We start from the raw sequence: 288358 nt of genomic DNA, 5'->3' as shown, positions 1-288358 counted from the left end.
CCATTTTAAAATGTAGATTTTTATGTAAGAAAATTTAATTATTTTATTTAATATTCTAGTCAAATTTGATTTTAAAAAATCAATTAATTTACATAAAACAATATTAATTAAAACAAAATTTTAATATATTAACATATATTAATAAACCAACATAATAGTAAATTTTAAATTAGCAAAAATTTTAATTAAAAAAAGTCCAATCAAGGCTACTCTATATGTAGATGTTTTCTTTTATCCGAGATCAGGGTTACTTTTGCTAAATATAACGTCTACAGTTCTAGTATACATTGTCTTAATAGAATCACGATATAGAGCCCCAATGAGGAGGTCCCCTTAATTAAAACCCTCGAGGAAAGATCTCCTCTCAACCCCCCCCCCCCACCCACCCTTGCGCCCCAGTGCACGCACGCTCATGGCCTTACCCAGTCTAAGGTATACAAATAACCAACCAATGTAAATAAGTTGGTGAGAGGTTAAAAACCGTGTTTTAAATATCGGTACGTAGACGTATTACCCGGAATACCGGATACCGGATAGTACCCCGGTACAACTATCCCGGTATTTTGTCTAATATTTTCACTATTCAATACAAGGCGGTATTTCCGGTATTACCGGAATGGTAATACCGGTATTTTGATTTTTTTTTGAATTTTTTTAAAAATTATTTTTTGACACTTTAATATTATATTTTGTTATTTGTAAATTTTAAAACTTATATTTTGTTATGAAATACTTATTTGTTATTATTTTTGAGTAGATTGTACTTGTATCTTGACTATTTTCGATAACTGTAACAAGTTTTGTAAGATTTCTATAAAAATAAAAATAAAAAAATTAAATTACTGTGCCGGTACATACCGGCCGGTATACCGGTACGGCCGATATACCGGTATTAAAACACTAGTTAAAAATGATCATTCCAAACTTGACTTTTATATATATATATATTTTATTTTATTTTTATTTTTCTATTTAAAATACAAGTGATACTTTGCTTCACCTATTTTAAAGGTTTTCAATTAAATTTTCCAAGAGTAAAGTTGAAAAACAATTCAATAACCACGTTCATTTTCATTTTATTTATGCTAGTAATAGAAACAACTTTATATAGTCATTAAAAAAGCCAAATCTCTATCTATATTATATTTATATCAAAGCGCACAAATAACATGTCTCTGTTTTCGCCACATCATCTTTTTCTTACATCGCGTTCTCACGTTGTTTGTCTCTCAAAGATTGACACATATGTCAGCTATCCGTATTGTATTAATCTAGCATCTTTATTTTTAAAAATAAATAAAAACCAATGGCGAGGCTCGAACATGTGGAAACCAATTAACATTGGAATTAAATTAACCACTTCATCTAAAAATTGTTCGTTAACTATTTCATGTCCCGTAAATAATAAAACTTTCGCCCACTCACCGCTTTACGTAACAAAACAACAACCACAAAATTAAATATTTTTCTTTCTACGTTTGTCTATAGATTGAATTTGGTATGATAATATTAAATATTTCTATAAATCTTAAAATATATATGTAATATTATAAATAATATTGTAATTATCCACACTTTTTATTAGCATGAACAATTTATAAAAGTTTGAAACGTTAGCTACATTCACAGTACAAAGTGTGAAGTTTTAAAAATATACAATTTTAGATGTGGACTTTTATATCTAATTTGTCACACCACTTCTGTCAACACGTTTTTTAGTTCAATATAGTTTTACACACATAAAAATGTGACAAACTTTAAAAGCTATTCACGCTAATTTAAAGTGTGGATAATTACAATATAATTTGTAGTGTAATTTTTATATATATAACTAAAATAAATATAACATTTTGTTTTACCTATCACCCCACTATAACTAGCCAAATCACATCAAGTCAACAACCACATATAAATTTGTTTTTATTAATTATAAATAGCAAATTAAAAATGCATAAACAGGATTAGAACCACAACTTCCGTTTTTTAACGTCAAACACAAACCACTTGATCCAATGGTTTCTTGTTTTTTGCAACACACAATATAAACGGTCTAAAACTTCACATAACTTATTGTAAAGACATAAATAGGTTAAGAAGACCATAAATATATCTTAATGACATGTTTCGAATTCATAAAAGTTTCCGTCTTTTAAAAGATTTTGCCCAATTCTTTCTAAAAATAAATCATAATTCTTATTTGTATATAATTTTAGATATAAATTTTCTTATTCATATTCATCTTTTACTTTTCAATACGAATATATTGTAAAAATAAAAACTTTAAATAACTTGGAAAATAAACAAATTTAATATATATTATTGGTTATTTTGTTAGTTTTATATGTTTTTTTAATTAAATTATTAATTAGGATTCACCATAATAATATTAATTATAATTTTAGAAGTATAATACGTGTGCAATTTTTAATCTTGAAACATAAATTTTATCTAATTATATATCATATGAGTCCATAATTAAATTTAAAACCAAATTTAACTATCACGTATCAACACATATTGTTTATAAAAATACATTAATACTAGCACAGTCTCTGTGTAATGCAAAAGTCAGTGGCGACAATTGTAGTCTCGTGGTCACTGCGATCGGTGGTGTTGGTGGCGACTATGGCGGTGGTGGTGTCAAGCTGTGTAGGTTAATGTAAATATAATTATTGTAAAGATGGTAAGGAAAATATTTTATAAGATAAAAGTTTAAGATGTAAATCAGTAAGATGAGAGTTTATGGTACAAATTAGTTCATTAAAGGTATTTTTATATATAATTTACACTTAATCAAAAGTATTAAATAAGATATATAAACGTGCAACGCACGGAGTCTAAACTAGTGGCATATAAGGGTGTATATTTTGTTTGAAAGTAGTTAATTGTAAAGATAAATACATCAAGCGCGTAACACATGTTTTGAGGCCCATATTTTTTAATAGACGTGTATAATGCATATATCAGATGAACAATTAAGAAAAATGAGTAAAATGAGCTAAAAATATAATTAAATAAGACAGGTGTCACAAGATTTTAAGCTTAAAAAACGACGACTTTTTTCTTGTTAATTTTTTTAATCCATAACGATTATTTTTATAACTTAGAGTTTTACTAAATATAACGCTTAGAGGATGGAGTGGGGGACGAGTAAGGGTTGGCACCAATTGGGTACTTTTATTAACACCGCCATCTACTTGGGTAAACAAATATGATTTGGGTATACAAATGTGATTTGGGTATTTGGTTACAAACGTCACTAAATAATTTTTATATGAAGAGTACTTATCAGGTAAAAACAATGAGAGAGGATTCCCTCAAGTTACCCTAACATGATTAGGGTAATCTTGGCAATTGGATGAAAATGATCAAAGATTCAAAGATAATCATTAAATTTTGGCCCTTGATTTTCAATCAAGGGTCAAGATTTTTCCCAACTTAACTCAGGTTAGAAAAATAACATACTTTCACCAAATTGATGACATGTGTGCATCCACACTTAGAGTTTCTATTGCTTGACAAATGATAATGTATAAACAAGGTGTTGTTAATATTTGCATCGTATTATACACACCCTTTTCTGATCCAAAACAAATACACGGAAATATTAGACCTATGTTGCCAAATTTAATCAAAATCCCACCTCTCAAACACTCCATCATTTTCTTTTCTTTTAACCAACAAAATGGTCTCAAACACTCCATCTACTAAAGTCTAAACCCATTTGCGTTTGGATAAAGTCATAACAACACACTCCACATATGGTGAGTACATAAATGGTCCCATCACTTAAATTTCATACAATCCACATTCTTTTAGCCAACAACAGATACAGATAGACACACAAATAAAATCACACTCATTCTCATTCGCATGGCCTAAAAGGTGACAACTTTATTCCGATTTCATCATTTTCCTGCAAAAACACAACTACCCATTCTCTTGAAGTAGTATTTTAACAACACCAGATAGAAATGCCAATTAATTTCAAAGAATTTCAAGAAAATATTTCAACAGGTTTAAGACCATGGCAAAGGTCCTTTGAATTCTGGGCCAGAGCTGTTGATATCTACACTGGTTATAAGGTAAAAATTAAATTATACATACATATATATTATATATATATGATGTATTATTTGTATGTATGTGTGTTGATGAATTCAATGTGTGGATGAATTGTGTTACAATTTGTAGTCATTTCTGGTTTCTTGATGTTATCCTTTAGTGGGTATGAATTTTCTTGTCCGAATTCGCCAATTTCTTGGTTTCTTGGTAGTATCAATTTTTATGGATGGATTGGGGTTTTTTATATTTTATATTGTAAATGGCAATTATGCATGTCCAAATTTGAAGTATCTTTTGGTTATTTGATATCACATTTTTTATTGTGTTTGGAAGAATATTAAATTAGGTAAATGTGGCAATTATTGTAGTTATAGAAAGATTAATAGTGCTTTTTAAGATATGTTTGGCACGTAGATTATAGGAACAATGTGAAGCTCAAGCTCATTAGATTTGTTCGGCCCTCAAGCATTTAAGTAGCTTATAGAAAAAAGTAGGAGTGCGTTTAGTTCAAGAAAACACCCCGTTTCCATTTTCATTTTCCAAGAAAACATGTTCAAATCATAGTTTTCCAAAAATGTTTTCCATGAAAACAGAAAACACTGTTTCCACTTTTCTATGGAAAATTAGAAAACACTTTTTTATTTGTTTCCACTTTTCATTTTCCATTATCTAAATTTTGAAAACCTCAAATTGTTTTCCATTTTCTAGTTTTGAAAGCGTTTTCAAGATTTTCATTTGTTTTCTAGAGATGAAAAACTCCTTTCATTTTCTAAAAAATTAGAAATGGAAAACTAGAAAACATTTTCCACAACTAAACGCACCCTAAGCTTCTGAACCATAAGCTGCTTGAGGTAGTTATGAAAAGTAGTTTGAGCTTACTAAAACGTAAATTACATAGATATTCCTAATTAATTATATTCCATATTTTGAAGTTCATGCGTTTGTTCTTTTATGTCATTTTACATTCATAAGCTCTGCCTACTTACCTAGATACTAACTAAAAGCTAAAAGCTCTGACTCTAGCTAATTTCCCAAACATACCCAAAGTGTTTTGAGTATCAAGAGCCGTATATGTTTTTTAGCTTGTTTTTGACCAAAAAAAAAAGCAATTTCACTAAAGCACCAAGATTGGTGCTTATTTGAATGCAACAAATAACCTAGCTTTTATCGGCCAATGTTGTTCCAAATAAAGGTTTTGTTGGTTTGTTGTTATCATAATTCTCGGATGTTTTACTTACCTTACCCTTTTTTAGTTTATCGGCTTATTACAGGATAACATAACGAATAAGCTCATGTCGATAAACTCATAGGCCGAAGAAACTAGCTTATTGGGTTTTCCATGTTTCAATAAATCGGTAAGCCCATAAAATAAGTTAAAGTCAAACACTGCCACTGATTTGGGTGAATTGTGTTTATTTGGCACTTCTTGTCCCAATTCGTAGTCGTTTTGGTTTCTTGACGTTTTTTGGTATCAGATTTGAAGTGTTTTTGGTTTCTTGATGTTATCTTTTAGTGGATGTATTGACTTTTGTGGTTCTTAGCTCGTTTTCCAAATTTGAGGCATTCCTGGTATCTTGAATCTTGACGTTTTCATTTTGTGGTTGTGTAGGTGTTTCAGGTTCGAGTTAGTTTTGAGAAGGATGTGGAAAAAGCAGAAGCAATGTGGGAGAGACAACATGAGCATGCAGCTGATAAAGTTTATTCCATGTGCTCTGATATGGGGGGATTTTTTCTCAAGGTTGGAGTTCCATTGAATTTTTTTTATTATTTATATGGATGGGTGTTGTTGTTTAGTGCCTACTTTTCAACTCATAAGGCATTAATTTCGTTGGGTGTTACAATTTTAGTTTTATGGTTACCGAAGAAGGTAATTGGTAAGTTCTCCATGAGAGACTTGAAGAGGGTATTTGGATGTGCGCTTTTAACAGCTATCTGCTTCTCTGAGTGTAAATAACTGATTTAAATAATCAAAATTATTATGTGTTTTTTTCAAATGCACATCCAAGCCCCATCTAATGGTTGCTAATAACCAAAGAATTTTCGTATTAATGTTGGCTTTTTTTACTTTAAAGGTGCAAATGCATGATTGATTGGGTAGTATGTTGTTTGGAGTTGAGTGGCGAGTTTTTGAGCGACACATTAGTGATTGTTAGAGTAGATTGGAAAATACTCGTAATACTTATTACTAGAAATGGAAATTTCGACCCATGTAAAATTACCCATCTATCTTTGACAGGCGAAATTGGTTAAGTTGATAAAATGTCAATCCCGCCTTACGCACCCATTTCTACCTTTAGTCATGTCATAAGGGAGTCTGTATCTTCATGTAAAATTGTGAATCTTATAGATTGCTCAAGTTCTCGGGAAGCCTGATTTAGCACCAGCTCCATGGGTGAGGAGGTTAGTCACCCTATGCGATCAAGCTCCTGCGACTCCATCTAACATGGTGCAACATGTTCTCGAGAATGAGTTAGGTAAAAGCGTGGATGAGATTTTTGAAAGGTTTGATTCGGACCCAATTGGCTCTGCTTCAATTGCACAGGTATCTTGTTCATTGCATCCAACACTAAAAACACCGACTGTCACATATGATATAATTCTGCTTTTTGAATTATTGGTTTCATAGTCTGATGTGATATCAAACACATGTATTGTGTTTGACCTGAGCTTGAGTTCATTTTTTTTGTACAAGTCTAGGAATGCTAATTTGAATATGCTATATCATGGTAGTTTTTAGTTATATATGTTTTTTTTTTTAATTTAGGTTCATCGAGCAAGGCTAAAAGGTGATAAAAGTGATGTCGTTGTCAAGGCAAGTTTACTTACATAGTTTTCATGCTTTTCCAGCATTGTGTTTGTTATGATTTCATATATTTGAAGTTTTTAGTACCATCTGTTAAGAATAAAAACTCTTGTCTGATTGATGCTTATATTATAGGTACAACATCCCGGTGTTCAAGATTTGATGATGACAGATCTTCGGAATTTGAAAGCTTTCGCATTATGTGTTCAAAAGACTGATGTCAACTTTGATTTCTTCTCAGTGTGTAAAGAAATGGAGAAACAGGTGAACATCAATCCTACTACTAGGCTATTTAATATGTTTAATCAGTGCTTTTTGAAAAATCATAGTGATCATTTAAAAGTCAGGGATAGTCGGGTTATTTACCATGGACCTAATTTTGTTGGATCAATTTGTTATCTATTTTCCAAATCTGATTTGGCACCTGAAAGTAATAAAAAACCTTTTGAAAATTTAGTTTACAGGACACTGCAATATTTTAGCAACTTCAAGTTTTTGTGGCAAAATGGACGGGTCGGGTGGGAGACGGGTTGAATTCAACCTGCTTTTTTTGGTTTCTTTTTTTTTTTATTATTATGAACAATCGATGCTGTTTACATATGTACTATTTAATTGATAAGGTAGTTGGCTGAATAAAATGATTTAGGAAGTTGTTAGGTAATTTGTTAATCTTATTTTTGTTCATGTCTTTCAAGATAGGGTATGAATTCGATTTTACAAGAGAAGCCGATGCCATGGATAGAATTAGAACTTTTCTTTACAAAGTTAACCGAAAGACACCTGTTAAAGTGCCACGGGTTATACGAAATGCAGTCACCAGGTGAGTCATGTTAAATGTTATTCTTCTATCACAATTTTGCACAAACAAACACCTGATGTGTTGATAATAGCAGTATTTAACTGCTAGTTGAATGACTAAAGTACCTTAGTGTTCAACTTTCTCTAAACTGTATAGGAGGGTCTTGCTAATGGAGTATATAGATGGGGTCCCGATACTGAATCTCGGAGATGAAATTATGAAAAGAGGAATAAATCCAGATGGTAAGATGGCAGCAGCAGCAAAGCAGTAAGCCCCCAATAGACTCTGAGAGTATGAAATTTCTCATTTGCCACTTTATACTTAACGTAGTATATCGCAAAACTCACCCTTTGGTATAGATGCTTTTTATAACACAAACGGCAGTTTTGCTTTTTTGTTTATTTGTTTTGTATTGTTTTTGGGGGTGTACAATTGGCTTGCTATATGTATAGGTAAAGTTTATTAGATATATCAAGTTTGTTAAAAAAAATTAAATAAATAAATACAGATTTATCAAGAATTAGAGGTAGAAAATGGGCGGACTCGGTAACTTTTAGCACGGATCGGAATGGGTCAGGCGAGGTTGACCTACAAACACTTTTATTTGTCATATATTTAAAATACGTGATGCATTAAGTATGATTTCAGAAGCAAATATATTACAGAATAGTCCAAAATTTTGAGCTAGCATTGTCTTCAAATGCAGGAACATTTTAAAAAGTCTTACTCTTGCATATGGCCAAATGATACTCAAGAGTGGATTCTTTCATGCAGATCCTCATCCCGGAAATATTCTTATTTGCAAAGGGTCAGAGGTGAGCACATAGCTGATTGTTTCTTTCTTTTTTTTTTTTTTAAATGGATCTAATAAAATTGATTATTCGAGAGGTGAAATTCGAGGGACTGAAACTGAAACATTTCGTGTATGAGCCCATGACGAATTAGGACTGAGCCTGAGATGGGCTACCTTTTTTTTATTCTTTAAATTCATCCTTATACTTTACCGGTAGAAATGATATTGAGGAAATTAATATAAATTGTTAATCTTGTGAGACAAGCTACATTATAGACTTTATCCAAATGAATTTAATAAAATCCCTGTTTGGGGAGGTGGAACAAGGTGTTGCAATTTTGTGGATAAAAAGGAGAACATAAAGGCCTTGGAGGGACTGTTCATGGGCCCGGTTGGAGTAATAGAAACAAATTGGTTGCACCCCAAAAGCCAAGGAGAGTTAATGTATTATGGTAGGCCACCTTGAACATTTTTAATACCTGGTAACCTTGCAGACTTTTTCGAACTAGAAGGTTGTGTTCAAGTTACTTGAAAAAAGTTGGAAATTTGGCAAAGCCAGGGAGCCTTGAATCACTATGGTCAATAGGTCCAGTATATTCTATATTGCAGTAGTAGAGGTGGCAAAATGGGCGAGTTGAGTGACTGGTCAAAACATGTGACCTTTTGGTAAAAGGGTCGAATTGTTTAGGCCTAAAACACTTATTGTACTATTTATAATTAAGAATGTGTGTTGAGTATGATTACAAAGATTACATGATTACAAATAATATAACATTTTGAATGAAATGATTGATATAGTTTATATGTTAGAGATGCACTTTGGGCGACATGTGACTCCATTGACCCGTTTGAACCACTTAACATGTTTCTTTTCTAGCTAGTTCTATTGATACTATATGACCAATTTTACCTGATGCATACAAAACATAACTTAAATTGGCCCATTTATAAGTACCCGTTGCACCAGCGTTTGTTTCATTTTATTTTATTTTTATATCTTTCATTACTTTTAGGTCGCCTTGCTTGATTATGGACAAGTGAAAGATCTTCCAAACACTTTGAGGCTCGGTTATGCAAATCTGGTTCTTGCTATAGCTGATAAGGATCACACTAGGGCGTCAGATGGATTCCGGTAATTATACCACTGCAAATTACATGAGTTTCCTTTTAAATGGGTATAAATAGATCTTTATTCAACTCATGAAAAAAAAAAATCCTTTGTATTTATATCAGGGAACTTGGCATAGAAACCTTAACCATGTGTACTGATGAAAAGGCAGAACTATTTAAGTTGGCTCAGGTAATGTTCGATACCAAGATGCCATCTGGAGTGAAAGTGCTGCAGCCATTCTCAGAAGATGCGTCAATAAAGAAGGTTGCCGTTCAGGTATGAGTCTTTAACTGCAAATAACATTACATGAAGTAAATAATGGTAGACATGATAAAAGAAAAAGAAAAAAAAGAAGGCCTAAGGGTAATGTCGGGTGTAACAATTTTTTCCACAGTATAATTAATTTATTTTATATGATTGCAAAACTATACGATTGTGATTTAATTTAGAATCTTGAATAAAAACGATTTAGGAGGTTGTATCATGTATGTATTAAAAGCTTTTAAAAGTTTTTTTAAAAAAACCTCTTACACACTCTTACATATCTTTTGACAAAAAAGCTTTTCACAAGCTACCATTGAAGATGCTCTAAGAACACACTTTGTTGATGGTTGAAAATTTGGCACATTTCTTTTATGGCTAAGTATAACTCTATAAGTGTATAACTCAAACCACTCATTCATAACATTGGCATTTATCAAAAGGATAGTGGCATATACTAACTAGTAAGGTGCTTGCACAGATGTTCCGTTTAACGCAAACAACTTTTTTTTCTTCTATGCATCCTCGTAAAGAAAAAACTTACATTAAAAAAGGCAAAGCACCATGTTCTATGATTATATGTGTATAAAGAAACACTTTGCATAAAACATGTCGTCTACGAAAGTACATTGCTCTTAGATGTCAGTATCCCTTTATTAAACAACATTAGACATATAAAATTCACATTTCCCTAGATTATCCATAACATGTTAGTAATATGTGTAGGGTTTTCCGGAGGAACTGTTTTCTGTTCTACGTACAGTGCAATTGTTGAGAGGGCTTAGTGTCGGGTTAGGAATCAACTACTCGTGTGCTGAGCAATGGAGACCAATTGCTGAAGAAGCGTTGTATCTTGCCGGCAGGCTAAAAGGTGACATTTAAATGGGAGGTGATTTGTATATCACATAAATTACTTTGCTGTCTTTGCACACCACACTCGTGAGTCGTGAGAGATAATATGTGTGATGTGCAATTGTACAAATCACCTTCCTGCCCATATAAGTTTAGATATCTTGAAATAATGTGTTGTGACTTAATTGTTTCTAATATTTTCAGAAGAGGATATGAAGACGAGAGAACGAAGTAAACGAGGCTTTTTTAGAAGAATATTGTGGTGGTGAAAATGACTCGCGAATTATTTGTTGTAAAATCCATCCATTTATTTTTGAATTTGCATAAGCTCTGGTAGCAATTATTTTTATGTGCATCATTTCAACATCTTAATGAGAAATTTCTCTTAATTGTTTCAAGCACAACACTCTTTATCGAACCAACTATTCACCACAGTATGTCTGCCTCGTGAGCCTGGTCAAATTTTGATAACCAGCCAAACAAGTAAATTTCAGGTCAAATTGACTTGTGTTGACCATCCAGCATTTCCTTTTCTTCTTTTCAGAAATCATAAATAGATAGTGATATGTCTAAACAAAACTGGCTCAACAATATTAACCTGTTGATATGTCATACGAATTTCAAATCACAAATGTAATTGAAAAATTTGGGTTACACAGTTAGGCATCAGAAGGTGTGTAAGAAAACATATATTCATGAAAGATTTTTCTATGTTCAGGTTATCCGGAAAAAAATGGCTATTTTTGTCACCTAACCTAGGTAATTCTGTGATTACTATCGTCAAACAAATTATCCGGGGAACCCAAGATTCTTTACTAGTGGGGTTTGAGTGAGAAATCTTTAACAAAAACATCAAGACGTCTAACCACTAGACTACCCTGATGGTCGATGATAATTCTTTTTTACTTAAAACACATGTTACCACCATACTTTGTAGATTATATTTGTCCTATTATGGGACAACGGTCTATTGAGGGTATGTATGTAGCCCATAACGGTTTTGTTGGCTTGAGTTCATCCCAAAACAATAGCACGTGAGTTCCAAAGTGAGTTAATAAATCTTTCATTGAATGCATTGTATGTAGCCCACAATGTATATATATAGTTACTAGTTTTGTGTTACTACGTTCCATCCCCCAAAACAGTGGCACATGAGTTACTGAATATGCGACGTTCCCCACGTTCTTAAATTGAAGGACAAGTTTCTTGTTTTATAGTTCATTCATTGCATATGATCGTCTCTACCAAGGGCCGTACCAAGGGGGCAAAGGGGAGCAATGCTTATGTAAAATTTAAATTTTGTATAAACTTTTTAATTTTTTAATGGATTTCTATTCTTTAATGCATTTATATATTTTGCCTCATTTTTATTTTTTTTATAACGAATTTTTTAAGTTTACTTTCCGTTAGATTTTTTTTTTCTGGTTCTGCCCCTGATCTCAACATATTTTAAAAAAATAACAATCTCAACATATTTTAAAAAAATAACAATCTGTAAGCAGTTTTTTAGCCGTATAACATCAAACTTATATAGGTGCATATGCCGTTTGGTGGTATACAATTAAAAAAGAAGAGTAGTGCATAAAATGGGTACGCATGTTGTCATTTCAAGTAAAAGCTTCAACGTTTAGAAGCAAAAACTTAGAAATCAGCTCGTGTACTTCAGATAACAATAGTTTAAGTCAAGCAAGTTATTTGAGAATGCATTGAACCTTACATATAATGTACGTATACGTTATATGCTTTTAAGCTTCATTTTGTATGTGTGTTTATATCCTCTAAACCTGCTATTGTTTACCTTTTGACCTTTTCTTCATAATGTCACCTGTTATTTAATTACGTGATAACCATACACACTATTACGTACATGATTAATCTACATGTACATAAAATACATACAAATAAAAATATGTGAAAGTTTGATATAAAACAATTTTTGTTCCATACTTAATACTAGTAAAAATTCCTGCAAATTTCAACACATTCCAAGTGATTTCCTTTTAAAGTACTTCTAAACTAAACTTTAGTTATTGGTGTGATAAGCTGATACATAGAAGATAGAATGAATAACAAAATTTCAAGGTGATACTTTATTTTAAATATTAGGGTGGGGGGAGAGCTTCCCCACTCCTCCCCTCCCCATCCCGGATTTTCTTCTCCTCCCCTCTCCTCCCCTTTTGCTAGGAGTACCTCGCCACCCCTCCCCACCCTTTTCTATTTAATTTCATTTCTATTTATTTTTAAAACTAAAACAATTTTATTTAATAATTTAAAACTACTACAATATTAAAAATAAAACAAACAACAAAATAAAACAACAAATCCAAACATCAAACTACAATATTAAAACGAAACGACAACACAATACATAAATAAACTAGCGATCGATGCCCGGGATGAATGTGCAATGAATATGGTCAATGAGATCCATCTTAAGATCTTCGTGAACGCTTGAGTCATAGATCTCAAAAAGTCGTTCATCCGATGGCTGTGGCGCAACTGGGGGATCCGGAATGTAATCAGGACTTATAGCGTGGTCCTCGTCCTTTTAAAATCATGTTATGAAGAATACAACACGCATACATGATCTTACGGATGGGGGTTTCTTCTATTTGTCGTGCCGGTTCTCTAAGTATTTTCCACTTTTTTTTAATAATACCAAAAGCTCGCTCCACGTCCTTCCTTGCAGCCTCCTGTGCCTTAGCATACCAAATCCTTTTCTCACCGGTTGGATGCTGTATCGTTTTCACAAACATCGCATATCTTGGGTAGATCCCATCCACTAGATAATACGGGTACCGATATTCGGTTCCATTTACAGTGAAAGGAACCAACGGTGTTGTGCCGTCTTCAAAAGGGTTGAACAAAGGAGATTGGTTCAACACATTAATGTCGTTGTTTGAACCGGCAACACCAAAGTATGCGTGCCAAATCCAACAATCCTGTGAAGCGACTGCTTCAAGCGATATCGTCGGCCCATGATGGTCACCTCGCGTGTACTGACCACGCCAAGCTACTGGACAATTATCCCAAGCCCAGTGTGTACAATCAAGACTCCCTATAAACATTTATACATTATTAACTAAAATATATATATATTAAGTTAAGATATACCTAACATGCCGGGGAAACCATGGTAAGACGCATGATGATCAAGAATGCATTGCGTATTAGTACGCGTTGGCCTACGCAAGTATTCATGCCGATATAACTTAATGACTCCATCACAAAAAGCATTAAGGGTTTCACGTGACGATCTTTCCGACATATTTAGGTAATCATCTAAACTGTCGGGATTACTACCATAGCCTAACTGGCGAACTGCAGATGTGCATTTCTGTAAAGCCGAAAACCCCCATCTACCACGCGCGTCGATCTTTCTCTTAAAAAAACTAAAATTGTTTTTCCAAATCTGAAGCTATCTTCACAAACAACCGTCTACTCATACGAAACCGTTTTCTAAAAAAAGTCTCATTAAATTTCGGTTCCTCGGCAAAGTAATCTCGAAAAAGACGGTCGTGAGACTCACCACTCACGACCGTCCCGTCTTGTATACGTTCTTGAAGAGGAGGCAGTATCGCGGACATCTTGTTGAATCGCATAATGCGCCATTGTGAATAGATTAATATAACGATCCGTCTCGTCGGATGAACTCGAATCCGATTGGAAATTTGGGGGTGTTGGGCCGTGATTATCAAGAAATAAAGGATTGTTGAAGAAAGGGTTCATGATTACGAAAATATAGATATATGTATCTGTTATTTGTGTGTGTGTTTTGTGAGTTCAAAGAGAAAAAAAAAAGAAGAAGGCTGCAACGGTCGAAAACAATAGGCACCCAAACCGGCACCATGGTGCCCAAAGTGCTCCCCTCCCTACCGGTATCGGTAGGTCGGGGCGGTGTTCACACCGGTACCGGTCCGGTACCAGTCCCGTGCCTATCCACTCCGTCCGCCCTTATGAAATAAATATGAATTGCATATATAAATTCCATATTAAAAATATATTAGTTATTATAAACTAGAATTTTTGCAAACATCACTTGGATTTAATAAAGTTGTCAAAAAAATTTAAGAGGCAAACGTCACTCTACTAAATTTGGTTGCCAACATAACCTACGTTTCTCGTCTATAACTCACCTGCTTTCCTGAGAAAAAAGTATAGTTTTTTTCTTTTTTAAGTCAAAATATCCTCGATCTACTCTTAAATTACACGAATGTTTGAAATAAAGTTCAAACTCTCAAAAAACCACCCAATAATTTATCCCTACAAAATGTATAAATTAATAGGATTCAACCATGATGAAATACACTAAGCTCAAAATTCTTTTAACCCCAACCCCAACCCGATTTCCACATTCTTGCCAAACGCCTATTGACAATCGAATAACTACAAATTTCATAACTTAAGTTGGGGATGGTTAGCTATTTTTTACACTTATATAGTCGAAAAGTGTTTTTATATATTACGCATTTGTGCGCGACAACTTCAATTCTTAGACCATCCCCATTGGGGATAAATTTTCTTTGTTCGGTTGGGTATAGTGGGCTGGGCCCACTGAAATTCTTTCATTTTCTTGCGATTTGTTTGAGTGGCCGAACTGATCGTTGGTTTTTTTTATTTATTATTCTAATGATTATTTTATAGTAAAGATAATATTTTAATGATTTTTAATGGATTTAATTTTATTTGGTGGATTATAAAGTTGAGTTTATTTATATAAAAATAAAGTTTGGTTGGGTTGTTAATGGGGAGGTGAAAATTAGTTTTAGTTGGGCTGGGTAAATATAAGAGAGAAATTAATATTTAAATGAATAATATTGTTTGGTTGGGTTGTGGATGGTCTTACTAGCTTATTGAAGCATGAAAAATTAATTAAATTCGCTGATGACAAAGATATAATCAGAATACGGCTTGTAAGATATTGTAAAATTAACTATATACTGAATCACATGTTTGAAGTTATCAAAGTCCAATAAGTTATGCTAGTAAGATGAGCAAAAATAGTTGAGTTCAAATTAATGCAACTAAAATTTTGTTTTTATACTAGCTAGATATTGAATTGAATTGTTTACCTCATAAAACATGTTATTGTAAAAAGTAATACCACAAATCTTCTTGTAAAGCTATATATAAGCATTGTATAACTAAACATATACGATATATATAGTACATATAGTTGTCAAATCATTGGCTACATGCGATACAAGCTAGCAAGAGAATCGCAGAAGAAACGCCATCATCTTCAAGATGGGAGATACTTCTCTTGAACTTGGTGGTGTTGCCTTTGTTATATTGCATTATCATCTCTTTTTGGATCACTGCTTGCCGGTTATTGTGGCTCTTTTGTTGTTGGTTTTCTTTTGCTTGCTCTACCTTTGAAACCATTTTCTCAAACAACACTAAGTTTTTCTTGAAAGTTTTTGAGGATATATGTAATTTGTATGCATGGATGATAAGTATGCTAGATATGTAGGTTTATATAGTCAATGAGACTACCTATAGTTTGATGTGAAATTTCGTTAATACCCTTTTGGGACCATCTATATTTTATTACTACCATTTTTGTTTTTTAAGTTAGATTCGAATGATGGATCATGTTTTCTTGGAACAAAATCAGTGCACTATACAATATTTTATTGATTACAAATTAGTTTTATGGATCATGATATTATATCTATGGGTATCAAAAGGGGTTAATTCATGGTTTCATCTTGAAATTTCCATAAAAAGAATTACAAAACCTTTTTAGTTTATATCTTCAATGAAGTGATGTCTGCTTTTTAAGAATGTTGATTTGGGTATAATTACTTCTTTTTTACAATTTTTATTATAGTGATACTTGTTAGAAAGCATTAATTACTATAAATAATCATAGCTCGCGCGATGTGGCAGTACGGTGGTGGCGGCGGCGGTATAGGTAGTGACGTGGTTATTAATATAAAAGTAATTGATATAAAAGGAGTAGGTATTGTTAGTTCATTTAAGGGTTGAAGGATTTATGTTGTTAATAATTTCATTAAGGGTATTATAATTATAAGTGGAGATACTTAAATTAGTAAATAAAAAAGATGGGTAGTTTGGGTAAATCAAGTTTTTTTTTTGAGAAAATAGAAGAGTCAAATGTTTTATAAGATAGTTAAGATTTTAGCGAGAATGATGGTGATCCATAATGTTTTTCAGTTTTGTATCTATTATTACACTCGATCAACTCTACTTATCATAGGAAAATCGAAAAACCCATAATAAAAGGGAAAAAACATCTCGTTCTGACATTGAACCCCAAATAGAAGGGGGCGGACTTTTAATATGGAAGGTACAAATTTTTTTTATGCACGTTAAATAGGGCTAGGGCTGTATTTAGCATTTCCCTAACAAATATATGATCTTTATATTATTGAAGTCATCGAATACTTTATCTCATTACTTGGACTGAAAGTTATTTGATAAATGTTTAGAATTTGACCATAAGTAGAAACAAATTTATTAGAAGATTTGACAAGTTAATTCTATTCTTTTTGTGTGTTTTTTTATTATGTCATGGCACAACTTATGTAGCTTTAAACCCACTTTAAATAGATTTTTTTGGAGTTTCTATCAAATCAGAGACCCAATATGACCCGAGTACCCGACCCAAACTTGCCCCAAATGACATATGAAGGGACCTATATATGGGGCAATATATTTGGTGTGATTGAAAGAGACAAAAGGAGAAGACCTAAGACCATCATTCTTTATGCAAGCCTCCATTGCCTTAGCAAATGGCATGTTGGCCTTTCTTAGGGCAACCCATTTTTTAAAGACTGGTCAATGCTATTACTTGATTTTGACTTCTTTGTCACTATTCTTCCATTATAATTGGGCAAAATGCTAACCATAATCATCTATATTATTAACCTTTTGTAGTTGAGCTTTACTTCTTTCTTTTTCTTTTCTTTTTTTACACATGATAACTAATTCAAGACCAATTAAACCATCGCCAAGGTGTTTATGCAATATTTTGGAAATCGATACGAATCGACTGGTTGAAGTGTTTAACCAGCATAATTGGTTGGTTAAACCGGATAATTTTAAGTTTTTTTCTTTCTTGTTTGTATTGTTAAAATTACATATTGTTATTGTTCATTTAATTGATAGGATAATTTATATATTTTTAATGTTATATTGGTTGTTTGGAAGTTTAATACTTATATTATTTTTTTATTATAACTATATGATAGTAATCTTAAATGGATTCTAATTGTATTTCTGTTGGATTGTAAGTAACACTTTTATAAAATACAATTGACCAATTGAACCGGTTTTAAAAACATTGGTTCCTCTAGTTATGTGCCCCGTCGTATTGACAAGAAGTCTAATGTTAAACAAGAATAGGTAAAACGTCTTCGGATGGCTAGGAAAAATGTTCGGGACACAAAGGTATCCTAATTAAGCCATATACATCTAAGTCAAATAACCCCCTTTCTCCCCCAAGACCAAGTAACCTTTTGGACACCAAAGTAATTTGTTAACACGAAAACTTTATTAGCTTAACTATTAACTTTTTTGGACACCAAAGCAACTTGTTACTTGTCACTAAAGAGTCACCGTCTACTTTGGAATTAACATAAATTACCGTTTTATGTAATTTATCAAGAATCTTAAGAAGTTGAAGTTGGTGGCATAATTTAGCTGGTTTATATACATAATGGTTAGTTACTTAAGGACAATCATATGCACTTAGGCTGTGGACTGGATATTTGTCTTTCTATGTTACTCATAATTGTTCCTATAAACCTAGTTTAGTTTGCTTGGTTGTCTTAATGATTGCCATTATGCATGGGAACTAATCCATGTTACCAAGTTTACTTCTAAATGTGTTTATATGGAACAATTAAAATGATTGGATGGATTAAATCAAAACCTTCAATGATTACTTATTTAATTTAAATCTAGTGTATATGATAAGAATATCATATCAAAAATATGTTTCACATAACATGTGTGTATTTGTTATCATTAGCTTTCCTACTTCGGTCATCATCAATGTATTATATATCGATTTTCTATCATTTTTAACAAAATAAGATACTACTTCAAGCTCTTAATTTAAAAAACTTTTTTTTTCAGTATGTTCTTCTTAAAACATCAATCAACTTAGATTGTATTTTGAAAAAGGAAAGCAGCTAACTATCACACTTCCTCAAATATAAAATACGAGTAGCTGCTAAGACGAGTAGAATCCGCAACTTTAGAGATTTCACTTTGCAACAATAACTTCTAAATAGACAATTGTAAACTCAATTACAAAGGTAGTTGGATCTGAGTAAGCTTTACTTAATTAGTTTTAAGTTAAAAGATTAAAAAAAAATCACGTTTAAATTCACATATACTCTATAGATGACTTGACAAGTTAAAATTGGACTTGACAATTCGGTCAAAGCTGAAAACAGAATACTTGAAAATTCAAAATTGATCATTTAATATGGGATGAAGTGAGTAGTTAAAAAAAAATCACATATATAAATGAAGAACAAAATAAACAAATAGAATAGTAAACTACTTTTAATAATCTAGACTCTAATCCAACTATATTTCTTGATTTTAAACCATAAACAATTGTGAAAATAAATAAGCCCACATAACTCTTATAGCCCAACCCAAAACATCATGAATTTTTAAGCCCATGATATAATGTATCCAAAGTCCAAACTTTGACTTTTACATCAGTCAGAATCTTGGATACTGTCTCACCAACGGCTAGTTTCTGTCATGTTTCTCCTAACAGCTACTTTTTAATACCCAAATTTCCCACATCAATTAACCTGCGAAAAAATAGCCACAGAAACACCAAACACAAAATCCAAACAACAATGGATTTCAATCCTATCCAACAAACCCTGTTACCAAACACCAACACCCACACTTCCTACTACGAAGAAAACGGGCATTCGGTGAAGGTAATCGAATACATGTTATCATCAATGTCCAATGAGCTTCTAACCAAGTTCCCCGATAACTCGGCTTTTGATTTCGATTACACACAAAGCTCCATTTGGTCTCCTTTACTCCCTCACCCATCAAACCCCTCTTCCCCTGCACCCGAATTGAAAAGGAAGCTTTCCTATGATGAGGTCGATGATGGAGAGATGATGGTTTTGAAGAAATTTAAGCAGAATGGTGAAGGGAAGATATCGGGTTCGTGTTTGTTTAGTTGTTTTAAATTTGGAAAGAATTGCGGGTTTAGTACTAAGAAGAAAGTGGTTGTTATGAAGAGAAGGAGAAGTAGTTTTCGAGGGTTTGATCATTTGGGATCGGGTTCTTCGAGTGTTGTTGTGGATCAAGTTTGTTCTTCACCATTTCGTACCAAGGTAAACATTATAATCATAATTTTGTTTTATATTTTCTGTTTTTTTATAATTATTTTTTGACAGGGTGTTGAAAATAACCCGACCTGAATAACCCAAATAAGCATATATTGATGTTATGTTTATATTTTAGCATATATACTTTATATTTTAGCACATATATATGTGTGTATATTATTGATGTTATGTTTTTTGGAAATTTGATGAAGATGAAGCAGGGATGGAAGAAAGTGTTGAAAGCAGCATCAAAGCAGTTCAAGAAGACAATTAAGAAAAAAGATTCTGGTGCTCATCTCAAGCTCTCCTCAAATGATCACTCACAATTTACTTATTATTACTAACTTATTCATCAATTATTTCAAAATAATTACCTTATTATATTTAATTTATATGTTGTTAAATATTTGTTGAAAACAACTTGTATTTCTTGTAGAAAGTTGTTATGTATTTAACTTCTAGCGTTGGAAAAGGTTGGCTTCATGAAATCTTGTTACTGATATAATTGTGACTTATTTCGGAACATCCATAATGTTACACTTGGTATTTGAGTTTGCATAGAAACGATTGAGAGATATTAAATACTAGCCTTTGATCTAAAACACAAAACGGTTCGGACAAGAATATCCTGGTTAGACCGTGTATATACCTTAGTCAAGGATTAATCCTCTTCAGATAACCCAAACTAAAAATATCTCTTCCGTTTACACTAGGTACTATACTAATATACTACTGTAATACGTAGTAACTCTAGAGCTCATATGTCCTACAAATTAAACCACAACTCTATATAATGAAATGGTTTATAATCATCTGACATATCACATCGCCCTTGTGCAAACGATGCTTCATTCAAAGTCACCCTACCATATTTTGATGACACGATAACAAAGTACCATTTTGTGTGCATTTTTCTGTAGCAAAAACTTGAAAAAAAAAATGGGTCCTCTTTGGCCAGTTGGTGATTATTGGTCCTCATGTGTCATGACTTTCAAGATTTCAAATCAGAACATTGAACAAATTTAGTCATTGACAATTTGAGAACATGGTTAGAATAAGATGACAAAGCAAACTAACAAAGGGATTTGAAGTTGGGACAACTATTGAATTCAACATAGACTCTTAAATATAACTATTGGGCTTGGTTCATATCTTGCCATTGGGCTAACTAACTAACTAACAAGATCCAGTGTGTTTTTGAAAAAAACTAGTAAGTGATAACACAAAATGATAATTGTTCGTTGAATTGCATAACACAAAAATTATAATGATTAATTGTAAGAATGGCAACGTAAATTTTCTAGTTCTATAGCACCAATGGAGAGTACAATTTTCTTTAAAGTTTAGACTTCATGGTCCAAATGGACCCGTAGCGTGAACTACTCAATTACTCATTATTTCAAGTTGGTACTAGCATTACCTCTCCTGGGGCTACAACATTCTTTTAGATCCATTTAAATGGTTGTGTATTAAAGCCATAAAAAACCACAACAAACAACGATAACAGTCTTGAGGTTTTTTCCTCCGAATACTTGTAACGGCCCATAGTCAACATCTCGTTGTATAGGGTACGTGCAAGGTCTCACCATTATACAGTGAGGTTTCCATGATGTCTCATACCGACTGAATGTTTGGGGGAAAAAAAAATAGTACAGACATAAACGGTATCAAATCCCACCTTGTGTATTAAAGGACTTTATCCTTATATACAGTGTCGGCTTTACTATATAAGGAGGTTAGTCATGGGTCTAAGGCCCCCAAAATACAAAGGTCTCCATTTTTATATTTTGGGTTTAATGTTTTAGACTTTAAACTTTTGTGTTACATGTTATTACCATCGAAGGGTAACAAGAATGCCTAAGAAAACAACTAGGAAAATAAACTTCATGGCCTACTTTTAGATAAAATACACCACACAAATGAACTTACAACCTTTAAAAATAAAAGAAAAAAAACTAATTATTAAGAAATTGAAAAAGCCTGACCGTTGATTTTCACTCTCAAAAACGATTTCCAACAACGAGTTAGTGATTAAATCGTGATTAAATCGTGATTATATGAAAGATTTTCTCATAAAGATGATGCAGAATTTTGCTTCTTTGCATTCTTTTCACATAGCAGCCTAGTATATAAGATAAACTACTTAATTTTTTTCTGCTTTTTGTATTTACTTTAATTTGTATATTAATCAATTAGACCCCCAAAAATAATCTCGCTTAAGGCATCAAAAAAGCTCCGGCATTGCTTATATAATATTAAGTGGTTCAGAAAAAAGACGAAACAAGTAAGAGTTATTAGTTGGAAACAGAAACTTTAAACTATTGAACGTGAAAAGTAAACAACAATCTGCTAAGGTTTAAAACTTAAGGTAGGCACGTTAGATGAGTTGCACCACCAACCTTCACATTATGACAATAATAAATGGTCTTAAATCTTAATTTATGTCTCATTGTGTTGACGTTCCGTTGGGGTTCATGTGACACATCTCCACCTTTTTCTAATTATATTAAACTTTATTTGAGATTGAGATTGAGATTTTGATCAAACAAATCTATTCTCAAAACATAGTGATTTCTACTATAGAAAAAAGTCCAAGATTCACTTGTTGTTATCAATCATACGTTACAGCATATATAACAAAAATGTGATGAAATAAATTTTTATTTAAATATGACATGTAGGGTTTACACATGTAAACGAAAGTCACATTTGTAAGATAAAACTTTGTTAAAAAAATGGTAAATGAGTATGAACCCTCTGGTCCCATGTACTTAATAGGTACCCTGAGTCACTAACTCATAGACTACAGCCCGGTGACTCCCCACGTAAATAGGTGGGAGGGAATCTGCTTAACAAAGATTCGAACATGCGCCTTTTAGCTACCTAAAAAACTTTGTTTGAATAAAAATGTTTGTCAAAGTGGTCGGAGTTAAAGTAAATAAATATATCGAATTTTTTTATATAAAATAACCAAATGACAAACAAATAAAACATAAAAATATCGAATTTTTTTATACAAAAAATATGATTTCTGAATAAACTAAATAAATATAAACTTAATATATTTTCTAAAATATATATACAAAGGAAGTAGCATTTATAATAAAACTTTTCAAAACTTGAATATTTATTTTGTATATAAATTGAATATTTATTTATTTAAGCGTGTAAATGTTTATACTAAATTATAAAACATATTTTATTAACTTAAAAAAAAAATAGTACAGATCAAAATAAAAAACACACCTCAATTATATATGTGTATCTATATATCATTCACATGGTATCCTCTTCACCATATATCTTCCTCTTTACAATTCTATATATATATATATATATAGGGTGACTTTCCAGTGAGAATAGGTTAAAAATAAGAACAGTGAGAACAAATTGTCATCATTGGATGAGAAAATTTAAAGGTCAAGATGAATCAGGGTATTTTTGAAATATTAAGTAAAATTAATGGTGAATATGTCTTTTTACATAAAATTTTAAGGACATGATAGTAAATTAAAATAGGAAAAGAAAAAGAAAAAATGTATACATTCACGTTCCATGGCAGTTTTCAAAATAACAAAAGTGATCGAGTTTACTTTATCGTGAGAAGCCGTTAATCAAATGAATTTTGGATGCTACGTTTCTGTGCATGTGCATTTAACAATTCAAAAAGTTTGCATCCACTTTATTTCAAAGTTGTATAAGTAAATACAGAAGACATCGTCATCACTTTGATCCTAGTGATAAACTGATAATTCAACTATGATGCTAGAATTACTTCTCGGATGATAATTAAACATTAAATTGATATGGATGCATAAAATTCAACAAGTCCATACATAAAAATAACTTGGATGCATTAAAAATAACTTGGATGCTTAAAAACTAATATGGCTTGGATACATAAATTTGGATGCATAAAAATTAATTACCAAACTTGGTTGTATAAAAATTATTTAACCAGACTTGGATGCATAAAACCTTAACATGACATGGATGCATAAAAAAGTGTATTGGTATCTTGTTATAGTGTAATCATGTGTGTGTTGTAATTCAAATTGGCATATAAAATTATAAAACAGTTGTGTGATGTAAAGGTTGATGAAAAGGAAATTAAAATATATAAGTTTAATGAGTATGAAGGTAATGAATACTCATAAATAAACCGAATTAGTATCTGTTTTATGGGAGAAACGATTTGTCAAATTTACCCTTTTTAATGTTTGATTATTTGGAATTTTCCTATTGGTTCTTATTTAAATTTGGTTCTCATTGGATGGTTCCCCTATATATATATATGTCTATATCTATAACATTTACAGATCAAAATAAAAAAACCACAAAATAAACAAAAACCCATTTCAATAAATCAAAAACCCATATCAAATCTATCAAAAAACACTCAATTTTGATGGGTTCTGATTTGATTCAAGATTCAAAGGCAGTTCAAGGTCAAGTCAAAGTTAAAGGTAAAATCTGTACAAAAATATGAATATGTATAAAATATGAAAGATGTATGATATAGAGATGTATGAAAGATTTGAAAGAGAAAGCATAGAGATTGATAGATGTAGAAGATGATATAGATATAGATATAAAATATGAAGGTGTATATATAATAGGTTTTTTAAGGAATAAAAAAAAATCAAATTCTTCTTTTTCTTCTTGGAAACTGCCGATCAGTCGAAGGGCCCACAAAAACACAACCATCTAACGCGTTCGAAATGCAACGGGGCTCACTTTTTAAGAAGCCGGAACGCCCCTCGGGACCGAGTTTGGGCGTTCCGGAGGCGTTACGGGGCGTTCCGGATGACATTTTCGAGAAATAACAGGCTACTCCTAATAGTCTAACATCAGGAACTCGACATCGACCACAATTAGCATTTAATTGATATTTTTTACTATATCCATTACAAATAGAAACATTAGCATTTATACAAATTTAGTCTATAAGTTCAAGTATACAGTCGGTCCAGCATGAGTAGATTCAGTTTAAGCCGAATAATAGAAATATCCCGAGTCGAGTAATAGCCTTAGGGCGGACGGAGTGGATAGGCACGGGACCGGTACCGGTGTGAACACCGCCCCGACCTACCGGTACCGGTAGGGAGGGGAGCACTTTGGGCACCACGGTGCCGGTTTGGGTGCCTATTGTTTTCGACCGTTGCAGCCTTAAAAAAAAAAAAAGAAGCAAAGGGACCCACCTGCAACGTCTCCTTCTTCTCTCTTTCTTTCTTCTTTCTTTCTTTCTTCTTTCTTTTCTTTCTTTCTGCCGATTTGTTCTTCATTTTTTTTTCTCTTTGAACTCACAAAACACACACACAAATAACACATACATATATCTATATTTTCGTAATCATGAACCCTTTTTTCAACAATCCTTTATTTCTTGATAATCACGGCCCAACACCCCCAAATTTCCAATCGAATTCGAGTTCATCCGACGAGACGAACCGTTATATTAATCTATTCACAATGGCCCATTATGCGATTTAACAAGATGTCCGCGATACTGCCTCCTCTTCAAGAACGTATACAAGACGGGACGATCGTGGTGAGTCTCACGACCGTCTTTTTCGAGATTACTTTGCCGAGGAACCGAAATTTAATGAGACTTTTTTTAGAAAACGGTTTCGTATGAGTAGACGGTTGTTTGTGAAGATAGCTTCAGATTTGGAAAACAATTTTAGTTTTTTTAAGAGGAAGATCGACGCGCGTGGTAGATGGGGGTTTTCGACATTACAGAGATGCACATCTGCAGTTCGCCAGTTAGGCTATGGTAGTAATCCCGATAGTTTAGATGATTACCTAAATATGTCGGAAAGATCATCACGTGAAACCCTTAATGCTTTTTGTGATGGAGTTATTAAGTTATATCGGCATGAATACTTGCGTAGGCCAACGCGTACTGATACGCAACGCATTCTTGATCATCATGCGTCTTACCATGGTTTCCCCGGCATGTTAGGTATATCTCAACTTAATATATATATATATATATATATATATATTTTAGTTAATAATGTATAAATGTATATATATATATTACGTAGTTTAGTTAATAATGTATAAATGTTTATAGGGAGTCTTGATTGTACACACTGGGCTTGGGACAATTGTCCAGTAGCTTGGCGTGGTCAGTACACGCGAGGTGACCATCACGGGCCGACGATATCGCTTGAAGCAGTTGATTCACAGGATTGTTGGATTTGGGACGCATACTTTGGTGTTGCCGGTTCAAACAACGACATTAATGTGTTGAACCAATCTCCTTTGTTCAACCCTTTTGAAGACGGCACAACACCGTTGGTTCCTTTCACTGTAAATGGAACCGAATATCGGTACCCGTATTATCTAGTGGATGGGATCTACCCAAGATATGCGATGTATGTGAAAACGATACAGCATCCAACCGGTGAGAAAAGGATTCGGTATGCTAAGGCACAGGAGGCTGCAAGGAAGGACGTGGAGTGAGCTTTTGGTATTATTAAAAAAAAGTGGAAAATACTTAGAGAACCGACACGACAAATGGAAGAAACCCCCATCCGTAAGATCATGTATGCGTGTTGTATTCTTCATAACATGATTTTAAAGGACGAGTACCACGCTATAAGTCCTAATTACATTCCGGATCCCCCAGTTGCTCCACAGCCATCGGATGAACGACTTTTTGAGATCTATGACTCAAGCGTTCACGAAGATCTTAAGATGGATCTCATTGACCATATTCATTGCACATTCATCCCGAGCATCGATCGCTAGTTTATTTATATATTGTGTTGTCGTTTCGTTTTAATATTGTAGTTTGATGTTTGGATTTGTTGTTTTATTTTGTTGTTTGTTTTATTTTTAATATTGTAGTAGTTTTAAATTATTAAATAAAATTGTTTTAGTTTTAAAAATAAATAGAAATGAAATTAAATAAAAAAGGGTGGGGAGGGGAGGGGAGGAGAAGAAAAATCGGGGAAGGAAAGAGTGGGGAAGCTCTCCCCCACCCTTATGGAGGAAGACAAGGTGGATGAGATAAGATGTTTATTAAGAAGTAGGCTTAACTGACAGAAAAAAAGACCAATGAAAGATGTACATTTAAAACCATCACTGACTTTGAACCTACAAAATAAAATCTAAACTAGCCATACCCGACACGAAACCTGCAAACCTGTACCCGACCCAAAATGTCTTATTTTGGATTTCTTACGTTTTTTTTTCATTCCCTCGCAAGTTGCATCACTTATTTCACGTGAGGTACAAAACATTTTTCAAATTTTAAATTTTAAAATTTTTATTAATATATATATTCAACTACCTCTTTATTTCCACCCTTCTCTTCTCCTAATCCGCCCCTTTTGACATCTTCAGACAAACACTGAAACACACATGAGTTGAGTTGAGCTTCATTTCAATCTTATTTAAAATACAAAAAGTATATAGATATACATATATATCTATATATCTACATCTATAAAAATATATCATAGATATAGATATATGGCTACATCGGCGTTCAAATCAACAACTAAAAGAACATCTTCAATAGATGAATCAGCCACGTCATCATCATCTTCTAGCTCTAATACTACTTCGAAAACTCACCACCGCCGGTCGAGAAGCCTCAGCCGGTTTTCTCGGCCGGTGGTGGCGCCGGAAGAACAACTACTAATTGTACCTACACCTAGACGTAAGTTTGTTAATACAGTTAGAGGTTCCGAAATTTCAGATGAAATTAGTTTAGATGATTTAGCCCTAGAATTTTTCAATTCCAGTATTGATAATGATATTATTAATAATAAAAAAAATAATAGTTTTGATGATGATGAAGTTAGTGATACGAATACGACGTCGTTTTCGAGACGTTCTAGGTCGGTTTCTAGGAATAACTTGAGTAGTGGTGATAGTACGAATAATGTTTCGAGTTCTGTTCAAAGGCGAGGGAGGTCGGTTTCAAGACGGAATGATAGTAGTAGTGTGTCTACGGCAGGTGGTGGTGGTGTAGGTAGGGTTGTTACGAATAGTGAATCGAGAAGGAGGCGGTCTGTATCTGTTGCCAGGCATCATATTAGCGACTCTGAGGTGAATTTTGTTTATTACATGTTTTAGGGGAATTTTTATTGTACTGCACATTTTCTATCTGTTGTTATTATTGTCCATTAGTTCAATACCGGTGAAATTTTGAAAATTATTGTTGCTATGTCGTAGTTTGTTGTCATATAGACGGTTTACATGCTATAAGAGGTGGGGAATATACAGTAGTTATATTTTGATTGCTTGGCCTTAGACTAGTGACTCTTTTTTTGATGTGCTTGTTGAGTAATTTTGATGAGATCTCCCCGAAATGGAAGTAGAGTAGGATGTAGAATGAAATTTATATGCTTTAAATGCTTTTCACCTCTGATTTAGAAAAAAAGCCGAGTTCTTGAAGTGTTAATTGATCGAAGAGAATCTAGTGAAACCGGATAATTTCCAGTTAGAGGATCCTGTGAGCAGTTAGTTATAAAACCAATGACAGTTGTTTATATAGGCGTATTTTTGTTTATTGTGATATAAGCAAGACAAGACTCGAAGAATTGAGTAAAACTGCTTTGGCATCAGTTGAAATACCCATAAGAGAATGATTGGGAACACTATCTTCATCTTGTTGACCTAAATTCTGATGAAGAATCACTAAACCCTGAGGCTCCATATAGCAAAGTTAAATTATGTGTTTCTTGTGTCTTTTAGACCAAAATCCCGTTGAAGTGAAAGTAGCAAAGAGTGATAAATGAAATCTGTTTGTTTTAACTTAAATTTGACCTATCAATGAAGAAAAATTGATATTCAGAGGCTATTAGTTCTTATGGTGGTGAGACCAGGAAGTTGTATTGATTTTATAGAATCCCATGGAACTATACGCTATATTAGGAATTTAGTATAGAAGCCAAGAGCTTTATATTAGAGATTTCTGTGGGGAGTTAAATATAAAACCAATTAAGAGAACCAATTTCTAATATTTGCCCGAACTTATGATGAAGAGTAACTACGCCTCAATGTTTCATTTATAGCATTCTACTATATTTTATCTAGTACACAAGCTTTTTAAGTAGCATTCTTTTATGTGTTTAACCATGCTGTGCGTTCCACCTAAGTTTATGTTCTCGTCTGTATGGGACTATGCAATCCGATTCTTTGATGGTTCTGCTGTATTGTTGGATTCATAGTTTCAAAAGGCAGTTCCATAGTTTTGGATGCAAGTGTATCATTGGGCTTGCATTGTTTGGGAATTTTACAGCTGATCAAATTGTTTATTTGTTTAACAGAGTGATATAGATCTTTCCAGAAATGCTGCTAGTCAATCCACATCAAGGGGCCTCAATAATGGAAATAGCCGGGTTGCTTCTTTTCAAAGACCCACTGTTTCAAGCCATCGAAGACTGACCAGGTCTACGAGCCAAGCACCTCAACCAAGGTCACATGATAACTATCCGGTAACTGATACTTTCTCAAGTCTGGGTTACTATTTTTTTAGGATGTCTTTTTTAACCATTTTGCTTGGTTATTTAACTCAAATAAATCTTACACAGACCCAATTTTTAAAGTGATTAAACTTCAGTGCTAGACTAGGTGGTAAAGATAAATCAATTGTGTACAATTTGATATATAAACTTCTTTGGCATCTGGCATCTATTGAAATAGTCAGGAGAGAATGATTAGGGAAGCTATTCTCTTTACCTAAATTCCAATTTCCAATAAAGAATCACTAAACCTCAAGGTTCCGTTATGGATCAATTACATTTATGTGTTGTGTATTTTTGACTGAAATCCCGTTTAAGTTAAAGACTTGAAGTAGAGTAGAATGTAAAATGAAATCTGTTTGCTTTAACTGCTTTTGAACCTATTGATAAAAAGAAAAAAATGATAGTTAGAGTTTATTAGTTATAATCTGACCGAACTTATGATAGTTGGGTTTTCATATAGCTGTCTCTAATCTATACAAGGATACAAAATTAGCAGTTTTGTGTGTGTTTAACTATGTTCTGACGCGCATTTAACTAGGAATTTAGAATATTTGAAGGTTTTTCTGTGATTTCAGATTCATACCTTGTTCAATAGTTTTGGATGCAAGTAAGGTTTTGGGAATGCATTGTCTGATTCTTTGTCGTAGCTGATCTAACTGCTCATTTGTTTGACAGAGTGATATAGATCTTTCACGGAGTGCTGCTAGTCAATCTAAATCTAGGAGCATCAATAATGTTGATAACCGGGTTGCTTCTTTACAAAGACCCACTGCTTCAAGTCGCCGAAGACTGACCAGGTCTATGAGCCAAGCACCTCAGTTGAGGTCACATGATGACTATTCGGTAAATGGAACTTCCTCAAGTCTGAGTTACTTTTTTTTGGGACCTCCTTTTTAATCATTTTTTTCTTTGTTAGTTGGCTCAAATAAATATTACACAGTGCCCATTTTTTATTGTTATCAAATTTCTGTTTTAACTAGAGTGCTAGACTAGGCGGTAAATATAAATTAATTGTGTAGAATATGGTATCCCAGAGCCAGTCTTCAGCACTAACGGATGATGATTTGAGGGATGCTCGTTATGGGAGAAATGAGATTGAGAAGACTATCCGAGCAGTGTATGCACAAAAAAAGGTTGGACTTTCTTAAACTATAACTACCAGAGATGACAATATGGGCCCATTTATTTACAAATTGCTCAATTTGAGTTGCATTTTCTTACATCTGCCAAACATAATTGCATACCAAATTGTTTAATTTAAGATTACACACTCATTCTTTATTAAAAAAAGTTAGGTCCCTATAGATCTAAAAAGAAGGAAGAGAAGGGGGGGATTTTGCATGTCAACGACCTATAGTGAGTGTATGTACATGTCTAACAACCCAGTTTTATGCTGTAGATTGACCATCCTATTGGTGATGGGGCCAACAATGGGCTTTTTGAAGCAATGAAAAAAGAGCTTAGGTCTGCTGTCAATGACATCATGATAGAACTCGAACAGGTCTAATACTATCTTTAATAATGCAAGCCTTCCATATGTTTGGTCCTATACTTTCTGAACTCATTAAATTTCACTAAACTAATCCAGACCATGGAAAGAAAGCCTTCTGCATTATCTGTCCATGATCTCTTGTATTCAAACAAATCTGATGCTATACGAAAGAACAGTACAACAAAGGTAAAACAGGTAAGAACCTCCTTGGGCTCATATAGGTTCTTTTCTGCCTTTTTTATAGACTCGTTTATGGTTAAAAGATAAACATGTTAATAATGTAAGGGGCAGCATCGATTTACCATATTATGATAACTTGTTCGATTAACAGTTTGACTTAGTTTTTTTTTATAATACGTAGCCGGAGAAACGTAATCAAGATTTATTAACTGAAAGGACATTTGAGGAGCAACGAGGTCAGGACGGCTACAAAATTGTTAGGGAGGTGCTTCCTGAATCAAAAAACAATGCTAATGCACAAAAGTTCCCATACTCCCGAAAGGTGTAGTTCTATAAACTGTTGATTGATTTATTCAAAGTTGGGTTAGTTTGGTATTTTTTCTATTTGATTTCAGACAGGTCACTTTAAATCCTGTAACTAAAAAAGAAACAGATCAGATGGTCACTGAATCGGTGACAGTCATCATAAATTCATAAGTGTATTCTAAAAATATAAAAACCTTCTAAATCAATTTAGTGCAAACCTGCAGTTATATTTGAACTCGAAGTATAAAGAAACATTTGTGGGTCTAGCCGACTAACCCCCTTATGCGTACATCAAAATTATTTGTTTTGAGCCGATAGTCAACTCGCCTATCAATTTTTTTTAACCCTACTATTTGATGTTGCTATTACTGTGACGACTTGTAAAACCTTCAAATCAGACATTTAACATTATAGATGTTCAATTGTTGATCGTTGTGAATTTCCAGAGGAGTAATGACCGGAACAGAGTGTCTAAACGATTAAATGAAGAGGCAGAAAGATATTTTGAAGACTTCTTATCAAATATTGAAGATACAGATTTTTCTTCATTTGACGGAGAAAGAAGTGACACGAGTTCAAGTTTTGCTGGAACTACCAGACAAAGAGATGGTGCATTACCAAGCCATAATGGAAGTTCTCTTCCTGTGGAAATGGAGGGCGTTAAGTTACCTTGGTTGAAGTGGGATGGCAATGACCGTGTTACTCAGACAAATCAGGATACAATGCTACCTCCTACGACTCCAAAAATAAGACTGTGGGATCCAATTCAGGTACATCTTGGTTGCCCTTGCCATAAGTTGTCTATTTCACCTCATTTATAGTTAAACGGATTAATTTGCTTAAGTTTTATATGTAATAGAAAGGGCAATTTGGTTAAGGTAAAGGAGAAAAGGGTAACGTCAAATAAGCGAGAGTCATCCTAAGTGTATTCAAATGGATAACAAACTCCTACATAATATATTCTGACTACAATATACAAGTAGTTTATTAATTATAAAGATATATAGCACAACAGTTACTTTTTTGGGGTAAAAGGGGATTTACCCTTGCAAGACTCACATCAGGTATGTATTTTGTCATTCAAAACTGGATAAAGAGAGATGTCTGTGTTTTGGTCAACCTGGCCAGGTCCTTTTTGACCCCATAAAAATTATACCTGCTGTGACCTTTTACCCAATTTGCCTGACCTGTACTTTTTTACCTAAAGCTTTCCCTGTGAGGAACCCTGGCAATATTCTGTCAAACTCAAACCTATCAATGGATATATGTAAGAGTTATTTATAAAGAAATTGGGTTGAATGGGCTGGATTTCACTCTAAGTGTATTCAAATGTTTATAACCTTCCAAATCGTTCTAATTTAAAACATTAGGCTACCACTGTAATAACATAACATGATACATCAGTTAGTTAAAAAAATACCTTTGAAGAAAAGAGCGCTGGTGGGCCAACACGACCTATTAAATAACCTGCTGTTATGCCACCTCTAGATAGCATCTTATTAAAGAACCGTTATGCAACATCATAACTTTTAAGGGCATACCTTGACTGCATAATTGATGTGAATTGGTCACCCAACTAACTTGGAAACTCTATTGCTTGATATCAGAACGAACTTAATATTTATTTGGTTAGACTGACCTCGAATTTCAAGTGTACCTCCCCCTTATTCTGTTTTCTACCAGTCTAAGCAAGCCAGGCTAGATTGGACTAAACGCTTATCCTAGATTTTGTAGAAGATTGGGCTCGGATAATAAAGTTTGTCAACTATAAGCAACTTTTTCAAATAAATTGATTAAGAAGGTTTATCTAATTAAAAAGTACGTTTGAGTGGCTCTGAACCGTTTGACGCATTCATTAGTGAATGGCTCAAAGAGCCACCTCCACATGTTAAGTGAATCTTGGTCATCTCCTCAATTTGGCCCTCTTGTTCTTGTTTAACTTGGCAATGCTATTATTATTGGATGGTGTAGGATCTGGAATTGATCCAAGAAAATGGCAATGGATCCAGCAGCAGCCATGGAAGTTGGAACCCTGAACAAACAACTGCGAATTCAACAAATGCAAGAGCAAGCAAATTGAGAGAAACCATAAGCCCGCAATTTGACATGGGCAAGTATTTGGAGTTGGAGAGGAATGAAGAGCTTTTATTCGATTGTTGGCGGGAAAGAAACATAATTAGGTCTGGTGGTCTTTTGCTTTGTGGTGGTGTAGTTGCCCCACTGAAATCTTATTTGCATTTGTAGCGCTAGGTTGTATCTTCCATCAGTGTAGTTTATTTATTAACCTGGCTTTGTTTCTTTATTGCTTTTGTTTTTAACTTGTTTCCATTCATGTTGAATGATACTGACGATTGACTTATTATTGAAGAAAAGAAAGCTAACTTCTAGTTTAATGTTTATCTAGCAATCGTGTTGTTAAGATCGAGAATACTTTTGATCGTTTTTATCTTTGCAATATCGAAAGATTATTTTTATGTTAGATTGGATTGAGATCCATAGATTCTATCCACTTGTTCTAATCCAATTATGTGTTATGCGATTCGTATTATATACTAAACAAGTAACAAGTTTATTATTTTTATTTTTATAATCGTAACAATACATTACAAGTATGGATTAAGAGATCTAGAAATTGATGTGTAATGGCTTTACTTTTAAGGTAGTTCAATCCTTGAAGTAGAAAAAACGATAAACTTCTAGTCTTACACTTCAATTATCATTAGCATTTTCTACTTATGAAGTTCTTGCAACAATAGAATTCATTTTGGAATCCGATCAGCAAGGTACAGTCCAAGTGAATTATGATATGGAGTTTAGAACCAAGGCACACCATAAACCACACTGCACAAACATGAACTACTGAACCGTGTACGGCAGCTTAGTCATTTGACGCCAAAAAGCACGAAGATGAACGAAAGTGCACAAACATAACCACTTAGTCATTCGACACCAATCGCTCGTAATAAACCAAAGTGCAGAAACAAACTAATATTTGGTGCCTTGGGGGGTCAAAAACTCATAATCAAACATATCAAAGTTCGAAGCATATATATCGTTTGTAATATTCAAAGAAAAACATTCATTAACAACAATTTAACAAAACATTCATTTTATTTATAATATTCAAAGGGATATCCCAAGGTTACATACACAATACATCTCTGTAACAACAATGAGAAGATCGTTGTTTGGAATCACTAAAACTAAGCTATACCCAACATCAGGATTCAGGGTAGAGCTATTTATATCACGACATACGACTCTCTATTACGAAAACAAAGGATTATGAAAGTAAGCCAAACCACTGACATCACTAATGCCAATCTTGAGACATTGGATTCTCACGTGAGACGGGTATAACACAAATCCTTGGACACACGAGTCTCATGTGAACTAATGCCTCAAGACTCGCATCGGTAATGTCAGTGGTTTGTACTACTTTCATAATCCTCTGTGACCGAAACAAGAGTCATATACGAGTATCTTTTTTTTTTGAACATTCATATACGAGTATCATACATCATCCTTACAAAACAATGATGTTAGCATTACCCCACACACACACACACACACAAAACATTATTCTCTAATCGACAAAATCCACCCATAGATAAAACTTCCAACTGTCTTCTATTATGAAGACAGATTCCAACATTAAATCAGCTGAAGGCTACTAGGGTTTGGTGAGCAGCCAAAGGAACCCAGCGATTGTGAAATTGACTAGGGTTTGTTACTATATATTGATTCTTAAAACTTTTAAAAAGTCCTTGTTCTATTGCATATTTCATGATTTTGGTCCTTGTATTTAACTGAAATTGAATTTGTGGATGAAATCATTTTAGATATTTGGAAATTGGTCCTTAATATGAGAAGTGTTTTTATGCATAGCACTTTTGGTTTATAACATTTGAAGTTTTATTCAAAAGGTAATGATAATTTGTACTATAATTTAGGGATAATTGCAGAAAATAAAAAACACCTTTCAATCAATTCACGAAAATAACAGTGACCTTTAAAAGTTTTGTTTTTAAAAATGAACTTTCATTTATTACCGGAAATAGCAACATTTGACACGTGGACAAGGTGACGTGGACATTTTTTTGATTACGTGGTACTTTTAATGACGTGTCATTCTTTATAACATAGAAAATAGAAAGGACCTTTCGAACAATTTACGAAAATAGCAATGACCTTTAAAAGTTTACTTTTTAGCAATGAACTTTAATTTATAGTCGGATTACTCCACCTCGTCGGTGTTGGATGTGGAGATGGTTTTTTCTTCGATTTCTTTAACTAACTTAGAAACCGTCGACAGTTTGTTCGAGTTCGAGAAAACCTCTGGACCTTCGCCATCTGGATCTATCTCATGTGCGAACAAACTCTTCTTAGACGAACCAAATCTGGCCTATGAAACTCTCGTCTCACCTGAACATCCGCAGGATCGCTCTCCGACGAAAACAAAGACGTTTTGACATCTAGTTTTAGAGATTTTAAAACGAGATAGACGAAGAAGATATAGATTTATGTCTTCTTTATGATCTTCATACACAGCTTCTCAATGCTTGAAAATGGAAGAGACTCAACAAAAATCAATGAAAAGAAGGTGAAATTAGCTTCAGAATATAATGACGAGAAAAAATACCTTGTCGGAACCGAAACTGAAACGAAGCCATTTTGGGGGGAAATGACATGACTGATAAAAATTAAATAATAAATAAATAAAATATAATGTCACGTCATTAAAAAATGTCATGTAATAAAAATTGTCCACGTGTCAAATGTTGCTATTTCCGGTAATCAATGAAAGTTCATTTCTAAATAACAAAACTTTTAAAGGTCACTGCTATTTTCGTGAATTGGTCGAAAGGTGTTTTCTATTTTCTGCAGTTATCCCTATAATTTATGATAATCCTATTGCCATTGTGCATTGAACAGTTATACGGTATGTATAAGTTATAGTATATTGCGGTAAATTCATAAAAAACTGTGGTACGAATATCAGTATCCTTATTTAAACTTTGTCATTGAATACGGGGGAATAAAATAGTTGGTAATCTTTCCAGGGAACTTTTGGGAAGGTTTATACATAGACCTAGATTACCACTGGTAGGCTTCGAGTTTATGATTATACTTTGTAACAAGGATGATTAACATTGGCAGAACAGTTTCTATTTGGTAAAGACATGTAACAACTTTATATGTTTAATACTTGTGCTTTCTATGCCTACCATATCTTATGCAATATGCATATGTGATACTTATAAGTTTATTTGACGCGCTCGTGATTTATGGTCATATGTCTTACATGTTTTGTGGTCAATTATGCTAGTTGCATATGTACTCTATGAATGATATAAATGCATGTAATTTTATGTTTTTATGTTGCACTCATCCTTGAATCATCTTTCACTCATCCTTCTGCCATGGACAAGTGCATACCACTAGGTGTACATACCACTAGGTGTGACTCATCCTTTACTCATTTGTCCCCCTAGGGACGAGTTTCGTCCATGATTTTTTTTTCTTTTCTTTTTCTTTAGTTAGATAGAAGTGTAAAGTGAAATAAATGATGGTTCCTAGACTAGTCCTGACATTGTGAATGTACTGAAGGATGTGTCCTTGGTCCTTGAGACAGTGACTAGTCTTTAGAGAATGAGTATTGGACACTATGAATGCTCTAAATGAATGTATTGTATGCCTACCATATCTTTATCTTATGCATGATGTTTTTATGCTAATTAAATTTATACAAAAACTTAACTAATACTTATATATATGCACCTAATGTCATACAAGTATTTAATTGATCTATTTTATCTTAGGACTGCTTGCCAAATGCTAGGTCGAATTTATTAGTATTAAAATAACCTCACTCAGCTGGATGATCAAGTAAACAATTCCTTTAAGTTTCTTTACACAATAATAATAAATGTAGCTATAAAAAAATATCAAAAAAAAAAGAAAGTAAAACAGCTCTCATTTTCCATGCCAAAATTTTCCTTCCAAAATTGTAGAAGATGCACATTCATTCGCATCTCAAGACTAAAAGATTCTCAGCCTAACATCTATCTTTTTTCATTTTCAGCTGTGTTCTTATCAAGCATAGAAAAAAAAATTGAAAAAAAAAAAAATCAATTTCCCAACTTATTCTTCTTCATCTTCTTCAACATCATTTTTCATGTATAACCCGAGTTGCTCCAATGGATTACCTATTCCTTTCAAGGTAAAGCTCCCTAGAGGATCTTCACAACAATCTGCCCTATCTTCGTCTACAGAGTTTTGTGAAGGCTCCACCGCCGCAATACTTAACATTTCAAGATCCTCAAGAAATTGAGAATTGTCATTTATATCAACATTCTTTTCCACCTGAGATCAATAAACAATGACACATGCTAAGATCAGAAATCATGATCCTTTCTACAGATAATGTATAGTTTAATTTACTTCTTTTATCCTTTTAAGTGAAATAAGACAAACTCAAGGGGAATAAAAAAACGTTCAGCGACATCTTATTACCTCTTTCACATATAAAAAAAGTAAACGTTTTTTGTAGAAGTTTTGAGGGCTTTACAAATTTTTGGATTCTAGATGTTTTTGAAGTCTTGTTTTTTACAATGTGCCAATGGGGTTGGTGGCACATTGGTAAGGTCTTTGAACTTTGAAGGGATCCCCTGATTAATAGGGGGCTTTTTGGAAGTCTTGGGTTCCATCCGAGACGTTCGTGTAATTTAGGAATATGACCAAAATGTTGGTTACTTTTGTATGCATTTGGGGTCTATATATTTGTATAACACACATGCAGAATACCTTTTGTATAGCTTGACGTGCTGCTTCCCTCTCCAATTCCCTTTTTCTTTTAACTTCGGCAGCTGCTTCTAGATCTGCTTTTCGTTTTGCCTCTTCTGCAGCTTTTGCTTCTGCTTGCAGCCGGGCTTTTTCTATATGAGGACATGATGTCAACTTTAGTAATAAAACATCAAGAGAAAATAAAGAACAAGACAAGGGTGACCCAGGAGAAATCTATATATAAAAAACATTTCTAAAAAACCTTCTTTTCTTCTCTTTTCTAGCTCCTCCTTCTCAAGCCTCAACCTCTCCCTGTCCTCCTCCTGAACCTGAAACTCGTTACAATGATTTTTACATTCAACTACGATGAAATATATAAAGGAGCAAGGTGGCAAGATGGACGGTATCATGCAGGTCCGGGGTATGGGCAGAAAGTAACTCAAAACAGGTTTGACCATTCCAGCTTTACAAGCCACTGGTTTACAGGTCAAAACAAGTTACAATAATAGTAATAAAAACAAAAAACTTTGAATAAAACAGTTGATTGAGTACTTGGAGTGACTCAACCCCATTTAAGAAGCTCTCCTAGCTAAACTTTAAACTTAATGCATTAGACCAGTTAGAGACTTGGAGATACCCCACCTCCAACATGACATGCACTTACAAAAGGGCACAGGGCCGACTTACCTTTCCATTAGTCTTTTCTTGAGCTTTAAGTATTGTATCAGCAAAACGACTTCTCATCATGGCTGCACGATAGAGTTTATCAGGAGAGACTTGCCTCTCGGATGGAGCACTCTCCCCTATAATGTGTTACAGCATTATGCATGTGAACATGCCCAAAACTAACAGAACAAAAGTTTCTTCATTATTTCATTGCTTACCCTCCGGGCGCACATCCACATCAGCGGAAACAGGTATCGACTGAGATTTCTGCTCAACTTGACCAGTTGCCCCATTTACAGAATCTGTAAAAGAACACAAGAATAACCCTGAGAAATTATGGAAAGGCAATTCATCCTATAATATTGCTGGTAAAGGCAAGACGCATATGTTGGGCTTGGGCGGTTTGGTGTCAGCATGGGTCCATATTGAAACTTCCATTTTTTAGTATATGCCAAACCAGCAGGGTTGGATCAGGAGTTAGATTTATTTTATTTTTTTTTGTTCATTTTTTATGTTTATATATAATCAATAATGGACGAGTTAGTTATTACTATTATTATATACATACTTAATCCACATATGACTAAATTATACGGTTTGAGAGGCCGTATGCATCATAAATGAACTGTAGATGATTTTGATCCAATTTGACACGTTTATCTAAAGTTTCTTGACTTGGCCCATCTGAGATTAAAAAAACACAACCCAGACCGACCCATTTATAGAATTATAGGTAAAAGATTAAAAAAAATGTGCAACATATACTTGCTAGTATATAGTTGTTTTACTTGAAACACACAAGGTTCACCTTCTGCATCACGGGGAGCAGATGTTACTTTCTCTGTGTTAGCTTCAGAGCCCAATGTGTCCTAACATGCATTAGAACAGTAACACATACACATGTCAGTATTCGAAGACATAGCAGTTGTTTGGATGGGCATCATGAAAAATGATGATTAAAAACTATCAATAATCAAAACCAGATAACTAGCAACAGTATAAAATAGTGTTTGGATTTGCAAGCCATTTTTGGAGGTTGTTATGATATGTTTAGTTTGATAGTTCTGGTTATTTGTAGAATTAATAGACAAAATGAGCAAACATGACATTATTGTTAAAACTGAGCTCTTCATTGAATGGGGATGGTTTCTCAAATTAGGTTACAACCTTACAACTTAGAAATGCTTAAATATTTACTTTATTTCACTTAGAACGACTTTCGCCCCAATTTTTATAATCGGATACACTTCAAATGACTTTTGAGTTTTGACATAGTTGACCCATTTTCCTTTTAATTAACTCCATTAGCTTGACTCATTTGAACAGTTAGAGATGAAGTACAACCCAAAATCTAAAATCGACTCATTTATGGTTAACAGGTCTAAGCTTTTGCATATCCTAAATGTTACTCTACTCGGTAGCATGTAATAAGCATACCATGATGTTGTTCACAACGGCCGAAACCTTTGCACCATTTAATTCACTGCCAGAAGAACTGTCTGAATCTGAATCTGCAAAAACACACAACGGGGAAGACAAACTTCTTTCAAATCTCCTGATAAATGCTAATCTGTACAATGCTGATTTCATAAAATTAAGAAAATCCTTGGATGTTCATAAACACATAAATCAAGTAGTGTTATCAAAAAAACAATCAACAATCAAAATGAAAAGGTAGCCATTGAAAGTGTTGTAAAAAAATAATCGGTTTACCAATTGGCTGCTCGAAACATGTACGGAGTAAACACATGTATGGTACAGTACAAAAAACATATATCATTATATGCAATCATATACCCAATAATTAACATAGCATATTCTCTGAAGCCTCGCTCACCAAAAGTAATTCAAAGAACTTAAGGTCATAAAGCTACAGAACTAAATCACTAGTGGCCTCAGGTAACATAGAGCATATTTTATTCTAAGTTTAGACTACAAAGACGAGATGATTTCTACCAAGGTATTACTCTTTAGCATAGAAACCAGGTTTTTTTATTACTTTCATGAAGAGAGAACCAAGGCATGCATCAAAACATCAAATATAAAACGCAAGCAATAACTTAAAAGGTCATAAAGATTCAAAACATGAAACATAAGGCTCAAAATCAAACTAACCACTAGACGATCCAGAATCACTACTGGAGCTACTTGAACTACTGCATTTACTGGTTCTGACAGGCGCATCTTTCTCTATTTCAACTGGAGGGAAGCTTGAGATGGGTAGGTCGTTACCACCAATATCTATATCCTCCTCATTCACATCATTAACTGGAAACTAAAAACAAATGAGAAACCAACGGACAAATTGAACAAAAAAAACAAGATTATGTTTTTCAGCTTTGACTGAATATACAACCTTTGCACGCTTGCATGGATGAATTGCTGAGTCCCGATTCATTGAGACGCTGAAGTGACACAAACACATAACCATAAGTCCAGAACAATTACTTGCCACTCATTATGTACAAGGAAAACATGACTTCATAGGGAACAAGGTTGTACCTCAATTTCACAAGTCTTTGCTTTCTCTATCTTTTTCTGTTTGTCCGCAAAAAAGTCATCTAATAGCTTTCTCAACTTGAATAATGTATCATCACTGAGAGAGTCGATATCAATCTCAATCTCATCCTCCATTGATGTGTTCCCATTTGAACTATTATCCTTCAGAAAATCAATAATGCTTTCAGGTAAATCCGCTAGCGAGTCCTCCAATTCAGAACTCAGTTTCTGTTTTTCAGAAAGAGACATACTCGGCTTCACTGGTTCTTGCTTAATTTCATTCCCAAATGATGCAGTTTTCTTCTTTTTAAAAGGAGGCATGTCAGTAATGGTTTCAGTTTCTGTAACAGTCTGTCTCACAGGAACGACCATCTCTGTGGCAACAGATATTTGCTTCTCGATTGCTTTCCATTTGGGTTCAAAAAACTTGTTCATCTTGTCAGCCATTGTATGAAATCTATTTCCAGGCGGGTTATATTTCATTGCATTCTTAAAAGTCAATCTAACATCACTTGCAAAAGCCAATGGATCCGCATAATTCCCAGAATTTAGCTTTGTTTTTACTGTCCCCAAATCCATGGGATGTTGAATGACTGTGTAATAATCAGGAACGTTCCACGCCACTGCATCAACAGGCGTATTGAACGCCCAACCAAAATCATGTGCCATCAACTTCTTCAGCAACATCTCACACTGTTTCATCAACATTGGAATCCCGGTAACAGGTGGCGGCAATGCAGCCTTCTTTGACCGCGGCCCGCCATTCCCAGTCCTGTTCTTAAATGGGGGACCTCGTTTCTTACCTTGGTAAGGAGGTGCCGGCACTATCCTATCAACCTCAGGCACGGGTTTCCTTTGACTAACACTATGACTATTAACATCACTCAAAGACGACAAAGCCTGTTCAATGTTGCTCTGAAGTGATTTCACCAACTCAAGCTCATGTCTCAATCTCTTCCCCAATTCTTTCCTCTCAATACGCGACAACTTCGACAAAGACAGAACCTCAAACGGAACCCCAAACCATTTACTAGACTCACCAACACTCACATTATTACCAGAATTCCGTCTACTCACACAAGAATCCCGCGAAACAGTCATCTCAGTATCTACCCTACTCGAACTAGACTCCCCTGTAGTCTCAACAACATGTCGATAATCCCGAACAAACCCATTCGAAACACATTTCGAAACCTTCCTAGTTTTACTCATCATTCCAGTTAAACTCTTATTATTAAAAACTTGTTGTCCAACAAAATCTACTTGAACACCAGGTGCCATAAAACTCAATCCCCAATCCTAAAACTCAATAAAGTTTCAATCTTTTTTTACTCAAATAAGTTTCTTGACCGAAACCCTTGAAAGATTATAGATATATAGATAATAGATACAGAGCCTATATATATATATAATGTGTATCTATATGTCAGCGATCTTGAAAAGTTGCAATGGTTTTCGCTCAAACAAGTTTCTTGATTCAAACACTTGAAAGATAATAGATATGGATAATAGATACAGAATTTATATCTATATAGGAGCCACTGATGTAGACTTCGAGATTCTGAAATGTTTGATGTAAGGAAACAGAAACTGAAAGGGAAAAAAAAATGAGCCCTAAATTGACAAACAAAGAAAGGAAGAATAAAGCCCTAATTGAATGTGAAAAATTGGAAAGAAAATAGGATTAGATATATATATATATATAGGGTAAGAAAATGTTTGTGTGCGTGAGAGAGATTTGGAAACCCTTAAAAAACCCCTATGTAAAACGTGCGAGAATTTTTAAGAGAGAGAGAGATATATTATTGAATTGATTATATATGTATATATATATAGAGAGAGAGAGAGGGAGGAGGAGAGAGAGAGACTTACAGAAAGAAAAAAAAAAAGAGTGATGTTGGATTTGGGGGGGATGGGGAGGGTTTATATATAGTAGAAGAAGAAGAAGAATGAGAGGGGGGGAAGGTCGGTGGGGGGTAAAACTTGCCTAATTACGCGCCTTTGTTTTAGAAAATCATGGCCGTGTATTTTTCTTTTTTCATTTTTTTTTTATTGTAATTTGGATCTTGGAAAATTAACTCTAATTGTTATGCTAATTTTTTTTTAAAACAAATTTTATACTTTAACTTTTTAAATAAGGGTTTTATGTTAAAGTAAGGGTATTTTGTGAAGAAAAATATGCTTATTTTGTAATCTTAACTCTCTTTATAAGGGATTATAGATAAATATATATGGTGAAAAGTTTTTTTTTTTTTAGTCATAAATTATACATTACTAATCTTTATTGAAAAATCTTCACAAAACCTAATCAGAATTTGAACCCGAGGTAAAAACCCTGGTGCGTTTGGTGGCAGAAAACACCTCCTGTTTTCTATTTTTGTTTTCTATGAAAACATTAAAAAACAGAAAACGCGTTTGAATCATATTTTTTTAAGAATATTTTTTTTAAGAAATAGAAAACAATGGTTTTTACTTTTCTATAGAAAACTTTCAAACATTTTTTTCTTGTTTTTCATTTTCATTATCTTTAACATGTTTTCTAACTTTCTAATAAGAATGAATTTTTAAAATTTTTATTTGTTTTCTAAAAAATAAAACCCCCTTTTAATTTCTAAAAAACTAGAAATGAAAACTTTGAAAACATTTTCTTCAACCAAACGCACCATCAAAGTTTCGATATTAATTCTTAGACAATTGTTAGATTCTCTACGCCTCATTGGCTTAATTAGTTGTTTTAAGAAGGGCTAATTGTTTGGAAAGTACTCCAATTTTGACACTTTTATTTTTGTGAGGCTCTAACAAAAAACAGTTCTATTGTGAGGAACGAAACCGGCTAAATCAGCTTTTGTGGGGCTCCATACAGATAGACAGTCAATTTTCAATTTCGATTTGATTTTAAATTGAACAAAAACTAAAAATGTATTGTCATGTCTGAATATATATGCCACGTCAGATTCATTTCATTTTATCAATTTATGCCATCTCATCTCATCTCATCATCTACATATAATCACTTTTATATAAGTCATAAATTTCTAATGTGCGTATATATATTCTCACATACAGCCAAGTTCCAAGCCCGTTACCAAATTATGAGCGAGAGTCAATTTAGAGAAAAAAATTAGGATGCATTTTGACAGTATGAATGTATCCATTCTTCTTATTCATACTTCAAACTTTCAAAAGAAACCCAAATTTTAGCCACCATCACTATGGGCCATAACCACCATTCAACCACTTACCAGAATCCTTTTGACTAGGAGTGTTTGAGAAGTTACCCATCAATTTTCTTGTTCATTGGAATCCGATCGGTTGGAAATTGAAATCTTTACATAGTACAAATCCATTGCTTCTGTTTATTACTTGTATCCATTGTAATCAGATCTCGAATCAAGGGGTAGTGAAACAATTGGTGGCGGCACTGGTGGTGGGCTGGTGGCTATCAGAGAGGTGGAACGCGGAAAAAATTGGGATGGCGGAGAAACTAGAGGTGATGGTGGCAGCTCTGGCGATGATTTTTGAAAGATAGATTAGGGTTTCTCAATCTTTTGTTGTGTATTTGAAGTCATGTAATAGATAGATGTATAGATATGTGAAAGATTTATTAAACTTTTGTTAATAAAAAAAATTGGGGGTGGTATACGAAAAAACCAGAGGAAAAGGTCCTACATGGCAAAAGAAAGTAGCAGCTAATAGAAATTTTTTAAAAAAAGTTACAACCGGCGAAATAAAGGACACGTCAGTAAAAGCAAGTCACAGTCCCACAAAAGACGATTTAGTCGATTTCGTTTTCCACAATAGAACTTTTTTTTGTTAGAGTCTCACAAAAAGAAAAGTGTTAAAGTTGGAATACTTTCCAGACAATTAGCCCTTTTAAGAATTAAACAAAAGGTGGATTTTGTACAATTAAATTCAAAAACTCTTTGAAAGTTTATACAATTAAATAATACTAATAATATATCTTGTCATGTATACACTTATGAAGAAAAATCAACTACAAAGTTGTCGCAAACCAAAAAGTAGGCATAATACAACAAATGTGTATGTTGTTGCTTTTTATAGTAAAGCTAGTATGTATAAAAGTTCTTATTAAATCACAAACAATTTTTTATTACAATGTTAAGAAAAATCCTCTTCCCACCAATTAATAGATAAAAATAGGAATAACCACATCACGTTCGTAAAATGCCACTACCATGCAGCATCCAATCACTTTTCATACGGTAATCGCACACCTTTAACCAATTTTAAATAACGGTATATACCGGTCGTTATTACAGTTTTGGTACAATATCCAGTGATTTTGTCTGATATTTTCACTATTCAATATCGGTCGGTATTTTCCGGTATTTCCAGTATTTTCATTTTTTTATTTTTTTGAATTATTTTTTTAAAAAAATTTATGATACTTTAATGTTATTTTTGTAACTTTAAAACTTATATATATTTTTTTATAAAATATCTATTTGGTATTATTTTTTAGTAAAATATAATTGTATTTTGACTATTTTCGTTAAAATGTAACAAGTCTTGTAAGATTTTTATAAACAAAAAATTAATTAGTACCTGTACCATCCAAGATTTCCGATAATACTACCAGTCATACCATAAAATCACCACACCAGTCATACCATAAAATCACCACACCGGTACAACAATAAAACCGGATTTTAAAACATTGCCTTTAACACACCACTTGTTTACCAATAGTCATAGTCGAAAACCCACCATTTTAAAATTTTAATATATGTTAGGGGTAAAAGAAAAAGAAAAATACAAAATATCACTGGTTGCGACAAAACACGAACCATCCACCACAACTCCCAGACAACGGTGTGAGCTCGTGGTCAGATAAAAAAAATAGCCAAAGACGAGTCTACACCTAACCACTATGTGTAATCTAACTAGACAATTTGATGCCGGATTGTGGTTCCGAAAACATTTGCTTAAACCTTATATTAATTACTCACAAATTGAAATTTCTAGGCCAACATCTTGGAAGTTGGTTTTCTGTCATATGAACCTTTTTTCCTAGAAGATAAACGCTTTGACTATACTAGGCAATACAACTTCGAGGTTGGATTTTCAAATCGCTTATTTAAAAGATTAGAGTAGATAGGCAATTAGAATCGCCATCAAGTTTAATTATTAAATTAGCATTTTTGAACTTACACTAACTGGAGTGATAATGTAATTAAATTAGTATGAGTTACATTGTAAAAGCTCGTAATTGTTTTCAAATTTCCTTTTGCAACTCCGTTTTAGTTGAAAGATATATTATGTCTTGTGTAAGCATCACAAGCAAATGAAATTAAAGCAACCACGAATGTAACATTTTAATCATTCAGATATTCATTTAATTTACACTATCTATTTTTGGGTAGACAACATTTCCTTCATGCATGGCGTGTTAAAACAATTACAAAAATATTATTGATCTAAGTTGTTGTATTGTAGTAGTATAATATTAAAAAGAATGGCTCAAAAGTGATGGTATATGGTTCATCGCCTTCATCAAATTCTCGGTTCAATGGTTTCAATCTACACATTACTCATCATTTAAGATCGCGTTTGATTCACAGAATTTAATGGAATTTGATGAAATTGGAATTAAATTCCATTCCTTAGTGTGTTTGGTTGCACAAAGAAAAGGGAATCTCCATTCCTTGGGGATGGAGTTTCCTTTCCATCACTTGAATTTTCAAAAAATCAAAAACATTCCGTCAAATTCCATTCCTTCAAATTCCAATTCCTTTGAAAGATTTCATTCCTTCCCAAAACATTCTGTGAACCAAACACGCCCTGACATATATTAATGCATCCTAGACTAAGTTGAGAGAGTTATAGGAATGTCCTCCTCCACTCATATTAAGCCATTTGGCATTCATTAATTATGAGGGGCATCCCCATTACTTTGGAGTAGGGCATTCCCTATATAAGGGTATTCCTCCATTATATATTAAATATATAAATATATATGTATATAGAGAGATATTTTAGGGTAAAAAAAATGGTGAAAGGTTTTTTTTTAGAGTAAAAAAAAAAAGGGGGATTTATGTAAAATTCTGGGAGAGTTATGTATATTTATCAAATTCAAAGGTTCAATATGTAACTTTTTTTTAATGTGACAGTACCTAAGCTTAGGTAAAGTCTGCAGTACGGATCATTTTCCCAAAAAAAATATATGGAAAAAAGGTTGGAAGATAAAAAAACAAAGAAGACAAAGGGGCTAACATGTTAGAAAAGAGACGGGGCACGCGAATTAAGGGAGTGGAACGCCAACGACCCCGGGGACGATGTGGGGCGTTCCAAGTGAAAAAAAAAATGATAAGTAACTGGCTACTCCTATTTTTTTTTTAGAACAGCAAGGGCCGGGCCACATGTATCCAGACTGGTTACCGTGGACTTAAGACCCGTTTTCCTCCCCCTGCCCGCCCCACCCAATAAATGCTTCACGAAGACCCAGGAAACCTAAAAAAGCCTTATATACGGTCAAACAAATAGAAACGTTGCATCCCCAAATTAAAGAAATATTTATGCTTCAGTAAGTTAAAAACAAAATTAAATTTTGTACACAATGAAATAATGAAAATATAGAATGAACCACCCACCAACCAAATCCTTTGAAATATAAATCCTTTGATATATATAGATCAAAACATCGAAGAGAAACTTTATATATTTTTAAGTCTAATTCAAATTGCTTTCGTAAATAAAGAATACCAGCAGCAACAAAACATCTATCAAGAAACATAGCCAATCCACCATTAATGAATAAAGGCAAGGTGAAGTAATTGGTTTAACTCGGGCTCGTAAGTGTTCAAATTTGTGTTCATATTCCACATAATAAATCTCAAATGAGATTTACAGCGATGGCAACTTTCATATACAACAATATTCTACCACCAAGTGATACTAACCATAACACATACATAGAGATAAGAAGCATCATACAATAGCATTACCTTTTACATTTCATTACTTGGTTTATTCCCGCTCTAGGTCATCACAAGATTCTTACAAAGTGACTTCTGCACGAAGGGAATAACAGCTTCTTGAGCATAATCATATTAATACCGTAACAATAGTTAGTCACAAAAATTACTAGAATGCTTACTGATTTTATTGGGTCGATTAGCAGAAAGATATGCAAAAATGATGGCCATTATGATGAAAAGCAGAGCAATCTGCATAAACATCATGATAATTATATTGTTACTAAACAGATAGATTTTGGAAACCAAAAAGAAAACTTAGAGTAATATAAGAAGAAATCAAATACTTACTAGAGCTGGACTGTAGCTTGGCTCGTTCTTAACTATGTAAGATTTCCTAATGAAAAGAATATAGATTCAGATTTCAGACAGTTGGGTAAACATAATATGGATGAAAGTTGAATGTTAGCATAATCGATTAATCGTCCAACTTGTAAACCAAATTCAACGGCATCAATACTTTGTAACAATAGGCATATATGTAAAATATTAAATTAGTAACTTAAACCTTTAGCAAAACAATTAGATGCTGGAATTGATATGAAACACTTCTCAAAATGGAAATTGTTGCAGTATTGAAACTGAGGGAGCATGAAATCAACCTACCTGTTACTAAAGGTGCCCGAGTCCATGCAGATCTTCTGAGCTGCTTCTATCCTGGTGATTGTTGTTTTGGCATTAGGATCATGCATGTCGACCTGTAACACTCAATGATTAGTATTCTTGATTCGGCTATTGAAAAAAACATGAGTAATTGATAAGTATTAGTGCATGATAATACCTTGGACTTGAGAATAGAAGAAAAATCATAAAAAGCCTGGTACACATCTCCCATTGTTTTAGTCCGATCAATTACTTTTGCTGTAAGACCTAAAGAATAGCAGACCTCACGAAACTCAGGAAAATATAGCATTCAGTAATTGGAGAATACGAGAATATTGTAAACCAATGACCAATATGGCAATATCAATATTAACATCATCAAAATACAAGTAATATTAGCTTTAAAGACAGAGGGACGGGTAACCAAATGGACAATATTACATAAAAGACTCCCCAAGAGGCCAAGATAGCCTATCCCAGACTAATATAGCTAATTGTGGAAGTTAACACATATTGATCTTGCATTTTGGCCACATGGGGCAAAATTAATGGTAAAAGTAGTGGCAACAGAATCTACAAAACCGATACTGAAATTTGTGGATAAAGTAAGGTAGAGACAGAAAGTTTACCACGTCTCATTTTCACAACACCTCTGAACACTTCAACATTGTTGTAGCATAAAGCTAGTGTTCCGATTGCCATAATCTGCAAAGTACATGTTTCAAATTAGTATATATGAAATGCTCGTATATTTAGAACTAAATATTTAACTATCTAACCCAAATTGAAATGTTGTTTCCTTCACTTATTAACTCAAATGTTTCCCAAATATTCTGATAACTGCAAAATTCAGGGTTTTGCATATTTCGGAAACATAACACCACATGTTTGACTTATGTAATATACCTGAGGTATAGCACAAAATTTGAAGATGGCTGGATCACGCAACTGACACATATACTCCAAACAGTCTTCAATGTGGATTAATGCATTTGTCACCATATCATTCAGACACTGAACGGCCTTCTCGGAGTTCTCTTCATACTTCAGGTCCTGAAGTGCATATCAGTGATATCATTAAACACCCAATTAGAAAGATTTTCACAACCGCTTGATAGGTTAATAAAAAGAATTACAAAAAAATGGTACACAAAGACATTAAATTCAAAATAAACCGTGTGAAGACCAAGTACCTCTAGTTTATTCACATATTTACTCCAGATCTCACGAGGCCAAAACATGCGTGACTTGGGTATCTCATTTATATCCTCCAGATAATCTCTGATAATGTTTGTTTTCTGTGATTTATGACCAATAAAACCATGCTTAAGTCAAAATTCCATATAGGAAGAGAAAAACAGCAAGGCTTATAAAGTTTTTCCCAAATTTACCTGGAGAAATAAACCCATTGAATTGGAGATGGAATCTGGAAACAACTTCTCTGTGCCCGAAGCATGGAAGAGCTTTGACAACCCTAATCCAACAAGCCCCGCAACATAGTGACAATATTCATCATAATCATCAGTTGTCTCAACCTGCTCAATGAAAAAAACAACTCATTCATTTTCCTTTAAACCTAAGCACAAACAATAATTATTAAATTGTCACTTTATCAAATCTAAGAGGGTAGATGGGGAAACCATAAAGCATGCGAGCTTACTGACCAATGAGGAAGACGCAAAAATTTCAAACAAAATAGCATTGAGAAAGATCAACAAGCGTAATCAAAGATAGAGTGCATTTTACCTCATGTGTGGTAAGTAAAAGACAGAATAATGAACAAGTGTTGATTTTTTAGCTGCTAAATGATAATACGTACATATATCTACATAAGAAAGAACCAGAAAAAGTTCATGGTAGTTTGATCAACAACACAAGTACCTCTTTACATATAAACTTCGCCATCCCTGCACCCATCCTCATGGTTATATCCTCTATTGCCTCCTGATAACTGCAGAATAATTGTACATCGATTTTGTCATACAAACTGAAAACCAAGATAACAAGAAACATATAAAGTGTTCAAATGTAAGGATTACTCTTTCTTAAGCTCTAGAAAGGCAGTAGAGACATGGTGGAACTGGTCCATGAGAACCTTGTATTCCTTTGTACCGCCTTTCTTGTGGAGAAAAAGCAAACAGCATTAGCATACATATAAAACAAGCTTAGAAACATGAAGAGAAGAGACAAGCAGCAACCCACATGCAAAGTGCCAGTCTCGATCATAGATATGTTGATGAAAGGCCTTCAGAATAGGTACTTTAATATCAGCAGGTATGCTTGTATCATCCTCTGGCCAAAATGGAAAACATAAAGTTAATATAATTGCCGTTCGAAAAAAAATAAAAATAAAGTTAATATAATCATCAAAATCAACTGATTGTTTTCTAAACTTAATTGTATAATATGAATGATGGATTGTTAAGAAACAACCCAAGAAGTGAAAACAGTGAAGTAACAGTTATAAGTGGAAAGTAGCTTAGAGGAATTACGACATACCAACGGTGTCAAGAGCACGAAGAACCAGGTAAAAAATGCACACCTGACAATTGGAGCAACAATTTAAATTTAGGAGCAAGACATATATAGGAGGCTTTTCGATATTTAACTGAAATATATAAGATGATGATCTTCCTATTTTTAGTGATTGATGTGATGATAGTCATCATACAATAAGAAGGATGAATTTTTTTGGCATCTCGTCTATTTCAGTTATTCTACTATATAAATGATGGTGCAATTGTAGAACAAGTTTTATTGACCTTCATCATGTTATATTACTTCATATTTTGAATGTATTGGCCTAGTTATATATCCATTCATGTTATGTAGTACAATAAAGGGCAGCAAGCCCAGAAGTAGCCAGAAGAAGTCATTTAAATAACTTCTGATGTGTTTATCAGTTACTTTTGCTAATCTTGGTGAGAAGACGACAATTATATCTCCAGAAGTATTAGTAAAGGCTGGGGTTTTTTGCTGCAAGGTGAGATTCTAATAGTGTCATTAAGATACATCTGTTTGGTTATACTCAAATCTGCACAGTTATACACTACTCCAATTATTCTTCGAAATGTTAAAACCCTTGTATAAGTAGTAGATTGTTACTGTATATCTTGAAAACTGATAAGCTTTTTTTTTCATTAGATTATTACCAAATGCTGGAAAATTTGTTGTTACTTTGCCAAGAGCTTATCACTCGGGCTTCAGTCATGGCACAATATTATTGTTGTCTAGACAATGACTTATTGTCTTTTGAGTTAGTTTCATGCAGATAGAAAAAGTTGTATTGCTTCTCCTTTTTTCCTTTTTCCCATTTTGGGTTCCACATTGGGGAAGCAGCTGATATTGAAACGTCTGGGTGGTTGGAAGTTGCATAAGATGCTGCAATTCTCAGTGCTTCAGATTGTGTGCTTCCATTCTCCCATGGGGTCTCATTGTTAATTGCTATATGATCTAGCAGTATCATTCTCTTCAATGTCTGTTCTGTCCCATCTGACTTTGTGAATTACTAAAGTTCCGCCTATAGGATTGGCCCTTTTCTAACACAAGATGCATTTTCGAAGCATCTACTTATGATTGGGTCGATTTTGGTCCTGTTCTATCCTTGACACAAATAGTAATCCTTAGCTAAATCGGAAACGGGTAAAGCAAGTAAATTGCATTTTGGCTGCTTGCAGCCTCCTAAATGTATTAAAAATGAACCAAAAAATGTTTACACTCATTTTAATCTGACCTGTACCAAAAATAACAATTTTCAAGCCGAACATAGTTTAATTCTGAGCTGAAAAATGGTTTAGTTCATCTCGAATTTAACTCCTTCAGACATTTCTAAAGTAAAAAAGAGGAAAATAGACAGCACTGATGAGGGTGTTGACCAATTTGAGAATGATAAATGCCCGAAAAGGTTTTTGAACAGGTTGATGCGTTGATAGGTGTGGGTGATCTGTTTATTTAACAAAGTAAAACTATCATAACTACATCTTGTGCAAGACTCCTAAGTAATCAAAATATCAAATGCATATAACTTTCAGTGTTAAGCCACTGGATTATCATGAATCTCTTCAGCTCTTCTCTGTACATGCACTTTTTGCAAAAACATCCAACAAAATGCTACTTGGAACTTTCCAATAGAGCTGTGGCACGCTATGAAGGGCGTCCTTTATCCCTTAAAGTCATGGGTTCTTTTCTACATGGCGAACACTTAGACTTCTGGGAAAATTCCCTAGAGAATCTAGAAGCAAATCCAGATGAACGGCTTCACAAAACATTACAGTCAAGTTACAAACTGTTGGACAGGTGGTTACGAAAATCGTGCCTGGTGCGCCTAGGTGCAGTCTTGCGATTTTTGTACAGTATAGCACATGAGTTCTTGACTGCTAGTTAGTGGGCTCCTAGTTTAACCTTACAACATTTAACCAACCTTCTTTTTGATTATCTTATGTAGTTATATTAATTTTTAACTAACTTGAATACTAGGTTGTTTTGCTACTCAAAGGTTTTAGATAAAATAAAACAAGTATTAAAGTAAAACAAATACTGAAAATCACCGTGCATCATGAAAATCATTGTGCATCAATATATATACTTGTACCTCGTAAATCTCCGTGCATCAATTTTACCATGATCTAATGGTCAAGATATGGTCTTATTTGTTTTACTTTAATACTTGTTTAAAATAACCAACCCATATATACATATATATATATATAAGGGTTGGGTCCCACTTAGGACAGTACCACTTCCTGATACCGGGATTCTTGCTCATCTCCACCAATTTTTCATTTTTATATCATAATTAATAAATAAAAAATAATTTATTTCACATACACACATACATACATAATTGATACAGAGTGAGTGACTAATAATATAATCCAGGAGGCGATAATTACTAATAAGATTTCCAAAATTTACATCCGCCACACATAAATAAATAAATCAAAACGACGACGTTTAAGGAAAGGGAGGACTTACAGCGTCACGAAGTTGGGGATTGAGTTGTTGAATAACGAGAGCGAAGCTTCTAGAAACCTTAATCAGCATAGAGTAACAAAAACCCCAGTGCGGTTCCGTTGGGATCTGTTTCTCGGCTTTCTTTGATGCGATTTTCAACTTCAATAATGGAAAGAAATCATCTGGATTCTTTATTACTGCCTTCATTATACTCCCCATTTTCCTTTCTTTTCGTTTCTTTTTCTTTTCTTTTTTGATCTAAAATTGAATCTCTGTAAAATGGCTGCCTTCGCTGGCTTTTATATATTTTGCCAACTGGTTTTTTTTCTTTTTTTATTCTTTTTTGGTTGTATGTGGAAATGGATGTCAAGTGTTGTATGGATCGTATGTTTAGTCAATTACTCAATTATGTATGTTTGAACCTCTTCCTATGATGATATTTTTTTTAATGGCCTACTACGATAATTTCAAACAGAGATGTTAATTAAACCGTTAAACTGGTTAAACTTGATCAAAATGGAGTATTTGAGTTGGTTTCAGTGGATTAAGCTGTTAAAGTTTAATTACATTGTTTAGGTTTTTAGAAAATCGGATTATTTGATTTGGTTACGATTTGAGTAAAGAAAAAACCATAAAAACCGGACTAGACCGTGTGTTACTAATGACTAGATATTCTCGTATGACTTAAAAGAAGAGTCATAGAATACCAAACAACGATGAATCAGTAACATGTGTGTGTGTGTGTGTTGGATTAGGTGTCTAAGCCATAACTATAATTGATAAAAGCACAGTCCTTTTGGGTTGCCCTCGAGACTCAAAAATTAGTAGAATCGGTGGGATAGAAAAACCATGGAGGCTATCCAAGGCTATATATAGGGTCTTAGGGATTCATTCTTTTTGCACATTCTTGACTTGAGTATTCGCCTCATTATTTCTCCTCTTGGAAGAACTATTCTATAGTATCGGTGGGATAAGAGAACTATGGAGGCTATCTAAGGCTATATATAAGGCCTTAGGGATTCATTTTTTTTGCACATTCTTGGCTTGAGTATTCGCCTCCTTCTTTCTCCTCTTGGAAGAACTCTTCTATGGTTCATTCACACTTAGTTATTTGTTTTGAGTCGCCGGGTGTGATTCCATTAGAGACACGACATTTGTGGTGCTTGCTTCCAAGAGATTCGGAGGGATAATTTTGGTTGTTTACTATAACAACTAAAAGGTATGTAATCTTATTTATTTATTTATTTATTTTCTTTAGTAAGTTTAGATTATTTACTAGAGTATTAGGGTTCTTATTTTATACTCATAGTTATAGGTTCAATTGTGAAAACATAGATCATGTGTTAGGTTGCATGCTCCTTTAAAAGTTTAAGTTAGTTTGTAATACCTAAACCCATCAATCAATATATATATATATATATATATATATATATATATATATATATATATATATATATATATATATATATATATACTTCCATGATTAATTGCTTTAGGAATAGATTGTAGCTTAATTTGGAGACTTGTAAGTTGTGAGGCTTCAATGAATTCATGTCTTTTAGTAAATATAAGAGGAATATCATAGATAGTCTAATACCTAAGAGAACTTGTATGTTGAGACTTGCACCTCATAATTGGTTGCTAGAAGTTTGTTTTCAATATGTAATTAGGAATATTTGTGTTTATTACAATGACTAGATATTCTTATATAACCTACATCAATCCGTCAAACTGGACCGACTTAAATGGTTTGGTTTGGTCTGACATCCTACTTGATCTGGTTTGGTTTGATATATGTTGAAACTGGGGATGCCGATTCGGTTTCAAATTTCGGCAAAATCGGAAAAACCGGTCCGTGAACACCCTAATTTCAAATACATTGTATGCGGGTTTTCAATAACGGCTCATGGTAAATATCTCATTATTTCGATACATGTAAGGCCTTATCATTATACAGTGAGGTTCGTATCCTGACTGAATGTTCGAAAAAAAAGAAAAATAAATGATCCACTTAAAATCCCTTAAAGTTATTCCTAAAACTTTTAAAATTTAACTTGTGTATTCTACTAATTCTTATAGTAAATTTCATTTTTTGATTTTGACATATGTCATGATTTTTGTAATTATAAGGATTAGTTAGGATATTAATCAACCTAAAGACCCTTTTAAAAATCCAGCTAAACATTCAAAAACTCAACCTGTGGTAACTATTAATTCTCTAACTAAATTTCATCTCTTATTTTTGTCATATGTTATGATCTACCATTTAGAATGATTAATTAATATATCATATCTTTAGTTAGAATTTCATCTCTTATTTTTGTCACATATCGGAGATCTCAATCCCCATTCCCGGCTTCCAATTGTAATCTCCATCCTCGTCCCCATCCCCATCGGGGATATAAATTGCATCTCCGTACTGGTCCCCATCGGGTATTGGGGATTCCCGGTGGATATTGGAGATACCTTTTTTGAATAAACATAAATTTATTGTAATATGAGATAAGTAGTAGAACATCTATTTCGACCTTTTCTTTCTATATATAAGCTAATATCAATGTTAAATAAATAATATATAAAATATAACACATAAAAATTATTAAACAAAAAACTGTAAACTTAAAATACATAGAAAAACTTAAAGTAATTCTAATAAATATATATAGTGCTTTTGGGTTTGGGTACGAGGATTAGGAATTTACAGTTTTTCATCCCCGTCAGGGAATAAAATTACATCCCCATACCATCCTCGTCCCCAGTCAACTCGAGGATTCCCCGGTCATATTAGGTTCGGGTATCAGATTCCCCATCAGGTACCGTATTTTTGCCATCTCTAGAAGCCTTAGCCCATTCAATTTCACGTTTTGAAAAAAAACATGTCCGCTTGAAGGCTTATTGATGATAAAACCCTATCGTCCTTGAGATCGAACCGGTGTCTAAAACTCCGCCAGTCATCTTTCATCGAACATGACACCACAAAACAGATAATATAAGACTATAAGTAGCAAAGTTTGAAATTAAATCACTTAACCACAAACGAATGCCAAAACCACTCTATCATTGGCCCTGTTACTATTATTTTGATTTTGTTTGACTAAAACTAAGCATACACTCCACCAATATTTCATGGCTACCTATTTTTTAAATATAAATAAATTATAATATACGAAAACAATTTTCAACCAAGAAAATGAAGTTTTACATAATAAGAAAAATAATTAAAAGCGATAGATAGCGACATGGTTGAAACATTCTATTCTTTATTTTCTCTTAAACATTGAGCATTGTGTTATACAAAAATAAATAGAAGTATCTCCCAATCTCCCAATAGTAATAAAAGAGCCTCTTAAATTCCTTTTTGATAAAAAGCACAACCCTTGAATAAATAGCAAGAATGAGTTATAACATTTGGATTGTTTTCTTACATCATCTTCTTTTTTTTAGATTTTTTACTAAATTATGTTATATTAATAAGCTAAAATAAATTATCTTTCAATCAACCAACTAATCTATTTATTCCAAATTAAAACATAATGATAAAGTGGACGTAAAAAAAAAAGAAAGATATGTGCTCCTTTTTTTCTTAAGTTTATTATTATTAATTAGTTTATAATAAACTATTTTTATTATTTCTGATTGATTTTTGGATTTTTCGTTTTGTTTTGTTTTCAGTTTAAATTTATTTATGTTAATTTTTATATTTTATTTACTTTTAGTTGATTAATATTTAATTTATTTCTTATGTTGAAAATCCTATATTATTTTATATTGATGCTTTGTTATATATTCAATTTTGTTTCAATTTACTTTTGGTATTTTCTTTTCGATACAAATACAGGTTTCGTTCATTATTATATAACTTCAAATATATATTGGCTCTAAAATTGATAAGTGTATGAACTTAAAAATCAAAATAATTCGTAAAAATTTACCCATGCAATATATTGGGACGTATATATTATTACATAAAAAATCGATAATATTTGTTTGGAAATACATAAAGAGACAGGATTTTGGGAAAGTTCGCTTTTAACATTTTACTTTTATTTTTTAGGATTATTAATTTATTTTTTAATTTTCATAATTATAGTGTACTTTTTTAATGGTCAATCAATGCTATAAAAATAATTAAACATGAAGTAAATAAGACAAAACATGTCAGACCCTGAATTTACACCTTTTAAACAAAATTAAATATATAAGGCTTATGTAATTATTTACACACTTTGTTAGTTTTATATACTTATAATGCATTAAAATGAAATTTTTAAATATTTACACATTTTTTTATTTTAAGGGTGTTCTCACTGAAAAAATTACTCTTAGTTGTATGTATATATATATATATTATATATATATAGTTATTAATTTTGTAATTAAAAATATATATATATATTTATCTCGCGTATTACGCGGGAAAATAATCTAATAATATATGAAAAGCATTTTCTTAAAAATACTCTCTATTTATATTAAAACAATAAGTGATGATTTGTAACTAGTTGATAAGACAATGAAGAAAAATATCATTTGTCAATAAAAAATATGTTGTATTAATAAAAGGAAGTGATAATTGTACCACCACAAGTGATAAATTTACCGTAAATAAGCAATAATGACTTATATTGTATGTTGAAAAACTTATATCTTGTGATAAATTAATAAAAAACATTGGTACATTTTTCATTTCTCATTAATCAAACATATTGTGTCACAACTCACAAAACACCAAAATAATATTTATAAATATTAATTTTACAAACTATAAAAAATAAAAGGACAAAATACAGTAATTTCAATGGTACAATAATTTTAAGATCAGTATAACAGTTTTAATGGAAAAATTGAGAGTGTATCATTGTCCAAAAAAACAATTAACTCCATGCACTTAACAAAAATCTAAATTATTCGAACCTGAGTTGCAAATTGTTGTAAATCGAAAGATTTAGAGTAGGAAGATTTGCCATATTAATTCATTTAAAAGCAAACTATTATCAAATCAATTATCATATGTTGGGGAATTTCGTAAATAAATAATTGGATATAAACAATCTCTGAAGCCGCGTGGTCGCTTTCAGATTGAATCAATCTGGCGAATATCCAAACTATTCAATTGGATACAATAAAAGAATAAGAATATTCTGTGTGATTGTGCCCGAGAGAAAAGAACTAGAAGAAGAAGAAGAAGAGAGAATGATCAGACCTCTGCTACGGGATGTATTTTATGTTTATATTGGCCCATAAATGGCTAAACGACAGTTAATCATAAGGGTTTTTGAATTGCCACTTTTGGTCCCTCAAGCTCGACCCCAGCCAGGGGTTCTGTCCCTTGGACCCCACCAGGGGCTGCCGCCCTTTGGACCCCGCTCTCAGGAGCGCTGCCCCCGGACCCTCGTATCTTAGGGGCAATAAATTCAAATAGGCGTGCACTCCACACCTCCAATCTTATATGATGTATCATATTATGACATTGCCGATCAAACAAGTTAATCCAATTACACTAAAATATCCAACATCATGTAATTTATACAAAAACATATCAACCGTATATATGAGTATTATATAATACAACTTACACTGATAAAACGAACAAATTTTAATAATTATTTTGAAAGAGTCATACGATAAGGTAAAAATGTGAGTAAAAGGAGACATAAAGAAAAGATGACGTGCATATCTTTGCATAAAAGATGATAAGATCCTAACTAGGATTTAACTATACATTGCATTATACTTTTTCTCCATACAACTAACAAGATACTAGATGTTAAAAAAAAAAATACAATTACAACATTTTTATTGTACAAACGTGATAAACAGTGACGGGTCTAAGAAATGAGTTTGTTTGAGACATGTCAAATAATTTTGAGTAAGATACATTGGTGTCTAACACTAGTTAGGTGACAATTACTAGATATTGCTCCCCTTATATATACATCATATATCACATACTAATATGTATACAGTACTGTATACACACAAACACATCAACAAATATTCACGAACAACTTACTGGATATTAACGAATATCCCAGAGCCGTTCAGTTCATTAAATAGATGCATGTCTCAAAAAAGTGTTTTTTCTCTTTGTGCTAGTTCCATTCCAGTTCATTTTGGTATGATGGGGAGAGATCAAGTTTTAAGAAATAGTGAATGGTGTTATCCTCGTGACATAATTGTGAATGTTTTGTTCATTTACGTCTATACATTTTCTCCAGAAGATTTCAACATTTATTTATCCATTCCAAGTTATCAGTCAAGGACTCAAGGTTATTAAGTTTGTCAATGACTCAAAAAAGTGAAAAACGCAAGACAATAGATCGATCGGTGCTTACACCCATGTTACATGGTCCTTGAAGTTACTTTGACAAGGTACCCAGGGTCAAAAGGGTCTCTATCAGAGATTTACTATAATCCTGTTCACGATGTATCTTTCCCTTAAAACATGACAAAATTCACAATGAAAGAATTCAGCAAAAATGAAGCTTCAATAATATGATTAAACCACAGCCCTGGTAGAGTGGTTTCGATACCGACAAATCCAGATAACATTGGTTTTTATTTAATCAGATACCAAAGACAAAATAAAGGGGCAAAAGACAAGGCAGCAACAACAATGATCAATTTATCGCCCATATGGTGAATGCAAGTGCCAGACTGGCTCAGTCTCGTTTTAACAATTACATTAAGCTTACAGAAGCAAGCAATAATAAAATCAAAATTACCACACAATGAGTCCTGGGAATAACAAAAATAACAACTTTAGTTCAGGTTGACGGAGCCTTGTCTTCCTTCGGCTGCAAGTACCTTTCAGTACCAAAAAGAGAAGAAAAAAGAAAATGTTAGGGAACATTGCATAAACAGGATCAACTAGAGCTTGTATATTTTTGTACGATCGGACTGAAACTGTACCGAAAGTCTAGGAAAATAATAGAAGTCAAGCTGCCTTACAAATTATTGCACAGAGAATAAATGGAGCCATCTTACACAGGTTAAATCATGCTTTAGAACATGACGAACGGGTTGCAGAACACGTTGGGTCAAATGAGTAGATTTGACCCGACAACAATATTCTTGTTTATCTTTTAAGCTTCATAAATAATTAATAGATTTTATATATAACAAAAACCATGACCTATTAAAACTATTAAAGTATACTTTGGATAGCTTTTAATCATTTGACCTGTTCCATTTTCAGCTAAAGTTTTAATGTTACTAGATGGATCCATTACCAAAAGATTATAAACCAAAACGTCCAATTTTAATATAAATGGGTCGAAACTGTCAAGACACTGATACAAGTGCAGTGGTATTGAATGAAAAGTAGCTTACCCTTGACTCTTTGCCCAACGTGAAAACTGATACATCTGAACTGTTTCATTTGAGGCATGGCATGCTAGAAGTAGATAGTTACGAGGCTTCACCATCCACGCAAACCTCATGAATAATGCAGAATACACACACATCGCTACACCAAAAAGTTTGGAGTAAAATGACAATCTTAACGATCGTAGCCACATTCATTTAAAATAAAGGTTGACCAACCTGCAGTCATGTTTCCAGATATCATCTCTGGGGGTTTCTGCATGTCCACCAGCCCCTGCCATGTTTCACCAATTACAAACGTTCATAGGAGTATTTTTGCAATGAAACAAATTATATTAACTTCCAAAGAAGTCTGTTGTACTGTTGTCACTAGACATATCAATTTTGACACATTTATGAATGGGTGGTCATGGGTTAAGTTTAATCCTAAACGGGTATAACTGTAAAATCTAAGGCAATAGCTGAAAGATGGCTAGTCAAATGAGCTGAAACTCCAAAATCGACAAAGATGTATTATAGTGTATACAGGATACTTAATCGCTTAATTTGATACCTTCGTATATATACATTGTAATGACATAGTTTATGTAAATTTACTCAAGCTGATTTGTTTCGAGCGTCATTATAAAGAAACCAGTTTCTACCCCTTACCTAACCCTCGCAACCCAACCAATTTAAAACCTCTAGTGCATTTGGAAATTTCTAGTAAGAAAAACATACCGCAGCAACAAATCCCCAGTTTGCTACAGGACCCCAAAAATGAGTTGTTTTAGGCCCAACAGGACTGTTCAGAAATGCTCGAAAGGAAGCCATATAATATGCTGCTGTTCAGAATTATCTCTGCAAATGTGAAACATTCGTTGTAAAACACGAAACTATACATGGAAGCATCAATAAGAGACTACAAAATGAGCCATTTTATTATTAAGGCAAAACAACAATAGTTACTAAAACCATTGGATGACGCACTTCCCTTAAATAAGATAAAAAAACATATTTCACGTATAAACATAAATGAAAGGTATAAAAAGCCCCATACATGATACGATATAATGCCATAATGGTTAAAAATATAAAACCTATGTTGTATGTTTGATATTCTTCTTTACTCTTAATGTAGCCAGGTGATACTCGGCCGACAGGTATGGTTACTAAACCCTTTACACTCTCGAACTATTGCTGCATTTGGCCGGAGGTCCTTAAGAAAACAGTCTCTCTGCATCTGGGTAGAGACAAGACTTTCTACATCTCACCTCCCCCATACCCCGCAAGGATTGGGTTTTGTTGTTGTTGGTTAAAAATATAAATTAAAAATAAAAAACATTGCAAAGACAACAGTAACTTGTATTGTTAACACACACGTCTCCATCCAAGTATTAGTGAAAACGAAATCACTCGTTTAAAAATTCCTGCAATTACCATAGTAGCCTTATTACCCTAACGTAAGTCTAGGAACGGATCGTGTTGCCTAGAATGACTAACTTCAGCACTCAAAGTAAAATTACTCATTAGGAATGACACATAAGTAGGCAGTCATTCAAAAGCCAACAAGACCAAATTTACCGACAAACCGATGAATATGTTCACTAAAACTAGTGCATTTGCAAGTAAATTACCATGATAACAGTAGCCATTTTTTTTACTGTGCTAAAGAATTTTTCATAAAGCCAAAAATATATATATATATATAACTAAATAAAAAATCTAATTAAAGTGGACTAAAAAATATTATCACCTTACCCGATCTAAAAAAAAATAATAATAACTAAAACCCCAGCTAAAAATTGATTATAGATTGCCCTAATTTCTATATCAAAGTAAAAAAGATTGAAAATTTTTGGATATGAAAATAACAGACTAAAATCAAATAAATATGATAAAAAGATGGCCGGAGAATCGAAAAAGCTTACCGGCGACGGAGAATAAGCTTTTTTTTGGTCGGACAGCTACTTTGAATATGATTGAGTGAGTAGTCGCAAGATTTCTTTTTGTTTTGCTTATATATGTTTACGTATAGCCCCTAAAGAAGTTTATTTTCTCCAATAATAGAAGTCATGCATTTTATAAAAGTCAACTATAATTATATGTTTAGAAAAATCAGTTGAAACTTAAAAGTCAACATGAACTTGGGTGGTTAAGGGCAGTTCGATAATGGTCTCATGAGATATCTCGTATTTAAGTTAAAGTGACTCGTCATATCGAGTAATCTGAATTGGAAAACTTCATTTGTTTGTTCATTTTATTTGTGTTAAAATTAAATCAATTAGCCTAATAACAAAGCCTAACTATAAAAATATGATATTCGTCCCAATTATAAAAGCCCTTAATTTCTTTTAGAAGCCCGTAATAAACCTAACTATAAAAATATGACATTCGTCCCAATTTTAAATGAAAATATAAAATAGACTGACACATACAATTAGTTATGGAACACTTATAGGTTAAAAAGATTTGGTATGGTGACGAGTGGGGACGACTGGTGGTGATGGTGTCAGAAGCGGCAAGTAATGTCGTTGATTGATGTAAAGAGATAGTGTATGTATTTTAAAAGGTAAGTGGTAAAATGATGTAAATGGATGAGATGGGTATATTAATCATTTTGCATATACCATAATCGTAATTTTTTAACGATGAGTCTGAAAATTTTATAATGATAGTATAGATAGCTGCATAAAATCTGATTCACATGGGCTTGTATTGCAAAGAAGTTTGTTGTTGCGAGCTGATCCTTTTTGTAAACATGAGCATCCTTTGTACTTTTGTAGTAATACCAGTAAAGCACTATATTTCAATCATGTGCTCATAATATATGCAATAGGTTGCAATTTGCAAAGTTAACATCTAGTGTCTACATCTATGCAAAGGGAGATTTACTTGTACCTTAAGTGTGTTCATGGACACATGTTAATTCTTCAATCATCATTGAGACTTTATAATTAAATCTTTACCCATATTATTTGGAAAAATGAAAACAATATATAGAACTGTAAATTGTAGCACATGTATTCTATAGTCTTGTAGACAACCATTCTTGCCAAGCATGTAGTTTGCTCGTTGTTTACACCAAAAAATATATCTGAGAACAGGCTTATCCATAATTGCCTGTAATCAAGAACAGATATAGCAGAAATCATTCAATGGACATTAGCCTGGGGAAGTCACCGGGATGCCAATATGCGGTAGTGCGGCATGGTACCCAAAGGGTACAACCGTACAAGGCGCTAAGTGGTTCCCTCCCAGTTACCTTTTTTTTTTTCAATGGACATTAGACTACTTTGTAAAAAAGTTGAGTTACTATACCTCTAGTTCATTATTGTCCATATGACCATATACACAAATTCCCTAACTTTTGCTTCCTAACCAGCTTCAAAGTAATATATTTGTACAGTGGGTGCATGTTCTACCCTGAGAATCTATGGGGATTCATAATCAAGTCTGGAATGCCACGTTCCGGAAAAGGAAAAGCTTCATGTTGAACAATGATCCCACAAACTTCTTTTTGTTTGTCTACTACTAAACTTTAACTTTGTTATGGCTCTGACATGGTATATTAGAACAGTTTCACTACCAATAACACTCTAAACCAAAACTTACGGAAGTTGGTATTGCTTTTTGGGGTATTCAAAGTCCCAGAAATCACAGCAAGTAACCATAAATATCCGTCCATGTTTCCATCACACAACTACCTACAGTAATTCCTAACTTCAAGCCAGTACCATGCAACCATATTTTTCCCAATAGATTAGATACTGGCTATAAACAAAATAGCCAATACCAAAACATCACAATAAACCACCAGTCCACATTTACCACAAAATCAATACCATTACTCATGAAACCTCGAAGTAACCTCAACAGCAACCAAATTTGTTCCTCCTTCAGACTATAACATTATTCCAAGATGCCAAAATTGAGCATGACCATCACTATGATGCATTAAATCATATTATGAGTATAGGCTACAACATTAAACAGAAGCCCAGTAAAAGGAAAAGCATGCCTAGGGGACTTCTTAAGCTAGAAAGAGAATTTCAACTTTTGACATGATTCACCTTACAATGGTTGTGTGCTCAGACTGAGATACCATAATTAGATATCTTTTTAACCTCTTTATTAAGGACTTTTCTTTCCCGTTTAGCTTGTGATGCCAGTTCGGACACCTACAATACAGTATATCTTTCGTGAGAAGCTTTTCCATCTAGTAAGTATTCAATGAATAGAGGTGGAAATATGAGTGAGGTGAAGTTCTCAGACGGGTCAAATGGAATGGCTTGACTCATAAGTAAATGTTTACCCTTTTTTCTTGAGTTTTATCAAAATCTTGATGTATCTTTATTGTTGATTAAACAGATTCCCAATATTAACCTTCTTTTTTAAAAAATTACATGTGACAAGCAATCAAGATATCAAATTTTAGGTTTCTTCTTCTTATTATTATTATCTTCTCAATTTTCATCATTTAAATCGAAGGTTGTCATCTACGAAGTCCGTCTAATTTTAGGGTTCTCATTTTTCATTATTAAGGAGTCCTTGTTTGATTTTTTTTAGTGTAGCTTATCAGTAACGTATTTGAGCATTGAAGGTATATCAGGACTTAGTGAGGAGGTGTGGGGAGGTGTTGTACAGTATCTTGGGGTAGTTGAAGATTTAGAGATCATAGAAGGTGTTGTACAGTACGATATGACTATGTTGTGTAACCAATCTTTTAAAGGTATCCATGGCCTGAGAAGGAATATCAGTCGCTTTCCGCCTTTCCCTAAATAAACAATGACAGGTTACCGAAATACTGGATGTGGTAGGATTTTTAACTCTTTCTACAACTAAAAGTTTATTGAATTTGTGTTATTGCTCGCAAGTTTCTGTTATTCAACAACAGATTTTGAGAAATTCAATTTATAATCTAGAATTTTTTTTTGGCAAACATAGATCTGCAAGGATAAGGATGAAGCTGAGCCGCTGAGGTATGGTTTACTGGCTTAAAGGCACTAATCTCACATGGTTATCAGAGAAATTGGATAACAGAATCAAGACGTGATGAAATCCCATCTGAAGCTAACAGTCCGAGAACATACGCTCAAAGAAGCCCGCCTTTACATTCTCCATTTAGTAGGAGCAATAGCTCACAGACAGGTATTTTTTCATTGCTACACTCAGAGAACTTAGTTGTAACACCTCTGCAACAGAATTATCTTATTTCGCTCTTATTTCATCTTTCATGATATTCTGAACATAAATACTTACATTTGTTATAGAAAGTGCACCAATATATTATCGCAAAGTATTGATACTCTTATTATCCTCACTCTATCTTTTAGTCAAAAATTTAAAATTCTGACCAGGAACTTGGAGTTCATGAGATTTAAAATTTGCTTATCGAATTACCCAATTGGCCAATTCCCTTTTTATGTAGCAGCAAGATGAACAAACTTGATCCTCATAAATCATATCTTGAAAAGGGCCAAAAGGAAACAGATGTATAGTTCTTTTTCTTCGTTTCAAGTTACTTTTAGAACCAAATTTGAACTTGCTATCATAAACAGGTGGTCATTTTATCATTCATCTTGCATAACACTATTTTTTTAACGTACTATGAGTTTAATTTCATGATTGAGGATATTAGTTTTATTTCGTGAAAGCAAGGATGTTAGTCATTGTAAGTTTGTAAATCATATGAGATAAAGTGTTGTCCTTCATTATGCTTGCACTATTCCCATCCCTCATCCATTAAAAGTATTTTCATGTCAACTACCATTTATTGAATTTTTGCCAATGTCACACCCTTTAGAGGTTAGAGTTAGAGTTATTGACTCATGATGTATACACAATACCCTTTCATCTTATTAATTGTAACACGGAGTGATGTCAGTCATGTCACCCATTTTGATTATTGCAATATTAATTAAGTTTATACGTTCACATACATGCCTTAAGTTTATCCCTTTATCTACCCTCTATTTGAATATGATATTTTTCCGGATCTGAATATGAGTTATGTCTTGGACTGTAGGAGTGAATAATGTGAAGGTGAAACCATCCATACAATGAACTTATAATTCCAATGGGGTGATAGTGTCAATTAAACAAAACAGGCTGATGGGTCAATTAAATGGGTTGAGTTTTGTTGATGCGTGATATTAATGTATTGGCCTCTGTAGTCACGTAGTATCATTAGAAAACTAAACTTTTTTTGAAGGAAATGGTACGGTTTTCTCAATATCTTTGACAGATATTTAACTATAGAAGTATTCCAGTTCATGTCATACCAAATTTCATTTTCACCCCGTACACAAGCCCCCTTCGCCCATTTTCTACCTTGGCCACTTATTCTCTGATTACTAGCTAAGGATGTCGACTCTATGGTTACAACATAACATGTTTTGTTTTAAATTCTGTAAGCAAATTAGATCTTCGGAAGCATTTAGACTCTCTTAGAGGAACTGTATTTTGTAATATATATGGTTATAATTCTGTTGATAAATATAATTATTTCAAACAGTAATTTTCTAAACTCCAGAGTCCAGATATATAGTCATATATACCAGATACTGTATTACAGTGTTTATTTGGGTTGTAGTATTTCTTTACTGATAAGGTTATTAATGTTATGTGATCTTAAAACATATACTTATAAGTTTTAATATACTAATTTAATCAACTGGGATCAATCAAAACCTTCAATACACCTCTCACGCTTGGTTATATGCAAAAAGACCAGTGCACCGTTTCAACCATTTAGACAGTGTGATAAGGATCGGCGACAGTGATGATCTACAAGACTACAAGCCTGTTTCCAACAGTTAAAATGGGGTATTATGTTGATTTATATGTTCAACCTACGTCGCATATTTTCATACTTTGGTGTTAAGAACCTTTTAATTTCGTGTTTGATCAAGTATATTAATAAAGTGGGTTTGGTGTGCCTTTTATTTTATGTTAGTGTAGTACTTACTCTTATTTTCCAAATAACTGTATTACTTGATCAAAGATATGCATATCAAGTTACAATGTAATAACACAAATTACATACATCTTTATACATATTTTTATTTTTAAACTATAATTAAACCGCCCGGGTTAAACCAAAGTTGATTAGCTAGTTACATATGATTTCAAAATCTACACTATTAAATTGATAATCTATTTTCTGTGAAGTGATATAAAAGATTGTAAGCTTTTACATACACTTCAGTCATTTCGACTAAATTGATTTTTTTTTAACCAAGTTAATTATATCCTGAATCAGCCCGTTGAGGTAAAATGGGCTCAATGAATTGTCCATGGCCTTCCACGTAACATCATGGATGGAATATCAGTTATAAATTTTGCATATATTAAAAAATTATTAAAAAATGAATATAGTAAAAATGTAAAACACGTACTTGAGACCGGAATCCTGAAGCATCTCTTTTAGGAAGTTCCTTTAGTATGTCTTTCAAGCCTGATTCAAAGAGAGAGTTGTAAGGGAATTGCACTATAACACGACAACTTTTCTCAATCTACACAAAAATCAAATAAAAGTGATAACTGCATACCTCCTGCCTGTCTTTCAATCTTATAAGCTGTGCTGATGACACCTTGGATTTGCTTTCCTGCTTGGCTGTACATTAATAAATTGGATTTGTCTTTCAACATATGGAAGATGAAAATTGGGTTGGAAACATACCATAAAACCAACTTAACGTACGAATCACAAACCTGAGTTTTGTCCGCCCCCGCTTTAGCTCAACTTCTGCGTCTAGCGAGAACTTCTGAAAATGAATGACTATGAGTTTCATATTTCCACCAGTATTCGTGGCAAAAAGGACAAATTGAACATAGCAAGTAGCTGGTTGAGCACGTAAATCATTTGGGATGACCTGCTAATACTGTTTGTCTTTTTTATAACTTTATTAAATAATTAGTACATTAAGGGTATGTTTGGCAAAACTAGCTGGTGGCTGTAAGCTGGTAGCTGATAGCTGGAAGCTTTTTAATATATATTTAAGTGTTTGGCAAGGTAGTTTAAGCTTTTAATAAAATGTGTAAAATGACTAAAATGGACATGAATATTAAAATGTGTATAAGTTCTATTTTATTTAAATGTATACAAAATAATATTTAAATTGTTTCTTATCTATGTATAAAATATACTAAACGAAAACTTAACTTCATTTCTAATACATCTAAGTAGAAATGCATGCAATCTTTAGTAATTTTATGGAGTATCAAAAGAAAATAGATATAAATAAATATGTTAGTGTAGTACTCTCAACAAAGCATTACCACAAACATTATTTAAAAAATTAATTCCGAAGCATTGCTACAGATGTCAGTATATAAGATCACTTGTATGGTTATTTATGTAATTAACTTGTGAAAAGCTTGTAGCCACTTCAAAACGCTAGTCCATGTAGCGTTTAAACTTAGAGCTTTTTGATGGATTTAAAAGCTTGAAGCTATTTTCATCAAACAAGGTTTTTTGTTATAAATGAGCTTTTTGTTAAAAGCTAAAAGCTTGAAGCTCCTAAAAGCTCCAAAAAGCTTCATGCCAAACATACCCTAAGTTTGATTACATAATATATATATCTACTGTAGTAGGTTTAATCAACACATATATGAGATGTTCTCTTCATTACTGGCACAAAACAACGCATTCACTTTATTTGCTACTAAAAATAGTCGGTACTTTTAAAGACTAAGACGCAGTAAAAAGCGATTTTTAGCTTTAAAGAAAATCAAAGGGCACTGAAATAAGTACCTCCAACTTCTTGCTTTCTTCTGTTAAAGCTCGCACCGAGTCTCGTAACGCTTGTACCTTAGTGTTAGCTTTAGCAAGCATGGCCTATCACAGGAACAAAAAAAGATACATTGTCACAACGGAGGCACCACTTGATTGACTTCATAAGGGTTTGCCAAGGAGGGTCATGACATCAGCCTTCAAATGTATTATGTATATACTATCAAAAATGATATTTAAACTACATCTTTTATGCCTACAAATCCTCCTACACCTATGATTATAACACATGTCAAAATGAAAAGATGAGATTAAGCGAGAGACATGAGTGTGGACACATGTCAACATCTTTATGTGTAGAAGGATGAAGTAGGCACGAATTGTAGGATGATATAGCAATGCTCATACACTATATCTAGCTTCTCTGTTAAATGTTTAATGCAGCTGATTCACCTCTTCGAGTGAATCACAAAAAGAGAAACTTCACACTTAAATTCTAAAACGTGTGTTTGTTTACCTCATCATTGCTAAAAAGGCGCAATGCGCTGTAGTATATAGAACGCCTTGTCCCTGCAACAATACACAAATTATCGAGAGTCAGGAGGTGTTAACAAGAAATTTCATCTATATATTAAAATGTAACAAAATTAATTAAATCTTCTTATTCGTGATATGAATAAAACAAAATAATAAATAAACACTGTACTACAGTTTCCATATAATAATTTTTAAGCTTATTTTTAACTTTAGTACTTTATTGTAGCTTTGAATGGAAAGAGTCATAATGACAGCTTGAAATTAATTAAATCTTCTTATTCGTGATAAGAATAAAACAAAATAATAAATAAACACTGTACTACAGTTTCCATATAATAATTTTTAAGCTTGTTTTTAACTTTAGTACTTTCTTGTAGCTTTGAATGAAAAGAGTCATAATGACAGCTTGGTTTTACTTCTAAAGCTTTCTATTGCCAGTTAGTACCAGATTAACAGTGTTCAAAAATTCAATGAAGTAATGGACATTACCATTAAGCAGTAGTGCAGTGTACTGTTGAGCTTAAACTGTAAACAATTAGTAGGTAATTAAGAGTCTCACCTTTTAGAGCCAGAATTCCTGAACCAATAACCAGTCCAGTTGTAGCAAAAGGATGTGAAGCACTAAAATAGACACCCTCTGTGACCAGCATTCACGACAGTGTATTGTTAGCCAAACACGTCAGGATAGAAAGAAAATAGATGTCCAAAGTGAAAATGGTAAGCACTTGACAACAAACCTTTGATCTTTTCAAACACCAAATCCTCGTACATTTTATATTCAGACTTGAGATCTTGCACGGAGTCCTATAAAACGACAAATAAATTTCTAAATTGTTATTGCATTTCTATTAATCTATGAGTAACAAATACAAGTCAAATTGCCCTTAGCAACTGTGTGAACTCAATCAAAACAGAAACGAATATATATAATTCTTCTCCAAATCAGAAACAAAGATTGGGGAAAAGACAGATAACTAAAATTCTGGGTTTGACAGAGAATAAGAACCAAACAGATCAGCCAGAAACTGACTTCACATTTCCTGCACACTAATATATACAACACAACAATATTTTTAGTATAAGCCTTTAGCCCTTTACTATTAAGCAGATGCAGTAATGATACATTTAAATACTTCAAATAGGCAAAACAAAGACCAAGTAATACTTAGTTACTATAAGATACAAAGAGTGATAACTTTTCTCTGCAAAAAATGACCAACTCTGATTTTATTTATCTTAATCGGAGATTAGAGAATATGATGCTATCCTTTCATTGATAAGTCATATGGAGTTTATAATATTTATATAATTCAATCAACTAAAAGAGATCAACACATGTAGAAAATTAAAATGATGAATAAGATCAAAGGAGGAACACAGAAGACATGAATCGAGAGATAAAAGAAACATAGAGAAGGCATAGTATGAAAGGTTAAAAATTTACACCATGTACACAACAGATATGGTAACCACTATCTTCCACTAACACCATTTGATATTGCAATTCCACACCATATAATGGCTTTATTAATAAAGACTGCAACTATTAACAACGCATTGTATCCAATTTGCCGCTTCTCACCCCTTTAAACACCAATAATACATAGTACATACTTCTAACAACAAGCACTCTCACGGTGAATACTCTTATCGTCCTATAGCTTATAAAGTCAAGCCCGTAACAAAATACTTTTTCCTTCTTCACATCGTTTTCAGTCTACTTTCTACAGCTATTGAATAACATCATTTTCTTACTAAAATAGTCTTGCTTTACAGTGTCCATTTTAGCATTCACTTGTGAACTGTTTGGCTTGAAAAATTTTTTTTTTTCATTTATTTAGTAAGCTAGCAGATATGAACAAGATTTTATATTCATTTTATTATCAAAAAAAAGTGAACATTCGGTAACTTTTTGGTTAAGGTTTCTAGCGTGAGTTTGTCTGGCTGATCCTAATGTATGTCAAATCTATACTATGCAGCGGTGTAATAACCGTAGAGGTGGCGGTGGTGGCGGCGGCGATTGGTGGTGGTAGCGGCTGTAACGACGAATAGTGTAGATTATTGATATTAGGTGGTTTTGATGAATGTTGAAAGTTGAAAAGTGAATTTGCTTTATAATATAGTATATATATATATATATATATAGATATAGATTATAAATAAAATGATAGTGCCATATAAAAGAACCACAAAGACCAGTTTAAGCAATCAATAAAATAAACAAAATTGATCAAGAGGAATGAAACTTACAAGTGTCATTTGAAAATGAGCTGAAGAAGTTGATTTAATTTGATTTATGCGGGATTTAGTAGTGTAAATGGAGGATTCTAGGGTTTCCACTGCAACTTTTTGAGCGATCGCAGCTTGTTGAACGGCGTAATTTATCCATTCTGCCGCTGAATCGCCGGCTAGTGGTTTCACTTTCTCCGTTAGTCCGATCTCAAATACCTCCGGCGACGGTGGTGATTTGTTTTCCGGTGATGATGATTCGTCCATGAAGATAGAAGAAGATGATTCTTCCATATCGGTTTTCAGATGTGTCCTTTTATACTGTCTATTTGTAATACTAGAGCCCCTGATTTTTTAATTTTCTAATTGGATATTTAGAATTTAATATTAATTTTTTTTTTATCTATATCTATAAACCCTTATAAAGGGTATTGGACTTTTCTTAATTCACCAACATTTTCCATTCCCAAAATACCCCCCTTCTTTCTTTTGTATTTTACCTCTCCTTAACTATCTAGCGAAAATACCCTTATCACAAATTTTACCCCTCCGTATCTTCTCCCCAAAACACAAAACACAAACCCACACCAAAAAACACACACACAAACTCGATCCATCTATTGCGCCTACACAAAACACACACACAACTCGACCAGAAGATCCAAAAGAAAGATCCATCTCGACCATCACCGGATTCATCATCACCCATAACTCGATCTTCCGGATTGATCATCATCATCACCCATGCCGGATTCTTTCTGCCGCAACAAACGGTTTATTCGGTACCGGAGTCACGCCGGATTCATCGTCATCATCACCATCACCGACGCCGGATTCATCGTCATCATCACCGTCACCGATCTAAATCATACCGTCGCCGGAATCTTTCCGCCACAACAAAAGGTTGATTTTTTTCTTACTGTAGGTCATCGGATTCACAAGGGGTTTTTTCATTTAATTGTTTGATTATTATTATATTTTTTTGGCAGATTTTTTTGTGATAGAAGCAGAAGCAGATTGATTTATACTCGACCATCACCAGATTCACAAGTGCAGATTTTTAATAGAGTCCGCCGCCGGTTTCATCGCCATCAACAAAGGTCTTTCTTTCTATTTTCACCATCATTTAGTTTTCAATAAATCAATAATAATTCAAATTATGATTAGTCACATCTTTTATTTTTGTTAATGATTTTGTATATGTTTATCTTTTCATATCTATATTTGGTAATTATTTTTTCCTAATTAAATACTTTTAATAATTAATATATTTGTTTTGACAATCATGGAGAGATATAATATAACTTCCATAAACAAAAGTCACAGTGCCAATCCTCTATATAAACCCCTTTCAACCAGCACAATTCTTTCATTCTATATATTCACACACAAAAACCTTTCTATCTCTACTAATTGTTTCCTCAAATGGCTAACACAGATCCGTATAATAATGCTTATTCGTCTCGCAATAGGAGACGCTTCCGACGCTCACACAACCGGTCTCAACATAGGTAGACGTACGGAGCCCCTCCACCACCATTTGCAGCCCCCAATGTCGCTCCAGTTCCGCCTGTTCCAGCCCCCAATGTCGCTCCAGTTCCGCCTGTTCCAGCCCCCAATGCTGTTCGAGTCCCGCCTTTTCCAGCCCCCAATGCCGCTCCAGTCCCGCCTGTTCCAGCCCCCAATGCCGCGCCAGTCCCGCCTGTTCCATCCCCCAATGTCGCGCCAGTCCCGGTTGTTGCACCTACTCCACCGCCTGAGGAGACTTTGTTGGTAAATTTTCTCCTTATATGCATCCCGTTCACTATTAAAGTTCCCAACATAAGTTTGAATAACAGGACAACCTAAGTTTTGCTTTAATGCTTTTCAATCAATATTGCTATTCTAGCCAATATAATCTATAATAATGGATAACAATCTGCCAAACCATGTATGCAACTCTTATAGTTATATGAATCGTAGATAAATATATTTGAATAACACTTCCCTTTGTTATGCAATTGTTAAAATATCATTTGTACATTATTAGGAAATTAAAAAAGATGTGACTAACTCATCTTCGTTATTCATGCCTTCACGTGTATGTTAGATTTATCTCAGTAACTGCCTTTCTAGCATTTAATGTAGCAACAGATTATAGTGTGTAAATAACTACATTATCATGGTTTTAATCAATAAGTTATGTACAACTTTTTTAGATATCTTATTTCCTAATTTTAATGTTGTAAGACTAAATTGATTAATAATGTGTGATCTTACTTTTTTGGATATGTATCTACCAATGTAGGGGACTGATCATCGTCCTGGTCGGGCAAGGGTTTTTGACGAGCTATACTTTCAAATCAATGGTGATATCTAGCTAATGGAAGAATGTATCAATGAGCTTAACTCAATTTTCATAAGGATTCGTTGTCAGAAGGAGCACCTTGACCATGTCTATCTCAAGTCATAAGTCATATGCCAACTTATATGATTGATGTTAGCTCTTTTGAGTGTATCTGTTTGCTGATTGTCGTTTATACCCGGCCTGTTGGGATTTAAATAAACTATGTTTGGTTATTTTTAAATAAACTATGTTTGCTTATTGATTACCATGTTTCGTTAATTTTAGTGTTTACGTTTGCTTATTGTTTGCTATACTTGGATATTAGACTTCTACACAGCAGGATATATATTGAATTCCAAAATTCCAATACCATGTCGATTTCTCTCCCGTTTATACATACCGAATTCTGTCCAGGTTATATTGTTTGCTTTATTGCTACAAATTTGCACGCCTGAAACATAATGTATAACTTTTACAATTGGTTGATTTGGTTATGATTTGTTAGAAAACAGTCTATTAACCAAAGTTCAAACGACATATAACACATCTTTACAATACATTGACATCACCGGTTATCATTTTATAAATCATGCAATTATGTAATTGTGATTCTCAGAATGTTTTTTAAAATCAAACTTTAGACACAATTGCTCAAATGGATGAATACTATAAATCATGCAATTATGTAATTGTGATTCTCAGAATGTTTTTTAAAATCAAACTTTAGACACAATTGCTCAAATGGATGAATTCTTTCCTGTTTGTGTCGATTTCACTTATTAATTGATTATAAAAAAACTATAAATAACCTTTATTAATTTTAACAACTTGACATCATTGACTATAAAAAAAACTATAACTTTTATGAGGTTGTAATGTATACGCAAGAATACATCCATGAGATATGGAAAGGATATACATAATCAATACAATGATTATCACTAACTAACTAAATGTAATCTATTCCTAATTACATAATATAATTGGCTGGCAATGGTTTGCCTAATTGATGATTGATGATGGAGGTCATAGTATAATAAAACAATCAATACAATGGTTTTCCTAATTTACACCATTTGACTATTTAACCATTTGACTAACCTAATTACATAATAATTGGCTGGCAATTGTTTGCCTAATCGATGATGGAGGTCATAATATAAGAAAAGAATCAATAGATAGGTTTTCCTAATTTACACCATTTGACTATTCGATGATGGAGGTCAATGGTTTTCCTAATAAATTGTAAAGTTACTATATGACAGTATAGCTATAATTCATTCCACCAAAATCTTGAAAAAGAAATATAAGATTTGCATTGACAACATTCATGACACCCCTTTGACCACCTACCCCACAAATCTCTATAAAAGGTTGTCTAAACAAAAAACTCTCAAATCATATTTCACACCACCTTAAATAATCACATACTAACCCCTTTCCACTGCAAATGTTGAATTCAGATTCTCACTAACCCCTTTCCACTGCAAATGTTGAATTCAGATTCTCACTAACCCCTTTCCACTGCAAAGGATAAAAATGTATTTTCGCGATTCTTAATTACTTATAAGGTACCTAACTTTTGCATGATATTAATGGTTCCATGCCCAATGTTTAGTTACTAGTATTATTTTATATTTATATTTTTAATTTTGAAAGGTGAACTTCGCTTTAAACTTTGTGTTGTGATTCGATAGCAGAAGGTCTAGCATACGTTAAAACTAGCTAATACAAAGGAGTACACAACCTGATTCAAAATTAAACCTCTAGCGCATACCCGGTTAAAACAACGTATGCTATGTTGGTTTATCAACAAACGAGGATTTAAATGCTGAAAATATATGGTACTATAGAGTCCCGACTGGGAAAAGTCATGTGTCGTTATCACTCACTTAGTTGCATAAGTAGAGCGAATATCTCCCCATCGGTTTAATTTGGATCGGACTGTGTAATCTTTTGTATAAGCTAGTTTTTTCACTAACATTTTATTTGTTTAATTAATATTTAATGTCGTTAGAAAAAAAAAAAAAAGACAAGTGACAAAAAGTTTCAAGCGAAATTCACCTTTCAAAAAAATAAAATAATAACTAAACATTATGTATGAAACCAACAATCTCGTGCAAACGTTAGGTACCATTTAAGTAATTAAGAAAAACGAAAATATATTTTTACCCCTCACGTGCAAGTCACGTGATGGTGTGTGTGGGGTGGGTTAACGGCTATCAAACGGCGTTTAGTTCTAGTATGATCCGAGTGGAAGTTTGGACACGTTGGATATGATCCGCGTAATATCGAAAAGAAAAGTATCAAACCAACAATATCTGGCAAACATTAGGACCATTTAAGTAATTAATTTATAGTTATTTTAGGGTCTGTTTGTTTTTTTAACCATTAAGTGACTGAATTGATTAAGTGACTGAATGGATAAATAACGTCTGTATGGATTAAGTCAATACGGTTATTTTTTGTTTGTTAAGTCAATAAAACAAACACTTTTGATGACTTAATGGATTAAGAAATTTTTTTTTTTTTTGAGTTATTGACACGGATCGTCCTTGTGGTTTACCCAAATAATCAAGTTTCATCCCTGAAGATCCGTAACCTCAAGGTCAGTCCTTTATAGGAGGATAAGGTTCACATTTCGTTCTTTGACTTGTTGGCCGTCATCTTTCATTCGTTAACACCCTCACGTGCCTCTCACATGAAGGATATTCCAGTCATTTATGGCATAAAGGACCAAACTTGATTCTTTTAACAATTCATTTTCCACATATATATATATATATACGTATACCCATATCTATACAAACATAACATTCATTTTCCAGAATTATGTCTAGGTCTTTAAAAAAAAACAAAACAAACCATTTCGATCTATATCTATATGAATGTCTAATCTTTAGCTACCACTTATGTTTATGTTATAAACCTATACTTGGTTTTCCCAGATTTATATGCATAAGAAAGACAAGGACAAACGCTTTAGATCTAATCTCCATGTTCACTTGAGCCAAAACATCCCCCTAAAAAATCTGGCCACCACCACCGCGTGTAATCCCCCATCGGTTATTCAGCAAAATCCTCAAAACTCCGGCCACCACCATCGTAGGTATTCCCCATCGGGTTTTTAACAAAATCCTTCAAGCATCCAGCCACCACTACCGCGTGTATACACGATCGGGTTTTCGGAAAATTAATTCAAGACTTCAGCCACCAACGCCGCCTGTATTCCCTTCAACAAATTCCTTCAAAACTCCAGCCACCACCATCACGTCTATTCCCCATCGGGTTTTTAACTTATACATATTGATTGATCTTCAATGTATAGAGATATAAATTTTAATTGTAGATATTGATGGATGTAAATGTTCGATTAAGACTTAGATCTAGAATTGATTTTTGTTTTATTTTAAGTTGGTTGTTATATATATTACTCGTATATAGATTGGTGGATGCATATAGTATCTGGTTTGATTTTTTTGGGGGTATTTTCAAATGTTTTGTTGTTGTTGTTGTGTTGAATGAATTTGGATTGTTAGATGTTCTATTTGGATTGTTAGATGCAGATATTTGGGTTGATTTTTTTAAGTTGCTCCTCCCTTTTGTAAGGATTTTTTATGGGTTTAGTTTAGAGGTTGAAGAAAGGAATGAAAAGACCTCCTCACGTGAGAGGCATGTGAGGGTGTTAACGAATGAGAGATGACGGTCAACAAGTCAAAGGACGAAATGTGAACCTTATCCTTCTATAAAGGACTGACCTTGAGGTCATGGATCTTCAGGGATGAAACTTGATTATTTGGGTAAACCACATGGACGATGCGTGTCGATAACTCTTTTTTTTTAAAAGAAAAATTTTATTCAACAAATCGCCAACTTACAAACACCACCTGAGACTCTTATTTTTCATATGCCCAATATGGTTGCTTTCATATTTGTATTTGTATTGTCAAACATGTTTCTAAGATATCGGTAGGACGCATGATTGTTAAACGTTTGACCCGCATAGTAGCCGAACACAGCAGACAGGTATTTCTTCTTTTCAGATTTTCGACAAACAGGTATGATTTTCTAAATATTGCTCATTTTCCGTCTTGTACTCATTTGTGGCCAGAGGTTCTTATGGAAACAGTCTCTCTACTTTTATGTAGAGATAAAACTGTTTACAACTTACCTCGAATTATGTTGTTGTTGTATTTCTTTTGGAATCTTATATGGCAATCCCACTTTAAACTTTAACCCATTCAGTATATCAAAAGTCTCGCACAATTAACCAACACATTGAAAAATCCTCCAATGGCAAAGGATTCAGAAATCTCAGTCGCCGGCGATCTTATCGACTTTCTTAACGCTTCTCCCACCGCCTTCCACGCCGTCGGTAAGTTCAACAAAAAACTCTTACTTGATTCTTATCAATATATATATATAAACATTTTTTGTATCTATCTATAATAATTCTTTAATAACTAGTGTATATTTATATATAATCTGTAGATGAAGCAAAGAAAAGATTAAAAGTTGCAGGATATGAACAAATATATGAAAAGGGAGATTGGAATTTACAACCTGGAAACAAGTATTTTTTCACCAGGAATTATTCCACTATTGTTGCCTTTGCTATTGGTAAAAAGTATGTTTTTTCTATTCCTATATATATATATATATATAGTTATGTAATTGTGTATATCATATTTTAATTTTAATGATAGAATTATGAATATGAAAGATAATCTTTTAAATTATTGTTTGACTTTTTCTATTACTTAATTTGTAACAAAATGTTTGACAAATTAAGATTTAAATTGAAAGAGTGTAATAATCTTCATCAATCTCGAAAAGTTGAGTGATTAAACCAAAGGGCTATGATGTATTATTATAGACGAGAGAAAGGTACTCGCGCATTGCGGCGGTGATGGAGGTGGCGGCGGTGGTGGTGATGTAATGGCGACGGCAGTGATAGTGACGGGTGGTGGTGAACGGTGGTGGCGGTGGAGATTGGCGGTGGTGGCGTCGACGTCGGTGAGTAATGGAAGTTATTGATGTAATGTGGCTATGATGTATGGTACATCATGCATTAGAATGTGTACATTGTTGAAACTTAAAATCAATATTGAAATTTTTAGTTCAATGTTGAATATCAAAAGTAGATTTGCTTTATAATATAGTATAGATATAGATGATGGACTTTCTAAAGTTTTCGGGTGACATGGTCGAGAGGAAAATATGATTATTTATGGTAAAGACATCAAAATTTGAGGGAGCTCACCTAGAATGGTAATTGTGTAGAATGAAAGCTCAGAATGTTTAATTGATGTTATGAAACGGGAAAATGTTACCGTGTAATGTAAGTGACCTTCTATAGCTGGTAAAGGGATGATGTGGCATGCTCCCACGTCATAAAAGAAACTGGTGTCATGGCACTGGTTTACCGGCTATAGGAGGTCATCTAACATAAAATGATAACATTTTCCTGGTTTATTATATTAAATGAGCATTTTAAAAGTCTGTTGTATGGGTATAATATTCAGTTTCATAGAATTAGGTTAGGAGAAGAGGTAAGTAGGTAATTATTTTGATCCTTTGTTAACCAAATCTGTTATTGGTACTGGGAACTGATGAACTGACTGTCAAAGAAAGAAGATAATCAGAAGTATAGGCCTTGTTTATGTACTTTCTACTCGAAAATAAGTCCAATAAAGGGGTATATAGGTAACTTTATTTATGCCTGGATTAGCAGTTATGTTGGAAGAACATTTATGAAATTGAGTATCTATTACTTAAATGATGTAGTTTACGGTTTACCCTGCAACAAAGAGGCCAGACTTATATTTAGGTTAGCATAGCTCAATCAAAGGCTTATTGAGACATTATAGGAATATTAACTTTTCTGATATTCTTCTTAATGTTTAGATATGTTGCTGGAAATGGATTCCACATAGTTGGTGCTCATACTGATAGTCCCTGTCTTAAGCTGAAGCCTGTTTCAAAGGTAACATGTCTTTGATTTTTTTTTTTTTTATTAGCTATGGATCGCGTATGTTGTTTTCGTGAACTTGCTGTATATTCTTAGGTATCAAAAGCTGGTTACTTGGAAGTTGGTGTTCAAACATATGGAGGAGGTTTGTGGCATACATGGTTTGACCGTGACTTAACAATTGCTGGAAGAATGATAATCAAAGAAGGAAAAGGCACCTCTGCATCTTACTCGCACCGACTTGTTAGAATTACGGAGCCTATAATGCGAATTCCAACCCTGGCAATCCACCTGGACAGGTAGTCTCTATACAAAGGAATAATTAGAGCATTAGAGGGGCCAACAAGAGCTGGTTGGGTAATGGGTCAGAGGTGTACTTTTTGCTAGTTGGAATGGGTCAAGTCGGGGTGGTTGACCTGAAAACTTTTCATCTGGGATTTTTGATACCTCTGTAAGTTATCTGTGTGACCGATATGAGAACTCATTATTTCAATGAAAGTATACTGTTTGGAATAAGATATAGCAGATCTATGCTTTAAAAATACACTTCAGGCTACTTCCTACTGGTTTAACGTATGCGGCCCATTTGACCCACTTCATTATTGGCTACTTTCTATCTGGCACAGTTGGGGATGAAGCATAACCAAATTTAACTCATCTTAAATAAATGGATCAAAGTTGTGGTCTCTTGTTTTCTTGATTAATGGGTATTGGTTGCATTTGGATACTTGGATAGGGGTGTCAATGATGGATTTAAGGTGAACACACAAACTCATCTGGCGCCTGTCTTGGCAACATCTGTTAAGGTAATCATTTAGCTACTCGAATATAATACTGAAATGTTCTGTCAAGTAAACAGTTATGCTGAGTAGGGGTACATTTGATAAACTTTTTAAGCATAACCCCTTTACAAAAAAGGGGTATCCTTTCTTTGTGTTTGAACTGATATATTTGCAAATTATTTTTTGAGGTCATATTTAAGTGATTGATTACTTTTTTCAGGCCGAGCTCAATAAAGTGGTTACCGAAAATGGCCCAGATGGGAAGCCCATTGAAAGTCCAAACACTTCCAGTAACCAGAAGCATCATTCTCTTCTTCTGCAGGTAATGCACTTTATTATTTGGCATTTAATCAACCCTTTGTTGAAGTTTTATGACTTGCAAGTATGACAAAACTGCCATATAGCTAATATTCGTCCAAGAGGACATTTAGACATAAGATATGGAGCTGATTACCTGATTATTGTGATTTTAAGTGACAATAATCAGTTTCTATTTTTCATTGATCTATTATGGTACAATGATAATTGGTCGAATTATATATCATATTTTTACCTAAAAATCTATTAGTTACTTTTTTTTTATATTATATTTGGAAAAAAAATAGATTGTTATATTTTGTTTGTTAAATATATTTGAACTATGTGACATTTCTTGCTGTCATTTTATCATTATTTACTTAAACGAGAAGTTTGCAAATACTTTTGTAAACTGGTTATCAGAATTTCAAACAGAAGCACATCTAAAACTCTTTCATGCTACATGTGTTACTATATAAAGATTATAATGTACATCTGAACACCTAACCTCAGTTTTTTACAAGTTGATTCATCTTGGGTGCACTATTTTTTTTGTCTGTCTTTTTCTTAGCTTCTTGCGGCTCGTGCTGGGTGTAAAGCAGATGACATTTGTGATTTTGAGTTACAAGCATGTGACACTCAACCAAGCATAATTGCTGGCGCAATGAAGGAGTTTGTATTCTCTGGAAGGCTTGACAATCTTTGTATGTCTTTCTGCTCCTTGAAGGTTAGTGGTATGATTAATTTGTCTATGGTGTGTATCTAAAAGATATTTTTCAGGTAGAAAGGTTTCCCATGTTTTCTGATGGTTTGGGTTTCTAATAATTTGTGATTGATTCCAGGCGTTAATAGATGCTACTGGGTCAGACAAAAGTCTTGAAGATGAGAGTGGTGTAAGAATGGTGGCATTATTTGATCATGAGGAGGTTGGTTCTAGCTCAGCACAAGGAGCTGGATCTCCAGTCATGTTTGATGCTCTATCCCGCATTACAAACTTCTTTTCATCAGATGCACAGGTAAATACATCTCATACCCTAATATTATATTGATTGGATGGGTTGGTAACCTGGTCAAAAAGGCTTGCGTTGACCTAAAGCTTTTGCACTTCCATTTGATATAAATTTGTAATATATTAAGTATTATGAGAAAATCATGTTTGTTAGTTTAACATTTTAATTAAATTGATTTAGGTGGTAGTATGCCTTCAAAATACACCATGGGCAGCTTTCAATCCATTTGACTTGCTTCCTTTTTATCTATCTTTTTATTTAAGCATCGACACATTAGAGATGAAGCTTGAGCTAAATTATCTCACTGGAAAGTGCATGAGTCTTAGTCATCTCATGTATTCATATCAGGCCCCTTGTTTGTACTTGGTCTAAAATGTAGTAGGTATGGGCAGTATAGCCATTTATGGGAATAATAATTTAAAAAACGGGTGAACTCTAGCGCACAAAATAAGTATGCAGGTTAAAATACCTAGCTGCTGAGTGTAGAAGAAATTACAAAATAGAGATACTTCAACTGCAATGATTTCAATACTTAGTATGGATTCTTTTTGTGCAGTTACTAGAAAAAGCAATGCAAAGAAGCTTTCTGGTGTCTGCTGACATGGCTCATGCCTTGCATCCAAATTATATGGTTTGTGTGTCTTTTGCTAACGGTTTTAGACTTTTAGCAATTAATGGTTTTCTCATGAGAGTTCTTATTTCATTCAGTATTGTCTTTTTTTTTTTCTTTCTCTTAGGATAAACACGAAGAAAATCATCAACCAAAATTGCATGGTGGGCTTGTGATTAAACATAATGCAAACCAACGATATGCCACTAATGCTGTCACTGCCTTCATATTCCGGGAAATAGCCACCAACCATAATCTTCCAGTTCAGGTTGGTCTATATATTATTTTTTGATTTTGGTTCGTTTAAGGTACACAGTACACATAATCTATGGAATTTGGTGGAAAGAATTTGAGTTTCCTTCCTTGTCATGTTAGGTTAACAGAGGAAATTTAAAATTACTTTTCACCAAATTCCTATAAAATCTTTGAACCAAACGGTCCCTAAGTGTTTTGATGCTGTTTTGTTCTTTATCTTTGCCCTGTTTGAGAAACTGGATTTAGAGGTGGTCAAATGAGTGGATTGGATACTGGGTAAAAACTGGTAATTTTTTATGCTGTCAGAACCGGTTAGGCAGACTTCCGAACACTTTCTATTAGTATTTATGTGTGTTGGTTATAAAATACTAAAATAGGTCAAATATGATCACATCAACTTGATTGTTATTATGCTGATGTAACTTCTTTTTTCCGTAGTAAAACTTTTTTACAAATGCATTTGTTTACACTTTGAATCTGTTAATACATAACTAAGGACTTGTTTTTGTACTCGAGTTCTACTCAAGTGAGCCACAAGTTGAAGAATTTAGGGGTTAAATAGGCTGGTTGGGTAAATGAGTAAACTGGTTATGCCGGTTTCTGCTAACCAGTTAAGTTTTTGGACTTTAATGTGTCAATTAGATTCCAAAAATATCAATTAAACAATACTCTGTATGACCATCCTGCATTAATATATGCTGTAACAGATCAACTGGTTGATTCAGGTTGATAAAATAACAAAATGTAACCTAAAGTTGGCAATTTGAGGCGTTTACTTTAATAGGTTGGCTCAGGTTACATTTTCTCTCTACTAGTCTACTGGGTTAAATGGGTAAAATAGAAAAAGTTAATAGAAAACAGGTCAAATGGGTCAATAGTTGACCTAAATTTTCAATGCATAAATTTTTCTTAAATTACGTTGGATACAAAACGTTTTGGGTCAGTACAGCCCAACGCTTTTTGCTCCGCACAAAATCTTGCCGGTTTCAACCTGATACCCAGAATTTCATTTTATCATCTCTAAGATATCCCAAGTTGCTTTTTGAGGACTTCTGTCAAATGGTCACCTCAATGAAAGATTGAAACACAAACACCAATTATTCTGCAATAAATTTGTTCTCTACTGATACACAAGCCTAATCAAGTAAAATAATGTGTAAAACAGGACTTTGTTGTTCGAAATGACATGCCATGCGGTTCAACCATTGGGCCCATATTGGCAAGTGGGACTGGAATCCGGACAGTTGATATTGGAGCCCCACAATTATCGATGCACAGCATACGGGAGATGTGCGCAGTGGATGACGTGAATCATTCGTACAAGCATTTGAAGGCATTTTATGAAGACTTCACTTGTCTTGATGCCAAGATTGCAGTTGATGTTTAGGCCTGTTGACTGTTTTAGCATCAAACACCTCTATTTCATGCTTTCACAGTTTAGTTTGCTTTCTCACTCGTGTAACATTGTGCTTTAAAGAATTTATAATGAATCAATGAAGTTGGTCTATAGGCCTGTTGACTGTTTTAGCATCAAACACCTCTATTTCATGCTTTCACAGTTTAGTTTGCTTTCTCACTCGTGTAACATTCTGCTTTTAAGAATTTTAGATTTATAATGAATCAATGAAGTTGGTCTATAGGAAAATTGTTGACATGGGGCTTGTAGAATTGATGTGTTTTTATACATATTTGGCCTATGAGATATGTTAGACCGACTATGTATTTCAAAGTAGGCTCTTTTACCGCTATTAAATGTACACCTTAAACTAGGGACGGGGAAAGAGCTGCTTTGGCTAACAAAACTGAGTGGTGAAGTACTGAAGTTGGACCATACTAGACCCAGGTCTATCGGTGGTTATCTTAGGTTCTGTTTTCTGAATTGATCTTTTATGATCAGTATTGTTCCGAGTAAGGAACCGCATCAGGGTACTTCATTTATGTCTCATTATTAGGAATTAGAAAACTTTGAACGAGGTTGATATCAGGTTCATACATTTTATCTTGAACAAAACAAGTTTGTCTTTCCTTTATATTTTATGAAATGGTAAGCGATTTAGGTCTTTTGATAAGCAGTTGTTCCCAGAGACACCTTGTAAATGATTTAACTCACGAATATAGGACACTAGATCGTCCATCATCGACTATCAGTATCTGCTAATCACTACTTATGGAAACAATGTTGTCCACATGAGATCCAATAAGACCAGGGATGTACACAGCCTTCATCTATGGACTATATGGCTCTTTCTCCTATCACTCGGCCTTTATTTACCACCGTTTATTGATTTTATCCTTCCATCTTATGACCCAGGTTTGATTGTCTCTTCACTCCTATAAGTTCCATTGCTCAACCCTCAACAATAACTGTTGGGGTTGTTTTCCTTAGCATACGAGGAAAGCCCATCAAATAGGCCCATATCCAAGAGTCCATTGACTCTTGTTGACTTGTATCTTTCGGCATCAGTTGATAAAGGGTTTGTGCAACCATTTATCAAATTAACACAAATAATAGAAAGAGAGAGATCAAAAGAGAGAAAATGTTCAGCTCCCGTTTTTCCTTGCAGCAGACCAGAAAACTAAAGATCCCAAGAGATTGAACCGTTGGATGGTCCCCGTTTTTGGACAGTAGCTTCACAGCATCTGCGTTTTAGGACAGTAGCTTCACAGCATCTGAGCCAACATTTTGGACCGTTGAATTCGTCTCAAGTGGTCTCAAACTCGTTTTATAGCTGCTGGAACAGAGGGCAGTAAATTGGTGATGTTATTCCTCTTTTGTCTTAGTTTTGTTTCCATACATCTTGATGCTTTATTCCAAGTGTATGATGATTGTTGTATGTCTATAGTATATCTAGGAAATGTCTGATTGTATTGCTTTATTATTGGTGGTAGTGGAATTTAAGCGGCCTAAAGGTCCCATGGTTTTTAATATTACTTTGAAAGGTTTTCCACGCTAAAAGTTCTTGTGTTTGTGTGTGCTATTGTTTGATGATCTTGTTACCATTAGGGGCTGTTTTTTTTTAAATTGCATTTAGTGTACCCTATTTGTTAGTTTCCTCATAGGTTCACACGGGTTGGGAAAGATTGTCAAACGAAGGGGATATTTCCGCATTTGTGTTTACCGTTGTGGTGTTTATTTCCCATCAATATCAATGTTTTAGGGTTATAAAACTTTAATCATGATTACAAAGTTTGAAACAAATGAAGTAAACTGAAAATGTGAAAGCAAAAATTAAGTGAAAGATAAAGAACTAGATAGAGTAGATTTTGGAAATCGAAAACCTTCAACTACCGTAGGTTAACTTAGGTTCATCATTCATAGTTTTAATGTTAAACAATGTTTGTATGTCCTTGTACTCTGTGTTTTTAAGACTAAATTGGTTAGCGATTCATTTAAAACGTAAGTATTCTCTGATCTCCTTTACAACTTGTATCTCAAAAACCGGTCAGAAGCTAGATCAAAATATGGCCAGTTGCAGAGATTTAAATCGTTAAAGACAGTGTCGTCCTTAAGCATTTATGAACCTCGGACGAGAATAAAAAAAAAAGTGTCCGGAGGATAGATGCAACAATTATAATTATATAAACTTTAAAATAAACTAATGATAATTGTTATATCAAATTGTTACTTGAGCTTTTTTTTTTGTTAAATACTATTGTTTAACTTTTAGATAATTGTTAAAATTTGTAACGGTCTTGGTTAACAACATATATTTTTTATATATATACATAAAAAAAAAGAGTCGGGCCCCCTAAAATATCGGACCTCGGCCGGTCGTCCACTTCGTCCTATGCCTAAGCCCCCCATAGTTAAAGGTTCACTCAGGTGTGGGTGGTCAAGTTAGAGTAGCACTATACTTGAGTAAAGAATGCTTCGTGTATATTTGTGTAAAAGAAAGGATTGCCAAGCCTTTATCTTAAACTTTGAGGTAATCAATTGTGTAAACATATATCGTAGAGTTTCTGATAAGTCATGGCTTGGCATGGATCGTATATAAGGCCATACATCATTAATGCTATGTTCTTTTAGTTTTCTTTTTTTAAGAGAGGAAAGTATTAGTAAGGGAAAAAATAAAAATGCATTGTTAAGTTTTTTTTGAATGGTAGAAAGAAAATGAGAGGAGAGGAGAAAATAAGAGTGGGAAGTTGTATGTTTTTTCCCCTTTTTTTGTCCATCCAAAAACGAGGTGATTAAACTCCTAGCAACCAAATTTCATCTACAATTACATCTTTATCCCTATATCTCCACGTCCTATTGGCATAACAACACTAACAATAGTATTTTTTATCAGGTATTTTTATCGGAAAATATAAATCCTCCTAATCATTCTTTTAATTATGTAATCATGAAACTTAGAATTAAAAAAATGAGACTAGGCTAGAGAATGTATAGATTACACTTGTCATGATTTAAGGTTTTTAGGAGAATTAATATTATTTCATCTTCTCCACTAATATGTCTAATTTACATAATAATTAACTAGCACAGTACCCGCACAATGCGGTAGTGGTCGTTGTGCCGACGGTGTGATGGTGGGGGTGACTGTTGGTAGAGGAGGCGGTGTCGAGTGCTGAAAATTATTAATGTAAAATTAATTGATGTAAATGGTTAATAAATATATTTTGAAAGATCAATGATTAATGGTATAATTTAATTATTAATGTTAGAGTGTAGTGTAGATAAAAATATTTTAAGAAGTGTTATGTGTAAATATTACACAACTTACAACATTTACAAAAATAAGAAGATATTCTTTTTATAGATATAATAATTTATTATGTTTTTTTAAACAACATTTATTTATGAGTGAATTTAATATTTACCTTTACTAAAATATATAAATATCAAATATGCCCAATCAAATTAGAAATATCAAATATACACAGTTTAAATGTAAAAATATAAAATATACTCATTTTAAATGAAAATGATCAAATATATCCATTTCCAATATAAAAATATCAAATATGTCCATTTTAAATTTAAACATGTCAAGTATGCTTACAATCAGCATCCGATGCCACAACCATCCCATGCTGCCACCACCACCACCACTATTGTTGTCATCACTACCACCACTATCTATAGTTGCCACCACAACCAATAACGTCGTCGTCATCTTTACTGGTGATGCTACGGTCAAGTTACGCCCTCAAGGGAATTCATAAAAGCGTAGATAGAATCGGTGATTAGTGATGCGAGTGACCGGTGATAGCTATGCGGTACGACGCCCATAGCCATGCCCAGACTTCGACCTCGAAGATGGTGGTGATCGAAGATGGAGGTGATATTGTGGGTCGGTGGCAACAATGATGGTGATTGTGGCAGCGGATGGTGGGAAGAAGGAGAATGAAAAGAGGAAAAACTATGCGACTAAAGTTTCACATTTCATTTTCAACTTAACTAGCGTTATACCCGGCCGTGGCCGGGGATAACCAAATGTTAGAAAAAAACAAAAAAATATACTAAAACCAAAAAATAAAAAAGAGAACAAAAGAAAACAAAGAGGAATCTGAAAACAAAATGAAAAATTGAATAAAAAAATCAAATGTTACATGTGAATAAGGTATAAAAACCAAACATTTAAAAATAAGAACGAATATTAAATAAAAAAGATAAAATAAATAAGATAAAAACAAAATATATACCATTTGAATAAAATATATAACATTTTAAAAAACTATAAAAGAATAAAATGTGAAGTGTAAAAAAAAGTTATAAAACACAAATGTTAAAAAAGATTCGAAAAAAAAAACACAAATTATATAAAGTTAAGGGGTAAACATAATAAAAAGAAAACAGGAAGGGCAAAAAGAAAAAAAGGAAAAAAGAAGGGGGCAAAAAAGAAAAAAGAAACAAAGGAGGAGGCAAAGTGTAAAAAAAAAAAAAAGCAATATAAAGGAAGGCAAGGGGGAGGCTTTCGAACCTGTGACCTCCCTTCCTTCAAGTGAAACCACAAACCACTACACCAAGCCTCGTATATGATAGTGTTTGTCACTATATTTAATTTAATCGGAAGATAATGACAAAAATGTTACTGTTCACACAAAAACTCTTTAAATAGGTTATAATTATAGTTTCCAAATGAATATTTACCTATTCATATTTAGTATGGGCATGATTGATATTATTATATTAAAAATGGATATATTTGATATTATTACATTTAAAATGGATATATACTGTATTTTTACTTTGAGTTGGGTATATTTAATATTTAGATGATCTAATAGGGATGAATATGATATTTACTCTTTATTGGTTATTTATGTTTTCGAGCCCTCCCCTGTATTTTGTGGGGTTCTCTATATTATTTGTTGCTCCGTATATAACTAGGTATTTTACATCTCAGTTTTTAGTTCGAGTGTTATATATTACTCGTAGTTGTTTCGGGTACGAACTATCATGATCAATTTACTGCATTGTAAAATAAAAATATAGAAGCATCCACTTACAATCCACGTAGGTTGAACATTAACTTATAATCCATTTTGTGACTTCGGGCTATATAGCAGAATTTATATTCTTAAGATTATTATTACCATATCCCAATTGCAGTTTTGTCAAACGTTTATTACTTAATTGTTGAAAAGTCAGAACACGCATTTCATCATGCTAAATACGGAGTAATTTTGATAGTACGAAGTTCATGTCAGAAATTGATCACATTAACATAGTACTGGCAGAATCTGTGAAAGTTGGGGCTTTGTGTATCAAATTGCTAGCAGACTTGGAATTTGTAAAATGTGCCGTGTAGAAAGTTACACATGATGCATATGATCGATATACTGATCACATATGTTATCTTGTGAATTTGCGTACCTTAGTTTCTATCTCTAAGTTTTCTATAGCAACAACTATTTGTTGTACATATAGAGAGTTCAAATATGATGGCTAATTTTCTTTCGATAATGATTATAAGGTTAATTGTGTTATGTGATTTGATGTACCAGTGATCAATGCCATATCTCTAATGAAAAGAATTCAACATTTAGCCGCAATTCACTTGATTTGTGTAACATTTTCCATTTTATTGATCTATTGTGTGTGGTTTTGTTGGTTTCTTGAAATGAAAGATTAGTGGAAACAAGATTAGAACTTGGAAACTGTGGAGGAGACAGCCTCAGGTTTTCGTCCAAAGGGATAAAAGTAGGAAGGTTATCGACTTCAGATGATGGGGGTTCTTGAAGATGTTTCTTTTCCTACTGTGTTTAATCAATTAAATGATTAAAGTTACAATGTAAGTCACTTTGTCCTTTTTGTTTACAATTTACATTTGATTTTCTTTTCTGTTTCAGCAGATTCATCATGTTGTTGTAATTTTAGAGTTTTGTACCAACAACTATATTTTTCCGTGAAGAATCTAAGGTGCTCCATGATTTCAGCATTTGACCTATGTTTCTGCATTTATTGATTCAAGAAAATAAATTGGTATAATAGAACTTCTTGGTAAGTTTCGACCAAAAGGATACCTATTTAATAGATGATACATAATATGTAAGGGCTAACGGCCAAACTTGGACTTTGTTAGGTCGCAAAGTGTAAAATGAAAAGAAGGACCAACTTTAGAGGTTTTTTTTGTAATTAATTTACTTAAGGGCAAAAATTATGAATCTTGCCAAGTTAAGGGACTAAAAATGTAATTTTCTCTTATATTTAATTACCTTATATAGAAATTCATATAATATTTACCCAAACAAAAAAATCTGGGTATATTTAGGTAACTTTTCTAGTCATGTGGGTTTGAATGGACATCCCTAAAATCAGCATGCGGGTCTAATTGGGTATTCTAACTAAGTCTTGAAACTCTTGAGCGGGTCAAACGGGTTTACACATCACACCTAATTCATGATGAAACCAAAAATGAAAAATAAAGTTAAATCACAGTTATTAACTTATTATCATCAACATGAACCTTATAAAATTTAGAAAAGCATTTTCTAGATTTAATCTTATATATACCCAGCTTTATATATATATATATATATTCTGAAAATAAAATAAAATAAATAATAATAGTAAATGAGATAAAGAGCAAAAACTTACACAAAAAAGCAATCAATTGTTGAAAGGCGTATGTACATCTAATTCGAGCATTTTCTACTACTAGTATGGGTAAGCATAAGGGGCCATAAATACGTCTTCTATTACGACGAACACATAACCTTTGTATAATGAGCTACTCACGAGATGGGAACCACATGTCCCAGGCTTGCCCCCTACCAATAAAGTACAGCCAACCACTATGTATCCATGTATGAGGAATAGACAACGGCAGTTCGTTGTTCATACTCATTATTTAGATGGTTACAGGGTTGACCGAGCTATTTATTCCATTTCCCGAAATGGTGACCCATAACTTGTTTTCCCAGGAAAGGATTTAGATCTATATCGCAATACATAGCCCGTAGTGGGGTGGGGAAGGCTGTTTGGTAAAGGTGGATCCTCGTGTAGGTATGTAGACGGATCGAAATGCAGGCTCTGTCGAGACCTGTTGATCCCTTCTTTTGATACCCAGTCTAGTCTCTCTTTCTTAGGTCGATTCCATCCGCAGCAGAGGGTGAAGTTGACCCGGCTTATTCAGCTTGTCAATTATTGGTGTAGTGCTAGACTCTTCCTCTCCTCTATTTTTTATGAATGGAAAAAAGAGTCGATTGTTACCAGCCCCTTTTTGCCTACCCACTGAGCTGAGCCCTATGACTAGAGACTAGAAAGGCAGAAGGAAATTCCTATTAGCTGAGAGTGGGTCTACAAGATGAGGACTCTCTATCGTCAGATCGTTGGCAGTCTGGTTCTGCTTTCTCCTATCTTAGTCAGTCAGTAAACTCGGGGATGAAAGCTCTAGCTAATCTTGGACAAGTGTCTTTTTCCGTTCTTTTGCGTAGTAAATTCTTCTCAGCCGGATCGACCAACATATGATATGCCAGAGGGATGGGCTCATTCGACTAATCAGTGATCCCTGGGCCTACCTAACACAGATGTCCCTGAAATAGGGGATTGGTTGATCGGAAAGCTCACGCAGGAGTTAAACATTCCATACAATTCCGATTCGCTAGCCTCTCAAATCCCATTTTTTCATCGGGGTGAATTCTAAGGTTCCTTATTCCGGTTGTAAAGCGGAAGAAGACGGAGAAGGGGCACAGCCCCACCAGCAGCCCACGTTTCCGACCCGAAAGGAATTGCAAATGAAAGAAGAATCTGTGTGCACTATCATGGAATGGAGTGACTAATCTAAAATCTCCTCAATCAAGTTCAAATTAAGCCCGAATAGCTTAGTTTTCCACTTCTCTTTCTCTTCCGACACAAGCTTCTTTGCCAAGCCTTCCCCATCAACATGAAATCTAGTAAGAAAGGCAAGGGTTTTCAACCCAGAGGCGAAAGGCCATGGGGAGATACCGTCTGTGATCCATGGATCTCTGATCGGGAAACCATATCCAAGCTTCGTGGCTAGTCTGCGCTCTTTGGACTTTTCAAACTTAGCGATGATAAAGTCATAAAGATCAATAATTAATAAGTCTACAGAACTAAATATTAATATCTAATATTTAATAAACATAAAAATGAAGCAATCCGTCGAAAGAAAAAAAAGAGAGAAAAAGGAAATGAGAAGGGATGGGGGAGGGCAACAGCAAGTTGCAAAGGGAAATAAGCGGAGTCACATACATACAGACATAAAGTGTTTATACTTTATTATATCTTTACTGGTAATTTTTTATAAATAAAATAATAAAGTGTTTAAAATGATAGATTAAAAAATGCGGGTTGACCCGCACCGCACCCAACCCGTTTTGACCCGCATTTCAAAAATGACTCGCTTGGACCCACACCCGCATTGACCCGTTACCCAAACCCGCCCTACCCATCCATTTTGTCAGATCTAAATATGAGGTTGTTAGGTACCTAAGCTAGGTGAAAAACCTTCCACATACCTTTTTTTAAACCATAAAAATCATGGGGGGTGGGAGGTTGGGGCAAACATTTATTCAAAATATTAAAATATTGGTATGTAAGGGTTTTTCACCTAAGTTGGATGCATAACAACCCTGTACTCACTTTTCTCTTATTCATAATAGATAACATATAAGATAGCTAAATTACAATAAGTCTTTATTTATTTATTTACATTTAACTCTAAGTTTTATATAAAGTGTACTTTTTGATAATGGATGTTACAAAAAGACTTCCTTTGTTTGATTGCATCGGAGAATGAAATTGAGATTGGATAAGCGATCATAAATTTCATTTTTTCAATTCGCTACAAATTATAGAGAATGAATGAGAACAAATTTTTCCTATTATGTTATATGTACTAAATTTATTATTATTTAAACTTTATTTTTTTTATATTCATTCTCTATGGGTACCAAACAATAGAATTTATTCTCGTTCTAAATACGCATTTTCCTTATCACTATTTTTATTCTATATTATATTTTCATTCTATATAATTCACTCTTATCAAACACCTCCTAATACAAACAGAAATAATCAAAAACAAAATAAAAATTAATAAAAGAAATTTAAATTAAATAACGATTGTATGAGGACAAAAAGACCAATCTTGTAATACCCCAATATTTTATGGTAATATAATATTAACCCTTTTCATAGTTTTGACATTTAATTAATTTTCTAATATTTTATTTTTGGTTATGGGGTTAATTTAGTTGGAACTTTAGCGGATAGTGGGTAAAAATACCCACAAAAGTGTTATGGGGCGTGGCAAGCCCATGGATTGCCAGTCACCCACCTCCTATGACTCATGATTTCATTTTTCTTTTTCTCTTGTTCACTACACCAAGAACTTCTCTAAATCTTCTTCTTACTTCCATCAAATTTTGAAGATTAATTCATCCAAGTAAAAGAGAGAAATTACAATAATAATCATCACCATCTTTAATCTTCAATCAAGGAATTTAAAGTTAGGGTTTTGAGTGGGAAAGAGGGGTGGTGGCCGAAATTTTAAAGGAAAAAAGAAGAAGGAGAATTTCCAATTCAAGTCTTGAAATTTCTTATATTTGATTTCCATTAATCTAGTCTTCATATTTCTTTTGAAATTAGGGTTCATGGAGTGAATCAATTTGGGGGTTTTTGATAGAAATTGAATCACTACAACAAAAAGGGCTTTATAGGACCCTTTGTGTGGGACGCTATGAAAATAGTGTCCTAAAAAACTATTTAATAGGACGGATGAGCGTTTAGGGTCCTTATATAACATATGCTACTTAAAAGGTGTCCTAAGAAGTTATTCAATAGGATGGATGACTTTTTGGTGTCCTATTATCATATAACTTAATAGGACACTTAAAATATGGATCCTAATAAATTACTTTATAAGACGTTTAGTTGGTAGTGTCCTCTTATGTGATAATGTAATAGGACACTTGAACACTGAGGTCCTATTATAACACAACCTAATAGGACCCTTGGTACTAAAGTCATAACAACTCTATGTTATATGACCTTTTGTTGTCGAAGTCATATTAGAATATAACTTAATAGGACATGTGACACTTGGGTCTTAAAACTTTGACCTTTATAGGACGTTTAATCATTGTGGTATTATTATGATACATCGTAATGGGACATTTGATATTTGAGTCATAAAACATCAGTTTTATAGGACATTTATTTGCTAGAATTTTATCACACAATAACTTAATAGGACACTTGAAACTTGCGTCTTAAAACTTTAACCATTATAGGACGCTTAACCAGTGTGGCTTTATTATAATATACTATAATAGGGCACTTGATATTTGAGTCATAAAACATCAGTTTTATAAAACGCTAATTCGTCAAACGTTTTATTAACTATAACTTTTATAGGACTCTTATTAGTTATGTTTTATTATAATACACCATAATAGGACACTTTATATTTAAGTAATTTAACATCAACTTTATAGAATTAATGCTTATTCCTTAGAGATTTATTTTATAACATAATTTAATAGGATATTTGACACTTAAACTTTGTAACCTTAAAAATGTTAGGTAAATTTGTTTTCATCATTCATCAATTTGTTATGTATACATTTTTTTCATGATGCATACTCAGTTTTTTCGGGTCCAAAAGAAGATATTGCAATGACTACTTCTTTAAAGAACTTTTCACAAACATAAAGCTTGTTGATTTGATCAAGTTATAAGGCAATGCATCTATTCAGATCTATCAATTATGAACATGTCAATGGATGTACAAGTCCAAGAACGGTTATGAGGATTCAATTCGGGATGAGTCGGGAAAAGATACTAATATTTTCATGAAAATTCAATCCTTATGATATAATTAAGAAGATTTTCAGTGCAGAAAGAACCAAAAGATAGCTTGTGTACCAATTTTAGTACTAACAATTTGCATCCAAATCTTTTAACTGAATAAGTTTTTTCTTTACATAATTATTACAAATTCTAAGTCCACATCATACTCATTAATATTATTAATCAACTCGATATTTTAGGGGTATTACAAAATAAACTTCTAAATTTAATATTAATTTAGACCAAAGTGGTGCCCAACGGCCCACTCCTTATAATCCAATCATGACAAAATAGAAATTAGAAAACCGAAATTTCGACCATACGAAAAACCGAAGTTATAACATAAATATAACATATCCAATTCTGAGATCTTTTAACTCTATTCCTCTGCTGCAACTTCAGTGGTCGCAACAACCTCAGTTGGCATTTCACCATTCTCAACGACTTCTTTAGCTTCCTCGGTCACTGGCGCATCCTCTGGGACAACTACCTCTTTCGTCCCTGGAGTTTCTTCAGGGACGACTTCCTCTTTGGTCACAGTAGGAGTTTCTTCCTTGACCAAGGCTTCCTCATCATCCGTCTTCACCTTTTCTTGAGTCGCCGTCTCTTCTTTTGTTTCCCCTACTTCGACGTTAATAGGCTCTTCCACCACATCAGCGTTGGCTTTAGTCACGACTTGGGGGGTGGCTGCTGCAGGCTCTTCCACTAGCGGAGGAGTAGTATAGACGACGGTTTCTGCTTCTTTTAGCTCTTGATCGACCACATATGGCTCTGGTATAGGTGCAACTGGCTCGACTTCTTTTGGTGCTTCTGGAGTGGGTTGTACCACCTTCTCAGTTGCTGGCATAGTGTTTGCAACTGATTCAACCTGAAACAATTAATTAAAAGTAAGAACAATATATGTACAACTAAAATGTTCAAAAAAACAAAAAGAAAACCTAAAATGTGCACACGAATTATGTTGCACAAGATCTCATCTCAAATAACTAAAAGGTGAACCTCTATATGTAGCTTGAGCTCTATAAATAGGTCTCATATCCTTCTATTTCACTCACCTTAATCGCAAATATACTCTTTATTCTCTCATTATTATTTATATCCTTTCAAGCATTGCCAATGGCAAGTGTTGAGGTAATTTGGTGTACAGCTAATCACTCGGTACATATTTTAAAATCTATATCATTTGTACCACTAATTCAATTCATGAACCATAATACCACTTCATATTTCAATGTTTATAAACAGAAATAATTAATTATCAATTCAAATACTTCTTAGAAAACATTTGTTAAAGAACCGAGAGCTGGTCTAGTTAACAACATCCAGAACGAGCTTACGTGACTTTAGAACTGACTAACTCAATCGCCTGTAGTAACCAGCTTGAAGTAATGCTAATGACAGTACAAATATCGACTTAAATCTCATCTGCCTCACCAAACAAAGTGATTATAGACAGACAATTTTGATTCAGAGTCAGAAATGAATAAAACCAAGTAATGTTTGATACTTTGATCTCAATCAGGTGGAATGGTTCCTATCAAATAACTTAGCTAAATTGAGAACGGGTTAAAAAAGAGGTTAAAACTTGGGTCGAATGGTCCTGTTTTATCAAATAAATTGGCCTGTTTTCATCCTGTATCATAAAATGAAAGATTTTTACCCAGATGTGTGTGACCTATTACCCAACCCACACATCTCGACACTAGTAGAAGTGATAATAGAGCAAGTGGCTTTGTCAAGTAAACGGTTGTTCAAACATAGCTAAACTGTAGCCTATACAAACTGATTTGAGATAATATGCTGCTATATTATATGCACATTAGAAATCAGCCCAGATGACCTCAAAATAAAAAGCATGCCTCTCCAATCTCTCTAAATTAAAACAAAAATTGTGAAAGTTATGCGTCTCTTTATTTTTCTCATAAAATTGTAGGTTAAAAAGAATCTGTACCAGTTTCCTTTCTTCCATTTCTGGCTCCACAGCCCAGCTAAAAAAGGAGACGACATCTTTCCCCATCTACAACTAAGACCAAAAATGGATGCATTTATTTCTCAATCTATAGATTTTACCTGGACATTGAAACCTCATTTTATTCCATCAACGTTTAGCTACTGTACATGCTTTCACACAAAAGGGCAAGATGGTCGCTTTCCCAATCCTGTACCAGATAGTCCATTATTAACTTCAACATCCAGCATAGCTTTTGAACCTGCTTTGTTTCTGCGATACTTTCTAATCTTTTTGAGTTTTGCTGATTCTGTAACATCCACATCAGATAGTCCATTTTCATCTTGAAACTTTGAATGGTTCAGCTGATCCTTTCCTTTCAATTTATGGGCATGTACATCACTCATTTGGGTATGTTGTGCTTCTCGTTTAACATTAGATCCTGGTCATCAAAACAATTTTAGCAACTAACAAGTATCACCGGCTGAGCAAAATATTCTGATCAGAAAATAGGCGGGGTTGTTTGACAAAAATAACAACCTATTAATACTAAGCAAAATTGGCCCAGTTTTCACTTTGAACTCAAATTCACCGAGAAGATTATGCTCGCTCTTCGGCTAGTTTAAAAAAACCAAGAAAATTAGTTGATTGAGCAACAAACTTATACCGAGAAGCAAATACTTAGCAACACAAGCAGTACCTAACAGATGGTAATGAACCAAGCAAATAACTGAGCAAATAACCAAGCAAGTACACAATCAATACCGAGCCAAACTAATACTGATCAGAATTGGTTCGGTAGGGAAGCAACCAAGTAATAGTTTCATCCAAACACTAGCGACATGTATTTCCATTCAGCCATTTAATCAAACAATTTTCATGAAGGCTTTGCGCAGTGCATCTATAGTCTGACAAGGTTACGTTGTTTTGTGCACCAGTCCAACTAAACACAAAACGAATCATTTCGACAGCCCAAATCACAAAACTAAATGAATTGTCAGCAATTGAATATAAACAAGTAGAAACAACTTAGGTCATAGTAGGATTTTGATACACCTGATCTAAGTAATACAATCTCACAAAGATGATGAAATAATTAGTCATTTGCCTAATTGTAATCTAGTCCTGAAATCCTTCCCACTCCATCGAAACTCCAACCATAGAAAACTGAAATACATTAAATATATACAATATAACCAAACCAGCTAAGCTAACACGAACAAAAAACGGGTGAAAGCTCGAGACTGAGGCCTTAGAGTATACCCAACTGATTATGAGATAAACCATATGATAGTTGATATATGCAAGACTCTATAAATGACCTTTAATTAATATTGATACATAAAATGGCATATACTATAGAGCGATAAATTCCAACTGTAACATTTCAATCAGATTAAGCATTCAAATTCCAACAGTTGACTCTCTTACGAGTCAAACGTCTAAAAGTGCAGATATCATATGGACTAATAGTATATGCCAAATCATATCTAAAAGTGCAGATATCATATGGGACTTAAAAAATCACTCAAATACTCCTACAAAGGTCAAATAGGCTACCTGCGTCTTTGTGACTATCTAAATGACCTTCAAATCATATAAATACATCTAATGATGTATTATATAGATATTTATTGCGCAACTAAATTAAGTTTCACTACAACAGTTATTGTTTTAAAATCCAGATATATAAGGGCAATGGTATTCACCTGTTTAGAAGGTTTTCCATTTTTGGAGTTCATGGATTCAAGAACACACATGTATTGCTTGCTGATTGCACTTGTGGCCATCCTGCATTTAGTTAAAAAGCAACCTAAAGCAAATAATCTGAGCAAAAATATAATTTGGCCAAGACTTGGAATGCCAAAAATCCAAAATAATTTTTTTTTGATGTATGCGCATAATGGTAACAGAATCACTACTAACCAAAATATAAATCAATTTTGGGATTCATACATCTTCAATATAATTAAAACAAGTAAACCATAACCAATTTCCTCTTAACATAAGGACATCCTAAAATCAATACCATTTGGCATGTACTATGTATAAACAAATAAACATACTAATAAACATATTGTGCAAAACAAAGTGCAGACCTCAAGGAACGGTCTTCACTTTTAGCAACAGTTCTGTGTGTTACAAAAACCATCGAGCTATTTAGCTAGTATAGTAAGTATTATTGTCAACAACAGTTCCCTTTAAACCTTTTCTAACCAACTCAATATTCAAATATTCATCACGTTGAGGACCCATAGATGTCTCACTTTGCAAATGCGATTCCACATCATCAAGACATGTTTGTTCATTCATGTCATAATAATCTCTCGGCGTTGTCTTGATCACAACTTTCCATCCCTTGTCAACGGGATCTGCAACATAAAATACTTGTTGTGCTTGAGAAGCTAGTATAAAAGGCTCATTATGAGGCTTCAAACCTTTAAAATTAAGTAGAGTAAACCCATTCTCATCTTCTTTTTTCCTTGAACCATTTGAGATCCAATCACAATGGAACAAAACTACTTTCTTGTCAACAACATACTGCAACTCAATGATATCATTCAAAACCCCGTAGTAAGTTACATCACCTACGATAGGATTGTTATCTCTGGCACTCGAGAAGCTATTTGTCATGGCGTCAAGCATAACTCCACTGTTTTGTGTTTTCCTATTCTCCTCTAGGTCTTTTGTGTGAAATCTGAAACCATTTATGATAAATCCCTTATATTTATTCACATACTCAATGTGAAGAACTTACTAGTAAAGTGGTCCAGTTACGAGCCCAAGCAAAGATGAATGAGTCGATGGATGGTTCCAGTGTTCCGCCTTCCGCATCACATTGCCCTGTTGCAACCAATGGACCTCCACGTTTACGGGTATGTTTCTTTTCATTAATGTTCTGCCTTTTACATGAATTGATAAATTACAATTGAAACGATAGACATAAACCCCTATCATAATAGTACTACTGGATGAATGTTCACTGAATTAACTTTACAGGATTGTTCTTAACTAGATAGTAGTTTATGCTTAATATATAAAATGGTTGTGGAAATATTTTGCTCATCATTTGCTTGTCCAGCTAGTTTTACTTGTTAACATATGTCCACTATATATTGTGTTATATTTGTCTACTTTTTTGGCTGTGTTTGCCTGCTTGTTTTACTTTTAGACATACATTTGTTATGGCAGTTTAGGATATATTTGGAGTTAGTTACTATCTTTGACTTTTACTTATAGGTTTGACTTTGACCTTGACTTGACCTTGCATTTTATGCATTAGTGTGGAGTATTATGTGTACATTACAGGGAGAAAACATGTAGGTTTGGCAGTATCTTAACAAGGACTATATGTACATAACAAGGTGAAAACATATATTATTAAAGTTAATAAGTAGTCAAGAGTATCGAGTACAGATTACATGATATACTTCTTCAACGATAAAGATCATTAGCTAGTGAGATCCCTTAAAGGGTAGTAAACTATTAGCTTAGAAAAAATTGTTTTAAGTGTCATAGCATCATACTAGTCAAATTCCCCAAGCTAAAGGGAGAATTTGTTTATTATTAGCTAGTTAGATTTATAGAGGAACCCAAGTGGGATTTTGGGACTAATGAAGCAGGCCTTCACATTAGAGTTGAGCAATTTCAGTGCAACATCCGATTTAATGCATCGCGGAGTTTTATACTGGTTAATGGACACTCCTTGTTTGATAAACAAGTCCATTAGGGACTCAAACGTGCCAGACTTCACCACTCTTATCTCAAGTGGTCCAATAGCTATATCATTGGTGCGTAGTCGCCTATATATGTAATCCAGATCTTCTTCTATAGAATACAACATTCTTGAAGCACCTTAGGGCCAAGTGGGGAGGTGACCTTTTCTAGGACTGAGGGTGTGTTGTGTTTGATCTCCCAGTATATGACGTAGTGTCCTGGCAGCATAACTAGTGTATTCCACAAGTAGAACATTGTACGGTTCTAAAAGTTTTTTTGCTGCCATGATGCTCTTATGAAGATCTTCTTCATTAGTTTTGTCGCTTTCTATGCTTAGAATGAACCGCACTTGTGGGGTTCGGTTATGCAATCCAGTCACTTGGAGCACGTCTCCAATACGATATCGGTTTAGCCCTGAATCAACCAAAAAAACAGACTTTTTAATAAGTTGAACACTTCATCGATGTTGGCATCTTACAAGTAGGCTAGGCTGAAATGCAAACGTAAGAGGATTAAAACAGATGTATCAATATGAAATATATACTTATATTCATGGTTAATTATACTAGCTTGTTTCATTCGGGATACTGGAAATAGAGTAGTAGATGATTATGCATGATCTCTTGATAAACATTTAATATTGCAAAAGAATTTTCAACCACATCTACTATTATAAAGAAAATGAGGCAAAAACAGGTGATTAGGCAGAGCTCCTTGCTATGTCTGAAAATTTTATTTAAAAATAGGTCCATTTTTCAATTCCATTTTCCAACTTGAGCATAAGTCAATATACTTTGCCTTAGGCCATAAGTCACACCCTATTTCTTTCCATGATTGACGGCTGCATATGTTTTCAATCTCATCTGCCTGATGTGAGTCTGCTAACTTGAGCATAGCAGACATGGCTAATCGGCACCTAGAATATGTTATCATCGGGTTCAATTGGCCACAACGAATAACGCTGCATAGACTGCTCCAGTTGCGTTCAAGGAACACATAGCTGATGCAAATACGGCTCCAAGCCGTGTGACTTGCTGGCGGTGGATTAGCCCTGCCAGTAGCTAGCAATACATGCTTTTTGGATTATGGAGGCAGAATGGAGGTAGTTCAGAATGGAGGTTATATATGTTTTTAGATTATGGAGACATAATGGAGGTAGTTCAGAATGTTTTTTTTGCTGGTTAGGGTTTTAGTGTTGGTTTTATTGAATCAGATTACAAAATTATTAGATACATGTATGTATATATATATATATAGAGAGAGGTTATATATGTTTTTAGATTATGGATTTAGGCCTTGGAATTTTAGATAGTTTTGAAAGTATAATGATCAAGGTTATGTTCTTATTGTATGTTAAGATAAACTAGATCTTTTTATTATCATTAGTATACGACATGACACGTGGAACACAGTGGCGGATAGTTTCTGTTTTAATCTTCAGGGGGACAGGGTAGTTTTTCAGGTAGTTTTTCTGCATTTATATTCTTTCGACATGACAAGATTGTTGCATCCCATGTATTCTGTTCATGACCTGTTAACTACCAGTGACGACTACAAGTTATAGGAAATCTGTTTGTAAATTCAGTATTTTTTCAAATAGATGCACCAATTAATCTTTATTACAGTATGTTCGCAAAATGATTACCCTTTATCTGAAATCCTAGTTCTGGTTTGGAGTGCTACTCAAGTGCATAAATAAAAATGATGGCAAGATTATATCCCATTGACTATCTTCCTTCACCCCTATTAGGGTCTTGAAGATATTTTAAGTTCTACTTTCTGCCTTATTGCTCTTAATCCCAATGGTATCTAATCTTTAATCTGGTTTTCATTTTACGGAAAATGAATTTAACTGTTTTGTTTTCTGCCTTTTCTTTTGATATTTTCAACATTGAGTTCTATAACATTTCACTCATGTCATGTCTGGTAGTAAGATAGTTAGAATTAATGCTTTATTTCATATTATTTTTTTAAATAAAAATGTTAGCATGCTAGTGTAACAGTTTATTATTGTTACTCATTTTTTGTGTGAAATGATTGAACTATTTTAACTAGAGTTTGATTGTTGAAAATTAAAATATAGGTTGGAAATGAGGTTTTCCTTGAGAGCATTCTAAACCCAACAGAGATTGTTGCAAAAGGATGGGTGAAGAGCTTGGACCCGAATGAGCTAGTGGGTGGTAAAGAGATTGGAAAGGGATGGTGTGAGGTAAATGTTCAAGTACCGATAAAAAGAGATGAAATGTTGGTGAGACCATATGTATTATTTTCTACAATTGAAGATTGTATTGGTGCAACTATCGCATGGCCCTGTCCTTTCATCTCGGTATGTATTTGTTAAGTTGTTTTATTAATAATTTTAGTAACATGTACCTTAATGCTTATACAAGAATGGTTTATTTGTAGGTGGTCCGTGAAGATTGAGGATTCATAATAACATGGGATTCTATGCTAGCTTCTCATCTTTTCCATTGCTTTTAATTTCTTTTGTTAGATTTTACAAGACTTTATGTTGAATAATGTTATAACTTTTTTATGTTTAATGTGTTTGTAATGAACATGCTTATTTGAAATATAATAAAATTTTATTTCTATTATTACTTGAGGTTATATACATAATAACTATATATTCGTATTTTATATATGTTGGTGGTGTGTTTATTGTTTGATAGAAACCATTATTTGGATGTCCTATTAAACATGTTAGAACATTGTAAAAGTGTCCTAATATGTTTTATTAGGACGCTAATTTTGTTGTTCATAAACACATTATGCGACCATAAAGTTGGTTTCATAATCTTATTTGAGATATTAGGTCTCTTTTCTTGGTACTAAAGTAGATATATAATGTTACATACCAAGGGTCCTATTATCTAGTTTTTAAGGACGCTTATATGTGTACTAAAAGATTAAAACTAGGTAGAACATTGTAAAAGTGTCCTAATATGTTTTTAATAGGACGCTATTTGGGTTGTTTGTAGACATATTATGCGACCATAAAATTGGTTTCATCATCTTAATTGAGATATTAGGACTCTTTTCTTGGTACTAAAGTATATATAATATTACATGGTAAGGGTCCTATAAAATAACTTTTAAGGATGCTTGTATGTGTATCAAAAGATTAAAAATGAGTAACCACATCTTAGAACATTGTAAAAGTGTCCCAATATGTATTTATTAGAACCTTAATTGAGTTGTTCATAGACTTATTATGTAACCATTATATTGGTTTTATAATCTTATTTGAGATGTTAGGACCTTCATGACTTTTTACGACCCCCTTACATGAAACGCTTTTACCGTTGGTCTTATTAAATGAAAGGTCCTATAAAGTAACATTATAGGACGTTTTTGGGTGTCCTAAAAACCATGTTTTGTTGTAGTGAATTATGGTGATTTTTCCCCAATTCCTTAGATAACCTAGTTTGTCATTGAGTTATGAGTCGAGTTTGAATATGTAATTGATAAGTTCATATGATAATTATAGTTTATGAGAAAAGATAAACTTTGACTAGTTATTGAATTGTTGATGAAAATGGTAGGTTGAACTACCTAGTGTTATTGTTAAAGAAAATAAGACTCAATGACAAATGGGTTGGGTTTTGGGTGTAGGAAGGCTAGTGATTGGATATGACTAGGTTGAACTAGTCAAGGGGTAAATATAAGCTTATACTTTGTATGTTGATTTATGTCTAGGTGGTGAAGAATAATTTGTTGAACCTATTTGCCTTGTAGTGCCAAGTAACCAAGTTTGAGGTGAGTGTATATGCATATAATCATATTCTTGTTATTAGAGGTCATAGATGGGTAAATTCCTATGACCCGTAGTTTGATTGTTTGAAAAAACTAGTAGGTAGGTAAATTCATATTAGTCATGTTGTATGAAAGAACTAGTAGTTGGGTAAATTCCTACTAGTCATGTTGTATGAAAGAACTAGTAGGTGGGTAAATTCCTACTAGTCATATTGTATGAAAGAACTAGTAGGTGGGTAAATTCCTACTAGTCATGTTGTATGAAAGAACTAGTAGGTGGGTAAATTCCTACTAGCCAAATTGTCCATGGCCATGTTGAAAATGTATGTGTGATGTTTGTTATGAATGATAAGGCTAGCTTGCTAGGCTTTATGTGGTGCTTGATGCACAATGCTTACATAGCTTGGTTATGATTATATGTGTATGCATTCACTAAGCGTTGCTTACGTTTTAGTTGATTATTCTTTTTATAGGAATTGATAGTAGCAAGGGAAATGATTTGATCAAGTGATAAATTGTAGTGAAAGTTGTTATTGAAGGTATTTTGGCCACCTTGGAAGATTGACAACTTGGGTAATGGCGTAGACAATCCCTTGGAATATTATGGCTCTTGATATAAACCTTTCTCTTGGGTGAACAAGTCTATTTTGGTATAAAATATGTGGTTATGTCAAGATTTTGGTCATTTGACTTGTTTATAGTCATACTAATGTTAACTAGATTTTTCATTTGGTTTATTGACCCATTTACTTGTATAAACTTGATTTGTATAAATTGATGGTATGAAGACTTTTGGAAAGATTATGTTAGGTGTTTTATGTCAAAATTAAGTTGCTAATCAGTCGTTGGAAGCTCGGTTTTGAAACAAGTGTTTAAATGTGTTTGTGATCAGTTTTACTAGTTGTTAATATGTGGAAATGAACTATTGGGTCAAAATGGGTTTGTGCAGAAGTATGTAGGGTATTAGTCTGCTGTAGACTAATATATAGAGTATTAGTCTGTTGTAGACTAATATGTGGGGTATTAGTCTGCTGTGGACTAATATATGGAGTATTAGTCTGTTAAAAAAAAAATCGATTTTGATTTAAAAGGTTTGGATCATTACAAATCTCTTATATTAATAAAAGAGAATTGTTTCTAGAACTTTTTTCCTTATGTGGCATGCTAACATTTTTTGTTAAGCTATTTTCTAAAAATTTATGATGTCATAATTGTTTTTCTTTATTTTTAAAAACTCTTTAAGCTCTTTATTTTCTATAAATTATTTTTCTTAAGTTCTTTAATTTTAATTTTATATCTACCATTGATTTATGTTAATTACTTTTTACTTTTTCATCACCCATCATCCTAATCAGTTTATATATTAATTTTCATTTTTATAAGTATATTGCTAGCTCCATATCAAAAAATATACTCGTAATATATTGACAACAAATTACATACAACAACAATAACGATACCTAATCCGGCAAAAACCAAGTTTGGGGGAGGTAGAATTTAGACAACCTTACCCCTACATGAAGGTACAGAGGTTGCTTCCAAAAGGATTTCTTGCCAAAAAGAGGCAAAAGATAGAGAGTGTAAATATTTTAGTAACCATACATGTCGGTCGAATATCGTCTGACTACGTTACAATTAGAAAAGAATAGCAGACACCAGATTACACACTTTAGACAATACATAATAAAAAGGTCATTTAAACCTATTAAACATGTCCATGTGCATACAACCAAGCAGGAATCCAACAATTACGAGCAGTATGTGTAAGAACTCTCCTAAACCCCCTCCCAGCAAACCAAAAAAACAAATAGAGTTGAACCAGACATACATGAAACTCTCCTAAATTACATACATAAGTCTACATATTTGTTCGTTTTAACTTTTTAATTAAGCGGCATGGGTTGAATCCGGGTTTATTAGTTAGTGCAAAAAGAAAACAAAATGGGGATGAATATATTTAAAGGAACAATACTAGAGTTACAAACTAATTACAAACAAATTTTACAAATTTATGTGTAACCAATCAAATCAAGGAAAAGAATTGAGAAAGATAAAATAACTTTTAACAAACTTTTACAAACTAAATCTTATTGTAAAAAAAAAAAAAAAAAAAAAAAGAAAAAAAAAAAAAAACCCAACATGTGGCCACAGTTATTCGGTGATGAAAAAAAAATTGACTCTCTTCTTCTTTATTCATTTGCCATCATTCCCTTTTGTTCTCGCTACAACTGCCATGAACATCGATGGATGGAGGCAGCTAGCTTTTGCAGGTTATAAAAGTTAGTGATGTGGCATAGAGGTATTTGGCCCTTGACTAGACGACACCCCTAGCTAGCTTCACCTCGCATATATGCCGTGACGCATTATTGGGATTCCATTTGAATCATAGTCATCAAGATTAACTCGACATCTTTGAGGATAGATTGTATGACCATATGTTGAAGAGATGAGCTCAACAAGCAACGGAAATTGTAACATCACATATGTAGCAATTGGGAGACATGCTAATGTAGCTATGGGAATTATGATCCATGCCCTTCCTTGTCCAAACATAATATATAGGGTTGCGCTAAATGCGAGCATCATGGATGTCACAGAGATGAAAAGCATCACTAGACCAAATATCAATCGCTTAGGTAACTTGTAGAGGAAGTCATCCTCATGATAACGAGATGTGAGAATGGATAGAAACAACAACAATGACGTAGTGGATGTGAACAGTGAGATTGCATCCGAGACCGCAAATATGATGAAAGGGGCTTTTGTTTCATAAATTGGTATCCCGGTATTTTGATCATTTCCGCCTGGTACGGTAATGGCTGCTGCAAAAACTATAGTAATGATGAGGGCAGCCGTGATTGTGTACGAATCTGATGTCTTTTTCATCCACTCTTCACCTTCTTTTCTTAGATCCTTGTGTTCTCCTCTGAACACCATAATCGGCGTATCTCGTTGACGGTTCCTGCTTTCTTTGGCACTAGGAAGCACAAACTTCTCTATTTTCTGTAAGTAATAATATATATTCAATGCATATGTTAATTAGCTACGTACTTATCATATAGAAACTTTATTAATTGGAGGCAGGTAGAAAACATAACGTATATAATCAATGAAACACACATTTAAAACACAATCAATTCATATAACTTTAATCGAATATTATATAACACAGATAAAAATATATATAGTCAAAGTTCGTAGAGTTTGACTTAATTTTAAAATTTAAAAGTGGACAAATTTAGTGAAACAGGGAGAATATTATATTCACGTACCTTAAACCATTGTACCTCCTTTTGCATTTGGAGAGCAGCACCAGAAATGAGATTGAGTTTTGACATAGGTGCCGATTTTCCAGCCAAGTGCAAAATATTTTCATTATTTTGCATGTCATAGACTCCCCGAAATAGATCATTTCTTCCATTCACCTCCAAATACCTAAAAACCATTTCAGAACGGCATCTTGCTACAACTTGTGGAAGGTAATGATCATTGTTCCTAGTCCAAATTGCATGTGGCAAAAATCCAACGATTGTTTCGATTACCTCCGGAATATCGTTTAATACAGCCGTATTAAATGCCCCATCAACAAGTTCGCAAATCTGATTCGCATCCTCCATTTTACAAATCTCTTCACATATACGCTCTAGTATCATCATACCTTTATTGTGTTTTAGTTTTTCTTCTCGGATGCGTCTGATGTGTGGCACTGCATGCATGCAGGTTTTTAATTAAATGGAAAAATATAGGCTGTAAAACGTTTATAGCCATCCCTATATACCATCCAGCAAATCCATTCTAGAAGAAAATCGGTAGTATTACCAGCTTTAAAAAAGAAAATATTTAAAAGGTTCCTTACCATGTAATGCAGCTTTCCAAATAGTGGCATAAATCCTCCGGATTACTATACAAAGAGATCAAAAAATGAAATATCATAAAATAATACCACATGATCGACGTTCAAACAAAACCACCATAAATATGACATCGATCTATGGAAGTTTTAATATGAACAAAGTGGGTTCTTAATTAACAAGTTGGCAAACAAAAGTAAATTAAAGGTACGTGGTTGCTTCGTAAAGAAAGTTGTCCGGATCGAATGAAAATGTAGCTAGGTAGCTTGATAAAAACAAAGGAAATGGGTTATTAAATAGAAATAAATTAAGGGCAGTTGCATGGGTTTGGAACTACAACGTCACTATTAACATGCTAAAACTAATGATAAAGATCAAGGCCGGGAATATATGATACCTGTATAACAGTAGCTACTCTTGCACTTGGTGTTATATATCCCAGGGTTCTCAATATCCGGGATCATGCTATCTTTATTTTTATTGTCTACAATGTTGTTCCCGGTAGTCATATCTTGATAATAAAAATAGTTATTTGTCAGATCACGATCAATTGACATAATTGAAGGTGGAAAAAAACGAGTTAATTACAATATTTTTAACGAGTTACAATATTTTTAACAATCATTAATGGGGATGCTTATAAACGTACAGTATTTGTTAATAAGCACCATTAACACAATATTTTCTAATTTTTAGACAAAGATTGATTTTGGATATATAGTTAGGTTGGTTTTTCTTTGTTGTTAGAGCACTCCCACTGCCTATATGGGTGCACATAATAGCGGGTTAATTAAGAAGCTTACAAGAATAGATAAATCGTTGATAGGAGTTGTAGGGTGTTGAACTTAAATACACGTCTTGATTATTCACAATTGACCACAATGGTGTTTGATTGTTGTCCACGTTTGATGTAGCCAAGTTAGGATACTGGCAGATCAACTCATATGCAAAATCTGCATTATTATGTATATATAATTTTGAATTAAAATAAAGACCAAATATAAAAAATTATTAAGATCGTACTTGAGAATGTTTAAAAGCTAGCAAATTAATTATTTAAAACAACTTACCCAAATATCCTCGTCCGATTGCTCCACATAGAAGCAAAGAACCCTGTTTGCCCTCAAAAGGATTTTGACAACCATCATTTTGAGAGAGCCCAATATGTAATTTTGTTTCTTGAAGCAAATATAGAAAAGTTTTTTCTTGATAATTGCGAAGCGCGGTAAGTAGAGGCAAATCATGATCATTATTGGCAACGAATAACAAAATTGGGTTTTTGTCCACCAACATCTTTGCAACCCGGGTGTTACCAACTGTTGCAGCATAGTGCAGTGTAGTGTACCCATAAATATTCACAAGAGTTGGAAGTGATGTCGTCTCGATTTTGTTGATGAGATTTTCAACAAACTCGGGATTATTGTGCGATTGGTAAATCGCAAGGTGGAGGGGGGTTTCTCCTTCCCAGCTTATTTTAGCACTTAACATAGCTACGTTGTCGTTAAAAAATTGTTGGGCTCTATCCCAATCTCCCCTCTCTATAGCTCTATGTAATGGTATGTACTTCACCTTAGTCACTACATACAAGAACAAGTATATTTTCAGTTTTTAATTAGTTAATGAGAGATTAATCGTCACGTACCTTAATTAATTAATTACCTTTTTTATTCGATATGTCGTATGGAAGGTCTTCATCATCAATCTGATCAAACTTATGATCATCCTTTAACTGATCATCTTGATTATCCGCGGCCTTTTCCACCTTCTGATATTCATATTCCTCAACCACGTCCCTTCTTTGAGTTTCATCGTAGTTTGACTTAAGCTTCTCCCATATTTCATAGGCAGTGTCAAGGTCTAAAACAGCGGCAGCCAAAGATTCGGTTAACGTCCCAACGATCCATCCTTTGACAAGTGTATGATCCTTGGACTTATTCATGGGAATGGGTGTGCCGTCAATGAAACGAGTCATATCATGGTACTCCAAGAGCCACATCATTTGTTTCTTCCAGAGATGATAGTTACCATAGTACCTACCAAGTATGAGCTTAGTAGTCACAAAGTTGGATATAGGTACCTGACTAGGGTGTGGCTTATATTGCTGCACTAGTGATGAACCTCCTGCTACAATCACTCCTTATCATAAGCTAACTCATAGATTAATTTCTAGGTGCGTCGTTCCATATAGAATTTGAAACACTCACACATATATATATAATGAATAGGATAAAGTGCACTGGCCATACCTTCATTCACGGCATTGCTGCTCCTAGGACCCGGAGAATCCATTAACTAATCGAGTCTCTGACTGTATGCTGAAGATAATATGATAAATTAGACTTCTTAAAGTTTTTTGTATGTTTTAAATGTTCAAATTATATTATATATATATAAATATATATAAGAAAAGCTATATATTATGCCAAAGGATCAACCTGTGTATTTTGATAGAGCCGCTAGAATATTCTTTTGGTTTCGACGAAATAACTTCTTCTACACCCAAAATTTACCATAGAAAAAATATACTTCACTTGTAACAAAAGAGTATAAGATTCGGAAGTGACTTTTTTTTCTTTTTTTTTTTTTTTTATCGGAAGAAAAGATTCGGAAGTGACTTGATAGTATAACTAATATACTTCACTTGTAATATAAGAGTATAAGATTCGGAAGTGACTTTTTTTTTATCGGCATAAAAGATTCGGAAGTGACTTGGTAGCATAACTATTCCATGTGTGACATTTCATCAAATATCTTATATTTTGATAGAGCCGCTAGAATGTTACTAGCTTTTGGTTTTGACAAAATAACTTCTTCTATACCCAAAATTTACCATCTATCAATTATATAACTAAAATAAGAGGTCGGGGTACACTTGGCATCTATAATTTTCCTTCTTAAGCCTATATAATTCTCCTTTTTAATTAATTAATCTAACTCTAATCTTTTTTCTATATATTTTTTTTCTTTTTAACTTATTAAATAGATAATTATATTTAAATTCTATCATAAATCTTTTCCTATCAAAAGCAAATTTTTTAACTTTTAAAGATATATATTATCTGTAAAACTCTCACAAGAAGTTATTATATATACAACTTAAATAAATTTTTATTAATCAATTTTCATCATTGTTCTCCTTTTTATCTTTAATAAAAACATGGTTATATAGATTCTCAACAAAAGAAACATACGTTTTTTTTTAATATTACTTTAATTTATTTTTTGGTATTATGTTCATATTTGTTTATTATTTGATATTAAATTGTTCTGTTATTGTTATTTTTTAACTCTTTTAATTTATTTTGTTGTCAATTGTAGAGTGATCATGACTTTTTTTCTACAAAAGGTTTTATTTTTTTAATTTGTTTTGCTCATTAATTTGTTTTGCTCGCTATTTACATTTTTTAAATATAAGTTTAATCGACTTGAAACTATTATTAATCGACTTGAAACTATTATCAATGTTGTGAAGATAGAAGATCTAATTAATTGTTTTTGTCATAGGATCGAGGACAGAGAAAGTTAAAAGAAGGGGGAAATATATATATATATACGTAATATATTGGTATATATGTAATTTTTATTTATTTATTTTCGTTTTAATTCCGTTTTTATGTATTTTATGTTTTAGTCAATTTCATGTAAGCAAAGATGATGACGTGCATGGGTGACGTGACACTTAACGGAGGACTGACGTCAAAAACTAATAATGTTTTTATTATTAGGAAATTTATGAAAACTGGATCTTTTAAATAGACGAAAACTAAATAGGTTCCCCTTTATAGAAATTTTGGGTAAAAAAGTTACATTTTTATGTATTTTTCCCTTATATATATGTTCTAAAAAAGATTTATATGAAGATAGAAAAGCAAAAAGGGAATGAAAATTTGAGATAGCTAAAACTAAACGAATTAAATATTGAACTTAGGCACACACAAAAAAAAGGAATATGAAAATTATATATAAAAAAAAAATTATGATTTTTAAAATTGTGCTAGCAAAAAGGGAGGGTCTGTCATCTAATCCTTTTTTCTAAAATTAACTTGTATAAACAATTTTGTTTTATTAATATAAAAGATAGAATCTAAGATTTATGAAGACGTCAATCGGTCTTTTATCGACTTGGGTCTTGGGACTACTTGTCTTTGACTAGTCGAGTAGTTGGGCAAAGAAGCAACATATACATATTGTAATCGTATCTTTTCTTTCATTTTTAGCATTTTTTTTCCTGTTTAGATATTTTGATTTGATTTTGTAGATAACCGGCCAATTCTAGCTTGACTGAGTTCCAGCACTTAGCTAACCATCTATATTTGTGTGTGTGTAGGGGTGGGGTATCTTCATCGAGCCGTGAGGCGAGTCAAGCCTCGAAATAGTCTGTCGGGAAAGGGAGCTATATATTATGCCAAAGGATCAACCTGTGTATTTTGATAGAGCCGCTAGAATGTTACTAGCTTTTGGTTTTGAAGAAATAGATTCTTCTACACCCAAAATTTACCATAGAAAAAATATACTTTACTTGTAACAAAAGATTATAAGATTCGCAAGTGATTTTTTCTTAATTTTAATGGCAGAAAAGATTCGAAAGTGACTTGGTAGCGTAACTAATCCATGTGTGACATTTAATCAAATGTCTTATATATGAATTGTGATGCACCAAAATTGAATCTCTCTATGGATAAAAAAAAATATATATATACATAATATAAATATGAAAATTAATTTGATTAGAAATTATTGAAAGGAGTAGTATAAGAAAAATAGAAGTGCAATCAATAATGATTAATGTAAATATATTAGATATTTAAAAGTAATTGTACTATTATTCTTTTTTTGAAGTTTATTTTTATTAATTGTCATGACACATATACGAAAAATAAAGCATGTAAAAATGTAATCTTTATAAGAAACACATATAATATTGTCATATTCTAATCAAAATATTTAGAATATGTTTTATCTAAAAAAAGATATAGTTTTTATAAGTGTAAAATAGGAATGTAATATTATCTTGTGTAACAATAAATTAAATAAAATATTAGAGTTACAAACCAATTACAAACAAACTTTTACAAATTGGCCACAGTTACTCAATGATATAAAAAAAATTAACTCTCTTCTCCCTTATTCATTTGCCATCATTCCCTTTTCATCTCGCTACAACCGCCATGAATATCCATGGATGGAGGCAGCTTTTGCGGGTCATAAAAGTTAGTGATGTGGCATAGAGGTATTTGGCCCTTGGCTAGATGACACCCCTAGCTAGCTTCACCTCGCATATATGCCGTGACTCATTATTGGGATTCCATTTGAATCATAGTCATCAAGATTAACTCGACATCTTTGAGGATAGATTGTATGACCATATGTTGAAGAGATGAGCTCAACAAGCAACGGAAATTGTAGTATCACATATGTAGCAATTGGCAGACAGGATAATGCAACTATGGGAATTATGATCCATGCCCTTCCTTGTCCAAACATAATATATAGGGTTGCGCTAAATGCGAGCATCATGGATGTCACAGAGATGAAAAGCATCACTAGACCAAATATCAACCGCTTAGGTAACTTGTAGAGGAAGTCATCCTCATGATAACGAGATGTGAGAATGGATAGAAACAACAACAAGGACGTAGTGGATGTGAACAGTGAGATTGCATCCGAGACCGCAAATATGATGAAACTGTTGTTTGTTTCATAAATTGGTTTCCCGGTATTTCCATCGTTTCCACCTGGTATAGTAATGGCTGATGCAAAAACTATAGTAATGATGAGGGCAGCCGTGATTGTGTACGAATCTGATGTCTTTTTCATCCACTCTTCCCCTTCTTTTCTTAGATCCTTGTGTTCTTCTCTGAACACCATAATTGGGGTATCTCCATGACTGTTCCTGCTTTCTTTGGCACTAGGAAGCACAAACTTCTCTATTTCCTGTAATATTAATTAATACAAGTCGCTGAGTCCAATCACTACTACTATTCAAAAAAATAATACAAGCTATCTAGCTACTTATATAGAAACAACTTTATTAATTGGAGGCAGGGAGAAAACGTACATAACGTAACGTATATAGTATATATAGAGATTCACCGACCTTAAACCATTGTACCTCCTTTTGCATTTGGAGAGCAGCACCAGAAATCAAATTGAGTTTTGATATAGGTGCCAATTTCCCAGCCAAGTGCAAAATATTATCATTATTTTCCATGTCGTAGACTCCCCGAAATAGATCATTTCTTGCATTCACCTCCAGATACCTACAAACCATTTCAGAACGGCATCTTGCTACAACTTGTGGAAGGTAATGATTGTTGTTCCTAGTCCAAATTGCATGTGGCAAAAATCCAACGATTGTTTCGATTACCTCCGGAATATCGTTTAATACAGCCGTATTAAAGGCCCCATCAACAATTTCACAAATCTGATTCGCATCCTCCATTTTACAAATTTCTTCACATATACGCTCTAGTATCATCATACCTTTACTGTGTTTTAGTTTTTCTTCTCTGATGCGTCTGATATGTGGCACTACTGCAGGTTTTTAAAATAGAAAAATATAGGTTGTTAATTATGATAACACGTTATAGCCATGCATCCCTATTAGCCAGCGGTGGATCCAGACATTTATAAGGTTAGAGTGCACAATATATTTTTTTCCTTCCTTTTATCACTAATTTTCTTCAAAATTTATGTAATTTGCAAATGATATAATATATAATTTTGGGATGTATGAACTAATTAATAAATTTTTGCTTGATATATTGGTCAAAGATTTTATTAACTTATGATCAAAACGTAAAAACATAAGCTTTGTTATGAAAGAAAAAAAACTAAATATTTAAATTTTAAAATAAGATACATGAACTTTAAAACCATCTTTATTGTGAATAGAGGTGAATGTGCAGTAGTAGTGACATTGGACGGATAACGTGTCATTGGACGTGACAGCTTATATAGTTGTCATATACGTCCGGATACATAAAATACCGAGATTTGAAAGTTTATGATATACAATACCATTGTCTCATTGAAGTTCGATACACATTATGAAAAATTCGTGTAAAGTTGTATAGAGGTAGTTTTTTGAAATTATTATAATTCATAAATTCCAAATTTGTAACAGTTTTGGAGTAGAGTATCCATTTTACGGATTTCCGTATGTCACGTTACACCATCCAGCAAATTCACGTACTCTAGAAGAAATCAGTATTACCTTTAAAAAAAGAAAATATTTAAAAGGTTCCTTAATTACCATGTAATGCAGCTTTCCAAATATTGGCATAAATCCTCCGGATTACTATAAAAGAGATCAAAGGATGAATTAAATGTCATAAAATAATACCACAAGACGTATTCAAACAAAACCACCACAAATATGACATCTATGGAAATTCTAATATGAACAAATTAAGTGGGTTCTTAATTAACAAGTTGGTAGGCAAACAAAAGTAGGCTCGGTTTGGTTGTATTGTGCTTTTCAAAGAAGGGATTACTATCCTGAAATGTAATAAATTTTATACGAATATCTATAGATTATAGTATGAAATTACTAAATTTGTGTTCATTATATGTAATCATCTTTAACTTGTATGTATTATATGTAAGAAAATGTATCCGACCAATCAAAAACTAATAAGTAACAGCTATATATGGTTGTCACGTATGCATTCTTACATACAATACACATAATTTAAAGATGATTACATACAATGAACATGATTTTAGTTATTTCGTACTGACATTCGTTCAAAGTTTGTTACATTTCAGGATATTTATCCCTATAAAGAACTACTCGATAGAAACAAAGGAAATGGGTTGTTAAATAGAAATAAAAGGGCAGTTGCATATGTTAAACGTTTATATATATATATATATATATATATATATATATATATATTAACATGCTAAAATAATGATATAAAGATCAAGGGAATATATATATATATATAGGGGTGAGATAAATTGAGTCTAGCTAATTTGAGTCCAAAAAAAGTCCATGTAACTTACACATGTGTAAGTTAACTCCCACCACCACCACCACCACTATCATCATCTCCGGCCACCACTATGATCCTCCGGTGATGGCGACCATCTCCGGCGAGACTTACACATGTGTAAGTACAATTTACACATGTGTAAGTTAACTTTTTGGCGATAATGATGGCTGGTGGTGGTTGTCAAAAATTATGATTCGGAACAGGTTTCGCCCTTAAGGATATTCATAAACCAAAGTTGGTCGGGGTGATAGGTCATTGAGGGTGATAGGTCATAGTGTGATAGGTCATAGAGGGTGATAGATCATAGAGGGTAACCGGTGATAGGTGATCTACCTAACGGGCCCCGCCCTTAGCCACTATGGCTCCGCCATGGACTGACGGGCTCCGCCCTTGGCCACTTCCATAGTGCCATGGATTGACGGGCCCCGCCTTTAACTTTCATTGTTGTGTACATAAGTTGTACTTACACATGTGTAAGTCTCGCCGAAGATGGTCGCTGTCGCCGGATGATCATTGGTGGTGGTGGTAGGAGGTGGTTGGAATTTGAGGAAATGGAAGAAAATCAATGGACTTTTTTTGAACTCAAAATAAGCTGGACTCATTTTATATTTCCCATATATATATATATATATATATGATACCTGTATAACAGTAGCTACTTTTGCACTTGGTGACAAACTTGGTGGTGCTATATGTCCCAGGGTTCTCAATATCTGGGATCATGTTATCTTTATTTTTATTGTCTACAATGTTGTTCCCGGTAGTCATATCTTGATAATAAAAATAGTTATTTGTCAGATCATGATCAATTGGCATCCGTATAGCGGGTTTAAGAAGAGCTTACAAGAATAGATAAATCTTTGATAGGAGTTGTAGGGTGTTGAACTTAAATACACGTCTTGATTATTCACAATTGACCACAATGGTGTTTGATTGTTGTCCACGTTTGATATAGCCAATTTAGGATACTGGCAGATCAACTCATATGCAATATCTGCATTATTATGTATATATATACATTAATTTTAAAAATAAAGAACAAAGAGAATGTTTAAAAGCATTTAATTATATATGCACTATATTGAAAAAAGTAGTAATTATTTAAACAATTTAGGTACCCAGATATCCTCGACCGATTGCTCCACATAGAAGCAAAGAACCTTGTTTGCCCTCAAAAGGATTTTGACAACTATCATTTTGGGAGATGACTCCAATATGTAGCTTGGTTTCTTGAAGCAAATATAGAAAAGTTTCTTCTTGATAATTGCGAAGAGCTGTAAGTAGAGGTAACTCATCATCCTTATTGGCAACGAATAACAAAAGTGGGTTTTTGTCCACCAACATCTTTGCAGCGTCGGTGTTACCAACAGTTGCAGCATAGTGCAGTGTAGTGTACCCATAAATATTCACAAGAGTTGGAAGTGATGTCTTCTCTATTTTGTTGATGAGATTTTCAACAAAATCGAGGTTGTGCGATTTGTAAATTGAAAGGTGGAGGGGGGTTTCTCCTTCCCAGCTTATTTTAGCACACAATGTAGCTATGTTCTTGTTGAAAAATTGTTGGGCTCTATCCCAATCTCCCCTCTCTATAGCTCTATGTAATGGTATGTACTTCGCCTTAGTCACTACAAAAAAATAATAATAATAATAATAATAATAATAATAATAATAATAAAATTCTAAATGATCGATGATGTTGCTAGCTAGTTATTGACAACAATTTAATTAATGACAGATTGAATCAGAGATATACAAATTAAGATATTGTCATCTTACCTTTTTTATTCAATATGGCGTCTGGAAGCACTTTTCTTTTTTCTGTGCCTGATTGACGATCATCATAATCTTCTTCATCATCGTCATCAAAATTATCTTCCTTTTCCACTTTCTCCTGATCAGTCACCCTTTGAGATTCATCGTAGCTTGTCTTAAGCTTCTCCCATATTTCATAGGCATTGTCAAGGTCTAAAACAGTCTCAGTCGCAGATTCACTTAACGTCCCAAGGATCCATCCTTTGACAAGTGTATGATCCTTGGACTTATTCATGGGAATGGGTGTGCCGTCAATGAAACAAGTCATATCATGGTACTCCAAGAGGCACATCATTTGTTTCTTCCAGACATTATAGTTACCATAGCACCCAAGTTCGAGCGTAGTGGACACAAAGTTGGATATAGGTACCTGACTAGGGTGTGGCTTATATTGCTGTGAACCTCCTGCGACAATCACTCCTTATCATAAAGTAACTCATAAATTATTTCTAGGTACGTAGTTCCATATAATGAATAGGATAATGTGCACCGGCCATACCTTCATTCACGGCATTGCTGCTCCGAGGACCCGGAGAATCCATTAACTAATTGAGTAGAGACTGTTGAAGATAATATATATGATAAATTAGACTTCATGAAGTTTTTTTTTTTGTATATATACGATCAAAGTTGAAAGAAAAAGACTCAAAATGTCAAACTAGAACACTTAATATGGGGCGGAGGGAGTATATATATATATATATATATTATGCCAAAGGATCAACCAGCACGTGTATTTTAATAGAGCCGCTAGAATATATGTTTTATTCATGCATTCTAGAATATGAGATTTATGAAGATGTCGATCGGTCTTTTATCGACTTGGGACTACTTGTCTTTGACTAGTCGTTCGAGTAGTTGGACAAAGAACTGAAGCAACATATTATAATCGTATCGTTTATTTCATTTTTAACATTTTTTTTTCCTGTTTAGATATTTTAATTTAACTGTGTAGATAATAGGTCAATTCTAGCTTGAATGATAAGTTCCAGCACTTAGCTAACGATCTATGTTTGTGTGTGTGTGTTGGGGGAGTTATCGGTACCGAGCCGTGAGGGGAGTCAAACATCGAAACAGCCTGTCAGAAAAAGAGCGCTACTCCTGAAGCCTCTGTCAGCACAACCGATTAACAAAAAAACCATAAAAATCGAAAAAACCCCAAAAATACAAAATATTAAAAAAGTAAAAGTCCAAAAAAAAGGACACTATTAACTTATTAAAGTATCACAATGCAATAAATCAACACAAAATCATAGTCCAACGACCTTAAATATAACACATGAAATCATGACAAAAATCTCTAGAATTATGAGCAGTGGCAGGGCCTTATATACAATACACACAACTTTAATTATTTCCTATTATAGACATTCGTCCAAAGTTTGTTACATTCCAGGATACTTATCCTTAAAAAAAACTACGTACGAAATCATGAATTTCTATAAGTAGGAAATGCAAACCTTATAATTATGAAGAGGATGATGATGATGATGATGGTACAGATAGCTAGCAGCTTTTGATTAGTTTTTATTATTGGAATTGGATTTGGATCGATCAGTACGTAAACAACGTAACTGTTAATTTGTTTTTAATTAGATGTCTATGGGGTGTACGTACGTGAATTAAAAATTAAATACATGAAAAATAAGAAGTGGGTCGCATACTCGTATTGTGCTTGCCATATTCACCAATATATAGATATATAGATATAGACATGAAAGAGGAGTGCATGTGTGTGTGTGTGAAGAAGGGGGGTCATCATCTGCGAACGTCTGTAACTAACAACCAGTGGAGGTCGTAACCGTTGACTTGCATGCATGTGCGTCCACCGGGAAGACCGTACCTGGTTAATTATCGTTAGACATTTTTTTATTGTACTTTTGATCCCTTTCACACATCAATCACGCTCTTTAATTAATATTTTTTTTGAAAGGTCTTTAATTAATATTACACGTTCTGTCTCGTTTTTCACTATCATATTTACGAAAGTGTACGTACGGGTATCTCGTATATATATATATATATATTTTTGAAAGTCAGTTTCGATTCGACGTGTTGGAGACAATTTTAACTAGCGAATTGTTGGACCTCTAACTCCATCTTCATGGAAAATACCTTGAAATAAGAAATCCAAGACTCGAACCTGAGACCTTAGGAAAAAACTCACATCCGGATCCTACATAGTAGATTTAGAAAATATTCCTGACAACCCACCTAAATAAAGTTGGTTTCGTATATGTATATGTATATATATATAAACACTAGGTTTTTGTCAACGCGTTTCACGAGGTAACATAAATTTATAACAAATAATTTAGCAATTAGAAAACAATTTCCATTGAAGTACGAATATAGTTTTGTGTGAAATTATTGTAACCTATAATATAGCACGTGATGATTCCGGGGAATAGTTGTTAGTTGTTACATCTATTAGTGAAAGACGTTGTTTAAGAAGACACTTACACCTACACCACATGGTTATAACGATATTCACATTCGTAAGAAAATAATTTATTATCTTCTAAAATATATTTACTATCACCTTTACTTCAATTACATGTATATTAACATACAACACACGCCACCACCACCACTAATAGTCGCCACCAGTCGTCGTCACCACCAAATTGAAATTGTCGTCACTATCGTTGTGACGCGCGAATACCGTTGTTAGTATTAATGAAGTTCTTATAGACAACTCGTGTTGATACATAGCCTTACCTTTGCCATAACGATTTTATTGATAAGTATCTAATGTCGCCTTCTACAGGTTTTAGTCGGATGTTAAGATATACATTCTTAACTTTACCATAACGATGTAGAGAGACTTCTTTAGGTTTTATTTAAGGTATTCTTGACAATATGTTTGCAACCTATAGGTCTTGTGTACTTTTAAAAAGAAAGTTGCATAAGCATTGTAACTCATTAAAATTTGAGCGCATTTATTAGCCTGGATATTGGACCCAATAGATAGAAATGAATCAAATATCAACTTAGGCGTGGATCATTGTTTGGCATCTGGCTTTAAAAAACTGTCCTCTATTTCAGTTCGCATATAAGACAATGCTTAGAAAAAGAAACATCATTGTCGAAAAATAAGCTATACGAGTACTAAAAACGGGCAGATAATAAGAATAATGGAAAATAATCTGTACCGCAGATAATAGGTATTGTCATTTTAAAAAAAGTTACAAATTAAATCTTTAAATTTGATAGACATATATAGCCCCCTGAATTTTACATAACATCCCATGAATTTTATATAGTACCCTGTTTTATATAAGATAGGTAGTATTGGGTCCGGTGTTATTTCAGTTTTCTAAATCCAAAGTTCTTAAAAGGGAAGGAAAGATAAGGGCTAAAAACAGAGGTGGCTATTCTTTGACCATATGTTATACTGTATGTTTTAACGGGTCAAAAAAGTAAAAACAACTAAAAAACAGGTAAAAAGTGTCTAATACAGAAAATAGTTCAAATGCGTGAGAAGTAGTATATAACAAGTTAACAACTACTCCAAAGACGATTAAAAAGTCATTCTAACGCATAAAACATCATATAATCTATATAGAAAAAAAAATCTATAATTTATGAATTAATATCTTTGACACTATAATCCTTTTATAAATATAGTTATACAATTTGTATAAGTCAATATAATTTTCTTAAGTTCATTTTAGACTTTCAGGGACATCGCATACCACGAATTGGCCTGTTCACCGTGGACATAATTTCTACATGAAAACATTTTTGTCAAATGTATCACATTTGTTCAAGATTATTATTAGAGATGAAATCTCCAAAAACTAGGTACAACCCATTAAACTTTCTTTTGATGCAACAAATTGGACCATGTTCAAACGAATAAAATAAGTGAAAGCTCCCACATGGCCCGCCCGATGGGTTGGGCAGTAAAAGCAAATAGGGAAACGGGGTCTATAAACTGATCAGCTGGGTTTGAAGCTGAAAGGCACTCAGCCGTACAACTATCAAACAAACGCCTTTTTTTTTAACTAGAAAATGCTTCAATTTTGTAGAGTTTTTTTTTTTATTTTAAAAATTAAAAAACTATAATTGTTATGGGCATGGTGCCCGCGCAATCCGGCGGCAGTAATGGGGAAGGCGGTCTACTTTATTTGGTATTTTGGGTAGTTACGTAAAGAAAAAGAACAAAAAAGTCCAAAGGCAAATAAGGTATTTCAAAGAAAGAAATATTTAATAAGGGTGGAGGATTTGCTTTATTAGGGAGTAGAGATGTACAAATATATATAAAAATAATAAATAATAAATTATATATATTTGTATGTAACAATGCAATAATTTTTTTAGTATTAACTTTTTCTAATAATAATAATCATCATTAAACACTAAAGAATGTCAAATAGTTATGTATTTTTAGTAGTTGGTATATCGGGTTTTTTCATTAAAGAAGGTCCAAGATTGTTATATTAGGAAATGGAAAGCTTTGAACGGGGTTGATGTAAGGTTCATAACGTTTTTTTAATCTTAAAACAACTTTGTATTTCCTTTAGACTTGCTGCTTAAACGACAAAAAGGAAAGCTATTCAGCTCTATTGATAAGCAATTATTCGACTCGACACCTTGTACCAAAAACATGGTGGAAAAAATCATGAGGTCACAAATATGTAGGACACTAGACCAAAATATGACCAGTACGTCGCAAACTATACCTTGTTATTGGCGGTCGTACTTTAAAAGGCACTCACGGACATGGCATGGATCTGTCCATCAATGACCGCCGGTGTCTGCTAGTCACAACTTATGTAAACCGTGTTGTCCACATAATATTCCATAAGACCATGGATGTACAAAGCCTTTATTTATGGACTATATATATGGCTCTATTTCTTGTCATTCGACCTCTATTTACCCCAGTTCAAAGATTTAATCCTTCAGTCTTATGACCCGAATTTGTTTGGTCTCTGCAATCTTATGATTTGCATTGCTCAACACTCTAATAATATCAATGTTCTATGGTTATAAAACTCTAAACATGATTACTATGTTGAGCAAATGAAGTAAACTGAAAAGGTGAAAACAATAAACAAGTGAAAGGCTAAAGAACTAGATATAGAGTATAATTTGGATATTGAAAACTTTAAACTAAGGTTAATTTAGGTTCATAATCCTCTTAATGTTAAACAATGTTCTATGTTCTTCTACTGTCTGTTTCTAAGATTAATTTGGGTAGCGATTCATTAATTAATTACGTAACTATTCTCCACACATTGTATATTCAAGAAGTTAACACCCAAGAATATGAATTTTAGCTAATGGTTCTTTAATTACATATCTAAAAAGTGATTATTATTACTACTATATGCTGAAACAATGTGAAGTAAACTAAATAAGGACCAAGTTAAAACGAATGAAATAAGTGAAAGGTTGTTAGTTTTGATCCCACGTCGGTTGGGCAGTATAAGCATATAGAGAAGAGGGTCTATAAAAGATAAGCTGGGTAGCAAGTCTAAAATCACGCAGCCATGCATTGACCACAAAGCGAACTATTCTTTCGCCTTTTACTAAAGAATACCGTGTGCTCGTTGTATAAAGTGGCATACGCCTATTTTTGGAGAGTTTCTTTCTTTTCGAAAGGACTCTTACCAATTTTTAGTATTAAATTTTCTACTGATAGATTGATCTTATTTCAGTTCTGTTTACACAAAATACGATATGTTATGCGAACTGGTTTCTATATCTATGCCTTTAATTCAAAATTATCACTGTACAAAAGGGTTTGGTTGGTTGGTTCGGGCTAACCCATGAAAACATTTTTGACCTACATATGTCAAATGCACAATGGTATGAAGCTAAACTTTCAGACCTCTTACACCCATCAATCCATCATGTTCTTACCCATTAAATCATTAATTGTCTTGTAAACAAAAGGATTTTCTAGCGATGTACATTATTTTGCGAATTCCTGTTTTGAAACAAGATACAGTATTAAGTAAAAACAGAATGAACCGGGCTTGTTTGTAGATGATTCTAAGTGTTGATATGAATAAGCGACTCATATACCATGTTCATGTAGAAGGCAGGTTACGATAAACCGACTGACAAGCTGAATATATATACAAATATCAAGTAAAATATAACGAAACAGTTTTGGGTATTGATGTTTGAGGCATGATTCTTATGTATAAGCTATCTTGAAATAAAACATATATAACATATATCATGTTCACATATGTAGAAGGTTGGTTTACAGTAAATCATCGACAAATTGAAAGCACAAGACACTAGTAGTCCCACATTGAGTAGCAAACAAAAGCAGGTAAGAGCCAAGTACCAAATTGCCTATAAAAAGAGGCAGGTCAGAAACTGTAGAGGTACGCAGCCATGCAATGAGCACAAAGTGAACTATTTTTTCGCCTTTTACTAAAGAATACCGTGTGTTCGTTGTCTAAAGTGGCATACGCCTATTTTTGGAGAGTCTTTTTTTTAAAAGGTTCCGACCAATTATTTAGAAGTAAATATTTTCTGTCAAGTTTGATCTTTTTGAACAATCGAATGGATTAAATGATTAAATTTTGTTGAACCAACAGGTTTTGACCCACTAGAAACATGGCATATTACGATCCAGCCTGTTCACCGTGATCATAAATTCCTACATGAAAGTATTTTGGTCAAATGAATCACATTTGTTCAAAACTTGTAGATGAAATCACCAAAGACTATGTACAACCCATTTAGCTTTCTTTTGATGCAAGAAGTTTTTGTGTTAAACATGACTTAGTTGTTCGAAATTACAACGAAAAGGCATTGTTTCGACCACGGGAGAGATTCTGTAGTTTTCAATGCACAACATAAGAGGTATGTGCAGTCGTTGATGTGAATATTAATGGTTCTGTAATTACATTTCTTATAAAGATGATTACCACCATATGTTTATACAAGTGACGTAACTTAATTTGGAAAAGTTAAAATGAATAAATTAAGTGAAAGGTTGTTGTATTGATCCCACATCGGTTGAGCAGCAGAAGCATATAGGAAAGGGGTATCTATAAATTATAATCTGGGTTGGTGGTTGAAAGGCACGCAGCCATGCAATGAGCACAAAGCGAACTATTCTTTCGCCTTTTACTAAAGAATACCGTGTGCTCGTTGTATAAAGTGGCATACGCCTATTTTTGGAGAGTTACTTTCTTTTTGAAAGGACTCCTACAATATTTTAGTTCTAATTTTTATCTGTCTTCTTGGATGTAAATAACTCATGTTGACTGTTGGGTGTATGTCCTATTTACAGTTGTGTCATCGTAAATGTCACAACTATGCAAGAAAAAAATACATCCTATTCATCGGATCTTTAGTACTGCTATTCTGGATTAGTCATGGTTCAGTGGTCTTTAGGAATTGAATGTAGCAAGTTCCGGTTCAAATCTTGGATACAACACTGGTTAAGGTTTAGCCTTTACAAGTCTGTACCTTAGGTGTACATCAACATTATAACAAATTGTGCTTTAAACAGTATTAGTGTACTTATTACAAATTCACGTGTTTCAAAAGTTTAAAGAAATGCACAAATCATATTGGATGCGTCTTTAAGGGCCAATACCTGACTAGAACCGTGAATCATGTTTATTGCTTTGTGCTATACCACAAAGTCACAAAGTCACAAACCTTTTCAAGAATGGATGTCCAAGTTAGTTGATTTCATTTTGACTGATTTTACCAGTCAAGTTTGAACAGTCCGCTTACCAAACAGCACCAATCACCTATTATCTCATGCTAGAATGGAGAGTTCTGCGGTCAAAATTTAAATAAAACAGACAACTTTCAGAAATCACTTAAACGTAGCACTGAATGAACAATACTTTAAATGTTCATAATAAGCGATTAGTCAAGAGGGTTAACATAATGCATCTAAACTTCTCGATGGACCTAAAGTTCTATGCTTTATTACTTTATGCAAGGCAAACATCAGGTCATAACCCCTTGAAAGTTTCAGCAAAAGACCAAATGCCAAACAGTAACTAGGACGGTCTACTCGCTATTCAAATTACTTTTTAGCCTGCTCTTTTTCAAGCATCGCTCTGACCCTCATAGGTAGCCCATACAACCTTATAAATCCAGCAGCATCCGCCTGATTGTATATCTGTCCACTTTCAAAAGAAGAAATGTCCTCCCTGTATAGACTATTTGGGCTCTTCCGGCTCGCAACTATGACCGACCCCTTGTACAGTTTGAGCCTCACTGAACCGGTGGTCGTTTTGGTGATATTCTCCATGAATGCATCCATTGATTCCCGGAGCGGGTCAAACCACCTTCCTGCATAGACTAACTCAGCGTATTTAAGGGCCATGGTGTCTTTAAACTGAATCGCTTCTCGGTCAAGAGTAAGTGACTCAAGTTCACGGCACGCGACGGCTAGAATAGTTCCACCAGGAGTCTCATAGACCCCACGGCTTTTCATACCAACTAGCCGGTTTTCCACCATATCAATTCGACCAATACCATGTCGGCCTCCGATGTCGTTGAGCTTGGAGAGAAGAGATGCAGGGGAGAGTTCCACACCATCAATTGATACGGGAATCCCAGAAGATATACCTATTTCAAGGTACCTAATTTGATATTACAGAAAAGTGAGAAAGAAACACAAGGACGAGTTGAGTGTAAAGGTGGCAAAACGGGTGGGTTGGGTTTGACCCAAATACTTTATTTGCAACTTTGATCTCTTAAATAATTAGAATGTTCAAATATGGTTACAATAATAATAACTAAAAGTAATAATACAATTGGATTTACTAATTTAATGTTTTGACTAAAATAAAATTAGGACTTTTTATGCATTAAAAAAATACACTATGGAGTATGGACTACTTTCATTCCACACTACCAGTTTCCTTTAGTGCAAAATTTCTATATTATACCCTTCAGCCCACTAGAGAGGGTCATAATAAAGTTGAAAGTTGTGAGAAAAGAATAATAAAGCATATAGAGAACTCACTCGGGTTTATCAGGTGCATCCTCTGGGTCAACAGACATCATGTACATGTCTTTCTTGGCTTCATTTGCCGGATCTTCCAAGATGTCTCCCTACAGTACCACCAATAAAGACAGTGAAAACCTAGAAACCAACATTCAAGTGACTTTGTAAGAATGGAATATGCGTGTCAGGTCAAGCAGGTTGGATAACGGGTCAAAAGAACAGGCAGCTTTTGTATGGGTCAGGTTGGGTAGACGCAGAACACTTTTTGGCCAAAATTTAATTTACCATCTGACCCTTTCAACTAGTGTGTCAAAGATACTTATAAAATTCACTTCAAGCAACTTTCGACCCATTTGACCCTTTCAACCCATTGACTTGTTTCCTTCTAACTTTCTAAGCTATTTCTTCATACACCCAGTTGACCTGTTAGAGATAAAATATGACCCTAATTGACTCAATATGCATAGGATTTCTATATAGCAAATATAAACATACCTCGTGACTGAGGTGCCATAGGTTCCGGTCTCTGCTATATATCGATTTCTTTGTGACTGGAACAGGCACATTGTGTTTCTTGGCATATTCAATTGCATCTTCTCTTCCAGTTATATCCCATTCTCTCCAAGGAACCACAACTTGGAGATCAGGATTAAGAGCAAAGAATGTGAGCTCAAAACGCACCTATTTTGGCAAAATTTAACTCAACTTTATATGGAGTACAACTTCGGTATGCATGATATGGATGTGAATCATTTGATATAGAAAAATAGCCTTTGAAACATACCTGATCATTTCCCTTTCCTGTGCATCCATGGGCAACAGCATCTGCTCCAACTTCTCTAGCCACATCCACCATGGCCTTTATTGATGAAAAGGGTGGGTGAGGAGAATTTGTACTTATTAGATAAAACTCAAGATGATGAAACTAGGAAAAGAACAGAAATAAAAGACACTTTGGGTCAAGGTGACCAAATGGACAGGTTTGGCCAATTGAACAATGAATGAATATAGGGTCAGTTAAACCCAATTGGACCAATTCCTTTTTAGTTAGATTTATTAGTTTAACCCATTTGGTCTGTTACAGATGAAAAGTGACCCAAATCGATCCTTGTATCAGTAGATAAGTGGCAACTGCCAACTCTACAGTTTAACTACTTTCCCATCATAAATTGAGATTCACCTTTGCAATTACAGGTCGGGCCATAGAGGTTCCTAACAAGTACTTTCTCTCATAGACTGCACCGGCTCGCAAACAAGGGTATACATAGTCTTTCACAAATTCCTCCGTCAAATCTTTAACCACTAACTGACAGGCTCCACTCGCCTTGGCCTTTGCTTCAAGACCTTCCAGTTCTGATGACCCCTACAAAAAGGCAAATAATGTGACAAACCAAGTAATATTTCTAATTATTCTGTAATATCAGGCATAAAAAGAGATATCTAAATTCAACCCCTTTTCCCCCCATAGAAACCAAATGAACCCAAACCACTGACAAATTCAAATTGGCAGTTTGTTGGTTTTCGTTTAAAATGTGTTCAGCCCTACACCCCATAAGCATATTCTATGGAACATCTTATACAAGTTAAGAGCTTACTTGACCAACGTTAGCAGTAAAGCAGACAACTTCACAACCATAATTCTCCCTGCAAGTTCATAAAATTAAAACAATCAGGTAAAATTCACCTGTTTGATAACACTTTATAAAATTAAGGCATATGGCCAACGGCTATTTAAATGATGAAGATAATTACAAAATGAAAATTCATGTATTATGTGAAGCGAAAACCAAGAGTAGAACTTTCAGCACAAACAAACTTGTATTAGTGTATATAACCACTATGGGCATGTCATATGCATTCGTGTTAGAGGTAGCAAAATGGGCAGGGGCAGATTGGGAAACAGTACAAATCAAGTTTGGGTCAAAATAGCAATTCATTGGTACAACCTTGCTCCTTGCGGGTAGTATCAGGGTGGGTTAACCTGAAAGACTCCTCGTGCAACATGTAAATCCAATATAGAAAATAGTGTCAAATCACATTATTTCAGTAATAATACAACTTTTTGAATAACTCGTTTTAGGATGTTTTATGCATTAAAAGTACATTAAGTGCAACTTTGGACCCGTTTCACCCATTTTACCTATTTCCTTTCTTGCTTATTTGGTCTCTAACTTTTGAACCATTAGATAATGAACATAAACCAAATCAACACATTGATAGGTAAACAGTTCATCAATGGCCATTTCCAATATCTATCATTCTATGATATACACGAACGAACACCGCAAACCATACAAAGTTTGACATCACTAGTGCAGATAAAATATGCATTAATGTACCTTAGCCAAGGAACAATGACTGAGGTATCTAAGCCACCACTATAAGCTAAAACAACTTTGTTTAACTTCCCACGTAGACCTTTTCCGTTAGTAGAATCTGATGCTTGTGTTCCCTTGTCATTGGCCATAACTTCCTGAGTAAACTACCAATCAAACAAAGCCCTTTCATTAGGCAAGTATACAAATAAAGATTCATACACAAAAAACGTAAATAGAGCTTCATACACAAATCGTCAAGAAAACGCCTCAAATTAGTTACACACTGCCCTTTTTATAAAAAAAACTGCGGCAATTCTTAATTACCAGCAATATGATTCTGTGTTGAAGGTACCAATAAGATTATAATTAAAAACAACATTTCTCACCAGAGTTTGAGTCTCGCTTCTCACAGTTGTGGGTCGATTAAAAGGGGTTTTTTTCTTTCCAGAAGTCTGAGATTCTATCCTAGGCATTCGTGTCGTTTAGAGTAGAATTAAGTTAATTTGATGTTCTTGAGAAAAAAACAACATTTCTCACATCATCCGGTTTATACAAGTGATAAAAAGCCACACACACACACACACACACACATATATATAAGGAATAACTAATATGCTTCTAGTAGCATGTATCATACATGATAGCAAATAACAATTAAAAGTAACCAAGCTCTAAAGTAGCATGCTTTCAATAGATATCAGCTTAAAGTTAGATACATTTAGCTAGAGAATATATAATCTAAGGGAAAAACAAATATGCTGCTAGAAGCATCTATCCTCCTCCATTCCCCCCTCACAATCTCCCCATCCCCCTCACAAAATCATGGAAGTCTAGCAGCATACTTGTTATCCCCATAATTTAATTAACATTATACATGCGAAACATGGAATAACAAAGTATTTTTATCATAATATTTTACATTAATAATTAATTAATTAATATTAAAAATACCTGTATTTAGCAAGTAAATTGATTAATGAAATGAAGGATGAGATTAGTGGAGTGGAGAGTGGAGAGTGGAGAGCAGGGAGCTGTTTGATTATGATGTTGACTAGGGTTTTTAACTTCCGTGCTACTAATAAATTTTACCATATGTTTTTACCTTATTTACTCCCTTAAAATCAACCGTTTATTCTTACTAATGTATGACTCGACGTGAGATTAAATTTACAGTTTACTGCTCAACTCTCTATCTCTTCTCTATATTAAATAAAAAAGAGACATTATATATAGAGTAAATCTTTATAATCTAAGGAGAACGGTATCCACATGTTATGGCAGTGATGGAGGTGATGGCGGGGTGGTGATGGACTCATGGGCTATTTACTTGACGGACTCCGTCCTCGGATTTAAAAAGTCGTCGAAAGTATATCGAATGAACTCTCTAATAAAAGGGCATGAAATTCTATGAACACCCATATAATTTTTATAATTTATTGATATATGATTTTTGAGATAAAAGATTTTGAATGAATTAGATGAATAAAATGATTTATGAAGGAAAGTGAAAAAATTGAATGGTTGAAATTTAAGGAAAGAGAAAAGGTATTATAAATAGATATGAGGAACACTTTAGGGAAGTAAATATTGAAACTTAAAATTTTAGACAGAGACTATTTGCTTTATGTTAATCTTAATATATACTATAAGACAGTTGAACTAATGACTTATTAACCAATCAAATCGCTTAATTTCATCAAATTGACTTTCGCTTATGTCATCATTTAGATTAACTATAAAATAAAAATCCTAATAATCATTATCTAAATATATTATTATATTAGTACTTATATTATTTTGTAGAAAAAATCTCATTAATTTACACTTTTTTGTTTTTCATCAATAGTTTACACTTTTTAGCCCTGAATACTTAATTTATATTTATTTTTAACCATCAACTTGAGAAAATTTTATAAATTTTACAATCATTTAATTAGTTAAAAAAAATTTCAATATATTAAATATTGTTTACAAAAAATTATTTCAAAACCTAATGACTTATTAACAATATTAGATTAGATTTTTATAAATTATAAATATTAATACATAGTTTAATATTTAATATAAACACAATTTGAACTCTAGATACATATCCAAAACATAATAACAGATGACGATATATAACATCCTTATCTTAAACACAATAGGAATCACAAAACATGAAACGGTCACAGAACAGAACACGATTTACAACACAGGGTTACTTGAATATTAAATCGAAGTCAATAAGAACTCTATTCAAGATGTATCATATCTCTCAAGTCAAAAAGGTACATATATATATTTGTATATTAGGTTTGCGTATTAATGTTTAAAGTTACCATTGTCACTCAAATCAAGAAACCTAATTGTTATCAAAGAGTATGAAAACAATCTTAAGTGTTATGTAATTATCATACGACAAGTGATTGAAAATAAACATATGCGTGTTATGGGTCCACATCATGATCACATACATATACTTGAATGCCAAATACATGATCAAAAGTATGTTTATATATTAATTCTTAATTACCTTTTATAATAATATCACATTATGAGTACAACTGGTTTCAAAAAGTTATATAATAGAGAAATTATTATAACATGTACCTTGTGGAATGAATACGACAAACAATTTCATCAATATATCTCAGCTAATAATGACAGTGACGAACATATGATTATTAGACTACAACTTGCAAAATGTAACACTTAAAACCCTATATCTTCAAAATTATAAACTTTTATGACTTAAATATATGTAGATCTAATATTGATAATATCGTAAACCCCGTGTCCAGTGTTGGACACGGGTCTAAAATCTAGTAATATAGTATAAATATAGATAATCTTAATAGACTCAATATTTGTCGTGACAAACAATAATAATTAATGATTACCGGCAAACATATTAGTACCGGCAAACTATAAATTAATGATTACTAAATTATTCCGAAATTGCAAGATTGTTTGATAAAAAAATAAATATATAGTCAATAGTTTTTTTTTACTTAAATCTATATTGAGTTCATCTTTAAATTTCGTCATTGCAGTTAAAAGATGAGGTATTGTTTTTTCGTATTGCAACAAAAATTTTTGAAGTGTTGTTGACATGCAATGGTTCTTTCTGGTGACTGGTTCAAAGCTACCGAATCATCATCAAGTTTGTCATACATTAACCTCTTTAAAATAATAATTTATTAATTTATCAATATTATTATTCGCTAAGTTAATAAAAATATATGGGTCTCAACATTATTAATTTATAAGAGTTTTACTGTAAATAATTTATTTGTCACCTCTAATTCTTCTTTTCTTAATTTACTTATGATGTCATAAACATTTTTTTTAAGTTCATTGGATTTTTATTATTGTTATTTATGATGTTAGTTTTTTTTAATATATATATATATATATATTTCTTTTTCTTTTTGAAAACTCTTATAATTTATAGTTTTATACATGGTCTTTTAAGCTTATCAAAACAAAGTTGTCATAACATATTTTAATCTATTCGTATATTATACGATTTAATAAGCTAATAAATATATATATATATCACCACAGACATATATAATAAGGAAATTCGGCATGAAAATTTACATGATCCGAATGCACACAACATATTCTATAAGTAATTTTATTTGGTTAACAAATTATTTAACAATTGAAAAAGAGAAATCATATACCTCTCCAGAGATGTAAAATATGGGTTAGAAGATTATGTTAAATGATGTGTATATTAGTATAATTATCATGTGTTATAGTAATATTTGAATGTGATAACATCATGTAAGAAATTTTAAAAAACAAAATAAGATATTTTCAAATGATGGGGGAATGAGAGAAGATGTAATTAAAAACCTATGAAAAAATTAAATAGACCTCCCCTTTTCCCCAAACAAAAATAAATAAAAATAAAAGAAACAAAAGAAAAAAAATAGTTCAATTAGGGTTCTTTATGTACATGAAAAAAAATTCAAATTTGGTATACAATAATTATATTAGATGAATGTTATCACATATTTCAAAAAAGTTTTATTAAATAGTTAGATAAAAAAGACATGAGCTATGATGGATTATAATACAAGTAGTATATTCATTTCCAATCAACGTTTAGTATTTCTTCAAAATATTTTATTTAACATGTGCCACAAGACACATGTTCAGTAACATTAAATGCAGTCGTTATTTCCTAAAATATGAAATTCTTGATTATAAAATGGTAAATTTCACACTTCATAGAACTAACGTATTTCTTGTTATTTATAGAACTTTTTACTTCATTTAATGTTTCAAAACATGTGTCTTGTGAACACATGTTAGAAAATCCATAGCTAATATCATAAATGAAGCTATACAAGATTTAATTCGATCAAAAATTATATGAAAAATCATAAGTGACAATTGTATGATGTATATAATTGTTTTTGTATTATTAGGAAACGTTCATTTACACAATAACTTCATTTTCTAGATCTGCCTTTATTCTTGACGGTATAGATAAACAACAATCAAAATCATTCGAGTTCAACATCATATATCACTACCGGTAGCCGACATCATCATATCTCGCTCACTAGACAGCATGCCATATCACTTCACATCGTCGTAGCAAATAACCTTGAAGACCCCCTTCACAGCCAAAAACCACTAAGATTGGACCCCACCTAAGGGGTGTTTCTTTTTTCTTACCATATCTGATCACCATCACTGTCAAAAACTGTTAACCACTCACTACAAATGCGTGTTTACTAGTATGATTCTTCTATTAAATGCAGTTTTCTTTTATATAGTTTATGTCAAAAATTTAGAAAGAAAGAGAATATGGGGCAAAAAATAAAGGAAAATCATTGGTCGCAAAAACCTAAAATCCCAAAAGTTTCATGCATGTTGGTGTCAAATTTGGTAGAAGTTTGATGTAGTTTGGTGGAAAAAATCAAGAAAAATTCAAAAAATTGGTGTCAAAAATTGAAAAACGAAAGTTTAAAATTTCAAGAGATTGGTGTCAAAAATTGGAAAAACTAAAAGTGTGGTGGTTAAAATTGAAAACCTCCAAAAGCTATTGTCCCTAACTCTTTCTTAATTATTATAATATATTAGTAACCTGAAGACTATTGCTTCCTATATTATTATAATTAAGGAAGACTTAGAACAATATATTTTAAGAGTTTTTACTTTAACCACCAAATTTTGTTTTTTCCAAGTTTTGCCACCAATATTTTTAATTTTCAAATTTTCGTTTTTTCAAGTTTTGCCATCAATCATATAAATTTTCCGATGTTCATCACCAACTTTGCCACCAAAGCACATCATACTCTGGCTAAATTTGACACCAACCTACATCAAACTTTTAGGTCTTAGTGTTTTTGCCACCAATTATTTGTCTTTGCTCTTTGCCATGTGATTCTCTAGTTCTAGTTTTTGTAGACATAAAAGATGTGAATAGCTTTAACCCTACCACGACGGTGTAAAGACGATGCTTTCAGTTTTTATTTAAGATTTTTTATAAAAAAACCTCCAACCTTGCTAGTTAGATTTTTGTACATATAAACTAATTTAAAATAATTTTGGTTCATATAAACTAATTTAAAATCTAACCGCATTTAGTAGATGAAACAAAAACCAGTATACATGCATCCGTAGGGAGTGATTAACACTTTTCGACGGTGGTGGTCACATGTGGCCCGAAAAGAGAAAAAGCCCCTGCGCGCTCAATTTCGGCGGTTCAATCTTATTAGCCCATGGCTATGAAGGGAAGCGGTGGTCTCCATGTAAATGTCGTGATGGTGAAGTGATGTGGCATGTTGTTTCATCGATAGGAAATATAAGGATGTTGGCTGTTGGCCGGTGGTGGTATATAATGTTGAGCTTGGATGATTTTGATGGCTCTTTATCTATATCGTTAAAATTTTTTTGAAAAAACTATCTGTAGCTGAATTTTTGTTTACATAAAAAAATTTTGATCAAAATTATATAAAGAGATGAGATTATACAAAGATAGAGACACTGAAAGTGAGAAGGGGAGATATAAAAAAAAAAGAAAAGAAATGATTAATCCTCCTAACCAAATAGCCTAATAATCTTCCTAATTTTGAGATGATGACATGTGAAAAATCAGGGGGCAAGATTAGGAAAGGGAATTAGTGGATACCACATGTCACCTTCTTAATGTGTTAGGTGAATTATTAGACTATTCGGTTAGGAAAATTTATCATTTTCCATAAAAACAAAGTCGTAACATTTACACAATAAAAACAAAGAAAACTATAGTTTTCAACACTTTCTCTCTCTTATCTCTCTCTCTCTCTCCACTCTCTGCTATCTCACCTCTAACGGCTCTTTCTCCTGGATCTTGGATCGGAGATTGAGCCTATGATTTCGAGGTCCAGATCGAGTTTGTGAGATTGAGAGTTTAAGATCGAGATTATTTCCATTCGGTTAAAGCTTACACTTCGGTGGATCTAACCCTTTTTTTACACTCTTTGGGCCGGAGGTCCCTTCCACTTCGGTGGATCTGGAAGCAACCTCTCTACCGTTGTGTAGGGGTAAGGTCTGTCTACATCATACCTCCCTTGTACCCTGGCGTATGCCGGGACTGGGTATCGTTGTCATTATCGTATGTGAACAGGTTGAGTTAGGTAATTTTTTCTCCATTAAGATTATGTGGAATTGTGGGCTTAAGGTTTTGGAATACAACTTTATTGTTTCATGTTTGTAGTTATGGTACTTGCTTATTATTATTATATTATTATATTTTACAATTAAGGTCGTCCTTAGATACAACAGATTTTTTTCGCATCACACAACTTTCAATATTTTTGTTTTTACAAAAACTTTTCACATCTTTGTTTTTTTCCCCTTCTCACAATTTCACCATCTTACATTTCTATAATCCCTTTAAGAGTGGACGGAGTGGAGCGGGCACCAATTAGGTACCAGTCCGGTACTGGAGGGAACACCGCCCCGTGCTACCGGTACCGGTTGGGTGGTGAGTGGACTGGAGAGCGTCGTCCCCGGGTCTATCTCCACCTTTTTAACCGTTACCAATGATTGATTAAAAAAAAAACCTTTTTTTTTTGCCTTTGTTTTTTCCTTCTATCTTTTTCTTCCCCCTGTGTGTTTCTGTTTCTTTTCTTTATTTTCTATCTGTTGCTGCCGCCATTGTTTATGGTGATGGTTGTTGAAAGGAAAGAGATACAGTGTACATATATGTTATATAGAAGTAGATAGATGAATGAAATCATGAATGAAGCTGAATACGTGATATGTTAGTTGTGAGAAGGGGTTAGAAATGTAAGATTAAAGGCAAGGAGTAAAAACAAGGAAGTGAGAAAGAAGATAAGGTAAGGAGTGGATGACAACAATCTTTTTTTAGTTAAAAACTTTATACGCAATCATGGTAGCACACTTTTAAGTTATATACTATTATTATCATCATATTTAGTTTTATTTTTGTTAAATGAAAAAATAGTTTTTATTTAAGAAAATAGAAAAAAATAAATTAAATAGAAAGGGTGAGGAGGAGAGGGATGGTGAGACATTCCTAGCATTAGGGGAGGGGAGAGGAGGAGAAGCAAAATCGGAAAAGGGAGGGGAGGAGTGGGGAAGCTCTCCCCCTACCCTAAAGCAAATCACCCCTCCCCATTTTTAAACTTTTAACTTTTGAAATATCTAAATTATCCTTCTCTAGTATTCACTAATTTAAACATCTTCACATAATAAACCTATAATAGCTTTAATAAAATTAATTATTTTTATATCACCTCTATTAAATCAATTAATTTTACATTAATAACCACATTGCTACCTACTGTTGTCACCGCCACCAACATCACCCGTCTTCACTGCCGGCACCGGCGCTACTTAGTCCTCACGCCGCATTACGCGGGTAACCATCTAGTTTCTTCTTATTCATCTACTAATTACAAGCTATTGAACAAGATTAAAAAAAAAAAAAAGAAAAAACAGGTGTTACATCCAACCTAGGTTAATTATGTCAAGTACGTACTCGTTGATCACCACCGCCGGCCACTTGCCTCGACCACCATAGAGCCTGCTGGTCAAGAACCTTGACCAGCATCGCCTAGAACCTCCCTCAATTGAATCTACAACACTAATGACCAATAACCACCACCAAAACTCTTAAAATCCACATCTATACAGTATACACTACTGATCAAGGAAGATGGCCGGAGAAAGAGAATGTGTACGAGTTCCGGTCAAACACCACCCACCACCAACAACAAACCGCAAACACCTATACACGAATTTGAGAAGAGATATCGTCGACCTGAAAGTTATTAGAAACACAAAATGTACGTATGAAGTAATAATAAGAGTGAAACCTAGCTAGAGAAAAAAATGTTTAGTTCACCACCCAATTAATACACGTAAATGATTCATGTTGCTTTATAGGAATCTAAATGGTTGGTATACTAAAAGAGCATATGGTAAAAGAAAATATTTTTAAATCTAAAACTCAACAAGAAATAAAGCTTTGCAGGAATATATATCTACTATCCATCTTAGTTTATTTTTCACATTAGCTAGAGAGATGCATGATAGCTAAAGAGGGGTAAAGACAGAAACAGATAGAAAAGATGGTGGTACTATTTAGATAAGAGAGGAAGGAGGGGTAGCAGTGATAGTAGCAGCAACAGCAGATGAAGATAAACTTTTTACTCGTAATATTTCTTCAGGTGTATAAAATTATGACGAATTTGTGCATATAATTGTACATAATTAAACTTGAAATGACAAATTCAATAATGATCGGGTTGTAGCTCAATCAGATAGTACCAAAATTAAAACTGTGGACCAAACAAAACTATGCTTGACCCGTATTTAAAACTATGTTGTTTCTAATGTTATTTTCTTTGAAGTTTAGCTTTATATCTGATTCTAGACCTAAACAAAATAAGACTGAATTTAGAAACCTGAACCAAGAAGTGGTTTTTGAAACAAACCGAGTTTTGTGGCTCGAGATTCTGCAGAAAGTCTCCGTGGGCCGTGGCTCTACCAGGAACATCACCTTGGCTCTCAGTCCCTTCTTTGCTTTTTTTTTCAAATCAGTCAAAAATGAGAAGATCGAGATATAGGAATTGTACAAACAACCTGAAACATTTTCTGCACAAAAGATTAGGTTTGGTTTTTTTTTGTTGATACAAATAATTAGTTTGTCCAGTATGATTACAAATACTTCCTTATTACAGTAACACTCTGATCTTTTTAACAAAATGATTTCAGAGGTTTTGTGCTCTACAAATTTCTGCCGATAGCCTTCTTCTTTCCACATGTTCTATCAACTAACTTGAGCGCTTCTTTATCACTTAGTCTACTTGAGCAACTTATAAAAGAGGAACAGTAAAAGTCTTTATATTGCACACAATGTTTTGAATTGGTTATGTTATATTTTTAGCTTAGCACATGTAGTAGGTATCAATATGGACAAAAAGTGTTCAACAATCTGACCTTGGTATGACCTGTTTGAATTTTTACCCTTTTTGCCCCCTCTAATCGTTGATCGCATCCTTGATTGTCGTTTTCCAGGATCTTGAAACACTGAAATCCGTATGAATCCTATAGAATGTTTTAAATTATTATTGTTGCTTCATGGCTGTCATGATGATGCATGGAGTTATGCATTTCAGGATGCTAGCACTTCAAGCTGAAAGAAGTACTGCATACAAAGGGATGACAGACGTCTTCATGAGAACTTATAGAAATGAAGCAGAACCGGGTTTTTACATAGGACTTTTTCCAAATCTTTTAAAAAGCAGCAAGCATCACATATATGGTTTATGAAGCAACGAAAAAGACACTAGATCTTGAGTGATGCTTTATAACTTCTTGAGATTATGTCCACAAATCGAGTACATTTGGACTTGCCAATTCTTTGTTACATCAATACATGTTGAATTGTGAAATGCTTTATAACTTTAAAGGATTGTCTTTCACCTTGTCGTTTTGGGGCATTATTTTACCCCCGACGGGGTCCCCGATAAGGTACCCGATGGGTATCGGGTCGTATATTCCTTATCGGGTTCGGGTTTGACACTACCCGCCCCGAACCCGACCCTTTGCCATTCCTAGTCTCGGGTTTGAGCCTAATGCGCGTCGGTAAAATTCACTCGTAAAAAAAACATACATATTTGTTTTTTTGTTGCAAATGAAGGGACATATATCAGCCCTTGGTAGAGATTAGTTTCCAAAATTACATTGAAAGATTAATCATCAATCATAATCATTAATATTTACTTTTTTATTTCATATATGAATGAATGTAAAGATGTTTATATACATTTTATTATGTTTTTAGTTCAATGATAATTATCTTTTTTTCAAATGAGATTGTTTATAGATAACTAAAAAAATATGCTTTTTCTTATGTGTAAGATTTTTTTTTCTTTTCTAAGACAGCAACTGACAAATGGCTAACACCCCCCATGCGGATGCGTCCACGTCGATTCGTCTCCTGGCAATGCCTTAAAGGGTTTGCTCCCCATGTGTTAGATGAGTATAGCATTGCTAAGGCCCCCTCACCACATTTGCATGTGCCATGATTCGAACCTCAGACCCCTCTAGAGGAAACCACTTTGTAGAAAACTCCCTGACCACTGGGCTAACACCCCAATGGTGTTGTATGATACTCGTATTATTTATGTTGCTATATTTAGTTGTGTTCTTTTTCTCTTCTTGTATTCACTAGCATCTTGCTAGTTTTCTTTCCATCAATAAAAGTTTTGATTGAATGTTTAGGGAAAAAAAAAACTCATAGGTCACATATTAGCATATGTTACAGAATGTATTAGCATGTTTTGGTCACATATTAGACCAGCTGAACCAGATTATTGAAATGAAACAAACATTATTCCAGGCTTTATAAATAGAAAAACTCAACTGAAATAGCAAGAAAATGCAAAATAGGTGCACAATATATAGTGATCCAGCAAATTGTAACTTAACACTAATAAGGGCCAATGGTGCAGCTAGTATGCAATTCATCTAGATGTTAATCGGAAAGGAGATCAAGACACATGTAAAGGTGAAAAGTAGTTAGTCTAATCTATAAACCAAACGAATTAACATCAATTCTCTAAGAACTTAGCTTAATTGTCCAAAATGAAATACAGCTTACCTTCTCTTTTGGGTCCAGTACATGAATTGACACCTGCAAGGCTGCAATATCATTGTTAGGCTTACATTCTCCACACTCACTGAGCATTAAACCTATGTTTCTTAGACACTGATCCTCAAAGTCACAGACATCGACACCCAAATCATGGGGCATGACTGACGTGCTCTGCATAACTAGGTTCTGGTTAAGCGTTAGTTGATTCTGATTAGGAAATTTCCACCAGCAAGTGCATAAGTTTCCCAACTTCTGATTCCAGCCCCACTTGACTTTGACTTATCTTCATTAGTAGTTAGTTCATTGCTCTAAATTTAACCACTTCATCTTCTAGTGAAGCAGTACGCGTTTTCTTCTTTTCACGGTACTTTTCACAGCTTCCCTATTCCCTGAAGATTGTTTCTTGCCTATTTCCGGGTTTCTCTCTCTACTCTCCCTCTCTACCCTCTGCTCTCTCCTTCCCCAACGGCTCTTTTTCCTGGATCCTTAGATCGGAGACTGAGCGTTTTTGAGATTGAGATCAGGGTTTTTGAGATTGAGAGTTTGAGATTGAGATTATTCCCTTCGGGTTAAAGGTCCCACTCCGGTGGATCTAACCATATTTTTTTATCATTCTTGGGCCGGAGGTCCTTCCACCTTGGTGGATCTGGAAGCAGCCTCTCTACCTTTGAGTAGAGGTAAGGTCTGTCTACATCATACCACCCCGTACCCCGGCTTTGCCGGAATTGGGTACCGTTGCCGTTGCCGTTGCCACCAGTTGGAGTCTTGTCATCATCACTAGTTAGAGATAAAATCTTGGTATGGACATAGTAACATGTATGAGTTTGTGAGGAATCCGGTCCGGGTGGGTTGCACGTGTGAGTATGCAACAACCTTGTGTGTCATTGAAGATTTCATTAGAGAAACTATTCATGGAACCACTACTTAGACCATCACCAACATTTGAACCAAAAAACATATCTAGGTTAGAGAACTCAGAGTTCTCCATCATCTATCCCCATTACAAAGTCAACTAATTTAGCTTAAACTAAATTAGGCCTAATTCAACATACCCTTGCGGAAACTTTTCAAACTGTTTCAACGACAAACTAAATGAAAGCGTCAGTTAGGATCAAAATCATGCATATATATAGAAATATCAAGGTATATAAACCAATCTGGAGCAACTGATTTAAACCATGGAAAAGATAAATAATGGGGTAAACTTATGACTCAGATTTGAGCTCAGGCAGAAAGCTTAAATAAACACATACAAAGTTGGGGAAATTCAAGTATTACAAGCATAGGATGGGCACAACTACACGACGTTGAGAGGTTTCAGTTGAACTCGCTGAAAATTCCATGTGCCTTTATTTTGCAGTATTTTTAATAAATGTTATAGTTCTACTCGTTAATTCTATACCAAAATCTTACAGAACTTAGCCATGAACCTGCTTACAAGATTCCTGTTTTCGGGCAGAGGTACAATTATAGAAAAGAAGTCTAAAAGAAGAGACAGGTTTATTTCCGGAACCCCTTGATCAGACTACGTCAAAATGTCCAAGACCCATTACATAAAACAGGTCTATAAAGATCAAATCTAAATAAACATGAACTTAGGATAGAAATGACATGACTAATAAATATTATTTACAGTTTAAGAAATATAAACAACTATTAAAACGCAAAATGTAGCAATTCAATAATGATCGGGATCTAGCTCAATCAGGCTCACAACCAATTAAAACTGAATTGAATAAAACTATGCTTGAACCCTTGATCCGAGTCTAAACCACCTTGTTTCTATTGTTATTTTCCTTTTAAGTAAGAAAACAATTTAGAAAAACCTTGAACCAAGAAGTGGTTTTTGAAACAAACCGAGTTGTGGCTTGAGGTTTCTCAAAAGGTCTCTGTGGCTTTATCGGAAACGCCACTCTGCTCACCTTGGCTCTCAGTCCCTTCAGCCCAAATCCTCTTTCCGTTTCTTTCTTTTTTGTCACAAAAGAGGAGATTGAAGAAAGATTATTTTCTTGGTGTCAACTGTTGTGGGACTTCAATACAGAACCAGGTAACATATAAAGCAAACAGAAGCATTTGACTCATTCTCGGGCACTTGTTTAGGCGTGGATTGTGTAAAATCCGGTGAGACCATGCTTAGTATCAAAGTTCAACCAAAAACAGTAAAACATTTGAACTAGGAGTCGAGGCCACAACGAAAAATCATATTGCTACAAGTACAAGCCAGTTTTGACAGCAAACTAGCTCTGTTTAGACTACCACTGATGTTTCTAATAAAAAGGTGATAGGCAACACAAGATATACAATCGCAAAAAGATCATATAGCTTTTGGTGAAATAAGAAAATAAGTCTGAAGGGTTGCCATTAAAACCATTGAAAAATAAGTTCAACAATAGCTCCGATTCCAAACATCAAGACACATAACACCCAAAATAGCATGAGAATATAAAATAGTACTTGATTTCCTAAATTAAAAACGAGAAGTCGTGCTTTACACTATCCTAATTATTGAGACCTTAAGTTTATTCAAAAGCCCAGGCATTCTCACGGCGAACCTCCTCTTCCTCTTCGGGGGTGAAATCGTTCTTGATGTTGAACTGCTTGCGGATATCCTCGGGGCTCTTGCCTTTTATCATGTCGGCTACTGTTTGACAGGTCAAGTCCAGCAAGCTCTTAATGTTCAGATAATTAGCAGCCTGAAACAATAGCATTGATCAGTAACTACGACTTTCTTAAACTTTCAAGCAAAAACAAAAATAAAATAGCAGTAATTATGTAACCAAAGGCAACTAAAAATCATTAGAAAGTGGACCAATCTTAGGTAATTTCCAACTCAGTGTCTCTTTAAGAAAATAACTTTAAATATATTCCTTATCAAGACAGATGGCAGTAATACGAGTATGAATTACAAAAAGATAACCGCCAAACAATAAACGTTGATTACATGTCCAGTTCTGTGAACCGACTTATAGGTCAAATTCCGTGTACTGAACAAAAAACCTGCAGTCTCTTACTAACTTAAATCAGCTATACTAAAATCTACCGTGAACCGATCAAAAACTTGTAATTCTCAGTTTTGAGAAAAAAAAATCAAATTACATAGTAAATATATCATAATCCAAATACAGATCAAACTCGAAACAATTGTTGAATATATACAAACTAAATTACACATAAATCTATCAAAAGATATATTCTACAATAATTTTACAAAATACTATAAATATTATCAAACATATAATCAATAGATATAGATACATACAGTATATATAACACATATACAGACACACAAATATATATCTGAAAAAAAAACCTAGAATTATCCCCAAAATAAACAAAAATAAGTTTTTGAATCATATAAATTAAAATAAAAAAAAATAATTAAAAGGATACAGATATACAGTATGTATATATATATACAGACAGACAAAAAACTATCTAGAAAAACAGAAACCCTAGAATTATCCCCAAAATAAAGAAAAATAAGTATTCGAATCAGATAAAGTAAAATAAAAAAATAATTAAAAGGAGATATAGAATTATACCAAGATGAGGTCAAAGAGAGTGCCCTGTTCGACTTTAACGAACTCAGCATCAAAAGATTTCAAATCGTCTTCAGCAGGCTTGTCATCGTCAGCTTTGTGTTCAACGTGCTTTTTACAATACTCGATAACTTTCGACAAGATCTTACTTGTGACGTTCGGCAAAGGGATGGCGGTATCGGCGCATTGATCCTCGATCATATGCTTTATGGTTTGCGACTCGAGAGCGACGGCCTCGTCGACCTCGAAGGTCTCGCCGTCGGAACTTTTGAGAATAATCGTCGACGATTTGTTTTCAGATGCCATAATAATAGGTTATGATTTTTGTTAACGAAAAGAAAGAAGAAAATTTATTCGATGATTTGGTTGATCGTGGGGTTCGGTATTTTAAATGGATATATGACGGTGTTTGTATTTGTATTAAAAGTATATAGTTACCTTATTTAAGTTGAGTTAAATATATGTTTATTAAATATAAACATTGTATATTTACAAAAAGGTAAATTTTTATTTTTATTAAAATTAAAATATGTAATGTAAAGATTGTTTGAGATTTATCAGATTTTGAAGTCAATAATTTAAAGACGAGGATCAATTTTTTGAAATAAATAATTTGAAATACTATCATCAAACCAAAAGAAACATCGATATTCTGCTTGATGAAATCTCGGTAATGCTCAAAACTAATAAGTTTTTCTAATTCTTTCTTCCTCTTAACGACAAAGAAACGTCTATAATCAGAATCTCTTATATGATCAAGAACAACCCAACAATCAAATTTGCATATAAAAGTGATTATAAACCAACCTATAAGGTAAACGAACATTTATAAAATGTTAAACGAAACATGTGAATCATTGTTTCCCATTCCATGTGATCCTAACACAAGAAATATTGATTTTTAACAACAATGGATGATGATAACCCAACATCTTTATAAAATATTTGAAAGTACATATGAAAATATTGAACAAAATAATATATAAAGAAAAATAAAAATAGAACAAAAAAAACCTCGGAAATTATAAGATCCTTAGTTGAAAAAAAAAATAAATCAAAAACAAGAATTTATCCAAAAAGCTTCAAAATAAGTGTTGTTTCTTTATGACATTCTCTGGAATTAAGAAATACTATTAGAAAAAGAAGAAAAAAACAAAAATGTATTTTATGGATTGCTCAAATACAAAAGAATTATATCCGCTTCAAAATTCAACGGATTCAAAAATGGTGGATTGGGTTCAAGTGAAAGTGGTGATGGACGGTGGGTTGGAACCAACCGAAGGTGGTGATTGAGGGTGGCCGCGATTGGTGTTGGTGATGGTGGCGTAGCTAGCAAGAGAGAGAGGGAGAGTAGAGGCTGAAGGAAGATGTATGTTTTAGGTTTAGGATTTAAAATATGTTTTAGAGATAGATAGACGCACGATTAAGATTAGAAAAAGAGAAATGTGAAAAGTGGTGAAAAGAGTAATTAAAGGTATATTAGGGACAATGAAAAAATGCTTATACTTTTAAAATCTTGATCCATTTTCTTTTTTAAAGGATTATACATAGCGAGAATTATTCAAAACCTTAAAGAGGAGTTTTCAAAGGAACCCTTCAATCGTCATTCACTTTTTCCTTTTAATAAAACATGATGAAAAGAGCAACAAAGTAGTAATTACAAATTAGAGGTATTATTTTCAGTAGCAATGTTCTATCAAAAAATTAGTATGGTTTCATCTTTCATTCTTTCTCTATATATATATATATTTATATTTATATCTAAATATTGCGGAAACATTTTCCTTAAACTCAGAAAAATGCTGGTGAGTCTACTACATTAAACATAAGAAAACATATTATCAAAATTGTTGGTAATTCTTTTGGGTCGTTTCATTTCTAAAGAAACCTCACAAAAAACAAGTAAAAGAAGTTGGGAAATTCCCTTTTCTTCCGTTGAACAAAATGACAATTTTACCCCTCACAATTTTCGTATAAAAAGTAACACATACACACTTGTGTATAACCTGTATGTGTAGCAGGGTTTTCAATCATCACTTCACTTTCGATTAACAAACCCCAGTTACTAGGTATTATTTTTTTCATCCTCTATTGAATTATACATATATTATTTATTACAGTATATGTTACTTTCAATTAATACAATTCAATAGGTTTATATTAGTGATGATGATATGAATTTTACTGATTTACTGTATGTGAATTTATCTTACATGCATGTTTGTGAAAAGTTTTTAATTTGTGAAAAACCTGACAATCCCTTAGAAAAAAAAAGATTATTATTTGTGCATCATTAAACAATTTTTGATGCAATTTTACGGATTTTGATTAAAGAAAAACGTTTTCTTTGCATACAAATAGACTGATTATTATTTATAATAAAAAAGTTTTTACCTTTATAAGAACCTGTTTTTTTTTTGGCAGATATAAAGAATAATAATGAAGTTGTGAAGATTGAATACTCGCCGAAATTTGATAAAAAGAACAGTTTTTGATTTAGGGGTGTTTGGATTAGGTTATAATTTTTTAGCTAATTAGTTTTTTATGTCATGATCTTAAGCTTTAAAAAATGAGAACAATCCAAACAAGTACCCTATTAGTTTTCACTTTGTGGATTTTGGATGAAAACGTTCATCATATAAAAAAGCCGATGTTTTTGCTATACTTTTTTCAAATAAAAACATCTTTCTTTGCAATTATAAAGAATAAAGAGTTGGTACAACTTGAAACATCACCCAAATTTAATAGATAGAGCACTTCAGTTTTGAAATTATGGATTTTGTATAAAAATGTTCATTGGATATATTTAAAATACAAAACCTTCAACATTGATCAGCTGAAAATGGAAAGCCAATGTAAGCAGGAAATTAAACTTCTTAGTTCTTTTTCCAAGTTTGGTCCTTTTTATTTGATCATGCCGAAGTATAATGAAAGTTCTAGTTGATTTTATTCATGTATTGTTAGTATTTCGCCATTTCGGAAATTTAATTACACGTTTCTTGCAGAAGAGAGAAGTTAATTGTGTAGCAATGGCACCTACATTTTATGTTGGTTCTGAAGCTGGCCTCAAGAAGCTGGATGAGTACCTGTTGTCTCGTAGTTACATCACCGGGTGAGCTTCTTAACGTTTCTCTTTGAAGTGGATAGTGTTTTATTGTTTTGGTCAATACAGATGATGAGAAGGGGTTTATGTTTTCAGATACCAAGCCTCGAAGGATGATCTCATTGTTCATGCAGCTTTCACAAAGCCTCCGTCATCCAACTATGTCAATGTATCTCGTTGGTACAATCACATCACGGCTCTTCTCAGGATTTCGTAAGTTTTTTAAACTTGATCCTGTCATCAACTTCATGATTGAGTTACTTTAGTAACTGATTTGGTTTTTTCTGGATCTTTTTGGTACAAAATACAGTAATTTTTTTGTATTGATGATCAAGATTATAAGTGATTAAGTGGCGAAAATGAGAAATACTTTGGTAGGGTTTCTGGTAATGTAGGACATTTTGGATTTTGTTTACTCAGGAATTTTTCTGCCTGAAGTTTTGTTGTGTTCGATCATAAATAATTACCATGTAAAAAATGGTTACCGAGATTCTAAAACTAGGATAATGATCTTATTTTCTGATTGAAATGATTTAGGTTTTATCAATTAAAATACTTTCGTTGACTTTTAACACGTTTGAATCATTTGGCCCAACCGGTTAGAGATAATTATAACCCGAATCTTCCTGTTTACCTGTAAACGGGTCAAAGTTGCCATCTCAGATCAAGATAATTGATGTGTGCTTCACTTTTCAGTGGTGTAACTGCTGAAGGCAGTGGTGTTGTTGTCGAGGGATCTGCTTCTTTCCCAGAGACTAATGGACATGCTTCCAAGACTAATGGACATGCTTCTGCTGCTGACTCAAAGGCATGTGATATGAACTTTTTCGTCTACTTTCTTATTCAAACTGTCTCCCTGGTCGTAATATGAACAACTTACATTCTTTCTTTATCTTTTAAAAGTATGTTGCATACTTTGTTCTTGTCTTAATTCTATATGTGACCCACAAATATGTACATTGCAGGCTGCAGCAGATGAGGATGACGATAGTGATGTAGATCTTTTCGGTGAGGAGACAGAGGAGGAAAAGAAGGCCGCCGAAGAGCGTGCAGCTGCAGTGAAAGAATCTGGTAAAAAGAAAGAATGTAAGTTGTTTCCTTCTTATTGTTATTACTAGAAGGGTTAGTATGTAATTTCAGTCTTCAACGCTATAAGTTGCATAGTGAGACTTGAAATCTTAATTGTTAGATAATCAACTTCAATTTGGCATGTCTAAAGTGGCACGTCCAAATACCTTATAAAGTTCTAAAGCTATTCTATCACCCTGTACATATACTTTGTTTATACTTAGATATATCACCATTTCACTTAATGCATTTTTGGTTGTCTGTGTGTGATTATATTATCAGCTGGGAAGTCTTCGGTCCTGTTAGATGTGAAGCCTTGGGATGATGAGACAGACATGCAAAAGCTTGAGGAAGCCATCAGAAGTGTTCAAATGGAAGGCTTACATTGGGGTGCATGTATGTCAATCGTTTTTCTATTGAAAAAATAGCCCTGTTGGCATAGATATGACAGTCATTATTTTCACCAAATTAAATTGTGATAATATATAGTGGTAGTGAAATGAGTGGGTTGGGTGATAGCCAAAACGGGCAATGTTTACCTAACTTGGTTTGGTTGACCCACAAAATGTGTTGTCCATCAATCTTGCCGTTTTTGCTGCTATCATGATCTTGTAAATAAAGTGATCTGGGAGGTTGTATACATAAAACATGACCATTTACGTATAAAACATGACCTGAAGCGACCCATCAAAATTAAGTGCCAACATTGCCACCTCTATTATGCAGCAGTTTTGGTTTAACTGGTGATAATCAGTATCTGGAACGCCGGCATCTATCTAACGGCCAATAACCTATAATTTTGCAGCAAAGTTGGTACCAGTTGGATATGGTATTAAGAAGCTCCAGATCATGATGACCATTGTGGACGACCTGGTGTCTGTCGACTCACTGATTGAAGAGAAGTTTACTGTGGAGCCCATTAATGAATATGTTCAAAGCTGTGATATCGTAGCCTTCAACAAGATCTGTAAGTACCTACTAAACTCAACGCAAGAATTTCTGATTGCAATTTAGTGCATATTTCTGACGATGATACTCTGATTGCAGAATTTCTCAACTTTGCTCATTTGCTGGGATGGAGGCAGGAAAGCCAATGGGCACGTAGTTATATTTTGTTGGTTAGTTTGGTTATGTGATCCCTATTAGTGGTTCTATGAGTGTCAATTTACATTTTTGATCTTATATGCGTTTTGTGATGGTCGCATGTGTGACTGAGACTAGTATTAAAGTTTATTATGGTGGAATTCTCTGTCTAAGAGTGGTTTTTTTCTTCTTGTATTACTTTGGTTAAGAATTTGGTATTGGTCTGGTTTGGTTTGGCATAGTTACCGAGTCAAGTGGCAAACGGCAAGATTGGGCATATCTAACAAGTCAGGTAGCAAACGGAAAGTTAATAAGGAACATTTGCAAATGCAAACCCGTTTGCAAGTGTAATCCATTTCATTCTTGTCGTCTTGTTGCTCACACTTGGTCTTTGAATCGCTTAGATCTGTGATTAAGCACCACTAACGGGTTAAGCACAACATTTAGTAAATATATAGACGTTAAACATACAATTTACTGCTAATACATGTTCTATTTGCTAAACACCTTAACTATCACATAACAAGGTTAACGCATAATCACATATAAACAACAATGAATAACTTTCACAAATACAGCATGATCATATGGAGTCTCTTAAACGTATTTTATATTGGGGTTAAAGTGTAAATTGGTGATAGAAAACCAAAAAGTGTAAATTAATTTAGATTAATATTAAAAAATTAGAGGATTAATAAGAAAGGATGATTAGGCTCTAGGAAGAAAATTAGGGGTACCAAGTGTACCCCTACTCATCTTTTAGTTATATTATAGATAGATTATAGATAGATGTATATAAAAAAAAATAATATTGTTACCATAATCTAGTGTTTTTAAATAAAATCATTTAGGTGGATCTATGCATTAAAACAAATACACTTTCAATTCCAACCTATTTCTTTTTTCATCTAGTTTATTTGATTTTACTCCGTTGACTCTTTACATATGGTAAAAAGTTACAAAATCTATTTAAGCTCATGACTCATCCCGAACTTAATTCCAATCCTCACTAAACCTTATCATACAACCAACCTCACTTAATAAAATCTATAAATATATTTAGGGGTTTGCTAAATGTGTTTAACGTGTATAAATTGTTTGTACATTTACCATTAAAATCAGGGGGCGGGCTTTTAATATGAAAGGTACAAGTTTTTATGCACGTTAAATACAGCCCTTTAGGGTTTGATAGCCTTGAGTTTCATTCCAAACATGCGTGGTTCAAGCTATCTAACACACATCAAAGGCCGTTGCCAGACTTTAAAAGAACAAAGTTTAACTTTTTAAAACTGTAATTGACCAACAAAACCAGTATGCTTGGGGGGAGTCATTTTGATTTGGATTGAAAGGAGAGTTTCTTATCTAACGAATTTCTATCAATTTGACTTGCATTTGATACTGCTCCAATTTAGACTCGTACTTGTCAACATCCAAAATTTCATTTGGTTCACTTTAGACGGTAGACATGTCTCCCCAATATCAGCCATATGCCCATATACAAGTCATTGCACTTGCATGGCCGATACTTGACATGGCTCACTGGTCGCTAGAACCAACCTGACATGGCTCACAAAGGCTGACAGAGCCAATCCAACCTAGAATCCAATCTTGACATGGCTCACTGGTCGCTAGAACCAACCTGACATGGCTCACCAATCACTAGTTCCTTGTCGAATTCATTGAATGTGATCCAAAACCAACCATTTATAGACCAAAAACGCAACTTTTCATATAAAATAGCCAATGAGAGCCATGTACGAGTCTTTATTGTCTAATACTCGCACCAAACACATAACTAATCAGCAAAAACATGATTTGTATTTCAATACAAGGTTTTCTTGGTTTTTAGACAATGTCCTTCATGTTAACTTTGCAAATGCATTTCATAGGGACCTTGTAAATGCAATAAAAAGGAACACTCGGAAAATAACTTCATAAAAGGCCCAACACATAAAAGCTTAGTTGCAACACATTTGTCTCTAATATCATGCATGTAGGATCTCATAAGTAGAACATTAATAGAAATCTTCAAAGATGTTTCACAGACGACAAACGAGGACAAAAATAAAGGCTCTTTCTAGTACAAAACAACTTGCCAAATTCAGCAGATTTGCCACTTGTGTTACGCTATAATCTACTTCTTTTTTGCAGCCAACTGACTCTCAGGCTGCACAAGCACAATCCAGAATGGTTGGGAGTAGTTAGCAAAAATTCTTGATGTCAAGTACTTGTAATAAATAAAATGAAAGTAAAGATCTGGTAAAAGCATAATATACCTCTTTCTTGACGGGTTCTTCCTTCTCAGATAAAGTCAGCTCGATATGACAAGGAGAAGACATGTAAGCTGCAAAATAAAACAGATAAATATTAGACAGCCATATTGGCCCATGTCCCATAGTAATCAAAAGCAAACTGATCATGTAGACTTAGGACCAGACACAGCCTCTACTGCATAGTGTTGCTTTAAAATACATCTATAGTATTACTTATAGCTATGTAATGCATATTTGCAAGGTGAAAACAGTTTTACTTGAAATATTAAAAAAATTTGGAGTAAATAATCGTCGTCTAATGAATTATTTACTCTTAAGCACTACTATTGAAAACACCATCAAAGGCAGATTTCAAGTTCTTAAGTATAAGGAGAGCCTCATGTATATAAGTGGCAGGATGTGCGGTTTGGTTGGGTAATGAGTCAAAAAGTTCGAGTCGTTGTTTGTCCTATGTCAACAGTTCAACACAATTTTGAAAAAACGCGGCAATGTTCAGTAGACCAGCACACCCCTTTATATAGTGCAACAGCATTAGTGGATAATGTATAATAATAATTAAAAAAGATACAGCAGTTATGAATCTTCAATTAAAAACAGAATTAGCAAATATAGATGCAGGGTGACTTTCAACCCGTTTGACATGTTCTCCATTTTTGCCCATTTTTCGTTTAACCCATTTGAAAGAAAACACTAACCGAATAACCCATTACCCACAACTATGTAAATGGGCTGAAATGACACTTGTATATGTGCATAATCCCAGAAGATAAAATAAATATGACACGATGACTCACGGTTGATTCTTCCATGAGCACGATAAGTACGGCGTCTCTGCTTTTGTGCTTGGTTGACCTGGATGTGAGAGATGTGAAGGGCATCTACATCCAACCCCTTAACCTAATAAAGTATTAAACCAATATAGCATATATTTATTAGTGATGGGATAAACTTATAGATGACATAAAAGGGATTGAATGTATGTATGAAGCCTAAATCATTACTTCTGCATTACTCTCAGCATTCTTAAGCAAGTCCAGAATAAACTTTGCAGATTTAGCAGGCCAACGTCCCTGTCCATTCGAATGGCGATTCTTTGCCTGTGCAGTACGTCCAACTCCACGACAGAAACGTGTGAATGGAATAGCTTGTTTATGGGCAAGAACATCTTCCAAGTAGCTCTTAGCCTTGATCAAAGACATCTTACGTAATGCATGTGCAGTCTCTCGAGTGTTCTATAACAAAACATTAAAAGGAACATTAGTAACAATATATACAACACCTTGAACAATAAAATAGAGAGTTGGACACCATAATAAATTTAATCTTTACTGTTTCTAAATCATTTATGTGATTTCAGCCCTTAGATCATATCTCTTGATGTAAGTTCAACATTTTAGTCTATTTTCTTTAAGCCAAACACACCTCACAAAACACATACTAGACAGCGGACACCAAATTAAACAAACACTCCATACTTTTCTAGCATCACATTAAACAGTTACATGGCTAGTTCTAAGCAAGCAATGAGAACAACAAACATTACAAACCTGAAGAAAAGAACCGTATAAACCCTTTAAAAAAGATTTTGATTTATAAAACTCAACATACGCCCGACAACCAAATCATCTTAGCTATTATTCAACTATTTAGTAACAAAGCCCGCGAAGTCAATAACCAAATTCATTAATATATAATCAAACAAACATACATTAACTTCAATAAAACCTAATAAAATAGATAATTAGATACAAAACTTCTATTTATCTTTGTAACATTCACATTTGTAACAAAAAAAATGCTTAACTAACTTGAACTTAAAACAAATAAAGCATCCAAAACACACATAAATACATACATACCCAATTTGCACACACACACACACACACATATATATATATATATAGAAATTTCCTTTCAACATACCTTAAAATGACACCTGAGATCTGAACCCCTAGCTTTGCAAGCTGAATAACATCAAACAATAAACAAAAAATATTTAATATTTTATATAAATCCCAACAATCAACAAGATAATACATGTAAGACACGCATATAAAATTTTTTTAAAAAATGGTTACATTTTGTGGGGTTTTCAGGTTCCTTCGAATACTTCACCTGAAATTCATAAACACAAAGAAAAATGTTAACTTTATACATTAATATCAATATATACACAAATATATAGATATATATACACATAGATATATAGATAGATATATTTTCTATGAGTGTATGAAGTTTATTAGTGTTAAAGATTGAAGGTGGACACTGACCATGGCAGCAGATGATTAGCAGGTGCAGATGGCGCTGAATGGAAACTGTGTGTGTGTTTTACAAAGGATGCAAGTTGAGGTTGGACTAGGGTTTCTGACTATAACAATCTTGGGGTTGGGGTTTGGGTTGGGCTTTGTGTTTAAATTTTTGCTTTCTAAATTGGACTTTGTTAATGTTTATTTGGGCTTCAAATAATTAATCCAATATTTTAATTTGTGCCACTAGCCCACTATATGTGAGTATATCGGTAATATGCGTAGTCGAGTATCCTTCCCAATTCCCAAGTGTCATCGGGTAGTGCAAGAATACACGTAACTTTGTATTCAATGCTTAGAAAGACTTTTCTTTAAGGTACGGTCCATACAAACTTCATTCCTTCATCTGCTTGGTAATAAGAGAGAAAACTTGATTAAATCTCTTACACTCTTAATCACCGTAGGAGATTTAGGTGTTTTCCATTTCATGACCGATTCAATCTTTAGAGGATCCACTTTAACACCTTCATGAGATCTAACATGTCTAAAGAATTGAACTTGCTTAAGCCAAAATTTACACTTAGAGAACTTCGTATATAACTTATTCTCTGTAAGAAGTCCCAAACACCTTTTTAAAATACTCACGATGTTCATCTTTAGATTTGGAATATATCAAAATACCATTGGTGAAGACAATAACCAAATGATCAAGGAATGGACGACAAACTCGGTTCATCAAGTCCATGAAAGTAGCTAATGCATGGCCAAACAAAATTACATGAATATAAATTCATAGTGTTGATACCGAGTATGGAAAGCCGTTTTAGCAACGCTATATTCTTCGACTTTCAATTAGTGATAAGGCAATCTTAGAGAAAATAGGATGTACCTTGCAATTGGTTGAATATATCATCAATACGGGGTTAAGGGTACTTATTTTTTATCGTTCGTTTATTTAACTCACGGTAATCGATACACATTCTCAGAACTATCCTTCTTCTTTACAAATAGGATAAAAGTTTCCTAAGGTGACGAATTCGGACGAATGAAACCCTAATTTAAAACACAGTTAACTTTTTTAAAGTGTTAAATCCCAAAATAAAACTCATTAGTAATTAATACGGAGTAATTTTTTTTATACTTATGGAGCCTCTCTCTATTGGACGATATAATCTAATTTTATATAATATTATTAATTTATTTGTTTATTGTTTTAACAGTAAATTACATAAACCGTCCCTTTGTAGATTTTTGCACTATCTATTCCTTATTGGAAATGTTTGCATAAACCATGCCTACAAGGGTAAACTAATGACAAAAATCGTTCCTCATCCAATTTAAATGATTAGATTACCCTTATTTTGATAATTATAGTTATATAAAACAAATTTTGTTTCTTTTTATCTATTCCATCAATTTTTTCTGACATATTTCTTACTTTTTATTGTCACAAATTCTTTTTACCATTATTCTAAAAGTAAATTTAGACTTATAAACTTTTAAAACAAGCTTTTTTTTTTGTGCAACAAGAAAGCTACACTTAAAATGATACATTATTTATTAAAGGTCTCGCTAAGTAAGTTTTTTGTTTTTTTGGATGTCTTTCTTTCATCCGGATATGTCTGCATTGTCATTGTACTTGTTCTTTAACATTTTGCTCGAATAATTTAGTTATACACTAAAATTATTAAGCAACTTAATTATAAATCTATATATCGCATGTTATGTTAATCTAAGTTAACATTTTGCATAACATCATTTCAATTTTCATACAATTATTTTTTTGATAAATAATCGTTCCATATTTGTTTTTTAGTTATTTATTAAGAAGGTCGGTTTGACATCCAGTCCAATTTTTAAAACATTGATTTAATAAAAACGTTATATGATAAAATATCCTATACAAGAATCCTTATAACAAAATTTTATTCGTTATATGATGAAAATCTTATACAAAAATATAAATAAATCAAAACGTATTAAATTTAAAAATAAAATTTTATGGTAAAAAACATAAAAAATAATTTTAAAAATAAAAAATAATAAAAAATATAAAAATATCAGTTTCTATAATTATATCATTAAAAACATTAATTAATAATGTCTAAAAACTTAAATAAGAAAATAATAATAATTAAAAGTTATTAAAATAAAATTAAATCTAAAAAAGTTAAATAAGGTATATGACATAATCATTTGATCTAATGAATCTAATTAAAAGTTGAATTTCATCTAAGGTTCATACTTCTCCAATTATGAATAAAGGTTTCTCTTTTATATATATTTAAAGATAATAAAAAGGTATAATTAACTAGTAAAAGTATTAAAAAAAAGGTAATTTAATCATTTAAATTAGATGAAGGATTGTTTACGCAAGGATGATTCATGCAAATATTTATAACCAAGAGATGGTCAGTGAAACAATCAATAAAGCATAAGGATGATTTATGTAACTAACTCTTGTTTTAATATACTCGTATTATTAATATTAATTTTCTATTCTATAAGATTGGGTTTGACCAAGGGCACTTCGGTAAATTGAACCCTCATTGAAACCTACAAAAACTTCAAAAAACGAAGAACAAACCCACCCCATAAAACAAAATTCCGGATAATAATAAGGAAAGGAAAAAAAAAAAAAAAAAAAAAATCACAATTTTAAAAAAAAGGGCAGAGAAATCATCAAAAATTAGATCAAACGACCTCCTTATTTTCATTCAACATGTGATGTAAGTTTTAAATTTCCCTCTTATTTTCAGTCTGTAGTACTAAATCTAGGGTTTCAAATCTATACTCACCAAATTTCTTGAAACCCACAGTTCAAATTTCACCAAAATATTTTTGGACACCCTTTTGAGTAATTAGCACTTTGGACTAAAAAAGTTTGGATCTTGGCTATAATTTAGTGTTTCTTGATTAGGGCCTAATTCTTGTTAATTCCAGTATTTGAGGATACCCAATTGAATAATTAACAGTTTGGGCTAATAAAGTTTGGATCTTGGCCTTAGTTTAGTGTTTTTGATTAGGTTTTCTTTAGGTAGGTTTCAAGATAATAGTTATGGCAGGTGGAAGTAATAATTTGAATAACTCTATGAAAAACATTGGGGGTGTTAGTGTGCCAACTGGGTTTGGTAATTCTGGGGTTAAAGGAACTGGAAACCCGAATCAATCTATGGGACCACCCAACCATCCACAGTTGTCTGAGCCTCAGGCTCAGGCGCTAGCTCAAGCACAATATGTGCAGGCTCAGGCTCAAGCTCAAGCTCGAGCTGCTCATGCCCGGTTTCAGGCACAGCTACAAGCACAAGCGCAGGCGCAAGCACTAGGGCAGCCGGTGCCACAGAAGCCGAGTATGATGGGAGGGCTTAGTAGTAATAGTAATATAGGTGGTTCGTCGCCCTCACTTGTTACACATAATAGTGGTAAAAGGTCGGGGCATAAACCGTCTTCGCGCCCTCCTGGTTCTTCTAGTGGTGTAGCTGGTTCGCCTTCGAAAACAATGGAGCTTACACCCGCGGCACGTAGACGAAAGAGAGGCCCACCCGAGAAGCAGATTCCTGAAAAGGTGGCTGCCCTTTTGCCGGAATCTGCTCTTTACACTCAGTTGTTGGAGTTTGAGGGTCGTGTGGATGCTGCTCTTGCTAGAAAAAAGGTTGACATTCAAGAATCTATCAAGAACCCACCTCGTGTGCAGAAAACTCTTAGGATTTACGTTTTCAACACCTTTACGAACCAAACTCAAACTGGAAATCCTAAGGAAAACACCGAAGCTCCTTCATGGTCTCTTAAGATTCTCGGGAGGTTATTGGATAATGGATCAGAATCCGACGAGACTTCCATGTTACCTAAACCTACTTTAACGAGTCCAAAGTTTTCATCCTTTTTCAAGAAGATCACTATATACTTGGATCAAAATCTTTACCCCGATAACCATGTGATCTTGTGGGAAAGTTCTAGATCGTTGGCACTTAACGAGGGTTTTGAAGTGCAGAGAAAAGGGGATAAAGAGTTCACTGCTATCATTAGAATGGAAATGAATTACACACCCGAAAAGTTTAAACTTTCGTCCGCTTTAAGTGAAGTTCTTGGACTCGAGATCGAGACCCGTCCTCGAATTATCGCTGCAATTTGGCAATATGTGAAAGTTAAAAAGTTACAGATCTCGACAGATACTTCATTTTTCTCGTGTGATCCGCCTCTAAAGAAAGTATTTGGAGATGAAAGGGTGAAATTTTCAATGGTGTCTCAAAAGATTTCACAGCATTTGACTCAGCCGCAGCCTATACATTTGGAGCATAAAATCAAGCTTTCGGGTAATAATCTGGTGGGAAACACTTGTTATGATGTTCTTGTGGATGTTCCTTTTTCATTAGATAAAGATATGTCTACTTTTTTGGAAAATTTGGAGAAGCATAAGGAGATTGATGCATGTGATGAGGCAATTTGCTCTGCAATTAAAAAGATCCATGAACATAGGCGTAGACGGGCTTTCTTTCTGGGGTTTAGTCAGTCACCTAGTGAATTTGTTGATGCCTTTATTGCGTCACAGAGCAAGGATTTGAAGACGGCAGCTGGTGATGCTACTCGTAATGCTGAGAAAGAGCAGCGGGCCGAGTTCTATAACCAACCATGGTTAGTTCTGTATTTCTTTTTTCATCAACTTCTATCTGAATATTGTTTTTTATGTTTAGTTGAAGTTCGGGTCAATACAATCCACAAATTCTGGTAGTGCTTACCAGGTAGAGGTGGCAAAACGGGTAAGTCAAGCAGTTTAGGTAATGGGTAAAAACACAGTCAGGCTAAAATATGTATTCTGTTTTTTTTTTTAACTCCTTTTTGTCCAATTTTTTAATGCATATCTAGTCTGTCAAATTCGACTTATTGGTTTCATAGCAATATGAAAATTTCTAACTAAATGGATTTAGGAGGTGTTTTATGCACACGGGGTGGTTCAAAATTGCTACCTTTAGTAGTGGGCAACTTTATAGGCTAAAGTTGGTTAAGTTGTTTTCTTACTTTGAGATATCATATATATTGGAAATTTAGCATTTAAGCTTAAGGTATCCCACATGACGACATGTGCACACCGTGGTTTTGGATGCGCGTTCTAAAAGCAACAATTTATGGTAGTTTTCAGAATAAGAATTTGATAAGCGGCTGATTAATTCTAATAACACAGAAATTTTTACATGTTTCTCCAAATCTGGTTGTGTTGCCCGAGTTATAGTGGCTTGATTGAGAATCAGATAGTTTAACATCTATCCCCAAAATAAGTTTTCTTTTCTTACCTCGGCTCCACGTTTCTTCAAAAGTTATTGTATTCATGAATATTAAAAAAAGTAAAATTCGCATAATCTTTAGCCGAACACCTAAAGCACTATTTATCATGTGATATGACATGAACAACCAGCCCATTGTGTGAAGATATGCTTGTGAGATGTGACTTTTGACTTTATATTGTGACGGATATAAGTATTACATCGTCAAAATAACTTACTTTCATGAGCGTACATGATACAATGTTTGACTTGCTTTTGTCCACTGGATAGGGTCGAAGATGCAGTTATTCGTTACTTGAACAGGAAACCTGCCACAGTAAGCGAGACACCTGCAAGCACGTAGTTGAGCTGTTCCCATGGGTATGCGTATCTTTTCTCCCCTTCCAACGTGTATTGAGATAGATTCAGATAGATGAGAAATAGTTCCAAATGTGGTCAAAGGAATTATTTCTGATCTAACTAATGTAATCCAATGTGTTGCGTGCTATTAGATCTGATTTCATGTTTGTTTGATCTTTTCTTGCTTTAGCTGATCAACTTTCTAGGAGTTTCTTTTTATGGTAGTATCTTTTTATAGTGACTGCTTGAATCCTACTGTAGTATCTTTCCATTTATAGCAAGGATTATTATGACTTATGAGTTCTTATTATTTCCTTTCTTTTCACCTGTGGCCTTTGAAGATAGAATGCTAGAAAATGGCTTATTTAAACTTCAAATGCTGAACCTAATATTCACTTCATATATAGTCTTGCCCTGCAAGATTGAAGAACCCACTTGTGTTGCACAATGCACAGGGTGGACTTTTTCTATTACACATCCGCTAATATAATTATAACAGGATTGGAGGTTTCTTTGATCAACCCATGATACCATGATATATCTTTTGAAAAAATATACGTGTGCTATCAAATTATCACATAATATTATTATCATCATAATATTTTTTACTATTATTACTATTGTTTAATCCAATTTGGCTATCATATAACTTGTCCTAAGCCAATGGCCCCACTTGGTCTCTTTCCTCTTGAGGTAAAAACCAATGTTCAATCCTTTACACTTGACATTAAGTTTAGTACAAGTCCATGTCATCAAAGCTACCTGTTATTGTAGGTTAGTCGGTACAAGAAAACACCCTTTCGGAGACGCAGTTTGTTGTCGTTATAGGAAACAAATCTCGTCGCCGAAAACCATTTTTATCAACTATTCACTAGACTGGAAACAAAATTTTAATGCGTTTAATATAATGTTTAAAAAAATAGACCTGCATAATTTTATAGAGTATTAGTTAGAGTTGGTGTATCTTATATTCTACATTTACATACATTACTCATACACAATTTACACACATGTTCCATTATATCACAAAATAGATGATTAAATACGTGATACGCATGGATTTAATGTTGTTTCCCTTTCCCACCTACTTCTACATATTAATTTATTTCCATGTTTGCATGACAACCAAATGGCCATATTTAGCAAAAATATATATTTTTAAAGTATTATAAGTCAATGTAACCGATCGAAAATATATCTCCACATGTGTTTTTACACCTTATAATAAACCATCACCCCCACAACTATCTTTCACAACCATATTTGCAATGGCCATCCTTTCTTTCATTCAATTTATCTCTATACTCTTTGTTCTTTTCCATTTGATTTCTTCACTTGGTATTTTCATAAGCAACTTCATTTATGGACATAACTATAAGTCATACTCCTTTATATATTTCCATTGGAATAGTCACCGGTTAATCCACTTGTTCACAGACCTCCTGTCGGTCTCACCATCACAAACCATCGTCTTTAACCAACTTGGCTGGAAAAAACAAATGATTGTAACCGCAAACCCTAATAATGTCGAATACATGCTTAAAACAAAATTTGAAAATTACCCGAAAGGAAAACCATTCACGGACGTCCTTGGGGACTTCCTTGGAATTGGAATATTTAATGTGGATGGCCAACTATGGAGCTTGCAACGTAACGTGGCTAGCCACGAGTTTAGCAACAACTCGTTGCGAGAGTTCGTGGTTAGTGTGCTTGAAGAAGAAATAGCAACGAGACTTATTCCGTTGCTAGAAAACTCTGTTGAAAATGACAACACTTTGGACATGCAAGATGTTTTAAGAAGGTTTGCTTTTGATACCATATGTAAGATCTCACTAGGGTGGGACCCGTGTTTCTTGGATTTTACACAACCAGATCCACCACTAGCATCAGCATTTGATGTAGCGGCAGGTGCCAGTGCATTGCGTGGCAATGCATTGACTAACTGGATATGGAAAGGTAAACGATTTTTAAACTTTGGAAGCGAGGGCAAGTTAAAAGAGGCAAATTGTGTTATACGATCTTCAATAAATGGTATAATCCTTAAAAGGAGGCAACAATTGGAAGAAAATATAAGTGAGAGAGATTTGCTATCAAGATTTATTTCAATGGGTCATGGCGACGAGCTCATTAGAGACATGGTTATAAGCTTTTTAATGGCCGGAAGAGATACCACGTCAGCGGCAATGACGTGGCTCTTTTGGTTGCTGACTTGGCACCCTAAGGTAGAGAAAAATATTCTAAAAGAAGTCAACTATATAGTTAATGAACAAAATAATAAATTGTCATTAACTTTTGATGACTTGAAAAAAATGGACTATTTGAAAGCATGCTTATGTGAATCCATGAGGCTTTACCCACCGGTGGTATGGGATTCGAAACACGCAGAAAATGATGATGTGTTACCGGATGGGACACATGTTTACAAAGGAAACCGGGTGATGTATTTCCCATATGGTATGGGAAGGATGGACACATTGTGGGGAAAAGATTGCTTGGAGTTTAGACCGGACCGGTGGTTTAGTGAACAAGGTGGTTTTAAAATGGAAAATCCCTATAAATTTCCGGTTTTTCAAGCCGGACCAAGGGTTTGTTTAGGGAAAGAGATGGCGTTTATTCAAATGAAGTATGTGATGGCTTCCGTTTTGAGACGATTTGAGTTTGTGCTGGTTTGTTTGGACCAACCAGTTTTTGTGCCATTGCTTACGGCTCATATGGATGGTGGTTTGAAGGTCAGGGTTCGTAGAAGGAATGCGACAAACCTTTGTGATTTAAAATAAAAAGAGAAAGGAAAAAGTGATAAATAAAAATAATTAAATATGCATAGAATTGTAGATATGGGAAGTATATGCTAGAAATCAATTCATGTGTTTTGGTAGGAAAATAAGAAATAAAAGATCATATCTACTAAACATGATAATGAATGATGAAGAAATATAGATTAATAAATTAAATATAACTGATGATATTTATTTGTACGTATATAAATCTTTTCCTTGAAATATGAGTTTTTTTTAATTGATGTTGTTATCTTAATATTAACAAAAATAGTTAGAGGGAAAAGGCAATTGATCAATCAAATAATCAATAGTTCTATCTTTATTAAAATTTGATTTTGCCTAAAAATAAAATAAAATAAGCAAATATTTTTTTTTGAGTAAAGGTTATACTTTATTCCAACAACAACACAAACGTTACAATGCAAATAATGTGTCTGAATATCAAATTAGGTCCTTATATGACATGCCATATAAGGTGAACAAGATATATCTAGCAATACAAAGAAAGCAAAAAGACAACCACATCAAAAAACAAATTTGCTTTGTTACTTAAGAACATATAAGGATGACAGAATTCAAACTTAAGGAAATTTTTGATCCAAAACAAAGGCGCCATCAAACTACGTTACATCGCTTTCAAACACGTAAGCTTAACACTAAAAAAGTTGAGTGAGTAAATTTTCCGTCAGACTGAATAAACTGTATATGAAACGGGTCAATGTTTTAGTTTGCTAACTACACAAAATGCAACATTTAGACGTATCACGTATGATGTTGAATTGTTGACATCAAGTAGTATAGAAATGCTTACTTTTAGATGGCGTTTAATTAATTGCTTAACTTCCGCTTATAGTTGTGTTGATAGCTGACGCAAACTCAAAATTGATATCATGACAAGTTCTTCAACTTTTTAAGGTATAATTAATTGAATTTATTATTATATGAGGAGTTTTTTTTTTTGAATGTATACATTTTGCTAAACTTTTTTATTCTAATGTTTTTCATCCTATATGATCTTACTAATAATAATTTTATGGGTTGTCATTAATGTGCACAACATAATTGTATATTTATTATAATATAAAATTAAAGGATGAACTTTTGATATGAAAATTTTTTTATGCACGCTAATTACGGTTCTAGTTGACATTTTCCATCTAATATAATTAGTCTATGGACCTACTTTTACATGACATTATGTTTCACAAGCATATATCACTAAAATAAAACTTGAAAAACCTTCTTTACTCTTATAGTTATAAATAACGATAATTTTTGGGGATTCTCGCTTTTCATGTGATGAACATATGATATCAAAAGTCGAAGATATCAAAAGTCGAAGCATGAAATGTCTTTTTGCTTCCCACTGCATACTCTTCTTTAGCTGTTTCTATTTTTAGAACTAAAATATTCTATTATTTCATTAAAACTAGCTTGAGCTTGGGCTATTGGCTGGTGAAATGACTGAAAACACGAAAACATTTTTATTATCTCAATATTTTGGGCCTTCCGGGTTTTGCACCAGATATAAACACAAAAAAACACTAAAATGAAGCCCCAAGAACCGAACCTGAAGTTTGCGGGGCAGGGTCCGCACAGTTCTGGTCGGGTCACAGTGAAAGTCAGGTTAACTCGGATCTGCACGGGCCTAAGTACCATGAGTTTATATTTTTCACTTCCATGAGTGTAATTTTCATCCGGATTATATATACCTTTGACATTCTCTAGCTCATGTCTTCACCTATTTTCAGAAGAGAAACCCCGCTATTTGATTCCATGGGTCTCTTTTGTTGATATACTTCTCTTTTCTTTTTCTTTGTTGTATTATTTTTTCATTTTGTATATCAGTAACTTTTTTTTTTAAATAGATTATCTAGGTGTTTTAGAATTCAACCGAGAGTTGAAAGGCGATATGTTGGCATATTGGAGAATTGTGATAGCATTTGTAGAACCGACGATTGTTTGACCTGGTGGTAAGTGGCTTATCAACCAAAAGGCGTGGGTACAAATCTCACGCAAGATGTAGGCTAATGGTGGGTGTCCGAGTCTTCACCGTTTAAAACAAGTTAGACCATCATGTAACTCGAATCCTGAGATGGAAATCAAACACCCACTTGGTACTCATATTATGGCACAACTAGACTTTAGAAAACTTTGTTTTCTCAAATTATACTCTATTGTGTTGAGGATTAACAAGAACTAATGCACAAGACAGTTGACAATCAGTTGTACCGTCGCTAGAAAAAGCGCCTCCACAGACAAACTTCAAGAGGAGAATGCACCAATGTCAGCTTAGACCTAAAGATACCTTTTTTTCTTGATCCTCGAAACAATCAAGAATATGCATAGCACATTTTGGTGTTAACCAAGGAATCAAGGATGTTATAATGGCTTATGTCAAAATAGTTGGAGCGAATGCAGGATAACGTGCAGCTCGAAAAATATATAAAGGTTTCAAATTATTGATGACCGTTTATCTGCAAAAGACCGAGAGCATTGCATGACATAACTCAAACCAAAAAAACTAAACCCTCTATTTGCAAAAGAAAGTAGCACAAAAAGAAACTAAGCAAGTTTTGTCATTGCATTTCTTTGATGAGTATCATTCCCTTTACAAACCAGAGACATATATGGCTCTACGTAAACCTACAAAAATAGGCAAGTCGAATAATGCCAATGTCAAAACTTGTCAGCACAAAGATTCCAGCAAGCAAGATAGCAGCAATTCATCACGCTAATACCAGCTTGCAAACTGTAGTACCCAAATATTTTGGTTAGCTTTCCAGATTTTGTGAGTGAAGTCGGCTAAGAACTTTATGCCATTGTTACAACAGAACAGCAAGAGTAAAGATGCAAGTGTGAAACTTCCAACAAGACGAAAGAAAACGCGTTGATAAAAGCTTTGGGAAACTCCAAACCTGCCAAAGTATAAACAAGAAAGGTTATCAACTAAGTTAGATATGACAAGGCAGCTGAATGAAAGTTCGATTAACCATTATTATAAACAATATACAAGAATCTATGCAATATCAACCAGCATATATGTACCGAAGATAATATCAATCCTAGTATAATAGTCAAACAGCGTAGCCAATTAGCTGCTGATTTTATAATGGACACTACTATAGGTGCAAGACATATTAAAAGAAGACCCGTCAGTTGCAATTCCAGTATAGCAAAGATAGCACTACGCTGCTTGTCTTTCATGGGCTTGTAAACAATGCACACATTTCGGCCATTTACAGTCTTACAGAGGTACATCATAGTAACATGTCTTTAAGTATAATTACAGAAAGTGCCCCGAAATCATTAGCAAAACTGGCAAGATTTTTGAATAAATAAAAGAACAGAAACATTTTGTTACGAAATCTGGATTAATCCATGAACCTGCAGGATAAACATATGGGAATCTAGGAATCCTAAACGGTAGATAAAGAAGCATGAAAACTAGTCAAATAGATAGCCACAGGTAACAAAATTATGGGTAATCATGGTTGGTGTAAAATTACCCACATTCTACTGAGGAACAGCTAACAGCATGTGATTACTCCTGTACTCATGATTTTCTCTTTTGCCAATAAATTGGACAGAAATCAATCAGACAGCACAAATGCCAAAATCATTATCTATACCACTTGCTTGGTTTGGTTTATAAAATATGCATACACAGATAGAAGTAACATTCACCATCACCAAATGGTCTAGTGACAAAGAGGCTTGTTTTCTCACAAGAGGTCTCAAGTACGAGTCCTACCTAGGCATATTTTGGGGGTGGCTATTTAAATACATTAGCAAAGGTACAAACTACAAAGCAGCAGACATGGCAAGGAAGAATGTCCAGCAAGAACATCAGTTAGTCCTTAGTCCTTAATGTTAGGAATGTGGATTTAACTTAATTCTTTTCGAACCATGCAAAGCACCCCCTCTGCACAAAACCTTTTTCAAAAATTGTTATGGCCAAAAAGGCAAAAACAGGGCTCTGTCAATTGTAAAACCTTTGGCCATCTTAGTGTGTATGACACATAACATTAAACTTTCATACTAGAAGATGCTTCGTTACGAGTGTGTATAAACATATACTTATGCATCTTATAAAGATATTATTGGTATGCAATAGTCTTAACTTTTACTGGTTGGTGGCAGACTACCTCTGCCCCCGAATCAAGCTTCTCAATTCATGAACTTGTAAACTTATGTGAAAAGAGGGGAAACATTGAAGGGGGCAAGAACTACCTTAAGCTATGTGACGAAGACATTAAAAACAGCAATATATCAGAAAAGGCAGAAAGCCACAGCTGTATTCAGGCAAAAATCACCCATCTACTGCCCAATCCAACAAACGCTAATTTGGGTAGAGATTTTATCATAATGGTTACTAACTGTGATTCTACTACAGAACAATACATATTAGTGAATGAAACATTAAAAAAAATCAACCACTCCTGTTAGTTCATTAGTGAATGATACTAACTACCTTTCCCTAAATTTATGATAACTTCTTTCAAAACAACATGATCTATGAGATATTTAAGTAAAGTACTGATTGTATGTGCTTTACATCCGTCTTAAGAATTGTAAACAAAGTTAAACTCATAAATAGGGCTCAGTTCCTAAGCGGACATGATGAAGCGGGAAAGACAGAAAATATGGAGCATACTTACATTCGTAGAAGTATAATACGTTCATTTGATGTCAACCATAAACTAGTCCTACTCGGGGTCTTTTCACATTACTAGCACCATCGCCTTGCTATCTACCAGTGAGTGTCTTTAATTGATCATATGCACATTGTATTTTGTGCTTCTCTTGGATGTTCAAATTGTATCCTTCATAAGACTGTAAAAGGTAACATTTAAAAATCAGAATCAAACAGTGATGTCAGGCTCGCAGTAGAAGACTAGAAGGAGGGGAAGAGAGGGGGGTGGGGGACAAAAGGCCCAACCTTTATGATTTGCAGTATGTCATCAATCTCTTTCTTGCAACACAATAGTATTTTTCGAACTGCATCATCCTCATGAATTAGCAGGAGGACACGAACGACTGGAATTACCCTGCTTGAAAGGTCATCACTCGTAACACGACCAATTTGACCATCGGAAGTAGGTGCATCGTTTCCAGAGATAAAACGTGCCATCGCATTCAAGACATCAATTAAAATCTTTTCACTCTTATGAAACAAGAGAAGACAAGGCAAAATAAAGTAACGGCTTTTGCTAGGACAACTGGTGTTATTTGCCCCAGAATCTTCTTGTAAACTCTACATTCAATACAAAATGGTAAGAAGTCCACTAAAATTCAAACTGATAACCCTAGGTAAACAAAGCCACAAAGGTATATCATAGCATGACATGAAATTGAATTCCATGTGATAAAAGTAGAAATATAAATGATATGAAACTAAACTCAATAGCCAATCATAGTGTAACACTGTATGTATGATAAACACTTACAGAAACATCGATCAAGTATCCTGGAAGGACATTGACTAATCTGGAAATGCTCTGCTCAGAAAGTTTTGTGGGCTTTGAATCAAGTGTGAGAATCATTCTAAGCAATGCACATGTGTTCTCCAAGGGTCGTTTATTTGACTGCAGGTGGAATAAATAAAACACTTAGAATCATGCAGGCAATAACAAATAAATGACAACTAGAACATAAACAACTAAATATACATTTGTGAGGACTTAACTAACTTACAATCTGATCAATAACTGCTCCCTCTAGCATCTTAAAAACAAGATGATCATCCCCAATCTGATTTAGACAAGAGCAAACAATTTTGGCGACAGACCTAAACAATTCAGAATTTGACTTCCCAAATTTCTCCACGTTGAGCGAACTGCTTTCTGATTTCCAAAAAAAAAAAAAAATCATAAAGGGCTTGCAATGTGTAAGCAGCGCTAGTAACATAATATGCTAATCCCCAAGAGGCCAAGAAGAGATCAAATTTCAGTGATAAATATTGACTAAACATAAAAAATAAGAAATGGTTAATAGTGTACCAGGACAAACTTGAAAAACTTCATATCGTGACAATAACGTGATGAGAAAACTAATATAATCGGCAATCTGGATATGTCCAGCTCTGTAAGCAGAACTCAGAACCTCCAAGAAACGAAATACGAGTAATGGATCCAGATCCTGGCCTGCAATGATAAGCAAGGAACACATTCAGTACTTCAGTTCTAGCTTTATTGCCCTTTGCCTTTGTCGTTTGATATTCTTTAACAAAAATGGTGAATGATAATATTTTTATTTCAATTACTAGCATTCTACCAAACTTGCGAGAATTGACAAAAACGCTATTGTAATTCACCATCACTTCTTTATGATATTGAATTCAACTGCAATACTCACACAAGCAACAAGTAGCTATCGACTGAAGCATGCATGGGTCCAGGAAAGAGAAGAAATACAGGCAACAGATAGAAAGTTCCTGGATCTCTCTTGGAAGCTTCATAAAAGGACCATAGGAAGTATCACCTGACAAGAAGAAAATAATCAAAAGGAGCTCGTAAAACTACATGACCGGCAATCAGATGAAGTATCAATCATGATTTTTTCTACTACCATCACCCACTGCACAGTAAAATTCTCTAAATGCATACTGCATGTTGTCAAGCTCCCGTGAGAGAGGAGAGTTCAGAGTAGTACATTGTCCCAGATGAAGATGAAGACGCAATACAGCCTGTAGAAACCACCCTAATCAAAATCTGAATACTTGGAGACCAGAGTTAAATAGATCCAAACAATGTAATATTAAATTTGTTTTACAACTACATAGTATGACTGAGCATTGATTGTCAGTGACTATATACCTTTGAGAACACTGGGTTTTTATCACCCAAGAGGATTAGCAATAGAGATATCTCTCTGATCCACGTGATTTGAAAGTCCACTATTTCTGAATCACTTGTCTCTGGGGATGCAAAACTGCTTTTCTGTAAATCAGACAAGATGGCAAATGTGACTCTGTAAGGTACCAAAAAAAAGGTATGATAGCAATGATGTGATGTACTATTGGCTAACGGGCTCTGCTTCTGTAAATACCCACCCCCTGCCCAACACACATACACGCACACACAAAAAGGTATGGTTGATAGTGAACATATAGAGCCATGGGTGAAAGAGCTTACAGGAAATAGCATCTCTTCAATTGCTGAAAGACAAAGTAATTTCATTGAAGACTCTGGATCACACTTCTTGAAAACCTCTGTAAAAGCCTGTAATATATATACCATCGATACGTTTTTTCTCAGAACTTCGACCATATGCAAGTATAAAGACGTAAAATGTACAAATTTAAGATTCAAATATTCAACGTATAAATAATTAAAAAATAAAGAAATAAAAAAAGCTGATTAGTGAAAACCATAATTTTATATATACAAGAATAGGAACAATGTCAAAAACCTGAAGTATGTGTAATTTCCAAGTACTATCCATGTGCGTGATCAGTTCCGGGATGAAGGGGATAAGTGGAAGTGAATGCTTCAAGAAAAATGCTTTGCCAGAATGTGAAATGTTGCACACCTGCAAATTTGTACATATGTGTCAGTTCTCGTGTCTTCTTCAACCAATATACATTTGGAAAAATTTAACAATTATATCAAAACGTTCACACTTTCTTAAATGCCCATAGTAATTAGTAAATAGAAACTTTGAGAAGGCAAGAGCAACCATGATATGTACCATCACCAAACTAAAATCACTAATGTATAATAGCAGTGACGTGCGAAAAGGGGCCAACCAAATCAAGAGTGCATGAGGCTTGTTAACACGGTTCGAACTATACATACCTTCTCAGACAATGCATCTACAATGAACACCAGGAACTTTTCCAGAAAGGTAGATGGGGGAGCTGACCAATCAATTAAGCAAAAGAAGATCTCCGAAACAATAACATTTAAGATAAAATACCTATTATCATCCTGCAAACACACAAAAGGTGCAAGAAACTGAATTATATGGTGAATAGAAATATATACCAACATGTAGAATTAAATTATTAAACACACATATAACGCATGGGGTAAAGTTAGAAATTAGTAAACAAAATTCAGTGAATACAAAGGTCCTTGCCAACAAGGATAATTGTATACCTTTCCTGATGACTGGTGTGCCGGGTTCAAGGGAAAGACAACAAATAACTTCTTTAAAACAATCTGCAACATATCTTGATCTCTTCTGTTGGAAGTTAGTGAAACTTCAGCTTGTTGATTTCTGCCGTTCCCATAAACAAAGAACTTGACAACAAAATCTATACTTTTCAATATAGAAAGCACACAATCAAATGATTGTGCTTCCAAAGTAGGCATTGTCAAAACTGAAGGCATAAAATCTTGGAAACCGCCAACTAATATAGGCAAAAGTCCCTTAAGCTCCTTCGCAATCACTAAAAACCCTGCAGAGAGGCAATTATGTATAAGCATTCATTTACACCAAATAATTATTGAGCATATATGAACAGAGTGTGTCTCATTATCATAGAGCAACACAGCAGATGATTTATCTGCATGCCACATACTCCATTGACAATGCTATTATCTTTCGTATAACAATAAATACTAAAACACTGTCAGATGCTGAAATATCTTACAAAGATATGTGCAAAAAAATATATATAATTCCAGATTCTTTTACTAACCAGAAGGATCTACATGTACTTCAGACTCAAAAGCATGCAAAATTCGTCTATTAGCAACAAACTGTTGGCAAGAGAAAAGATAGAACGGAAAGGAAGAGAGGATTAGAGCGTTATAACTTATAATGTGGATATAAAGAAAAAAAGATATTATAGCCCACCATTTAAAAAAGAAAAAGATATCACTGAAGAAACAATGCAGGGAGCCAGGAAAATTATAAAACATTGGTGTTTAGACATTGATTGCCAAGGATATGTGGCAGGAGCAGAAATAAAGGTTGAAACGTACTTTCTGGGTTGACGAGTTACTATCCTTCTTATTATACGGCAAAAGGGAGAGACAGTATGCCAAACCAGCAAGGACACTCTTAAGCTTTCCTTTATCATTTAGATTAAATTGGTTCTTCTGCAATATCTCTTTGTAATGTTGGATGATCTGCAAGCGCAAACAGTGATCTTTCAGTACAAAACTTAGTTATCATGTATAACATATAATGTATCAAAGAACAAGCAATCCATAATAAGTAAATATTGCACATCTGAAACCTATTCAACAAAGGCATATCAAGGGCAGCATAACAAAATCAATAACAAGCACATCAAAGAATGCCTTTGTCAAATCTTCCACTGTCGAAGAAATCAACAGAACTAACTATATGTACATATGAAAAAGAAAAGCATAAATATCCACAATCAAATTCATAAAAAACCAACAAGGTTGGATCAAGTAGTTAACGCCCATGCCTCTGGAGACAGAGGTCAAGGGTTCGATCCTCACTCCTTGCAAGGCCAGGGGTCCTTTTCTACCTTATATAGAACCTGGAAGTAGTCTCTCTACCTTAGGTAGGGGTCAGGTTGTCTACATCTCAACCTCCCCCATTCACCGTCATAGACGGTATTAGGACCCAAAACCTGAGGAACCATATGACATGCAGAAGCGTCTCTCTACTTTTTTTTATCCACAATCAAACTCAAAAACAAAGTAAAATCAAGTACTACGAAATGCTATATGGATATATGCTATACGTCTACCTCAAACATTACTTTTCTGTGTAAGCATAAAGAAATCAAACAAGTACCTTGATATAGATCAAAAGTTACAATAGAAAGAAAGTCAGGGGGGTTAAGTGTCGTTTTTAATAATTAGTTAGTTAACTATAGTAATGTCTTGGTGGACAAGTTAGGTCTTCTTTAGTGGTTCTTTAAATAAGGCTGACAGCCATTTGTTTAGGGTATGGAGATTAATATTATTGTTCTTAGGAACTAGGGCTGCTGGGGCATTAATCCAGATAGGGCCACTGGGGCATTAATCCAGATTATCTATCGATTGTCTTCTCTTTTTCTTATTTTCTGTTTTATTCTTATTGTGTTGCTACTTTCGGGTCTGATACACATCAATTGGTATCAGAGCTCTCTTTCTTGCAACCTGTGGTGCGATTTTCTTTAACTTATTTACAAAAAAGCACTGGTCCTTGGACACTGTACCGTGCTACTGTTCATTCAAAAAGTACTGTTCATCGTGTCATTGTTCATCCAGAAAAAAAAAAAAGGATCAGCGGGCAACATGGAATCTGCTTTGGAGAAGATTATGGCAATTACCCAAGAAGGTACTGTTCAAGAATATTGCCTTTCGTTTCAAATCTTATTCGATCAAGTTAAAAATCTGGAAGAAATTTCTGAGATCTACGCTATATACCTATTCATCTATGGTTTAGATACTGATATTAGGGAAATATTTGTTGAATGGCATCAATATAGCTGCTCTAAGTTGAAAGATGTGATGTCATTGGCTTTAAAAATTGATTCTCATGGTTTGCAAGATTCCTTCTCTCTTTTTGATCCTACTTCTTTTCTCTATAAAAAAGATTTGGAGTTTGAATCAAAAAAAGAGGAGAACAAAGCTGTTATTAGTGTTGGAGTTGAAGACGCGGACATCATTGAAGGTGCAAAATCAAGTCAAGAAATCAGTAGGGAGCTTGAGAAACAAACCATTAAACTGGTTGTGGTGGAAGATATAAGTGAAGACCATGGTAATCTAGGAAATGTTCATGATAGTTTTGCTATAAAGCAACACAAATATCATTCTGTAGTGAAGTCTTCTAATAAACTGCTTTGGGGCTGGTTACTTGGGACAAAGACAACAGCAGCAGTTGAGACCCTTGATCAGAAATCTATTGCAACAGATGTAATTTTTGAGAATAAAAAACAGGAGTTACTACAAAAGAAATTTGGTTGCAAAGGCGTTGGAAGAGAAGCTCATCGTGATGCTGACTTCCCATGGGATCCCGGAATTACTCAAAGCTAATTTTTTAAAGCAACACCTTGAGGACAAGGTGTTTTTGGGGATGGGAGTAATGATATAGATCAGAAGTTACAATAGAAAGAAAGTCAGGGGGGTTAAGTGTCGTTTTTAATAATTAGTTAGTTAATTATAGTAATGTCTTGGTGGACAAGTTAGGTCTTCTTTAGTGGTTCTTTAAATAAGGCTGACAGCCATTTGTTTAGGGTATGGAGATTATTATTATTGTTCTTAGGAACTAGGGCTGCTGGGGCATTAATCCAGATAGGGCCACTGGGGCATTAATCCAGATTATCTATCGATTGTCTTCTCTTTTTCTTATTTTCTGTTTTATTCTTATTGTATTGCTACTTTCGGGTCTGATACACATCATACCTTTTCAGCATACATGGAGAATGACAGTGGGTAGTGCTGGACAACAAGGTCAAAAAACTTGAAAGCCATCAAACGAACATCGATTGCCAAATGCGTCATTGCATTGAATACATATGCCATCATCAATGATATGAAAGTTCGCTGGTTATCCTGGATATATTAAAAATAAAACTGAATTAGCATAGGACAAACTAACGAGTTCATTTGGGAACCCATGACAGTATCTAAAGCAACAATATGCCAAGCAGAAGCGTTCATCTATAAAACCAAAGGTATCTATATTTATACTACTAAATTTTAGTGGCACCCCTAGGCTGTATAAGAAAAAGAAGTGGATGATGGATGCTGAACACACAACTAAACCTGCACTAAATTAATTGATAGGCTCTAATGTATCATACAAAATACCAAAACAAATGTACAATATATTCGTCAAGTATTATTCATACACCATGATATTCGTCATGTATTGTTCATACACGCATAGTTGTTAAAAGCGAAGGCGCATTCAAAGCGTAATGACCTCAAATGTGGCCTAGGCGAGAGGCGCAAAAACAGCGAAGGCTCGGAGAAAAAAAGCGCACTTAAGTAAAAAACAAACCAAATGCCATTCAAATAACTAAATACCATTTAAATAACTCATAATGCATTCAATCAAAAATTTCAACATACATTGTTCACAAATCCGAAACAAAAAACTTGAAACCAAATTAGTAATTATGTTGAAATCATTTATAGTATAATTTAGAAAAATATAAAACAACTACTAAAGAATGATAACATACACTAGTAATGTGAGGAAACTGGCTTCTGCAGCCCTAAAGAAAAGAATAGAAACCCTATGAAAAACAATGGAAACCCCTTATGGAAATCGGTTTTCACACAAAATATGAAAACAGGTTTCCAAAAAGAATGGAAACCAGTTTTCACAATCCATTATCAAAACAGCTTTCTATATCCTTAAAACTGGTTTCTATATCCCTTAAAACAGATTTCCTTCCCCATAATTCCGCCTTACCCATTATGGGCCCTGGGCTTAGGGCTCAGACGCGAATTGGTGGGAATCTAATGTGCCTAGCACCCAGGCGCCAAAAGCGAGCGCTTTTAACTATGCATACACGTTAATATTAATATATATATAAAGAAGTACAACGATTTGTCAGTAGCTGTTTGAAACACCTTTTATATGTTTATTACTATCATCTTCAACAAAAAAAATGGTGTAAAACATTTCCCGGAGCTAGCAATATGATCATTTGAGTACATGCATATCAAGTCATACATACAGAAGTTTGAATTGCTGAGAGCGAGAGAACAACACACCTCTTTACAGGCAGGAAATATGACTGCCTTTAGAAGTTGATATAGGGTCTCACGAACAGTTTTATCTTCATCACTCATGCGCTCGCGCAGTTTTTCTATAACAGAAAGTCTGTGCATCTTGAGTTCTTCCGGATGTTTGAGAAAGATATCCCTAATACCCATCAATGCATCTTGAAAGAAAAACATCTGTAGTTAATACCGTATCACCACCAATCAAGTATCAACAATTAGACTAAATTAACAAAAATAATACCTCTGCGAACTTTAACGTTGTGATGTGATGTTTGCTGAAGCAGCTCTTTAAGAGTCAAACCTTTTTTACTAACAGCAAGACCCGCCTTGTCTGATACTAAACTTTGTTCCGGTAATATAATAGCTGTTGATGAGGAGTACGAACACGATTAGCATTAAATAAAATTCTTGGGGCCTATAAACTAAGTAACGAGTAAATAACATAGTAAGAAGAGAAATAAAGGTGCTACCTTTAAATTTGACATCAGTATTGGTGGTATTCTTAGGTGGGGGTAACTTCCTTCCAATCTTTCGCTTTATTTTCTGCACAAAAACACGATAAAAAATGAAGAAAGAATTGATTGATTAAAGAATTGAGAGAGAATGAGGAAAAAGGTTGTGGCTGTTACTTTGAAGTCAAAACCGTGCTTCTGCGGCTTTTGGTGTTGTTTCTTCAACTGAGCCTTATGCTGCACCATCTCTCCTTCCTGAATTCAATCAAATAACAGCATTTTTAGGGGTACTATTCCCTAATAATGAAATCATAATCTAGTCTAGTTGTAAAAGAATGAAAACAGCTTTGTCATTTTGCGTGCAATTTTACCAAAAAAAAAAAAACACTCCTGCTGCTGCAGCTAGGTCTTTTTCGAATGTTGGTTGAAGAAAAACACATAAACCGTTTAACAAGACAATGGTGAAGGGAATTCAGCCACCGTGTAACTAGGGTTTAGCAAACTAACTATGCCGTCCGACCGAATTATATTAAAACTTTCCTTTTATTAAACCCTAAACCCCCCTTCCCCTGCTTCAGTAACTTTTTTTTTTTCAATTCTTTATGAGTTCACAATATTTAACCTCATCCTAAATTATAAAACAGTTGATTATTTATTTATATGCAAGCTTAAATCAAAAAAGTCGAAAACTTGTATCATATATTATCTATCTGGCACAACTGCGGTTGTTCCATAACTATCAAAATACTCAGCGATGGAAGGTTCGGCACAAATAGGAACAACCGTGTTCGTGCCACGTATAAGCTATAGCCATCATCATATCAACGTTAAAATCGAAAAGTTCAAAACTTTATGTCATACTAAGATAGTTACAATCGAATGGAAAACTACACTTTGGTGCTAAAAAATTACAAAAATAACACGTAATTAATATACATTAAATACAATGATGTCATCATGTGAAGCAAATGAAGAATAATAACATTTAACTTTAACAATAAAAAGGAAGAAAGCTTAAAAACAAATAAAATTACCTAAATAAAACGCTGGTGGTTTATGGCAGCTGTGGTGGTGATGGTGGTGGTGGGCGGGGACTGGTGATTGCCGGGACTGGTGGGGCTGGGGTTTGTATAAGTAGGTTTTTGCAAAAACCCAGGGTTTTGTGTATTTTGGCGATTGAATTTTTTATTTGAATTTACAAGATTGGTCGAAAATTATGCAAAGTGACGATTTGGGTATAATAAGTGATATTTTGTGATAGTCTTGGTCTAAAGATACCATTCCGTTTATCTATAATCTATATCTATAACTCCTTATAAAATATATTGAACTCTTCTATTTTTAAAAATTAAGTATTTTTTTATACCTAAAATACTTTTATTTCTTAATACTAATTTCTCTTTATACCTAATCTATACTTTTATACTATTTAATAAATAAAACAACCATCTCTTTAAAAGTTATGGAAGAATTATCTAAAATACCATTAATAATTAAATTAAAATATCAGTCATTTATCCAAAATGTCCATTAATATTTTACATCAATTATCTACACCACTTGACGCCGCTTCCACCACCAACAATCGCCACCACCACCACACTGAAGTCACCACAACCACCGCCACATTGCGTGGATACCGTGCTAGTTTTTCCATATTAGTGTGGCTAAAAGGCAAAAAATTGTCATTTTATAAACATCTCAATACATACTTAAAAACTTGTATATTATATATTAAAATTATTCCTGAATTTTCAAACAACAAGGTACAAATTAATTTTAATGCTTCAAATTAAAATCTATTAACAGCACTAAAGACTGTCATTAACAAAACCCTTATTATTATTATTATTATTATTATTATTATTATTATTATTATATTATTATTATTATTATTATTATTATTATTATTATTATTATTATTTTGTATATTCTTCTTCAAATCCTTACTACAATCCATTCCATTCCAAGATAGAAAATAACTTACAATTATATTACACTTAGTATATGATATATGGGAAATGATAGATTTTACTAATAATAACATGATACATGAAAAGATCAAGAGATGAAAAGATTTTTAAAAAAATGTGTCTTAAATTTTGAAACATTTAGTAGAATTGTTAGGCTAAAATTTAAGAGGATAAATCATTTTTTATAATATATCTATACTACATAATAAAATAAATAGCCCTCTTATATGGGGGGAAATGTCTAAACTACCATTCCCATGAAAAACAACCCTAATTTTGAAACATGGCAGCATCAAAACTCCATTTTTCAGACACACCGGCTCACTTATATGATTTCACACACACCGTTCACATCCCGTACCATGATATCCGCTGCAACGCGCGGGTACCATGCTAGTGTGTGTATATATATATATATAGGAGAAAGATAATTTGAGACCAACTAAAAAAGTCCAAAAAGGACTATTGATTTTCGTAAGTTACACACCACCATCATGATCTATTACGATATATAAGACTTTTTTGTAAAAACACAAAGACTTTCCAGCGACGGACCCACAGAAAAATCATGTGTAACTTAACTTATACATGATTTTTCTGTGGACCCGTCGCCAGAAAGTCTTAGTGTTTTTACAAAAAAATCTTGTATATCGTAGTAGATCATGATGGTGTACAAAAATTAATGGTCCTAGTTGGTTCTAAAATTATGGGTGGTCTCAAAATATCTCACTATATATATATATATGTATATATATATATATATTAAAATCATTAAAGATATAACAAATGAACAGTGTCATCACCAATGCGGTATTGTTTTATTAGTTCATCTTACAACCCGTATCATTATTTATATTTTGTCATATCGAATCTTGTTTGTGTTCTTTTTCTTTTGGTTTTTCCTGGTCTTTTGCCCATTTTTTTGGTTTTGTATCATATTGAGCGCCGGTGAGACTGTATTGGTTTATCTTACATCTCGCAACACTATTCGGATATTTTTATATCGGATCCCGTGTGAGGGTTTTTTTTCTTGGTTTACTTCCACATTTTATTTTATTTTTGCTTTTATGTTCTGCAAGTAATATATTGAAATATTCAACATTTAGTTTTTCTTTTTTCTTTCTTCTGAATTTTATTTTTCTTACACAAAAACTTAATGTATATATGCGCTAGTGCAAAATCGTTTGTGGTTTTTTTTTTATATATATATGTATTCGATGTTGTAAACTGGTTAGCGTGTTTGTGGTATTGCTCTTAAATAATTATCTATTTTTTTATATCCATGACATAATGGTTTTAATTAGGTTGTTGTAAATTCAATGTAAGTACACTAACATAATGAAACCTTATCACCGTCTTGTTAGACTATTGTAGATGCGATTTTTTTTACATTTTGCTTCCGTTTCACCGTCTTGTGTCTTGTAAAGTTCTTTGGCATAGTTGAGTTGGTTGATAGCGTTTACCCTCATTCACACTTTCCATGAATCTGTAACAAAATTCATTCCATTAAGTAGCAAAAGTTTACTCATTTCAACTCATATTTATATTAAAAACGGCCAAAAGATATATAAGAGAAAAACCTTAAATAATTCACTCTGTCACTCATCTTAAGTTTACAAATTTGAACACACAAACTTTAACAATAGAGGTTTATATCCACACTTTTTTGACATAAATGTATTTAATATATACGAAACTGTAAACACTTAACATTTTTTAAACACAGTAACCTTAATTCTCATGAAAAATTTTACAAGATCAACCTACATTTTGAACTCCGTTTGGTGAGTAAAACTCCCCATGCCTTCACACCAATCTTAAACAGTTATCACTTGATTTGGCCTTATCGGTAATAAACACTCTGTTCGTTCATTATGTTTTGATTTTGTTTGATAGATTCAAAAGAAGAACTGAGTTCTCCTTTTTAATATATACGTGAATCCTATATATTTCATGAGTTACGTATTTATTACTTTGTTTTCTTGATTGATATCTTGTCAAGAAGCTAAATTCAAACTCAGATTTCTTTAAAAGTATAGCGAATAACTCAAATATAACTAGATAAATATGTGCCAACGACGAGTAATGTAAGTCATTGATGTATATGGGGTGGTGTAGTTTTTTTAAGAGTTAAGAAATAAATGTTGTTAATTAATTGATTAAGTGTATTTTTGATGGAACATATTTGTTAGGTGTTAGATATGTCGATTTAATATGTGACCATATGGTATATTAAAAAGATTGCTATATGATTTTAAGATTTTTGAAAGGGAGACGGTTAAATGTTTGATAGAAAACCAACTTTATTTAGGTGAGTTGGTCAGTGGTATCTTCTAAATCCACTGTGGGTCCCGGCCGGATGTGAGTTTTTCTTAAAGTTTTGGGTTCAAGTTTTGAGTTTTTCATCTTAAGGTAATTTCTAATGAGAAAGGAGTTTGAGATCCAGCAAATCGCTAATTAAAATTGTCTTCAATACGTCCGAATCAAAACTAAACTTAAAAAAAAATGTTTAATAGAAAAATAGAGATAGAGATAGATAGCAACTTAGCATGACTTAAAAGTCAAAATTAAAGAAGTTGACTTGTCCAGTCATCAACATTGAAATTTTTGGTTATGTATTGCTAACTTTTTTCATAAATTGACAGCGACATGGAACGAAACTCTTCTAGTTAAAAACAATTAATCTACTTGTTTTTATAAAATTTAACAAAGTAGAAAGTAAAGTAAGTTCCAATTCCGTCTTCCACGGACTTTGGGTCCCAAATACCGTCTTTGTAGTATGCAAATCCATTTTTTAAAATATGATATGTCGATTCCAACTTATACATATCTACACACTTATTAGTTATTACAACATATTGCAATCATGTCATATATATTTTAACTCGTGTTTTGTATTAAGAGAATCGATAAATACAAAGTAAAACAAAAGTTAAAAGGTAAAAATGTTACTGCTAAATCAAAGAATAGAATATATATTTCTTTTTGTAAGATTCAAATTATAAATGAAAATAATTGTTAATAAATAAAATGAAAAATTGAGTGCATACATGAATCTCCTCCCATTCATGCCAAATCTGGCTAAGCATGGAACCAAACCTGGCTAGGCATGTTGATAAACATTGCAACATTGTTTTATTTATGGAAATTGATCAATGCACAACCCAGGACTCACCATTCACACTTGGCAAGATAGATCTCTTTTGATAAATGGAATTGAGTAAAGATATCATCATGGAAAATGATAAATCAATCTAACAAATCAACCTAATAATCAATCTAAGACATTAGTATATGACAAGTAAAAGTCACCTATTCTTATGTTCTCTCTCAATCTCTTACTTTGATTCAAATGTCATCATGTTGTTAATTAATTTCTAACATTTTCCATCATATATTTTGATTGTAAAAGTAAAAACAAGGTATGTTTGCTTATTGAAACAAACATCATTCTTTCAAATTGGTAATAATATGTTTATAATATATATTTATTTATATATTATTGTGATAAAAATTGTTAAAAATTTATCTAAACCGCTTAATAAAGCATTTACTCTTTCCAAATTTCTCAAAAAAGTACCTGATAAAACTAAACTACCGTTCTCTTTTATTCATTTTCAAAAAATATACCTATAATACCCTTAATGAAATTATTTATAACATGCATCATATCCTTCAACTATATAGAAATAACTACACTACCATCAATTACTTTTAGATTAATAACCACATGGTTATGCCACCGCCGCCGGTGCCACCACCCGTCGTCTTCACTACTGTCACCGTCATTATCGCCACCACCAATCATCGCCGCCAGCCTACCACCATTGCATCGTGCTGGCATTTGGCTAGTTATCATAAATTATATGGAATATGGAGATTTACAAATTTACATAGCTAGATCAATGTGCTGTCTCGATATTTTATGTTTTTCTTTCTCATTAATGCATACCATTTATGCTTTTCTTTTGTTCCGCGATTTGTGTTCTTTTATTAACTCTTAGTTTTATAATAATAAACTTTTTCTTTTCGAAATGATAACTCTTACGGGTTTTTTTTAATAAAGTTACCATCTTTTTCTTTTCATTTAAACTTTGAGTGCAATTTTTCTTCTCCGATTCATTTGTCAAATAACTAGATTTTTGTCCATACAATGCGGCGGAGGCGGGGATGGTGATGGCGGAGATGGTGGTGGTGATGGTGGTAGGGGCGGCAGTGGGGGACGGTGTTGGGGGCGACGATAATGGTAAATGTAAAAATAGTTGATATTAAAGGTGATATTGTAGATATTGTAGTTAATTTAAATGTTATGGGATCTGTACTGTAAATTTAGTTATATTAAACGGAGATGTTTAAATTAGTGAATAAAAAAGAAGGGTATTTTTGATTTTTCAAATGTAGAAAGTTTAAGAAAACAAAAGGATGGTTTATTTTTGTAAATAGTATAGATTAGGCTTTTGTTTTTCAGCTTTCATAATAATTTTCAAGCTTACTAAATTCCATTGTAACAAATTACACCTTACGACATTGTTTAAAACAAAAGGTAAGAATCGATCACCAAACCGTTTCTAAGATCACCTTGTAAGTAGACATATATAAGAGTCACACACACACATAAATTATAAACATTGAATCCATGCATATTCTAGCTTGTTTCAGTTCATATATATAAAAACATATATATATATATATATATATATATATATATCAATAAACTAAAACATGATTGACATGTTTTTGAAACGACATGTGTCTTTTTAATTTATTTATTTTGATAAATTAGCTTTTGTAATTGTATATAAATTCAATTTCCTTTTTAGATTTAGAATTAAAGTCTGGTTTATTAATACAAAAAACATTATAACCTTATTTGATTGATCGTTTTCTCATTAATAAATTGTCTCTTTTTCTTTTCTAATTCTTCAACTCCAATTCTCTTTTTCTTGTATATATTAATAGTTATAATAAGTTATTAACATGAAGACTTCAAAATTTTGAGTTTATGATCTGAAATCACAAGGCTATTTGTCATTATCCACTATGCTCACAAGTTCTGCTTTTGACGTGGTTTTAAAAATTTAAAGTAAATCTAAAATTCTAACTAAGCATATATTATATTTATCGTTACTGTCTATCATAATTTAGCTTCGATCAACGATTTAGTTTAATCACAATTTATTTTATACTCACAAATCATGTATAAGGCATATTCAAAAATTTTTATGATACAGTCTATATATATAGCTATTGTACATCATACGAGTATTATGACTAGTATATATATTTATATACAAATAAACAATATAGTATTGAATAAAAGCACTACTACGTACAACGTACTTACAAAAAACTTATATATATATTTTTTCATATGTATACTAACCATTGTATATATTGATTAAAAGTAATCATTCAATGGCAAAAACAAACTATATATGTATAGATAGATATATAGATATAGATAACTTCTATCTTGTATATTTCACAAATTAATTAATGCCAATCCTTCTACGTACCCTAACTTTTAACCCACCATCCATGTGAGCTGTTAACATCGGTACAAAAACCGGTTCGCCCAAACAAACCGGTACAAACTCGAAGCGTTTAAGAACCGAAGCCATCACATATTTCATCTGCATGAACGCCATTTCTTTTCCTAAACAAACCCTTGGACCGGCTTGAAAAACCGGAAACTTGTAAGGACTTTCCATTTTGAACACTCCCGGTTCACTAAACCACCGGTCCGGTCTAAACTCCATACAATCTTTTCCCCACAATGTGTCCATCCTTCCCATACCATATGGGAAATACATCACCCGGTTCCCTTTGTAAACCGGCGTCCCGTCCGGTAAGACGTCGTCATTTTCGGCATGTTTCGAGTCCCATACAACCGGTGGGTATAGCCTCATGGATTCACACAAACATGCCTTCAAATAGTCCATTTTTTTCAAGTCATCAAAGGTTAATGAAAAACTTTTCTCATCTTTTAATATGGATGTAACATCTTTTATAAGATTTTTTTCAATAGTAGGGTGCCATGTCAGCAACCAAAGGAGCCACGTCATCGCGGCGGAAGTTGTATCTCTTCCCGCCATTAGAAAACTTATCACCATGTCTCTCACGAGCTCGTCGCCATGCCCCGCGGATATAAATCTTGATAACAAATCTCTTTGGTTGTCATTTCCAACCATTTGTTCTCTTCTTTCACGGATTATATCATTTACTGAATGATGCACAACTCCCAGAGCTTCTTTCAACTTTCTTTCACTTCCAACATTTAAAAACCTTTTAAGTTTCCACACCCAGCTAGCCAGCGCAATGCCACGCACTGCGCTGGCTCCCGCCGCTGCATCAAATGCTGATGCTAGCGGCGAGACGGACCTGGAGTAATCCAAACAACATGGATCCCATCCAAGGGAGATTTTACATATGGTATCAAAAGCCAACCTTCTAAACACATCTTGCATGTCCAAAACCTCATCGTTTTGGCACGCCTTCTCGAGCAACGGTATAAGCCTTATAGCTATTTCTTCTTCAAGAACACTAACCACAAACTCTCGCAACGATTTTGCGCTAAACTCGTGGCTAGCCAATTTACGTTGCGTGGTCCATAACTCACCATCAACATTAAATATTCCCATTCCTAAAAAGTCCCCAAGGAGGTCCGTGAATGGTCTTCCTTTCGGGTAATTTTCAAAGTTTGTTTTGAGCATGTGTTCGATGTTTTTAGGGTTTGCGGTCACAATCATTTGGTTTTTACGACCAAATCGATTCAAAACAATCGTTTGTGACGACGACAAACGAAGAAGGTCCGTAAACCAATGGATTAGCCGATGGCTATTCTTATGAAACGAAATAAGGCATCCAATTAATGGATACGACTTATTGTCATTATTATTATTATTTGATCCATAAGAAATGGATTTAATTAAGATTCGTAGCAAAAAGAACAAGTATATTAGTACTAATAGTATAGTGAAGTGCTGAAGAAAAGATAGAGCAAACATGGTTTAATATATTATTGTTTAGTGGTGTGGCTGATGGTGGTTGATAATGGAATAAGGTTGTGGTCTATATATATAAAATAAAATGCAAGTGAAATGGTATATTTATTTATATTTATTTCATAATAGGGTTAAACATGTGAAGGACTTCTAATTTACTAGTACTATAATAAGTAATTTGTATAAAAGACACGTTTTCAATGCATGCCGCAATCTTATAGTTCTATGTTTTTGTCATTAGAAACACGTGCTTAAATAAATAGAACATGCGTGGAACTTTTTTAATCTTTAATTTTAGTGACAAGTCATGCATGAGTATGTAATGAATTATCTGTTGTACTATTTTTATCAACACACTAAGCAGTGTGCTGGATAGTGGTTTATGAGTTGCATAAACTATTTCGGCATATTAAAGTTTATACTGTCATGGTGTGAAAATTCAAGGGGTAATTTTTAATATATAAGTTATATTTTTTGTTGAACAATAGGAGTAGGGTGTTCATTGGTTCGGTTTTTGGTTATTTGGTTTATTTGGTTCGGGATTTTTGGTTTTTTTATTTTTATTTTTCAAAACCAAAACCTAATTCAAATTTAGAAAACCGAACCGAAACGGTTCGGTTTCGGTTTAAAACCGAAAAAACCAAATATGAAAAACTCAATTTCACCATTTGTTTTAGTCTAAGTTGTGTTTAATCAAAATAGGTTCATAATTTTAATTTTCACCAAAGTAGTAATTTAGACTTCAAACACAATATGGATAAATAAGTAAACATAACTGAAACCGCTAAACTGTTGTTTGAAATCATTATTTAAAAAAATTCCATCGAGTTCTTCATTGTTTGTCTATTGAATTTTTATAATTTCAATAAAAAGTTAACATAATAGACAAATAGACATAAAAAGTAAAAATGCATTAATAATTATCCATACAAAAAAATATATGCGTTAAATATTTTTAATAATACATAATAGTAATATAAGTTATTCGGTTTTTTCGATTTAACCAAATTCATTATCATATAACCATAACCAAACCAAAAACCACATATTTTATTCGGTTTTGGTTACAAATCAAACCCAAAACCAAATTTAAGAACAGTTTGGTTTTTTAAATGGTTCGGTTTACAGTTTAACCGGGTAAAAACCAAACTGCGAACACCCCTAAATAGGAGATGATCTTTTGCTGGAAATTGAAATAAAATATTATTTTTCATGCATGAAAAAGATGTGATTTTTGATACTCCTTCTCTCCCATATTAAGTGTATTCATATTAATTTTGACTTTTCGAGTTTTCTTTTTTTTTTTGACCGTAAATATTATTTTTCATGCATGAAAAAGATGTGATTTTTGATACTCCTTCTCTCCCATATTAAGTGTATTCATATTAATTTTGACTTTTCGAGTTTTCTTTTTTTTTTACCGTAAATATTTTTGTTTGTGTTATATAACACTTGATATAACATCAGGCCCGGCTTTTTGACGGTGTGCAAGAGGTGCCACCGAGCCGGGTCCACTATTAATTCTGAGGGGTCACTGCCTCCAAATCTCCAACGATCCGTCGGCTACACTTCAAATCGCCGGCGAACCCCACAAACTTCAAAGAATTTGACGGAGAGTTTTAAGAACGTGATGGAATTCGACTGATTTATGTGGCATGACTTTCCATTGTAATAATTATAAACTTGGTTGTTGACCGTAATTGTGGCGTTGATTTAATGGAATCAGTTATGCGGCTGAAAGGGTGTAGAAGACGCATATAACACAGTGTTTGTCGTATCAAAGTTGGTCCCTTTAGTAATTGTTTTTTTTTTTTGTCCCTAAGTTTTACATATCGATATTGAATTTTCTATTTTATTTTCCATAAGTGATTGTTAAAAGATACAAATATTCGTTTCACATTTGGACTTCAAAGTCTCACGAGGTGTGATTGCTTATTACTCTATCTGTTTATATAATTTTTAATTAAAGAAGTGATGGGCCCAATTTTTTATCTTTGAGCCGGGTCCCGAAATTGTTTTACATTTTCGGAAACGACACTGTATAACATATATGAATTGATTGAGTATTAAATTTCATTGATATATTTTTTTTGAAAGACAGAGCGGATAAATGGCTAACACCCCCAACTTTGATGCGCCCACGTCGGGTCGGAATCTTGGCAATGCCCTAAAGGGTTTGCTCTCATTGATATAGTTAACTTTCATCAACTAATATATAACACAAACAAAGATATTTAATTATGATCAAAATCGGAAGAAAAAGACTTAACCAGTCAAAATAATACAATTAAAATGACACGGTTATTAATAATAACTTTTAATGCTGTCATTAATATTTCCTTAAAATAAATTCTATTTGACATGAAAACATCCAACTAAAATATGTATGCTACACATAGCTCAAAAACTTCCATGTCAAAACTTGTCAAAGTATAAAGAGTGATGTTACGCATTTACTGCCCACAAATAATTGGAAAAATTTGTAAGGATGGGACAAAAACTCCCTTTGTTGGTGTAACTAGGAACAAGACTCATATATTTGTAAAACTAGGAAGTCCGGTGTCTAAGACACCGAACTTGGCCACGTACATTAAAGTCTGGTGTTATAGATACCGAACTTGCCCATGTGGAGTAAATATGTTGGTGGTCCTTGAACTTCCATTTCAGATTTACAAATATATTGGGCAAGTTCGGTGTCTACAACAGCGGGCTTCAATTGTAACATCCCAATATTTTAAGGTAATAGAAAATTAACCATTTTTGTAGTTTTGACATTAAAATAAATTCCTTGTATTTTGTTTTGAGATGAGGGGTTAAATTAGATGAAACTTTAGTGGCTAGCGGGTATTTTACCCACTAAATATGATTTGGGACGTAGCTATCAGGGAGATAAGTCAGCCACAATTCCACTTCTTTCTTATTCACAAACTCTCTTCTCTTCTAACTACTCCTTCTTCTCTAAATCCTTCAAATCCATGCAATTGAAGCTTCAAACTAAAAGTAAAGAATTGTTTTCCTGAAACAATAACAATAATCATCTCCAATTGAATTAGAAATTGAAATTGGGGTTTTCTTGGAGGTGGTGGTGACCGAAATATTAAGGAAGAAAAAAGAGAAGAATTTCAATTTGAAAACCCTAATTCTTTGTCTCTCATTCTTAAGGTATTGATTTCATAACCCTAGTTTTATTTGTTATTAAAATTTAGGGTTCTTAACTTTAGAATTTGGGGGTTTTGTTAATTGGGATTTTCAAGAAGAACCCTAATAATTTGAATTGGGAATTTGTTAGTTTGATTTAAAGACTTGATGACAATGGAAAATCCCCCATAATAAGAAATTCATAGTTGGTGGTGTTTGGGTAGAAATCATGAAATAAAGTTTCTATCATGAAAATTTAGAGTTGTTGGAAAAGTGTTTAGAAGCCAAACGCCATAATCTTAAAGTTGTTGAATGCAACTAGATGTTTGTAAGTAGTTGAGTCATGGAACTCATAGATGATATGTGATTATTCTTGTATAGGTGTTGAAGAATAAATTGTTGAACTTGTAGCCTTATTGTGTTAAGTAGCCAAGTTTGAGGTGAGTGTATATGCATATAATCATGTCTTGTTACTAGAGGTCATAGGTGGGTAAATTCCTATGACCCATTTGATAGTTGTTTGTTAGAACTAGTAGGTGGGTAAATTCCTACTAGTCAATTTGTTTGTAAGAGCTAGTAGGTGGGTCATGTTGAAAATGAATGTATGTTGTTTGAAATGTATGAAAAGGCTAGGAGTTGTTCCCGGGCATACTCAAGTTGTTTCCGGGCATGCTCAAGTTGTTTCTAGCTTGCTAGGCTTATAAGGTGCTTGATGCACAAAGTTGAAATGACATGATTATGATTATATGTGTATGCATTCACTAAGCATTGCTGATGTTTTAGTTGTTTGACCCTTTTATAGGAGTTGGTAGTAGCAAGGGTAAAGAAGCGATCGAGTGAAGTTAGAATTGAAAGCTCTTGCCATTGGAAGGTTGACATTTTGGATGATTTGGGTAGATGATCCCTTTGGTACTTATTGGCTCTTGATACAAATCCCTTTTGGTTAACTTGTTTTGGAAATTCTGGAAAATTGTATTAAAATGGGAAATGCAAGTCTTGAAAGACTTGATGAATTATCCAAGTTGGGCATCCGACCCACTTGTTGAACAATGTGTTTGTAAAGCTTGTATAGATGTCAAGCCTTTTGAAATGGTGTATTATATGTCATAAGCAGGTTTGGTTTACTCCATGAAAGGTTTTGAAGGAAATTGGCATTTTTAGTTGAAACCACTTTGTGTTATGGTACTGGAAACTTGATTTTAAAAGAAGAGGTTTTTCTGCAGGTCGTCCCACTGCGCCGCAGTGGGAGTCATTCCTAGCTCACTGCGCCGCAGTGGGTGAATGATGCCTCACTGCGCCGCAGTGAGTTTTGCTCTTTGTTTTCCGAAGTTTTCCATGTTTCGCCTCACTGCGCCGCAGTGGGTTTTAAAAAAAAAATATTTGTTCGATTTTGTTTAAATAAGTTTGGGTTCTTACATCAATGTAAGTGGCCAAGTCAAGACACCGGGCTTCTTAGTTTTACAAATATATTAGGTCTTGTTTCTAGTTACACCAACAGAAGGAGTTTTTGTCCCATACGTACAAATTGTTCCAAATAATTGGCATTTAACCATTGATGTTCTAATAATAACGGTACAACACAAGTTCGCCAAGCATGCAAGATGCACCATGCTAATTCTCTCTGCATCGGCATTTTTATGCTCATTTTTAATGCCATATCTTATATCAAAGTTATCCAAAAGCAAGGGGATGGAATTGTTGATTTTCAATATCGATCAGAGACGATATAAAAAACAATAAATTCATAAAATGAGACAAAACTAAAAAATTCATGAAAAACAAATCCAAACGTGAGCAAAATTTTAAACACTTGTAAGAAAAATTTAAAAATCTATGAAAAAATTAAAAGTATATGACAAAAATTAAATTTTGAATGAGACATTCGCCCCTCATACCCCCATGGTACCGCCCTTATCAATGTTTAATGGCTTTTCATACCGTTCATCCTTAGATTTTAATTAACTGATGAAGTCGTCAAGATTTAGTAATGTAACAAGATATTAATCATGCTATGTATACATGACCATAAACTAACGACATCTAATCTAAATATATAATACGAGTATAATATATTATACGTAGTAATGGGTTTGATTTCCACATGTGACACAGATATTACAGTTTCATATTGATTATATAGGGTTTTATCTATACCCGTAGGAAATGAAGATAGATCATGTGGGTTAATATTAGCCCGTCAATAATACCCAATTAGTGTTCAAAACCCAAAATATAAAATATTGAGACTCCAATAGTTTCACATTGTTATGAAGGTGTTAGTGTGTTTCACTATATATATACGAGTATATGGTTTTCACATTGACCATTAGAGATGGTTTAATCTTGTATTTAGTACTGCATAGTTAATTAATCAGATGAGTTACTTTAATTAAAATTAAAAAGAAAATAAATAATCAATTAATCACAATAATTAATTGCTTAGAAAGTCACCGGCCGTAATATATCATTACACACGATTACTACATATTATACATACACACTTCTAGTAGATATTTAAATTAGGATTAAATATTAAGATTACGATCAAGTGGTTAGTTAAGATGAAGCAGCATCAAATAATTTTAAAGCTTAATTAAACATATGCAAAATTATTGATGAATAGCCGTTGCCGACGATATTTCGGCGCTGGAAGAAGTGAACTTGTTTCATTCAACCGTCCACAAAATCACAAAGTATAATGTCTTCGTCTAAACCAATCCCTTTTGTTAGGCCACATTTTTAGACTTATTTTGTTTTATATTCTTCTAGTTTGATTACGAATGTATGATGTGATCCAATTAATTAAATAAGATATTGCTTTTGATATCTTGAAAATGAAAGGAGCGGATTCAGATATTGGGATGAGATGTGTTGTTTAGTATTTTATTAGAAATGTATGTGTAATGGACGGTAGTCGAATATATTTTAAATGTTTTAGCAAAGGTTCACGGCTAAAATGTTAAAAATGACGACGTTTAATGTCTGTAATACTTGTCTAACAGTTCAAATTAAAAAAAAAGTATTATACTACTAAGCTGTTTTTTTCTCTGTAACTTTTTACATTATTATGTTAACTTTTTAATTTATAATGACGTAATGAAATTTTGATTTTATCATATTATTGAATTAGTGTCAATCTTTAATTAATATATATATTAAAACAAAATCCTTAATTCTAAATTGAAAAGAGAATGACCATTGATTGAATTTATTCTCGTATTCTCTACCATTAAATTATTTTGATTACATCATCATTTACTAAAAAATTAGTCAATAACACTTTTGATCCTAGTTTTATAAAAATAAATGTGTCTTATAAAGTCTTTTATGTTTATTTATTTTAGTACAATAATGGTACTTCGTAGTCTTTAATGTATATAACTTATAAATAAATAAAATCATTTAAATAGTATATTATATTTTCATGTATACAAAGTTTTATATATTTATATTTTTAATGTGGTGTAAATGATACGAATATTCGACAAAATTTTGACTTAGAATGGATTGATACAAATATTACATGATTTTATTTTTGATGTAATTGCTAAAATAACACATTTGGTGCTCTTAATATATAAGTAAAAATTATGTAGTTAAAACTTAATGTTAATAATGATATGTATTAAATATCTCATAACTAACATAATTGTGAATTTGGGATTTCACCGTCAGACAGCGTTGCAGGGTTGCTACCTTGAGAGGAAAGTTACTCTACGGGACTAAGCAGTGGGCATTTACCCCTTTTTACACACTTATTGGAATATACGTGTTCAATGCATACGTTTTAGTTTTATGGCGACAACATTATTTGTTAACATTTTTCAATGACAAAAAACATAATAGTATTATTGTGGTTCAAAAGGTTATAAATCTTTATTTATATGTTCATCGTTTTCATATATTACAAGTTTTTTTAATGTAAAATAATGTATGAATCCTACATATTATGCGGGTAACAAGAAAGTTAGAGTATAAATTGCAAAAGTTAATAAAGAATGTATTTAAAATAGTCAATGGGTTGATGGGCTATTAGAAAGGTCTTTGACTTTGGAAAAATTCAGAAGGGGACGAATCTCACTTCTTACATTTATAGGAGTGGATTATTGGGTTGGGGGGGAGGGGGGGTGGTGGTGGTGTTTCGAGAGTCCTAAGTTTCATCTTAGACATGCGTGATTCGAGCTCCGCATACTGCCCAATTGAATGTCACTGTGGTGTCTCGACTGCTAACTGCTAACTAATAACTCATTAAAAAAATATATATATATACTAAACTATCTAAATTACCCATATTAGTTAGTTGTTAATTTACATATTTTACTTACCCTTAATGAAATTATTTACAACTTGCATCCCTTAACTTTTAAAATAACCACACTATTTTTTTACATCAATTATTTTACATTATAATCACATCGTTACGGCCACTATCGCCGCCACCACTACCCGTCGCCGCAACTGCCATCCCTGGTACTCATCGTCGTCGTTGCCACTAGTACCCGCCTCCATTTCTACCATACCGTCGCATTGCGCTGGCATGCATCTAGTAATATAGTACAAATAACTATCTATATCACTATATATAAATTGAGAATATGATACCTGCTGAAACAAATAAGCATTGCATGCTTTTCAAACAAGAATTTTAATTTTTAAATATAATTTTTTGTTATTCAATCATACGGGAAATATTAACAATTACTTGTGAGGGGAAAACATGTGTTGTTTGTTTCTTGGAGCAGACATCATTTTCTCATAAAAATTATGATCATTTCCCCGTATGTTAACTTAGCAAATGTTACAATCTTGTTTTAATATTAAAATACATGCTATAAATTTGTTTAGTTATATTTAGTAAATAAAATCATAAAAGCACATTATTATAAAACGTGGTGAATTTGATTAGTGTTGGTTTATCTTTTTATCATTAAGGGTCGAGTAAATTAAATCTTATTTTAATTTATTTTAATATCTATGTCTATACTATCTAGGGTTGTAAACGGTTCGGTTAGCTAGAAATTTTGAACTGTTTTTCGGGTTTCGATTCGGTTCGATTAGTTAGAAATTTTGAACCTTTAATTTAGGTTACTCGAAAAAGTCAGTTAATTTCGGTTTTATTTTTGGTTAATATTTATTAAAGTTATAATAATATAAAGTTTAAGTTTTCAATTATAATAGTCAATTTACATTGTTTTAATTAATTTTTCTATGTATAATAGTTATTCAAATACATCAATATTTTGTTTTATATATAAATATACATCTAATTTTGAATTACTTTTTTCTACCGTTATATTAATGCAATGCAAGTTTTTATTTAAGAGTATCATGATTTACTACTTAAAATGTCTTTTATATGATATTAGTAATATTTTTGATAAATATCTTAAACAAAGTTAACAACTTTTCTTAAAAAGAGTATATATATATATAAGAAAATTACTTAGAATATCCAAAGTTAACCATAGATTGTGAAAGAAAGTTAGTAAAATTATTAATATTTTAGACAACAAATACAAAAAATTAGTTAAATAAATATGTAAATGATGTATATTTATGTAATACATTATACATATATGTGTAAATATACATATATACGACTGTTGGTATATATCAAAATTCAGTTCGGTTCGGTTAATCGCTGGTAATGAATATTGAAAATCGTAACCAACCCGTTACACATCCTTTTTTTTGTTTTCGTTTTTTTTGGGTTTTGGTTTTTTCGGTTTCGGATCACGCAGTTCATAACGGTTTTTTGATTTTCCGGTTCATTTCTTACACCCCTAATTACTATCTAATAAAACAAACCACCCATTTTTTTCCTTAAACTTTCTACCTTTAAAAAATCAAAAATACCATTTTTCTTTATTCACTAATTTAAACATCTCCATTTAATATACCTACAATACCCTTAATGAAATAATTTAAGGTGTAGATCCCCTAACACATAAAATAACTACAATACCACATTTAACATCACTTAACTTTATATTCACCACCATCGTTGCCCACATCACTGTCCCTACTGCCGCCCCCACCGCCGTCACATCACCACCAAACACTATCCCCATCGCCGCTACATTGTGCGGACATAAGTATAAGTATAGTATATACTCAAAGATAACTTATATAACCTTAACTTGACCAATTACAACTTTTGATTTCATTAAATTAAGTTATTAAACATATGACTAACTCATATTAATTATTTATAAAAACTTAAAATATTCAATTTACCCTTTACCACAAAACCATTAATGGCTAATTTATATTTTTTCTAAATTAAACTAAATAATACTAGTTAAAAGAAAACTCTAATATGTACTTTTCAGAATGTTATTATTTCATGAGTATAAAAATCAAAATAAAAAATATGATGTAAAAGTTTCAAAAAAAAAAAATAAATCGTAAAATAATACCCTCACTGAGGCTGGATGACACCACCTTTAAGTCCTTTAGACGTGTGTCCCTGTCAAAATGTCCAAAACATATTCATCAATCGTGAATTGCATCGATACACTTTTAGTACGAGTATAACATAATTATAAAAGTAGTAATTTTAAAGTTACTTATATAATTAAATAATATTTTTTCAGTATAACAAACCATGAAAAAGAAAAACCTTAATCCTATTGCTTTACACGAGGACCATGCTAATTAAGTAATTATAGAATAAACTACTGTTTAATCCCAGTGTTTATGGGTATCTTCTAAATACACTCTGTGGGTCTCGGGGTGAGTTTATCCAAGGTCTCATGTTCGAGTCTTAAGGTTCTATTCTCAAAAGAATTTTCCATGAACAGAGGGTTCTTGTCTCCAACACGTCTGAATCGAAACTCAATTTAAAAAAAAAAAGAAAGTAATTATTGAATATGTCCCCTAATATGTGGTTTTATAATGTCACGTGCCTAAATAATTTGACTACGACTTTAATAAGATAATATAATATACTTCTAATTTGATTCTGATTTTAATGATAACCTAGACATTGACGTTGTTATTTCAACATCATTGAAAGTACACCTTGGTCTCAAGCGGACCACCTGCCGTCCAAAAGAAGCGGTTAAGGTCCAGTCTTCGAGGCCGCTCGTAACAACAAGACCAAGCTCCTCCACAAGTTGAAAAATGATGACTTTTGGGTTTTGAAATTAAAAAGAAAAGTATTGTATTGTAGAAACGACAATATTATGGACAAGAAATGTAGATGTTGACAATAATGGAAAGTGAGCTAAGGAAACCTAAGTCAAGTTGTTTGCACAATTATAATGAGAAGAAAGATATTCATACGTGAGGCAAAAACAATGGACTTTATGACTTTAATTTGCCGTTGTGGTTTTTGTATTTAACGAGTAGATTATGCTTGTAGAGTTGTAGATTGTCGCATGTAACTTTTTTTTTTTTTAACCTAGACTAGAAGGTAGTATGATGTTTTTATTGAAAGGACACTAAATTTAAAGGAAATGATAACGATGGAATAATACCTTTAATAATGCAGATTGACGAAACTTCGATAACGATAGTACATTGACCTACTAACAATTTGAATAACCAAAACAAAAATACTTTGAAAATATCTATAATATCTTACTTTGACACTTCAATAACATATATTTAGGACATTTCAATACTGTTAAAAATCATGTTTGCAGCTACTATAGTCGTATCCCTTGAGTAGCTCAGAGACATCGTGAACCTTTTAGGTTCCAAGGTTTTTTATTTTTTTTCTCAAAAGATTTAAACTTAAAACCTTTAGATATTTTGACCCTTGAAGATCAAGATTTTACCACTAGAGTACCAACCTTTGAGGTTCTCATCATCATTGTCTTCAAAACAAACTCTAGCCCCGCTTCACATATTCCGACATTTGGAACAACCTACAACCTATATTTCAATCACGACAACAAAATTCGTTTCCGGGTTGTTACCGACCCGGAGTTACAAACCAAGAATATCATTTTCCAACAATATTAACAAATAATAAAAACACCAATAATATCCCCAGCAACAAAGCAACCCATCTCCAAGGCTGCATCTATGTCATTGATCATTTAAACGAGCAAATCTCCAATTTCACACTAACTAGATTGGATGAAGCCGCCAAAAAGCATTACTAAATCAATAAGATTAGAAACAAGTAAAATTTCATGAGAATAACTGTATTGAATTGCAAATAGTAGGGTAATAAGTTACTTAGATGTAAACGGAAAGGTCGAAGATGTAAAGTGATCTAGATTTATATTGGAAATGATATTCGTGCCATCATTTTTGATGAATGTATCATGATGTACAAATTATATAGCTGACTGTACAAGCCAATGATGCACAGTTGTAATACATCCATCAAAATAAATGGTATGAAAACACTTCCCAATATTCAATAGTGAGTACGAACATGCTGTCGTCAATTACCTTACACCATTATTTAAAATTCTAACCTCTACTTAAAAGTTAGATTATTGGGATATACAAAAGTATCGTTCCACACTTAATGAATTAGTTGCTTTTACATCAATTACCTTTACGTTAATTACCTTACAGTTCTTGGCACAAGCGTCACCACCAACAATTGCCGCCGCCACCACCTCACTGTTGCTGTCGTCGCTGCATTGCACGAGTATTTTTTTTTAGTAATTATAAGTGAGATAAAACCAAATTTGGGTTGAAAATGTGCTTAAAAGTAAAGTTTTGTCTCGCTTTATGTCATACGAGCATAATACCCGCGCGTTGCAGCGGAATTTTGTTTTAAGAGTGACAATTTGTTATAAGGGTAAATTTGATAATTTAGTATTATAGTGTGTGAAACCATAAATATGTTGAAAATGGCTTTTTGGGGAAAAAATATGTTTAATTTCTTAAGACATACCATATATAAAAAACCTAAAATGTTTTATAAAGGAGTAAAGAGAAGTTACAAAATTAACAAAATATCAACTTATAAAAGCAACACACCGAGTTAAAAGCCACTAAAAGTGTAGACAATATTGTTGTTGTATCAAACAGAACCGATCCGCCCAGGTATCAGATTGATATAATTTGTAACTCATTCATTAAAAAAAATATATTTAATTTCTTAAGACATTCCAAAATTCAACCAAAGAGATTTTGGCACCTCAAAGAGTGAATGAGTTACAAGTCATATCAATCTTGCTAACAAAAAGAGTTGTCGGATACACAAAACAAATAAAGCTTCGCGTAATCCATGATTCAAGTGTAACCAACACAAAGAAGAGATAAAAGGCTTACAAACAAGTAACATTTCATGAGAATAACTTCATTACTGAATTGTACCCCAAATAAACATAAGACATACAGGATTACTTAAGTTATATAGTACAACCTCTTGTGCACCTAGTAAGCTAGTAGTAGTTGGTCACATAATACAAAATCCGGATGCCCGAAAAAGTAAATAAATTAACGATATGTAGCACCCCCATATCATTGATGCAGCCAAAAGCACAAGTAAATGTGGCAATTTTCCCAGAATAAGAGTGCATTCCACATATTGATACTAGGGCCTTATTATTATTTGGCTGCAGAAGAGCTTGCGGAACCAGTAGTAGCTCTCAGCCGTGCAATCAGTTCATCCTGTAAACCACAAATTCAATAAAAGTATTAGTTCACAGCTCAGACCATACTAAATATAGTAGAAAATCATCAAGTGTCTATACACAATATGCATGGTCCAAGTCTTGCTTAACCAAGTATGATCACAAGGAGTTCACACAACTCACAAGGCATTAAATCAAACCAACATTTTTTACAGCACAGATATTAGCAACATATTTTACCTTATGGTCAAGGGCCACATTGTACTACTCAATAACTCAAAGCTAGATATCAAATTAAACGACATCGACACTTTTTGTCTAAAACTTTCTACACATGTCGTTTCAAGTAAAATCTAGCAAGGTATACCTGCTTGACCATTCAAATATTCCTTTCGTATACAAACAAAGTTGACCTGACCGAACCAGAGAGCCACACCATTAAACCTAAAACAAACGATCTAAAGGTTGTTCGATTTTGCAGATCGATTTGTTTGTTTCGTATATTTATTTGGGAGTTATTGATTTTGTAGGTACAGAGTTATCTTCGTATTTTTTGTAAGCCATGCACAAATGCACATTTAGTAAGACTTTACATAAGATAAAAAACTGATTAAATTACAACCTACTTTTGTCTTTTATTAATAGACATTTACTACCGATTTCGTAACATATGCACAATTAGTAAGAGTTTTGTAGCTACGGAGTTATCTTAGAGTTATCTTCATATTTTTGTAAGCAATGCACAAATGCACATTTAGTAAGACTTTACATAAGATAAAAAACTGATTAAATTACAACCTACTTTTGTCTTTTATTAATAGAAATTTACTACCGATTTCGTAACATATGCACAATTAGTAAGATTTTTGTAGCTACGGAGTTATCTTAAATGTACCTTCTTCCCTCTCACCGAAAGACCTCTCTCCTTTAGAAGTGCACGAAGTCTCTCCACGGTCAAACTTTGGAGGTTTTCAGGTAATTGTGATTTAGATCCATCTGCATGGTGAAACAATGTCACTAGATACTCAAAAAACAGAATACATCAGTAACCATGTCATGCAACACATAATTGATATCATGTTTGCCACCATATAGACCAATATATTGATCAATACAGTGGATCTTAAGTCACATTATATAATTAATTATTGTTCAGACCTTGCCGTGAGCCATTTTGGGTGGTTGATGCTGCCCTCTTAGCAGAAGCCCGACCTTCCACAACTCTTTCTGGGGCCCTAAAGATAGGAAGACAACAGGATAAATAAGCATAACACAAAAACTAGAGGTTGCAATTTCAATCCACTTCTAATGGGTCAAGCCGGTTGGATTTTAACTAGAAGAACGAGTCAAATGGGGCGAACAGGTTAAGAGTCATCCCAAGTGTATTTAAGATGCACTATAAACCCCAAAAGTGCTTTACTAAGAGCCTGGTAAGCTTATTTTGCTATTAAAAGAATATGATGATCATATTTACCATATCATATATTGTGAAAAATTAATAAAATTTTTGTATACAAATGTGTTTGCAGGTTGGCCAAGCCCGTTTTGACCCCTAACTAAATGCTGTGCAACCGGCCCAATTAGGCACAGGAATAACTAAATACCAAATGCCTTAGAGATGACATCAAGCATAGTCAAAATATAGGCACACGATGTATAAAATACCTTTTTCTTGAGCTCTCACTTGCGGATACACCCTTAGCACCCTTTGCAGTTGTTCCACTCTTCTGTTGTTGCTTAAGCAGAAGAGATCGAATCAGTATGTTCACCTGATCGGTCTTTATAAGCTGATTTTCTGATTACAAAAGAAGTATCCAGTCAAGTCTTTATCATTATTATATCAAATACCTTTAAGATTTATTGTTATTATCATATTTACAAGACAGTTGCAAAATAAAACTAAAAATTCCCAAAGATGACCATCTAGTCATCAACCATTACGTACTTCTACTGCAAGTGTAACATATACTACGTACTAAAAATGAATAGTTGAAGATTACCCGGGGGTGAAGTATCGTGATCAGTAACATAGACCCGCATTCCACCCTGTGTGATTGCATAAGACACAAAACAACTGATGAAAACCGGAAGACGAAATATGCTTTGAAATGGATAACATGATTGATTGGTTTTTTTCTTACTGAATTTATGACATGACAATGTTATCACCAAAAACTTGAAAAAGGAACTTGGGATAGAGAGCTGATTGTAAAAGATTTCATAGCCTAAAAGTAGAATCAATTGATACAAACTACAGTAGATTTGACAAATTAATGTTTGAGTAACTCTTCATTATTCCAACATTTTTTTATTCAAGTTAACCCTCAGGAGTGACATATGACATCCTTTGGGCGCACTTTGTTGTGTAATTCAAGTAAACTTCAAATATCTGTTTGTTACTTAAACTTTCAAAGTACATACAAAGAGACATATCGAATGTGAAAAAAGCTCACTATTTGAGGCAAAACATTCCATCTTCCATGAGTATATGAACACAATATACTTATCGTGTATCAGATATGGAAGTTACTTATAACTTTGGGCTAAGTGAACCAAAATATATCCAACTAGTCATGTCTTGCTACAGTGTGTATCACATTTCTGAACCTAGCTTTGGGTGTATCCTTTAAAAATTATTCCTTTGAAACCAACCGACCCTTCCCCAAGGTTCACCCCAGACATTTAGCACTTGCCTTCGGTACCAACCTATGAAGTTGAAAACAAATTCGAACACATGACCTATTTCTAGAAAATTCCTTCATAGTGGCCCCACAAAGCAGTATTATGCACAATAGTAATACATGATAAGTTGGATACATGCACACAGTTGACATTATCATGTATCAATTTGAAAACTATTTATAATTTAGGGCTAAGTATATCCAACTTATCACACATTGCCATTACCTGTATTACACTTCCAAGCTTTCTTTTGTGTGTATCCAACTTCAAAATTCTCGCCATTATATGTACTTAAAAATCTAGTAAACTCTTCATCAAGTAACGCGTAATCTATAAAATAATTTGCCAATACTTTTTGGCATACATGGCAACCAGATAAGCTTCCAAACCTTCTTCTGGTTTAAACTTTATAAGAGGTCATAGAATATACACAACTAGATTCTAAAGTTGGGTACACACAAAGAAATTCTGAAAGTACCATACGCATAATAGCAATACATGATAAGTTAGATACATTTCTAATGTACATTGTGCACAATGCACGTTAACATTTATCAATTTCGAAACTATTTAAATCTTAGTGCCAAGTGCACTGTAAAATGTATCCAACTTATCACATTTCAATGCCATCTCTATGCTCTATAGCTTAGGACAAGATTCTGGTTCACCTCTTCATCAAGTAACCGATAATCATTCGTTTTTTTTCATCACTACATTTTTTGTTGACATGACAACCAACTAAACATCCAAACTTTCTTTATATTTACATATCATACAAGGTCACCAGAAACATATACTCGCTTACCATTTAAAGTTTCCGGGACATACGAAAGAAGCTATCAAGGTATGATACACATAATAGCAAAAAACATGACAAGTTGAATGCACATTTATATGCAATTATCCCTATAAATTACCATAAAGTTTACAACTTTCTAGATTTTCTAGCTACACAACCCAAGAAATTTCAATTATTTACAAGGCCCATAAAAGATAAAGTAAATTTTCAAACATATAACTCATAATTTATACAAAAAATTGAAACTTTAATTGTAAGAAAATATTAGAAGTTACCAAACTGGAGGAAATGACAGGAGAAGAAAAAAGGCCTTTAGATGGAAGATCAACAAGGAACTTTGAAGCAGTTCCGCTGATGGGGTGTTGGTGGTGGTGCTTTTTTGACGGTGGTGTTGCACGGCCGTCCATGGCGGCGGTTGTGGCCGGTTTTTGTCGGAAGATATATGATTTTGATTGATTTTTTTTTGATGCCCCAAAAGACCCAAGTTTTTATTTTTGAAATAATTGATAGTATACTTGTTTTAGAGGGTTAAATTCAATCAAACAAATTTTTAAGATGTTATTTCGATGCAAAGAATATCACATCGAAACTACAAGTGAAACTTTTAAATGTTCATTTTATTATACCATAAAAATTTTACTAAAGTTTATTACATTGCCATGTCATATGCTTTGAATAATAATGTTTTCGATTTTACTAATTAGTTTTATATTGTTTAGAAGATTATGTAGTAAAATTAAAGGTATGTGAATAAAAATTTTAATTAAGTACAAGTTTGAATTGTAAGATGTTAATCTAAAAGTTTGGTGACAGTTTTGTTAGATGTTTGATCATCGACAAATGTAAATCGCATACGGTTATCTCTCAATTAACTTCAACTTGTTTTATGCAGAGTTAGCTTGCATCTTTTTGCCACTAAACATGGAATAGGAGTCGAAGGTGCACATCAAGCTTGGAGCCATGTAAGCTCAACCATTGTTTTAGCAATAGTAAACTCAACCATTGTTTTAGCAATCGCTTTGTTTTCAAATTCAGCAGAAGACTGAGAAATTGTGTGTTGCTTGCGGATGGTCCATATGAGGCTAGTCCTACATAAATACCAAATCTCGCCATGTCAAGCATCAAAACAGTCAGTCCCTGATGTGTGAAATCTAGCTTTAAATTTATAAACACAATTTACCAAAAGACTGACTACTACACACTCATAAGCAATGTACCTGATCGCATGCAGTATAGTAAAAACTGGTAAGCCGAGATCGTTCACAAGGACTTTTATAAGCAATTGTAACTGTTAAGTGATTCAAGTAAAATGGGGGGGGGGGGGGGGGGGGGTTTGTGGCCGAATTGCCACTTTGCAAGTAATTAGTAAATTTTGTTAGTAATCCCTTAGGATTAATCGAAAGAAGAGTTTGTTGTTTAAAACAAGGATTTAAAGGTCATCCATCTTGATTTCGCTCGACAACATGTTGAGATTGCACATTTGATGAAGTTCAAATTCAATTTAGTGATTAAATGATCGAGACTCAAATTAATATTCAACCCCGTACCCGTCAGGTTTACAACTTATTTGATTCTCTTGTATAAATTAGTTTCATTATTAAGACCGGTACCCCGAGACGCCTTTTTATAATTTCTCTAATTCAACAATGGTTTTGATCATTTCAGATAACAATTATGTCTATTGATTGTACCCAACCATCAACCCATTAATTCTTATTAATTATTAATTACTTTCTACTGTACTCGTCATAGAACCAACTGCTCCTGACCAAGCAATCAAAATAACTTCTACCCAAACCCTAGTCGTCACTAAGTTTTGTATAAAAATCATCCGCAATCAATAATTAAATAACAAAGAGTTAATAGATCAAGATCACGACACAACGTTAAATCAAATCACTTGAATTATAAAATATTGTGCAATCTTTACATATTGTCTCACTCCATCAAGATGGATGAAAAGGCGATTAGCCACTCATATTAAAATACGAATAACAAATCAAATATAGAGAATTCATCGTTACCGAATACAAGGAATTGAAAACGAATAACGGAATTGATCCAATCGAGCGTGAGATCCTTAAGAATGGTTGAATACCAGAAAAACCTTCAAAAAGTGCTTAGAAATCGACTGGAAGTAAAAGTTAGGGTTTTAGAATAATGAAAAATGGTTTATATATGTTTCCAAAAATTTGCAGATTCGACACTCATTGTGGCGCAACAGCTAGTTGCGGCGCAATGAGGTTTGACTTTCATGTTGACTTTGACTTTCGTTGACTTTGTACTTGCTGAAGACTTGAGGCATTGCGGCTCAATAGACTTCATTGCGTGGCAACTAGATTTTCTGAGATTTCTATTGCGGCGCAACATGTGATTGCGGCGCAACGACCGTTGACTTTTGTTGACTTTCTTATTTCTTCATCCAAACGTTCCAGAATTCATCCGTTAGCAATCGTTTAAGCTCCAGAAAGTCATTTTCTCCAGATTTACGCTTACAAACCTGTCAGTCACCTGTAACACTAACAAATACTATAAACGCAACAATTGTATACAAAAACGACTCAACAAACATGCTAACTTAACAATATAAATCGTGAGAAATGGGTATAAAATACGACATATCAGTCCCATCTTGGACTTTCGAAGTATATATGAAATGTATAGGACCGTTTTGTCAATAGACATCATTAAAGACCAAAGGTTTGGATTTAAGGTTTGTTAAAGTAATCATGTCATACTCATTAGTCAAAAGTGCCACAAAGATAATTTCACAACGTTTTAATGATTTTCTGACGGTCCTACATAATAAGAAACGTTTTTTTGCAGATGTGATATTTAGTCGAAATAACACAACAAATTAAAGAGCATCAACAACATGAATTTTGTACAATAGCACGATACCTAACCGTTTTTTATCTGAAATTACCATACAAATATTTACTTCACTAAAAAATGAATTACAAAACACACAGACTAAATTCACATCGTGATGGCCACCATGCCGAGAAGAAAACTGATGCCTGAGGCACGGTTTGCTAGAACCGGCATGGTGAGGGGTGATCATGCAGAATGTGGTAACAATACTGACCACTATAGTGATAACTGATAACAATACATAACTCTAAAACAACCTACAAGGCTATAAATATGTTAATCCAGTGGATATGTACAGACTACCAACGTATCAGAATAATGTGGCCTTCTGTGGAAATTGTACAAACTTAATTTAACATGTTTAACTGCAATAGTTCTACAGGGAAATAAAACCACAAATTGTACAAATTTAATTTTACATGGTACAAAAACGTTATTAATGACTATGATCTATCAATATTCATTCATGAAACAATAGGCTTTGAGTTTCTGGGTACAATGTATATAAGCTTTACTAACCTGCAAGCTGACCATATAAACTTAATGTGTTCAGGTAAGGGGCAACGCCAAATAAAGTACAAATAACTTGCATATCTATTTAACTTGCTAAAGTGGTAGGTTCACACCCGTCATGCACACATGCCAAGACATCCCTATAGTCTCTTGTAATTGTGAAGTTATCATAAACAAGTCCATCCCGACTCTTCTTGTACTCGAAAAGAAGTGAAGAGTGGTTAAATGCTGTGAGTTTTACAAACCCCCAGTCATGATCTTTATACAAACTCCAAACTGTATCAATCGTAGTAAAATCCGACAAATGACTTCCTCCTCCACCAACAACAACATGGATCGTACCATTGACGGTGCCAGAATAAGAATACCGTTCCGGGTTGACACATTGGTTCTATGCCACCACATAATAATGTATCAGCAAGTAGATATAACTCAAAAAAGTTAGGTAGGGGGATTAAATACAAGTTACACAACTCTATCACAAGTAACATAATGGACGTGTTGGGTAACAGGAGAGAATGGGCACGGCTAAAATTTAGTGATCTTTAAGTACTGGTTGAGACCATATGGGTCAGGTTGACCCGGAAACTAGGTTATTAGTTATTTCAACAATAATATAGTTACATAAGACAGTTTAGGAGGTTGTATGAATTTAAAAAATACAATGGACAACTTTCAACCCATTTAATTTGTTTCCTTTTTTTTATCTGATCCTTCAAAGTTCAAAAAAAAAAAACTTTTTTTTTTGAGTTATCTTGTTTGAGAAACCATCTAAATCACTGTTCTCTATGTCTGTCAGATTTATTGACAAAAAGTGTTCTGGATCAACCAAAACGTACAACTATTAACCTGTTTACACAACCCACCCATTATGCTATCCTAGTATGTGTGACTGTTTTTTGTCACTAGTATCCGGCTATCTGCAAGATATTATATTTAGAAACAGAAAGGACAAATCATGAATACCTGGTATATAGGACAGGTCCTTTCATAATTATGGACATGTCCATAAAATGCAATATCCACCTTGTATTTCTGCCAAAGCTTCTGCAAATGTTCTCTTCCCATGGGCTCTTCAAATGAACCTTCCTGGGCATACCAGTCATTTGAAGAATAGCCAAGCACACGATGAGCAGAGAAGATCAGCCATGGCTGTTTTTTTCTGTCAACTGATGCCAGACACTTTTCTATCCATGCATACTGTTCCGAACCCTCCCTCCAATCATGCTCTGAATCTGCTATGCAAAAGTGAAACATCCCATAATCTGTTGAGTACCTGTTACCAGTCAACAATATTACCTTAAGTAAAAGTTGCATGATGTAATTTGTAATGATTAAGATACACAGGTTGAGACTAGTATGCGCTACAGGCGGCAAATTAAACCCAATTATGGGTAAATATCTCGACTTTGTAGGTGAAACTAGTGCCATTTGCCATCTAGTATGATTGTGATTTACTTGAGACAAAGGGGTTCTGAATTATGATTAAGTATGAGTTAGGAGAGTGCGGAGTGCACACTCGTTTAAGCTAACTAGACTCACTAAATTGAATGGTTGTGTTTATTAGTTGGTGTCTTTTTACCAGAGAACACACATGACACATGTTCGTGAAGCAGTTGAAATTATTTAGTGAAAAGACAGCTGTTTGCAAAACGGTGAAACCATTCATGTGCAGCAATTCTCCAACAGGTACAGCCTTTCATGTTCAAAAGATGTAGCCTTTCAAGTAGTAAATAATGATTCTTGTCTCAAAATAGCCACGAATTTCCATACATATACTCTTTGTTCTTGATTCTAATCTTAATTGCCTATACTGGAGTTTCAACATTTGTCTTATCACATTTAAAGATTCATGTAACCCTGAGGCAATACATAGGGTTGATATAGGTTATTGCATAAACGTGTACACAACTCGAAGGTTTATCCGGTCCTACCCAAACCCTATTTACCAACAGATTTTGGTTATACCTTGCCTCTAACAAGTCAAAAGTGTTATTAGTGATCTGTTCTAAATAATTACAGATTTTTGACCCAGCCAAACCTGTCCAACTTGCCCATTTTGCCACCTCTATTGAAGAAAAATCACAAATGTCAAAATGAAATCTAAAATCTTTTAAAATTTTTGGGCAATCACTCATGGGGAAAGAGTTAACTTAAGATAAAAAAATTCAAAAAGGGAGTTGCAGTTACTTTGCGACACTTTGAAATCGTTTCATTCAACTTATGCATATAGGACTACATTTGGTGTTTCGTCGCTGTCTATGTATAACACGACAGCGATTTAGAAGACTGTCTTTCTTACCAAAATTTAGCTCTATTCTCTGCAGGAACATAGTACATGGTCTCAGCAGGCACACCACACTCCCCACCTGAATCTTTAGTATTGTAAAAGCCTCCAGAATTGGGCCAAGACCGTTCATGGTTGCCACTGCAGAGAAAGCATGTTCATGTTAGTTTACAGAGAAACTTGGACCCTTCTAATTAGAAATAACCCTTCTAATAAAGGTCAAATACAAAATATTATTGAAGGAAATGGTCAAAAACATTAAACTTGCCCAAAGTGTCTCTTTAAAGCATAAAACCTGCTGAATCATATTAATCCGATATCAAAAAGTAAATACTGAAATGAAACTATTTTGAAACAATTACTATTTTATAGATTATTTGAAAGTGAACAAAAGTTGATTCAGATCAAAGTCAAGCATCAAAACAACCGACACATTTTGACCCATTACTCGAACTGCCTGACCTGCCCATTTTGCAACCTTTATAAATTATAAGTACGAAATTCAAACCTTGCAACCATGTAAGGCTTTATTGATGCAATGGGTTCAACTTGTGCTGTGAACTGGTCCCACTGTGAGAGATATCCATTTGCATATGGCATATCCCCTATATGGAAAACTATGTCATAGTTATCAAGATCACTGATTAATTGGTCAGTAGTAATAAGTGCTCCAGGCTGATAACAAGCATACTCGTTTGAGCCATCACGTTCTGCCTGAAAGATAAATGGCATTTTTATTCATTTTAGTTCGGTTATAAATGCTAATAATTATTTAAAAATAAATGTAGATGTGATACTGGAGTAATAGAAAAGTTACAACAGATACTACCTTCCCCATGTCACCAAAAATTATAACACGCTGCAATGAATCTTGTCCTGGATACGGGGACGATTTGAATGAGTACATTTTACTCCAAACCACTGATCCATTCACCAGCATATGCCCGATTCTATAATTATATCTGGAAAGTTGACACAACAAAAGTCCGGTCAGAATATAAAATGTTAAATAAGAAAATTAGCATTAACTTTCATATATCTGTGGATCATTATAATTATGAAGAGCACGTACATAGTGTTTGGCCACAATTCCTTTAGGAAACTAGTGTGTATAAAACCAGGATCACGCCATCCAACCGTACGTGCAGGTGGACCTGCAATGTAAGATGGTAATGACTACAAATACCAAAGAAGAAAGTAAAAATTATGCATAGATGTAAGAGTTTACCACACATGCTGCCACGAGTAAATGTCAATGTTCCTGCTGGAGAACGCTTAGGAGTATGGTCCTTCCAACCCCACTCGACAAATGGAACGGCTTCATCAATGTTGTACCCACTTGTCCAGGTAACTGTCATCTGCTCACACACCAAAAGTAAGACAATGCATCCAAAAGCCAGTTGTCATTAACAATCATGGAAAATAGAGGTAGCAGTTTCAACCCTTTTACTTGCATCGATTTAGATTTATTTTCTGTCCCAAATGAATGCAAACCCAAAATTAAGCTAAAAAAGAAAAAATGGATCGAAAAGGTTGGGAACTCCAACTTTAAGGCGTTGAAATCTGGAAGTCCCTCAAAGTCTCCTAAATCATTTTCAGTTTTAGTTTCGAATCTGGTTTTCATTCACAAGAAACTTACAATAAAGACAACAACAAACTAAAATGTTAGTGAGTCAACCTATCCTAACTCACCCGGGCTCTTTACTAAATATAATCCATTTTGACCCATTATTTCACCCGTCTATCTTTCCACCACTACAAGAAACATACCTCATCCCAAGCCTTTCCATGAGCAAGGCGTGGATAAACAGGAGCCTTAGGATTTGCAAATGATATGGGATCTGAAACAGCCAGCAATTTTGGCTGTATTCCAAATAACATAATTAGTCAAAGAGAAGGTATCATCACCAACTCAATTATGTCAATAACATAAATGTAAAACACATTAGAAACAAAGTAATTCCTTACATTTTCCAGCCCGCCGGAAAATAATGCAAAGGAGAAATCCGCTCGCTGATTGATAATCTGGAAACTCAATGTAGCTTTTCCTGTTGTTACATAATTGGAATTGGACTGGTTTGCAAACATGTACTGCATTGGAAATGTTTCATGTGAATGTCTAGGTGGAGCAAACCACATACAGAAACTTAAATCTCAAAACCCAAGTTACGTTTATCGTGCATACTTTTATCGGGGCTGTGCATATGCAAGGAGCCTCATGTGATTTTCCAGATACAGAGTAGCAATCTGATGCACTGCCATTATCGCACAATTGATCAGACATTTGAATAAACCTTTAAACAGATAGGCGAATATGTTTCAAGGGAATGCAGGAATCTAATATATAAATATTACTTGAAGTTTGCTGGTGAAAAAACACCAACCCAGTCATTCTCGGATGGCTCTGGGTACTTGAGCTCCACATTGACCCATGCAGTATCCTCACCCTATTATCAAATGATATTATATGCCAATTAATCATAAACATGAAAACTAACGGAACCTAATTCAGAATTTGAAGACATGGAGCTACTAAACAACAGTATATGAGATCCCGTATATCATCTCTACAAAAAAAAAGAAGTACTCATCACAAAACACGTTCTGCAGATAAGGGGAACACTTTCTGCCAAGTACAGACCTAGTGTTTGGGTTTGCTTATTTATAAGTACTTTTCTGCTGGAAAAAGTAAGCAGGTACCAACCTGCTTATTTTTAAGCTTATTGCTTAAAACAACAGAAAATAAGCAGATAAAAGCAATCCCAAATACCACTTTTAAAATGACAAGTTTATTATCTTTTTGCCTTTTTGGCTACACTAACAAGCACAGTTTCAGTTAGAGCATACATCACACTGTACTGTTCTCTATTGCATTTGGAAATCTATTGAGATGGCAAGCCTGTATTGATAAGAGAAAAAAAAAACCCAAAAACTAGTCTATACATAGGAAGCAGATGTGGAAGATACCTCAGCTTAAAACACACATAAATTTTCACCAGGGTGAAGTAAAAGATCCCGGCCATCCCACTGAAACGTCATGACAGTCCTACAATTGTAACTCAAAGACTGGGCCAAATTCCACTCTTAGGGATCCAAATTTCAAACTTCCTATAATTTCAAGACTTTTCTGTTTTTGTTCTTTTCCTTTTTACTGTCATCACGCCGAAAACAGTCTATCTCGTTAACTATAACTTTAGCAGCATCAGGGCTAAGTATCGAAAAGATGTTCAGAACTATAAAGCAAGCTATAGACACAACATTCCACAATTCAACAACAAAACTCAATCCTTTCAGGGGCAGAGTCCACAATTCATATAGTGCTAAACACCCAACAATCCAAGATTCAACAGAAGGTAAAAAAAGATTCAAACTTTACACATACCCAGTAAAATAAAATATAAAAAAGTAACAATCTTTACCTTCACACCAAGCAGAACAGGGTCAACCTTAACAGAAGCTGATTCATGAAAACCAAAAACAGCCTTATGAATAGCAATCTTGGAAAGTGGTTGTTCATCAGTAACAAACCCATGTCTACCAGAATTACTGCTTATAAAAGTAGAGTAATATGAACCATAACATACCCTCCAGTAAAAAACCTTGGAAAACAGTAAAAATAACAAGACTTTGATGAAAGTGTTCATGTTTGGCACCGAGGTGTTTTGTCAAACAGTTGGTGTGCACATGTTTAAAATGAACAAAGTTTCCATTTTATTTTATTAATGTGCGTGTGAATAATATGGATCGCAGATTCATTAAAGTCCACGTAACAAATTCAGCAAAGATGCATTTTGATACCTACTCACGGTTAAAATTAATTCAGAAAAGATGCAGTTTGATACCTACTCACGGTTAAAATTAATTCAAAAAAGATGCAGTTTGATACCTACTCACGGTTAAAGTTAAAATATAATTAACCCCCATAAGTGATAAAGTAAATGAGATTATAATTGAGGTAGAAGATTCAGTTGAATTGTATTTTAACTTTTTTTTAAAAAATTGTGCGAAGACAATGACTTTATTAATGGTGTGATGGTCGCGATGACGGATGATGGAGATAGTGATTGTAATTAATGGAAAAGTAATTAATCTAAATGAGAGTAGTAAAAATATTTTAGCTGATAAAAAATAGAGATGCTAAGTTAACTCATTAAAGATAAAATAATGGTTACTTTTAAAAAAAATAAAAATAAAATAGAACAATCATTTTACACCTTTCAAATATCTAAAAAAATGATTAGAAATTTTATATAGTTGTATAAAGTATAGATGATGCAATGAAAACCCAATTGATTCAATAACACTTGGGAACATTAAATCTTTTTCAAGTACATAATGTGACACAAAATCTTTACTAGTTACATACATGATCATTTCTGATAACAAATTTATATTTTGAACCCATTTATAATGACGAACGTGACTATTGCATTCACAAGTATTTTTTATATTTGTCAATTAGACTATGGAAAACACCTTGAGTTTGATTGATATCAATCGCGAGGTGTGTCCTTTTTTCATGATCAAAATAAGTAAAGTAAAGTAACTCCCAATGCCGTCTTCTACGGGTTTTAGGTCTCAATACCGTCTTCGACGGTGTATGGGGGAGGTTGATATGTAGACAGTCTTACCCCTACCAAAGGTTAAGAGGCTGCTTCCAGGTTCTACCATAAGTAGAAAAGGACCTCCAGCCTTGCTGGGCATGAGGATCGAACTCATGACCTCTGTTTCTAGAGGTATGAGCTTCAACCACTGATTCAACCCAGTTGATTTTTTTTTCTTTTTTTTCATGATCAAAATCAATCCTAATAATTTTTGTACACACTTAGATAGTAATTTATTGGTAGTATCATATTGTAACCTAATACTTGTAAGAGGCAAGTTTGACTCCTCAAGGGCTCAAGGTCAAGACAACACTCTAATCCGTGTTCATTATCTCAGCGATGATCAATCACTTAAACATAGGGGTGTTATCGAGCCAATCCGAGCTTGATCTCGACAAGGCTCGAGCTCGGCTCGAAAATCGTTTGGTAGACTCGAGCTCGGTTCGATAGTTCGATGAGATTTTAGTATGTAGGCTCAAGTTTGATGAGATTATAGTTACAATATGGCTCAAGTTCGGCTCTGAAAAGGCTCAAATTTAGCTTGTTATTTCTATAAATATGGCTCGAGCTCGGCTCGAATGTAAACTTGATTATCCAAGTATGTGGACTTGATTATTTAAATACTATATATTATATATATATTATATTGAAAGCTCGATAATAGCTCGACTCGTGAGCTCAAGTTGCTTAATAAAAACTGGACTCGATCATCATACTCGTGAGCTTGGGCCGTTAACGACCCAAGTTTTGGCATGCAAAAACTCAACTCCTATACTCATTAGCAAAAACACAATGTTTTAAATACCGGTAATACCGTTACCGGTACCGGAGACAACGCCGGTATTTTAAGTCCGACATTTTTTTGGTATTTTCACTATTCAATACCGGTCGGTATTTCCGGTATTCCCGGAATTTTCCGGTATTACCATACCGGTATTTCCGGTATTTTTAAAAAATAAATTTTGATTTTTTTTTAAATTATTTTTTTGATACTTTATTGTTATTTTTTGTTATTTGTGAATTTTAAAACTTATATTTTATTATAAAATACATATTTGGTATTATTTTTGAGTCAATTATAATTATATTTTGACTATTATTGTTAAATTGTAATAAGTTTTATAGGATTTTTACACAAAAAAAATGATAAATTAAAAATAGTCGTACAGGCCGGTATTTCCAGTAATACCGGAAAATTTTTTCACGCCGGTATGCCTAAAATACCGGTTTTTAAATCATTGCAAAAACATGTTCACGGGCAACCCCAAGCCCCTGATTGCAAGTAATGAGTCTCTTAACTAATCAACAGCCCAAGCTCTCAAAGGAATTACTTCGATCAGCAACAAATCCATCATTTATTTCATACCAAGACGTTAAATCTTGTTTCATATTAACTTTGGTCTATAAACAACGATCCAACTTTCTACGGATGCGGAAAATAGAGATTTAGAAGTTTCATGTTGACCACTTTTGATAAATTAGTCACCATGATCACATTCAAGAAGATTGAATGATAAGGATAAAACATGAAAGCAACAGTTATCACTTGAACCCCATCTAACTAATATATGCACCATGAATTGGAATGTTTCGTTTTCAAAAGCGCATATTTGAATACTGTTTGGCATAGTAAGCTTCTGATCATGGTTGTAGAGCATCACCCTTAAGTCGGGGAATTCATGGCAACTGTTGAAGAAATTGACTATATGCCTATATATATATAGAGACAATGCTCCACGTTTAAAAGTGTGGAACACCTTCATCATTACAATCAACAGTTTGCATTACTTCTACCAGTTCTACGTATCTGATTATGCCAAAAGGGTACTTTGATATCATCTTCTTGTTAGCATAACTAAATGATGGTTATAGGAAACACATATTTGTAAGTAATGTTATATTCAATTAACACTTTATATCTAGGTAAAGGTTGGCCTTTTGAGCGGTGCATGATCACCTTTTGCATCACATCATCAGATATGTGAGTCTCTAAATTCAGTATAGGCAATACATTCAAGCGGTGCATGATCACCTTTTGCACATTTTTATAGGTTAGGAATAACAAACGACCAAAAAAACCGCTTTTATGTTCTGTAAGAGATTAAATAATGAAGTCTTATATCCATATATCATGATAGCATCGTGGCTTTCACCTTCAAAATGACGCTGTTTAGATGGCAATACAAACACACCATGCGAATGACTGCTAGCATTGACATATGTTTACATCTTTGTGCTACTACGGTAAGCTGCTCTTCTAAATTCTAAATTTCCTACAGGGAGGGCACAAGAGGGTCAAGTCTGGCTTAGTAACTAAACAAGCATAATTACATTTGTACCACTCATAGGCTGTGGACGGTCCCTTGTACATTGTGCTGATAGACATATGTCACTCATGGCCCTGCTATAGCATTTGTAGCTTCTTGATTTTGGAAGAGTGTAGCAAGCTGTTTCTCCATTTCAACCAAGCTGTAAAACACAAATGATTCAAACAGTAAACCACCATATCATAGTCAATACTCTCATCATCAAAATTGGGAATTTAGAAACATGTACTTAAGAATGAATAGAATATGGTAACATTGGATACGACTACATGGCTTTATTATACCACACCTTATTCTCCAACAAACAATTTACTAAAAAAAGAAAACATCCTAGATGTCTATAAGAGATACCAGGTAAATAATATACATGATCAGGTCAAACTGGCATCATTTAAAAACTACTAAAACAGATACCTATCAAACGGGTCAAAAGAGTCAAAACTCAAAAGTTGCAGAATGTTCATAAAACATTCGTACCTGAAAAACTAGATTTTTCTACTGATACAATAGAACTTGTTTTTCAAAATTTAACACACTTGGTACTTTGAATGGTGTTACAGGTCAGGCCATCCAAACCATTTCCACCCATACCTAGAAATATGACTTATTTTGACACTCACCAAGAAAAATGACTAAGTCAGTCTACCCGCCCCGCTCATTTTTGCAATCTCTATCATGATCGTAAAAATATGTGCAACTTTTGGATAAACACATTGATGGAGGTGTCCAGGTATCAGCAAACATCCAAAGTTTCTCGAAATATAATAATATAATAGTATATTGTAAACCAAAATCAAAGCTCTATGTATTTTGTAACAAATACTCGTAGAGTCGTAGAGAAAGATGCAAAAGGAAGATGATGCACTATTTTAAGAACAGTCTAAAAGAAACTTGTCACATTTAAAACTATATTTGTAAGGCATGTCAAATTATAAAGATTAAAAAATAATCTCACATCTCAAATTTTCGAACAGCTTCATTTCGTTTCACTAAGTATATTGGACTATCCTTTGGGAGCTTGGCCACTCTAGTACCTGCAAAATGAACAATACATAGTGCCAAATGCATACGAGCAGAATGAGAAACATTTTGACTTTTAACCTAATAAAGTGCAGAAAAGATAAATCAGTAATTTCAATCTATAAACCTATTGCCATTAGATTCAACATCAAGCATCAATAAACTCATAAAGGTGGTTTTGCAACCCAATAACTTGATTAAAATAAAATTTTGATTACGAAAAAAATAATATATAACTTTAGTAATCATACATGACACACTACTTAGTTTGTAGATATTCATTAATTTGAGCATAAATGTTACACACGATCCGACATATGTCAGGAAAAAACTCATTTTGACCAGCTACCTGTTCCATAATTCCACCTGTATTGCCACCTCAGATTTTGTATAGCACACAAGTTACACAGCTACACATCATGATCTAATGTAACCAATCCATAGAAAAGCAAGTTAGTAAGTTACATACGTGGAATCACGACTAGTGATCTCTTTTCCTCAGTCTTCTGAGCTATCGGAGAACTTATTTTAAGGGTAGTATGTAATCCCTGCTAAATAAAAGAGATGTTTTAAAATGTGCACTAGAAACTGAAAGTAAAGTTGGGTCACGAGATATGAGAATAAAACTTCACCTTCTTTTTCTCTTTCCTCTTCAGTATCTTCATGTGACATTTTTTGATGTAGTGCATTAGGTGATAACGGGAATGTCTTGAAGACAAATCATCCCTGACCTCTGGATTCTCAGTAAGCCAATCTATGATTTCTTTTGATTTAATTACCTCATCAGTTTTTAAAGTCTCTAACCATGTATAGATTGGCTTCCATTGATCAGAGCGCTGGAACTGAAAATAATATGGAGGCTTTTCCTAACAAAGAAAAAGGAAACCGTTTCACTATAATAAGAATATTATACAAGAAAAATGCTACTTAACATCACATTAACTGCAACACATATATAACAAGGGAAATGACTAATCCTCCTAACAAAATAGCCTAATAATCCTCCTAAAACTCTAAGAAGGTGACATGTAGTATCCACTAATTCTCTTTCCTAATCTTGCCACCTGATTTTTCCACATGTCATCATCCAATAATTAAGAGGATTTTTAGGCTATTTTGTTAGGAGGAATAATCATTTCCCATATAACAAATGCCATAAAATCTGCCATCAATACATAAGCTGATATCATATCCTAAATCAAAGTCATTGTCCTAACTGCTTCAACGTGAGATCTGTTATGGCTTTCATAGTACATAACAATTATTTAGAATGCCAACTGATGTCTATTATTTTCAAAGTTGTTAATAATATATTAATATAATAGTCAGTTCGATAATGCATCCCCAGACCAAAAAAAAAATAAACCAATTTGAAAAACTTCGATAAAAAGATGGATTTTTCTAACCATAGACTTAACACGCTAACACGCAGAACAGTGTTGTACATAACTATTTTTACGACGAGGTTATTTTTATAAATAAACACGTTTCTGCGTTCAGGCTATGGCTAGCATAATCCTAAAAGAATGGCTCTTTTTTTCCAAAATCAAGATACAAATGCACTTTTATAATACAAAAGTAACATATTTTAGAACCGAAAACAAAAGAGTACTCCTTTTCTTCAAAATCTGAATTCTAGTCCAACAGTTTGCTAAATTTCATTATTATGACTTCGGAAAAAGTTAAACCCAGTTTACATACACAAACCCAAGAAGAAAAAAAGTAACCCATATGAAAAGATTACACCTTTTCTTCTAAATTTGTCATTAAAACTAGAATTTATTACAATTTTGACTCCATAAAAAGTCAAAATCCCTAATTACATTACAAAAAATCAGTGTAAAATTATGCACATTTTTATATGATCATATATATCAGTCTGCCCACATAACTCCTAATGTCAAAAAGAAAAGCCGTCAGAGCAGCATTAGTGCATGACAACCGGAATCACATAACACGAATCACAAATTTCGGCTTACGGCAGTTTGGCTTCAAATATTAACATAAGCACACTAGGTATTTTATAACAATGATTTATGGGTTTATTTTAAAAGAAAAAAAAAAACAACCCAATTTTAAAAACACAAATTAAAAACATCCCTTTTCTTCAAAAAGTGAAATCAATCCAATTTCAACTTCATAAAGAAACAGTAATAAACTCCCTAATTTCAGTAAAAAAAAAAAAGTAAAGAAAAATAAAGATAAAAAAAAGAATATAATATAACATGTATACACACAACAACAATAATGAAACACAATCATGTCATGAGTGGGGGAGGTGGGATGCAGACAGAAAGACTGCTAACAATAATGTATGTATATATATAGATATATAGATATAGATATACCTCATTGGAAAGATTGCCATCATTCAAGAAAGAATTTAGCATTAGATAAACATCTGAAGAAGGCATTGATTTGATGTGAGCAGGCAGAGATGAAGTGTTGGATTGAAGCCATGAATCGACGTCGTTTTGGGTAAGTGGTCGTTGGAGAGTTGAAAGCCATGATCTGGCAAATGTTTCAAATTCATGTTGTTGTGTTTCTTGATCATCATCCAACATCATGTTGTTGTTGTTGTTGTTTTGGTCGTTGTCTTCTAGGGTTTCTGGATGTGTGTCCATTTTTTTTGTTTTTGCTTATATTTTTGGGTTTAGTAAATTAGTGATTTTGGCAAGTTCTACACTCCTTATGAAAACTACAGTCAATAAAATTAAAATATTTGGTAGCCAAATGAAGTTTTAGTCATAGTGTTATTCATTATGTGATTATTATTTTAATGATTAAGTTTTCTTAATGAGTAAATTCAACTAAATATGTTAAAAAGTACTAGCACGGTACTCGCGCAATACGACTGTATTTGTGGTCGTAACAGTGTAATGGTGGGGCGACTATTAGTGATAGAGACGGCATTGAGTAGTGTAGATAATTGATTTAAATGATTAATGAAAATATTTTAAAAGATAAAAATTAATAAGTGTAATCTAATCATTAATGTTAAGATGCCAGTAAATGTAAAAATATTTTTAGAGATGCTAGTGAAAATATTACATATTTCAACACTTTCAAAAATAATATGTTTTCTTTTTATATCTCTATCTTCTCTATTATAAATAAAGCAAAATTGTTGTATATAAGTATTTTTGGAAAATTTTTGATGTGGCAAACCCATAATTTATTTTAGAATACTTTCTTTTTAATTATGATGTCATATATACTTTGTATTATTTTTATTAAAAATAGTCCTTTAAATGTTTAATAAAGAATTAGAGACCTATATAATATTATAAATAAAATGCTTTTTTTTAATTACCTAATGTAATAATTACTCTTATTTTATAAATTATTATTGTGTTAGTTAATTCATTAGGTTAATAACAAACATTACATATATTTTTTAATATATATCTTTTATTTTTAAAATTTTATTAATCTACCCGAATTGAACCCGGGTTGATTAACTAGTATAAAATAGTATAGATTAACTAATCGTAATAATTCTTTATTTAACATTTTTTTCTGAACTACAAGTTATAAGTTAATTAGTAAAAACTTTTCATTGTTAAACACTACTTAAACATGAATTTTTGGTTTCTATAGAAGCAAGATATATTACTCGGACAATCCTCAAACAAACATTATGTTTTTGAACGCTTGTTTTTAATTATATAATTTATTAAGTTAAATGTATTGGTAGGAATAACGGAATATGTCTAACAATCAATATGTTAATACCGATAATGACACTATTAAAGAATGCTAAAATGTGATACGAACAAATATGAAATAATAATAATAGGATAAATATGACAATATATATATATATATTTAATATTGTAACATCCCAGATATAAAAAGGTAAATAAATTTAACCATTTTTATAGTTTTGACATTAAAGTAATTTTTTAGTATTTTATTTTTAGAAAATAGATTAATTTAGTTGAAACCCTTTATTTTTGTGAAAAACGTGGCTAAGGGAGGAAACACCTCTTTTACTTGATGATTCACCATTTCACTACACCAACCTTATTCCAACTACATCTTGATTCTTCTACTTAGTGTGTGTGATTTAATCTCAATTCCCATCTTGTAATCCAATTCTTCAAGAATGTAATTAAAAGATCGTTTGGTTCACAAAATATTTTTGAAAAGATTGAAATCCGTCAAATAAATTGGAATTTGATATAATTTGAATCTAAATATTTTAAAATATATTTTTGTGTTGTTTGAGATATTTCAATAGAATTCGATTAAAATAATTTTAATATAAATTATGTAGAATGAAAAAATCACAAAACTAGCCTTAATAATAATATATAATAATAGTATAACAATAACAACTATTCTGTAATATACACATTATATCGACGTATACACTTTCACAGCAAACCTCGATAGTAATACGAATAATATATTTACCATCATCTTTCTCTCCTTGACTACTGTATTATTCAAATGTATAAACAACAGCCGAAATAATAATAATAATAATAAAATACGCATATATATATAGTATACTTATAGAATTATATTATTATTTTATTAATAATATACACATAGATCTATGTCCATAAAATATACTTATGTCTGGTGAGTGATGGATGTCGGAAAATAGTGTTTTCCAGTGAACGAAGTTGGTGTTTAATCAAGGGTTGAAAAGGGAGGTACCGAGATGATAGCGGCATAGTAGTAAGCGACGACAAAGAAATTAGGGGTGTTTAATTGGTGTGGATGTGTGGAAGAAAATTGCAGGAACAATGAAAAGGAAAAAAGATAAAATATTGCTTAGAGGGTTTTATGGTCAAATAGATTCCATTGAAAATCTAAACTTTCGATCATTAAACCAAAGAAATGTTGAATTCTTCATTTCAAGGAATTCAAATAATTCCAATTCCATCATTTTACCAACCAAACATGTTTAAGAATGAAATTTAACATTCTAATTCCTAAAGATTCCAACAAACTCCATGAACCAAACACCCCCTAAGGGTTTGAAGGGAGTGGATTGTGTGGGTCAATATTTCGCAAGAGAGAAAGAGGGGAAATTCATTTAGAATCATCTTAAATTTTGTATTAAACCATGTTTGTCCTTAAAGTTAATTAATCAATCAAGTAAACAAAAACTTGAAGAAAAAAAAAATCAACTACGAATCAAGTAGATCCAAGTAAGGAGCACCATGCGGCGTATAGACTGTATTAATCAACACAATCAGGTAATTTTCGTTACTATAATTCCAAGATCACATGTACCTTTCATAATTCTTTTTTTACTCTTATATATACTTTTCACATATTCCCTTTCAATTCGTATAGTCACTTATAGTTCCCAATTCAACGTTATAACGATTTATCATTTTTCTTAACTTCATTTAAAAAAATTTGCATCTCAATTAATTCTTCAAGTATCACATGTTCTTGGTGTTACATAAAGTAGTGTCGACTAGCAAAAAGAGCAACCAGTCAATGGATAGCCAAAAATCCCGATCCTAATTGTGAAAAATTATATTATTATGACTTTATTACTTGTATTTTTTTTCTTAACATTTATTACTTGTATTTAAAAAATTGTGAAGAATGTAAAGTGATGAGTGTTGATGATGAGCGGGAGAATTTTTAAAAAAAGATATTATTGTACGTGATTTAAAAGGTGGGTTTTAGTAGTTTGTTTTTTGTTGCTACCTACTACTAGTAGCTTGTTGGGAACATCGTTGTTGTACTCTACTTCCATCTACTTACTCCACCGTGGCAGCAGCGTTGATGAATTTGATCGACTTCGATAAAAGGGGGATGAGAACTCCACCGCGGTCTAGTATTTGAGTTAGTTGATACATATGATGTTCCTAACAAGCTACTAGTAGTAGGTGGCAACAAAAATCAAACTACTAAAACCCATCTTTTAAATCACGTACATTAATATCTTTTAAAAGTTCTCCCCCTCTTCATCAACATTCATCACTTTACATGCTTCACAAATTTTTAAATACAAGTAATAAATGTTAAAAAAAATACAAGTAATAAAGTCATAATAATATAATTTTGTGTCTATTTCATAATTAGGACCGGGATTTTTGGCTATCGGTTGACTGGTTGCTTTTTTTGCTAGTCGCCACTACTTTTTGTAATACCAAGAAAATATGATACATGAAGAATTAATTGAGACACAAATTTTTTTAAGTGAAGTTAAAAAAAAATGATAAATCGTTATAACGTTGAATTGGGGACTAGAAGTGACTATACGGATTGAAAGGAAATATGTGAAAAGTATATATAAGAGTAAAAAAGAATTATGAAAGGTACATGTGATCTTGGAATTATAGTAACAAAAATTACTTGATTGTGTTGATTAATACGGTCTATACGCCTCATAGTGCTCCTTAGTTGGATCTACTCGATTTGTAGTTGATCAAGGACAAATATGGTTTAATACAAAAAGTAAGATGATTCTAAATGAATTGATTATCTGAAGTAAAAATGAAGGTCAAATATGTTTTATATTTTGTATTCAATCCTAAACATATCGGGTTCATAAATTCACACACAAATTTGAGCTTGGCAACTTATACCTAAGTTTAGTAGTTTACGTTGGTTAAAGCTAACGTATAAGATATGGGTCATTGGAAGGTGGACATCGATGACGACAGTGATGCCATGGTGGTAATGACATCAAAGTCACGACGGTGACGACAACAACATCATGGCAATGACGGAAGTAGTTCACGACAGGCATGGTTCACGACAGGCATGGTGTAGTTCAGTCACCTGGAGATTTATAATGATGGCAAAACAAATCAATTGATGCCCATTATGATCCATTATGAATCTGTGGAGAGTACTTATGTGGCCATTGTGACTCGTTCCTAAATACGAAAGTAACCATAGCAACCCAAAAATGTTTCAAAAACACACAAAATCACCAAATTCTATGTCTTCGGGTCATCATTGGCGACTCTAAATTTGACTAATATTTCAACTTTTATCATTTTAAAAAAAAAAATAAAAATCCACAATGGTATATTTCACAATTAATTTCAAACTTTGATATGAGTAACTCAAGAAAGAAAATTAACAAACTTTAAGAAAGAATTTGAAACTTGAAAGTGACAAAAAAAAAATACTTTTATAAAATACTGATTTCATAACAATCTTAATCTTAATATATACTATAAGACAGTTGAACTAATAACTTATTAACCAATCACATCGTTCAATTTCATTAAATTGATTCTCGCTTATGTCATCATTTAGATTAACTATAAATTAAAAATCATAATAATCATTATCCAAATATATTATTATATTAGTTTATAGAAAAAGTCTCATTAATTTACACTTTTTGGTTTTTCATTAATAATTTACACTTTTTAACCCTGAATACTTAATTTATATTTATTTTTAGCCATCAACTTGAGAGAATTTTTTAAAATTTACAATCATTTAATTAATTAAAAAAAATTCAACATATGAAGTATTGTCTTTAAAAAATTATTTCAAAACCTAATGATTTATAAAAAAATATTAGATTAGATTTTTATAAATTATAAATATTAATATTTAGCTTAATATTTAATATAAACACAATTTGAATTCTGGATACATATCCCAAACATAATAACAGATGACGATAAACAACATCATTATCCTAAACACAATAAGAATCACAGAACATGGGACGATCACTGAATAAAACACGATTTACAACAGAGGGTTACTTGAATACTTAATCTAAATCAATAATGAACTCCTTTCAGTATTCATAATATCTCTCAATAAAAAATGGATAATTTCCTCCTTTTTTATATATTAGTTTTGCGTGTTAATGTTTAAAGTTACACTTGTCACTCAAATCAAGAGTCCTAATTGTTATCAAATAATATAAAAACAATCATAATTGTTATCTAATTATCATAAGACATGTAATTGAAAATAAGCTTATGCGTGTTATGAGCCCGCATCATGATCAAATACATATACTTAAATATCAAGTGTAAGATCGCAAATATGTTTATATTTTAATTCTTAATTATCTTTCATGATAATATCATTATGAGTACAAGTGTACAACTGGTTTCAAAATATTCTATAATATTATAACATGTGCAATGTGGAATGACTACGACAAACAATTTCATCAATATGTCTCGGCTAATAATGATAATGACGAACCTATGATTATTATACTACAACTTGCAAAATATGACACTTAGAACCGTATATCTTCAAAATTATGAGATTTTATAACTTAAAAGCATGAAGATCTAATATTGATAATATCGTAAACCCTGTGTCCAGTGTTGAACACGGGTCTAAAATCTAGTTTTTTTCTATTTAATATAAAAGTTTTTTATTTTTATTTATTCATGAAAAACTTTCATACAAAACATTAGCCCAACAATTATTTAGGCCTGTATACAGATAACAAACATTTCAAAAGAAACGCAACAATTTCTAAAACCCTAAACCATAAAAAACACACACAAACATCCTCATCATGGAACAAGAAACCAACCTCAAAATCGAAACTCAAAACCACCCATCTAATTTCAAACACGAAATAGTCAACGACCAACATCTTGAAATTAAAGAATTTGAAGAAGAATTTGATGAAGAAGAAGAAGAAGAGGAGGAACTTTCATGGTCATCAGATTCTAAATATGAAAGTAACCATAACAACCCAAAAATGTTTCAAAAACACACAAAATCACCAAATTCTATGTCTTCGGGTTATCATTGGCGACTCTAAATTTGAGTAATATTTCAACTTCTATCATTTTCAAAAAAAAAAAACACAATGGTATATTTCACGAATTCATATATTTTGTTTACTAGCTAATTAACACGGATTTAACCCGGATATATTAATGAAAGTTTTGTAATATGAAGTTACGTTGGCGTTTAAGGATTATGGGACAGTCCATCAATACTCATTACCATGGAATAATATACCTTATGTTTCAAATGAATATAATCAGTTTATTAATTCACATAAATATGTAGATATATTAAAAATCTGTTATGACAAAATTATTTAGATGATGGAAATTTATTGTATAAATTATTAGAGTTTTCAAAAGAAAGATAAAAACACTTTTTTTTTCTTTTTAAAATGACATCATAAATAATCAAAATAAAAATGAAATAAATTTAAAAAATAAAAGTGCTTATCTATACTATATTATAAAAAAAATAGTCATTTTTATTTTTGGTAATGTTGAAAATATGTAATATTTTCACTTGGTACCCCTTAAAATACTTTCACATACACTACATCCTTAACATTTATAATTAAATTACACTATCAAACCTTTATGTTTTAAAATACGTCCATTAACCCTTTACATCAATTATATACACAACTCAACGTTGCTCCATCACCAACCGTCACCCAACCATCACACCGTCGCGACCACGACTACCGCCGCATCGCGCGGGTACCGTGCTAGTGATATAATAAGTATATTAAACAAAATTAACAAACTTTAAGAAAGAATTTGAAACTTAAAAGTGACAAAAAAATTACTTTTATAAAATGCTATTTCATAACAATTTTTTTCTATTTAATATAAAAGTTTTTTATTTTTATTTTTTCATGAAAAACTTTCATACAAAACATTAGCCCAACAATTATTTAGGCCTGTATACAGATAACAAACATTTCAAAAGAAACGCAACAATTTCTAAAACCCTAAACCATAAAAAACACACACAAACATCCTCATCATGGAACAAGAAACCAACCTCAAAATCGAAACTCAAAACCACCCATCTAATTTCGAACACGAAATAGTCAACGACCAACATCTTGAAATTAAAGAATTTGAAGAAGAATTTGATGAAGATGAAGAAGAGGAACTTTCATGGTCATCAGATTCAGAAATCGGAGAAGCATTAGATTACTTAGACACCCAAAACGACACCGTTTCACTTGACGGGTCTTTGATTCTTAATGCCAGACGTCCAAATGCTCATGGAGGAGTTCATTCCCGTCCTAATGCTTCGCCCCTTCAACCGCTTTCGAACCGAAACCAAAAGTTTACTAATCATATTAGAGCTTCCCCTTTAGAGGTACCCCTTTTACCATTTTTTCATATATATATATATATATATATTTGTATCTATTTTTTCGTATCGAACCTCCTTATGCAAATATCTTGGATACCCTGATTAGGCCGCGTACATTTGAGTCAAAATTACTAATTAGCGATTTCCGAGTAACCCGAATAGGAAACCTCATAGGACTATAATGATAACAAAGTTTGCTTGATATTTAGTTATAGTTGGTTTTATAAAGTTGTGAAAAAAAATGAACTTTGACTTATTAATTTCACAAAAGTTTAAAACTTTAGCTCTTAAATATTTGAAAAAGTTGAACTTTCAAGAAAGATATTGGTGATGCACATTTTCAAATTTGGGATATTTTTTTGTACAATGCAGGAAGCCCCTTTTTTGAACTTTGATGGTATTTTTTGACTTGGAACACGTGAAGGGTATACTGATAAGTATAATCTTGTTAAAATAGGAATATTAAGTTAAATTATAATTGTTCATAGGTAGTTTACGATTAATGCAGTTTTTCAGTTAGCTGAATGTCAGTGATGCCAGCTTCATGCGTTTCTTTCTGTTGTACCGAGAGAAGTAGAGTATGGAACTTGTTACATAATTTTAAAGCGGGCATCTATTTAGGGACAAAGTGTAATAGTAAGGCGGATAATTATTTTTGCGATGGAGAGAGTAATCTGTAAATATTGTTTCCTTTTTATGCAAGTGAAAAGTTACTTTGTAAAAAGTTAACATAAAATTGCAAACACATTCTTTGGGTGCAAGTATAAGAAATTATATATATATATATATATATTGATTGATGATTGTGTTGGTTTCATACAGGAGTGGGAAGGAAGGTGGAATAGTGGCATGTCAAATTCTGTTACTACTGCCATTCGTGAGAGCGTGCGAGGCATGGCCATTGGTAAGACTAAAACTACTGAAAAGGCTGATCGAGCAACTGTTGAACAGGTGTGCGATCTGACAATGTTTAGTCATCAATTTTTCCTTTTCATAAAACAAGTCATGCATGGTATGTTTTTCGATAGCATGATTCGAATGAGTAATGTGAAGATTGTTAATTTAATTAATCACTCGAGGCAGCTTATATATCAGAGCTACCAAGGACACTAATTTAGTCTAACTGTAGATTGAGTGTGGTGAACCAAATGAGATCACCAATATATACTTCTGGAAGTACAAACAGCCAAGAGTCTTGTATGTGATAGTATCTAGAAATCATGAAGTAAATACCTTTTAACATATTTAGACGGAATCTTCTACACACTTTAACAGTTGAGTTAATTGGGTAGTTCATTAGTTTGAAGTTTTAAACATGAGTCCTGGGCATGCAAAGCTATCTGGAATCGTAAGGCAACATTGGTATCACAAGTTTTAAGCTTGATGGTTTCCACCTTTACCATGTAGACCACTCACCACTGCAGTCTTTGTTGAGAGAGGCCTTAACTACAGTAGAAACTCTATATATCAATACTCATGGCTCATGAGACCACCAAAGTATTGTTAATTAATCGAGTACTAATTAGCACCCAATCCCTGAACAGGAACTTGCAAAAAATATTATTTTGAAGGTTTTATTAATTAGTCTGAGTATTAAGTATCGTGTTTCTACTGTGCTAGAGCAATATTATTTTTGTTCTTTACATGACTGGTCTGATTTTATTGCTCTGAAGAAAAAGAATAGAGAATATCGTGAGTATTAAGTATCGTGTTTCTACTGCTATATCTTATGTATAGCAGTCTAAATCTTCTCTTAACCTGATGTAAGCACATCATTGCAACAAGTTGAATTTTAATTATAAGCTAATATCGTGATATCGTTTTATGATAATTGTAATACTTTGCTATGCTCCTGATACATGCAAGCGCGTTCATTCAAGAAACATTTTTTTCAACTCTAAGCTATAAGAATTGTATCTGCTAGTTCTCTTTCTTAAACATGTCATGATGCTTTTAGTCAACCCGGTCTTCATTCGGCTCTGATACCAATTGATAAGAACCATCCCATAATAGGCTTGAATCAAGCCATAAGTTAGGTGTAGAACTCATTCCCAAAAGCTCGCTCAAAGGAGGAGGGGACACCTAGGCTTATAAACCACCAACCAATCCCATACTTGGCCGATGTGGGATTGTAACATAATATTACTAACACATGGTGTTTAGTTTTGTACATTTAGGTGAAATATAACGCCATTGAACTTTTTTTTAGCTCTTTTATGTTCGAATTTGTTTTGTCTCTTTCAGGCAATTGACCCCAGAACTCGCATGGTTTTGTTTAAAATGTTGAATCGAGGTGTTTTCCATGATATCAATGGCTGCATTTCAACTGGGAAGGAGGTATCTCTTTGTGCTACTATATTCTTTAGCAATTTTAAGGCGAGTTTATCTAAATTTGGAAGATCATTCTTCTTGATCTTTTAAACACAATGATTGATCTTTGTGGTGTCAGGCAAATGTATATCATGCTACAAAATCTGATGGCCAGGAACTTGCAATAAAGGTCTACAAGACATCTGTTCTTGTGTTCAAGTATGTTTTGATACGACCCTAACACTTCATGGTGGCAAGTTTTTTTAGATAGCGTCTTTTTTAATTAGTATAATTAGCTTTCTTTTATTGTCATATAAAGCACACTGATTATGAAGAAGAATACCAAGAATAAGAAACTATTATTAAAAAGACACTAAGCACCCTTATAATTTTGTTGCATATTATCCCAGCAGATTCATATCATATTGTTAATTACTTATTGGCTAAGTTAGGGTCGTTGAGTCGTGATAGGAAGTTCTTAAGTATATGCAAGGTATTAGGGATATGGGTTTTAAGGTGCGAAAAGTTGAGTCTTAGACGAAGAGATCCATGTTTCTTGAATTACATGCACCTCTTGTTATATTTTTTCCCCTTCTGGAAGCAGTCTTTCTAGTTCTACTTATGCGTATGGTATGACCGTATGACTGTCTCAAACATTCCTTGCATCTCATCACTTTATCAGCTCCTTGTGCCACACCTCGTACACCCATTAATTTAAATTTCACATATCATACTAGATTTGAATTAGGCATATGCTACTGACTTCAATCGTGTGTTTTTGTTAATGTTCTTGTCTATCGAGAATGTTAGTCTTTCTAAATCTTGCATGTATGAACTTGATTTTCTGTACGGCTTTGCAATAAATCATTATATGTGCAAACATTTATGCTTTTTTTCATTTTGTTTTTGGCAACTTCAGGGATAGAGATCGCTATGTCCAAGGTGATTATCGGTTCCGATACGGATATTGCAAGCACAACCCCAGGAAAATGGTGAAGACTTGGGCTGAGAAGGAAATGAGGAATCTTATGCGGTAATACAGCTGTTTATATTGCTGATTGGAGGGAACATATTGTATGATCATTTTATCAATTTTTTTTAAATACTTAGTATAAATATATTGATTATGATTACAAAAAACAAAACAATGGTAGTATAATTTAGTCGACTTCTGAACCGTTTGATCTATCTTACTTGTTTTCATTTGGCTAAGGTTTTTTGATATAGCCCTGTTGACCTTTCAGGGTAAACCATTATCCAAATGCCCTCTCTGTAGATAAACTTTTGCCAATCTCTATTGTGAATCAGTCCAATTTCAGCGTGTTTGATAAATTTAGGTCTATTTTTTTTGGGTTCCATGTATCTGGGTTCAAACTTTTAGTGCAATAGTTATATTTGGATGCTATGGGATCTAATGACTGCTCAACTGCAGACTTAAAGCAGCTGGAATTCGTTGCCCCACTCCCCTTCTTTTAAGGCTTCATGTTCTGGTTATGGAGTTCATAGGTACCTGTTGCTAGTCACTCTTACTGACTCTTACCTACTGCTGTGCGATTTGGGTTATCCTTATGAATCCTTATAATTTAGCACATTGCTTGTTTGAAGCATCTATCAAGACATCAGCTTTAGATCGTTAATTTAATGAAGTTTCTTGGTATCTTATTTTTTCAGGCACAACAGGTTGGGCTGCACCTCGACTTAAAGATGCTGCATTGTCTCTAGACAAGCTACGGGAAGGTTATTTTGAGGTAGATCGAAATTCTATTCCTGATACTAGAGGTGACATATTTGACCCATTTACCTTACCGATGGGTCGATTTGGGTTATCATTAATTATTTTTTATGTTAATGATAATCTGAATTTTGATAAGTTAAGTTGGGAGGTTTTAAAATATAAAACCCACACCTTAAGATTGCTCCAAGTGCGTGTCTAACTTTCAAAACCTCCTATTTTAATGTATACAAAAAGTTGGATTATTGTTGACATATAATCATTCTTGTAATCACCCATAATAAGGTAGAGTATCGTGTCCTTCAACCCGCACGTTGCTTTCTACCGCATCGTTTTAAACGAAGTTTTACCATAACATTCCTTTAGTTTGGAACCAGTACGGAATTGATTCAATTATGGAATCATGAATAGTCATTGGTTCAGTCGGTACAGAGACAAAGTAATTTATATTTTTTCTTATCTACATAGATAATAGATAAGAAAATAGATAATAAAGATTTTTCTGAAGAAATATTAGCAAGACCCCAGCTTTTTTGTATGAATGGAACGTTTTTTTTTAATAAATATATCTATTTCACTAACAGAAATATCTTAACATATTTTTCATTATGGTTTAGTGATAAATAAGGGGTCCTGCTTTTTTTAGCTTAATTTATTATTCGTAATTTTCTCTCACATTTCGCATATATAACATTGTGGTCCGTGTGTCTAAATTATTGAGCAACTGTTATTCTTATTCCTCATCTCGTGCTCGATTATTTTTTAAGATTCCTCTTTATTTTTGGTCTCTTTGGTTATCCAGAATGCCAGTCAATAAACTCCTAAATGGACAATTAACCACTATAACACCTGCTAAAATAACCTTAATAGTAAATATCAAAATCAAGAAAACACACTTTAAAACTAAGACTATTTTAAGTGTGTTTTTTGATGTTTGAAAGTGACGAAGGAGAACCGTATGGTACAAAAATAAGGTGAAATGATAACAAAAAGTCATCACATGCCAATTACGTCGTTGGGAACAACTATTCTCTAAGTTAGATGGAATATAAGCCAAATTGTTATAGAAGTGAATTGTAAATTAAGTTATAGGACATCATCTAGCAAGTAACCTTCTTTGTGTTTAAATCAATTATTTCTACTCAAAGAATCATCTGATCAAAAGTTGGGTTGTTTTACATGCTTACAGTTATCTTTACATATCTCCATGTAGATGGTAACAACGATGCGGGTGCTGTATCAAAAGTGCAAGCTAGTACATGGAGACCTTAGCGAGTATAACATACTTTTCCACGAGGCAAGTCTTGGTATCTTTTAATTATTGAGATGCTTAACAACAAAACCATCTCATGATTATTGTGATTTTATGCTGGCAGGGTCACATGTACATTATTGATGTATCTCAATCTGTCGATCTTGATCATCCGCATGCATTGGATTTCTTGAGAGAGGATTGTGTTCATGTATCTGTAAGTTTGAAAAAAAATACTGTTTTTATATACCACTGTGCGGGTGGCAATTTTGAACTGTTTACTTATGAATGGGTCGATATGGAGTATGTTTTAATTTTAACAGTTCAAAAGTCGCCTATATTGTAATTTTTAATTTCTACAACTTTTTAAATCACTATTGCAAAGCATATTTTATGTTTGCTAACAACAAAGCGGTTTGGGAACTGGGACCGAGGTGGCCCATGTAAAATTTACCCGTTTGACCCATTATCAATTATCAAACCACCATGAATTGCTTATCCTGCCATCTCTAGTAATTTAGCTATTCTATTTTTGTTCACGTTGCGGGATTTAGGATTTCTTCAAGAAACATGGAGTAGCTGTTATGACTATTCGTGAGTTGTTCGATTTTATTGTTGACCCATCAATAGACGAGGATTCTGTCGACAGCTACTTGGAGGAGGTATGTAAAGGTTTTATCATTTATCAAGTGCTGCTTTTCAATTTCGCAAGGATTTATATTACGCCATTAATCTACATCAAATATTCAGGCTCAACAAAAAGTTTTGGCCAGAGGAGACAAGATATCTGCAGAGGATGAAATTGCAGATGCTGTTTTTGTTCAGGTTTGTATGACAGAACCCTTTATATTCTCATCCTTCCTGATCTTTATGTATTTATGTCGTAAACTATCTAAATAATCTTGAAAGAGTCTTTCATAGACAAGTGTTTTTAAAAGAAAAAGGGCTTGATGAGTATCTCAGATTATCTTTAAAATTTATATTGTTTGCCTTTAAAAAGTCAGATTACTGTTAAACATATTAATTATGTATAAGATGTTATGGTAGAGTTTTGACGAGTGTTTCTGCTTGACCCGTCCTTACGATCTCTTATCTCCCACCACTAGCATATAGCATAACTCACGAGAAACTACAAAAAATGCTTGTGGGTGAAATTAACCCTATTTGACTGGCCCAATATTTGAGATGTCACAGATTGTCCCATTACCTTACCCATAGACTCATGGATTATGCATCCATTTTAAGCACAGATGTTGATATATAAATTTTGTAGGTTTATATATATAAAATATCTCGGGACTGTGTTTATTTTTATTTGATTAAAGTTTTTTGTTTTGATTTGCTTAGTCATACATTCCAAAGACATTAGATAATGTAAAAAATGCTGAGGCGGATGTAATACGTCTAACGAGTGGGCAAGACACAGGAGACATGTACTATCAAACCATTACAGGGCTTAAACATGCCATCTCAATTGAACAACAACATCAGGAAGCAAGTCTTCAACAAGAACCCCCTAAGGATCCAACTCAACATTCTAATTCACAAGATCATGAATCACAAACCGAATCAGATGAAGATAACTCTGATGATTCTGAAGATGATGACGGATCTTCTTTTGATAATGATAAACTGACACCTTCGGAGAAAAAAGCAGCTAGAAAAGAGAATAAGAAGAAAGTAAAAGAAGAGAAAAGAGAAGCGCGGAAGACTAAAGTGCCGAAAGCTGTGAAGAAGAAAAAGAAGAAGTTGGCGAAAGCAAAGAAGACCCGTTAGATAACGTGTTCTGATAAGAAAGATAGTAAACTTGGGTATATGGACAATTTTGCGGTTAGATTCTTGTATATTGTAGAGAATCTCAGATAATTTGAGTCTGTGACTAGATATTCTTTGCATTTATCTATATCTATGTTGCTATAGTCATTTAGGGGGGAAGGAGCGGGGGTCGGGTAGGGCTCGGGTTCCCCTAACCCGATCGGTAACACCATTTCCAGGCATCGGGTAAGGTGAGTTCGGGTATCATTTTGAGCTAATTAACCGAGTAGCGGGTATATGTTTTGAACGTTGGAAAGATGTGGACCCCCCCCCCCCCCCCTAAAACGGCTAGAAAGTGTTTAATTTAAAAAAAAAACCTTTCTCCCTATATATACATATACAACTTTATATATTCATTTTAAAACACATAACCAACACACATCATTTTAACACAAAAAAAAACCCTTTCTCCTCAAATGTCTAGCTCATTGGAATCTCGTTGTATCGTTGTCGGATCGGATTCATCATCCGAATCCGATGGTATGTTCCTGCATAATGCACTTCAGTGGATGGAAGACACGACATCTTCCAACGCGGTTTAAAACCGCCGAACCGTAGAGCGCCAACGCAAAATTGGTCATCAAATTTTACTTAATGATTGGTTCGTTGATGAGCCAAAATACGATGACGCTTACTTTCGAAAGAAATTTCGAATGGAAAAAAGCATGTTTTTGAAAATAGCCGATGACATCGAGGCGAATTTTTCATATTTTAGAGACGGGTTCGATGCACGCGGGCGAGGCAGTTTCAAACCGCTCCAAAAAGTCGCATCGGCGGTACGCCAACTCGCAACGGGCAATCCGCCCGACGAGTACGATGAGTACTTACACATGGCCGCGAGAACCGGCCGCGATTCTCTTGATCAATTTTGTGACGCCATCATTAAGTTGTATGGCCGTGAGTACTTACGTAGGCCTACCCAACACGACGTTGCTCATATTTTCCAAGCTCACGAAGAGCGCCATTAAATGCCGGGGATGCTTGGTAGCATTGATTGTACACATGTCGAGTGGTTAAATTGTTCAAGACACTTGAAAGGACAATATACGAGAGGCGACCATGGCGTTCCCACTATTATGCTTGAGATAACCGCTTCTCAAGACTTGTGGATTTGACATGCTTTTTTTGGTGCTCCTGGTTCAAACAACGACATCAACGTGTTGAACCAATCCGATTTGTATCACACGGAGCGAAATGGCACGACCCCGGATACTTCATTCGTCGTTAATGGTCGAGAGTACAAACGCGGTTATTATCTAACCGACGACATCTATAACAAGTACTCGACGTTTGTTAAAACATACCCGTATCCTACTGACCCGAAAGAGAAAAGATTCAAGAAGTTACAAGAGGGGGTGAGGAAAGATGTGGAGCGTGCTTTTGGGGTTCTAAAAGGAAAATGGAAGATTCTTAGACGTCCTCTCAGACCGCTGATCAAACACAAGATTGGTCAGTATGTTTACGCAACGTGTATTTTGCATAACATGGTGATAAAAGGCGATGGTCGAGCTATCTCGCCAGTTCACATCATGGACCAACCGGTCCAACCGGTGTGGGACGAGACCTTTTACGCGGAGTTATTAAACGTGTGGGCTCACCGAACACGTGTGGGCTCAAGACTTGGGACATCTCGACGACTAGTTCTTTTAAAAAAAATAAGTCTAGTGTTTTTATTTTAATGTTTTTTTTATTATGTATTGTTTTTATTTTAATGTTTTTTTTTTTAATTATGTATTGTTTTTTAAGTGTTATGTAATGTTTTTTTTAAGTTTTTAATAAAATGTTTAGTTAAATTATTGGTGGAATAAAAATAAAAGAAAAAGAAAATGAATTTTGGGTAAGTTTAATGAATTGGTATGTATTTGTTTTGGGTAAGAATTGAGTTAAATTGGGTAGTGGTGAGTTGGAAGGTTTTGATTGGATGAAGGATTGGGTATCTTAATTAAATTGGGTACCACTCCTTCCCCCCTTAATGATTTAAAATCAGATAATGAGTATTTTGGATCTGATTATTAGAAATTTTTTATGCAAATTGCATTGTTTGCTAGAATATCTACATATGAATGTTTAATTCTGAAACACATTGTTCAAAAAGATGACACAATTTAAAGCCTGAGATATCTACCAATAAACTAAAACAGGATTGAGATGTTATTGAAATAACATGTGGCGTAATCTTTGATTGACACATGTCCTTTTAATTTATTTATTTTTATTAAATTAGTTTTTTTATTTGTATATAGATTCAATTTCCTTATTAGATTTAAAATTAAACTCTAACTCTTGACTTATAGATACAAATATATTATAACCTTATTTGATTAATTGTTTTCTCATTAATAAGTTTATTGGTAGATATTACTTATAATAAGTTATTAACATGAAAACTTTAAAATTTTGAGTTTACAATTTGAAATTACAAGACTGTTTGTTGTCATCTACTCTGCTTACAAGTTCAGATTTTGATGTGATTGTAAAAATTTAAAGTAAACCCAAAACTCTTACTAAACATATACTATGTTTATCATTATTGTTTATTATAATACAGCTTCGATTGTCGGTTACTTTAACCACAATTTATTTCTTACTCACGAATCATGTATGATGCATGTTCGAATTTCTCTATGATATAATATATATCTACCGTACATCGTACGGATATTAGGACTAGTATAATTATAAAAATCTTAGAGCGACATATGATGCTTCTTTGATAGGGCATGCGAATTTATCAAGAACCATTAAGAGCAAAACGTATTAGAATAGTGAACCTATAAAAGATCCATGGTCAACCATTATAATAAGACACAATATGAATTAATACGTATAGCTAGTATGGAATGAGATTTAATATATATTTCAACCCCTATGAATATAAATATAAGTGACTTATATGATCTATGATGATTAAGTGGCTGAGATTAGAAGGACGGGGGTGTAAATACCCGTTTACAACCTATATATTATGTGATGTTTATTTAGGTGCTAACTGCTAAGGACTCGGAAGCTTGATTGTGCAATAAGCTTGATTGCACCGGTGACTCGAAATGTGACTCGAAAACCTGATTTTTGACTCGTGACTCGAAATGTGACTCGAAAACATGAGGACCAATTATATATACATTATACAATAAATATTCATATGTGAAAGATTCTATCTCCAAGCTTAGATATCAAACAACCATATGTTATATTTTATATATATATGTCTATGTGTGTGTGTATGTGTGTGATGTTGATAAAGCTTTGTAAGAAGTGGACAACATAACACAAAAACGAACACATCATAATAGAAAGAAGTAAGAATAAAACTTAAGGCACGTATGAAATGGAAATATTGTAAGAATAAAACTAAAGGCACGTATGAAATGGAAAAATTGAAAGAAATGAAATGAATCAAAGAAATGATATACAAAAATGAAATGAATTGATAGATAAATTGAATGAATACCCTTCTTTGATAATAACAAGGAAATCAATTTAGAAAATGAGCAAAACTATATATTATTTCGTTGAGTAAGTAATTTGAAAAGTGAACCGATTCAACATTAATTGTCAAATAACACAACACAAAATTAAATAATCATAATAGCTAATCATATCTAGCCTAGCATAAATTTTTTGAAAAATTAGGTTCTTCTGAAATCGAAAATGGTACATAAAGATACGTGTTTGAGAATTCAAGATTTCAAAATTTGAATTTTAATTATGCATATACACTTTTTATAATAATTAGCACGGTTCAAGCACAATGCAATGACTGTTTGATGACGGCAACAAATGGTGATGGTGGTGGCGTCATCAAATGACGTAAAAAATTGATGTAAATGTGTTTGATTTAAAGAGGATAGTAGAGATTTATAGTATAATGGACTAATTAATAGAGTACTTTGATCAATTCACATGTCTCATTTTTTTTAACTTTCAATGTATGGGGCGATAAATTTTATATAGAAGTACAGATTAGTAGTATTTAATAGTGTTTATGCTGTTAATTATGTGGATACTTGGTAATTAATGTTGTTATGTAATAAAGTCCATGTAGATGTTTATATGGATGCATGCTTAGTTGTCATCTCTATATTGGAAGAAGGCGTATAATTATAGAGATGTAACATAGTAATAAAAAATTCTATGCGATGAAGCTAGAGAATGATCACATAAAGGCTAAAAGATAGTCTCTTGTATATGTAGATAAAGTTCTTGATTCTAAATCAAGTAAATTAATTTGGTTGTGTTATGCATGACAAGCTCCATTTATTTTCAGACATCAACGAGTGTGAACATACCCTTGTTATGGTACCTGCTATGATACTCTAGGGAGTTACATTTGTACATGTCCACCAGGATCCGTTGGGGATGCAAAAACACAAAATGGTTGTCAAGTTGTTGATCGTCAAGCTAAATTTTCCAAGATTTTTTGGACCATATTAGCTCTAGGTAATTCTCTCATAAAAGTATGAAGCGGCTAATCTAGCGTATAATACAATAATCAGAAATGTCTCAAGGATTGGATCAACTTTAACCATTTGGATTAAATTTAATGGTCAAGAAAAACTTGAATTAAACTCAATAGTCAAGATTAATCTTGACCATTGAATTTAATCCAAATAATTTAAGTTGATCCAAAATTTACCTACAAAATTGGATCAACTTTATAGGCTCTCAATCCATTTAATATTTGCCTGTTTATGCAAATAAATATTCGTTATTGCATATTTGTTTTAAAAAAGAAACGCACTAAACATAAAAGCAGTAAAATAAAGAATTCCAACGAGAATGCTAATTTCCACACATTTTTATATGCAAAAGTTGAATGAGAATTAACACTTATTTTCTAAAATTAAAATGAAAAGTGTGATTGGAAAAGATCAGTTTTTTTTTTTCTAAAAAGAAGTTTATCAGTTTATTTTTTTCCCTTGAATTAAACGACTTACAAAATCCAGCTAGACTTAAAAATATTAGTTCAATGGGTTTAATTATCGGATTGAGATCCTCGTTGATCAAACTTTATATGTAAAGTTGGATCGACTTATATCACTAGATTAAATTCAATGCTCAAGATTTAAATCTTAGTATAATGTTGATATGTCATGCCACATCACAGTTTATGACTTTTATTTATTTAATAAATTCTTCACAAGTATGGGCTTTCTCAATTTATTACTGGTAATAGTCACCGTGGCCTGTTAATAGTCGAAGTTAAACCATCACCATCAGGTAGTCTAATGACAAAAAGATATGTTTTTTCATAAGAGTTCTCGGGTTCGAGTTTTATTTAGGGCATATTTAGGGGTGACCATAAGTATCTAATTTCCACCTGTGGTGGGCTTTAGTGAGTTTTTCCCTCTAGATCTCTGGTTGATAGGAGTTTTTCATCGAGACATTTAAATTGGGATCTATGATCTGCGAGGGCTCTCTAAAGCAATCCGATTAAAACAATGTATATTAGACATTCCGATATTCGTGATTAATTCACATCTTTAAAAAAAAATAGCTATAAAACTTGGTCTAAGTTAAAAAGACGTATATATTCAGGTGTTTTCTTGGGCACTGTGATATTAGTTTTAGCAATTTGGATGGGCAAAGTGGTCAAAAGGAGGAAAGACAAGAAACAGAGAGAGAAGTTCTTCAAAAGAAACGGTGGATTGTTGTTGCAACAACAAACATCAAATGGTGGAGATGCAATTGAGAAAACAAGAATGTTCAGTGCAAGAGAGTTAGCGAAAGCCACCGATCAATACAACATTAATAGAATAGTTGGACGTGGAGGGCAAGGAATAGTATACAAAGGGATGTTACCAAATGGAAATATAGTAGCAGTAAAGAAGTCTGTGTTGGTAGATGAAACTCAAGTTGAGTCTTTTATCAATGAGGTATTTTTACTTTCCCAAATTAGCCACAGGAATGTGGTAAAGCTAATAGGGTGTTGTTTAGAAACCGAAGTCCCGGTTCTCGTATATGAATTTGTCTCAAATGGTGATCTCTTCCGATTCATACACGATGACGATTACGAGTTCCCTACTTTGTGGAGTATTAGGGTAACGATTGCTACCGAGGTTGCTGGAGCTCTTGCCTATATGCATTCGGCAACTTCCATTCCTATATATCATCGAGACATAAAATCTTCAAACATACTTTTGGATGAAAAATTTAGAGCAAAACTATCGGATTTTGGAATATCAAAGTCGGTCATGGGGGATCAAACCCACTTAAGCACCTTAGTCAAAGGGACTTATGGGTACCTGGATCCTGAGTACTTTCAATCAAACCAATTCACAGAAAAAAGCGACGTTTATAGCTTTGGGATTGTTCTGGTTGAGCTGTTAACCGGAAAGAAGCCTATATATTCGATAGGCCCAGGGGAATCGAGAAGCTTGGCAACATTGATTTTGTCAATGGAAGATGGGTTTATATTGGAAAACATTGACGATAGAGTGTCTGATGGTTCAAAAGAGCAGCTCATAGCAGTTGCTAAGCTTGCAAAAAGATGCTTAAATGTGAATGGTAAACTACGGCCAACTATGAAAGAAGTTGCTATTGATTTGGAGGGAATAAGATAGTCAAGTCCTTAAAATCGATCATATTGAATCGATCAGTTGTATGCTTTTATATTTTTATATTTCGCATCATTGGTATTTCGTGGAATATGTTATATTGAAACTTTTTTGTAATTTATCTCGTTACACGGATCCATGTTTGATGACAATTCAAGTAAAAGATAAACGATTTACAGCTACAACAAAACGACGACCACTGCATTCAAGAAATGCTGGCACATATTTACATTAACTTATGGGTTGTGTGTTCCCAGCTAGGATATATTATTTAAGAGTTTCATTTTTCTACATTAGTAATATGACAAGCCCTTTTATACTCTCATCCTTTCTGATCTATGTGTATTTCTGTCGCAAAATAATTTAATAATCTTGAAAGAGTCTTTCATAGACTAGTGTTTTCAAAAGAAAAAAGGCTTGATGGGTATCCCATATTTTAGCTTTGCTGTGTACAGATATACAATCTTCTTATCTTCTAAATTTATTTTGTTTGCCTTCAAAAAATTAGATTACTGTTAAACACATTAATTATCTATAAGAGGGTCTTGAAGAGTTTGGATGAGTGTTTCCTGCTTGACCCGTCCTTACGACCTGTATCTCACACCAATAGCATATAGCGTAACTCATGTGAAACTACAAAAATTGTTTGTGGGTCAAATTAAACCTACTGTATCTGACTGGCCCAATAATTGAGATGTCACAGACTGACCCATTACCTAACCCATAGACTTATGTATTATGCATCCATTTTAAGCACATATATTGATATATAAATTTTGTAGGTTTATATATATATATATAAAATATCTCAGGACTGTGTTTATTGTTATTTGATTAAAGTTTTTTTGTTTTGATTTGCTTAGTCGTACATTCCAAAGACATTAGATAATGTAAAAAATGCTGAGGCAGATGTAATACGTCTAACGAGTGGGCAAGACACAGGAGACATGTACTATCAAACCATTACAGGGCTTAAACATGCCATCTCAATTGAACAACATCAGGAAGCAAGTCTTCAACAAGAATCCCCTAAGGATCCAGCTCAACATCTAATTCACAAGATCATGAATCACAAACCGAATCAAATGAAGATAACTCTGATGATTCTGAAGATGATGACGGATCTTCTTTTGATAATGATAAACTGATCGACACCTTCGGAGAAAAAAGCAGCTAGAAAAGAGAATAAGAAGAAAGTAAAAGAAGAGGAAAGAGAAGCCCGGAAGAAGAAAGTGCCGAAAGCTGTGAAGAACAAATAGAAGAAGTTGGCGAAACCAAAGAAGACCCGTTAGATATCAATAACATGTGCTGATAAGAAAGATGGTAAACAAACTTAGGTATATGACAATTTTGCGGTAAGATTTTTGTATATTGTAGAGAATCTCAGATAATCTCAGATATTCTTTGCATTTATCTATATCTATGTTGCTATTGTCATTTAATGATTTAAAATCAGATAATGAGTATTTTGGGTCTAATTACCAGAAATTTTTTATGCAAATTGCATTGTTGCTAGAATATCTACCTATGAATGTTTAATTCTGAAACACATTGTTCAAAAAGGTGACATAATTTAAAACCCGAGATATCTACCGATTGAGTTTTTATTGAAATCACACGTGGCGTAATCTGATCGACATGTGTCCTTTTAGTTTATTTATTTGTATTAAAATTATCTTTTTTAATTGTATTTAGATTCAATTTCTTTATTAGACTTATAATTAAACTCCATTTCTTGGCTTATTAGATACAAACACATTATAACTTTATTTGATTAATTGTTTTCACATTAATAAGTTTATTGGTAGATATTATTTATAATAAGTTATTAACATGAATATTTCAAAATTTTGAGTTTACGGTTCGAAATCACAAGACTGTTTGTCGTCATCTACTATGCTTACAAGTTTCGATTTTGATGTGATTGTAAAAATTTAAGGTAAACCCATAACTCTTACTAAACATATATTATATTTATCATTACCGTTTATTATATAATTGAGCTTCGATAATCGGTTTACTTTAACCACAATTTATTTCCTATTCACGAATCATGTATGAGGTATATTCGAATTTGTTTATGATACAATATATATAGCTACCGTAAATCGTACGGATAATAGTACTTTGTACAATTATAAAAATCTTAGAGCGACATATGATGCTTCTTTGATAGGACATGCGAATTTATCAAGAACCATTAGGAGCAAAAAGCATTAGAATTGTGAACCTATAAAAGATCCATGGTCAACCATTATAATAAGACAAACAAATGAATTAATACATAAAGTATGGAATGAGATTTAATATATATTTCAGCCCTATGAATATAAATACAAGTGACTTATATGATCTATGATGATTAAGTGGCTGAGATTAGAAGGACTGGGGTGTAAATACCCGTTTACAACCTATATATTATGTGATGTTTATTTAGGTGCTAACTTTTAAGGACTTGGAAGCTTGATTGTGCAATAAGGGTGCTTATGCTAAAAAAAGCGAGTGTTATGGGGATTGCACCGGTGGGAACCGTGGGATGATTATATGAATCCGAATTACATCCGTATAAAAGGTTTTTTATATAGTAATAAAGTAGGTACATTTGATTATTGATGTTTATTATTTGATTTATGTAATGTTTTGCACGCGTTGGTTGAACATGAATTTATTTTAGTAATACAAAAAGGAAGACCAAATTCAGGAGTCTTTAGTATTAAAGACTTTTAAGTTAAAAGTATTTTTAAGTTTCAAAACTAGCTTCACGTAGTTAGTTACGTAGACATGAAGAGTTTTGCTACCACATATGAAGTCTTTATCACCAAAGTTTAAGTCCTGACAATTCTCGGTTCCAATTACTCATAGGAAAAGACAAATTTGAAAGTTTATTTAAAGAAAAGTAGGTGATATAAATAGAGGAAGACAAGAGGAAAAGAGACATCGGCTTGGAATACATCTAGGCTATAATTTTCAAAGTCTATTTAATAAAAATCTAGTTTGTTGTATTTTTCATGTACTTTCCCTTATTATTCCATTGTAATATTTCCATTTTCTTATAAAATCTTGAGAAAATTTCATTACATACCCCTAGGGTATGTCATATTATAAAATCTGGGTTAACTAAGCAAGATCTCTACCAACTATCAATAGATGGATTGGTATATAGCGTAGCTTGAGAAGTTTTGAGTTTAAAATTCTAGTGGGTGCAAAATGTTTACAAGAAAATGGTGACAGAGATTTCATTTTTAATTGGAGTTGAGTATATGAAAAGTCATGCCGTTAAGTGCAAATTTGTCATTAAAAGAAAAAACTATGCAAAAATCTTTCATATAGACGACAAAATAAACAAGAGTGTTTCTTTGAATTGAATATTCTAAACGAGTAACGGTCTAATCCAAATTAAGTCATTGAACCATAACACAAGTTGATGCCCCGAAAAACTTTTCCTATCAAATCTTTTTTCAATAATTTATCTGAATAATAATAAAATCAGAATGTACAAAACGTAAGACGGGCATACTTTGTTATTCTTATATATAATATATCGAGGTCAAAGATTCGAATTTGTCTGGGTAACCTGAATATAAAAGACTTTTATCCGTTTACATCCCCATTGTACGTGTTGGGTATATACTACTAATCAGTCTATATATATTGCTCTGAAAACTGTTTAAAATGAATAACACACATATCTTTAATTATAGAAACGTACCCTCATAAACAAAGCTAGATAGAATTGAGAAACATGCTTCTTCATATCATTATCATGTGTCTCTTTACATTACCTTATACAACAATATCCTTGGGAACTCTTCGAGGGTCCAACTCGAGTTATATGGGCCAATACATATCAAAGCCCAACTGTTCATCCACCTGCGGGGATGTTACAGTTCCTTACCCTTTTGGTATTGGCAATGACACAGGTTGTTCCCTAGACGACACATTCTACGTTACTTGTGACACGTCGGTAAAGCCCCCTAAGTTGTACCTCGGATCCAGCAACAACGAAATCTACAACATTTCGGATTCAGAGTTGCGCATTACTACTGGAGTTAGTCATAAATGCTATGACAGTAATGGAAATGTAACCCAGGACTATAATTATCGGACTAACTTGGCGTACGAGGGAAATGAAGGATTCACTTTCTCGGAGAAGAATATGTTCACAGCCATTGGGTGTGATGATGTTGTTCTTATTAATTGGATAGGCGACGACTATTTCAGTGTATGTTATGCAAATTGCAGTGGACCAGTGGATGTACCAGATGGGCGTTGCTCAGGGGAAGGCTGTTGTCAGATACCTATACGAAAAGGTCTCAAATATTACAATGTTACACTCGACTCGTTAGGGAACCACAGGGATATTTGGTCCATCAATGACTGTGGCTATGCGTTCCTTGGTGACGTAGGCTCTTTTAAGTTTCTCGGTGCCGATGATTTATCTACTACTTCAGGCTTACGGATGAGGGTAGAGGCGAATGTTCAAGTTGTGGTCGATTGGGTTATCAGACGCGACCATAATTGCACTCAGGCTACGGAATGCAAACAGAATAGTGATTGCTACGATGTAGAAGGTGGAGGCTATCGATGTAAATGCAACAACGGTTATGAGGGTAACCCATATCTTGATCAAGGCTGCCAAAGTAAGTTTCCTGGTTGAATCAGTGGGGAAATACATTTTATGCTAGCGTTTAGACCGTTATGTGATGTTTAATTAGTTATCATTTGCACAATGCAAGAAGGCATAAAGAGGTCACATAAAACAAAATCCTACGGGCAAGGCTAGCAAACGTGTAGGGCTGTCAATCAGGTCGATCCGATTCGACTCGCAACAGATTGTTGGGTTGAAAATCTTTAGCCTTAACCCGAGCTACCAAAAGTTTCATGTCAAAAATTTCAATCTAGAGCCGATTCGGATTGATCTGATTAATATGGGTTGGTGAGTCAAACAAATTGGTTTTAACTTAAGTGTGTTTAATAATAAAGATCATAAATGAAGTTACTAATAACAAACCTACTTATAAAACGGGAAATTTAATATTGATTAATAATAATAAACCTATAAAATATTCCTTACAATATTATTTTTAAAAATTAATCACTCATTTTCTTTATTATCAAAAAAACAATAAATAATACATTAATCATCATTATGTTTGTAAAATATAACAAAGAAAAGTTATATTATTATGAAATATCAAAATTTTAAAGATTCATTTTAAGAATAATATATATATATATATATATATATATATTTATACACATTATATAAGAATTAATTTAAAAAGATATGAGGTTAGCAGGTCGACTTGAAGGTCAAACGTTCCTACCCGAATCCCACCAAAAAAAAAGATTAGGTGGCTAGTTGACGGGTTAGTTAGTCAAATATACACAACCTGACCGGATTTTGTTCAAGACGGTTTCAAGTCGGGTTTCATATCAGGTCGTATATTGACAACCCTAACGAATGGACACATAAGCGTTCATGCAAAATGTCTCTTAGATCAAGTTATTGCTTATAATTTAAGTAAATTTTGTTTGTGTTAGTGCATAACAAGCTCCATTTATTTTCAGACATCAACGAGTGTGAGGATCCAGGAACATAGCATTGTTATGGTATCTGCAATGATACTCTAGGGAGTTACATTTGTACATGTCCATCGGGATCCGTTGGGGATGCAACAACACAAAATGGTTGTCAAGTACTTGGTGAAACTAAAGATCGGACAAATTTTGTTATAGGTACTATTCTCTCAAGAAGTATGAAAATATGAATGTATATATAAGCGTCTCAAGATTAATTAAAGCCATTAAAACAAAAATGTCTTTCTAAGTTTTTTCCTTTCAATTTTAATCATAAATATTTATGTTATATAATAATTGATATATACAATATATAAATAGATTGAGTTTTAAATGTATTTTTAATTGATATAAATTTAATCAAAGCCCAACTGTTAATTAGCTATCAAAAACTTTGTTCTCCTGAAACTGACTACAATGATTATCCTTTCTAAGTGCTTTTCATTTTCAACTCATATGTAGCAATGGCGTTAGGCCTTTTTGCAATATTATCTGGGATAATGGTGCTTTTCTTTGGTGTAAGAAGAAGAAAGCTAACTAAACTCCGAGAAAAGTTCTTTGAGCAAAACGGGGGTGTGTTATTAAAACAAAAGCTTAACTCACAAGGTTCTCATGAGGCGATGGCTTTGTTTAGCACTCAACAGCTTCGAAAAGCCACCAATAACTATTCTCAAGACCAAATTATTGGACGAGGTGGATATGGAGTAGTGTACAAGGGAGTATTATCTGATGAACGTGTGGTTGCGGTGAAGAAATCTAAACTAGTGGATGGTGGCCAGGCAGAGCAATTTATCAATGAAATTATGATAGTTACACAAGTCATCCATCGAAATGTGGTAAAGCTTTTGGGGTGTTGCTTGGAAGAGGAGGTCCCTGTACTAGTTTACGAATTCATATCCAACAACACTCTTTTCCATCATCTTCACTATAGATCGGGCGGAGCGGGTTGGTTATCTTGGGATAACCGTTGAGGGTAGCTGTTGAAACTGCTGGTGCACTTGCATACCTTCATTCGGAAACTATTATGCCAATCATCCATAGGGATGTCAAGTCGACCAACATACTAATAGATGACAACTACACTGCTAAAATTTCAGATTTTGGTGCATCAAGGTTAGTTCCATTAGATCATGACCAGGTAACCACACTTATTCAAGGAACGCTTGGGTATTTAGACCCAGAATACTTCAACACAAGTCAGCTAACTGAAAAAAGTGATGTTTATAGCTTTGGAGTGGTCCTTACAGAGCTCATAACCGGGAAAAAGCCCATTGGTGTTGACAGAAACAATACTGAAAAAAATTTAGCCAGTTACTTTGTCAATTCAATCAAAGAAAACCGCTTATTTGAAATTGTTGAACCTAGACTCTTACGTGAAGGGACTCTTGAGCAGTTACAAGCGATAGGTAATCTCATAAAAGATGTCTTAGTTCACAAGGCTGTGATAGACCTACAATGAAAGAAGTAGCGGCGGAGCTAGAGGGCATGAGGAAGTTATCTCATCCTTGGCTTCAACAACAAACAGATGAAGAGACTCAAAGTTTAGTCCTAGAAGTCGAGCAGTCTGATCTTTATGATGTCCCACTAGTTTCATACACTACTAATGAATGGGAAACTTCCTCATGTAGCACGGACTTGGCATTTGGAGAAAACAAACCACGTTAAACATCGATGTTTCTTTTGGTCTCAACCGTTTCAGTGTGCACAAATATAGCTAATTAGGTTAAAGTGCTGATTTAAGTGTTCATCTATTTTGAGATCGTTAATATATAGCTTACTTGGAGTTCAAGAGATGAAATAAAAGCTTTGTATTTTCTTATAACTTTGTAATAGTTTCTAAAATTTCTAAAGGTATATGTAGTTCGTAACATGGATGCGTACAGTTCCGTTTGCTTCAATAGTTAGAAAAACCAAAAACTGAACCACTGTTTGGTTTTTGAAAACAAACGTAATAGAACAATAATATTGACATGTGTTCAATAAGATTTATTTTTTTCTCAAGTTGTATCTCAGTACAACTTAAACTGTATCACTATGTACTTAAGTTGGTATCACTGCAACTTAGTTGTACGTACGGTGGTACACTTTAGTCTAACATTTCGTATTAGAATCATACAATAAGGTGTGAATAGCATGGGTGCATTTAGGTGAAAGACCCAACATCAGGCAAAGGGTTTGGAACCGTTCAGAAGGTGGTCTAGAGCATGCCATGGATGCCTTTTAAGAAACTTCCTACTTTGAACCCAAATATATAGAGTTTCCTTATTTTGAGAGTTTCCTTATATAGAGTTTCCTTATTTTGAGAACCATTTTTTTTTTAAAAACCATGAGAACTCTTAGATAATATACTTGTTCACATGTTTTTTTTGCTCATTTACATGTGAATTGATATAAAAAGGTATGTTGTAGAAGAAACTTTTTTATGAAATTTTGAAAGTAGCTTTTTATGAACTTGTGAATGAATTTGTTCACATTTTCTGTTCACATGTGACAAACGGCTATATGTAAGGTTTTGAAAAAAAATTTCTTCTGCAACATATATTTTTATAACGTTTCACATGTGAATGAACAAAAAAACCATGTAATCTAATAAAAATATTAGGAGTTCTTACGGTTCTTACAAAAAAATGGGTTCTCAAAATAAGGCTCCCCTATATATTTATATATATATATAAGGACACTTTTAAAACAAGGACACTAGGGACACTTCTCAATCATTCATTTTTCACCATCTCAACCACCACCACCACCACCACCATGATCCTCCGGTGACCACCGCCACCACGACTTACACATGTGTAAGTTGTACAACCACCATCACCACCACCACCGTCATCTCCGGCCACCATCATGATCCTCCCGCGACGGAAATTGCAAATTTATTGAATGGGTAGGGGACAACTATTTCAGCAGATGTGTTGCAAATTGCAGCGGACCAGTGGATGTACCAGATGGGCGTTGCTCAGGGGAAGGCTGTTGTCAAACACCTATACGAAAAGGTCTCAAATATTTCAATGTTACACTCACCTCGTTAGCGAACCACATGGATATTTGGTCCATCAATGACTGTGGCTATGCGTTCCTTGGTGACGTAGGCACTTTTAAGTTACTTGGTGCCAGCGATTTATCTAGTTGTTCAGGCTTATACAAGAGAGCCAAGGGGGCTGTTCAAGTTGTGGTCGATTGGGTTATCAGATGCGACCAAAATTGCACTCAGGCTACGGAATGCAAAGAGAATAGTCAGTGCTATGATGTAGATGGTGGAAGCTATCGATGTAAATGCAACAACGGTTATGAGGGTAACCCATGTCTTGATCAAGGCTGCCAAGGTAAGTTTCTTGGTTGAATCAGTGACGAAATACATTTTATCTCTACTCTCTTATAAAGCAAAAGGTTCCTTTTTATTTTTAGTAATTTCTGTCTTTGAATTACCATGATTGCCCTTGACATTAATTTTAGCAATTAACACTTTAAGCTCTTATCTTTTTAAATATTACACTATCACCTTTACATCAACCTACACCATTTGAGACTTGGACAGCGCCACCACCAGAATTAATACTGTCACCAACAATACTAGACTAGACCGCTGTGCCCAGTACCGCCGCCGCATTGCGCGGATAACATGCTCGTTTTATGCTAATATATTATGCATCAATTCTCCATTTAAATATTTTAATTATTATCTTGTTTTTTCATTTTACCAATTTAATTAATGAACTTAATATCAGAGTCATAAATTGGGACAAAACAAAAATCATGGGAATTTAGACCTTAAACGTGTGCATATGTTAAAGTGCGTATAAAAATAAAATTCTTCATCACAAAGGGTAAAAGTTTAGATCTTATTAATATTTATTCGGTTCTTTTATTTATATTTTTAGCATGTTTGGCCTACTTAGTGTCTTTTAGCATGAGATGAGAGGACACAACTTAAATAATTTTAAGAAAACGCAATCCATTAAATCATCTCCGATTTTACCTTTGTGTACATATTTGGTTCTCTAGAGTGACGTATTCTGAAGACTTTTCTTTTGAATCACTTATAACGATTCATGATTTATATCTCATAATATAAAGTATGTTATAGCTTCACCGACCATTGTATGTTAACGTGTTCCCACTGACAAAACTTGATAGTTTTCTTTGGGGGGAAAATGTAATAAATGTGAATTTAACTTTTAATAACATTGAATTCAAAAATATATAGTGGTTTTACATATATGTATAATTTCGTAAAAAAAATTAACTACTAATAATTTATTGTTCTATTCATGAATTACTTAAAAACAAAATTTTAACTACAAATAGTAGATTATTTTTTCCATGTTTTTGTTATTCTTTGTTATTTTATATATAACTTTACTTATACTGTATTATATACATATATAGTTGTCGACTCGTAACTTTTGACTCGACTCGTAAGAGTCCAGACATTTGTATATACTATATAATATCGTATAATTATATATATGTGAGATATTTATAAACAAAATATGAGTTGATTATTTTAATACATTTTTAAAACATCACATATTCCATAGTTTTAAGTCATAAACTTACCGTTTATCTCTAAATTCGTACTAAAAGAATAAAAAAATTACATATATAGAATACAGAATAATGTAACCATGAATATGATACATGATACATAACCATATTATCGAATTACAACAATCATAAGTTTGCGACTCGTAGTGACTCTTTTCAAATTCACACAACGAATCGTAAGAGTCAGGAGAAAAAAGAGTCACACAACGAGTTGCCTTGTTTTTGGTCTAAATTGACTCGACTCGTAAGAGTCGACTTGTGACTCATAAGAGTCGACTTGTGACTCGTAAGAGTCTAACAACTATGATTATATATATAAAAGGTAAATTGTTGGTAACCTCTAGTCAAATGTATCGTATTGGTATATATATATAACCTGGTGCTAGAAAAGCATCAAGGTTAATTAACTACCATTTGTATATGATAATAAAGATTATTTGGTTATTAGATACCTAAGTTTTGTTGGATCAGGGATTCGCTGAGGGACTCAGCGAGTGACTCATTCAGCGAGCTCTCAGCGAGCACATACATCTGCAAGCATGATCTATCTTTAAAGTCTAAAGGATATGTTGAATGACTCATCGTCCAGTATTTCTAAGTCAAATATGAGCGGGAATTTGAAGAATAGAAGAATGGTCCCAAGGACACGTGTTGAAAGATCAAGATGAAGCCATGTGACCTTGTACTACTTCTGTGCAATGGAGTTTCTCTTTCATACCATTTTTGGAAACAAACAAGATGAAGGAAAGAGACCTCTGCAGATCTGAATGATCCACCAATAGATAGTTGACAACCTTCATGTGTCAACATCTACTAGTGTAGTCATGTGATTCCTTATCTGCCTATAAAAGGAATCACTTGACCTAGCCACCATTTTGTTGGTGTGTTCCACAGTTTTTACTTTATTCTCTTTAGTTATTTGTTAAGTTTTTGTGTGTTCAAAAACTTAACTAATCTTTTCTGTTTATTGTTGTTGTTGTTAAACAACCATCCATGTTTTCATCGTTTAGTTTGAAATACATATAACTAAACAAAGTTCTTTACTTCTTGTCTTCATTCTTGTTGTTACATATTTATCTTATAAGTTAGTTAATCAAACACAAGTAGTGCATTCGTGGACTATCAAGTTTAGATAAGCAACCTCTCATATCTTAATATTTTAATCGATGAAAAACATGACGACCAACCATATATACATTATACAATAAATATTCATATGTGAAAGATTCTATCTCCAAGCTTAGGTATCAAACAACCACATATCATATTTTCTATATATATTTTTATGTGTGTGTGTATTTGTGTGTGATGTTGATAAAGCTTTGTAAGCAGTGGACAACATAACACAAAAACGAAAACATCATAATAGAAAGAAGTAAGAATAAAACTAAAGGCACGTTTGATATGAAAAAATTGAAGGAAATGAAATGAAACAAAGAAATGATATAGAAAAATGAATTGATAGAGAAATTGAATGAATACCCTTGTTTGATAATAACAAGGAAATCAATTTAGAAAATGAGCAAAAATATATATTATTTCGTTGAGTAAGTAATTTGAAAAGTAAACTGATTCAACATTAATGTCAAATAACACAACACAAAATTACATAATCATAATAGCCAATCATATCTAGCCTAGCTGGTCAGAAGCATAAGTTTTTTGAAAAATTAGTTTCTTCTGAAATCGAAATTGATACATAAAGATACGTGTTTGAGAATTCAAGATTTCAAAATTCGAATTTTAATTATGCATATACACTTTTTATAATTAGCACGGTTCACGCACAATGCAGCGGCGGTTTGATGGTGGCAACGAATGGTGATGGTGGTGACGTCATCAAATGGCCGACGTAAGTAATTGATGTAAATGTGTTTGATTTAAAGAGGATAGTAGAGATTTATAGTATAATGGACTAATTAATAGAGTACTTTAATCAATTCACATGTCTCATTTTTTTTAACTTTCAACATATGGGGCGATAAATTTTATATAGAAGCACAAATTAGTAGTATTTAATAGTGTTTATGCTGTTAATTATGTGGATACTTGGTAATTAATGTTGTTATGGAGTAATAAAGTCCATGTAGATGTTTATATGGATGCATGCTTAGTTATCATCTCTAGTGGCATATCTAGAAATATTTATGGATGTGGGCAAAAAAATTTCCTTGGAAATAAAGAGATTATGTACGCTTCAAAAAGTAATGTTGAGTTTATTTACCACATTTCTAGTTATATTAACACCACAAACCAAAAAATATGAAATTTTTTAAAAGAATTTTTTCATGTCTCGTACTCCTAAGATATACCATCTTTTACTTACTAAACTGAAACTTACCAACTCATTATACTAAACTACTTTTATCAACTCATTATACTAAGCTATTTTTATCAACTCATTACATCGATCTTTTACTTATGATTGTCAAATATTTTGATAATCTTCTAAAATGTTTTTCAAAATGATATAGTAAGACTTATATATGACATCTGTAATAACTTTTGTCATTTGAGAAAAAGAGTAAACAATAAATATATATGTTAATTATTGAATTGAAGGCATTGGAAATATTAGACAAAACTCATAAATTTAAATAGTTAGATGTAAGCTAAATTATAGTATACATATAGTTTGTTTGATTACTTCATCTAGACATGAAAAGAACTAACAACTTTCAAGAGGCCCACATCAACAAAGCCATGTACAATATTTTATTTTATTCCCTTTATTAGTATTTTTATTGTTTTGAGGAGCGCACTAAAAAATTAAACTTAGGGCATTGTTAGTGATTGGGCCATGTACATTTTAGAAACTCACAACATTTGTACTAACAATATCAAAACTATTGAAGGCAGTACCCCCCGCTACTAACACTCTATGTCCGCCCCTGGTCTCATCTCTATATTGGAAGAAGGCGTATTATAGAGATGTAACATATAATAAAAAGTTCTACGCGATGAAGCTAGAGAATGATCACATAAAGGCTAAAAGATAGTCTCTTGTATAGGTAGATAAAGTTCTTGATTCTAAATTAAGTTAATTTGGTTGTGTTATGCATGACAAGCTCCATTTCTTTTCAGACATCAACGAGTGTGCAGATCCTGGAACATACCCTTGTTATGGTATTTGCATTAATACTCCACGGAGTTACATTTGTACATGTCCGCTGGGATCCGTTGGGAATGCAACAACACAAAATGGTTGTTAAGTTGTTGATCATCAAGCTAAATTTTCCAAGTTTTTTTGGACAATATTAGCTCTAGGTAATTCTCTCATAAAAGTATGAAGCGGCTAATCTAGCGTATAATACTATAATCAAAAGTCTCTCAAAGATAATTAAGGATTAATATCCTCTAAAGTTGATCCAACTTTGTAGTAATCAACTTTAACCATTTGAATTAAATTTAATGGTCAAGATTAATCTGGATTAAACTTAATTGTAAAGATTAATCTTGATCATTATCTTGATCATTGTTACAGGTGTTCCTAAGAGAACAAGTCTTTTTACCCAATAGGCACCAACATGACCATTGAATTTAATCCAAATGATTTAAGTGGATTCAAAATTTACCTATAAAATTGGATCAACTTTATAGACTCTTAATCTATTTAATATTAATTCCAACGAGAATGTTAACTTCCAAACATTTTTTTATGCAAAAGTTGAACGAGAATTAACACTTATTTTCTAAAAGTAGCCTTGTACCCGCATGATGCGGCGAGACATAGGAAAAAAACACTGGTTAATTAGTGGTACCCGCGCGATTACCGGATCACCGTACCTATGGCTATGTGTGTTTTAGACGGCGGAGATGACGACGGTTTTGGGGTTGGTGACTATGTGTGTTTTAGAGGGAGGCGGTTCTAAGGGGATGTTTGTTTGTGTTTTGTTCTGGAGAGATGTATGGGTGTGTTTTTTTTTTTTGTATAATATGTGAGCAGCTTTAGGGGAAGGGAAAGGAGACAAATTGGGCGTAAGGTTTTCTTAAGGGTATTTTTGATATTTCAGGATTAAAGTATTTGGTGGTAGTGTAAATTAAAAGGGTAAAATAGGAAATTTAAAGGTAGAGTGTTTAATTTGAAGATGGGTAGTTTGTTTATATATGAAGTATAGATATAGATTAAATGAAAAGTGTGATTGGAAAAGATCAGTTTTTTTTTCTAAAAAAAAGTTTATCAGTTTTTTTTTCTAAAAAAAAGTTTATCAGTTTTTTTTTCCCCTTAAATTAAAGGACTTACAAAATCCAGATCGACTTAAAAATATTTGTTTAATGGGTTTAATTATCGGATTGGGATCCTCGTTGATCAAACTTTATATGTAAAGTTGGATTGACTTATATCACTAGATTAAATCCAATGGTCAAAATTTATCCTTAGTATAATGTTGATATGTCATGCAACATCACAGTTTATGACTTTTATTTACTTAATAAATTCTTCACAAGTATGAGCTTTCTCAATTTATTACTTGTAATAGTCAATGTGGCCTGTTAATAGTCGAACTTAAACTATCACCATCAAGGGTCTATGACAAAAAGATATGTCTTTTCATAAGAGGTCTCAGGTTCGAGTTTTACTTGGGCATATTTAGGGGTGACCATAAGTATATTTAGGGGTACCATACGTATCTAATTTCCACCTGTGGTGGGCCTTAGTAAGTTTTCCCCTCTAGATCTCTGGTTGATAGGAGTTTTTCATCGAGACGTTTAAATTGAGGATCTATGATCCGCGAGGGATCTCTAACGCAACCCGATTAAAACAATGTATATTAGACATTCCGATATTTGTGATTAATTCACATCTTTAAAAAAATAGCTATAAAACTTGGTCCCAAGTTAAAAAGACGTATATGTTCAGGTGTTTTCTTGGGCACTGGGATATTAGTTTTAGCAATTTGGATGAGCAAAGTGGTCAAAAAGAGGAAAGACAAGAAACAGAGAGAGAAGTTCTTCAAAAGAAACGGTGGATTGTTGTTGCAACAACAAACATCAAATGGTGGAGATGCAATTGAGAAAACAAGAATGTTCAGTGCAAGAGAGTTAGCAAAAGCCACCGATCAATACAACATTAATAGAATAGTTGGACGTGGAGGGCAAGGAATAGTATACAAAGGGATGTTACCAAATGGAAATATAGTAGCAGTAAAGAAGTCTGTGTTGGTAGATGAAACTCAAGTTGAGTCTTTTATCAATGAGGTATTTTTACTTTCCCAAATTAGCCACAGGAATGTGGTAAAGCTAATAGGGTGTTGTTTAGAAACCGAAGTCCCGGTTCTCGTATATGAATTTGTCTCAAATGGTGATCTCTTCCAATTCATACATGATGAGAATTACGAGTTCCCTACTTTGTAGAGTATTAGGGTAACGATTACTACTGAGGTTGCTGGAGCTCTTGCCTATATGCATTCGGCAACTTCCATTCCTATATATCATCGAGACATAAAATCTTCAAACATACTTTTGGATGAAAAATTTAGAGCAAAACTATCGGATTTTGGAATATCAAAGTCGGTCATGGGGGATCAAACCCACTTAAGCACCTTAGTCAAAGGGACTTATGGGTACCTGGATCCTGAGTACTAAATCGATCATTGGTATGCTTTTATATTTTTATATTTCGCATCATTGGTATTTCGTGGAATATGTTATATTGAAACTTATTTGTAATTTATCTCGTTACACGGATCCATGTTTGATGACAATTCAAGTAAAAGATAAACGATTTACAGCTGCAACAAAACGACGACCAGTGCATTCAAGAAATGCTGGCACATATTTACATTAACTTATGGGTTGTGTGTTCCCAGCTAGGATATTTTATTTAACAGTTTCATTTTCTACATTAGTAATATGACAAGCCCTTTTATACTCTCATCCTTTCTGATCTATGTGTATTTATGTCGCAAAATAATTTAATAATCTTGAAAGAGTCTTTCATAGACTAGTGTTTTCAAAAGAAAAAAGGCTTGATGGGTATCCCATATTTTAGTTTTGCGGCGTACACATATACAATCTTCTCAGCCCTGCATACGTACGGGCAGGCTGGGCAACAGCCCTAAGCAGCAGGTAATTAGGGGCATAAGGTCTTGAGGTCCATTAAACCTACATCTGAGCATGTTTCAAGATCTAAAGTTGTTATTATACAATTTTCGAATAATCGGTATAACTAAACAATATTTTATAATATTTGAAATATGTTTTAAATGTTTTATGTTGTTATGGTGAAGTTTAAAATGAAAATAGAACTTAAGTTTCCGTTTTAATGGAGGTTTCTTAGGTGAGTTCTCATGAAAAAGATGATGCACAGTATACATTTTATCTCTTTCGTTTTCTTTTTTTGTTTTTAAATCTTTTATGATAATCTAAAAGTTAATATTAGTCCCTAAACTTTGTGACTTTTTATTGAGGATAAACTATGGAGCTTTTTTGACTAGGGATGTGCACGGTTTGGTCTAAACCGGTTAAACTGTTTAAACCGAAGTAATTGAACGGATTGGTCGGTTTAAAAATCAAAAAATTAAACTGTTGGTTTGCCTTTATAATAAACTGCTCTTATGGTTTGGTTCGTGGTTTTAGAATTTTATCAAACCGGTTTAACCAAACCGGACCATTTAATTATATCAATGGCATGTTTATTATATATATATATACATGTATATATTAATATTGAATGTTATAAATTATAAATAACAAATTATTAGTTGGTATAAAGTTAGAACATATTCAAATTCTAGATTTAAAATTTTCAAAGATACGATTCCTAAATCACCAAGCTAATTAATATTATATGATTTATATTTTTCAAAATACTTTGTGTGTTTCATTTTAAGTATAAGTGAAACTTTTGCAATTTAGTATTACTAAAAGCTTTTATATATGAACGTCAAAAGTATGATAACAGTTTAACCGAACCAAACCAGTTAATTGGTTTTGGTTGTTTTGGTTTGGCATAACAATTTGGATGGACTGGTTTGAAAAAATGTTAAACCGTTTACATTGGTTTGGTTGAGATTTTTAGCAAAAACCGACCAAACCGGACCATACACATCCCTACTTTTGACTATCCGATATTTCCAATTTATCCATTGCTTCGTATTTTAGTCTTTTAGGCCACCGATGGTTTATTTTACTTATGATTTTTCTTTTATTTTTTGTCTGATAATAAAGGATTTGATGTTGTAATTGTCAACATTTTATTACATGTTAAATAAAGTTATGATTTAAAAATCTAAATACTAATCAAAAGGTTACAATTAATTATTTTATTAATCATGTACTTCGATAACAAGCTTAATGATTGTTTTGGCTTCAAATCCATTAAATGATAACTTTAATATAAATATTATTTTTAATTTAACTATATATGTATAAGATGTTTTTTCTACTACAAGATAATTAATGTTTTTCCTTTTTATCGAAATGGCACCGAGACATTATTCTAGCTAGGTGCTTGTAATGTGAAACTTTTTTCTCAATTCATAAGTTTTATTTCATAAGAACGGATGTATATATAGATGAGTCCCCCAGTTTGACAATGTTATAAAAGCTTAGGTCGTTTGCCTACAAATTTTCGTATGGGGCAAATTTTAGTTATCTTGCCCTGAACATCACGTAACTCAGGACCGGCGGCCCTGCTTCTTATCTTCTAAATTTATTTTGTTTGCCTTCAAAAAATTAGATTACTGTTAAACACATTATAAGATGATATTGAAGAGTTTGGACGAGTGTTTCCTGCTTGACCCGTCCTTACGACCTCTTATCTCCCACCACTAGCATATAGCATAAGTCACGTGAAACTACAAAAAATGCTTGTGGGTGAAATTAACCCTCTTTGACTGGCCCAATATTTGAGATGTCACAGATTGACCCATTACCTAACCCATAGACTTATGTATTATGCATCCATTTTAAGCACATATATTGATATATGAATTATTAATTATGTAGGTTTTTATATATGATATATCTCAGGAGTCAGGACCGTGTTTATTGTTATTTGATTAAAGTTTTTTTGTTTTGATTTGCTTAGTCGTACATTCTAAAGACATTAGATAATGTAAAAAATGCTGAGGCGGATGTAATACGTCTAACGAGTGGGCAAGACATAGGAGACATGTACTATCAAACCATTACAGGGCTTAAACATGCCATCTCAATTGAACAACATCAGGAAGCAAGTCTTCAACAAGAATCCCCTAACGATCCAGCTCAACATTCTAATTTACAAGATCATGAATCACAAGCCGAATCAGATGAAGATAACTCTGAGGATTCTAAAGATGATGACGAATCTTCCTTTGATAATGATAAACAGACACCTTCGGAGAAAAAAGCAGCTAGAAAAGAGAATAAGAAGAAAGTAAAAGAAGAGAAAAGAGAAGCCCGGAAAACTAAAGTGCCGAAAGCTGTGAAGAAGAAAAAGAAGAAGTTGGCGAAAGGAAAGAAGAACCGTTAGATATCAATAACATGTTCTGATAAGAAAGATGGTAAACAAACTTAGGTATATGACAATTTTGCGGTAAGATTTTTGTATATTGTATAGAATCTCAGATAATCTCAGATATTCTTTGCATTTATCTATATCTATGTTGCTATTGTCATTTAATGATTTAAAATCAGATAATGAGTATTTTGGGTCTAATTACTAGAAATTTTTTATGCAAATTGCATTGTTGCTAGAATATCTACCTATGAATGTTTAATTCTGAAACACATTGTTCGAAAAGGTGACATAATTTAAAAGTTTTTTGTTATTTGATTAAAAGTTTTTTGTTGCTAAAATTTTTTATATATGATATATCTCGGGACCGTGTTTATTTTTATTTGATTAAAAGTTTTTTTGTTTTGATTTGCTTAGTCGTACATTCCAAAGACATTAGATAATGTAAAAAATGCTGAGGCGGATGTAATACGTCTAACGAGTGGGCAAGACATAGGAGACATGTACTATCAAACCATTATAGGGCTTAAACATGCCATCTCAATTGAACAACAACAGGAAGCAAGTCTCCAACAAGAATCCCCTAAGGATCCAGCTCAACATTCTAATTCACAAGATCATGAATCACAAACCGAATCAGATGAAGATAACTCTGAAGATTCTGAAGATGATGACGGATCTTCTTTTGATAATGATAAACTGACACCTTCGGAGAAAAAAAGCAGCTAGAAAAGAGAATAAGAAGAAAGTAAAAGAAGAGAAAAGAGAAGCCCGAAAGACTAAAGTGCCGAAAGCTGTGAAGAACAAAAAGAAGAAGTTGGCGAAACCAAAGAAGACCCATTAGATATCAATAACATGTGCTGATAAGAAAGATGGTAAACAAACTTAGGTATATGACAATTTTGCGGTAAGGATTCTTGTATATTGTAGAGAATCTCAAATAATTTGAGTCTGTGACAAGATATTCTTTGCATTTATCTGTATCTATGTTGCTATTTTCATTTAATGATTTAAACTCGGAAAATGAGTATTTGATATTTGGATCTGATGACTAGAGAATTTTTTATGCAAATTGAATTATTTGCTAGAATATCTACCTATGAATGTTTAATTCTAAAACACATTGTTAAAAAAGATCGTAATTGAAAGCGTGAGTGATGCAGACCCAAGCCCAACTATTGAAGATCAGACCCTTTTGCTTAGAAAGTAAGACCCTTTTGCTTAGAAAGTAAGACAAAAAGAGACCTTTACTAAAGTGGTCGTAATATTTGGTACAGAGCTCCGATTTCAATGTATTACCAGTCAAAAAGACCATGGGAAAGAGGAGCATCAAGTTGCAAACCGCGGGTCAGTCTTCGGGCCCAAAAACGCTGTTTTCTAGGAGTTATGGACCTTTTTATATTTTTTTCGGGTTTTTTGAATTTTCTTTTCGTTATAATATTGAGCCCACTTGTTATGCCCACTTGTTATTTAGGCCCCGTTCGAATTTTGCATGCTTATTTATATCACTGTAGACATGGAAAAATGATCGGTTCATCATAAATCAAAATTTCATTTTTTCCAACATGTGTGTTTGTGTGAAAACCCCTAAATTTCGGTATTCTTTTTGAATCAACGAATTTTAGAAGAATTGTTTATTGGTATTCTTCGAATCAACAAAATCAATTAATTATCCTAAATTTCCGTCTGCATCACTAAGATATACAATTATAAAAATCATAGAGCGACATATTATAATAATACACACAACATGCTTCTTGATAGGGCATGCGAGTTTATCATGAACCATTAGGAGCAAAAAGCATTAGAATTGTAAAATGTAAACACAGAAAAGATCCATTGTCAAGTATCTAACAATAATAATAAATGAGTATCCTAAATTCTTTCATGAAAAAGTAATAACCCTTGGATGAAATTTAATTTTAGTTAAAGGCTTTTGGATCAATAGGATGATGTCATCTTTGACTTAAAAACCAGTCAAATTGTCAATATTAATCTACCTATTTTCTTTCATGAAAAAGTAATAACCCTTGGATAAAATTTAATTTTAGTTAAAGGCTTTTGGATCAATAGGATGATGTCATCTTTGACTTGAAAACCAGTCAATGTCAAATTGTCAATATTAATCTACCTATTTCATATCATATACTATATGCCCTTAAATTTTTATTGAGTAATTGAAAATTGGCTTGACATCATGTAACTCCCCAAAGATTTTTTAAGGTAAAAGAAATTAACCCCTTTTTATAGTTTTGACATTAAATTAATTTCCTAGTATTTTATTTTTGATTTTAGGGTTAATTTAGTTGGAACTTTAGCGGATAGCGTTTATTTTTAATACCAAGAAACTAGATGGGACGTGGCATCTCCAAAGAGTGCCAACCCTCCTTTTCTTTTGAGTCATCTCCCATTACACTCTTTTCTTCTTCTTCTCCTTCATTTTCATGCATTCTTCTTAACTCTTCTAAAATCAAGCCCCATCTTCTCTAATTCAAGAATAGAAATCATAATAATCATCACCATTAGTTCTTATCAAACAAGATTGAAAAGCTAGGGTTTGTGGGTTTTGTATGGTGGTGGCCGAAAATTTCAAAGAAGAAAAGGGAAAAGAGGATTTTCAATTTAAGTCTTAAATTAGCTCATAAAATCTTGAGGTATTGAATTCCCTTAATTTAGTTTTATCTTTCTTTTGAAATTAGGGTTCATGAGTGAACCAATTTGGGGGTTTTTACTAGGAAATGATTTATGGGTAATTTTTCCCCAATTCCTTAGTTAACCTAGTTGTCATTGAGTTATATAATGTGTTTGGTTATGAAATTGATAAGTTCATGTGATAAATTGAGTGTGTAAGAAAGGATGAATATTACTAGTTATTGATATGTGATTGAGAATGGTAGGTTGAACTACCTAATGTTTTAGTTAAAGATGAAAGTAACTCAATGACAAATGGGTTGGGTTTTGGGTTTAGAAAAGGCTAGCGATTGAGAATGGCTAGGTTGAATTAGTCAAGTTATGAATGTAAGCTTATGCATTTTACGATATGATTTTAGGTTGAAGCTTGCTTGTGCTTGTTGTTTAGCGTTATTCTCTTTGTTGCGGAGGAGGTGAGTATATATACATATCCTTATGTATACGTTGGGTCAATTACCATGAGATGTGAATGTTCCAAGCATGGTAATTGATTTGGCGGCAAGCCCATGTGGGGCATTGTTTATGAGGCCTAAGAACCTCCAGGGCCTAAGAATCCCGAATATTGATATGATATGAGGCCTAAGAACCTCCGGGGCCTAAGAATCCCGATAGATGTGATTGTTTAGCTTATATGGATCCATATATGTATTGTTTGTGTGCAAGGTGAATATGTAAATGTGACATGACGATGCCATAGGTTACATGTGAAAGTCCTTGTACTATGCCCTCCTTTGTATTCGTAAATGTATGCAAGTATATTCACTAAGCCTTTGCTTATATTTTAGTTTTTTACACTTTTATAAGTAGTTCCGGAAGAAGGAACTAGTGTTGTTGATTTGAAGAAAGTTGAATTAGAGCCTGAAGTAACTTTTGGAAGTTCTTGAAGGTATTTAGGTTATCCTTGGATGGATGATGATCTTTTGGTGTAGATACCTAGTTGTCCCTCTCCTTTGGCTCATGGTACATTTTGTTTTGTGGTCACGTTTCGGTAACATTTCTGTAAATGCACAAGTTGTAAGTCTTTGGAAATTGGTATTGTCGCATTTGGGCAATATAGTTGCCAAAACGGGTAAATGACCCGTTAGGGTTGATCTTGGATTTGTGAAACAAGTTATGTTGTAATTGTGTTTGAAATGCGTCTACCTTGTTGTTGGAAACCTTTGAAAAGTGTTTTGAGAAGTTTGCTTTGAAATTCGTAGGTTGCAAGTTGGATCAAGTGTTAAAATGATGTTAGGGTTGCAGGTCAGGTCTCCCACTGCGGCGCAGTGGGGGTGGTTTTGCCCACTGCGGCGCAGTGGGAATCCTCGGATAATATTTGGTTTCCTCCCACTGCGGTGCAGTGAGGGTGTGTCAAGCCCATTGCGGCGCAGTGGGGAGTGCTCGACCCACTGCGGCGCCATGGGGTGTAAAAAAAAAAAAAAAAAAACCCTTGTATTTTCGGTTTATCGAGTCGGGTCCTTTCACATCATTTAATTATTTTGGAATTTTATTAGTTACTATTTGTAATGAAATTAACATATTTTAAAAAACTACTTCGGTTCTTTCTTTTTTAAATTCCAGAACTTCCAAAGCAATTTTCATATATTCTTTTTCATTAGTTTAAAAAGATTTATCACTTTTACTAATAAGAATCTTAATAAAACCAACTAGGTTGGATCAGTGGTTGGAGCTCTTGTCTCTGCAAATAGAGGTCAATGGTTCGATCCTCATACCCAACAAGGCTGGAGGTCATTTCCTACCTAAGGCTGTCTACATCTCAACTTTCCCCACACACCGTCAAAACCGGTAATTGGGACCCAAAACCCGTAGAAGACGGCATTAGGAGTCACTTTACTTTTTTTACTAATAAGAATCTTAATCTCATCTAATTTTAATTAGTGATACCTTTTTCTATGGGGTTTTCTTCACTTTTATTTTTGTAATTTATCTTCTTACTAACTTGTATCAATTGATTGCATTTAGTTTTATACAAAAATTCTTGGTTCATCATATTAAGAGTTTGGGTAAATCTATATAACTTTACTTGTCATTTAAGGCCTCGGTTAGTTGTTTCGCTCGATTATATTTGAATGTTGCAAAATGGGTTTTTATTAAAATATTTAATGTCTTCTATATAATATTTTGTTTTTATTTATTGCCATAATGTCATAATCTCTTATTAGAAAAGATTTTAATGATTAGATACTTTGAGTAAGAGTTATTTAAAAACCCATGGAAAAAAAAATACACGAGCATAAATCCCGAACATTACATGAATTGTGATATAAATACCGAACATTACATGAATTGTGATAGCGTATATTGAATTTCAGTTATATGTATTGTATGTAGTTATATGTATTGTATGTAGTGAACTTTCAAATCTTGTGAATTGTATGTATTCATGTATGTGTGACAACCATATAAGCTGTCACTTCTAAGTTTTTGATTGGTCGGATACATACAACGCACAGAATTTGAAAGTTCATTATATAAAATACACATGATTGAATTGAAAGTTCTTTACGAGGTATTAATCGCTTTTGTAGATGATGAACCGTGTGACAACATCACTTTGTGGACAATTGCGACATAGTTGAAATTATCATCTCATTTGTAGTTAAAAAACTTATATATTTCCTAAATATAATCTAATCTAATTTTTAATATTGAAGGATATATTTTGACCATTCAAGTTGTGTTGTGAGACTGAATAATTTGTCCATCTAAAAGGAAGTAAAATATTATTTTTCGCAAATACTGTGATAGCTTATGATAAATTATTTTTTATAATTTAAGGGAATGTCATTTGATAACTTTAAGAAAAGGAAAATAACCATTTAAAGGTTACAATTAAAAGTAACTTTTCATCCAAGAGTTATGAGTTTTTCAAAAGTAACTTTTCATCCAAGAGTTATGAGTTTTTCAAAAATATTTATAAAAGGTTGTTTTATATGTGCTAAAAAAATAATCAACTAAATTTATCTTGATATTATCAGTTATCAGTTAAACAAGTGTACACAACAAAACAGTTTTATATAATAATATTTTATTGTAAACTATATGTCTTAACATCCATCATAACTTTTTATATATTTTTAATGTGTTATCCGCGTATTACGCGTGTCAATAATCTAGTTATATTATAATAATAAACACAACAAGCATATATAAGCACGAGAGAAATTACCCGTGTGTTGCAGCGGTGAGATGGTAGGAGTGATAGGTCATAGGGTGTGATAGCCAAATGCCTTAGTCGTACGTGCTCCGCCATCGGATTTAAAAATTCGTCGAAAATATATTGAATGACATCTCTAATGAAAGAACTTAACATGAAATTTTAAGAACACCCACATAATTTTTATAACTTATCGATATACGGTTTTTGAGATAAAATATTTTGAATGAAATAGAGGAATAAAATGATGTATGGAGGAGAAAAAAAATGAGTGGTTGAGATTTGAGGAGAGAGAAGAAAATGAGTGGTTGTGATTTAAAGGTATTATATGTATATTAGATAGAATTGTTTAAATTAATGAATAAATGAGAGATGTATTATAGGTAGTTCAATTCCTTAATTGAGATTTAAAAAAATGGGTTCCTCTATTATAAGGTATTATAGATATAGATTTATAGGTATAGATATAAATTATAGATAGTATGGAATGAGATTAGATATATATTTCACCCGTATATATATAAATATACTAGTACTAATACTCGTATGATGTACGAATTGATAAAAATATATATATTGGACGTATGATTTGATTGTGTATACAATATAAGCAATGAGTTTGTAATTTAGAGACGTTAGAAACAAAACATAAATAAAAAATATTTATGAAAGTTTGAAAATATAAAGAAAAATTAAATTAAATACAATTGTTCTCATTATAATCATAAAATAAAATGTTTACTTAATTCTAGAGTTATTTTTGAGTTATCTTTAAAATAAATACGAGAGCAAGTACCCGCGCGTTGCGCCGGTGAGATGGTGGGGTGATACCTAGGTCATAGAGTATGATAGGTGATAGGAGTTGATATGTCAGAGAGTGTGATAGTCAAATGCCTACGGCCTCCGCCCTCGGATTTAAAAATTCGTCGCAAAGTTAAGTTCAATTGTAATACTTCAATGCAAGGATAATCATATGTATCATTGATTAAACGATGAATACATGGTTGATCTTACACACTTGACTTACAAGAATACAATAGAACAATGATAATTGCTAAGTCTAGACACACTAAAAACTTAAACAATTACAAGTGATACACACTTTCAAGGTGACTAACACACTTGATACAATGTGGCTGTGTTGCTTTATATAGGAGAAGGCTTGGGGCAACACAGCCTGCTTTGATTGTGACTTGATAGTGGTTGTCGACATCCAATTGGCTCATTGTACTTGAATCATGTGCCCTTGTCTTCTATACCAAATCGGGTAAGAGAGAAAGAACCCTTGCTTTGGTCCCAACATGTATCTTTGCCATTCAAGGCATATTACAGTTGGTTAACCACCATGTGACCTTTTTGTCTTCATTTGATTTGAATTCTTCCCGCCATGACCACCATGTTGGAGTATTCAACTTGCTGAAGACGTCTCTTCATCTGCTGATGACTTGCTAAAGACTTGCTGACGACATGTGTCAGCGAGCAAGTCTTCTTCAGCGAATCCCAGACTTAACAATCTCCCCCTATTAGCTGAGGAGACTTGCTGGATGAAAATTACTTAAGAAAACATAGAGATCGTGGAAGAGGAAGGATCTTTATTTCATACAAAAGGAATGTTACATAGTTTATAATTTACATATGAAAAGTACTCCAGGACGCCATAGCAGCTTCAATCTCAAATGCTTCTTTTTGCTTTGCTATCCTCAGCACTGGATCACTCAACCTGTGGGGCTTCATCAGCTCTTCTTCTATTCTGCTGACTACTGGTCTGGCACTAGCCATTTTTGCAAATCTTTTCCTTAATCCAACCAGAAGTCCCCTTGAGATATTTGAATATACGCTTGACAGCGAGAAGGTGATACTCCCTGGGTGATGCTTGATACCTTGCACAAAGGCAAGTAGCAAACATAATGTCAGGACGACTCGCTGTGAGATACATCAGTGAGCCAATCATTCCATGATAGAAAGTGGGGTTCACATGCTTACCATCAGGGTCAGCATGGAGATTGTTTGGAGGAGACATGGGAATAGACTTTGTGGTGATATTAGACATATCAAATTTGGTAAGCATGTCTCGTATATATTTTTCTTGGTTTATAAAGATGCCATCAGTGAGGTGGCGAATTTGTAAACCAAGGAAGAAGGTTAGCTCACCCATCATACTCATTTCAAAATGAGAAGACATTAGTGAGCTAAATTTATTACAAAGTTTCTTACTGGAGGATCCAAATATGAAGTCATCGACATATATTTGTACATAGAGAACATGAGCACCCTTTCTATAGATAAAAAGGGTACTGTCTATAGATCCTCGCTGAAACTTATGAGAAAGAAGAAATTCAGAGAGAGTGTCATACCAAGCTTTAGGAGCTTGTTTAAGACCATATAATGCTTTATTAAGACGAAAGACATGGTTTGGCTTGGTTAGATCTTCAAAACCAGGTGGCTGCTCCACATAAACTTCTTCTTCGAGTTTTCCATTTAGGAAAGCACTCTTGACATCCATTTGATATACAGTGAAGTTTTGATAAGCAGCATGTGCCAGGAATAAGCGTATTGCCTCAAGTCTAGCCACTGGAGCAAAGGTTTCGTCATAGTCGACACCTTCTTCTTGAAGGTAGCCTTGAGCTACTAACCTAGCCTTGTTGCGTACAACAACACCATCTTCCTCCATCTTATTTCTATAAACCCATTTAGTTCTAATGGGTTCTTTTCCAAGAGGAAGAGGAACTAAGTACCAGACATGCTGTCTTTGGAATTGAGTTAGTTCTTCTTGCATGGCAGCAACCCACGATGGGTCAACCATGGCTTCTCCAATATTCTTAGGAGTGATCATTGACAAGAAGTTAACATATAGACAAGTGTTTCTCGTCGCAGATCTAGTCACAATGCCCTGCTGAGGATCACCAATAATTTGGTGAGCAAGATGACTTGAAGTCCATTTAAGTGATGGGACACTTGATGAACATAGAGTGGCAGCGGAAGATATTTGCATGGGATCAGCAGGAGAAGAATAAGAGGAAAAATCAATGGTAATGGAAGGATCAAGAGGAGTTTAATCAGTGGAGCCATTTGACTGATTTAAGTTATCAATGATGGGGTCATCAGCAGACACCATGTCTTCAGTGTTAGCTGAAGCGTCATGAAACTCTTCATCAGCAGAGTCATCAACTTGCACATCATCAGCCAGTGATCTAGGTTTGGCTGATGCTGCATGGATTGACCTTAAAATAGGCTCAACTGGCTCAATTGTATAGATATGAGCAGCAACTTGCTCCAGCTCAGGGTCTGCTGAATTATCCTCAGAGAGATGCTGAGAAAGAGAAGGTGAGCAAGAAGCATCAACAAATGAGTCAGCATCCTCCATAGGAGGGTTGATGAATTCATTGAAGATCTCTTCAGTAGAGGATGCCTGAATGTCTTTAATAGCAGATGAGCTTTCATCAAAAGTGACATGAATGGATTCATCCACTTTTTGAAGGCGAGTATTGAATACTCTAAAAGCTTTGCTAATGGAAGAGTATCCAACAAAGTAACCATCATCAGCTTTAGGATCAAATTTCCCTAAATGATCCTTATTATTAAGAATAAAGACAGGACATCCAAATACATGAAAGTATTTGATTTGAGGTTTCTTTCCTCTTAAAACTTCATATGCTGTTTTGTCATGTCTTTTGACAATGAGACATCGATTTTGAGTGTGACAAGCAGTGTTGACTGCTTCAGCCCAAAACCTACTGGGAAGAGAGGACTCACTGAGCATAGTACGTGCTGCCTCTGTAAGAGTTCTATATCCCCTTTCAGCAACGCCATTTTGCTCTGGAGTTCTAGTGGAAGAGAAGTTTTGTGAGATCCCTTGATCAGCACAAAAAGTTTCAAGAGTATGGTTTCTAAACTCAGTGCCATGATCACTTCTGAGTTCTTTGACCCTTATGCTGTTGAGATTTTCCATTTTCTTAATGAATTTGATAATTTCTTCAGCAGCATCACTCTTAGAATTAAGAAATATTGTCCAAGTATATCGTGAATATTCATCCACAATGACTAAAGTGTATTTGCTACCCTTTAGACTTTGGACATTCACTGGACCAAAAAGGTCCATGTGTAGAAGGTGAAAACAACCATTTACAGAGTTGGCTTGTTTAGTTTTGAAAGTAGCTCTATGGCTTTTGCCTTTTTCACAAACACCACAAAGCCTATCTTTTTCAAAGGACAGAGGAGGAAGGCCACGAACAAGGTTCTTTTTGGCCAGTGAGTTTATGGTTTTGAAATTCAGAGGTGACATACGCTTGTGCCATAACCAATTCAACTCGGATGCTGACTTAGCAAAGAAACAAGTCTCACTATCAGTCTTGATAGGAGTGAAGTCTACAAGATATACATCTCTTTTTCTTGGTGCAACCAAGACGACTTCCTTGTTGATGTTTACTACAGTGCCTTGATGTTTATCAAGAATTACTTTGTAGTCAGCATGACATAGTTGACTTATGTTGATGAGATTATGCTTTAATCCATTTACATAAGCAACTTTTGAGAATTTTATGAGGCCATTAGAAAGAAGACCATACCCTTCAGTCTGTCCAGTGGAGTTATCACCAAACACCACTGTTGGACCAGGTGCCTCAGTATAGTCATCCAGCAGGGACTTAGAGCCTGTCATGTGTTTTGAACAACCGCTGTCCAAATACCACACTCCTTTACCTAGCGAGCCCTGCATGAATGAAAAGAAAGGATTTAAGGTTCACTTTGTTCATCCCTTTCTGTATCGGCAGGATTATCTGAAGGTACTTCAGTGGAGGATGATGGCTCTTCAGAGAGAGCCTCCTCAAGAGTAATGTGATCTCCCACAGAGACAGGAATAGTATTATCTTCATTTGTGGGCATAATGTTGGTTTCATTACTATGAAGATAAGCAAAGCTGCTCACTACATCAGGAGCGCTGTACTCAACCAGCATTGAGGGTTGCCCCCAAGTATTTGAAATAACCCTTTGAGAATGGGGGATTTCATATCGTTGAGCAGCAATGCATTCAGCAATGCTTGCATTTGTGACAGAGGAAGTGTCACTTATAACTAGTTCAGTAGAGAGGTTCTCACTGATCCTGTTAGAGGAGGAAGATGTTTCAGCAGCTGTAGAGATGTTTGGTTGACATACAACCGCTGGAGCATCTTTTGGGCTGTATAAAACACATTCAGAGGCAACATGTCCTCTGCTGCTACAGAGATAGCATTTTTTGTCAGAGGAAATGGCTTGATTTTGAAGAAGAAAGTCCCTCAGCTGAGAGGAAAGATCATTTACTCGCTGAGTGAGTTCATTTATTTGTGGAGTCGAGGAAGAGGAAGCCTTGCTCTTTTGCTTAGACTTGGACTTATTCCTTTGTCTAAGTTTAGGAGGGGGCATATGAGGAACAGGACCAAGTATGGATTCACCATGATTATTTTGAGGAAACTGATGTCCTCTTATCATGGTCCATGCTTGCTTTCCAGCAGGATAGGAAGTAGAGGAACCCTGCTGAGACTGTTTCTCATGATTAGAAGATGTGGATCTGACTTGACGTTTTGGAGTGACTGACCTCATTTGCCTATGAGGTAGATACTCCCTGTTGGATATTGAGGAGAGACTGTGCTGAGAGGGCACTTGTCCTTTTTGTGGAGTAATAGACCTCATTTGCTGATGTGGCAAATGTCCTTACTGAGGAGTTATATGCCTTACCTGCTGATGAGGCAAGTGTCCTCGCTGAGGAGTGTCAGATCTATTTTGAGAAGGCTATCTTCCTCTTTTAGGAGTAACATGCCTTAGATTTGATTTTGAGGGCATAGCTTGAGATACTGCATTAGTTTGAGCATCAGCATGTACTGCCTTTATGGGAAGTACTTGCTGGTGTCTTACATCAGCGAACCTAACCCTTCTGTTCATTTGATGATCAGATATTGAATTTGTATGGGTAGGTTCCAGTTGAGATGAAGATAGAGCACTAGAGAGTTGCTGATCGACATATGGAGCAGCAATAGTGCTTCTTTTAAAGGGCTCAACACCTTTTGAGGATAGAGGCTGAGGAGCAATGGGTACATACCCATCACTTGAGATATCCCCTTCAAAAGTTCTTGGAGGAGAGTTTTGAATTCTCCCTTCGTGTGGCATCATCCCAACAATAGGGAGATGGGAGAACATGTCAAAAGTACTAGTTGAGGTACTGGTACTTTTAGCATTTAAGGAAGAGGGAACATTTGTAGATGCTGTAGCCTTTGAGTCCATTTCAGCATGGTAGTCATTTTGTCCCTTGACAAAATACCACTTTTTCATTTCTTCTTGAGAGATGGAAGATCAACAGGGTGGATGAATGGAGATTTCAGGCTTTACATCATCATTAAAGGAGTCAGCGATAGAGGCAGCAGCATCAAAATTGCCACCAATTACTGCCTGTACTTGAGCAGGGACTTGTTCGCTCAAGCATTGATGATGAAATTTAGAAGCCTTTGACTAGGAGGTCACAATCTTTTTTAGATTAGAAACTTCAGCCTTGAGAGTTTCATTCTCAAGTTGAAGTTTTTGAGTCATCAACTCATGAGATTGAAATTCAACATGAACATTTTTCAATTTCACAAGTTTTTCAGATTTTTCACTTAACTCTACTCCAGCAGAGTTAAGTTTAGATTGAAGTTCAGCACGTAGACTTTCTACGAACTGAAGATCACAAGACAAAGACTCAATAATTTTGGTCTTATCTTGATTAGAAGAAGTGAGAAGAGAGTGTACCTTTTTAACAGTGACGTTCACCCACTGACTAGAGGAGACTTGATCCTTGGTCAGAGCATCACTGTCAGCAAGTGTCATAAGGCACATGGCATCAACATAATCGTCATCATCAGAATCATCTGAGTCAGCCCAATCATGTTCTTCAGCAATTAGACCTTTCGCTGGAACTTTGACATCCTCTGTTTCAGCCACCTTAGCCTTCAGCTGATAATATTTGTTCCTATATTCATCAGCAGATTTGGAAGGATTAGTTTTGGGAGCAGCAGGATTGGGTAAGGAGACTCTACACTCCTTCTGGTAGTGGCCTTTCCTGCCACACCTCCAGCACTCTTCCTGTGATTTGTCAACAGGAGGTTTGAGGGGAGTAACCGTTTTGCGATTATTCCACCTTATGGAGTATCTTCTACCAGCAATCAGGGCAAAGCCCATGAAGTCATTAAACAAATCTTGTTTTTCTTCATCATCCAGCTTATTAATGAGAGTTTGAATTGATGCAGGAAGATTAGAGGTACTGGCACCATCATAGAGATCGATGGGCTCAGTAGAAACAAGTGCAATAGGGTCAGAAATAGGATGAGAAGAGATGCTGACAGAGGAAGAAGAAGAAGGGTCAGCATGTCTTTTGGCATCAGCAGAGGCTTGAATATTTTGAGCCAATGCTCTTTCTTCAAATTGAAGAGTGCCAAAAAGTTCTTTAAGATCAAAATCTTGGATTTTCTTCGTAGTACGAAGAGTTTGTCTTAAGTTCTGCCACTTAAGAGGAAGAGAGTCGATGAATTTATGACATACCTCAAAGTTATCATGGGTAATGCCAACATTAGTCATATCATTGAGCAACCCTTTAAAGCGATTATAGGTGCTCTCAAGACTTTCATCAGGAAGGGAGAAGAAGTTTTCATAAGCTCTTTTCAAATCAATTTTCTTGATTTTGATAAGGTCAGCAGATCCTTCATAGGTGCTGACCAGTCTATCCCATACTTCCTTTGAAGAGGGATACTTGATGACTAGTTTCATGATTTCAGTAGGAAGAGTAACTATAATCATGTTTTTCAGTCTAGCATCAAGGTTTACCAGCTTTCTTTCTTCATCTGTCCATTGAACCTCTGGTTTAACCAGGTCAGTGACTATCTCAGGAGCTTCAGGTGTAGCTCCTGGAGTCCTTTGGACATACATCGGTACGTATGGACCCTCAGTTAATATGGGTTCCACACCAGAGATGTGAAGAAGCATCCTCTCCTTCCAAGACCCAAAATCTTTGGGCTCGAACTTAGGAGGTGTCGACACAAAGTCATGTGTGTTCACAAGGCTGGGAACAGAAGAGATGTTCTTGTTAAAAAAAAATATTCAAGGAGAATTAAAGAACAGAAGTTTTAATTGTAAACACAAGGAGGCAAACAGATCTTGTTCCAATGATTTAGGAACGGTGGCTCTGATACCACTTGATGGTTCACGAATGCACAACTTATGTTTTAATTAAGTTAGACAAGAAAGTAAGTAAGCAAGTAAATAACAAGAACAAAGTCAAGTTCAATTGTAATACTTCAATGCAAGGATAATCATATGTATCATTGATTAAACGATGAATACATGGTTGATCTTACACACTTGACTTACAAGAATACAATAGAACAATGATAATTGCTAAGTCTAGACACACTAAAAACTTAAACAATTACAAGTAATACACACTTTCAAGGTGACTAACACACTTGATACAATGTGGCTGTGTTGCTTTATATAGGAGAAGACTTGGGGCAACACAGCCTGCTTTGATTGTGACTTGATAGTGGTTGTCGACATCCAATTGGCTCATGGTACTTGAATCATGTGCCCTTGTCTTCTATACCAAATCGGGTAAGAGAAAGAGAACCCTTGCTTTGGTCCCAACATGTATCTTTGCCATTCAAGGCATATTACAGTTGCTTAACCACCATGTGACCTTTTTGTCTTCATTTGATTTGAATTCTTCCCGCCATGACCACCATGTTGGAGTATTCAACTTGCTGAAGACGTCTCTTCATCTGCTGATGACTTGCTAAAGACTTGCTGACGACATGTGTCAGCGAGCAAGTCTTCTTCAACGAATCCCAGACTTAACAACATCTCTAATGAAAGAGCATGGAATTTTAAGAACACCCATACAATTTTTATAATTTATCGACGTATGATTTTTGAGATAAAAGATTTTGAATGAATTGGAGGAATAAATTATTTATGGAGGAGAGTGATTGGTTGAGATTTGAGGAGAGAGAAAGGGTATTATGGTTATTTTAGATAAATATAGAATAAATGAGAGGGGTATTTTGGGGATGTACTTAAAATCAATATTGAAAATTTCAATTTAATGTTGAAAATCTGGAAGGAATCTGCTTTATAATATAGTATAGATGTAATAAGTAAATCTTGGATTAATCAATGGTAAAAAAAAAGGCAGCCCATATTTGTACCACTTAAATTTATAAGTATACCATACTGTACAAATAATATAACAAACAGTACAAATATATGATGCAAAATAGTGGTAGATTAATCAAAAAATGTGGTACGATTATCATTTCCCTAAAATAGCATAGCCTGAATATATATTTTGACTCCTATACTATGCCATACGTTAAACCTATACACATTAAAAACACTAAAGAGCATTCTTTAAATATGCAATACGTTCTTGATGCAAATTGTAAGGATGACAGATTGAAGTTTAAATATCTTTACTTATAAACTGATAAAATGATAAAGTAATTAACATATCTCTAAAAATATATAGTTTAAATACGAATTAAATAAGGAATTATTTAACTAAAATTATTTGTTTAATAAATATGACTAAGAGGACACTTGTCGTTTTAATACAACGTCACATGTCGATTAAAGGATATTGCAATCCTGTTATAGTTTATTGGTAGATAAGTGACTTATATGATCTATGATGATTAAATGGCTGAGATTAGAAGGACTCGGGTGTAAATACCCGTTTACGACCTATGTACACTTCAGAAAAAAAAAGAAAAAAAAAAGAAGCTGGTAATTATTCAAGTGAGGTCATAATAATTTGAAGGTAAAAATAAGTTGCGTAATGAGTTGGAAGTGATTTCATTATATTTTTAGTATATGTGTTGAAAGGATTAATGATTATGCGATGTTTGTTTAGGTTCTAAGGACTTGGAAGCTTGATTGTGTAATAAGCCTGCTTAAGCTATAAAAAAAGGAGCGAGTGTTATTATGCATTATTCTTTTCTATTCTATCTGCAAAAAAATCTCTCATTTCTTCTACTACACTTAAACACACACTTGAGCTCAATACGATCATACAGTCATTTATTTATTATTCAAAACAAAGCGTTTGATTAAGTTTTTGGAAAGTTTGGCCAGGGTAGATGCCATTACCACTTCTCCAAGTTGCTAACTTCATTTATTGTCTTCTCATGTTTATATACAAAAAATGGAACTTGATTAAGAAGAATGATGTATTTATATATTTATCTTTTCTCGTATATGAAGGAGTAGATTAATTGGTATTCTAGTGTAAATGAATGAAGGGAATTTTTTGTTTTTTAAGGTGTTATGTAAATGAAATGGAATAATGTTTAAGTTGATGGCCTACAAGAGTAAAAATGAATAATTGGATGACCCTTTTTGCACATCATTCACTAGAAAATTAAGTGCCTTTTTTAAGACGACTTTTTGTAATATTAGGAGTCTCCTCCACTAAACAACCAAAAGGCTGTCATAGCTCCCAAAAGTAGTCCATATCACCTAGTGTTGGAAGTTTTACACATGTTTTGAGCATCCTTTAGATTTAAACCAACTTATACGTTATGTTGAATTTTTATGAGAGAATAAACATTAATAAAATAGAAAAACGGATTCATGAAGACTCCACATATTTTTGTACCGATAATAATCACAATTCACAACATGACATGTTAAGCTGTTGTTTGAGGGAATTATATCCATGATTTGAGGCGATAAAATCATAATGCATATGAGGGCATGTCTAACGCACCATGTGCCCGACGACGCACTTGACTCGCTTTTCGACCCAATCTCACTATTCACAGCATATGTTTCCTTTGGAATTGGAATTGGGTACATGAATAGGCGTACTGTTGAGGCTAAATTTGCCGTTAAAAGAAGAAGGCTAAATTTGCCGTTAAAAGAAAAACTATGCAAAGTCTTTCATATAGACGACAGGATAAACAAAAGTGTTTCATTGAATGATTCTAAACGATTAAACAGTCAAATCCGAAGTCATTGAACCATAACACAAGTTGATGCCAGTCAGCGCAAAACTTTAATAGAGTACCTATCAAATTTTTTTCAATAAATATATCTGAATAATAATAAAATCAGAATGTACAAAACGTAAGGTTGTTATATTACTTTGAAATATTAGCCTTTTCTTATCACTAGAAAAAAGTTTCATTTGTCTACGCTTTTATTGGAGTGTGAACAAATTAAAAAATTTGTCATGCTTTTTTGTGTGTAAAAATATATAGAATTAAAAGTGGGTGGAAATTTCTTTACACTAAAAAGTGTGTAGAAGTAAAAATTCACACTTTTTAGTGTGAACTTTCATAATTATTTTGTCATACCTCATTTGTCCACGCTACCTAAAAAGTTAGCGTGGACAAATATAAAAGATATTTCTATATATTTCTATATATTTTTCTATATATTCTTGCAAGATCGAGGTCTCATGTTCGAATATGCTGTCTAGGTAACCTAAATATAAAAGACCTTGTCCGTTTACATCCCCTTTGTACGTGTTGGGTATACTACTTATCTGCAGCCACTCTATATATTGAACTGAAAACTGTTAGATATTGAATAACACACACATCACACGAGGAAAAAAAAAACCCTCATAAACAAGCTAGATAGAATTGAGAAACATGCTTCTTCATATCATTATCATGTGCTCTTTACATTACCTTATACAACAATATCTTTAGGAACTCTTCGAGGTTCCAACTCGAGTTATATGAGAAACATATCAAAGCCCAACTGTCCATCCAAGTGCGGAGATGTTACGGTTCCTTACCCTTTTGGAATTGGCAATGACACAGGTTGTTCCATAGATGACACATTCAACTTGATTTGTGACACGCTGGAACAACCCCCTAAGTTATTCTTATATTCAAGCACAAGCAACATTGAAATATACAACATTTCGGATTCAGAGTTGCGCATTAATACTGGAGTTAGCTATAAATGCTACGCGAATAATGGAACTGTAATTGATGAATATAATGATTGGACTAACTTGGCGTACGAGGGATTCACTTTCTCGGAGAAGAATATGTTCACAGCCTTTGGGTGTGATGATATTGCTTTTATTGACTGGGTAGGCGACAACTATTTCAGCGGATGTTCTGCAAATTGCAATGGACCAGTGAATGTATCGGATGGGCGTTGCTCTGCTGGGAAAGGCTGTTGTCAGACACCTATACGAAAAGGTCTCAAATATTACCATGTTACACTCGACTCGTTAGGGAACCACAGGGATATTTGGTCCATCAATGACTGTGGCTATGCGTTCCTTGGTGACGTAGGCTCTTTTAAGTTTCTTGGTGCCAGTGATTTATCTAGTACTTCAGGCTTAGCGAAGAGGGTTGAGGCGAGTGTTCAAGTTGTGATCGATTGGGTTATCAGACGCGACCAAAGTTGCACTCAGGCTACGGAATGCAAAGACAATAGTCAGTGCTATGATGTAGATGGTGGAGGCTATCGATGTAAATGCAACAAAGGTTATGAGGGTAACCCGTATCTTGATCCAGGCTGCCAAAGTAAGTTTCTTTGTTAAATCAGTGGGATATACATTTTATTTTATGCTAATATATTATGCGTCAATTCTCCATTTAAATATTTTAATTATTATCTTGTTTTTACATTTTACCAATTTATTTAATGAACTTAATGTCAGAGTCATAATAAATTGGGACAAAACAAAAATCATGGGAATTTAGACCTTAAACGTGTGCACATGTTAAAGTGTGTATAAAAATATAAAATTCTTCATCACAAAGGGTAAAAGTTTAGACCTTATTAATATTTATTCGGTTCTTTTATTTATATTTTTAGCATGTTTGGCCTACTTAGTGTCTTTAAGCATGAGATGAGAGGATACAATTAACTTAGAAAATTTTAAGAAAACGCAATCCATTAAATCATCTCCGATTTTACCTTAGTGTACATATTTGATTCTCTAGAGTGACATATTTCCAAGGCTTTTCTTTTAAATCACTTATAACAACTCATTATCTATATCTCATAATCTAAAGTATGTTATAGCTTCACCGAACATTATATGATAACGTGTTCCCACTGAAAAAAACTTGATAGTTTTCTTTGGGGGAAAAATGTAATGTATGTGAATTTAACTTTTAATAACATTGAATTAAAAAAATATATAGTGGTTTTACATGTATGTATAATTTCGTAAAAAAAATTAACTACCAATAATTTATTGTTCTATTCATGAATTACTTGAAAAAAAAAAAATTTAACTACAAATAGTAGATTATTTTTTCCATGTTTTTGTTATTCTTGTTATTTTATACTCGTACATAACTTTACTTATACTATATAATATACATAGTTGTCGACTCGTAACTTTTGACTCGATTCGAAAACATGATTTTTGACTCGTGACTCGAAATGTGACTCGACTGGTAAGAGTCTGGACATTTATATATTCTATATAATATCATATAATTATATATATGTGAGGTATTTATAAACAAAATATAAGTTGATTATCATAATACATTTTTAAAATATCACATATTCCATACTTTTAAGTCATAAACTTACCGTTTATCTCTAAATTCGTATTAAAAGAATAAAAAAAATACATATATAGAATACAAAATAATGTAACCATGAATATGATATACGATACATAACCATATTATCGAATTACAACAATCATAAGTTTGCGATCGACTCGCAGTGACTTGTTTCAAATTCACACCGCGACTCGTAAGAGTCAAGAGAAAAAAGAGTCACACAACGAGTCGCCTTGTTTTTGGTCTAAATCGACTCGACTCGTAAGAGTCTAACAACTATGATTATATATATAAAAGGAACCTCTAGTCAAATGTATCATATTGGTATATATATTACCAGGTGCTAGAATAGCATCAAGGTTAATTAACTACCCTTTGTATATGATAATAGAGATTATGTGGTTATTAGATACCTAAGTTTAAATATGCAACTTCTCACATATTAATATTTTAATAGATAAATAACATGAGGACCAATTATATATACATTATACAATAAATATTCATATGTGAAAGATTCTATCTCCAAGCTTAGATATCAAACAACCACATGTTATATTTTCTATATATATGTCTATGTGTGTGTATATGTGTGTGATGTTGATAAAGCTTTGTAAGAAGTGGACAACATAACACAAAAACGAACACATCATAATAGAAAGAAGTAAGAATAAAACTTAAGGCACGTATGAAATGGAAAAATTGTAAGAATAAAACTAAAGGCACATATGAAATGGAAAAATTGAAAGAAATGAAATGAATGAAAGAAATGATATACAAAAATGAAATGAATTGATAGATAAATTGAATGAATACCCTTGTTTGATAATAACAAGGAAATCAATTTAGAAAATGAGCAAAACTATATATTATTTCGTTGAGTAAGTAATTTGAAAAGTGAACCGATTCAACATTAATTGTCAAATAACACAACACAAAATTAAATAATCATAATAGCTAATCATATCTAGCCTAGCATAAATTTTTTGAAAAATTAGGTGCTTCTGAAATTGAAATTGGTACATAAAGATACGTGTTTGAGAATTCAAGATTTCAAAATTTGAATTTTAATTTTGCATATACACTTTTTATAATAATTAGCACGGTTCAAGCACAATGCAGCGGCGGTTTGATGACGGCAACGAATGGTGATAGTGGTGGCTACATCAAATGACGTAAATAATTGATGTAAATGTGTTTGATTTAAAGAGGATAGTAGAGATTTATAGTATAATGGACTAATTAATAGAGTACTTTGATCAATTCACATGTCTCAGTTTTTTTAACTTTCAACGTATGGGGCGATAAATTTTATATAGAAGTACAGATTAGTAGTATTTAATAGTGTTTATGCTGTTAATTATGTGGATACTTGGTAATTAATGTTGTTATGTAATAAAGTCCATGTAGATGTTTATATGGATGCATGCTTAGTTGTCATCTCTATATCTGAAGAAGGCGTATAATTATAGAGATGTAACATAGTAATAAAAAGTTCTACGCGATGAAGCTAGAGAATGATCACATAAAGGCTAAAAGATAGTCTCTTGTATATGTAGATAAAGTTCTTGATTCTAAATTAAGTAAATTAATTTGGTTGTGTTATGCATGACAAGCTCCATTTATTTTCAGACATCAACGAGTGTGAGGATTCAGGAACATACCCTTGTTATGGTATCTGCTATGATACTCTAGGGAGTTACATTTGTACATGTCCACCAGGATCCGTTGGGGATGCAAAAACACAAAATGGTTGTCAAGTTGTTGATCGTCAAGCTAAATTTTCCAAGATTTTTTGGACCATATTAGCTCTAGGTAATTCTCTCATAAAAGTATAAAGCGGCTAATCTAGCGTATAATACAATAATCAGAAATGTCTCGAAGATTGGATCAACTTTAACCATTTGGATTAAATTTAATGGTCAAGAAAAACTTTAATTAAACTCAATAGTCAAGATTAATCTTGACCATTGAATTTAATCCAAATAATTTAAGTTGATCCAAAATTTACCTACAAAATTGGATCAACTTTATAGGCTCTCAATCCATTTAATATTGCCTCTTTATGCAAATAAATATTCGTTATTGCATATTTGTTTTAAAAAAGAAACGCACTAAACATAAAAGCAGTAAAATAAAGAATTCCAACGAGAATGTTTATTTCCACACATTTTTTTATGCAAAAGTTGAATGAGAATTAACACTTATTTTCTAAAATTAAAATGAAAAGTGTGATTGGAAAAGATTAGTTTTTTTTTTCTAAAAAAAAGTTTATCAGTTTATTTTTTTCCCTTGAATTAAACGACTTACAAAATCCAGCTAGACTTAAAAATATTAGTTCAATGGGTTTAATTATCGGATTGAGATCCTCGTTGATCAAACTTTATATGTAAAGTTGGATCGACTTATATCACTAGATTAAATCCAATGCTCAAGATTTAAATCTTAGTATAATGTTGATATGTCATGCCACATCACAGTTTATGACTTTTATTTATTTAATAAATTCTTCACAAGTATGGGCTTTCTCAATTTATTACTTGTAATAGTCACCGTGGCCTGTTAATAGTCGAAGTTAAACCATCACCATCAAGTGGTCTAATGACAAAAAGATATGTTTTTTCATAAGAGTTCTCGGGTTCGAGTTTTACTTAGGGCATATTTAGGGGTGACCATAAGTATCTAATTTCCACTTGTGGTGGGCCTTAGTGAGTTTTTCCCTCTAGATCTCTGGTTAATAGGAGTTTTTCATCGAGACGTTTAAATTGGGGATCTATGATCTGCGAGGGCTCTCTAAAGCAATCCAATTAAAACAATGTATATTAGACATTCCGATATTCGTGATTAATTCACATCTTTAAAAAAAATAGCTATAAAACTTGGTCTAAGTTGAAAAGACGTATATATTCAGGTGTTTTCTTGGGCACTGGGATATTAGTTTTAGCAATTTGGATGAGCAAAGTGGTCAAAAGGAGGAAAGACAAGAAACAGAGAGAGAAGTTCTTCAAAAGAAACGGTGGATTGTTGTTGCAACAACAAACATCAAATGGTGGAGATGCAATTGAGAAAACAAGAATGTTCAGTGCAAGAGAGTTAGCGAAAGCCACCGATCAATACAACAGTAATAGAATAGTTGGACGTGGAGGGCAAGGAACAATATACAAAGGGATGTTACCAAATGGAAATATAGTAGCAGTAAAGAAGTCTGTGTTGGTAGATGAAACTCAAGTTGAGTCTTTTATCAATGAGGTATTTTTACTTTCCCAAATTAGCCACAAGAATGTGGTAAAGCTAATAGGGTGTTGTTTAGAAACCGAAGTCCCAGTTCTCGTATATGAATTTGTCTCAAATGGTGATCTCTTCCAATTCATACACGATGAGAATTACGAGTTCCCTACTTTGTGGAGTATTAGGGTAACGATTGCTACCGAGGTTGCTGGAGCTCTTGCCTATATGCATTCGGCAACTTCCATTCCTATATATCATCGAGACATAAAATCTTCAAACATACTTTTGGATGAAAAATTTAGAGCAAAACTATCGGATTTTGGAATATCAAAGTCGGTCATGGGGGATCAAACCCACTTAAGCACCTTAGTCAAAGGGACTTATGGGTACCTGGATCCTGAGTACTTTCAATCAAACCAATTCACAGAAAAAAGCGACGTTTATAGCTTTGGGATTGTTCTGGTTGAGCTGTTAACCGGAAAGAAGCCTATATATTCGATAGGCCCAGGGGAATCGAGAAGCTTGGCAACATTGATTTTGTCAATGGAAGATGGGTTTATATTGGAAAACATTGACGATAGAGTGTCTGATGGTCCAAAAGAGCAGCTCATAGCAGTTGCTAAGGTTGCAAAAAGATGCTTAAATTTGAATGGTAAACTACGGCCAACTATGAAAGAAGTTGCTATTGATTTGGAGGGAATAAGATCATCAAGTCCTTAAAATCGATCAGTTGTATACTTTTATATTTTTATATTTTGCATCATTGGTATTTCGTGGAATATGTTATATTGAAACTTTTTTGTAATTTATCTCGTTACACGGATCCATGTTTGATGACAATTCAAGTAAAAGATAAACGATTTACAGCTACAACAAAACGACGACCACTACATTCAAGAAATGCTGGCACATATTTACATTAACTTATGGGTTGTGTGTTCCCAGCTAGGATATTTTATTTAATAGTTTCATTTTTCTACATTAGTAATATGACAAGCCCTTTTATACTCTCATCCTTTCTAATCTATGTGTTTTTATGTCGCAAAATCATATAATAATCTTGAAAGAGTCTTTCATAGACTAGTGTTTTCAAAAGAAAAAGGGCTTGATGGGTATCCCATATTTTAGTTTTGCCTTCAAAAAATTAGATTACTGTTAAACACATTAATTATCAATAAGACGATATTGAAGAGTTTGGACGAGTGTTTCCTGCTTGACCCGTCCTTACGACCTGTATCTCACACCAATAGCATATAGCGTAACTAATGTGAAACTACAAAAAATGCTTGTGGGTCAAATTAAACCTACTGTATCTGACTGGCCCATTAATTGAGATGTCACAGATTGACCCATTACCTAACCATAGACTTATGTATTATGCATCCATTTTAAGCACATATATTGATATATAAATTATGTAGGTTTTTATATATGACATATATATCTCGGGACCGTGTTTATTGTTATTTGATTAAAGCTTTTTTGTTTTGATTTGCTTAGTCGTACATTCTAAAGACATTAGATAATGTAAAAAATGCTGAGGCGGATGTAATACGTCTAACAAGTGGGCAAGACACAGGAGACATGTACTATCAAACCATTACAGGGCTTAAACATGCCATCTCAATTGAACAACAACATCAGGAAGCAAGTCTTCAACAAGAATCCCCTAACGATCCAACTCAACATTCTAATTTACAAGATCATGAATCACAAGCCGAATCAGATGAAGATAACTCTGAGGATTCTGAAGATGATGACGGATCTTCGTTTGATAATGATAAACAGACACCCTCAGAGAAAAAAGCAGCTAGAAAAGAGAATAAGAAGAAAGTAAAAGAAGAGAAAAGAGAAGCTCGGAAGACTAAAGTGCCGAAAGCTGTGAAGAAGAAGAAGAAGAAGTTGGCGAAAGCAAAGAAGACTCGTTAGATACCAATAACATGTTCTGATTAGAAATATGGTAAACTTAGGTATATGACAATTTTGCGGTAAGATTCTTGTATATTGTAGGGAATCTCAGATAATCTGAGTCTGTGACAAGATATTCTTTGCATTTATCTATATCTATGTTGCTATTGTCAATTAATGATTTAAAATCAGATAATGAGTATTTTGGATCTAATTACTAGAAATTTTTTATGCAAATTGCATTGTTTGCTAGAATATCTACCATTGCTAGAATATCTATACCTATGAATGTTTAATTCTGAAACACATTGTTCAAAAAGATGAGATAATTTTAAGCCTCAGATATCTACCAATTGAGATGTTCTTGAATAGACACATGGCGTAATCTTTGACGACACGTGTCCTTTTATTTTATTTATTTTTATTAAATTAATTTTTTTTAATTGTATATAGATTCAATTTTCTTATTAGACTTATAATTAAACTATGACTCTTGGCTTATAGATACAAACACATTATAACCTTATTCGATTAATCGTTTTCACATTAATAAGTTTACTGGTAGATATTACTTATAATAAGTTATTAACACGAAGACTTCAAAATTTTGAGTTTACGGTTCGAAATCACAAGACTGTTTGTCGTCATCTACTATGTTTACAAGTTCCGATTTGATGTGATTGTAAAAATTTATGGTAAACCCATAACTCTTACTAAACATATGTTATATTCATCATTACTGTTTATTATAATTCAGCTTCGATAATCGGTTTTGACAGTCCATGAGTGCACAACTTATGTTTTAATTAACTAGACAAGAATGTAAAGAAGAAACTAAATAACAAGAACAATAACAAGTTCAAATGCAATAAATCTAGGCAAGTATAATCATATATATCATTGACTAAACGATGAATACATGGTTGATATTACAAACTTGAGTTACAAGAATACAAATGAACAAAGTAATTGCCAAGTCTAGACACACTAAAAACTTGAACAATTACAAATAAAGTGACATGCACTTTTTCAAGGTGACTAACACAGAATATGTTGCGGCTGTGTTTCCTTTTATAGAGGAGAATTAGGGCAACACAGCCTTGCATTGATAGTGAATTGATGGTGGTTGTCGATCTTCCATTGGCTCATTGTACTTGGAACCAGGAGTCTTTGTGTTCTTTACCAAAATGGGTATGAAAGAGAAAACCCTTGTTTTGGTCCCAACTGTACCTTTGCCATACAAGGCAAATTACAGTTGGAAGAACCACCATGTGACTTTTGTCTTCATCTGATTTGAAATCTTTCCGCCTTGACAAACATATTGGGTAGCATACAACCCGCTGAAGAGAGTCACTGGACTCGCTGATGACTCACTGTCGACCCACGTCAGCGAGCAAGACTTATCAGCGAATCCAAGACTCAACAGGTTTACTTTAACCATAATTTATTTCTTACTCACGAATCATATATGAGGTATGTATAGCTATCGTACATCGTATGGGTAATAGGACATATGATGCTTCTTTGATAGGGCATGCGAATTTATCAAAGAACCATTAGGAGCAAAAAGCATTAGAATTGTGAACCACTGAACCTATAAAAGATCTATGGTCAACCATTATAATAAGACACACAATATGAATTAATACGTATAGTATGGAATGAGATTTAATATATATTTCAGCCCTATGAATATAAATATAATTAAGTGACTTATATAATCTATGATGATTAAGTGGTGGAGATTAGAAGGACTGGGGTGTAAATACCCGTTTACAACAACTTATATATTATGTGATGTTTATTTAGGTGCTAAACTGCTAAGGACTTGGAAGCTTGATTGTGCAATAAGCGTGCTTATGCTAAAAAAAGCGAGTGTTATGGGGATTGCACCGGTGGGAACCATGGGATGATTATATGAATCCGAATTACATCCGTATAAAAGGTTTTATATAGTAATAAAGTTGGTGCATTTGATTATTGATGTTTAATACTCCTTCCGTCCTATTACAACTAGAGTAATACACGGTCGGTAACCGGGTTTCAAATAACCTTATAGTTGCATCACATATTGCAAAAAGTATAAGTCTTGTAGTATATAAAGATAAAGTTTAGTATGAAATCGAGCATAGAGTTAAGATAAACTTTTAACACTTATATATTTTTTGGTATAACATATTGAGGCTATAATTATTCGATCCAACCTAAAATCAACGTGAAAAAACCAGGTTAACTTTGCATATTTTGGACCCTCTAACCCGCAAAACTGATTTTTCGATCGGTTGACCTTTCTGATTAATTGGTCGACCCCTCAACCCGTAAATATGTTAAACGTATATAATTTTTTTTAGGATCAACCCACCAACCCATATGACCCACGAACCTATAACCCATTTGATCTGAAACCAATCCGTCAACCTACGAACCCACCAACCCCATATGACCTGTTTGAACTAAAATTAATCCACTAACCCATTTAACTCGGTCGATTTTCCTGGATTGATGGCTTGGGCTTAAGTTAATGGATTGACAGTTTTGGGTTGATATATTTCTATCCTGATTTTGATCAGGTCGGGCTCAAGTTGGATATTTTCAAACCCCCCCCCCCCTCCCCTAACCCACCCATACCAATGTAAAATCGAGACTTGAACCCTTAATGAAATACCCAAATGTCAAAGACCCAACCTAATATACCTATAATATAACCTTAATAAAATAATTCACAAGATAGATCTCTAAACCCATAAAATTAATACACTGCCCTCTTTCATATCTAAAACTTGTACATTAATAATCACCTCACCACCGTCGTCACCCTAGCTGTCATTGACTTCGTTATCACTCGTTGCCACCACCATCAACGTCGTCGTTACTGCTAATGTTGTCGTTTCACGCAGTCATACATCTCATTGATATAAATATCTAGTAGCCAACACTTAATTAAGGTATGTACTTTTATATTAATCAATCATTTAATAGATGTATTTTCCATTAATTAATATATATGTTTAGTAACACATTGGTCAAAATGTGTATAAACACCTCGGTAATTTTTTTAAATATTCATAAATTGATTTAATAACATTGATAAGATGAAGAAGCAACATCACTAATGTTGGCGTCTAATCTCAAACTCTTTTAGTGGGTTTCTTTATAATTGTATTGCTATAAATAAAAGAAACCTTAGCCATCGATCTATACAAATAACCATATTTCTGATATTTATAGTAACCATGAATTTCATGGCTAGGATTGTATCTTTTATTTATCTTGAATGCCTTATTATTTTTTTCTTTTATGTTCTACTAATTCTCTAAATCTTTACCAACAATATATATTTATATATATATATATATATATATATATATATATATATAGGAAAATGTTCAAATGAAAACCATTTGAATTGGAAGAACCATGAGAACCTTTTAATTATAACTCGGCGTGCATATGTGAATAGTTTATGCGAATAAATTCATGTACATATGAACATGTCAAGTTATAACTAATATTACCTATGTTCATATATGAATGGTTCTCAAGTGAACCTACGTGAACGAATATGTTCACATATACCTATCACATATGAACATCAAGTTATAATATAATGGTTCTCATGGTTCTTCCAATTTAAATGGTTCTTAATTGAATCAACCCGTCAATCCCTAACCATATGACCTAAAATCAACTCACCAAACTATTTAACCCGCAAGCCTGATTTTTTTGTTTTTCATTTATTGTATTGGTGGTTGAGTTTGGGCTGACAGGTTTTCGTTGAGATTTTCAAGTTAATTTTAATATTAGGTCGGGTTTGGGTTCGGGTTTGAATATTTTGAACGCGCCAACTTATTCTCGTGAACTTGATACAATTATAATTATATTTAGTTTAGTTGTTTCATATGGTTATTTATCCGTGAAATTTTTTCATATGGTTATGAATTAACAATAAGCTTGATGGAAGATAAATGTTTAAAAACTTGACAGTAAAGTTATTGATATGATCAATATGTCATCGACATACAAGATAAGGAAAGTAACATTACTCCCACTAGCTTTGCGATATACACATGGCTCATCGGGATTTTGAATAAAACCAAACTTTTTGATTTCTTCATCAAACCGTTTATTCCAACTTCTTGATGCTTGCTTTAGTCCATAAATGGACCTTTGAAGCTTGGATACTTTGTTGGATGTTTTGGATCAATAAAACCTTCCGGTTGATCCATATAAACTTCTTCATCCAAGTAACCATTTGTCATATCTCAAAGTCATAGTACGCTGCTATGGCTAAGAGAATCCTAATAGCTCTAATGTCCGCAACCGGAGAAAAAGGTTTCATACGCAGCCATCAATAATCGTTTTCCGTTAAATAATACTCTATTTGAATCGGGCACTTCCAAAAGCAAAAAGTAATATTAATTGTGAAATGGTGATTATAATTCAAATTTTAAAGGTAAATGAGGGACCTTGTCACTATTTACCAATGCGTGGATTATTATTAAAACTAAACATTCTATTTCCAAAACCAAAATCTAACCATGAAAAGCTTTTCTAATTAAACATAACCGCTTAAATTAAAGATTGAATCAAATATATAAGTAAAATGAACAAAAAGGTGTTTTCTTCGCTTTACGTCTTTACATGCAATTATCGTGCACCTCACTTGCAACCAATAAAAAGTTATTTCATAGACTATGTATGATTCTTGGAAATACTGTATGTATATTCATCCAATACAGATTGTGTAAGTTGTAACATGATTAAAGGTAATACATTAAATAAATTAAAGTTATCACATTTAAAATAGTAAAAGTTTGACTTTTTATTTCAATAGTTAAGATTAAATTGTGATTTATTTTCTAAAATTAAATTGTGATTTATTTTCAATGCTTTAGATTAAAAGTTACATTTATTTTTTTCTCTTAGCTCTACCAATAATATATATATATATATATATATAATATAATTGTCTTATTTTAACTGATCAAAGGAGTTACATCTATTTTTTTCTCTTAGCTCTACCAACAATATATATATATATATATATATATATATAACATAATTGTCTTATTTTAACTGATCAAGGCTTTTTCATTTGAAATATTTTTTTTTTCTACAAATTAATTGATGAAAGTTTCATATAGTTACGTAGACATGAAGAGTTTTGCTACCACATATGGAGTCTTTACCACCAAAGTTTAAGTACTGACAATTCTCGATTCCAAGTACTCAACGGAAAAGACAAAATTGAAAGTTTATCTAAACATAAGTAGGTGATATAAATAGAGGAAAAGAGATATCGGCCTTGGAATACATTTAAGCTATAATTTTTAAAGTCTATGTAATAAGAATCTAGTTTGTTGTATTTTTCATGTATTTTCCCTTACTATTCCATTGTAATATTTCCATCATGAAATAATTTTTTTTCCATTTCCTTAAAAAATCTTTGACTGGTCTTAGTATTTAGAAGTATTTTTCTTTTTTATTAAAAAAAATCTCCAACTATAAGATATCTCTTTTAACCATACACCGGAGGTAAGAAACGAAATTTGGTTGTTCCGAATATTGTTGAAGGAGTCTGAGAGGAGTTACCTAAAACTATTTAGGTTTGGTCTGAAATAACATAGTAAAAAGATTCTTGGTGTAACCCGGCCTCTTTATGTATGCCTAATGGTGTGTTAATTATATGTCACTAAGTAATTTATTTTATGTGTAGGTATGGGCAGAGGCGGTGCCAAAAAAAATCCCGTAAAGGGGCAAGAATAAATAATCCGTGAAAAATAAATACATAAGGGGTCAAAATGTTGAAAATCTATAGGAAATTTGTTAAAATCAATGAAAAATTTAAAATACATGACAAAATTTACATTTTGAGGAGGGCATTTGCCCTCTTTGCCCCCCATATGGTACCGCCACTTGGTATGGGTGTTTGGGGTGCACAAGATGGTCATAAAAATGAGAAGGACACCATTTTAAGCATTAGCATGAATCTGCATTTGCTGTAAGGTTATGCAGGTGTTAGTTTTGAACTATCGTTGTTGCAACTGTTAAGAATACACAACCCCAAGCTACTTTTGTTCTAGCGGAGTTTCGAATCGGGCCGAATATTTGTCCCCTAATCTTAGTTATGATGTTGTGTTGAGTTATTTTTTTCCAGTGAAATCT

General features: G+C 33.3%; 26 protein-coding genes, 3 non-coding genes and 3 pseudogenes across 32 annotated transcripts; 16 read left to right on the top strand and 16 right to left on the bottom strand.

The window, feature by feature from the left end:
- The first annotated feature begins 3815 nt into the window (after positions 1-3815).
- On the top strand, positions 3816-11085 carry LOC122608120 (protein ACTIVITY OF BC1 COMPLEX KINASE 8, chloroplastic-like). 2 transcript variants are annotated; one of them, XM_043781212.1, is made up of 12 exons: positions 3816-4085; positions 5675-5803; positions 6413-6607; positions 6830-6877; positions 7004-7132; positions 7564-7688; positions 7824-7934; positions 8374-8482; positions 9474-9592; positions 9694-9847; positions 10559-10703; positions 10889-11085. In XM_043781212.1, the coding sequence occupies exons 1-12, from the start codon at positions 3975-3977 to the stop codon at positions 10951-10953; spliced, it is 1440 nt and encodes a 479-aa protein (XP_043637147.1). In that variant the 5' UTR covers positions 3816-3974; the 3' UTR covers positions 10954-11085. The 2 variants fall into 2 exon arrangements, with proteins under 2 accessions (XP_043637147.1, XP_043637148.1); XM_043781213.1 differs by having other exon boundaries at positions 3999-4085; positions 5675-5756.
- Positions 11086-13203: 2118 nt separating this feature from the next.
- LOC122608795 (protein ALP1-like) lies at positions 13204-14413 on the bottom strand. The gene is made up of 3 exons (XM_043781878.1): positions 14214-14413; positions 13799-14076; positions 13204-13742 (listed from the first exon to the last, which is right to left on the bottom strand). Exons 1-3 carry the CDS (start codon positions 14411-14413, stop codon positions 13204-13206), a joined length of 1017 nt encoding a protein of 338 aa, XP_043637813.1.
- Positions 14414-19496: 5083 nt separating this feature from the next.
- LOC122608493 lies at positions 19497-20497 on the top strand. The gene is made up of 2 exons (XM_043781597.1): positions 19497-20031; positions 20238-20497. Exons 1-2 carry the CDS (start codon positions 19534-19536, stop codon positions 20367-20369), a joined length of 630 nt encoding a protein of 209 aa, XP_043637532.1. The 5' UTR covers positions 19497-19533; the 3' UTR covers positions 20370-20497.
- Positions 20498-25659: 5162 nt separating this feature from the next.
- LOC122608794 lies at positions 25660-26496 on the top strand. Its single transcript, XM_043781877.1, has 2 exons — positions 25660-25990; positions 26105-26496. Exons 1-2 carry the CDS (start codon positions 25660-25662, stop codon positions 26494-26496), a joined length of 723 nt encoding a protein of 240 aa, XP_043637812.1.
- An 875-nt stretch (positions 26497-27371) lies between these two features.
- On the top strand, positions 27372-33884 carry LOC122607738 (uncharacterized protein DDB_G0287625). 2 transcript variants are annotated; one of them, XM_043780767.1, is made up of 9 exons: positions 27372-28092; positions 29316-29483; positions 30189-30356; positions 30548-30646; positions 30913-31014; positions 31102-31200; positions 31367-31507; positions 31938-32261; positions 33463-33884. In XM_043780767.1, the coding sequence occupies exons 1-9, from the start codon at positions 27511-27513 to the stop codon at positions 33733-33735; spliced, it is 1956 nt and encodes a 651-aa protein (XP_043636702.1). In that variant the 5' UTR covers positions 27372-27510; the 3' UTR covers positions 33736-33884. The 2 variants fall into 2 exon arrangements, with proteins under 2 accessions (XP_043636702.1, XP_043636701.1); XM_043780766.1 differs by having other exon boundaries at positions 30533-30646.
- A 3491-nt stretch (positions 33885-37375) lies between these two features.
- Positions 37376-43002, bottom strand: LOC122608620 (transcription factor GTE10-like). Its single transcript, XM_043781714.1, has 10 exons — positions 41446-43002; positions 41300-41348; positions 41059-41211; positions 40381-40454; positions 39752-39812; positions 39162-39245; positions 38965-39080; positions 38540-38606; positions 38299-38429; positions 37376-37857 (listed from the first exon to the last, which is right to left on the bottom strand). Exons 1-10 carry the CDS (start codon positions 42721-42723, stop codon positions 37636-37638), a joined length of 2235 nt encoding a protein of 744 aa, XP_043637649.1. The 5' UTR covers positions 42724-43002; the 3' UTR covers positions 37376-37635.
- A 5253-nt stretch (positions 43003-48255) lies between these two features.
- Positions 48256-54373, bottom strand: LOC122606631 (squalene synthase-like). The gene is made up of 14 exons (XM_043779470.1): positions 54015-54373; positions 51540-51582; positions 51243-51332; positions 51080-51155; positions 50922-50991; positions 50432-50575; positions 50234-50338; positions 49947-50093; positions 49670-49745; positions 49219-49307; positions 49044-49135; positions 48729-48774; positions 48560-48629; positions 48256-48473 (listed from the first exon to the last, which is right to left on the bottom strand). The coding sequence occupies exons 1-14, from the start codon at positions 54210-54212 to the stop codon at positions 48460-48462; spliced, it is 1260 nt and encodes a 419-aa protein (XP_043635405.1). The 5' UTR covers positions 54213-54373; the 3' UTR covers positions 48256-48459.
- A 6160-nt stretch (positions 54374-60533) lies between these two features.
- LOC122607757 (mitochondrial pyruvate carrier 1-like) lies at positions 60534-63336 on the bottom strand. The gene is made up of 5 exons (XM_043780790.1): positions 63230-63336; positions 62040-62159; positions 61539-61593; positions 61326-61461; positions 60534-60800 (listed from the first exon to the last, which is right to left on the bottom strand). Exons 2-5 carry the CDS (start codon positions 62130-62132, stop codon positions 60761-60763), a joined length of 324 nt encoding a protein of 107 aa, XP_043636725.1. The 5' UTR covers positions 62133-62159; positions 63230-63336; the 3' UTR covers positions 60534-60760.
- A 1788-nt stretch (positions 63337-65124) lies between these two features.
- LOC122607320 (RGS1-HXK1-interacting protein 1) lies at positions 65125-73129 on the bottom strand. The gene is made up of 9 exons (XM_043780271.1): positions 72823-73129; positions 71310-71376; positions 71132-71209; positions 70553-70605; positions 70057-70140; positions 69015-69067; positions 68852-68916; positions 68699-68757; positions 65125-65479 (listed from the first exon to the last, which is right to left on the bottom strand). The coding sequence occupies exons 1-9, from the start codon at positions 73093-73095 to the stop codon at positions 65390-65392; spliced, it is 822 nt and encodes a 273-aa protein (XP_043636206.1). The 5' UTR covers positions 73096-73129; the 3' UTR covers positions 65125-65389.
- A 6240-nt stretch (positions 73130-79369) lies between these two features.
- On the top strand, positions 79370-85582 carry LOC122607867 (probable aspartyl aminopeptidase). The gene is made up of 11 exons (XM_043780937.1): positions 79370-79502; positions 79619-79754; positions 81035-81113; positions 81195-81397; positions 81835-81904; positions 82101-82202; positions 82749-82904; positions 83020-83193; positions 83744-83818; positions 83925-84065; positions 85218-85582. The coding sequence occupies exons 1-11, from the start codon at positions 79421-79423 to the stop codon at positions 85437-85439; spliced, it is 1440 nt and encodes a 479-aa protein (XP_043636872.1). The 5' UTR covers positions 79370-79420; the 3' UTR covers positions 85440-85582.
- Positions 85583-107871: 22289 nt separating this feature from the next.
- LOC122608793 lies at positions 107872-111074 on the bottom strand. The gene is made up of 6 exons (XM_043781876.1): positions 110657-111074; positions 110390-110539; positions 109984-110097; positions 109592-109636; positions 109008-109441; positions 107872-108738 (listed from the first exon to the last, which is right to left on the bottom strand). Exons 1-6 carry the CDS (start codon positions 111072-111074, stop codon positions 108073-108075), a joined length of 1827 nt encoding a protein of 608 aa, XP_043637811.1. The 3' UTR covers positions 107872-108072.
- A 3780-nt stretch (positions 111075-114854) lies between these two features.
- On the bottom strand, positions 114855-119940 carry LOC122608792. Its single transcript, XM_043781875.1, has 7 exons — positions 119898-119940; positions 119363-119803; positions 118705-119211; positions 118431-118580; positions 118228-118356; positions 115699-116120; positions 114855-115520 (listed from the first exon to the last, which is right to left on the bottom strand). Exons 1-7 carry the CDS (start codon positions 119938-119940, stop codon positions 114855-114857), a joined length of 2358 nt encoding a protein of 785 aa, XP_043637810.1.
- Positions 119941-124895: 4955 nt separating this feature from the next.
- Positions 124896-125014, top strand: LOC122609588. The gene has a single exon (XR_006325340.1). It is a non-coding gene; the product is annotated as a U5 spliceosomal RNA (small nuclear RNA).
- Positions 125015-125754: 740 nt separating this feature from the next.
- Positions 125755-125870, top strand: LOC122609587. Its single transcript, XR_006325339.1, has one exon. It is a non-coding gene; the product is annotated as a U5 spliceosomal RNA (small nuclear RNA).
- A 589-nt stretch (positions 125871-126459) lies between these two features.
- On the top strand, positions 126460-126578 carry LOC122609586. The gene has a single exon (XR_006325338.1). It is a non-coding gene; the product is annotated as a U5 spliceosomal RNA (small nuclear RNA).
- A 615-nt stretch (positions 126579-127193) lies between these two features.
- LOC122607249 (argininosuccinate synthase, chloroplastic-like) lies at positions 127194-131689 on the bottom strand. Of its 2 annotated transcripts, none has more exons than XM_043780186.1 (8): positions 131618-131689; positions 130688-130830; positions 129944-129992; positions 129529-129711; positions 129133-129207; positions 128844-129029; positions 128367-128455; positions 127194-127980 (listed from the first exon to the last, which is right to left on the bottom strand). In XM_043780186.1, exons 2-8 carry the CDS (start codon positions 130813-130815, stop codon positions 127419-127421), a joined length of 1272 nt encoding a protein of 423 aa, XP_043636121.1. In that variant the 5' UTR covers positions 130816-130830; positions 131618-131689; the 3' UTR covers positions 127194-127418. The 2 variants fall into 2 exon arrangements, with proteins under 2 accessions (XP_043636121.1, XP_043636122.1); XM_043780187.1 differs by having other exon boundaries at positions 130688-130821; positions 131618-131671.
- A 10304-nt stretch (positions 131690-141993) lies between these two features.
- On the bottom strand, positions 141994-142783 carry LOC122608791 (annotated as a pseudogene).
- A 1328-nt stretch (positions 142784-144111) lies between these two features.
- Positions 144112-145717, bottom strand: LOC122607345 (SKP1-like protein 1). Its single transcript, XM_043780301.1, has 2 exons — positions 145325-145717; positions 144112-144475 (listed from the first exon to the last, which is right to left on the bottom strand). Exons 1-2 carry the CDS (start codon positions 145625-145627, stop codon positions 144302-144304), a joined length of 477 nt encoding a protein of 158 aa, XP_043636236.1. The 5' UTR covers positions 145628-145717; the 3' UTR covers positions 144112-144301.
- Positions 145718-147287: 1570 nt separating this feature from the next.
- On the top strand, positions 147288-150748 carry LOC122607175 (elongation factor 1-delta-like). The gene is made up of 8 exons (XM_043780103.1): positions 147288-147390; positions 148327-148433; positions 148521-148637; positions 149121-149232; positions 149390-149510; positions 149775-149888; positions 150298-150459; positions 150540-150748. Coding segments are annotated over exons 2-8 (711 nt in total). The 5' UTR covers positions 147288-147390; positions 148327-148350; the 3' UTR covers positions 150542-150748.
- A 1754-nt stretch (positions 150749-152502) lies between these two features.
- LOC122607068 (60S ribosomal protein L17-2) lies at positions 152503-155224 on the bottom strand. Its single transcript, XM_043779987.1, has 7 exons — positions 155122-155224; positions 154927-154963; positions 154772-154812; positions 153850-154080; positions 153643-153745; positions 152852-152919; positions 152503-152742 (listed from the first exon to the last, which is right to left on the bottom strand). The coding sequence occupies exons 1-7, from the start codon at positions 155122-155124 to the stop codon at positions 152710-152712; spliced, it is 516 nt and encodes a 171-aa protein (XP_043635922.1). The 5' UTR covers positions 155125-155224; the 3' UTR covers positions 152503-152709.
- A 2503-nt stretch (positions 155225-157727) lies between these two features.
- LOC122607852 (SWI/SNF complex component SNF12 homolog) lies at positions 157728-161010 on the top strand. The gene is made up of 2 exons (XM_043780918.1): positions 157728-159729; positions 160647-161010. Exons 1-2 carry the CDS (start codon positions 158156-158158, stop codon positions 160717-160719), a joined length of 1647 nt encoding a protein of 548 aa, XP_043636853.1. The 5' UTR covers positions 157728-158155; the 3' UTR covers positions 160720-161010.
- Positions 161011-161980: 970 nt separating this feature from the next.
- LOC122609539 (cytochrome P450 94B3-like) lies at positions 161981-163506 on the top strand. Its single transcript, XM_043782574.1, has one exon. The coding sequence runs from the start codon at positions 161984-161986 to the stop codon at positions 163490-163492; it is 1509 nt and encodes a 502-aa protein (XP_043638509.1). The 5' UTR covers positions 161981-161983; the 3' UTR covers positions 163493-163506.
- Positions 163507-166054: 2548 nt separating this feature from the next.
- Positions 166055-177774, bottom strand: LOC122606512. The gene is made up of 21 exons (XM_043779373.1): positions 177632-177774; positions 176775-176852; positions 176616-176688; positions 176387-176509; positions 176134-176303; positions 174811-174960; positions 172426-172572; positions 172140-172200; positions 171595-171896; positions 171292-171423; positions 170906-171025; positions 170629-170715; positions 170311-170433; positions 170063-170180; positions 169850-169975; positions 169495-169638; positions 169190-169338; positions 168943-169080; positions 168435-168749; positions 168154-168328; positions 166055-166410 (listed from the first exon to the last, which is right to left on the bottom strand). Exons 2-20 carry the CDS (start codon positions 176841-176843, stop codon positions 168242-168244), a joined length of 2634 nt encoding a protein of 877 aa, XP_043635308.1. The 5' UTR covers positions 176844-176852; positions 177632-177774; the 3' UTR covers positions 166055-166410; positions 168154-168241.
- Positions 177775-183859: 6085 nt separating this feature from the next.
- On the bottom strand, positions 183860-185577 carry LOC122608462 (cytochrome P450 94B3-like). Its single transcript, XM_043781570.1, has one exon. The coding sequence runs from the start codon at positions 185575-185577 to the stop codon at positions 184060-184062; it is 1518 nt and encodes a 505-aa protein (XP_043637505.1). The 3' UTR covers positions 183860-184059.
- A 12390-nt stretch (positions 185578-197967) lies between these two features.
- On the bottom strand, positions 197968-202252 carry LOC122607479. The gene is made up of 6 exons (XM_043780458.1): positions 202017-202252; positions 200261-200306; positions 199926-200055; positions 199419-199495; positions 199156-199256; positions 197968-198297 (listed from the first exon to the last, which is right to left on the bottom strand). Exons 1-6 carry the CDS (start codon positions 202146-202148, stop codon positions 198235-198237), a joined length of 549 nt encoding a protein of 182 aa, XP_043636393.1. The 5' UTR covers positions 202149-202252; the 3' UTR covers positions 197968-198234.
- A 2692-nt stretch (positions 202253-204944) lies between these two features.
- Positions 204945-211095, bottom strand: LOC122607151 (nucleotide pyrophosphatase/phosphodiesterase-like). The gene is made up of 12 exons (XM_043780074.1): positions 210835-211095; positions 209771-209862; positions 209601-209670; positions 209384-209506; positions 209186-209278; positions 208644-208773; positions 208488-208569; positions 208245-208377; positions 207924-208129; positions 207431-207556; positions 206095-206404; positions 204945-205519 (listed from the first exon to the last, which is right to left on the bottom strand). The coding sequence occupies exons 1-12, from the start codon at positions 211057-211059 to the stop codon at positions 205214-205216; spliced, it is 1896 nt and encodes a 631-aa protein (XP_043636009.1). The 5' UTR covers positions 211060-211095; the 3' UTR covers positions 204945-205213.
- Positions 211096-214087: 2992 nt separating this feature from the next.
- On the bottom strand, positions 214088-218045 carry LOC122607928. The gene is made up of 5 exons (XM_043781001.1): positions 217715-218045; positions 215999-216232; positions 215836-215914; positions 215302-215380; positions 214088-214488 (listed from the first exon to the last, which is right to left on the bottom strand). The coding sequence occupies exons 1-5, from the start codon at positions 217988-217990 to the stop codon at positions 214413-214415; spliced, it is 744 nt and encodes a 247-aa protein (XP_043636936.1). The 5' UTR covers positions 217991-218045; the 3' UTR covers positions 214088-214412.
- Positions 218046-223782: 5737 nt separating this feature from the next.
- Positions 223783-232642, top strand: LOC122607925 (serine/threonine-protein kinase RIO1-like). Its single transcript, XM_043780999.1, has 13 exons — positions 223783-224000; positions 225224-225428; positions 226248-226376; positions 227670-227762; positions 227875-227954; positions 228655-228768; positions 229168-229241; positions 229407-229483; positions 230681-230764; positions 230844-230936; positions 231274-231381; positions 231470-231544; positions 232067-232642. Exons 1-13 carry the CDS (start codon positions 223855-223857, stop codon positions 232493-232495), a joined length of 1707 nt encoding a protein of 568 aa, XP_043636934.1. The 5' UTR covers positions 223783-223854; the 3' UTR covers positions 232496-232642.
- Positions 232643-233187: 545 nt separating this feature from the next.
- Positions 233188-239109, top strand: LOC122608790 (annotated as a pseudogene).
- A 3670-nt stretch (positions 239110-242779) lies between these two features.
- On the top strand, positions 242780-246539 carry LOC122607924 (annotated as a pseudogene).
- Positions 246540-275250: 28711 nt separating this feature from the next.
- Positions 275251-281208, top strand: LOC122607926 (wall-associated receptor kinase 2-like). Its single transcript, XM_043781000.1, has 3 exons — positions 275251-276055; positions 278690-278872; positions 279969-281208. The coding sequence occupies exons 1-3, from the start codon at positions 275251-275253 to the stop codon at positions 281003-281005; spliced, it is 2025 nt and encodes a 674-aa protein (XP_043636935.1). The 3' UTR covers positions 281006-281208.
- Positions 281209-281869: 661 nt separating this feature from the next.
- LOC122608789 (pre-mRNA-splicing factor cwc2-like) lies at positions 281870-282214 on the top strand. The gene has a single exon (XM_043781873.1). The coding sequence runs from the start codon at positions 281870-281872 to the stop codon at positions 282212-282214; it is 345 nt and encodes a 114-aa protein (XP_043637808.1).
- Positions 282215-288358: the final 6144 nt, after the last annotated feature.

Source organism: Erigeron canadensis, chromosome 7 (assembly GCF_010389155.1).
Source record: "Erigeron canadensis isolate Cc75 chromosome 7, C_canadensis_v1, whole genome shotgun sequence".
Taxonomy (NCBI): Eukaryota; Viridiplantae; Streptophyta; class Magnoliopsida; order Asterales; family Asteraceae; genus Erigeron; species Erigeron canadensis.
Note: the sequence above shows the minus strand (reverse complement) of the source record. Positions and strands in the feature narration are given on the sequence as shown.

Excerpts from the sequence above, each read along its gene's own strand:
- LOC122608120 (XM_043781212.1), top strand. The coding sequence starts at position 3,975 with ATGCCAATTAATTTCAAAGAATTTCAAGAAAATATTTCAACAGGTTTA. Across the intron at positions 5,804-6,412 it reads TGGGGGGATTTTTTCTCAAG|ATTGCTCAAGTTCTCGGGAA; the intron begins GTTGGAGTTCCA and ends TGAATCTTATAG. Across the intron at positions 9,593-9,693 it reads AGGGCGTCAGATGGATTCCG|GGAACTTGGCATAGAAACCT; the intron begins GTAATTATACCA and ends TATTTATATCAG.
- LOC122608795 (XM_043781878.1), bottom strand. The coding sequence starts at position 14,413 with ATGAACCCTTTCTTCAACAATCCTTTATTTCTTGATAATCACGGCCCA. Across the intron at positions 14,077-14,213 it reads AGACGGGACGGTCGTGAGTG|TTTTTTTAAGAGAAAGATCG; the intron begins GTGAGTCTCACG and ends AAACAATTTTAG. Across the intron at positions 13,743-13,798 it reads TGGTTTCCCCGGCATGTTAG|GGAGTCTTGATTGTACACAC; the intron begins GTATATCTTAAC and ends AAATGTTTATAG.
- LOC122608493 (XM_043781597.1), top strand. The coding sequence starts at position 19,534 with ATGGATTTCAATCCTATCCAACAAACCCTGTTACCAAACACCAACACC. Across the intron at positions 20,032-20,237 it reads CTTCACCATTTCGTACCAAG|ATGAAGCAGGGATGGAAGAA; the intron begins GTAAACATTATA and ends AATTTGATGAAG.
- LOC122608794 (XM_043781877.1), top strand. The coding sequence starts at position 25,660 with ATGAGTAGACGGTTGTTTGTGAAGATAGCTTCAGATTTGGAAAACAAT. Across the intron at positions 25,991-26,104 it reads TGGTTTCCCCGGCATGTTAG|GGAGTCTTGATTGTACACAC; the intron begins GTATATCTCAAC and ends AAATGTTTATAG.
- LOC122607738 (XM_043780766.1), top strand. The coding sequence starts at position 27,511 with ATGGCTACATCGGCGTTCAAATCAACAACTAAAAGAACATCTTCAATA. Across the intron at positions 30,647-30,912 it reads CAGTGTATGCACAAAAAAAG|ATTGACCATCCTATTGGTGA; the intron begins GTTGGACTTTCT and ends TTTATGCTGTAG. Across the intron at positions 31,015-31,101 it reads TCATGATAGAACTCGAACAG|ACCATGGAAAGAAAGCCTTC; the intron begins GTCTAATACTAT and ends AAACTAATCCAG.
- LOC122608620 (XM_043781714.1), bottom strand. The coding sequence starts at position 42,723 with ATGGCACCTGGTGTTCAAGTAGATTTTGTTGGACAACAAGTTTTTAAT. Across the intron at positions 39,081-39,161 it reads TGTGGATGTGCGCCCGGAGG|GGGAGAGTGCTCCATCCGAG; the intron begins GTAAGCAATGAA and ends AACACATTATAG. Across the intron at positions 38,430-38,539 it reads AGAAAAGAGAAGAAAAGAAG|AAAAAGCCCGGCTGCAAGCA; the intron begins GTTTTTTAGAAA and ends GTCCTCATATAG.
- LOC122606631 (XM_043779470.1), bottom strand. The coding sequence starts at position 54,212 with ATGGGGAGTATAATGAAGGCAGTAATAAAGAATCCAGATGATTTCTTT. Across the intron at positions 49,308-49,669 it reads TGTTGTGAAAATGAGACGTG|GTCTTACAGCAAAAGTAATT; the intron begins GTAAACTTTCTG and ends GCTATTCTTTAG. Across the intron at positions 49,136-49,218 it reads CTTCTATTCTCAAGTCCAAG|GTCGACATGCATGATCCTAA; the intron begins GTATTATCATGC and ends TGAGTGTTACAG.
- LOC122607757 (XM_043780790.1), bottom strand. The coding sequence starts at position 62,132 with ATGGCTTCCTTTCGAGCATTTCTGAACAGTCCTGTTGGGCCTAAAACA. Across the intron at positions 61,594-62,039 it reads ACTGGGGATTTGTTGCTGCG|GGGCTGGTGGACATGCAGAA; the intron begins GTATGTTTTTCT and ends GAAACATGGCAG. Across the intron at positions 60,801-61,325 it reads CGTTGGGCAAAGAGTCAAGG|GTACTTGCAGCCGAAGGAAG; the intron begins GTAAGCTACTTT and ends TGGTACTGAAAG.
- LOC122607320 (XM_043780271.1), bottom strand. The coding sequence starts at position 73,095 with ATGGAAGAATCATCTTCTTCTATCTTCATGGACGAATCATCATCACCG. Across the intron at positions 71,210-71,309 it reads GGTGTTTGAAAAGATCAAAG|AGGGTGTCTATTTTAGTGCT; the intron begins GTTTGTTGTCAA and ends TGCTGGTCACAG. Across the intron at positions 68,917-69,014 it reads CGGGGGCGGACAAAACTCAG|CCAAGCAGGAAAGCAAATCC; the intron begins GTTTGTGATTCG and ends ATTAATGTACAG.
- LOC122607867 (XM_043780937.1), top strand. The coding sequence starts at position 79,421 with ATGGCAAAGGATTCAGAAATCTCAGTCGCCGGCGATCTTATCGACTTT. Across the intron at positions 82,905-83,019 it reads TGTCTTTCTGCTCCTTGAAG|GCGTTAATAGATGCTACTGG; the intron begins GTTAGTGGTATG and ends GATTGATTCCAG. Across the intron at positions 83,819-83,924 it reads CCTTGCATCCAAATTATATG|GATAAACACGAAGAAAATCA; the intron begins GTTTGTGTGTCT and ends TCTTTCTCTTAG.
- LOC122608793 (XM_043781876.1), bottom strand. The coding sequence starts at position 111,074 with ATGTTAAGTGCTAAAATAAGCTGGGAAGGAGAAACCCCCCTCCACCTT. Across the intron at positions 109,637-109,983 it reads GAGTAGCTACTGTTATACAG|TAATCCGGAGGATTTATGCC; the intron begins GTATCATATATT and ends CTCTTTGTATAG. Across the intron at positions 109,442-109,591 it reads TTGGAAAGCTGCATTACATG|TGCCACACATCAGACGCATC; the intron begins GTAAGGAACCTT and ends GCATGCATGCAG.
- LOC122608792 (XM_043781875.1), bottom strand. The coding sequence starts at position 119,940 with ATGGATTCTCCGGGTCCTCGGAGCAGCAATGCCGTGAATGAAG. Across the intron at positions 119,804-119,897 it reads CAGCAATGCCGTGAATGAAG|GAGGTTCACAGCAATATAAG; the intron begins GTATGGCCGGTG and ends TGATTGTCGCAG. Across the intron at positions 115,521-115,698 it reads CTCTCCAAATGCAAAAGGAG|GAAATAGAGAAGTTTGTGCT; the intron begins GTACAATGGTTT and ends TTAATATTACAG.
- LOC122607249 (XM_043780186.1), bottom strand. The coding sequence starts at position 130,815 with ATGGCCAATGACAAGGGAACACAAGCATCAGATTCTACTAACGGAAAA. Across the intron at positions 129,712-129,943 it reads TTACTGCTAACGTTGGTCAA|GGGTCATCAGAACTGGAAGG; the intron begins GTAAGCTCTTAA and ends GCCTTTTTGTAG. Across the intron at positions 127,981-128,366 it reads GATGCACCTGATAAACCCGA|GTACCTTGAAATAGGTATAT; the intron begins GTGAGTTCTCTA and ends ATATCAAATTAG.
- LOC122607345 (XM_043780301.1), bottom strand. The coding sequence starts at position 145,627 with ATGGCATCTGAAAACAAATCGTCGACGATTATTCTCAAAAGTTCCGAC. Across the intron at positions 144,476-145,324 it reads CTCTCTTTGACCTCATCTTG|GCTGCTAATTATCTGAACAT; the intron begins GTATAATTCTAT and ends CTATTGTTTCAG.
- LOC122607175 (XM_043780103.1), top strand. The coding sequence starts at position 148,351 with ATGGCACCTACATTTTATGTTGGTTCTGAAGCTGGCCTCAAGAAGCTG. Across the intron at positions 148,434-148,520 it reads TCTCGTAGTTACATCACCGG|ATACCAAGCCTCGAAGGATG; the intron begins GTGAGCTTCTTA and ends TTATGTTTTCAG. Across the intron at positions 149,889-150,297 it reads AGGCTTACATTGGGGTGCAT|CAAAGTTGGTACCAGTTGGA; the intron begins GTATGTCAATCG and ends ATAATTTTGCAG.
- LOC122607068 (XM_043779987.1), bottom strand. Across the intron at positions 154,813-154,926 it reads ACCTGAAAACCCCACAAAAT|CTTGCAAAGCTAGGGGTTCA; the intron begins GTAACCATTTTT and ends GATGTTATTCAG. Across the intron at positions 152,743-152,851 it reads AAGAACCCGTCAAGAAAGAG|CCTGAGAGTCAGTTGGCTGC; the intron begins GTATATTATGCT and ends GTGCTTGTGCAG.
- LOC122607852 (XM_043780918.1), top strand. The coding sequence starts at position 158,156 with ATGGCAGGTGGAAGTAATAATTTGAATAACTCTATGAAAAACATTGGG. Across the intron at positions 159,730-160,646 it reads GAGTTCTATAACCAACCATG|GGTCGAAGATGCAGTTATTC; the intron begins GTTAGTTCTGTA and ends TCCACTGGATAG.
- LOC122609539 (XM_043782574.1), top strand. The coding sequence starts at position 161,984 with ATGGCCATCCTTTCTTTCATTCAATTTATCTCTATACTCTTTGTTCTT.
- LOC122606512 (XM_043779373.1), bottom strand. The coding sequence starts at position 176,843 with ATGGTGCAGCATAAGGCTCAGTTGAAGAAACAACACCAAAAGCCGCAG. Across the intron at positions 171,424-171,594 it reads CACACCAGTCATCAGGAAAG|GATGATAATAGGTATTTTAT; the intron begins GTATACAATTAT and ends GTGTGTTTGCAG. Across the intron at positions 168,750-168,942 it reads GATACTTGATCGATGTTTCT|AGTTTACAAGAAGATTCTGG; the intron begins GTAAGTGTTTAT and ends TATTGAATGTAG.
- LOC122608462 (XM_043781570.1), bottom strand. The coding sequence starts at position 185,577 with ATGTTTGCTCTATCTTTTCTTCAGCACTTCACTATACTATTAGTACTA.
- LOC122607479 (XM_043780458.1), bottom strand. The coding sequence starts at position 202,148 with ATGGACGGCCGTGCAACACCACCGTCAAAAAAGCACCACCACCAACAC. Across the intron at positions 200,307-202,016 it reads CTGTCATTTCCTCCAGTTTG|GGTGGAATGCGGGTCTATGT; the intron begins GTAACTTCTAAT and ends GCAATCACACAG. Across the intron at positions 199,257-199,418 it reads CCAAAATGGCTCACGGCAAG|ATGGATCTAAATCACAATTA; the intron begins GTCTGAACAATA and ends TTCACCATGCAG.
- LOC122607151 (XM_043780074.1), bottom strand. The coding sequence starts at position 211,059 with ATGAACACTTTCATCAAAGTCTTGTTATTTTTACTGTTTTCCAAGGTT. Across the intron at positions 209,507-209,600 it reads TATGCACAGCCCCGATAAAA|TACATGTTTGCAAACCAGTC; the intron begins GTATGCACGATA and ends TTTCCAATGCAG. Across the intron at positions 208,130-208,244 it reads TTTTTGGTGACATGGGGAAG|GCAGAACGTGATGGCTCAAA; the intron begins GTAGTATCTGTT and ends TTTATCTTTCAG.
- LOC122607928 (XM_043781001.1), bottom strand. The coding sequence starts at position 217,990 with ATGGACACACATCCAGAAACCCTAGAAGACAACGACCAAAACAACAAC. Across the intron at positions 216,233-217,714 it reads ATGGCAATCTTTCCAATGAG|GAAAAGCCTCCATATTATTT; the intron begins GTATATCTATAT and ends TTTCTTTGTTAG. Across the intron at positions 214,489-215,301 it reads GCTGTTCGAAAATTTGAGAT|CTTGGTTGAAATGGAGAAAC; the intron begins GTGAGATTATTT and ends TGTGTTTTACAG.
- LOC122607925 (XM_043780999.1), top strand. The coding sequence starts at position 223,855 with ATGGAACAAGAAACCAACCTCAAAATCGAAACTCAAAACCACCCATCT. Across the intron at positions 227,763-227,874 it reads GCATTTCAACTGGGAAGGAG|GCAAATGTATATCATGCTAC; the intron begins GTATCTCTTTGT and ends TTGTGGTGTCAG. Across the intron at positions 231,382-231,469 it reads TCGACAGCTACTTGGAGGAG|GCTCAACAAAAAGTTTTGGC; the intron begins GTATGTAAAGGT and ends TCAAATATTCAG.
- LOC122607926 (XM_043781000.1), top strand. The coding sequence starts at position 275,251 with ATGAGAAACATATCAAAGCCCAACTGTCCATCCAAGTGCGGAGATGTT. Across the intron at positions 276,056-278,689 it reads TCTTGATCCAGGCTGCCAAA|ACATCAACGAGTGTGAGGAT; the intron begins GTAAGTTTCTTT and ends ATTTATTTTCAG. Across the intron at positions 278,873-279,968 it reads TTGGACCATATTAGCTCTAG|GTGTTTTCTTGGGCACTGGG; the intron begins GTAATTCTCTCA and ends GTATATATTCAG.
- LOC122608789 (XM_043781873.1), top strand. The coding sequence starts at position 281,870 with ATGTACTATCAAACCATTACAGGGCTTAAACATGCCATCTCAATTGAA.